General features: G+C 41.4%; 1 protein-coding gene across 1 annotated transcript; it reads left to right on the forward strand.

Moving 5' to 3' along the window:
* The first annotated feature begins 50,962 nt into the window (after nt 1-50,962).
* On the forward strand, nt 50,963-226,840 carry LOC115382733 (transmembrane protein 132C). The gene is made up of 9 exons (XM_030084591.1): nt 50,963-51,034; nt 101,853-102,777; nt 148,410-148,553; nt 187,751-187,940; nt 207,569-207,712; nt 212,720-212,925; nt 218,014-218,323; nt 224,660-224,851; nt 225,440-226,840. Exons 1-9 carry the CDS (start codon nt 50,986-50,988, stop codon nt 226,514-226,516), a joined length of 3,237 nt encoding a protein of 1,078 aa, XP_029940451.1. The 5' UTR covers nt 50,963-50,985; the 3' UTR covers nt 226,517-226,840.
* Nucleotides 226,841-229,454: the final 2,614 nt, after the last annotated feature.

Consider the following 229,454-nt stretch of genomic DNA (forward strand, 5'->3'; position numbering starts at 1 on the left):
CCTCCCAGACCCGAGTTTTTGTCTCCACAACCACTCGGGCTGCATTTCGCTTGGCCTGCCGGTACCTGTCAGCTGCTTCTGGAGTCCCCTAAGCCAACAAGGCTCGATAGGACTCCTTCTTCAGCTTGACGGCAGCCCTTACTTCCGGTGTCCACCACCGGGTTCGGGGGTTGCCGCCATGACAGATACCGGGGACCTTACGACCACAGCTCCGGGCAGCTGCTTCGACAATGGAGGTGGAGAACATGGTCCACTCGGACTCAATGTCCCCAGCCTCCCTTGGGACCTGAGCGAAGCTCTCCTGGAGGTGGGAGTTGAAAACCATGCTGACAGAGGGTTCCACCAGACATTCCTAGCAGACCCTCACAACACGTTTGGGTCTGCCAAGTCTGTCCGGTTTCCTCCTCCGCCAGCGAATCCAACTCACCACCAGGTGGTGATCGGTCGACAGCTCTGCACCTCTCTTCACCCGAGTGTCCAAGACACGCGGCCGGAGGTCAGATGACACGACAACAGAGTCGATCATCGACCTCCGACCTAGGGTGTCCTGGTGCCAAGTGCACTTATGGACACCCCTGTGCTCGTACATGGTGTTTGTTATGGACAAACTGTGGCTCGCACAGAAGTCCAATAACAAAACACCACTCGGGTTCAGATCAGGGAGGCCATGCGATCCAATCACCCCCTTCCAGGTCTCACTGTCGCTGCCCACGTGAGTGTTGAAGTGCCCCAGTAGAACAATGGAGTCCCCAGTCGGAGCACTGTCCAGCACCCCTCCCAGGGACTCCAAGAAGGCCGGGTACTCTGCACTGCTGTTTGGCCCGTAGGCCGAAACAACAGTCCCCGACCCAAAGGCGCGGGGATGCGACCCTCTCGTTCACTGGGGTGAACTCCAACACATGGCGGCTGAGCTGTGGGGCTATAAGCAAACCCACAACAGCCCGCCGCCTCTCACCGTGGGCAACGCCAGAGAAGTGGAGAGTCCAGCCCTTCTCAAGAGATTGGGTTCCAGAGCTCTGGCTGTGTGTGGAGGTGAGCCTGACTATATCTAGCCGGTACCTGTCAACCTCCCTCACAAGCTCGGGCTCCTTTCCCCCCAACGAGGTGACATTCCATGTCCCTAGAGCCAGTCTCTGTATCCGGGGATCGGGTCGCCGGGCACCCTGTCGTCGGCTGCCACCCAATCCACATTGCACCCGGCCCCTACAGTTCCCTTGTTGGGTGGTGAGCCCACCGGAGATCAGGCCCATGTCACCCCTTCGGGCTGAGCCCGGCCGGGCCGCGTGGGCAAAGGCCCGGCCACCAGGCGCTCGCTTGCGAGCCCCAACCCCAGGCCTGGCTCCCGCGTGAGGCCCCGTCTGCGCCATACCAGGCAACATAACGACCTTTGTTGTCTCTCTTCTCATAACGGCTTTTGAACTGCTCTCAGTCTGGCCCGTCACCCTAAAATCTCATGTCTAAAAAGATTACATTTCTATTTTTAGATTTGTCTACACACTATGTTCTCAATTTTTTTTCAACTGTAGGTATGTTAAATGCATTTTTAGACATATTTTAAAGTACTACTGCTTAACTACTCAGATGCAGGCTAAATAATCCATCCATCCACATTCTTTACTGAAACTGATCCCAGCTGATGAACTGTTGAACCAGTTGATAACAGAGCAAACAGAGAGAGACAGGAAACCACACACAGACTTACATTCACACCTGTGGGGATTTTATGCTCAACAATTAAGCTCATTTGCATGTTTTTGGACTGTGGGAGAAAACCTGAGTGTCCAGAGAAAAACCCTGATGCACAGGAAAACACGTAATTTCCACAAAAAAAGGCCAAACCACTATTTGAACCCATCACCTTCGTGCTATACGGCGAGACCTTCTCCACTGTGACACCATGAGGCCCTTCAAACAATAATTTCATTTAGGTCCTTTAAAAGTTCAGTAATTAGAACATGCTAGCTGAAAACTTTCATATTTGGTTCGGTTATTTTAATCAACGCAATTTTGAAATCAACCAAACTGCAGTGACAAGGTGTAGAATAATTTTATAATATTCTTTACATCATGCTATTATATTATGTTATTTACTATTGTTCATGTAATGCATGTCTCTGTTAGTTATAGTATGCTAGTAGACGCAGGTGTAGAAAAGACATGTATCCTTTTTCTGTTCGCCAGCCTGCCATGTTTCATTTTTACGGCAGCCTCTTGGCAGCTGGACAGTTTGTTTTTTCTAAAGTTAAGACTACAGGTCAATTCTCTCTCTGTCTCCCTCTGGTGTAAATGAGGCTCATTGGACAAGAAATGTAACACCATGATTTGTTGCACAACACCTGGCATTTGGGAAGACTTGATGGAGACTTGATGGAGACTTGATGGAGACTTGATGGAGGCTGAGAGGGCCTCCCAAGGGGTCACGGACCATGACCTTTGTAGGAAGGGGGGAGCAATTGTGTCTTGACGAAGAGTCCATGGAGAGTTGACGAACTCCCAAGAAATAGTATAAATAGATGGATCGGAGAGCGATCGGAGCGTCAGTTCTTTTGGTCAACCTGACTGCCAGGAGGGTTTTTTGGGAATAAAGTCCTTCTTTTGCATTCTGACTCTGACTCTGCCTGATTTTTCTGAGGAGAACTACGATGGAAGACTTCAAGAACCAAGAACGGATACGTTTTTTCTGGAATATATGTTTGTGGGGTTTTTTGCACCGTGACTGGCCTAGGATACTTTTTAAAATAAAATTCCACGACAAAGGTCACGCAGTTAGAGCTGCTTCTTGTTTGTAGCTCTTTTGCCACAAACGCTGACTAGAAATTTAAAAAGCACAAGGTAAGTGGAGAATCTGATTCACTGGTTGCTCATTGATTGGCCAAGACTGAAAAGGAAGATCCATCTCATGCAGCAAATTACCTAGAAAGAAAAAGAAAAAAAAAACCAGCAACAACAAACAGAGCCACTTTTATTTCTAGAATGGAATGTTTGCAAAAAGCCTTCAAAAGGTGGAAACTAAATGGCATCTGGTATCATTTGGCAGCAACAGCAAGTAGCCCTAATGTTTGGGATGCTATATCTGGATTTTACACAATGACTGTTGGGAACTGATCTTTCCTTTAAGCATCCTGGATGAGGTACATGAAGTGACACAGCTGCCAACCTGTTTTCTAAACACTTTATCGGCAGGCTTGGAATTGAAGTGTTTACAGTTACAGCAATTCATACATTTCTAACAGAGCTAGTCTTTATATAGCCTGAAAAAAAAACAGCAGTCCTGAGTGTCTTTTTCATGTTTACCTTGAAAATGTGTCCCCAGCTGAAAAATGCTGGAGTCTCCTCTCCTCACTCTCCATGCTGTCTTTGTTGTTCCCTCCCTCCCTGCCGATAAACCACTTTCACATCCCTTTCAGGCAGATTTCAAATCCACTCATCACTTTGCATCTTCACCTTGTGCAGCAGCGGGCTCACAGCGGTGCCTACCTTCATGCACTGAAATCTCCCAGAATAACACTCTTCCTTACACACACTCCCACTCAGGATAGTTAAAAAGTCTAAAATGACTTCATCCCTCAGGCAGAACTGCCAGAGCAGAAAACATCAGCTTATTCGGTTCACTCTGAAACCTGACAATCAATTTTGCAAAATCATATTCATAAGAAAAAAAACACACATGCAGGCGCAGGACTAAACTCTGCTATAGTCCTTTTAGTCATTTAAGCTTCTACAATGTCCCTTCTTTCATCTTTTCTAAATCTGTTCAACGCTGTGACTAAAGCCAACGATTTGTGTGACCTTTGACCTTTTCCACCACCAAGCCTCAAGTCTTCCACTTCCTCATTTGATGTGCAAACAAATGTACTTGTTTACTTTCATGCATTACTTTTTACTTTCTGAAGTTCCTTTTCTTGCTTAAATATAACATACTCAATGCTTTAAATATGTTCACTTAGTGGCATTTAAGGTTGAGATTTGCTGACATTGAGTTTTTGAATCTTTTCATGTCTGAACACGTTACAGTTGATTACCCTGAAATACATTTGGCCAGTCTAAACTCAGCTGGCCTGTCCAGCTCCAGATGTCAATTTAATATGCCTGCATACACCCATATGTAATAAACCTTCTCATTTTACTAGAAAAAAAATAAATACATTTTTGAATTAACTGCATAATTTCACTCGACATTTAGCACTACATTATCTTGCCATCTTCTGATAAGGTCATCCATAATTTAGATGCTGAAGCAATTTATTGACTCAAGCAGTTTGGTCAGTGGAGGATGTGTTTGGACCAGAGTGCGGTTTTCTTTAATTTATTACATATTTGGTTTTCTTCCTATTAGCTGCTGAGCTTGATCCAAACTAGTGATGCGCTGTATCCAAAAATACCCATTTCTGCCTGTGCGTTCTGTTTCATAGCCTCTGACACTTTAATTAGGCAAAGTTCACTAAAGCGGTGCTTATCAATGCCTTTAAAGGTCCCTTATTTTGCATTTTAAAAGGCTTATTTTGCAGTTCTCATATCTACTATTATCTTCTTATAATAGATTTACACCTATTTTTCCAATTAGTATGCAAATATTGTATACTTTTTGTACTGTATAATAATATTTTGATAGATCACATGTACAAATACTCCAATGGAAAGCTGTGAGCCTCTTCACTTTATTGGTTGACTTGGCTATTCTGAGCACATAACCAGATATAAATGATATAAAAATACAACCCAATAGTTACTTTTCAAGGATGAAATAAGAGTTTATTCAGGATTTCACAAAAATAGATGCAATACACTGTATTTGTGTCGATGAGAGGATATCCTCCTGGGCATTTGACAACTCCTTCAAAGGAACACAAGAGAACAAAACGTGTACACACACACAGTGCAAATGCAGTCCGCACGGGCCTGATCACAGACCGACGGCAAGCGACTGCAGTCAGGCTGTAAAGTTCAGCATAAATAATATCAGGAGATAAACTATTGTAGTAAAACTATGAAGTGTGTCTGTAATAAAAAATGCATAGGTCACTCTAAAAGCAAGGTCGATCCATCATTGTTCTGTTGAGTGCACCATTTTGAAGATGCTGAATACTTCTGTGGGTTTAGCTGAGTAGACTGCAGAGGGAGAGGAGATCTGAACCACAATATGACGAGGTTCACTCCATGTTGTGACAAAACAACAAAGTGAAAAACAAAAATTCGAGGTGCAGTTTAAAACATGAATGAAGTGTTGAGCTTCGTGCTCATTTCCGAACCGACTGATCGTCACCCATGTCTGCTGGCCTCCCCTGAACCTCTCTGCCGTTTTCTTCGTGTTTGTACAGCTCATCTACAAGAATTCACAACTCCTCCAGGAACTTTCCTGTTGCTACAACCAGCACTCCAGTCACCTCGGGTCTTTTGCTTAGTTGTTTGCTTTTTTGCCTGCAGGCACCCATAATAAATGCATAAAAAAAAGACTTGACTCTTGAGGGGGGCTATTTGCTTCAGCGCTGACAGTTCCTACTGTCAATCCCGCTTTTTTTTGAAAATAAAAAAAATAAACAACACCTTCTTGCATATGCTCCCTCTCACACTTGACAGTCTACAGAAATGCAACCGAGTTTCCAACATCTGAAATAAGAACAGAGGAGATGTATAAATTTCTCCACCTGGTTGTGAGGCGGAGGTGGCGAGTGTTGCTGCTTTATTGATGCACCTGAGACAATTTTTCATATATCTGAGCTTAACTTGAGGTGACTTATTTAAAACTACATCATTATTACTTGTGTCAGAGAGTGAGAGAGTACAGAGAGTGTACATTTGTGGATTTGTGTGCTTTATCCGAGTGTCAGTAAACACACACACACACACACATAATAGCCAGACGCATTCAGTATAGTGTTGCTGTCACAGCCTGCTGGTTTCCAACTACACAGTATCGACACGGAAGCGATCACACTGAACTATATGGTGTCAGGACTGAAAAGTCGCATTGGATTCAGCATTCTTTCCCTTTAGTGATGGAAGCCGATGCAGCGCCGGGAACACCTCAGCAGACAGGCCTTTCAAACATTTATGTGCAAGCTTGCATGTGGAGTGCTGCAAAGAGATGAGTCAATCCATCCGTGTCAGGACCAACTTTTCACGTATCTGATTTAAAAACATCATTTCGGATACGGAGATTTTTCTGGAAGCAGCTAAGGTCATTTTACTTATTCGTAGCCTTGGAAATGTACTTATCTAATTTATTACGAGCTGTCATCCCAGATTCAGATGTCAAATTGCTTGAAAAAGAAACCTAAACTTTAATTCATCTCAGGCAGAATGTAATTACAGATGTCTTCAATGGGAGTTTGTAAATTTAAGTACCTGCACATGCTGGGGAGGAGCAGAGAAAACAGGAGCCTGGATTTTCTTTGCAGGCTTCTCTAATAAAACAATTGGCTTTATTAAAGAATCTATCTTAGACTGAAACTAGCTTAAAGCTGACAGTTATATATATATTCTATTCACATTCTATTCTATAACGCAGTATCAAATGAAGCTGTTAAATGTACTGATGTCTCAGGGTGGAGCAGTGCTTTGATGGTTTTGGCCTGTTGACCTTCAACTGATTTTGCATCTGGGACGTGAGGAGAAAGTCGGGCTTTGAACAAATTGTCACATAAGACGGCACTGTTAGCCAAACGCAGATGAAAATATTACTTTTTGGCGCATTTATCCTTTGCAGTGAAACAATAAAGCAAGACAAATGCAGCAGGCGTGACCCCACGGGGGGCAGCGTGGCGCCATTTATTTCAAAACAGAATGTAAAAAGGGCTTCGGGGAAATGCGTGGGTACCTTAGAGCACTAACAACACCACTGGCATAAACAGGGAGGCTAAACCTATGAAAATATGCCGGCCTAATTTATATGAAGTAATGATGCCATTAAAGGCTGCATCATTAGGCGATGATATAAGACGCTGCTGCTCAGAATGCTGCATGCAATTGGCGCTGTGCATATTGTCAAAGGCTGTACCGAAACAGAAAGGTGGAAAGACGTAAAGCCCCGGTCAGTGGCTAATAGAACTAATTTGTTGCATTGATTAGAGGTGTCTCATTGCTCAGAGGTCAAAACCACTTTGGAGTAGGCTATTGATACTCCTCACTCTGAGAAAGTGAGCCGTCGAGCTCTTCAGTTGAGGATTTACTATCAAACAGAAGATTAGAACTCAAGCAGTGGTTTGAAAAGTGGCCACTGCCTGCGATGTAACTTTATTCAGGTTGAAGTCTGTAAATCAAAGGTGTGATCACTCTAGTTTCACTCAAATAGCAGGAAACTGAAGAGCGAAAAGATGAAATAACAGATTGTGACTCACTCAGAGAAATGAACTGAATTATTTATGTTTGTTTCAGCTTGTTTTGAAGGAGATAGATCTTGTCAGAGAGAGCGGGCTCCCAACAATAACGGCTGTTCTTCGCCGGGAAACAGAAGTGGATTCAGGCATTTCGGTCACGCGCGTCTCAACCTGTATACCATGGAGCTACTGTCACACACACTCTCTCTCTCCGCAACCGCTGACAGGTCGTACCGCTCCAGCAGGCCGTATGTGTTTATGGTCCCACGTTCTTTTATTCCTGTCTGAGTACTCTTTATGTAGCTTGTCCAAAAAAAAAAAAAAAAAAAAAAAAAAAAAAAGCACCTCTAAACACCTTTAAAGAGTTTGACTGATGCTCATGCAGTGTCTGGTTCTCTGAACTCGGTGGGTAACTCTGTATCAGTGAATGTTGAAAGGGATTGCAAGAGAACACCGGTTTGAGCCCCCGGCTCTCCTGCTTAAGAAAACAGTCCAGGTTGGACCGACACTGATCTCTTCACAGATGGCGATGTGGTTCCTGAAAGGAGGGCCCAAAAGAAAAAGACCAAAAACTGAAGCCGTGCAGCGTCTGATGGTCTGAGTGCATTCATTTTTTTACTGAACAAAATGGGACCAGTGTGTTTTAGTCTTAAATGAGTTTATTTAGGGCATGTTTGAAAGATAAAGAAAAAAGTAAGGTCATACAGCCTTTTCAGTTGGATATGAAAGTGTGACTGAATTCCTATTAAGAGAAAGAAAAGCTGCAAATTCAAATAAAACTCTGCAAATGTTCTTATTCATTCAATACTCTGATGAAGCAGCTGTATTCAATGACTTTTAATTGTAGGAACTAAATGCAATTAAGTGAAAAAAGAATGTATTTTTAAATACATTTTATGCCTTCTGAATTCTGCTGATGACGTGTGTGTGTGTGTGTGTGTGTGTGTGTGTGTGTGTGTGTGTGTGTGTGTGTGTGTGACTCTGCATGCAGTCAACATCTGCAGTCGTGAACAATGCTATTTTACTCAAACTCTCCCAGACTGTTGGAAAGTAAGTTTCTGAATTTGCTGTTTTTGTGATTCACCCGGTTTGCGAATGCAGTGCTGACCGAAGATGACTAAACAGACCCAACATGAAATATGTGACAGACTTCAGAGCTGCTGTCTCCTTGAAGTAGATGCTCACTGGTGTGTATGACAGAGGACTTTCTGTCACTTTCTGGACTATTTTTGCACATTTTTATAAGCTTTAGGTTAGTCACCAGCTGGGAAAAAAATAAATAAATAAAAACACCCTAGGAATATTCCCACGAGTGTGCTCAGCTTAGTACACAACATTTTTATAGAAGCTATAAAATGTAATACACATCATGAAAGTATACCATATGCCTGTGTGTGTGTGTGTGTGTGTGTGTGTGTGTGTGTGTGTGTGTGTGTGTGTGTGTGTGTGTGTGTGTGTGTGTGTGTTTCTACTTTGTTCCAGACCTGGGAAAATGCTGTGTGAACATGGTCTTAATGAACAGACCACATCCATATGTGCCAAATGGCTTGATTCTCTAAATGCGTTCATGCCAGGAGTAAACATAAGAGGCAGAGCTGGAACATGCTGTGCCTGTATTTACTGACAGCCTCAGTGCCGACTGTAAAAAAAATAGTGTCTACAACTTAAATAAAGCACAAAACTCTATTGTTTTAATTTAAATAATGGGACTCCAACAATGGATTGATTGTGTTTGGTTAAATACAAACTTCTTGTCTGAATATCTTCAGCATTTACATGTAAAACATACTAATTTATTACCAATTCTTCTCAGAACAATTCACAGTAACCGTGTGTAAAGGCTAAAAATACACAGCCATAAAGTGTGACCTCTGGAACTGCAAAAGGTGGAGGCAGAAAGTCACTGTCATGGTGCTGAAGCAATTAACGAAAAGGTTGTTCCTACTACGGCGCTAAGAGCTATAGAGGGATTACTCGCTCTCTTGGGACGATGATTGTTCTAAAAGGGTCACAAGGATTCACAGCCCGGAGCCGGCAATGATTTTTTTTTTTTTTTTTTTTATTCTCAGAGCCTGTGGGGATATTGAACTTCATACACCTTATTATTTAGGAAACCAAGTGAAGTAATTAATAGATTAAAACCTCAAAGGCGTAGAGCGGAGATTACGTGCCTGCTTCCATGTGCTTGTTTGTGTGTGTGTGATACCCCGACTGTGTGGTGCAGCTTTAGCCGGGAAATTTGCGCTGCGCTCTCTCAAGCAACAAGACGGAAAGACGTATTGATTTGAATGACCCGGTGACCTTTCTGCTGACAGCGCTTGGAACATCTAAGAGTAGCAGTTTTTTGAGTCCAGGATCAGGACGGGAAAAAAAAAAAGCTTCATCTTGAAGCGTTTGGTGAAACATTGGTGCTGCTCTGATCGTCACGTCGTTTTCTTTTTTTGCATGTCTATTGGTTGATAGCAGCCGTGACTCGCAGCAGCGGAGGTAGTAAATGTGGCAGTCATGAAATTTCTGAAACCTGTCCCTGACAGGAATTCACAGATTTCGAGCTACGCTCAAGGATATTGTCACAAATGCTTATCCTTCCTCTGAGACTGACCATGCTCGCAGTCTTGGAATTACTGACACCGTCAGAAATATCACAGGCTGTTTAAAATCGGCCGTGCAGGAGAACATCTCGCCGTACGGCACAATCCCACGGATTTTAAATCACAATGACAGAAGTAGTCCCGATTGCTCATCTCCTGTCTGAGACAGCTGAGCTCACAGCGTGGAGCTAACATAAAGGTCTAACAAAGATAAACAACACATACCGAGAAAACAAGCTGGCACAAAAAAGAAGAAGAAAAAAAAAAAACGGCAAAAGTGGTTGTATAGCCAGCATCATGTAAGCTCATTTTCATTTGATTAATAACGCCTTGTTGACCTGACAGGGACGGCCAAAGCCCAGCGTGCGGCCCGCCGGCCATATGATACCCAGCCCTGCTCTGTAACGAACTTCAAACAGGAACGCCGAGCGGGAGACAGCGAACCAAATGAGCCATTTCTTCTATTGATCTTCTGTTTCATCCAGAGAGTGCAGCCGCACAACCCGCTGCCAGTAAAACACGCACGACAGCTAAACTGACACCACTCAATACACATCGGATTAAAACACAGGGTTAACCTGAACCCTCACATTAATAATCTTTAGTCTGAGATCAATTTTTCTGCATCTTTGTCTCTCAGGGGTCACGACAGTGAATCTTGTGATCTCGAACTTTTGAAGGACGTCGCCCACAGCGGCAGCAAAATTCAAACAAGCAAACTTTGAGTCACTAAGTTGATCATTGACCTCTGTGTTTTGTACGAGTTACTTTAATGTTTCAAAATACTATTCTAAAGTGATTTTTTTTGTGATAAGCTTCAGATAACATCTCGCCCTCATTTCACCTCGGTGAAGGTTTCATTTAAAGGCCCTCAACATGCCCTGAATCCATATTGAATTCTCTTTGAATGTCCTCCTAATGTGTCGGTTTTATCCGCAGACTGAGTTTTTACAGTGACAGTGTTACACTGCTGTATGTATTAATTTCTTAATTAAGCGACTTTTGTCATTATAATAACCATGGACTGGTTGCGAAGGCTAAATTTCATCACTGTGGAATACAGCAAAAGAATTGAGAGCATCTTCTTTGAAGGTTTCAGCACCACAGGAAGAGACACAAAGAGACTGCGTTTGAATATTTTAGCACCACGGAGGGAGATATAAAGGGAAGAGAGAGAAGTTTTAACCCATATGCAGCCGTTACATTACTCTTTGGTCTCACTTATTTACATACATAGCAGAAATGTTCACATCTATCCAAGGCCAAGCATTAAATTAGGGGATTTTTTTTTTTTTTGTGAAATTGTAGTTTACATGCTGCTGACAATTTACTGGAATGGTTGACTATCTTGCATTACCGTTGTCACGACACGAGGCATTTGCCTAATAACCTTCTCTATCATAGGGCTGACAATAATATATTTCTGCATCCTTTATCACTACACACACACACACACACACACACACACACACAGGCCTAGCAGTCATCAGTCAACCTGAGCCCCTTTGTGCTTGCTGAAGTAAACACCATTATCTTTATAAAATGCTCACATCTCCTCAGCAATGTCAACATCGACTCATTTGCAGTTTTCCGGTTACATATAGACACTTTATTTCTGTTTCACTGTAAGCCACCAGCGCAGCTATAGTTAGTACATTTATTAGATCTGACTGCATCAAACACTCGAGCTCTGTTTCAGATAAAGACACGCAAACTAATCAAATCAAATGATTAACAAGCAAATGAATGAATCTAGGAAGTTGCTGACATCAATATTAAGTCAATACATATTGTAATCACTATTAGATTAATGCTTTTATAATCACATCTTTAATTACTTAAGAAGTTAGAACTGATGGAAATTAAAGCGATATTGATAATGCTGTATTTTCTGAGGTATGGATGACAGTAAGAAAACAGTGTTTAGATGGAGAATGTGGCGTCTGTGAATGCTGCCTTTCAGTAGGTGGCAGTGTGACACACATTTTAAATGGGGGGCGCTTGCATGTCCTCAGATTTCACTTTTTAAGATAACACTCTTGATACTTGGTGGTGATTCGAATGGTTTACTCATTTATCTGTTATTTTTTTTTTCTCCCCCAGATCGAGGGAAAGGTTGCTGAGCGTGCAGCTTTCTGCACAATCTTGCGAGGCAAACACACCAGAGAGCAGCTCACTGCGGTCAGTGATTGCTGTAAAGTAAATGTGTGAGATAAGAACGTCACTTTCTCTTTCCGGCATCATTCCTGCTCATCTGGGGAGTTATAAGAGCATTCCAGCAGGCAGAGAGGAGCTTTTCCTCCTTTCCAAGCCAGACACTCTCTTATTTTCTTAAATATTTCGACCATAAGTTAAAGATTTTCCAATAGCTTCAGACATTCCTGCTCATTATCGTCAGATGAACAACCACCATTTATTTTGCAACTCGTCAACAGAGATAACATTTATAATTCATTAAAAAAACCCTACAAATTCCACTTTAATCTATGAAAGAAAATCTCAGAATAAATCGCCATCATTAAACAAAAATCAGACATGACATGTTGTCGAATCGAATATTTGGCAGTTTTCAGCGGTCTGATGTTTGACAGTTTAGCCCGTCTTGCCAGCGTGTGTTTCATTCTCACATTGATACGGCCTGGTTTAAATAATGGAGTATTAAATTCCCCCCAAGGACAGCTGAAAACCCCGCATGGCTGATTACATCCTGCTTTGATTTAAATGCACTCATCCCTCACAAACATCCTTGGAGTCCAACCCGCTCTGCCCGGAAATTAGTGGGCCAGTCAAAATGATTAATAAATGGCTGGTAAATAAATCTAATTTTGTCACTGTATAGGCGACACATCACACCCGGGGTTCCGTGTTTTTGGGGGTGCTTTATAAAAGCAGCGTGCAATGACTTTCCGATATTCAGAGAAAAGTTCGTAATTTCGTGCCGGTTTCCATCGGTCAGCTGTAAATAGAAACTACAGTAAAGATTCACGAGGTGATTTTAACTTATTTTCAATAAGCGACACCATTTCGTGACATATAATGATGACACCTGATGTTTGACCTTTTAATCTATGATAAAGTATCGATCGAAGCCAAAAAGGACGGCGGAGAACAGATGAATATACATTTATGCAAAAGAGGCCTTTGATGTGTTTTTATTGCCTGTTGACATTCAGGGCAGAACCTTTAAACCGGCACTGTGAATGCAAACTGTGGAAAACTGGGGCAATACTTGCCACTTTGTCCGTATAAAAACCAATTGCCCTATCGCCGAACATTGTCTAGTAAAGTAATAGACAGAGGGGCCCCTCAGGCTCGTGACCAGGAATAGCTGCTGTCCTGATTGTCCTCTCTGTTGGTGGCCTGCGAATGTGTTCAATGTTCATCAGGGCTCCTATTTATTCACTTACACAGATACCCAGCAAGCCATGACACAGAAGAAAACAGAATTGATTAAAAAGATTACAGGATGAAAACAAGATTGGCCTGGATAATGCAACTTCTAACGGAGATCAGTCATGCACGCAAATGGATTGAAATAGACGCGGGTCTTAAAATTGGTTTAATATCCCCCCTGAAACAGCGTCAAACTTTGAAATATTAATCTCCTTTTGGGAAAAGTGTGATTCTGTCCTATCACATCTAGTTTTGAGAAGGAAAGCCCTTGATCTGGGGTGCACAAGTACCATTGATTTTAAATGGAAGACTTCTCTTATCCTCTTTTTTTTCCCCCTTGCTTCGAGTGTATTACATCAGATCTGGAGAAGATATTCTCACACTTGCCTCGGTTTTCTACAGACATGTATTTCAGTGTGTAATAAGAGTTTTCAAAGCATTGCAAGATATTTTTTCTTCTTCTCTGCATCGCTCTCTGTATTTCCTAAAGAGTAAAGTTCAGTGACCATTCCTTTAAAAGTCATTACCATTGATGTTTCAGAGAGCAAACATGGGAAATTCTCAAGTAAAACACGACTCGGGAGACAGAAACGAGATTACTGATCATTTCTGTCCGGGCGGACTGAGTTTTGATGTATTACCGTGCCACACGACTGTGATAGTCACAGGTGGTGCAATCAGAATAATGGCTGGCATTATTGCATTTTGCATCTTGTATCAATATGTCTATGTCTTGTAAGAAGAAAAATGAAATCATATATTTATATATCACATCAATACAGCATTTCCATTTTCATTTCACGCCTCCTCTGTTTTGACACCTCTCACAAATACCGAACGCACCTCTCCTCCCATCAGCCCATCAATTCATTTCAAAGCAAAGCGAATGTGGTTTTTGTGCATTTAATCCAGTCAGCATGCTGTGTTTTGTTAACCTCAGTCAATCCAGATCCCTAACAGCAGCCCAACATTCAAAATTATTTAAACAAAATTACACAAGTAGGACATTTGAGTGGTTAGAAAGAACTTTGGCCATATCGACTATGTGGCCTCGACACGCTGTGGCAATCCTCTCCTACTGAAAAGCACATAAACACTAAAGATATTTTCTTTTTTGAATAAAGTCTTTGTACTTAGAACACTTTTAACCCCAGGCAGTGCTATCACAGCACATCCTGAGCAGACGGCGTCAGGCTGCTACTTTCCAGCTAAGCGTTCTGGAAAAGGTGCAAACATCACTTGTTAGTTTGTTGCTTTTCCCTGGTATTTATTTAGCTGTGGAGAAAATATCAGGAGGCTTTTTTTTTTTCTTTTTTGGCTAAAACCTTTAGCAAAACAACAACAGATAAATGATTCAAGTGCTCTCTGTTTTTCAATCACAATAAACAGCAGAAAAATGTACTTAATAGATAAAGTTGACTGCAGGTTAATCTGAACAAGCTGACACTTTGCATCTGTTGTAACTAATTTTAGTAAGCAGTGATCGCTTACTGCAGGGCTTCAACTGCTCAAACAAACATGTACAGTACCCCAATATCCTGAGATACTTCACTCTTCTGCTCGTGATTTCAATGCAGTGCACTGACCTTGATGAGAGGTGGCTCATCAGAACAAAGCAGCCACAGTCAATTTTGAATACATACCCGAAATACAAAAAATGCAGGTAATTCTCACAACACGAACTTCATGGAACAGTTATAAGTGAATTCAAGGATTTCTATCTGCGAGCAAGGGGCTTCTGAACGTTTTTCACTGAGGGCCCTCATACAGAAGAATATACAGTCAGCAGCAACACAACACAGAGACATCAATGAAAAATACATATGTCTGTTTTCTTTTATCAACTTATTTCTCAGAGCTATATATTGAATATCTTACATACTGTATCTTTAAGGGGGGCTGGGAAAACGAATGCTAATTGAGTGAAATGTAACTTACAGCAATTCCATTTTACACTCCCCACAAGTTGAGCCTGAACTCGCATAAACACATGGACATCTCAAACAGAAGAAGACACTTTTTCTGCTATCCATGCTGGGTATTTTTGGCTTTATAATCAACCACTGTGGTTTCCATATAAGCATAGATCCCACCTGAGCTCTGTCACACGTTTTTCATTCTCTTGTCACAATTCTGTCAGTGTCATTGAATTCTGATTTCATGATACGATGGTAAATGGCAAAAAACAAAAAAACAAAAAAAAAAAAAAAGAGAAAGACAGAAAAGAAGAAAAAGGGAAGAAGCAATCGTTATCGTCATGTGAGCCTCGATCTTCACATTGTCTTGCATGGCGCCCACCATCCTTACATGAGGCATGACTTTAAGGTGTCCTCCTCTCGTTCTTGTCCTCGATTCTGCCCATTAAAGCACATATGCTACTAATTACTTCAGAATTGTTCTGGGACTGAACAAGGAGATTCTCCTCCCAAAGGCTTTTTGTCAATTTTGGGTGCTCCGTCTCTGAAAACTCAACGCTGTTCTGAAGACTTCAGTTAAGACGCTTGTTCTTTGTCTTTACTGCCCGATCATATCAATCAAACTGATAAAGTAAATAAAGGGGAAAAAGTAATACTGAATGCATTTAAGATAAAGATATACAAATTCATGCATCAAGTTAGAGTTAAATCAAGTTAGTTCTTCTCAAGAAATTAGTTTCCGGAACATCAGATATGCTTTTCACACAAGTGTTTAATCTTTATTTAGCACTCCGCAAGAAAGGCTGAAATTTTTCAGGCTCTCATAATAATGAGAGATACTCAACCCTGAATTATAAGCTTTCAATGTGAAATATCTCTCATGTCTTTATCTCTAGTCTACAACAACTGCCCTGCAGTTACACTTGAAGATATCCACCTTACCTTTGTCTTCTCCATATTTCAATTGTTTTCAACTCTCTTACAATAATGTCAGTGGTGGAATGGAAAAAAATGCCTCCTGATATTTTCTCCACAGCTAAATAAATACCAGGGAAAAGCAACAAGTTTTCAGTTTTCAGTTTTTACACTTCATATCAATATTAAAAGAGAACTAATCATACTGGGAAAAGGCATGCCCCTGACCCCCCACATCATTCCAAGAGAGACTCACCAAACCATCTGAAAACCTCTGGTCTAGCGGGGAACTCAGTACGTCTTGTGAATGTGAATTATTTCAAAGTGGGCTTACCCAGGGTATGGTTCATTTTCAGCCTGATATCATTTTCTACTTTGTCATTCATTTGTTAAATCTGGTGGTTGCTATTTAAAGAAGCAGGACTTGCCTGTGATCAAAGACAAGCTCGGGTTCATGCCAGGAGCAAGAAGAGTAATATTCCATCCAAATCTGGTTTTCCTCTGTCTATACTTTGCATTACGTGGTTGTTCCCCCTCAAGCCTTGTTTTGCTGTGGATTGAGGAGAGGACAAAATAAAGGCGACTGCTGCAATTTCATCCCTATTGGCCCCTTGGCAAATTGGCCCTTTATCAAACAGGGGCCTCATCTATCAAGCCAAAGACGGGTATTGAAATTGCCCCACTGGCAACAAATCAGGCCAATGGATCGGCCTTTATCTCAGACAAGGCCGTCATCACTCTGTAGTGGCTGGAAGGGGAGGAACTGGGCCATTTAAGAGTCTATCCTGCATTTCTCCACTGATGGATGTGGCCCACTTGACCTCTCAGTGACCAGGAGCCACTGGACGAGGGCCAAACCTGTGGTTAACCTGTGTGTTTCTTTTTCTTTCACCCTGAAAGTCAGACTCTGCCTTTTGTTTTTCTAATCCTGACATGCTCTGTTTTTTTCCACCTCTCTGCACCTCCATTACTGTTAAGTTTACTTTTTCTACCCCTCTAATCTTGACACTCTGTAATCTTGTCTCCTTCTCTCCTTTTGGTTCTTCGTCCATTGGTTGTCTCTTTCTTTTTAGCTTATTTATTAATTAATTAATTAATTTATTTATTTATTTATTTATTTATTTATTTTTACCCCCCTGAACTTTCCCTTTCACTGTCACACTCATTTCTGGGAGCCAATCAGTGCAAATAGAGAAAGACCATAATCAACGACAAGACAAATGATTCCTGCGTCATTAGCTGTGCCTCCCTAGTTTTACATATTGTTCTACATGCTATGATTGATGGAGGGCTGCGTTCAGGTGATTCCTCACTCACACAAGCTGCCGTCTGTAACAGTAAGATATGTACAGAGACTCAGTTTCTTAATCCACCTGTGTTTTTCTGTCAATATGAATAACAGGGGTATTACGGTAAACACTGCTGCCTATATATTAATACTGATTCATGTGTTCTGCCGCCTCTGCTCGACGTTATATCAGGTGATCAGTGTGACTTCTGCTCTGTCATTCACTGGCTCCCGTCCCAGGCAGCCGGCGTCTTTGCTCATCTCCCCTGATCAATTTCATGACTTATGGTTTTAACTAAAAGCCCATCCACAATCTAATCCTCTTCTTAATTATGTTTTAACTGCTCCGCTTTCATTTGATTAGATTCAATCACAGTGCAATTAACCCACTCTGATTTTATTCGTACTCAATCAGAGTGAGGGATATTATCTTTACCTGCAGATTCATTAACATGGATCCTCTTTGTGTCACTGGGCTGATCAGGGAAATTAGCATGGATGTGGAAAACAAGTATGCAGGGGAAACTTGGGGAAAGGCTGCCTCTGTTACGACAACCGAGAAAGAGAGCCAAGTCTGCACTATATGCTTATACATGCACAACTATTGATTTTTAAAATGTATTTATCTATTTTTGTCATTGACATTCTCCTTCTCTCCTAACTCAGGATTATACCGGAGCTGCTTGGAAATCACATTCTTCTCGGTCGCTCATGGATTTCTACAAGATGCTTTGTTGGAAAAAGTGATTGTTTGATTTTTCTCACAAAGCAGCAAATCTGCTTGGTTGAAAAAACATATTCCAGTTGTAAACAAGGCGCACTTTAAAGGATTGTCCGGAAAGTGTTTATTTGTAAGTAAAAATTTAAATAAAGCTGTGATATTTTGTCATTAACATTACAATATTCAAGATGAAATGTGGATTTGAACATTTTCAAAGGCAATTTTTCTGCTGTTCTTCATTATTCTCCTGGTTCTGTTTGACAATCAGATAATTGTCTCCGACTGCTTCTTTTCAGAGATGTTGTCATACCCGACGATTTACTGTTTCTAGGAAATCAATCAGATGGAAGAAGATGTTCTCAGGCCTCTCAGGTCTCCTTCTTTTAAATTCTTAGAGCACCCCTTTGGAATATTTGTAATTTGGTCCCTTCAGTTCATCAGCTGTCTCTACATTGACTACAGACCTTGCTAAAAACAAAAATTGCCACCGTCACAATCATGTCTTCGATCTTCTTCGTTTGTCCACTTTTGTTAGCAAGAGAATTGAAATGTTGTTTAGTTATTCAATCAAGAACTTGTGTTTTCTGGCTTAGCTTCCTAATCACAGGAGATCAATCCAGCTTTCACATCACTGCAGATGTAGATAAAACCCTTCTGTTAATCTTCCGCTCTTCTCCCTGGATTATCATCTCATCGAAGCGAAGGGGGGCATTTCACTGATCCTCGAAAACTATCATGAGCATACCTGCCAGGCAGGGTGCCTCATTACAAACTGGTTCCACGAGAACGGCCAAGTGAAATGTGATTCAACACTACAGTGATCTTAAAAAAGCGCCTTTAGGAGAAAAGACAAACAAAGGAATAAAACCTGGGTGTCTCTCCAGAGCCAAAGCCAAGCAGGGACGCGCATGCAGTGACAAACCCAAGGCAACACTGTTGCTGCGGCAAATTCAACTCTGCTAATGTATAACTTCATGAGATCATACAATAATAATTCACTGGACAATATAATCAAACTCAATTTCCAGACGTTTCGGGCAGAGCTTCCTCACTGTCCTTCCTTTCATATATTTTTTTCCATTGAGTTTCTTTTCTCGTGTTGGAATAATAATTCTTCACCAATCCCTGAACTTACCTCCATCAGAGAAAATCCTGCTTTTGTAGCACAGGCCTCAGGGGTCAGAGGGAATGCCAGTTGGGCAGAAATCAAAGGTATGTTTTGTACAGGGCCTTTCTTATGGCAACAGTACCCAGCGAGTGGGAGCATTTGTACTATGAATACGAACAGTGACCAAAGTGAAAACGTCTTTTATGTCAAACGGTCTGACACTCTTTCCGTGTTCCATTGTCGCCAGCACCAACCTCACGCTGCCCCCAGCAGTTTAAAATCAATGCTAAGTATTTTTGCCAGCGCTACTTCTACGCGCCAGGCATGTATGAAGTCGACTGCATAATCCCACTGCTTGCCCTTGGTGCAGAATGAGAAAATGGAGCACCATGAAATGCTAATCAAATGTGGGGAAAACCAATTCTGAATTCTGAAAGCCTTATCCCATCCCATCCCCTTGACTCAGTATGTGTGAGGTGTTATCAGTCCCTAAGGGGAAGCAGGGGAACCTTGGCCTGCACAGTGTTGGGGAAGGGAAAAAAAAAAAAAAACTGAAGTCTTCTGGGGGAAGAACACCCACACACACACAATGGACACCTGCAGAAAGTAAAACAGGTCAGGACTCTGGTGGTCTGATAAGGCAGAGGACTCATGAATTAAAGAGTGGTGGCGGGGAAATATGACATTTTTCTTTTCCATTCTGTCTATCAGGACTATACTATACTTGCTGGTGAAATTACCTGGAGAGAAGCGGGTCCGATAATGGACTGCGAGACCAGATTCACTCGAGTAACTTCCCTCTCCGACTGAGGACAGATTGGCATTGAAAATTCAAAATACCTTTCAGTGTCTTATGGGAAATTTCTGAATAAGGGGGGGGGGGGGGGGGGGGGGGGGGGGGGGGGGGGGTTACATTATCATAATAGATCATTTGTATCTGCTTAAATACCAGTTTTTTTCTGTCATGTAATAGAAGCCATTCTTCTGCAAATCATTCCCCATTGGACGAGTATTGGATTTACAAGGCTCATTGCGCTTAATTAAAAGAGCCTGTGGGAGCCTGTGTTCATCTTTCCCAAAAGTTCTATATGCTGCCTTATATTAAGGTTTTGCATGTCACTTCATATTTTGAGGAAAGGCACGTTTTGACTTGACTGCAGCTCAAATCAACTTACTCATGCAGATATAAGGGTAAGTTGTTCAGTAAGTACCGTTGTTTGGGGGTAAATGAGAAAGTTTGCTGGGGAAAAAAAAAAAAAAAAGATTAATATAGACGCGGTAATAGCATAGAAGGGAAGAAATGCGAGGGGTCTTCTTTCTCTAATGATTGGTTTAAGTGACTGCGGTAATGGGCCGAAGTGCCAGGGCCAGTGATTTACAAGACTTCTCTCTGCCGTCGTGCCGCCGAGGCAGCCCGTAGGAGCGAACCACTGATTTCAGCCTCTTTCTGCAATCCTGTCTGAAAAATATGGATTCACACATGATAAATACGTCTCTACATCACATTTTTTGTCATTCCCGAAAAGCCAAGTGTGGTTCTACATATTTAATGCCGAGCGCAAGGGGAGAGGAGTGGCTGTGTTCTAAGTTAACCTTTAACTGAGAGTGTGGGTGATGCCACGGAGGTGTGTACTGGCAAAATGATAAATGGCTTTCGCGGAGAGAAAAGCTGGATGCAATTTCTTACCATGCGCCTCAAAGTTGAAACTTTTTTTTTTTTTTTTTTCTCGATGATCCCCGCTACAGTCGGCGCCTTGAAACGGCAACTCCCCGAGTCTGGCCTTATCAGATGCCTCTGGAGCAATATACATGAAGCAGCGATTCCTCACTTTGAGAAAAGGGTTATTTTGTCCTCCATGGGGTCTTTTGGTGGGCAAACAAAGTGAAGGGGAGCCTGAGGGGAGGATAGGTGGGTAAATAGCTTCTCTAATGGAGTCCTAATCTGTGGAGGCAATCTGCAGAGAGCTGCCCCGGGCTGTGCCAGTTGCAATGATGAGAGGTGAGGTGACAGCGTGGCAGTTATTATTAGTGGTATCATTGATCAGACAGCCGCAGTGGCGGAGCTGGAGAAGGATGATGGATTTGGGGACTCCGGCCCAGCGGAGGCATGACGGCTGTCAGAAGCCAGTCGGGGAGGGGCCCGATGTTTCCGCGTGGAGAAACGAGAAAGTGTGAAGAGTCTGCGGTGCTGTTCTGTACTTCCATGTAAATCAGGAGGGGTCTTGGCCGTAGTTCACATGGGGGCTGACTGTGTTTGACAGAAGTCATCCATCTCAGGCAATGACACGTTCCAGATGAAAGAGTTTGTGTTAAGTTGGAGTACAGATAACTTTTACCAGGAGGATTTGAAAAAGGAGAAAAGGGCTGATTAGTATCTTTCTATTTCTCTCTCAAGGTTTGCCTACTGTAATCCAAATAGCTTTTTTCCTCTGACCTACCTTTGTCCTCTCCTATTGTTGGTCATGAACTGAACTGCACAAGCTTTCATTGTCTTCACCAAATCTTCAGCTTTCTGAAATTAATGGAAAAAAAAAAAAAGCAAACTGATCATAGGTTGTAATGGCTTTATGCATTTATCTTTCCGATTCCCATCCCAACGCCGTCACATATGGTTTCAGGGCTCATCAAAATTAAAGCAGTGTGAATCAGCCAGCCCACCCAAAGCCACTGAGGCTGAACATCACAGGGAATGTGAGCCTTTCTACAAAATCAAACATCAGTCAAACAACATATTCCAACCAACAAACACCATTTTGCCTCCGGTTTACAAGACTTAAACTACCGTTTGCTAGAAAGATCATAAAGATTCTCAGAGCAAGGGGGAGAAAAAAAATCTATACCATCATTAAAACTGATGTGGAACATGCACGACTTCAAAGTTCCTGTGAGGCACCAATCAGTAGAGCCGTAACAGTCCATGTTCAGCTTTTGATATTGTTCTCTCTGATTCCTCACAGCATAATTCATGATGTTTTATGATCAGGTATGGTAGCAGGCGTTTCCTTTGAAACGCAAGCTTCCAACAGCAGCCAAAGACAAATTGATTATATTTATGTATTCTGCTTTAATTTTCCTTTTTTTTAAGCTTTTGTGCATTTTGCAGATATTTACATACTGACTTGTACTAGGGTTAAAAGTTTAGTCTTTAGAATTTCGGAAGACTCAGCTTTCTGCTGACGTGGTTAGTGGTTGTGAATAATACAGCTGCCATCATATCATAGCACTGAGCAGAAAATGAGAGCTCAGCACTGCCGAATCAGAATGTTGTCATCTTACAAACTTAATTTGCTTTTAGTTTCCCGGTGCTTTATCATGTCAAGTTGCTTTGAGTGATTTTTATCCTCCGAAATCCTCTCAGCCTCAGCGGACTGAATATAAAATGCAGGATCACCAGAATGATTACAATTCATGACTGCATATAGAAACAGTCAGCTAATGAGCAAAATAAATAAAACATACGGCACTATTAGGTGTGGAAGGGGCCAGTGATGACAACATTTTACTCTAACCGACTGTTTATCTGAAGGATAAAATAGTACAATATATGAAATGAGAATTCCACAGTCAAGTTTCACTCACTCAATGACTGAAGGTATCCTCTTAAATCATTCTCCACAGTTCAGCTGAATGCAATAAAAGATATTATTGATTTACCATTTGACATTAAAGCTGCACTCTTTTATTTAAAAAAAAGAAAGTAAAGGATGGATTTAAAGGTATAGGAAAATAAAAATGAGTGGAATTAGTTATTTCTTTTTAATATAATGTGGGTTAAATATTTAAAATATGAATGAATCACATGGAGGTTTTGTTGATCTTTTCCAAGCCACACAAGGATCATAATATTATAATTGTAAGTGTCGGGAGCATTAATAGCTCGACAAAAAAGGAAAAAAACGATGCTTGGAGTTACTGAAAACACAGAAAACAGCTCATATGGTGGAACTTTTTAAAAATGCTCTCTGTCTCCATGTAAATGGAGAAAAATGCAACTTCCCCCGAAACCCTGCTGCAGATGTAGTGAATAGTTCTCCTGCACATGCAGGAGCAGATGGACAGTAGCAACAATGGCGGCCTCCAGCGCGTCATGACTCGTGGTCCATATCGTCCTGGAGTTTGGTAGTTTTATAGTTGAAAGTTACCTGGAATAGCAATCCAACTTTGTCATCTGTCCACACAAATGTTCAAATGTGTGGAGTTCTTCACCAACTACTGCTTGCTGATTTTATCCCTTACCCACTCAGGCCTTGGACTCCAACAAACCTGCCTTGCTATTCGTATTCAGAGAGCATTTGAAATGTCTGTAAGCACCGCTAAGAAGCTTGTCCGAGCGTAGGTGGGCCATGTTTCACTGGGAAAGTTTTTATTACCAGCCCGGTTTGTGAACATGTCTAAAAGAGTGCAGACACAGACCTACAAGAAAACTAAAGTAATCAATAAAGGCTGCTTCACAAGTTTACTGAGTCTACTCTACCGAGTAATCTAGGCTCAGTACACAAGGTGTGTCTGTATACACGAGTACACATGTTGCTCTGTTCAAACGTAATAGACAGAATGTGTTATGCAAATTAGATGATATTCCTCATCTTTTTTTAAAGGGGGAAATTAGAAGAAATTAGATAACATTGAATTATATCAAGATACACTATTATTATCAGGCCCAGACTCCTTTTATAAAGAGAGCATCAGAGCCTTTAACCACAGCATTAATTAAATATTAGCAATGTTATCAATGTACTAAAAAATTGTGATATATTTTCATAAAGAAGTGAAACTCAACCCTCTGTTATGATAGTTTATCCCATTTGTCACGCTTTCATAATATCTGAGTCTTATTGGGCTTCATTTTTATTTCATTATAGCCATTTTCCAAGCAGTGGAAGTCACTTCCAAAGGGAGCAGCTCACGCCTGTCTGACTCAGATAGAGGGCAGAGTTGTTTTGGAGCCGAAGCTGGGCCGACTCCAACTCCGCAAACTCACCACGGAGCGGTGGCACATCAGAGTCAGACCCATCCATTCTGCTGGCACGGCCCCAAACACATCTGGGCCACTTTGACGTGCTCGCTGCGAAATGTCTTTTCTCTCCGAGCGGCGCACAAAAAGAGAAATCAGGACCGCGAGTGGGTTAGATCACTGTTTTCTCCTCCTCTGCTGACCCCACCAATAAATTTGACTGCACCGATCAATCAAAGCGGGCTAGATCCCGGCCTTGTTTACACGCCGGACTACACTTGTGACAGTTGGGTCTTTAAATTGTGTTTGCCTCATGGTCAATCTTACGGTTTGCTCTCTTTCTCTCCTGGTTTGTTTAGATATAAATTGTTTGCTAAAACAGAGATGCTGTCGAAAAGGGACTCCACTTCTGGGCCAATAAAGAAAACAGTTTTCCACATTCACACTGCTTATTATTGAAAAAAAAAAAACAAACAAAAAACAAAAAACAAAACAACACAATTTTAAATAACTTGCCTGTTGTTTTCTGATTGTGCGACATCTGTGTCAAATGTGACAAATGTCACATAACTCAAATCAATAATGCACCTGACCACTATAAGAGTAGGACACGGATTGTTAAAAAAAAAAAAAAGGAAAGCCAAAGGACTTTTTCTTTAACTCGCCTGTAGCTCCGACACCTCCGTGCCCTCAATTATCCCTTTGTACCTTCTTTCTCCTGTCTGATCTCCTAAAGCTGCTCCTTGTCATTTAACGTTTAAACTGCCTTTTTCCAAGACAGTTTGAATTGTTTTTCTCTCCTTTGTGGTGCTTTTTACTTGACAGTTTTCTGTTAACAAGACATAACAAAAATAAAAACTCTCATTCTACTTGACTTAGCATTCAGTAATGTCTTTGGCTGCGATCCAGGCTGTAAGTCCAATTTCCATCCACCGGCTTGTCAAGTTTGTTTGGTAACCTTTTGTACAAAGTTCTGCCTGTGATACAATTTCATCGCATGTGCCCTGCTGGGTGGAAGGTGTGCAACTCGGTGTTGCTTCTTCTCAGCCTTAAACTTATTATGGTGCCCTAATGATTGCCAGAGGGAAATTGCTCATTCCGTCTTGATGTCTTTTTGCAGATGCTGCCCTTTTTTGTTGAACTCTGCTATTGTGAGGCACATTTTAATATTTTTTAAAAAATGTTTCCTGGCTTTACTTATTTCTCAGAAAAGTCCACAAGCCTCCCACAAGAAGTTACGCGATCGTGAGCCGAAGGCGCAATCGCAAGTTTCACCAGTGCGCGACATGAGAGATCTTTCCCTCTACTTTGGCTGATTGAATTAGATGCCAAACCCATGTTTGTGTGCTAAATGTGTCAATATAAAACCCCTGGAAAAAAAAAAAAAAAAAAGCTCAATTTCATTTTCTGCACTCTTCAATGAACCAAATTCCATATTGGAGTGCTTCTGCACCATAGCACATCATCTCCTATTATCATCAAGTGGGTAAAATGCCTCCAGCTCCTGGCTATAAAGTAAACTAAACCGAATAAATTGCTTTTTCTGTGATAGCCTCGTAGGCTTCAGGAAAGTTCTCAATTTATTTTCTCCACCTTGGTGATGAAATTGGAACTTTTCAGACCTTCAAACTAAAACAGTTGAACCTTTAGACTTTGTACATTGAAACAAGTTTAACAGGTGTTGCATTTGAAACACAGAAAGAGATTTTTTTCTTCCAAAATATCAGAAAGTGAAATCATTACTATTGAAATAATTTTCATGGAATTCTGACATCAAGTTTGTCCCTCTAGTATCTATGAACATTCTGGCTTAAAGAGTCACTGCACTGGAACTGGTGTCCGAGAGGTTACCGAAGTGGAATTTGGATCAAAAGGTTCAATTCCCAGTTCAATGTCAGTCTGACATCAGCAACCAAAAAAAGAGGTGTTCCAATTAAGTCTGTGCCGAAAAAAAAAAAAAAAAGGAAAAAGGTTGCACATTTATTTTCTTAGATCTTAAACTCTGTAACTTCATCTGTCACTTTCAGTACTGCTTGGCAGATCTGCCATCACGACAGTCATATAAAAGGTTGTAAGAATTTTGAAGCCCTTTATGAAGAAGGAATTCAGCACATCTGTGATTACCGTGATCAGTTAAAGTCAGCTATCCACTCACAAACACATTGAGTATTTCTTTTTTCTATCATTTCATTAAATACAGCAGGTCTAAGTGCAGATTTTTTTACTTTCTTATGAAGATATTTGAACACAAGAATGAATAACAGATTGTAATGAATGCATCTTTAAGAACATATTTGGATTCAGCATGCAAATTATTACTATTTCTTATTTATGCAGAAGCCGTGCTCAGTTCAATACTGACCATTTCTTATCTACAGGCTATCTTGATATCCTTCACCCGAACATTGGACAAATATATACACAGTACTTTTGCCTTGGAAGAAAGGAGACCATTCCAATTTCAAGTCCTTGTAAAATACATTAGCTTAAGGTTTTGCGGCAGAATGGAATCTAAAGATACACATTTATACACCTCAACATCATGTTTCAGAGTGATGTTTTGTATTCAAAAGCGGGTTTCAAGGCTCTCGCCCAAAGATGATGTAAAAATCCTAATTAAAGGTCAACAAAACTCTACAAAGAGCAAAAAACATTGAGAAGAGAGTGTGAAAGAGACTAGAACGTAAAACAAGAGGACAAGGATAGATGCATTATAGATATGCATATTAGAAAACGGAAGGCTCATTTAACAGTATGAGTGTGTATGCACAGTAATTCATGATTTGAATGCAATGAAACATGGACTCTGTAGATGTCAGGCAGAAAAGGGAAGTGTATAGAAGAGAAGGAAAAGCAAATGACAAAAAGCGACACACAGGTGAGTGTAGAACAGTGATAGTCAGGCCGCACATTTAAATGCAAATTCTGAAAGTGCAAACTGAATGAAGCTGCAAGAGAACAAGACTATTTCCTTCAAGACTTTATTCTTGCGTTTGCTCTAAAGACCTATAATTTCATGATTCATAAGGCAAAACAGTGATTAACCGTTAAATATGAATGCACTGGTAATGTGAAACATAACTTAATTTATTGTGCTTTTTACCCCCTGCAATGAAATGCATTATCAACAATTTATTCCAGCACAAAGCTAGATAAATCCATAAGGTCGTACAGATGCAAATAACTGAATGCAGGCACTGAAAGGTAAAGTATTACAAGTGAAGATAATTGCATGCAATGCTACATAAACTCCCTGATTAAATCACTTACTTGTGTCTGTGTCAATCTGGAGCAGGAAACCTGTTTCCTCTGCCTCCACCAAGAGCCTGTATTTACTATTCAGCAGGATGCTCCCGGTAATGAATGAGACTCTTAATTGCCCGAGTCCTCCAGAGCCAAATGAATCATAAAATACTCCCTGGTGTGATTGTGTCACCACTGTGCTGACTAAACAATAGGCCGGGCCGGCCAGCATTTATGTCGCGGTGACACGGCGAGTGGTTGCGTGGTAACTTGTTAGTTAATGAGCTGACGGTGCTCCTGGACGGCGGACGTGTTCCTCGTCTTTATCTGGGTCAAACTGCGCCGTTTATCCCCTGCTGAACATCAGGTAACATCTGGGTTACAAACGCTTTTATTGATGAGATTCTGCAGAGTGAATGCGCTTAAAAGAATGAAAAGGCAGATCACATCACGCTGCTGGGGTTTTTTTTTTCTTTATTAAAATCTAGACTACATGTAATCTCTGACATCTAAAACCCTGGCGACATATTTCTTCATTATTACATTTCTTGTGTATTCCGAGCTGTGACAAAAACTAGCCCCCACAAGCAATAGCCAATGCAAATTTTTTGCAGATCAAGCATGACTGTATCAAAGTAATTTACATATGTATGTGGTGAGATGACACATTTTAAATCTATTACTGCAATACAAAACCCCTCTTTTTCTGATCTCCCAAAAAAGGAGAAAGACACATGCGGTTTATGAAGGTAAACCTCCACGATTGTACATGGTCACAGGGTGACGGATAGTGCACTCCTGGTGATTGTGATTAGCCGGGGGCTTTATTACCTACTGTAAAACATTCCAGACTTTAATGTGCAATAGAGCTCTTCTTTGTTTATGCTGCTGCAGTGCATCCCTTTCCCCCCCCGCCCCCCACCACCTCCTCTCATTACGAACATGCCGCTCCGGCATTCAAACACCTTTTCAGCCCTGTCTTGAAAGGGCTGCACCGCCTCTTTGGGTTTAACAGGGTTTAAGTACTTTCATATGTCACTCTGACACATGCGGGGACCGGAGGGTAAACACTCTGGCGGGCCATTGCTTCCACAGTTAGACATTTCATCTGATACTGTTTGATGTCATGATTAGTGTGCCGGACAGCGGCCGTCGTGTCAGCCCGTCTAGACAATCTCACACAAAACACGGCAACGCTGTTTTTCCACAGTAACGTCTCCTTCTTGCCAGAATTTGTTGCCCTTTAGAAAGACCCGTGGCGCATTTGGGTTCCTCTCATATTCCCAAGCATCTGCTGGAGGCTTCGCCAATGTCTTAAAGAAGTCATTAACATGCATCGCAGGTGACTGGACTGCAATCAACATATGAGCACATAATTAAAAGAAAACTTAGTGCGCTCGAGATAGTGATTAGCATCTAACTGCATTAACTGCCAGGTGGTAAAGGGAAGTCTGGGGCAGCAGCGGATGTACACGGAGGCTGAAATGTGCTGGAGGTGCACGCGCAGCAGAGGCACATACTAACTGGCCTTCGCAGGTATTATTTACAAGGGTCTCTTATTGCTGCCTGGAGACGTAGCAGACAGTGGAAACCCACTCAGAGACACAACAGAGCAGACGTGTCTTTGACCACCTGTATATTGCAGAAAACATCGACGGTACGACCCCGTGAATTGAACTGTTACTAAATGTGGCAGCAGTGTTGTTGTAATGATGGCCATTTCGGACTGAGAAGGGTGAAAAAAAATGCATCAATACATCTAATGGAAACTGATTTTATCATTCAGTATCAAAGTGTAGGCAGAGCTGTACATTAATTCACAATTTTTTGGAAAGGATAAATAAATAAAACATTCAATACTGAATTAAACACGGTAGGGTTAGGATGTGTGGCTGCCCAGTGATGAGTCAATTCGATACAGAAATTTCCTGTAATAAGAGACTAATAAATGAATGAATTAATAAATGAATAAATAAATAACAATCCTGAAGGATTGTTATTTATTTATCACTGATAGGAAAGCTCTTCATTCATATTCATAAATAAGAATGTGCAAAACTGCATTACATTGGAGTGAAGATCCTACTTATTGTAAATTTTGAAGATTCAAATAAATGAAATGGGCATGTTGAGTATCATAACTTGTCAAATATCTTATTTTCAAGAATACTTGATGGAAAAACACTATTGGATTCCTATTGAGGTAATCAAGATGAAGTTAATATTCATTTGACGGATGGATAATGCTGATCAGTCAAAATCTAAATTAAAAAATGCATAGCTCAAGAAACATTTACACTGCTTGAACAATATAAATTTGGTCAAACCATCTCTTTGTGTCAGACAAATCAACAATCACACTCAACAGCCAGATCCAACACTTACATTAGCTCAATTCTGAACCTGAAACAGTTTTTTTTTTATTTAACTTACATGTTGGTAACTTACTCCCATCTGACAGAGAAAAAAAACTTCAAAACAATACAGCATCTGAGGATTGTACATTTATAATATAATATAATATAATATAATATAATATAATATAATATAATATAATATAATATAATATAATATAATATAATGTATAAAGCAAAATAAATTATCAAGTAAAGAAATAAGTAAATCTCATTTACAGATTGGGCATGACTGCATTTTAATTACAACTGGTTGAGGAATCAAAGTGCCTCTTGTAATAACAGAAATAATGTTTACCAATTAGCAGTGAAGCTGAGAGGTAATTGATTAAATTTTTGCGGGAGCCTTCCTGACAGGCAAAGTGTGTTACAGTTAGCTTTCTAAATTACTCTGAATGGATCACAGAAGCCTTTATTACCGGAGGTAAATGGGCTGCAGGGCAATCTGTTGCTGTCTGTCCCACTTAACCCAAGACTGCAACGGGGAGCCGATATCTGGTGGTGCAGCGGACTGTGCTGCAGACTACAGAGATGTTGGAGGGGCTTTACTCACCAGAGAGAACACACTGATTCTCTCCATGTCACAGGGCTGAAGGGGGAAAATCTCCAGGCTCTCGAAAAGTCTTCTGCCAGCAGTAAATGCACCGGCAGGAAAGTGTTAGCGGTGATTTATTGCAAGGGGCGACAGGCGCATTTACATTTTTATACATTCCGAATGATCAAAAAACAATTCGTGTGGAGGAACAAGAACTTCCACGGTGTCAGTCTGGAGAATTAGGTCCAGTGACTGTGGAGCTCTTATGGTACGATACATTTTATAGCTCCAGTCAGGATATTCCTTTAGAGTGGATGCAATTGTGTGAAGGATTTAAAATACTCAGAATATTCTTTTTGAAAGAAGAGCAAAACAGCCTGTATCAAAATATACATGGGGTGTGAGTTTAGCCTGTTTTGATATCATTTGGTTCAGTCTGCAGGTGAACACACTACAGATACCTTTGAACCCCTCAGCAGGGTGAAAAAGAAGAAACCATCGATCAATAGAAGACTGATCGCCTCTGCTCAAAACAAATGATTATCTCATCCTTTTCTCTTTACACAGTGGTAATATCGTCGTGACACTGACTCATCAAGCACTTTTTAATTGAAGCTACGTCTCAGTCTTTTGTCTCACGATGCACAGAGTCAGTCTGGAGGAATAATTTACTGGTAGGAAGCTCCTCTTTTAATTCAAAGGTGATGGGTACCCTGTGCCAGCAGAATCGTGCCCTTGCCAGTCCGCTTAATTAATGCGGCGATTTTTCTTTAATTTCTTCTGACAAACTTGGGTACTTTGTGGAGATCGCCTAACCTTTATTATGTTGTTTGTTGTTATTTAAATGTGCGGTCTGCATGAATTTCTGAGGCCTGTGGGGGGAAACCGTGGGGCCAGTGATAGCAATTACCACGCTCCTCTCTGATCTCTCTTCACTCATTTCCCCACACAATCGCCATACATTTCAGGAGCGATCATTAAAACAGTGGCGGAGAGATGATGTGGAAGCTTCTCCTTCACTCAGGACATAATGCTTTCGATAAAATGAGAAGAGGATCAACAGATTATGTTTACAAGCCTTGAGGGTCCACCCACCGCTCACAGACTTCTTTAAGACAACATAATGCAACGTTCAGGCAAATCAAACACTGATCTTCAATAATTAGCTGGACACATTATGATTATTTTTTTCCCCCCCACTCATTTAATGATGAAGAGAGAAGTTTTCCATAATATAATATCCCCATTTTGCCCTTGTTAATGAGAAATAAGAAGAAAGTTCTCATTTGATAAATAGCCCATTTGCTTCTCTTTAGTTCATAGTGCTGGGAGGTGAGTATCTTAGTGTTTCTCCTCAACATAACAAGAATTTAATCCTGTAAATGCATTTATAAATGAAAGCCTTGAAGTAATCACTTTTAAGACTCAAAAGTCACATTATTTGTGACTTTTTTAATGCTGTTTTAACCTTGGAAAATGATCTTTTAAAATAAAAAAGCTCAGTATTCAGCTGATAAATTGAGATTATATTTGATTATTTATATTAATAATAATACCATAAATAAACAGGAGCTTTAAATTGTGCCATTTGGACCAAAGAATAGCATCTAGTTTCTCCGAGGTCGAACCGGAATCAGGAATGATGGGCCACAGGCAAAAAGAAGCGAACAAACGCTGTTACTACCCACATATATTCAACTAAACTTTTTCAAAGCTTGAACAATAACAGGCACATAAATATGTGTTTTGCTGTAGTGAACTTTTACAATAATTCATGGAGGTCAGAGTATTTTGTTTTCTTAATAAAAAAAAATAAGCTGCAAGTTCAAAATACCTTAAAACTCTCTGCATCAGTGTCCTTAGTTTCTAATCTCTCACTAATTTAAAGGCTTATTAATAACTTTCACATGGATTTTTCTGTTCTTAACTGATATTTGGTTTTTTAAAACGTGACTTAAAGGCTGCACTGCTGAGACCAAATGTCTGTGGACCAGATTGGCATTTTCAGACAAAGTAACCTTTACAGGTACAGATGTATCATATACACAATATATGTGCCACTTCTCAGGAATTACTGATATGTCAGTCTCATGGCGACTCTGGCCTAAAGGTTAGAGGCTCGCTGAAGTAATTGAAGTGGCAGATGAACTGACAACTGACCTGCGGACTTACTTAGCAATGCTGCTCACACACTCAGCATCTTCGGTTTTAGAACTGTAATTACTATGTAATAACCCGGATATAAATTTAAATGGTAAAATGTTTGTTTCAGTCCAGTTCTTGGTATTCAGCAGTGCTTGAGGCATCATTGTTTTCTCAGACAAACCCAGGCAGTGTGCAAGCCGATACGAAAAAGATGTCTCACATCAAAAATATTTCACATTAATATTGTACAAAAAACAGCTTTCTGTGATTATTCCTGATCTCTAAATCCTTTTTAATTTTTTTAATTCAGTTGAATTATAAAGTAAATCTATGTATCTCAATATAAACTTTCAGTTTGCACAAAACCTGCTTGTGAATCCAAAGATGTGGTTTTCTATCCACAGTAACACAGTAGTTTTTCCTCTATATAGAGGACAATACACCTCCTTAGAGTGAAAAAGCAAATGTGAGTCCTGTGTAGCGTAGCCAGTGTAGCATATTGTGAGCTTGCTTACTTTTTCATTTAGTAAACATTAATATAACACAAAGACATAACCTCAAATCTATATGGTTAGCCTACTTTTTACACCATTTTTAAATTTACAAATAGCTGCAGGACTTACAGTTGCACATGTCTGTTAGCCTGAAACAGCAAACCTTTCTTCCTTTACATGAACATTACTTTGACATTTTGTGACACCTTTGGAAATAATAGCACGGCACAGCACGAAGTTAGTTGTGGGTAGCAGTAGTTATTGCAGTGTGGAGTGAATAAAATGTGGGGATGTAGTGACGGGGGGAGAAAAAAAACAAGTTGTTCGTCTGCATATACGTGGAAGTTTATGCTGCAGTGAATAAAAAACAAGAGACAACAAAAATGGAGAGAACCAAACTGCAACCAATTCAGAAATGGCGTACTTTTTATGGGATATTAGAGATTCTTCTGTCAAACAAAAGTCATATCTAACTAATGACACAAGAAAACATGCTTAATCAGGGCACTAAAAGCTGAAATGTGACCCAAATCAAAACGTAATTGGTCTGCTTCCCCAAATGCGCTTGGCCAATTAACTGTGCTGATGTCAGAGTAAAGTATTTACCTTTTATAGCGGTGATCAATCAGTTTTTATTGTTATTACATTTTAAAGATATCAAAGTACACATTAGACCTAATGGCTGCGTTGCTGGTCATGAACTTTGTGAGCAGACTTCACAAAATCAAATTGGCCAGTCACTCAGCATTAGCTGCTCTCCAGCACATAATGGCAGCTGATGACAGTTCGGCCTTGATCCGAGCTCCCTCCCTGACTGCTTGTTGTTGGTAATGGCTCGGGGAGCGCGGTAGCGGGCAAGTAAAGACCATGGCAGGTTACACATCAATCTCTTCTTGTAGGGGAAAGGTCTCTCTTGGAGAGTGATAAATGTTAATTACTCGAGCCTGACATCAACCCAAGAATGAAGCCCGGGCGGCAGAGTGTGAGCCGAGCGAAGAAGATGGAGGGATCGGAGGTCAATATGAGCTTTTTTCAACTGTTGACTGTGTATGGCTTTGTGCAATACGCATTCATTTTGTCTTGTTTTTTTTTTTCTTCTTCTTCTGACCATACCAGTAATCTAAAGGCACTAGATCAAAATATTAGACTGCTGCAGTAAAATATTTATCTGTCTGTCTTAATATCAGATTGCTTCAAAACTGACTTTTATATTAATTGTTCATCCTGTCTCAGTCTCAAAATTTCCAAAGCAAAACGAGACTGTTAGGACTTTCTGTAATCTTGGTATTCTTGATATACCCCACTCAAAAAACTAAAAAAATAATAGGTTCATTCCAATTTCCCACCAGAAATCGTCCATCTGAAGCAAGATACAGTTTATTTGCACATATCAAGACAGTCCTTGCTACAGTGCCATTCTCCACTCAACTCTCACTCTTCATTGCTTCAGTCATATTTACTAAGGTCACAAATCTTCCCACTGTGTTCCCTGCATTTCATCCAACGACAGCTTGTGTTGACTCCAAACCCTGCAGTCCTACCCGTGAATGGATGAATGGATTATGTCTAGTAGAGTTCATGATGAATCTGACCTTGTGCTGCTCATAGTTTCAGCTGCACTCAACGTGAAGAACAGCAAGAAAAAGGAGTTTATTCAGTTCGGTGGATGACATTCATATCTCCTAATGTCTGATATAAGGATATTCTTTTTTCATGGAAACACTATCATATCCGTACCCTTGAATAAATTATAAAACTGCTTGTGAGTTCATAAATGACTGAGATGAAACTTTTCCTACTCGACCTTTAAAAAGTGGTATCGTGCATCTCTAGTACCAAATAAACAAGGAAGTGTGACATACCTAGTAATTTGACATTGTTCTTGTGAAAAGACAGAATGAAGAAACAATCAGCTTTTTGAGCAAATGATGTAAAGAAAAAAAGCCACTCAGACATATTTTACAAACCACTGATGGGACCCTTTAAGATTTTCCAGGATCTCAGATTATAAAAAATGCAGTAAGAGTATTTGTAATTTATATGGTCTTGACCACAAGCCCACATCGCTCAAAAGCTTTAGAAATTGATGAAGAAAATGCGAACAGAGAAACAAAAGAAGTATTTATTTGGTGAAACGGCATATCCTCCACGCATTTGTTCTCATTAGTCAATATAGATCAGCTAACAGCCTTGCTCCAAGTTGGCCCAATGGAAGTAGAAAGGATGTAATACTGCTAATCAATACTTCAGTGATTTTGCCTGGAAGAGAACACATGCTTTGTGCGTGAGCCAGCTGATGTATCCACAAGAAATACTAATTAGCTATAAGCTGGAATCACAGGAGGCAAAATCTTTTCTTGCAATTATATCCCAGTCTGATAGCAACACATTTTTTTTTCATTGTGAGCTCGTAATAGAGGGGTGATTAGACAAGAACAGACAGAAAAATAGATGGTCACAAAGAGGGGCTGTAATGAAAGCTTGATTGTTTATATTAAAAAAAATAAATAAATATAACTCTCAGACCTAACTTATGTTATTGATATTTTCAACAGTGTTGGTAAAATGTGTTTATGCTGTCAGTCAGTTTGGCATCTGTAATTTTCTTGTGTCTGCTTTCAACCAATGTGTGCATGCTTATAATTAGTGTCTTTACATTTCAAAGCTTCAAGTTTATTTGTATAACACAAGGCAATATCATGGGACAGTTTTGACAAATGCAGTATGAGAGCAAATTGAACGAAAGGAAAACAGAATCTAATTAAAAGTAAAAAAATAAAATGAGGTAAAAAGTAAATGGAGTAAAAGATGTAAAGACATAGTGGAGCATTCTGGAATAAGATCAGAGAGAGGAAATCTGTTACCTTTTTAATAATGTGTGCTCTTAATACTCTGCATGTGGACTCAGTCACCTCCTTGTTGTCTTGAAGGGGGGTTAATGGTTATCTGTATCAGGTCTCTCCTGATGCCCTGGTTTGTAATTTGATACCTGGATCCTCAGCTCGCACATCCCAGCTACCAGCTACATTCTCTAACAAAAGTCCACAGAATCGTCTGTTATGTTACTACGGTTCTGTGAATCCTGGATGACTGCCAGCAGGCAGTGCTGTAAGGATGGAATGTTTCTGCACACATGTGCAGTTCAACAATGTTTCCTGTGACCCCAGAAAGATAATAAGTTCTGGTGTTGCCACAGGTTCGGCTCCTACAGATCTTCTCACATGAACACGAGGATTCCGACTGACAAAGCACTCTGGCGGTCATCTGGGATAAAACCGTAATTACATTTGCAACTTTCGTTCTACAGTATTTTATCCCTACTGACCGCCATGTGTTCAGAAGGCGGTGCTGAACACAAGGAATGATGTATGTCAGCGTAGTCACAAGGAATCAAAGAGACCAACCTCACTGAGAAGCCTCTGCAGAGCCAAGGACCATGCCCAATGGATGGGGAGTTGTGACTTTCATGCTGTACAACCAAGAAAAAACTGCCAGGCGTTGCCCAGAAGGCAGCAGCACTTATTTCGTCTAGGGGTACTCCCCTTTGGGTGGCCAAAGATGTGAGCACCGCTCTGGTGGAGTGGCATTACACGGCCGATGGTAGAAGGCAGTTTGCCACCTGATAAGAATGGTGAATTGTGTCCATGATACAGTGGGATTAAGCACTGCTTGGAGGGAACAGAGCCTCTGTCAGGGCCTCAATAACAGACCAAAGGCTGCTCGGAGGTATGAATGCCAATGGTAACGTCAATATAGCATCCTGGGCTCTTACTGGGGACCAGAGTTCCGCCATGTCTCAAGAAACGCTCAGTGGAGGGCCATACCCTGCTTACAGATGGAAAAGACTGCCGACACCACAGCACCTTTGGGAGGACAGTATCGGTAAAGTTTGTGTGATGCTATGTCCAGGAGATGGAATGGCTGCATGGCTACTCCCTCCTCCTCCTGAACTCCTGCTAGAGATGCCACCTGCTGGGAGTGGGAGGTGCAAACGGCCCATTCACTGTCTGGCCCAAGCTGATACCAACAATGTTTCTCAGTAGACAGGATTGCTGCGAATAAGCTGGGGAAAGGGTGCAAACGCATCCTTCACCAGCGAGGCTACAGACCATGGATAATGCTAATGGTAGTCGGCACCTATAAACCTGGGGAAGGATGCAACATAGCCTTCACCGGTCAAGGGCTCCAAGCTGACTCTAAATGAGTGGCCTGGTAGGTCGAAACAGGGTCGGTGCGATAAGCTGAGGGAAGGGGGTGCGGACACCATCAACACCACACGCAAGACCACTGGGCCGGTAGCTTAGCGACGCTATGTCCAGGAGACGAACGACCGCCTGATGGCTCCCTCCTGCTTCTGTCCCCTCATAGAGATGCCATGTGCCTGGAGCAGGAGGCATGGTGAAACTAACAGTACCGCTCAGTGGGTCAAAGACAGGGTCAGTGCAATAAGCCGAGGGAATAGTGGAACGCGGCCTTCACCTGTGAAGGTTATAGACCAGCAGTAGTCATGCTGTCAGTGGCAGCAGGCACCAATAAGTCAGGGAAAGAGCACAGGGAGTGTTCATGTAGCCTTCATCAACACCAACCGTGTGGCTAACAACCATGCTCGGCTTCAATAAGCGCAAACACGTTTTTTTGCCAGCAACGGCTACAGCTAACACAAACTGTGTAACCAACAGTCGGACTTGGTACCAATGATTTGGGAGGAGAGCGCCCGAACTGTGCCTTCAGCAGATAAGCTATTACCCACCGTGTGGCTAACGGGCACAGTGAAGCCCAGTAAGCCGGGGAAAATAACACAATGCGACTTTACAAGCAACGGCTAAGCTAACACGAGCCGTATTGCTAAATAGCAGCATCAACAAGCCAGGGAAAGGGAGTGCAGATGTGGCCTCCCGACAGGGTTAGATCTGGCTGGCTATCCAAGAGCTAAGCAGTCCAGCTAACATTCGACTACCAGGCTATCGGTAGAAAATGGGAGAAAAGCTGCCTTACCGTAGTAAGCCCCAGTGCCCAAGCGATTCTTGGGAGAGAAGAACAAGGCCACTGTCCACCCGACACTCAGTCAGAGAGAAGAGATTCAGTAACATTACCATCTGCTGGGAGGTTAAGAATGAATCCGCCGCAAAGAGGAGATGCCACAGTGGCACCAACCAACCTTGGAACGAAGGTGAATAAAGGGGGTAACTGCCGTCACAGCCTTTGGAAGACCAACATGGTCCTGAGGCTCCCAGCTGCACAGTATGATGCCTTATTGGCGAGTCCCGTAATCATCAAAGCCGTACTCAGTTGTATGCCAACTATGAGAGAAGAAGAGGAGCTGAAACTGTGGTGACACTAGAACTTTACCAATATTTCTAGGGTCACCCAGGGGTCACATTGTTGGTACGCATCCTCGAACTGCCCATGCATGAAGGGAACATTCCGTCAGTAGGGATGAAAGAGAAAAACTGGTGTATTTGGATTGTCCTAATGTGGAGGATGGAATGTGAAAAACCTACAAGGAAGTCCACTGTACATATATTTTGGAGAGAAATGAATCCCAGTCTTGGCATGCCAGATCAAACAAGGTCTGGACCACAAATGGCTGGACCACCAACCATTGCCATGTTTGTTATTGGAAAATCCCACCACTTTCACCAGACTACAACAGGAGCATCTAGTCGAGTGGATGATCAAACGAGCTTAAACTACGTAAAAGCAGTTTCACTTGCTGTGTTTAAGAGGGCTGTATCATGAGATGTAGCTGTACTTACCAATAGACGAACATAAACATGTCAAGTTAAATGACTAATATTGAGAGAATAAAGGCTTTTTTTCAGTACGGTGTAACCAATTTCAGGTGATGTGCTGTTGGAGCGGCTCCAATTCTGAATGAACCCGAAACTTCCAGGAGATATGATGCAACAGACAAGCTCACTGCATGAGAAAACAAAAAGTAAAACAGACAAGCTCTAACCTGTCAAAACCACATCTCACTTAGAAGTGAAGTCAGACTTCACAAATGATTATAATGATTTTGGTTTTAAAAAAAAATGCAGAAAATAAAGATTTCCCAAAGAACTGTGTGGGTTTATGAAGTTCAGCACTTGGCAAGATTAAAATAACTAAAAACAACACAAAACAGTATCAGTGCTCCTTCATGAACTCAGAGGAATGAAAGCTACACAGTGAATAAAGGGCTGGTGGAAAATCTGCTGCTCAGTTAAACAGTGTGGATACAGGATAAGTCGCTCATTTAGTCAATAACAAAACATGGAGATATAAAACAAAAAAGTTGATGACTTGATTCACTTCAAATATGCCATTCTTGAATTTTTTTCCACCAAATAAAATGTGCTTGAGTGGCATCACTTGCGTATAATTTTACATGGAGCTAACACAATGAAAATTTATTGTTTGTTCCATTTTGGCTATTTTAGTCTTTGTTGCCATTTAATCTATTTTGTTTTTTTCAGCAATTTCAGCTGTGATAACCTTTATTATTCGGCCATTTCATTTTCAAAAATGGCAGTTTTTGAGTTAATGTTTCGAAAATGGTTGTTCTGCACACAGGAATGACTAAAATGCAAAAAAATGCTGTAGCTTTATACAAGACTAGTAATTGGTGCTATGTTCATTGTTATACAACCACCAAGTACACAGATAATGATATGAAGTAATGATATGAAGTACCGTTAGGCATTCAAGCATCTTTATATTATTATCTTTGTCAGTAAAGTGCTGTTAAGTAATAAAGATCGAACCACAGAAACAGTGTTAAATCAGTCATTGTTGTTGTTATTAATCTATTCATGGATTTGCAAAAGTGGGAAAGTTTGTTCCCCCAGTTATATGGAGATGGATAATGGTACAATTTAACCAAAAACGTTGTTTTTGCACATTGCTGCAAAACACAATGTAAGTTTGCTGTTTCTCTTGCTTATATTGTCATGGAGTAGGAGCTCGAATTGTGGTTTGTTCACCGAGAGGTACATTTAACACCTGGAGTGAAAAGGCATTGTCCAGGTGAAATAAACATCTTCACTCCAGGTTTTTCTGGATACCAAAGTGAAAGATTAAAGGAAAAAGAAAAAAGTATGAAGCAATGCAGGCACGAGTTCGCCATAGTGATAAAAATCAGAATGCAGAGGCGCTGGTCTGAGAGTCATCCAGAAGACTAATATTAGGCCCTGCACGCTGTTGCGTACATTTCAAATGAAAATGCATCCTTTCTGCTTTACATAAAATTTTGGCGTTCACACTGCAACATTTTGAAAATGATATCCATTTACAGGGTAGCAGCAGAAACACTGAAAACATTGTAATTTTAATGTGAGACCACTAGTGGGTGCTGTTTGTTTTGCTAAAGAGACCACACACACGAACATTCCAATGGACAGCCGACAAAGATGGATTGCGATTGTGGGTGAGGCTCCACTGTTAAAGCAACAGAAGAATATAGACTGGGAGTCATGACATTCTGCCACCATAGCTAAAACAAAACTAAACACAGGTACAGTAGAATTTTTATATTGATATTTAATTCGATAGTGACATTGTTTAGGGGCTGACTTTAACACTTTAGCAACACGTAATTTACTTAGATCCATCCAGTTTAGGTTCTGTTGGAGCCATGGCTGAAGCAAGCAACCACACACACACACACACACACACACACACACACACACACACACACACACACACACAGACACACACACACACACACACACCGATGTTGACAGCTCAAACTGTCCGTTAGGAGCAGTTCTGATTTCAACGTCTTGCTGAAGGATCCTCTGAAATATGACCCGAGGGAGAAGGAGGAGAGAACTTGCAAACTTGTGACTGATTTCCAGATTTGATGGTTTAAGTAGCTAATTACACTGAATATATGTTACGCATCCTTATAAGTTTGTGCCGATATCAGAAGGCCACGATCCTTTTGATTCGGTGGAGCCAGACGCAAAACTAAATTAGTATTTCTAATGGATGCAGAGTCAGAAATTGGACTTGCACACAGAATTAATCATCAGACAGTTGACAGCATCTTACAGCAGGAGATTTTAAGTGTAAATCACTATTTAATGGAAACGTGAAGCGAACACAGTACAGAGACAGTTAAAGCTGAAAAAACTAAGACTATAAATTAAAAACTTTGCAGCAGAGCTACAATAACGACTGTGAGCGAGCGACGAGGGACTTAAAGGTGGTCAGACATGACGTAATGTTACTTAGGCTGAGTGAATTCAGAATTCAGGCATTCATGTGATCAAAAAATGAATTGTCGGCAAACAGACGTAAAAACTATAAATATGACATTCTTTTTTTCATTTTACTGATTATTTAAGTTGAAGACAAATTAATTTAGTAACACGATAAGTCGATTGCTCTGCTGATGTCGTTTTTCTTGCCTCACGGTGAGAACTCTCGAGTTTGACTCCATGTTATCTGGTACGAGTGCGCTCAAGGCGCTAAATTGCCCATCGGTGTGCGTGCATGTGTGTTTGCCAGTCTTCGTGTTAACCAGTGGCCTGTTCATGGTGTATCCAGTGTTTTGCTCATTGTCAGCTGTGCTCAGCTGGGCTCAGCTCTGACCCCCTGCGATGCCAAGTCAGATAAAGGAGGCACAGAAGATGAATGGATAGATGGTGAATTCACTTGGCAAAAAATCTTTCTTTTAGCCCCGCTTTTGTTTTCCACTCTCCTTTTGCGTGAGACCAAGATGGATTGAGCAGAGTTGATCAATTTACAGCCACACTATTACTTTTGTTTGTTCTTCCTGAGATAGAATGGATGGCTCTTTTTTAATCACCGGCTCGACTTGAACTTTTTTTTTTTTCTATAAGAGGCGTGGTTCTTTACTTTTGTCTTCACTCTCTAAATCTGATAATGCAAATATATTTTTGCAAGCTCACAGGTTTGTGACCAGCTTTGTATCTTGATCAGCACGGCTCGAGTCAGTCAATTTGAGCACATCTCCATGTAGCTTTGTTCAGCAAGCTGTAAGACATCCACTCCTCCAGATAGATTAGAACGTCATGTCGTAAATTACAGCTTTTATAAGCCATTTGAGCAGCTTGTTCCTGGTTTATGTTTGCTGACAAGCTGTGCGAGTGGAGCCCAATGAATGCAACTCTGACTCTCCTCCCATTGCTTCTTTATCAGCGCTTCTATCCGGCATGGACACTCTTACAAAGAGCAGACATGAAATTGCAGTGAGAATGCCAGTGTTTGCTTGCAGCCCCTCTACTTGACAGAAATCCGACAGCCTTGGAAAACACGCCTTGTTCGATCTGTTTGCCTATACTGCTGGCATTACAACTAATCATCATGTACGCCGAGATCTATTGGTAAACAACTAACATGGACTTTTCATGGTGGGTGTGCAACGTGGGGCTCTTAGGTAAGCCTACCTGGACACGCATCTCGTCCACCAGTGACCCAACAGACATAACAGCGCAAACGGTGGTGAGGAAGGAATGCTAAAAGGTTAGTGTAAAGGGAGTAGGGCAGCGTTAATCACACCACATTTTCTCTGTACATATTAAAAGGAACGCAATCGCTGGAAGCCCTGCTGCATCGAAAGGTTTTAACAACAAAAGGCTTATCAGCTCACATGTTTTCTTCCACATGAGGCCAACATTGAACTCACCTACGTGAAGAGTACAAGAGAGGCATGAATCACCAGATCCGCTGTGATATTATTAATTTTTTTCTCTCTCTTTCCATATCTCTCCCCCACACACATACATGGACACGCATGTTAATTTGGGGGTTGTTACCAGAGGCTGACCTGATTAGGTATTTAAAAAGAAAATTGTTTTATGCCCTTCTCACAGCAGGGGCAGCACCAACAAAACAATATCATAATGTGCTGATGAATGGGAGTAGAAAGGCAGACGCGCAATGACAGCGATATGTCATGAATAAAAGATCAGATGCTGCTGTGAAACACATCTTCCTTCGCAATGCCGTGCGCCTTTTAGAAATTCCTCGCCGCAAATGAAGGACCAGAGAGGTCTGAGACGGAGCCGGCGCAATTCGACGGGAAACGGGAACATTTAGAGGGGAACCATTAGTGAAGTAAACACGGTGTCAAACACACTGATTTATCTCATCACAAAGCTTTCCACTTGTGTTACAGTACATGCAATTCATTTCTGAGAAAACACCTGCAACTCTGCATGCCGGGGGATTTTGATGGTGATGGGTGGTGTCAGATTCCCACTGACCCATCCTCAGGAAAGGCGTGGGTGGCAAACAATCAGCCGGCTTTTCGGCTGCACGGTTGTGGCATGTTGTGAGCTTCCCGGATGCACACAAGCCTCGTGGCGGTGTAGCGGCTGATTCTGGCTGATTGACAGGTTTTCACTCTTGCAGCAAAAGAATATTAAAGTCGGTGTAGAATCCTATTTTTAAAGACGTCAGTTATTAGCCTCCCACAGAGCCAACAATCATAGAGGCTTCCAGGATGCTGATTTAGAGTTGTTAAAATCATGCTTGCTGCTTATTCATTGCAGTGTACACAGACGACTGAGGCCAGAATCACTGCGGCGGTCTGGATGACAAAATATGAAGTACTGGAAAGATCATCTGAGCAGAAAATGGAAAATATAGTGAGAGAATAGCTCATCCTGCTTTGTCATCATGTAAGTTTCTAAACCTTACTAACAGTTGTATAAACATCATTATTACTAATACGAGTATAACTGCTTTAACATTTTATGAGGAGACAGGAGTTAACTCAACAGGCTAATAAGAGTAAAAGCTATGAACAATTACACATTTATATATTCTATTCTAACAAAAATCTAATTTGTAATTATGGCAAAACGTGCATGCATGCGTTGGGAGGGTAATGTGTTTTAAAGAAGTAGAAAATGTATCTTTTTAATATAGGAAATCTTAATTTGAACACAACTGATTTAATTTTATTGCACTTTTTGTCTTTATTTTTTGTTTCACTTTCAGATCTACATGTTCTTTAATGCGATGTCTTGATGTTTCTCTTACCAGCAGCTCTTTCTGGATGTTAACTTTTGCTTTGCAAAGTCTTCTGCTGTCAGCTAGAGAGAGCAGTGTTATATAACATTCGAAAAAAACAAAAATATGACCACATTTGGTTATTTTTCTTGTTGAATGATCAGGTTACGATCGTATTGAGCTCCTCAAAAGGCTCCTTCATCCATCATGCCAAACCGCACAAGATACATTGTTGGCAAGAGCCTCTGGGAGTCCTCAATAGACAAAATGTTGGTGAATTTATCAACAGTCTGGCATCAGGGATGGATGAGTATGATTCAGATAAGATAACCACGTCTGAGTACAAATCTCAGTGATTCATTTTGTAAAGGAGCGGCTTCACTCTCCCTCCACATACAATCTACAGCAGTGCTTCTCAATCCTAATCCTGAGGGACTGCAACATGAGTGCATTCCTAAAATGTATTGTATTCAAGTGTAATATTTCTACCAGTAATTCAAGGGGATGTTTTTTTTTCAAACACCTTAAGGGTTTAATTCACCCCATCACTAATTTACCCAGACCTTGAAGCGATAAATGCTCCAAAAACAATAATAATCAGATAACTTTCCTTCATTTCCATGAGAGCAACCTGAGATTTACGGCGACTCTTATTTTGGATATGGTTAAAACCCATAAATTATAGGAAAACTTTTGGTGAAGCAGACGGGTTCATAATGTCTTGTTCTCCTCGATAGATCACTTTGCAATTCAATGGTTATATTACAGCGGTTTTCAAAGTTTGGGGAGGGTTCCGATGAGGGGCATCACAGAGCTCAGTGGGGTCAACCTCATACAACATGAATTTTCCTGAGAAGTTATACAGATATAAAAAGAAATAAATTCAGGATTAAAACTGTTTTTAACAACAGTTAAATGATATAGGTGATGGGGATTATTTAATATCATGAAATATGATTTAAAAAATAACAGTAATGGTCACAAATTTCATATAAACACTTTTCCAACCAGTTATTAATATTGAAATTTTAAGATCTGACACTCAGCTGCGGATGGAGGACTCCATGTTATTTGAGACTCATCCTTCCTCACTGTGAGAACCCTGGGGCTGGATGAAAAAAGAAACACTAATGGGATGTGTTAACTTACAGTTACAGTTCAAACATCACACTCTGTTCACAAGATCAGAGAGAGAGAGAGAGAGAGAGAGAGAGAGAGAAATGTTGGAGTTTGACACACACACTCACCCGTGTCTGGTGAAACCTCCATGTGACTTCTCACCACCACCTCTACATGTCTTGGCTTGACCCCAGTTTTCTACACGTGACTCCACTATTGGAAAAACACTCAGGATACTTTGTGAGTAATTGCAATCGTGTGTAAGAGAGCATGTTAAGAATTTATTTCTCTGGTCATGCCTGTTGGGTGACACGAGCCTCACAATCTGAGCAGCTCCTGAAGCAATTAAGGCGAAAAAACAAAAAACATAAAAAGCAGAAAAGAAAAGAAGAAATATTCTCACATGAGGGAATCCTACAACGTCAGCTGGTTCTGTAAACATCTTACCATTTTTTTTTTTGCAAGCTGAGCTGATGCCAAGGAGCAAGCAAGCAAGAAACTGCAACAAAGCGGTCCCAGAAGGAAATCAGGAGACGCTCAGAGCCAGCAAAGTGACAATCCCATGGGGGCTGCTCTCACCAGGAGGAAAACAGCCGTTATGATTTCACCTGCAGGATGCTCGTCTGCGCTGGATCACACAAACACACTCGTCTGGCTCCAACACTGACATCAGATAATCTGTTTTAAGTCTATTTCTTTCCTCTTTGATCAGCGGCTAATTATTAAACTGTCTCACTGCTAACTATTATGGAAAAATGATGACGTCAATACTGTGTAAGCGGCTGTAGTTATACTGTGATCAGCCAGAAGATTATTACAGGTGAAAGGAATAGTATGGATTATGTATTTGTCATAGTGGGTGTTGTCAAATGCGATGTGTTAGTCATTGAGCGGATATTTTGTCCTCAAAGTTGATGAGCTTTTTGAAAAAAGACAGAAAAGTGATGATTCTAAAAGAGGAGTTCACAGCATCAAATGATCAACAGGAAAAGCAAATCAGTGAAGCGCAAAGAAGTGACATTACAGACGCAAAGCTCAGTTTCACAAAGTAAGTATGAGCAGCAAAGCTGACCTACATAAAGTCACGGCTTGGTCTTAAAGTTAATCTGTGTCTTTCTATTGTTGCTTTGCAGGTTAAATTCCAACAGGAAATCCAATCTCACCTTGAGAATTCTGGGTTGTTTGGATAATATATTGAATTTCTACATTGGAAAAGAAGTGAGGAAGAAAACTTAATATGAGAAACCATTTTTCATTTTGCATTTCAGTCACGCAGGGAATGCGGCTCTTGTTCTGACTCTGTTCCGCTTTTCATTCAAATCATAGACCCCCTACCTAACATTACAGGAAGAAGAAAGGGATTACGGAGGTGAGAGTCATGCTGGCCTCAGAATACTTTTATGACAGTAAAACAAACAACCGAGGCAAACGCCTGGTGAGGTATAGTGGAGAGCTGTTCTCGGCGAGTGAAAGCTGGCAGAAGCCGAGGCGATATCTTCATGAGCGACTGATGTAAGAGGCAATGTAATGAAAGCTGATTTTACCTCACACTGTTTTGATTGCAACTGTTATGGGTGTTGGCAAGCACCTTCTGCCACTTGTAGCTCTGAGAGGCCTTCATTCAGCATCGCTCAAACATCAAATTTTAAGTAATAACATGTTGCAGGACACACAGTTAGTTTCTAGAATATCATGCAGGAAATGCTAATTATATGTTTGGATTTTCACCCCGGCTGAAAACACGACAGTCAGAGAGTCAGACATCACGATGGAAGTCGCAACAATAAAAAATGCACCATTCATATTTTATGTCAACTCCATGAATCCGCGATGCGGTATAGGAGGGAAATCCTTCCTCGAATGCTGTCATTTGAGAGAAAAATTTAGAATTTGTTCCTCCTTTGATATTTTATTCTGCTTGGATGGTGCTGGAGGAGCCGAAAGTAGGATGCAGGGGGAGAGGATGAAGGAGCGAGCTGAAAACCCACAGGGTCTCTCAGCGGCTCGGCTGATGGCCTGTAAGCGGCGTTTAGCTCTGCCGTGGCGAGGCTGCAAGCTGCAGGGCGGCTCCGCCGGCTGCCTTTCTGCATGGCACGGGCTCGTTTGTCCCGCAACAGCGCGTTCGCTCTGCTCTCAGAGAACAGTCGACATGTTCCCTGGCAGTCTCACCTGCAGGCTGCCATCCAGCTGCTTTCATTGAAGTGAATGCAGCCACAGATAACCGTTAAAGGTTATAGACTCCCGAGCATCCTCTGCCCGTTTTAAACAAATCCTCATTAATAAGTGAAATCATCTTAATTAAATGTATTTTGTCATCAGTTTCTGTCTCAAAAACCACAGTGAAGTTTTTTTGTTTTTTTTTCACACTGTGGGAAACGCTACTCTTTTCTTTAGAGATTACTCTGATACTTTGTCTTATTTTGTCTACCGTGCATCAAATTTGCACTCAGAACAATGTGGACTAACTAACTTGGATGACCTTTAAGGCAAGAAAACAAACTCAGGATGTAATTTACTTCCATGGAGATCACACTCAAAGTGGTGAAGATAAATCATCAGTCAGACACGTGCCCAGAGATCAGCGCTGCAGCAGTCAAACTTAGCTATTGAGGAGGAGCATTAGCATCTAGGTCATGCTTTGAGAGTCAATTAGGGAATGAATAAATCAATAAATCAATGAGTGAATTAAAGCTGAGATCTTAAAGGCTTTGAGAAACTTTCAGAAATCATTTTAGCTCGCAGAGGGACACTGTTACAGAAAGGATTTCTTATTTTTCAATAGATTTGCCAAATAAAGCTCAAAGTTGAGTCATTAATTGCTTTCTGATGGCAATTGAAAGAAAATTCAGAGAAAAAATACAAACTGCTGAAGGAGATTTTTTAGTTTTAAAGCTTATTTCTGTTCCCATGGGTTACGATAAAATGAGATATTACTGAGATTGTATGATTTGAAAGGTAACTTTGAATAAAGATGTTTAATCAAATTTACTTTAAAAAAAATCCAACAGCAAATATTTGGAACTGCTGCTAATCATGTTATCATTTTACTTTACTGGGTTGTGTGTTTGGTCCCTGATGGAAAGTAAGTTTGATCATCAGATCTAAGAGTTCCCTCTTGATCTCTTCAGATGTTTGCAGTGGAAGCTGGCTGATCGAGGGCAACAGGGCACCTGTTACCGACAGTGCTTTAGATTTTTAAGTTTGTTTTTTTTTTAAAGAGCAACAATTACTTAGTTTAAAGAAAATTTATTTAAATTTGCAACAACATATATGAAAAAAACTACAAATGATACTTTTTGGAGAAAAAAGTTCCAATAAAGATATCCTCCAAGGCAAGTGTCTTTTAATCATTGTTTCTGCCACAATAGGGCCCTGGTGTTACCGTCCTCAGCTTTATGTGTAAAAATATGTTGACGTTTGGTTGTTAAACTTCCATTAAACAGCTAATATTTCACAGAGCACTAGTATCGGACCGTTTATGTTCAATTGATTAAAGATGGTTATTGAAACTGTCTTAACAGGCTATGAATACACAGCTCCTCTACTTCCTGAACCGAATTCTGCTCCTTTATTTCCTGTCTTACATTATTGGACAGACTGATTATGTCAGGCGTTTCTGACTGTTGTTGCCGTTAGTTCATTCCAGACACACCTGGATTCATCAGTTTGGCCAATAATGTAAAGCAGGAAATAAAGGAGCTGTACAGAGTAGTGGAGCCGTGGATGAAGCTCATGAAGCACGGTCCCACCGAGATTATCTTTCATCAGGCGCGTTACATGTTAGTTACGTGTATTCTTACACTGCGTTTCTGCCCGAGGGACAATCATTTGCGATCACACTGAGCTGGATTGGTTGTCTCTTTTTGTTTTCACAAATGATGGTAGTAGAGAATGAATTATTCCGTTTATGACACATTAAATTCAAAAGGATCATCAGTTCCATCCAGTAAAACGGCTAATATTTAATGATCCACTTTCTGAAGACACCCCAGTGTGGCTGATCACTGATTATTCCACTTCAGGAGCCCTGCCCGCCAAACACTTAGCGTCACTTAGTGTCTTGATGCCACTTCAGCTGCGGACATCATGTTCATCCTGCAGCTGCTCTGGAGAAGAAGAGGGCTGGCACTGAAACAGCACTCTGGAGGTCTGGGCTTTGACGCACACACTGAGGGCTTCAGTCAGAGGAGCCCCACAGGGGGCACTGTTGGCTCTCATGAAGACCCCCCCACCACCACCACACACACATGCACACACACACTATCACCACCACCACCTCTGCCACAACAGGTTGCACCAACTCTTCTCACCTCTGCACTGATCGATCTACCGCTGTTATATTTACTGATCTTATTAGATGGAACAATTATGCGAGTTTGGTCAATTAATCCCCGAGTTTGAAGGCATGTAAAGATTTTTGCATTTGGATTAAATAATTCAGCACAAAAACACACCTGTCAAGTGTGTATTTTTCAAGTTGCACTACAAAAGAGATGTATGGTGACAAGTTGAGGCAATTATAATACAAATGCGCATTTTCCACAGTTTGAATTGCGCTTTCTGTTCTTTTTATTTGTTCATTTTCCACCGCTTTCAAATATGGTGTGACACTCATTTCTGATTTCCCATAAAAAATAAAAATAAAAAATAAAATAAAATATTTGGTGAAGGAGAAGGCAGAGTCCTCCGGTGATTGATCAGAGCTGGGAATTTCACGCCACAGCACTTGCTGACGTGACGCCCGCAAAACCCTCCAATTTGCCAGTCCAGCCCCGGAGTGCGCCCCGCTTCCCCCCCTTCTCACTTTCTGCACCAGCACTCTCCGATCCACAGCCACGGGGCGCGGAGAGGCAACAGGAATCCGGCAGCTCCCCGGGGTCCGCTCGCTCCCTCACCGTGCGGAAAGTTGCGGGACTGTGTCTTTACAGATATCACTAATCTTGCGTGATGCGCGCGGGCGGTGCGCATCGCCGCAAACGCACCACTGTATGGAAAAGAAAAGAGAAGAGGCAAAGAGCTGCCGTGAGATCTCTACTGGGGAAAAAGAGCAGATATTGAAGAGGATTTTTCTTTTTTTTTTCTTTTTCTTTCTTTTTTTTTTACTCTGTCATTCTTGATGAAAACATTGCAGTGTGATCAGATTTATTGGGAAGTCACCTGCCAGCACCGGCTGGGAGCTGCGCTGCGTTCAGAGCAAGAGGGGAAAAATGGTAAGAAGCAAAAGAAACAACCCAACACTGCATCACTTTTCCACACACTTCTCATCTCCTTTAAAAAATTTCCTTTGCATCGCTTCCCGGCAGACTGATACAGACAGATGTTTATTGTCGATGCAGAGAAAGACTAAAATAAATCCCTGGGACGCATTCGGCACAGATTTGTCAAATATTAAAAGGTGCTTCGGGGTGTGATTGGAGACAGACGGTTTATTTCCACACACCCCGAAGCTGCCTGTTTTATCCCCAGAAATAAGCAGCGAGAATGTTACCGCGAAGACTCAGTTCAGCCACAAGGAGAAGTTGATTCACTGCGCCTGTTGTGAAATCCTCAGTTTCAGGGGGAGATTTCAGTTTCTCTCCCTCTTTCTTTAATTGCCTTCTTTTGAACTGGAATCTGTTGTGAAGTGTTTTTTTTTTCTCTCTCTCTCTCTGACTGCGCATTCGTGTCTGTGCTGGCAGGTGGTGTCTGACGGAATACAATAGTTTGCTTTTAAATGGAGAACTGCTCGGAGAGGATCAATTGCGTGCAAAGTTGCGGCGCTTTCCGCTGACGGGAGTTATCCATTCGGCTTCCCTCCTCCTCCTCCTCCACCACCACCACCACCACCACCACCAACCACCCTGACAAAACGCGCGTCCGCGGAGGGACATGGAGCGGCTCCGGCGCGTGGGACTCACCGCGCTCCTCCTGTGCGCAGGTAAGACCACCGAGATCCCCCCCCCCCCCCCCCCCCCCCCCCCCCCCCCCTCCTCCCCAAGAATGATGGAGACTGAAAGGTTGTGGTCATGAAGTGAGAGACGCCGTAAACACATCAACCTTTTACTGAGTGATTGCATTCAGCTCGGGACATTTAATGAAATGCAAATTATTTCCTTTTAGCCAAGAGGACATATATAATTTATGAGACACATAATTAGCTGTAAGCTGTTGTGGCAGAATACAAAATGACTTGTAATATTAACATGAATGAACTGTGACAGTTGCCTAGAGTGTGTGTGTGTGTGTGTGTGTGTGTGTGTGTGTGTGTGTGTGTGTGTGTGTGTGTGTGTGTCTGTGTGTCTGTGTGTGAATGTGTGGGTTTGGGTGTAGTAGCAGCACTGAAAGGGAATGCAGTGTGCATGTGAGCATGGTACTGCAGAGCACCAGGAATAACAACAGGCTGCAGAAAGAAAGGAAAAAAAATCTGGGAAATAGAAGAAGGAGAAGTCTCCATAAGTTTGAGCAGCTCGGCTTGTAAAAAAACAACAATAAATATGAGGGTGTCAGTGTGTGTGTGTGTGTGTGTGTGTGTGTGTGTGTGTGTGTGTGTGTGTGTGCACTGGGTGAGCAGGCTGGTGTGTTTTTGCGTGGGCTCGTGCAAACCTGTGAATCAAAATGCATATGTAAAAAAAAAAAAAAACAAATCATGTGTTTCCAGTTTCACGGTTTAAGTAGCAGTCGGAATCTATGTGAAACAAGGTTTCTCGCTCGGGTTGGTTCAGGAGAAGACCAAATTCATATTTATGCTGGGGTCTTGGGCAAACACAACATTTGCTGTTTGCTCATGTGGATCTTTTATTCTGTCTTGATAACAGTGAATTTAACATTTTCACTGCACACGTCTTAAGGCAGCATCCAAGAAGAACTCGCTGCAATATTTGACTGATCAGAACCATCAAGCAGAAGTAAACAGAGCACTTTAAGGCGGTGAAAGTGGTGCAGTTATGTGTTTATGGTTGGACATTTGCTCGCAAGGTCAGAAAACTTACACAGAATTGATTCAGCACATAATGTTCCCTGATATTACAGCATCTACTGGTTATTCCTAAACTTTACTTTGAGGGTAAACAAACAGGTTCAACAGGTGTAGAGCCAGATGATGCTTCCACAAGCTAAATGAGGGGATACACTGTACTTATGCTCCTCACGGTGAAAATAGATAACAACCAATGAGTGTCAGTGGCAATTTAATTTTTATGCTACTAGAGACACAAAAGCGCAAATTGTTTCATTATGCTGAGCAAACAAAGCGCAGGACAGGATGAACTGTGATAGAACTGTGATAGCCAGCACGGTCCTCTGTGGTTGGAGAAGTGCGGCGCTAATCCCCGCTCTGCAGAAGCAGGTACACGGCGCGCTGTTAACCTAAAAGACGTACAGGATGTGAGACGGACACGGCTGAACTCCCGCATTAGGCTGGATGAACGAATCCGGACTTTTTAAGGATACTTAAAGTAGTTAGCTCGACCCAAAGCGTTCAAAAGAAGAGAAATCTAACTGGAACAGACTGAGGGGGTCAGTGCAGGCCCTGCAACAACAGTTAAGCAGAAGAAAGTATTCTGGTTCGCGTTTAATTCTCACATACGAACGCTACAATGGAAAACAGCGTCACTTCCGAGTCAAGCGGCCGTCTTGAGGCGACTGCACAAACATGATGGCCGCTTCTTATCTCATCAGTTCGGTCGGCCTCCTCAGGTGAGAGTAAGGAAGAGTTTGGGAAAAAAAAAAAAAAAACGGGCTGATTCCATCCTGTCAGTCAACCCCCCTGCAGTTCACAGTCTCAGAGGATAATATAAGTCTCCAGCCACCTGATTGCTTTCACCCAGAGGTTCGAGGTTGTCTCTGTGAGACAAACGCACTGACAGGCGGGAACGGTGCAGCATTCCTCCTCACACTGGTGTACTGTCAGGCCGGCCATCAGGACTTTTGGAGATGCTCCGTGTAGCCTGGCATGCAGGAGCATTGTCATCTCTTTGCCAGACAGAGAGTGAATGTGGTTAAAAATACTTCGTCTGTGAGACAAATGCACGCTTGTCGTAGGTCTTGTTATTAAGACTCAATCTTAAATGTATTTAAACAATCCTATGCTGTTGTTCAGTACAGTATTTTGTACATCTGTAAAAAATGTAATGAAATCAAAAGAACATGTGTGTTGGCTGTAAAAGGCCATAAATCAGACTAGTTTTGAAGAACTAATTAGATGCTGATGCTCACATCTTTTTTTTCTTTTTTGTCTGTTGTATTCAAAGTGTGTCATGAGCCTGATTTGTTCCCATGTGGGGGCGCCAGAGAGCTGTAGGAGAGGCGCAGCAGCAGGAAAAAAAAAAAAATCTGTGGGTCAGGTGGTTGTCTTTTCCGAGCACATTTATTTCCTATTTTAAAACTAATAATTATTGTTCGTGTTTGTTTTGGACAAAATGTTTTGTGAGTGTAACGTCTCTAACGGACTCAAAGAGCAGTTAAATCGAATTATATATATCCACCCATCTGTAAAATTGCACGTTATACAGTTCTCATAGCTTGTTAAAAAAATACTTGAGTATGTGGTACCAAGGGCACGGCGCTTAACGTGGGAGGATTCCCACTTGGAGTTTGCCTGCTCTCTTGTATGTGTGTGGGCCTTTCCAGAGTGGATTGGGATGGAAAGTTGAAAAGTTACAAAACCAAAATACATTTAAGCCCTAATATAATAATAGCTCACTCGTTCACTTTCACTCTCTCCCGCTTTCTCTTGCTCATATACTCACACACACACACACACACACACGGAGCCCAGACCCAAAATTACAGTAGCCAAAGGCATTCGCGCTCGTAAAGCTACGTGCATTTTCTTCCAACAAAAGCGCTACAGCTGTATTTCTCAGTCAGTTAGTCACAGTGCTGCCTGAGCACAATGCAATGTAAGCGCTGGTGATTTAAGCCTGTCACCACGTCGGATTGTTAAAATTAGACGATGCCGCAAATTGCGGACCGTACCAATAAAGATGTCACTCTCTTGCTTTTGGGTGAAATCTCTCCACAATAACTGCAGTGAGGTGAAGGTTAGGGAAGGATTTTACCGAGGGAAATTACTGAAACATGACGTTTTCCATTATTGTTTATACTGCAGGACTGCAGCTGATGCTCTGCCAGAGAGAGATCTTTATGAGACTGAATCATCCAGGTCAAAGAGATGCATGGAGAACATGATCCTGTTCTGTCTTGTCTTGATCTGTGGTTTATTTTTTGGGGGGTAAAGCACCATCTCCAAGTTGTTTATCGGTGCAGTAAATTCATCAAATGTAGTTTTTCAGCGAAGCCGTGCAGAGTCCAAACCTGGCATCAACAGGTTTCAGTCGATGCAGCAAATATTTTCCTCCATCCGCGAGATGATTTCAAGTTTTCTCTTTTTCCTGTTGCTCAGTCGGTAGGGTTGGTTGTTCAATACCCGCCTTAACTTGTCCATGCATCATCACAGTTTTGGGGCAAGGCACTAAGAGTTTCTCCCAGTGGTGTCTGAGCACTGCGCATTACGTTGGTCTGGAAGTTGTGACTATTTGTTTCAAGTGCTAAGAGACTGCGGGGTTGGTTTAAAAAAAAAAAAAAAAAAAGAAGCTGTTTAATTAAAGTCCATTTATCTCTGCCTTCCTCATTTCGCCTCACACTGAATTTAACTCCTCATGCATGGACGCCATGTCACTCCACTGAGCTGGAGACGTTACTTTGATGAAGCCTGTTGAAACCTGGAGCGAATTAATATGACGGGCCTTCCTAAACCAGTTAACATTATTCCAGGTGGTTAATTTCATTTAGAAATCATTAAATAGAAATATCTTTATATTGAACCCTACAGAGAGCTTTTAGATTTAGATATTCTCAACATAACTTTCAAAGCTGGCATGTCGTGAAGATTCATAAAACTTTTAAATGAAATGGAATAGTTTGAAATAAACTAAAAATGTCCGTTAAGGTTAGCAATTAAGGAAGTAATCAATTTTTTTTTAAGTTTGGGTTAATCCTAAATAATTCACATGGACTATTTAATTAATATTTGTCCAGTATTGAAGGAAAAGGCAAGTTATTCTACATAAGATATAGAATACCGCCTACATGCGTGACAAATGCCATGAGCTATTATGTGTACGACTGTAGCAACCATTTTAAAAAAAGATTCTCGACATAACTGCTGTTATATGTGGAAGGTTTATGTTTGGTGATTTGTATTAAAAAGTTCATGAGCCCTATTAACAACTTGTACATGCATCCCCACGGGGCCGGATTAGCCACGCTCAGCGAGGCTCACTAAGCCCCGATGCCGTCTCCACAATATATTCCATCAGGAGTTCCAGTCAGCTGGGCTCCATTGACAGTTGTTGTGATAGTGTCATTAGAGGTTGTTGAGCATTCATGCATGAGTCGTGCTCGGCTGCTGAGTCAAATTTCACGGATGTTTTTCGAGCCCGGCCCGTCCCTGTCATTGTAAATTAATTGCTCCCATTAACCTTTTCGGTCACACCGTTTCTTATTCTGATCTTTCTTTTTTTTTTTTTTTTTCCTTCTCCTCCTCCTCCCCCCGCCGCCGCCGCCACACCGGAGGTAACAGCGTTCCCGCCAGCCTCTACAATGAAATGAAAGCTTCGCCTCCCTTGCCTCCGCCTGAATGTTTGCTTTATAAATATTTCATCGTTTCGAAATCACAAATCAAAACTCATAGTGAAGTAAACCGATTCCAGCCAGCCGGGCCGGACCTGTTTTCCAGGAGCAAATTTTTTTTCAATTACCAGCCCTTACACAGACAGCGCCGCTGCCCCTTTTAGAGACTGGAGTATATTTCACTGGGCTGAAATCATTCTGTGGACACTTTTTGCTTCTACCCCTGTTGCCAATTTTCACAAAAAAAAAAAAAACCTGATTATCTCATGCCAATGTTAGAAGAGAGAAGAAGCCTAGAGTGACCCTGCACACACATTACGGCGGTAATATCGAAACTGGCAACTACCTTCAGGAGAGTAAAGCCTCGTGAGATATTACTTGTTGGCTCTTAGCATCTCCTGGATTAATTTGTGGAGGAGGTTGGCAGGGCTGCGCGGTTCAGAGCAGTTAAAGAAACAGCAGATGCTTCAAGAAAAAGCTGACTTCGGAAAAACTCGCATGAGAAAAAAAATAAAATCCCCGCTCGCTTCTTTATCGTCTCTTGTTCTCTCCTTAAATGGTTCAAAATGCATTTCCATGCGATGTGATGTTCATTACAAGAAAACAGGCGCTCACGCACTTGTTACTGGAGGGCTTGACCAGAAGGAGATTCTGTCATCCGTCGGGGCTTTTCCCGCAGCAAAGCAGCAACATCCCGGGGGCAAAGTCAAAGTGTATTACTCAAACAAAACAAAAATAAAGAGACAGTGCTGTTCGCACAGTGGGGAAACAGCACAGGGGGGTGTTTTGTTTTTACAACTATACTTTATTTCCTGTAGAGCCGGATCCTATTTTGGTTGAATATGATGTAAGCGGAATATAATCAAGATGAATAAAAACATAAGTTGTACAAAACTGTACAAAATGATCACAGTCGTTAGCAATGGCGAACAGGCTGCCATTGCTGTTACAGGTGTGTCAGTGATCAAGCGACCAAGTCCCAGGAGAATATGGACTGAGTCATGGTCAGTTATTGTCTATCTACTCACACACATTCACCGACATTTACTACGGCCGTGGTGCGCGCGTGCCATAGCAGCGTGCTAAAATACTCGTTTTCAACCATTTGCTCGGAGATGGAGTTGAAGCGTTTTGAAAAAGTTCTGTTTTCAGTGGATCCGAGCGCTGCTGCCATATAAGTGGACAAGCCGAAGTGCAAAAGGAATTTTCACCTAAAAATGTTGAGCAAACGAGGCGTAAAGAGGAACTCTTCACATAAAGGTCTCTAATTATCACACATTTCTTTTCATTGCACATGAAGCCCCACTGTCATTTCCAACTACATTTTTTAATCTGAAATTCCTGGAGGAGTCTGAGATGAACCAACATTTTCCCTGTGAGTGATCTGAGAATCACCAGCATGAGCTTCATTCTCAGTGAGGGAGAGTTTGTCGCTGTGCTTCATTTGGATTTAAGAGAGAGGTAGACGATCCCTCTCTTGAAAAACACAATTGAGCAGAAGGGGGTATGCACTTACCAAAGGGGAGTCGATCCTTATCCTTCCTCATGCCCCACCTGGCAAAGTGCAACCCTGACTTAGCGAGAATTCGCCACATGCGGCACAAAAATGTCTCGTCGCCGGCTGAAACGTTGTAATGTAAAGTGATGGATGGAGCCAGGTTCGCCCTGCGTGACACCGTACTTAGACAAGACTCCGGCGAGCGACAGAAGGAAATGTTGCACCAGGGAACCGTACGTCATATTATATGGGTCATAACGCAGAGACAAAAGCGATAAAAAGAGAAATCCTGCAAAGTTATGCCGAGTACAATTTGTAGTGCAAACCCTCCCAAATTTTGTATGCTTGAAAGGCCTTCTATGTAGCGTGGTCTGGAATATAGTAAATTGAATTTGAAACCAGGCTCCGGAGAGCGGCAGAAGGAAACGCTCCAATGGGGAGCCATATGTCTTTCTATATGGGTTTTATATGGATCATAACACACACACAAATCATGAGATGAAAAGTAATGTAGAGTTACGTTGTGAAAGATCTGTGCAGCAAATTCATATCCCTCTAATTTTCAGACAGTTACAACATAACAAACCCAAATTAAATCGACCGTCCTTTCGCCAGTAAACCAGCTCGTCCCTCCGAGGCGCTCTTGAGCACAGCTTTCCTCGGTCCCTGGCAGTCGGGTTGTTCCGAGCATCTTGTAGAACCCGCCGCAGCTCTTATGTGGGTTTAGGCGGTCTCAGTTGTGTCTATCACTTCATGTAATCCCAGACTGACTCAACGATCAGTTCTCTCTGGGGGAGGAGGCGGGCCATCTGTTACAGGAATCCCTCTTTCTTCCTGCCGCTGAAGGAAGTTCTGGATGACTCTGGGTAGCCAGTCAGGGCTGTTTCCTCATGACGCCCAACACATTTCACCTTCGTGATGGGATTACATGATGGAAAAGAAAAGAGCAGCATTCAAGCTAATGTCCTAGAGGGAGAGCCACAGAATTATTTCTTCTTTATCATCATTTTTACTATTCTTCTGGTTCATCTTATTATTAATTTTATGATCATCACAGTTGTTATATTGAAGAAAACGACTTCAATAGTCAGTGCACGACTGTGTGTAGTAACATGAAGTGCACTTATACAGGCAATATTCAAACGTGAATCATTAAAAAGCCTCACAAATAGCGCTGCATGTAATATGCAGCAATATTGTCAAGTATCAGGGTACTAAATAACAGCAGCGTTTCTTTTCGTGGAGCCAATTTTAACCAGGCTTTGTTGTCCTTTTTTTTTTTCTTCATCACATGTGCACTTGAGAAGCTCCAGAAGGCAGCATTTCAAGAAGGGAAGCAGATGTTGACATTATTGTTTTTTTTTAAGCATTTAGGCCTTGATTTTGCTGTTTTTGCCTGAATTGTTTCCTGTTGTCACCAAGTATGACTTCATGTTGAAATGTCGAAGTGAATTTCTTTCAGATATGTTTATCGTGAATGCTGATGTCATGGAATTTGCAAGATATTGTGCAATGAGCTCAATAAACTTCAACTAAGAAGTTACCACAAATTCCTGAAACCAATCTAAGGAAATGTTATAACATTACAATGTGCACACACAGGGAGAACATGCAAACTCAGACCGGTGATCATCCTGCTATCGGAGTACTAACCACTGGATCACAGTACAGCCTCATTTCTTTCTCTACTGTGTCCACCAAGAAAAACAGATCATTCATTGCTTTTAAAAGTGTTCCATGTCCTTTTTAATTACAAAGAAAAACCACATTTCATTGACAAACTGCTCTCCCGAGTAAATGATCCTCACATTTAAACTCAATTTGTTAAGTTGATAAAAAGGAGGTTTTAATGATATTTCCAGGATATTTCTGGAGTCATGTTTTTTTTTTTTTCTCTCATGATGAATCATACAAGCCTAGTGCACACATTTCCAGCTGATTTTTCATTCCTCCACTAACTCATAATAAAGTCAATAAAAGAAAAAATAAATAGACGCAGTGAACAGTCTGCTAGAAGAATATTTCATCCAACAGCTACTCGCAAATTTTTTCTGCCACGTGGTGTTGAGACGACACCGAGGAGGTTGCTATCTATTAAAAACAAATCTATTCTCAGGCTGTAGTGGTTCTGCTCATTTCACAATAAATCGTGTTTTTTTTTTCTCCTTTTTTTTTTAATCAGGATCATCATTTCACATGGCACATAATCATTTGATTCATTGTTGAAACCAAACTATGAGCAATAGGCTAAATAATTAGCGCAGTGATCATGAGAACAGAGAGAAAGTTTGAAGAGCCTCTACACAGCCACTCCACAGCAATTTGGGAAATGGCAGGTTGGCATCCAGGAAAACAATTAAAATACAACAAGAGGACTGTTGCACAACCGCAAAAATACCAATGTGTACTTAATAAATGCAGCGAGATGTAACAGATGGTGACAGATGATTAGTTAGAGCGATGAGAGCCCAGCAGCTCTCCCTCCCTCTGGCGGGTTGGTTAAAGGACCCGTGTCTTCCCGTTGTTCTGGGACATCAAGCGGAAAACAGCTGAGAACTCGATCATCCGACTTTATTTAAAAAGTGTTGCATGTCACAACCGTTTTAAAGCGATCCATTTACCTGCACCGCGCCGCTGGCAAAGGAAGGAGACGGTAATTAATGCGTAAGTTGTCTGTTGTAACATCCTTAAATTTTTATGTTGTGAATTAAATCCTTAAGTGAAACATTACTTAGAAAACAAGTAAAAATGTAATACCAGCATACATTATATGGGCTGTGCCTGGATGATGCAGATAAGCACCGCTTCTTCCGGGTGGTGGCTCTAAGTGTCTTTCTGGCACCGGATGACTTATAATTGATTCAGTGGATTTTGGGCAACTCTTGTCCCCAGCTGATACACAGGTTTTTTTTTTTTGGTTTTTTTTTTTTCCCCTCCAAGTCACACACACACTCTGAGCATTCAAATTTCTAACAGAAGCAGGAACATCCCTCATGGCGCCCCTAATTTGATATAAGCAGAAGTGACAAAGGACAGGAGTTTTATGGAAAAGTTGAATGTTGCTTGAGAGAAGAATCTAATAAACCATGTCAGACTTTGGGCAGCGCCGCTGAAAACAGATGTTCATGCATTCGCTTGTTTCTTTACTTTGCAAATGGTAAATTTGCTCACTATTCTATAAGTACTACATATATATCTTTTCTTTTGGGAGATTTTATGTGGGAGAAAAGTCGACTGACATTAAATTAGAGACAAACAGAATGCATAGAAAGTCCACCCAGTTTGTCTGGGACTGTAATTGTGGGGCGGAGTTACAAGTTGGAGCAGCCTCACTTCACTGAAATTATTGAAAGTTTACTAAAATTGTATTTACAGTATTTGTTTTATGTGCACTCATCTTCTAAAATATGAGAAAACCTAAGCAAAACAAGACATTATTGCCATTTTATGAGCAAAGTTTCTAGCTGTTATCCTGTATATTTCACTGTACAGGTGTAGAGGTCAGTGACTGTTGAAACAGACGACACACAGCGTCCCTCAGCCCGTTTAAAATCAGCGGGAGAAGCTGAAGCATGAAGCTATTTATCTTTTAAGTGGATTTCAACAGATAAATAGAGTCACCCTTTTGAAATGGGGGAATTTTGGAGCCTGTGAAGTTTGCCTGCTATCTAAAATTTAACAGATACACAGCATTGTGTTGCTAAAAAAAGAAGCCGATCAGTATTTCCTCTGTCAGCTTTGCAGCATCTTCCAAGCTAAAAAGGACTAAAAAAATCTTCTTATCGCAGAAAAAAAAGAAAGATCCTGATCTCAGAGTTTTTCTTGTATGACTGCTCATTTTTGTTGTGTATTGTGATGACTGAATTTGTAACAGTTTGCTGAAATTGTCACTTCCTTGTCCAGAGTGAACTGACTGTAGGTGAGGATGTTGAAGAGTCGTCCCGTTCCCACAGGTTTCACTTTAGTAATGTGATCAAACACAGAAAGGATGAAAAAGAGAATAATCGATAGATGATGGCATTAAGATGAAACGTTTCCCGGCTTCCCCCTCTCCGCTGCGAGTGTTTGGGGAATTGGGAATTGGGCCGGCCTAACCGCGGCTGGCATGTGAAGATCCGTGCTGCTGCACCTCGACACACATAATCACACACAGGCCCACGTGCGCGGCATCATTAAAGATTTTGTGACATATTGTGGCTGTGCACTGTAAACACACACACACACACACACACACACGGAATCATCTCCTTGGGCAAACAACTTCACAGCCATCCAACTGAGAAAGGATCGCACTCCGCGGGAGGTCTGGAGACAATTAGCATAACCAACACAGCGCTCGGCGCTCGCACGGCGAAAGGAAAGGAAATGAGAATGAACCTGCGCAATCAGGGGCGAGGGAAGACGAAAAAAAAAAAAAAAAGAAAGGAAGAAACCGTATTGTTGGCACTTCCTGGATGAAAAGATTGACAAAGAGAGCACGTATTTATCTCGCTTCAGCAGCTTTGGTCCCATAAGGCAGTGGAGGTACGGCGCGTTCCCCCGTTCTCTCACAAGTCTGTCGCTCCGGCTGCAACCCCCCCCTGCTCGCGCGTCCTCTCACAGCATCGCCGCTCTGATAACAGTACACTAAGTTTGGCAATAAGCTGTCCGAGACGGCCTTTTTCTTTTCTTTTTTTCTGCTGTTCCTGGAGTCGAGCTGTTTGAACACCGCAACAGCTGTAGTGGAGACGATGACAGCAGTGATGACAGAGTTTTCCAGTGCGGCGCTTTTGCCTCAGTAGTTGCTGGATTAGTAGTAGCTGCTTGTCATTATTTGATAAACCATCAAATGCTCATCAGATGTTAAGAGGTCAGAAAAAAGTAGCAGAAACAAACAGAAAACAGAAAACAAATGACAAAAAGGGGGTTAAAAAAAAGTAAAACCAAAATACAGACGGGTGTATTTTAATTTCAAACTTGATGGACACAACACAAGTGAAACCTGAGGGAAAACCATTCCACACCTTTAGGAAAGCGCTTCCCAGACCCGGACTCAATTCCCTCACCAATTTTCAGCAACAGTGCCTCAAGAGAGGTAAACATTCCTGAGAGCTCCGCCATCTCCTAAAACCTATATCTGTATAGGCGTTAATACTTTCACACTGCAGGCCAAGTGAGGCCGGGAGCCTTTCAACCGGAGTAATAACTAGATTAGAAGAGACTCAGTTACTTTCAGAACTAATAATTGCAAACTATTTGCTTTAGATAATCGAAAATTGTGCACTTATGCATGTAACTTGTGATAGCCGGTGCCAGCTCGAGCGTCAACAGTTTTATTCTATATGTTAATGTGCTAAATATGCACAGAGCACCGCCTCTTCAAGGCGTTTGGTCAGTAACTTTGCTGAGGAACACGCTACGGGGTCAGAAACATTTTTTTTTCTGTGCATGCATGTTTCACTCAGATGGCTGATCTATTGGCCAGCAGAATGAGACACAAATATCGATTGATCTGCAGGCTTCAGGCCAGGACCCGAGCTCAAAATGAGCCGCCTAACAAAGAAGAAAAAAAAAAAAAGCTGTTATTGGTCAATTTCTTGTTAGCATTAAATGTGCTCATGGATGGTTGGTAGGCCCTATTAGGTCAGAAAATTGCAATCTGTGCAGCAGTGGAACAGATGTCATCGCAAAATGAGAAAAATCTGTTTTTGAGTAGAACTTTGTGTCTCTGTGTGTGTGTTTGCATGTGTGTGTGTGTGTGTAACAGCAATGGTCACACACTAAGTGTCTGCCTCTCAATTTCAGCGTTGTCTGCCAAGAAAACACTGTAATCAAATCCACAATAATCAGAAATGCCCGACGCCCACCCTGCTCTATTATCCACCTCTCATCGTCCTCATCCTCCCCGTGATTCTCTGTCCTCGCCTCAAACTTCACACCTTCAGCTTTCCTCTCCTCCCATCTACAGTGGCCTTTGTCTTTTCCACCTCTGTTAAAATATATGTCACATCAAAGAACGGAAAAGCAAACCCTGAAGTAGAAAAAAGCATCATTTAGCCAAATCAAAGCAAAAATATTACACATGAAAGTGCTTTTTATGAGTTTTACCTTTTGATATTTCAATATTAATGACGATGGTACACCAAGAGTTTGCATGGTTCAGTGTGCTTGTAGGGTTTTTCTCGCTTAGTCAGGTTTTCCCCTTTGACCAGAGCGTGTAAGTGTAAATGTTTTGATGTGTGATTGCATCTCTCTGTTCTTGTCTCGTGACGGACTGGTGGCTGGTTCGGTGGTTACTCTGCTTTTACCCAGTGCCGGGGTGAGACCCCAGCACCTTCCACCCTCATCTGCATCGTCAAAATAGATGGAAGTTACACAGGGAGTCTGCAATTGAATAAATAGTTGAATCTTTTGAGGAATAGACGGTGTATTCATTCATACGTCAGAGGGCATAAATGAGATGTGGAGTTTCAACTCTTCTGTGATTATGTTTTTTCATGCTGGTAGTGGCTGTTGGAGCAATCAGCGAAGTTATATACACATGTTTATATCGAAATGAAAAATGCAAGCCATGCCTCAGGCCTTTACGTCCAACTACTTACAAAGTAATCAGGCTTTCCGCTAAGATGTGCAAAAAAACAAAAAAAAACCAAATAAAAAAAATAAAACAGTTTCTGTTGAACACTAATACACCAAGGTTCATCACAGCCCGACACTCTCACCTTCCAGCTCGGCGGTGGTCTGACACCTCTCACCCCCCACCTGGCAACCCGTCGACTGATTGGTTCATGTGGTGCATTTTTCAACGAAGAGGTCACAGGACCTTCACACACTGCAGTATGTGTGGATTTTTAACACACATAAGGTTTTTGCTCAGAGTGTCAGTATTGTCGATAAAAGATCGGAAAGAAAATCTTTGCTATCGCTCTTTCTTGAGCCAAAACAAACAACGCCTCAAAATCTTTGTGAAACAAAAAGAGAAACAGAAGTATTTATCTGCATTTTTTTTTCCTTTTATACTCATTTAGCTATATTTGGGCTTATTTGAAAATATAAATAATGGCTCAAAATTAAAGGAAAGGAAAATGACTGGCAGGATATTCTTAATTTTTTTCCCATCACTCCTACTCGTCCTCCTTGTCAGCATATTTTGCTGAAAGGCTGATCTTTCCCTCCTTTATTTGCAACTGACACGTAGGTGCCGCTTTGCATATAGTCCACATCGCTTCCCACCGGTCATGAACGCGACTAAAAGAGGGGACTTTTTTCAGCAGAAGGAAGAATCTGTCACATAAGGGGTGACGGGACCTCGCTTTCCGGGACTTTATTTCTAAATTTAGCCAAGTTATGCTGTGTATTTCGGTTATTTTATCATCTGCCGTTGTTCCTTTATCGTGTCTGTATTGTTATTGTCTTGTTCAAGATGCTCCCACTCATACTGCAGTACTGTCACTTAATTTTGGACAAATTGGAAAAGTTTTGCCGTACATTAGTGTGCAGTCTATGATTTCACTGGGGGACTGTGTTCCAGATCATTATCTATCTGAGTGTATTGACTTTCTTTCAGAGTCTCTATCGATGCTGGGTTGATTAACAACCAGCACAACATGAGAAATACAAATTCTTCTCACTGATATTTAGATTCAGTGATCATGAGATTATGTTGCCTACAGTTCTGTCATGCATTCAATATTTAATCTGAGTTGTGATGACCGTCCAGCGGTATGATTATAGGCCTTTTTGTTGGAGCGTACTCATTCTGTACATGTGAATATTTCTTTTTCTTTTTACGACAGTCTATAAACATGCTTGTGAGCTTGATTGGTCATCTTAGGTGTGAATGTGAGTGTGTGTGTGTGTGTGTGTGTGTGTGTGTGTGTGTGTGTGTGTTCATCTGTGATGCACTGGTGACCTGTCCAGGTTGCACTCTGTCTTCTGCCATCAGCTGGAGTCACCTCCAGCCCCAAAGCAACACTAAATTGGAAAAGATGGTGCAGAAGACGGATGGATGGGCTGAACACCGGATATCCATCCACTGTTGATACAGGCATACAAATCAACTCAGTTTTACCTCAGAAAAATAAAATGAATATACTCTTCTTTAATTCCCACAAAGAAATGATCAGTCATTTTTAAAATAACATTGGATATTTAAAGGCACACAGTGATGCATCGCCAATGAAATGTAATTTGTTTTAAATTCTCACTGAAATAGTACCAAATCAAGACATCTCTAATTTCTGATTTCATGTATTGCTGCCTGCTGTTTTCACACAGGGACCGAGGAGTCTACGGGCAGAATTTGCTGACCTGTACATCATGTTTTATTTCTAGCAGTGTGTCCCTATGAACTCATTACTTTCACTCCCCCGCCATCTGTGACATTTACCTCTCTGTAGAATTTAATTACCTTGGGTAACCAGACCAACCGATGTGCGTTTTCACAAGCATCAATCTGAATTTCCAAGAGAAATGGCCAGTGAGCTTCCTGCCGGAGCGAGGAAGGCTCCCTTTAGTGAGTGTGTGTTCAGATTTTCAGATTTTGTGCAGCCAGTGAAGTCATCCTCCTCGTCTGAAGCTTTTGACTCGTGGATGCCAAAAATTTGTCAACAAACAGATTTAAATGCTGTGGCATTTGTTTGATCAGATTACCCCAAATATCTGATCACAGCCCATAATGTGCATTTTCCACTGCTTTAATCTATGCCGGGGAGCCGCCCGCACCCGACCCAAGGCAGGAGCAGTGAGTTTTATGATGTCTCCTGTTTAGTCATTTCGCCCTCGTTTTCCCGCACGAGTGACACACTGGGCTGCTCTGAGCGTGCCCAGGGCCAGATCTGGGCACGGCACTTCAGTAATAGCGGATAAATCAGCTCTTAAAAGGTCCATATAGGGAGAACAGAAACATATCCAAAGCCTAAGGATTTGAGCAGAGTCGTGAAATCCCCTTTGTTTCGCTGTGGGCATGAAGCGGCGTGTGTGAGCCCTGTGTGGGCTCTCGGTACCAGTCTGGGGCCTCTGCGGTGCCAGCGTTTTCCTTCCAGCAGGTAATTGGGACTGCGGGCGAGTGTGTGTCTGAGTGTAGCCTCTCTCCATACAGTGAGGCTGCACTCCTCACTTTCCAGAGGAGCCTTGGAAAGACACACGCCACTTCTATTTAAGGTAACTGATGAGGAAGACAGCTGGACTGATGTGGTCCACTCATGTCTTAACACTCACAGCTTGAGGTGTGATTTCTATCAGCACTCTCATTTTCTTTAGCTATCCAACCTGCTTTAGTCCCAACATGTGTTTCACTTGATGAATTCCCAGAAGATTGGAAGACGGATATAGATTCTGCATTAAATAATTCCGTATAAAATGGGGCGAGAGGTTATAATCTCAGCAGAGCCTCTCTTCATGACTTAAAGACCAAAAAAAATACAAACAACACGCCAAGTGCCGATTTGCTTGACAAGTTGCCAACTTGCCGTCTAACCGCTCGGTTCTTGAAAATCTCTGGACCGAGAGCTGCTTCCGGGAGCCAGAAATGTAGAGAAATCCTGCAATATATGTTGACATTCAGTAAACAACACTCAACAGTACACTGTGTAATGTTTGCCTTTGTATTACTGTGCAATCTTTGCTCTGCGTTGCACATGCATTGTGCAGGATCAGATTGCTTCTCCCGACGCAGTCACTCTCTGCCCTACCTACAGTTATCTCAAACAACAGATGTGTCGCCTTTGCTTACGCCAGTCTGTTAGTTTGTTTGCACAGTCTGTTAGAAAACACCAATATCACTGCCTCATACAGTACAGAACACATTGTGGGGGTTGTTGAAAGAGGCGGGGGTGTTAAAAACACATCAAACTGTGCCGCACTGATTATTTTCCTAGTTGATAAGCAATTTCTCTCAAATTACCAGTTATTTTAGTCTTTAAGCCAAGATTTATATTGCTTGTTTTATCTTAATACCAAAACCTAGAGCCAAATGTTTGGTATTTCATTTTAATGGATAATTTGCAAGAAGAAATTAGGAGAACGTGGTCAAAATGGATTTCACAGAAACCTGACTCGCATTCATGGTAATTTTCATCTTCAGTGGACGACTGCAGAGACGACCGGGGGCAGACTCTCTTAAATAAATGACTGTGTGTGACTCTCTGACTCACATTTAAACACAGGGGAGAAAATCTGAAGGGAGGCGAGCCTCATTTTGGGTTAGCTATATGTAATTATATACATCTGCGAATGAATTAATATGTTTTTGAGTATGAAAAGAGAAAATTAATGCAAATTGTCTAATATTTTTTTATATCGTCTTATAAAACTACTGCATGACCTGATGCCAGCTTGTCCTTTGAGCCACGCACAGCAAGTGCTGGCATGACAAAGAGGCTGGTGTGAAATTACAACCACGCTGTGCACGTAAGTGCTTCAGAGGCTGTTAATCAGTGAAAAAGCTCCGTAAGTGGACTCCATTTGCCACCGAAGGCGAGCAGGCTCTCTCGCCTGTTGAAAATGAAAGCTCCTGGATTTTTTTTGGGGCCGATCAGACAACAGCAGCGTTTCAGGAAAAAGAGGGGAAATGAGAGAAAGTGAAACAGTTTTTGTAAAGCCAAAATGAGCAGTATAATGGGAGAGATAAGGATGAAAAACTGCTCGAACAGAGACTCGTTCTCATAAATTCAGGGGCAGAGAAACTGGAATTGAGACGGTGATATGATGGGGAACATCTGGAAAGAATTGGATGTCCTGAGGTTGTTGTGCAATAATTCATAAAAAAAAAATAGATATTGTTTAAAACTATGATGCATTGAGTGCAACTCATAAAAATCTGTGGTCTTAGTCTCCAGTAGAGCTGCGTGATATATCACAGATTTATAGACATTTGCAATATACATATTGCGAAAGAATGACTGAACTGCAATAAATTGTTTTCATGCAGTTTGTCTGCACGCGCTGCATATACAGAGCATATTCGGTCACTCAGATGGAGCCCTGCAGACCGAGGCTGTGTTGACAAAGCACACCCTTTCACCTCATTGTTTTAACATCAGATCGTACCTGGTGACACTGGGCAGGAAGTCACAGGCATGAAAGAATGGAAAAACAAAATTCAAGGAAGAGGGATTAAAAACAACAAAGTCAACAAATTACTCTTCTTCTAAAATGCTGCTGGTCGTAAAGCAGTTAGACTCAGGTTAAGATTGAGGAACACAGAACAGCAATACCCCACATCACTTCTACAGTTAACATTGTGCTAACTAATATATTTACTGACATAGCCCTACTCTCAAGCCTCCCATGCTTCATTTCAGCCCAGAATGTTGGATTGGACTGAGGAGCAACATTGGGGCTGATTCTGCTGGTGCAAATGTTTACCGTGATTAAGTTACTGGTGTTGTATGAACTATTTTTCGCCTCTCCCCTTGATGTTTGGGCAGAATGGGAATTCTTGAACAAGATACAGGAAGCCAGTTTTACAAATGTGAAGAATTATTCTTGAAAAGTGGTTTAGTGAAAGGAACAAAAATTATGCTAAGGAATTATCTCACAATATATATGAACTAAATCTTAAAAAAAACAGTATCGGGTGAAGAGAGAAGTTACAAAATATTAAATATTAACTGTTATCAGCCTGACAAAATGAAATTTATGATCATTTTAGATAAATTCAAAGAAGACTCTCCACTTGAAAACAGTGTCTTGACTCAAAGCTTTCATTCATTTCATTCATCGCCTTTCAGTCGACTATTCTCCTTCAAACAATGGTTGCTCTGTATGATTTGCTGAGACTGCAAACATATACATGCACCATACGTTTATTTGACCAATCGATATTGGGATTTCGTCCCGTCTGTAAAGCTAATTACCTCCAGTTTCGTCATGATGCTGTCGAGGGCAGAGGTTCTTTCATATGTAGATATGATTAAATTATGCCGTGGTGAACTCATTAGCTTGGATTTACATTTAGAAATGTTTTTGTGCTCCACCTCCTCCTCCTCCTCTCCCCGGGCCCGCACAAGGCGGGTAGCGCAATCAGAGGATTCTGATGACCTGACATTTCCTGGCCGGTTTTCCACCGGCGCAGCGCGGCGCGCTCACAGTCAGGTCCGCTCATCAAAGCCAGGAAATGGCACCACGCTGCTTTTAAATTCATGGTTCACTTTGCTATATTAAACACCCTCATGGTTCTGTAATGGGGCGAGCTGGGTAATTAAGTGGGCCAGAAAGCAGATCAAAGGCCTCCGGCAGATAAAGTCTGTACTTTGGACCGTATAAGCGGCGAGCTGGAGTCGAACACAGACATGCATTTGTGGGTGTGACGCCTCACCGATCCTGCCGGGCTTTGATTACTGATCAAGTTATCTTTGTTGTTCAGTTCATACATGATGAGAGGAATCATTCAATTGTTACAATTGGATTCAAATATTAGAATGCAGTTTTTTTTAAATTTTGTTTTCTATTAAAGGTTTTAAGAGTCATGCACTCCGTCTTTTGGGTAAATCTTCTGGTTAGCTGACTGTTTTAGGTTAGCCTGTTTAAACAGAGTAGCGGAGCCTGATGTGAGTAAAAAGGAAAAAAAAAAAAAGAGGTATCCATCAGTTTTGAAACCCCGTTTTTCTTTTTGCTGTCAATCTACCTGCACACCATCACGCCACCACCGACAGCAATTTCATAAAAGAAAAGAGCGTTTTATCGCTCAGCTGTCAGAGAAATGATCGGCTACTTGATTATGATGTTACGTTTCCACGATTAAGTTTCACCTCTTGGCAGATGAGGGTGAATAAACTGCATTGTACATAAATGTAGGGTTAGGTGTGCGCGTGAATATTAATACCACAAATGATCAACGTGTTCCCATTCGCGTGCCGCTTTTCTTTCATAGTGATTTTTTTCTTCCTTTTCTCCGCTGATGTGATATTACGCTGGAGAATAATAGTGGTAGAAATAAAACGGAGGATTGAGGGCTTATCTGGCGCTGCAGGTGTGGTATTACAGGCTTCTCAATGGGAATCAGACTTGTGGTGTGAAGTATAAGCTCCTGCACTGCGCACAGCATTCTGTACATAATCCCGGTGCACTTTTCCCATAACTGGGAGCTGGGACAAAGTGAAGGGCGCACAGTCTGTTGGCAGCGTGACACTGACAAGCCGCCACTGAGATGGGAGGGGGGGATTGGTAGGGGGCACACAAGTGCTTGTTGTGCTTTTGTGTGTGGCTCGGTGTTGCTTGGTAAAAATCGTCTCCTAACCACTTTAAGAGTGACTTTTTTTTTTTTCTTTCTCCCTTCCATTTCATTGTTAAATAAAATGCAGACAAGAAAGGAAACACACAAATGATAGGCTGATATTGTTATTTAGGGATAAAGGGCTTAGAAAAGCTCTCCTCACAATCCGAATAAATTGCTTCCACGCATTTGAAAGCAATACCCCACTCAATGCAGCATCATCATCAAACAGGCTCATTATATATTAGTGATGTAATGCACTCGGATGGGTCATCCTTCAAAGCAGCGTGGAAAAGCTAAATTAATGCATTCTAATATATTTTCATTATGTATACTGATCTATTTTTGTGCAGCACAGTGTTTGGCTCCTCTAATCAAAAATCGGTCCCAAACTTATGTTATGTACTCATCTATTTTCATGCACATTGTGATAAAATGAGACAGCGCATGTGGACCACTGAATATTCAGTGAGTCTTTGTAGACTAATTATAATGTGTGTCTTCATAAACTTGGGGACTGCATGCGGTGGCTGAATAAAGCAGAGCAGAAAATAAATTGATTTCTTGCTTTGATGCAGCTGTGTTGTGCACACGAGTGTCTGATGAGGGGCTGCGTGAAATAAAGGAATCGTATCCTTTATTTCTTTTGTATGATAATTTAGGCCAGCTACAGTATATATCGCATTGTGTCGAATCCTTGCCTCAGCACAAAGATTCCCAGGAATCTATTCTGGGCTGTGATGAAATTAATGGAACGCTTTTTTTTTTATTGGTGCAGGTCGTGTTTGTGGCGTTGCGGCACTGTAATGAAGAAAAATGCCGAGGGTAGTTGAGGAGGAGGAACATTAAAATGCCCCATGGCAGGCTGCGCTCACTGCTGAATGGGAAATGAGTCCATCATGGGGAACGCTCAGTCGAAGCAAAGCTTTTGGGTGTGTTGACACCCGTGTTTACTGATGGAGTATGTATCAAATATGCTCACAAATATGCAAACATTAGGATTTATGAATACAAATTCACGCTTATGATCAATTGCACTCAACGCTTCATCGGTATTGAAGAGTTCAAGTACTTTGCACGTATACACACGCGCACACACTCAAAACAAATTCATCTAATATCAAGAGAGTCGCAGAGAAAAAGTTCTCCATTTTCCCACTCTTGAATGTTATCTTTTCTAAATTAAACCCAGAAGTTTATTCCTGCTCACCTCTGAGACAACAAGATGTCCCCGTGAATGAAAACACAAAGGGAAACTGCTCGTGTGTGTCCGTGGATATCAGTGCGCATAAATTAAAACTTTAAAAGGCACTGGAAACTTGCGCGATCACATCAGTGGATCGCAGCCACATTAATTTGGAGACATTAGTGTAATTAATGCAAACAGATGAGACCATTAGATCTCAGCCTGTATTTGCCTGTGATTTGCATTTTAAAATGTGAATGAAATCTACTAAAAGGAAGAAAGGAGCTGGGCTTTTTGCGGGCGCGGTGGTGCTGCTGGTGGTGCTGGGGTACTTAGATAACATCTTTCATTTTTCCCATAAATCACTGCTTTTACTAATATTTGTCATGTTATGAGATTTTTTTTTCCCCCCTTTACTTAATCCTCGTCCATTATTCACTATAATTCAGTGTGGCTTGCCCTAGTTACAAGGCTTGGCAGCAAAATTGGGTGAACTGACCAATAGTAATAGGATCATTCATTCATCTGTTTTTATCCAGATTTATTCATTCCAGATTTTGTAGTCAACATCATGCAAAACACTGGACACACCCAGGACAGGTTACCTGTCAGGTAGAACATTCATTTCTAAAGTGCTGACCCATCCATCAACCCATCCATCCATCTTTCTGCACAACGCTTTGGAGAAGCATCGGAAGGCAGGTTCACATTGAACAGGACAGTTTTTATCTAAACCCCTGTAAAATCACCCATAAACGCAGTGGGTAAACATGCAAATTGCACAGAGGACACCAAAGCCTGGAAATGAACTGGAGATAATAATAGAAACCACTTCAAAATAGTAAAATCAGGTTTTACAAACTTTAGTAGATGAGCCATAATCTGCCAGTGGCTCCAAAATGTGCTTTTGTGGAAGTTTGTCTCTAAATGTTTTATACATTGAGAACAGTTAACATTAAAAGCTTATTTTCTTCTTGCTTAGTATACTGGATATTTTAGTTTTATTTTTAGTTCACTTTTTAGTACAGCCAGTGCTTTGAACATGGGGACTATTTGCTTGAGTTCAACTGAAACTAATCTTCAGTGTTTCCCCCCCCCCGTTTCAGATTTGTTTTTCACCCCAACTAAAAATGCAGTTCATGATAAAACTTGAGAAATAAACTGCCATAGTAATATCTTTAATCTAAAGTTTGACTTTATGATTTATTAGAAGTATTTCTATTATTCTACATATTGCTGAGACCACAAAACTCGAAGTAAAAAAAAAAAAAAAAAAGCCGACAAAACAGAAGCTGCTGCTATCACATGGTGACTTTTTTTTTATTCGAGAGAAGACTAATGATGCAACCGACTACATGTACGCTTCTTAGAGAGAGACCTGAGAATCGCACAAGAAGCTGCTCCTTCTGTGCCACCAGACACATGTTTGCTCCAGGAACACACTTTGATGAGTCCTCTGGGGGAAGTGACGGGAGTCAAAGGACCACTGTGCAGCTGCTGCTTTCATGCAGTGTGATCTGAGACGTGTTGCTTCCACTTGTCGAACAGGCAAGTCCCAGGATGCAACGGCACCATATACATACACACACATACATACATTGACGTCTCGGCCTGCTTTCTCTTGTCTCGATCACAGATGAAGTGCAGATTTTATTATTTATGAATGAGGAGAGAGGGAAATGTGTTTCATTTGATACTGAATTTTATTCAGAGTCTGGAAAACCCTGAAAAGCAATTGAAGAATTTGTACATAATAACAAGAAATGATTGTAACACTGCCCAGATCGAATTACCAATACGATTTCCACTGTTGTTTTTACACTCGCAGGCATTCTCTGAGCTTTTGGCATAATGACTCTTTGTGGACTCCCGAGACAAAGGCCAGGCCAGAGTTGAAGCCCAAATCGATTTCGAATTTGGCCTAAAGTGTTTGCTGTCATCCGCTGGATCCTGGCCCTGTCCTGGCCGCTCCACTGTGGTATATCACCCCGAGCAAAAGTCACAAAGGAAGCGGCGGGAAAGTGCTACACATTGTCCACGGACATTAACGCACACAAATCAAGCAAAAATGTGCTCATCAAGCATGACGATATCTGGAAAGAAAACCCAATTCAATCACATTACTATTCAAAACATTTAACTGCTTTCATTTCTCTTAAAAAAAAAGAAGTGGCTTCTCTGTGTGAGGGAAGAACAGCCGAGGTTTGAGTGACTGGACGTCTCAGTGCACTGAGGCTGCTGAGTCAGGTCAGTCAGGATCGCCAGAGGCCATCCAGTCAGGAACTAGGGGCTGATGTTAAAAAAAAAAAAAAGGAAAAATCCACCACTTCTTGTGTGGAATGAGTTGACCCAAGCAGCAACGCACTGGTACATCCCAGCACAATGCAGCGACTGCAACTGGAACTGCTGCCTCAGTATTTAAGTGTGAAAGTGAGTGCTGGATGTTTCCTCAGTACTCTCATTATGCTGCATGGTGTTTTTAAAAATGTAGTTGAGGAAGAAGATACCTGGAGGATACTTGAAGGTATAACAATAGGAAGGAGCACAGTTTGCCACAGGCTGTGGTATTGTTATCCCCATGTGTGGAGTTTAGTTGCACTGCAGACAGTAAGCTTTTTGCTTTTCTGTTTAATTTTCCTCTACATTTTGCACTACTTTTTTCTTCTTTTGGCTGCGGATTAAAACATAGAAACATTTCCAGGTTGGTCATGTCGGACTGCAGCATCGACACTGACATGACAAAGTAGAAGACAAACTTTTTCCGTGTGCAAGAATCAATGTATTCAGTGTACACAACACAATTAACAAAGCACAAGAATTTGACTTCTGTTTTGCATGCGTGTAAGTATACGAGCGGGTTCCCTGACATAATACTGCTTCTGGTGATAACACTGACACTGGCAATTAAATTCGTCAGTCATTAATGATTTATCGTCTCCAAAAAAGCATCTGCAGGGACAGGATTAGATTGAAGACATGCAGTTTGTGAAACGCTGTTGCTCCATGACATTTATTTATTGACAGGGTCATTTATATCCTAGCTTGGAGGAACACGCCTCAATAAGAGGCATCTTCAATATAAACAGCGGAAATCAGCATACATTCATATGTGTATTGCAATTAACATTATCCATGGCTATAGTAAAACATCTGCCAGATGCGGGGTGTTGAATCCAACTACACTTAATCCACCTAGAAAACCAACGTCACAAATGTCAAAAACAGCTAACAAATGGTGGTGAAAATCCAATCGAGCCAACGGGAACACATCAAACCGTTATGTAAAAAAAAATTGCAGTCAACTCAAACAACTGCGATCAGGGATTTATGTAATGTATGATTTCCTAAGGGGTATGCAGGGGATTTCCTCCTCTTCGGTCCGTTTGACTCTCCCTGTGCTGAATTAGTTTTAGCACCGGTTGGAACATCGACTCCAGCCCTTACAGTGATTCACGCTACTTCACCAGCGGACCATGAAAAATACATAATATGGATGTATTTTAAAATCTAAGAACAGTGCAGCGGCTTCAGAATATTAGTGAAGCCAGAATTGGATTTTGGATTTCCCAGAAAAATGAATAATTCACCCCGTACCCAGGCCAACGACAAAACCAGGAGCATCTGGACTTAACTGAGCTTAACAGAGGCATTTCTCCCTCCCACAAATCTCACTGTGAAATTTATGTAATATAAGGTCACAGATTTTGGTTTGAAAAACAGCACCTGGACGACTGGTTGATGACAAATGACCATGCTCTGGAAAACAGGTGATTTTCTTCCACGATGGGAACCTCATGTACGTGCAGCTCTTAAAGTCGGAATATTGTAGATTTATCATCATCGGGATATTAACAAGTGCAATATACATATCGCAAGAGACTGACTGAACTATACTTGTCCATCCGCTGTGTATTCGTGCTCTGCATTTCAACATATTTGACTGATTGCGTGGAGCGCTATGGCCTCAAAGGCCCTCTGCAGATGTGATTGGCTGAGGTCAATAAGTGTGTGCAAAGAGCTCAGTGACTGCTGTGAAGGTGGAACTGACAGAAACCAGTGAAAAAGTCCTGATTCTGAAAAACAAGTTCCAAAAATGTGATCTTTGATTGAGTTTTAGCAAACTCAGGTCTGTAATTGTAACATCAGGACATCATGAAGACATAAATCACATCAGTCTTTGCCCGTAGTTGCACTAATGAGAAATTGTAAGAGAAAACATTTGAGAAAAATTCATCTAGTAATTATGAAGTAATACAGTGTTTTAGGGATTGATATAAATCAAGTCTGTCATTGTTTTTATTGCACCCAGACGAAGAAAGCAGAGAACAAATTTGCAGTGTGCAACAAAGTCTGTGCTAATAATTACTCTGTGATTCACAAGGCAGCACGAAAAAGTTAATTTGGAACCAGCCAGAACAGGGAAAATACATTTTGTGCACTCCCAATAATCGATTTCTCTCTCGAACCTCACACTAGGAAACCCAGGAGGGTTAGCCTATTTATTTCACCCCCGACTATCAGCGTGGAAACTTGCCACGGGCCGGAGCTCCTGTCTGCTAATCACTTTTATCGCAGGCCACTGCTGTCACCAGCTGGGACGCAAATCAGCAGCATTTGGCTGCTTATTTTCCTCGTTAAGTGTAAAAATTAACATTTCAACCTTTAGTGTAAGACAACCAAAACAAGAGACGACCCTGTGTGTCCACGGGAGTGTGTCTGTGAGCACACACATAATGGGGCATCTCCTTGCTGAGTGATCGCTGCAGCAGTGGTCTCAGCTGAAGGTAATTGAAAGGAAGCGTAAATACCATCTGCGTGCAGGTGAGAAGACTTCACCTTCCCAGGAGTGTGTGTTGCAGGGAAATGACCAGCATGCTGCTAACAGACAACAGACTAATGCCCGGGAGCGGCTCACTGACCCGCGGAAAAATATGACAGTGTCATAACAGCCATCTGGTATCAGCCTCCATTGCCTCTATTAATAAATCCACTGACTAAGCAGAAATGGAGACGACGAGTCGGGCATTCAGAATAGTAACATGTCAAAACCTCCGTTCTGCCTTTTTTTTTCTACATTTTCTCCCTCTGTCTGACACACACACTTCCCATCACTTCCCAAAGACATTGCAGCATATGAAACATAAGAAACACACTTTCTCACAGCTGAAGTGGAATTAATCGAGCGTTAACTGTTTGCAAACAGCATTAATTTTACATGTATAGAAGCAGCGTTAATGACTCCACAGGCATGTTTTCTTTTGTGTTCTTGCTCATATTTGTGTTGGCAGCGTTGAGTGAGACCGTTGCAGACCTGTTGGGTGTTTTTCTTGGTGTTGTTGTTGTTTGGTTAACGCTCCCCGCTGAAAAATGGAGCATTATTGGAAGTCTTCGTATTAAACAGGTCTATTTTCTAACATGAGTAATCCCACATGTACTTATACACACCCTCACACATATATAGGGTCTCTACCACCAGCTGTCATATGTGCGAGATAAAGCAACAACAATCATCCATATTAAGGGATTATGACTCAGGGCGTCAAGCTGAGTGTTACTCCCCCAAATATTAGTGAAATGAAACAACCTCCTGTCCTATTTTGTCCTCACATGTATTTAAAACGAAAGCGTCTCGCCTCTTTTTGTCTCATCTATTTGGAGGTCAAAAACATCAGAGACTCTGCTGTGTTAAACAAAAACAAAATTAAAGAGGTGGACCCAGTTAACAAGATTCCTCATTGTGAAAACCGAAGTAGGATCAATATGAAGCGATGTTATGAAGAAGAGAGTCTGTGGAACGGTTGTTAGGACCATCAGCGAATGCATTCATTGAGTTTTTGAAAGTTGTGGTCGGAAACGAGAGATGAAGAGAGCTTATTCCGGAGTGGCAGCTCAGATTTACAGCTCTTTTGTACATCTTTTCAAACCAAAAACAATCCCAAAAAAAGTCTTCATTACTTTCATAATTTCCCTTGGAGTTAAACTTATTTGGATGTTGTTGACTCGCAGGTTTGTCACTGGAGATTGATTTCAGGAGGAAAGCAGGACGGGGGGGGGGTGAAAGGGGTTGTAACAGGAACCAAAACAGAACTGTGTTTTTGGCACACCATAATTATATTTCAATCATGCAAATGAGTTTGGTTTTGGTAGTTAGAGGGTTGTTGGAGTGTGTAATTGAAAATGCAAAAGATTGTCTTGCATCAAAATGTCGAGGAATGCGCTGGCTGGCTGCTAATCAGAATGGCCCCCGCGTGCCACGCACGCTGAATTCCTGCCTCAATCTCTCCAGAATTGAATCGTTTTATCTTAATTAACTGCGCAGAATCCATCCAGGTTTGCCAGAGTGCCAATTTCTTTCACCCTTGTCTGTCTTGCAGCACATCGCGAATAGGGGAAAAAAAAAAAAAAAGAAAAAGAAACAAAAAACAAAGAAAATCAGCACTTCCCCCACTTTAATAAATATTTCTGGGCCCCGCTGTGATATCGAAGGACCGGCCGCTGTCAGTTTACTGTAGCTGCACCAGTCAGATCTTCAGCAGATAGACTGCTCTCCTCTCTCAGTGGAGCGGATGTAACGTTCCTCTGCAGCCGCATCGTAACGCAATTCTTTCCCATTTCCTTCACGTGCGTTTGAATGCATCTTATGCCCGAACCAAACTGCTCTTGTGTGGGTGATACACATTTCTTTTCGCCCTTCGGAAAAGAAAAGTTTCTCCGAATGCTATCAAAGACAAACTTCTGATGCGCATTTCAGCATCGTTGGTTTTTCGGTTGTCCATTTTATGAGCACACTTTGTTTTCTTTTTATTCTCCTATAGCAGCCTTCATTATTATCGCCCCCTTCGATGTGGGTTTCGGAGCTGCCAGGGAGTCAGATTTGCGTTTTCATTCCTTTGCCTCCTGCTGTGGACCTCTGCAACTTTAACAGACAGGCCTGCAATTAGTAGAAAATCTGAAAGACGATGTAGCATACTTAAAAAGTAGCAACGAGGCAGTCGTGCTTCAGAGTTGATGCGAAATAAGATTCCTCCATACATACATATCTCCACTAAATGTTAACCCGGAGACATGGCTGATAATTTGCTCAATAATGAGCAGTAAAATTAAATTATGTTCCCAGTCTGATCCCACTGCCCAGCACTATTTGAGCATGTAATTTCACAGCTTTAATTGCTTGCAGCAATTAAGTAGCCTCTACTAATTGCTCCATTATGGACACATTGGACATGAATAATGAGGAATTTAATTTAAATTCTGTTTTTGCATTGCTCATAAGATAAATTCATTGTGGCTATTTTGTTATACTAAATTGGCCCAAAAGGCGAGCTTTACCCTTAAGCATGGAAGTGCGCAGTCCTCACCTCAATTAAAGAAATTATAATTTGAATTATAATACCTGAAAACCTTTGGTCTTTGTGGGCAAAGTGCCGGACAAAGAGAGAACAAGAGAAACGAGCTGGAAAGAATGGAGGACACTGCAGCCCCGACAATCTCAGCGTGATTATTACAGACCAGAACCCTCCCATTTGTGCTCCGAGTCAAGGTCACAGCAGACGATTTTAACAGTAATTCTACACCTGAGTTGTCCACCTCAACATCCCGGGCAGATTATCCCGCGGCGTGAACGGGCCGGGGGCCGCCGAGTGTGGCACCGGCGGGCCGACGAGATGTTTTCAAACGTGTCTGGTTTTATCTGGCTCACGTCGTGTGAAGTGCTACAAGAGTCACCCAGGCTGAAATCTGAGAAAGAGAATCCACAACGGATAATCAGAGTTTAGACACAGGGACAGGGGATGAAAGAGGGAATGAACTGCAGGTTGAACAACAAACAACACTCACTCAGACTGGCAGTTTCCATCAGATACACCCCAAACTCTCTTTGTTTAACATTGTTTAGGGCATTGTGGGAAATAGAGCAATCAATATTCAATCAGTCCTGTGACATGAATAAGTGACAATCAGATTTTGCATATTGTGAAACAGCGTGTTGTGCGTAGGCGGCTTTAGAAATCTAATATACATGATCACAACTTCTCTTTCTGAACCTCCAGGGCTGTTCTGGGATTGGATGTTATAAATTTATGATATTCACATCACTAATCATTGATTTACATGATAAAAATGAACCCAAAATGTTACCATCCTTTTTTTTTTTTAGACACTTCAAAATTGAGGATCTCACTCAGCTGACATTGGCCCAGATCACCAGTTCATCACAAGGCCAACACAGAAGGACACACGAGCCAGATGTCACACATCAATTTCAATCATCACAAAATCTCCCGACTATAATCAAGATTTGATTTTTTTAACATTTCTTCATAAAGTCCAGTTACTTGGATGAGATCGGTGGACAGGAGGAACCAACGGCTGAGCCACCAGCCTCACCACGCATAGACCATTCATATCAACCTCTGGACTTCAGTCAGTGGAAACCTGCTTTATTAATTGTCATCACAAGGCTTCAGCACCAATTCAGCAGGACGAAGTCAATTAGAAACAAATGGAGGAAACTCTATAATTTGGCAGTTTTTGGAGCTGCAGTCTCAAAATCCACTTTGGTCAACATTTATGGAAAAATAGAGGGGAAATAAACCAACGTAATCTCGATGTAATTACCTGAAGGTAATTCTGACTATTTTTTACAAGGTTGTTTCAACAGGTCAGGATGCTTTTTTAAAACCTCTACAGATTTGACTATTTTGCAGTCTTAGTTCATTAATAAACACAACATGAAGATTTTCCAAATTTGGGTAAAACAACTTCCAGCAACATCCAAACTAAGTGACATCCATAGAGGTATGAAGATTCCAACTGTATCATGTCTCCATCGTGAGGACATTAACGTTGAAATATCATGGAAATTGTAAGAACGCGAATGATACAAGGCTTCTGCTGCCACAGCCTGAATAGACTGTCCTCTTTTCTTCACGTCTTTTATTAACTGTCAACTTATTTGCACCATAATCCACAGTATTAGTGGATTATAGTTAGTGAATAATTGCCAATTGGCAGCTGTGCGGTGCGGTTAGTCGGCCGCTGTAGAATTTCCGAAACTGACAAGAAGTTGTTGCAGGTGACTGAACGACCATGACATCTGTCTGACTGGAATGTCCAACAACAAAGTCAACAAACTGAGTGTAAAGATACTGTACCAGTGACTTTTTTTTTTTTTTTCTGTAGACCTGGCTGGACCCAAAGAATGATGGTTTTGGTAAGATGGTATCCTCCACACATCTAATTCGTCAGGTCTTGACATCTGCTTCAGCTGGAGTTACACAGTCAGTGAAAGGCAACGCATCCAAAGTGGTGGAATATGATCTGATGGGACTTTAAAACTGACTTCACTGGGAACTGTCACGAGCGATGCTTCTCTTTTGCGAGAAAACAAACAACAAACAGTGACAGAGGGAAAGGAACCACATGAAAGCCTAATTGTAGAGTTAAAATGGGCGTTTCATCATTTTAACAGACAGAGACAAACTGACAACCAACATAACAGCTTATCTTCACATATTCAGAAATAATGGAAGAGCACAAAGAGGAATCAAAAAAAAAATAAAAAAACTTTTGGTGACACAAGCCCTTCCCGAAAGTAAAAATGAAGGATGCCGTTCGCTTGCCTTTGATGGCTTTCCCACACTTCAAGTCTGGCTAAATGAAAGACAAATGTTTCTAATTAGTCAGCAGCAGGTGCAGGGAAACGGATGAGTTTTAGCGGCGGGGCGCATCTTCGCCGGCTGCCTGTAAATATTGACTGTTGTAGATTGGGTGAGCGAGGAGCGAGCGCGGCGGGGAAGAGCAGCTGACCATGACGGTGTCTATGACAGGCGTGATACACTCCTCTCTCTCTCTCTCTCTCTCTCTCTCTGTGCCACACAGAGGCGGCGGCGCCTGTGTTTGGGGACGAATTGACTCCTCTTCGGTGTTTGCGCGTGCATCGGCGCATGTTTGCTTTTGTCTGTCTCTCCGAGTCTGTGTGTGTGCACAGAGCCGGTTTACGACACTGCCTGTGGTGTTTCCTTTCAAGTGGATTTGTGCACGACTGACATTGTTCCATGTGCTCCGTACATGTGTTGCTCGCATGTGTGTGTGTGTGTGTGTGTGTGAGAGAGAGAGGGAGAGACTGACAAGGCTGCAGTGGAGAATGGTGTCACTGCTGTGGTGCAGACAGGGACCTGAGGGACTCCAGTTCCTCAGTTTAGGTACAGGCTGAGATAGAAAAGAGGAGGTTAAGTGGGAAAAGACATAAAACCTATTCATAAAGACGAGTGGGGGAAGGTAGGAGAGACGGATAAAACGAGGGCTATTTTGATCAAAAGTGTATATTTACTCTGCCGGAATGAACTTAATTTAATATGAATAAAAAAGTAATGCGCTTTAAGAAATGGATTGAAATGAATTTAATTAAGTGTCAGCTGTAAAAGCAGTCGAGTGTAAAGATTTATACGTTTGTTTAAAAGAGCGGTGCAGCTCAAGACCAGGCCCAGCTGTAAATGCCACACGAGAGAGCCTGCAAAACTGAATATATATTCTCCTAAACAAACCACTCATATTCAGGTTGTCTGCGTATTATTTAAACCCCATTTGAATATTAGCTCTTTCAGTGAGCCACCTGAAAGGCGGCAGAACTGTGTGCATGACTCACAAACCGCCAGTGGGTTTTACAGTATCTGCAGTCGAACGGCCTCAATCGCTCGCACCGAGGACTCACATGGGTTTAATCTGATCTGCTGTAATAAAATCATTAGGCCTCTGCTCTTGATGTAGAATAGCGACGGTTCTCTTCAATCTCGCCTCGATGTCAGCAAACACTGCACTTTCAATATGTGACTTACAAAGGAATAAGCGCTCTGGCATTCAGATTGGAGAACTAATAATTACAATAAAGACTTCTCTCTCTCTCATAGAAGAAGTTCTTATGAATGCTGAACTTGAAGGCTGCAGCCATAGTTAAGAGTAAAAAGAAATTGCGTCTAGCCATTTAGCCAACAGAGACACATCCATTCATCTTTGACAAACTCTGTATGAAAGTTGGAGTGGCTCATGCCTTTACCAGCCCTACCACACTGGGTGAATATTGGGGTAAATGCGATGTGATTTATAGAAGTTGTTCCTGTTGAGTACCAGCTGGACTATGTTTGACACCTTATTTCAGGAATCTTTTCATTAATCTGTTTGTCTCACAGAAAGCAGCAGTGCTGAATCCGTTATGGAGCTTTGGAGGTTTCTGCTTACAACAATAATTATATTTAGTTGTTGTTCTGGCAGGTATATTCTTTAATGCTTCAGAACAAGACGTCAGCTGACATCAAGAAAATAAAAGCTGCAAGGGACAAAAAATCAGAGGTTCAAGCAAAACCTACATTCCAGTAAACTCCTATAAAGTTATTTATTTGGGGCTTTTTCCTGATTGAGCAAAGTGATATAAACATAGAACTCAAACAGCATGTTTAAATTGAACTTTATGTCTACAATAAAAGTTGAATGTGTTTGTTAAAAATGATTATGATTATTGGAAAAATGTAAAAAATACAAAAGGTTAATCTGTTTTGGAAAGTTGTACATCTATAATTTAAATGAGCTGAAGTTTTAATTTTGCAGTCCTTGATAGTTTCACATTAAGCTCCCTGCATTCTGCTGTTATCTAACGGGATCTATTTTAAGGCAACAATTAACACTTAAAGCAACAAGCGAGTCAAATTCACTATAAGCAGCGTTTTTAGTGGAACTGAAGACCTTTTAACACTCTGTTATCAGCAGCTCAGGGTAAATGTTCACAGAACTGCTGGTGATTTTCATTACCCACAGCTTTATCAATATTTTCTGTAGCGATCATACTTTTGATGGGAAAGCAGAGAAACAGCGCGTCGTCTCACCCATATGTTCTCCGGAATGGTAAGAGACAGACGCAGCAGATGAAAAGGACAGCTCTCCCTGACAGGAGACAGTAAATGATGCATGAAAAGAAAAGAGAGAGGATTTCAAGTTGAATTTGAAAGCGAGGAAGTGAATAATAGAAGAAGGCTCGCAGGTTTGGGTAATGTTTGTTTTTCTTTTCTTTTTTTTTATGGGGGGTGGGGGTGGGGGGGTGGGGGGGGTCTGTGAATCACAGCTACTTTGAGATTGTGAGTGGGTGTGAGAGGTAACCGAAGAGATGTCCGCCGCTAATTTAGACTTATCAGCAAGATCAATGAAGACACCGTGGCGAGTGGGGACTGTATGAGTTGAATCCTGAGAGCCCCCCCCACTCCACCCCAAACCCCCCCCAACCCCCTCTTTCAGCTGCCTGATATTCCTTTTCTGTATCCGAGCCACTGAGCTGTGTGTGCTGTCAGCTCGGCAGCAGTGTATACTGGTAGAAACAGACACTCCTCTACATGCCCCACTGATCTCTACAGGGGGGTGTTCACAGATCTGGAACACACACACACGCACGCACGCACGCACGCACGCACGCGCGCGCGCGCACACACACACACACACACACACACACACACACACACACACACACACACACACACACAGACACAAATCCAATAAACCAAGTCCATAGTCCATGTTATGTTTTGAGGTATATTTACACAAACACCGCTCCGTGACACGCATTTAGCACACGCGCCAACCTGACCACATTTACACACAAATACATGTGGAGGCGGGGGGGGTGGGGGGGCTCAGCCACAATCTTTATTCCCAAGCACAGCAAACCCCTCGTACGGAAAACAGCGTGACCTTTGAAGCCATCTCATCTCTCGCTGAATGAGGACCGCGAAGCTTCCTGTGTGGCTCAGAAATGAGTTCACAGTGATGGCGAGCTGCGAATGAGAGCCCCGGTGAGATTGGCCAGCTATGAACAGCGTCCTTGCGGAGATTTCAGGCCGGAGTCGTACGGCTAAAGCTTTATAGCTGACTGACTGGAGAGCCCTGAGACAGATGAGCGGGTTGGGCTGGTATGCTTACACTGAAGCCACCTCTAGTTTTATAAGATAAATCCTGAAAAAGATCAGAATGCACCCCCCTTTGCTTCTCAGTTTATGAGTAAATCTGCTGATTTTTAGCTTGTTTATTTATTTATTGATGACATTATGCAGCTGAAAATTGTAAAATGACACTTCAGGTTTTAAAATTTGAGAAGCATCAATACATTTTAGATTATTGGCCAGGACAAAAAAAAAAAAAAAAAAATGACTTTGAGATAAATTGTGGTAAACCTTTTCTGTTATTTCTCATCAAGAATGCTGTCTTCCTGACAAATGCTTATAACAGTTACGGGCTAATTTCTCAGAGGACACTGCGGTGTGAGATGGAACTGGTGTTAGTGCTTTATATAATTTATTAACACGTATTATTTTTAACCTTCTTCCGACAATGACAATTTCTGCAATGAGGCTTTTTTCAAAGAGACGATGATTTCACATAAGGACACAGTGCGCACTCTGTGTTTTATACACGCTTTATCTTGGTTATTGTGTTTATGCGTTTTATTTTATAGTCTTGCATCAAGTGGAAATGTAACAAGCCCAATCTCCTCATTAACAAACAGATATGTACATTTTATTAGCCTCAACCTCTGTCGTCTGAACTGGATTTCTGCTCGGGGACTAGTGTGTGTGTGTGTGTGTGTGTGTGTGCGCGTGTTTTCTTTCCCTCTGCTGGTGGATCAGTTCTTCTGGCTGTTAAAATTTCATGACTGTTGTCTCTGTGTGACAAAGAGCAACTGTGCTTTTATCTTTGATGGCTCTTGCTGATGAAGTGAGAATATAAAAACAACAAGAGCTTGCTCGTGGCCGCGGGGAGCTGAGCCAAGCTGCCAAGAGTTGCGAGGCATGATGCCCAATATGACGCTCATGAAGCGCTCAGCTGGGCTGTTAAAGCACAACCAGCCATTGAATGTGAGCTGTAAGTGAAGACACTGCATGTAAATCCAGCGCGGTTACTTATGAAAAACATAGTACATGCTCTGTCTGTCCTCCCCCTTTCACTCTCTTCACTTCAGCGGACCCCCTGTCCTGCCTGGCCGGCCGCCAGCTCCTCGTTCATATTTCATCCTGCGAGCCGCGATCAAAGTGGAGCGGGAGTCTTTTGTTTTGGCGGGGGCCCGTGTGACTGCACTAAATTTGTCCAGTGCTGCACTCTCCGTGTCAGATCAATTCAAACCAACATAAACAAGCAAGTTCCTTCGCACTGGTATTTAGGGAGGGCCATTAACTTGGGAAAATGATTCCCCCAGTTTCGCCATTGATAATAATAGGCAGTTTAGATATTGATCTGCTCTCATCAACGGAGTGCTTTTTCTCTGACGGTCTGCTCTCCTTCCTGGACACCCCAACATGTGACGTGAATACCAATGCCTGCAAGCGCCAATGCCCTCGCGCTCATGCTAATGGAGCAAATTAAGCGTGGAAGTATTTAAGTGTAGTTACGTGAGCTCCTGGTGAACCACAGGCCAGTGTTTTAACCCACTCAGAGAAACTTTATTATCCGAACGAACCAAAGTTTTCTTTTTTCGTTCTCTCTCCTTTCATGACGGACAGATTAACATTCAGAAGTCAGCGAGGAGGAGGGCAATTCCAGATTGTGATTGCGGTGGCATTTTGATAGTCATCAGCATGCAAGCGAATGGAAATTGAACAGAAAACCGGTCTCTACATGCCTCCGACTGATTTCAAGGACACCGAGTGTCGGTCTAGGCGATTAATGTCATTGTGCTTACATGTGGCTACATGTTATGAAAGAGCATTCATAAAGCAGGGGAGGGAGAGACGATACAAAGCTGAAAGATGAAGAGAAAACGTGGCATCAGAGCCCAAAACAGATGAAAAAGAGCAGATACATGAACAATAGTCTCAATGTCAAACATCTGCCCCTCTACAGCCATAAAAAAGAGCTCATTATTGCCTATCAGTCGGTGCAAGAGATTTTGTGACAATTCATCCAGTGATCGCTGGGATACGTCACTGAAAACCACAAAAGTCATGACAGGAGAACTGCATCCATGTTCAGTGGCATCAGTCCAAATGAAAGGTCCATTTCAGTCCTTATCTCTCCCAGTCGATATCATTTGGAAGTGACCACATCTGCCTCCCTGTCAGCTCAGTCAAGCATACGGCGTCCAGAGCGGCATGTGAGAAAGGCAAGGCTTTGAACCGCAGCCTTTTGTCAGTTTGGCATCAATAGAATGGCGTGGACGCGTCACTTCGGGACAGAACACTTTGGTCAAGTTTAATCTCCCTAAAGTCCGTCCTCAGTATTTGACGTGCAAGCTGTAGGACCAATATCAACGGGGGTGGGGTCATGCCATGAATGGCCAACAGCATTATGGAATTGTTTCACTGACTGAATCTGTTGCACATACTGTTTAAACCTGTTTATAATCTCACCACTTCATTCAGCATTCATGTAATTGGACCAATTTCTCAATCAGACAGACACAAAACTGAGCACGTAAATGCAGTTTGAGTCTCATTATGTCCTCTCCACTTCGTCCCGATGCTACTTAAGGACTTACAAGGAACAGAAGTTAGTATTTTCCTCTCTAATAATCTTGCGGTCCAGACCGAATCACACGTTTAGCACCCCTGGTTTACAGGACATTTGTATTTGCAATTTTGTTTTATGAGATTTAACCACTGCAGCAAAAAATTGTAAATCTGACGCACACGCACACACACACACACACTTACAGATTCAAACAAGGTCTATAAAACAGTATTACCTCCATTAGAGGAAAAAAACCTCTCTCTGCTCAATACTTGTAAACCCTAAATTGTTGTCACAGAGTAGAAAAAAAACACGAGCAGCGTTCCTTTAAAGCCTCCTATATTCTTAGCAACTTATAGATTAGTCCTAAAATATACGAGTGTGCCATATATGGGAGCTATTGGCGAACATCTGCTGTGGATAAATGTTTTAATATCTTGCAGGAGACTGTGACCTTGCTTCGTTGGAGGCCATTTATGTTTGTGTAGCATCTAAACTGCCGACAATCAAAGCGCACAATCAAAATGTTTTAAAAGCAATGACAGCTGGATAGATTTCGCTCCCAGTTGTTTCGGAAATAAGGATTTTTTTCCCCTTTATCTCTTTGCCTGAAATCTGTCTGTCCTTGGGATGGATGCCATCAGCAATTGACCACTTTCTTTTATTAGAGACCCTCTCATTGCAAAGAAGCTGCTTTCACACTGACGTGATGAATGTTAAGACGTGTTTAAGAATTCCTCCAGCGGAAGGCTCTCGGATGTCTTGGAAAAGCAGAGTTTCAGAAGGTATTTTCACTCGGTGTGGAATCTTACACAGAGATTTAGGTGGAGTTACAGACTTGGTGTCTCGAGCATTAAGAAGGGATTTGAACTTCTTCGCACATTTTTCGATTTCGGGCTCGATTTAAGCTGAAATTTTCCACACCTACTGCAAGCAGAGCCTCTTTAGATGCGTAGAACAACGAATCTTAACCCCCTTTACACATTCATTTATACATTTCTTCCTTGTCCTCAGAAAGAGGACAAAGTTAAGTGCAGGTACAACCCGGTAATTTACTTTTGTCACCCTCACAGCACCATTAGACTTCTCTGAGTCAAGAGTGTCTCTCAGAAGATTCTCCAGCCTCGACAGCTGTTCTCTCCTATGATTTTCTCAACCCGTTATTACAGATGGCCTGCGGAGTTGTCCTTTTACTCATGTGAACTAGGCGCAAGGAGCAAAAAGCAAAACTTTCTCAAAGCCGTGCCACCCGAAAGAAGACGAAATAACAGATTGTGGGTCTCTTACTTAGATTTATTTGGGATTTATTCTACTAGCCTTTAAGAGGGGTAACCTTAAGTCTCAGTGTCGCTGGATGTTTCAGCCGTGAGTGATTTACCAAAGGAAGACAGCATTTTAAAGAGTGCCACAATGATGTAAAGACATTTTATGATGCGCAGCATCTTATTTTATGGCAACTATAAAAAATGGAGAAACTCTGAAAAGCTTTTTCTCAGCAAAAACCCAAGGCGGTCGTGAGGTAATTATCTGACTAAACCTTTCACAGCTTCTGTTAGTCACAAAATCTGGCAAGAGAAGGATGAGGCTGACAAATAAAACTAGGTCTAAGCATTGAGAGGAAATGATAGACAGCCTTTCTCTTGGCATCTTTATTTCCATTTCCTGCTTATTCCCTTAACCACTGAGCTCACTCAAAGACTCAAAATTCTCCGTGGCACTTTTGGGGGTGGATATGGATAAAGAAATGCACGCCGTGAGCATTTCGCGCTGTGGGGAGAGACCTCCGAGTTCATCTCATTTCAGAGTTTCTGAGCAGCCGCGAAATGACTGTCTGTTCTCTCCCTCCGCTCCTGCCGGAGTGTGCGGCGGACATCCTGGGGGCCCTGGGAGACCAGACTCCTCTCTTCCATGCTGTTTACCACCTTGCTGCTGTCAGAGGCGCGCAGCTCTCCGCCAGTGCCACTGATCAACACAGTCCACTGTATCTCTGCCAGAGGCACATCGCTGCGCTCGCTCCTTAACTCTCAGAAAAAATGTACTGGGGCCATACTTAAAGTTATTACAGCAAGACTTTCAGAGGGCCCAACTTGTGATCATCTGTCGTTCGACCAGCGGGGTGCTCAGTGGCTCAAAAATCTAAATACCCATTGAAGGTGTTCGCCTGAGGCCGCGTGATAGTCGTCTCTGAGGAGCTCCAAGAGGGTTCGTGCATATCCACCTCTCACACACACATAGCATATACTTGAAAACACAATTAATCTTTCAGCTTTTACTTTCAAGCTCGATTGATCTGAGCCAATGCCAGTTTGGAAACTGGGGTGCCGGTTAGAAACCAGACACAGGAAGAACATGTAAACCTCAGACACATGTACTAAAGAAAGCACGCTGGAGAGGAGGCGACACTGCTGAAGGAATCATTCAGAAATTTGACATTACGGATTTATTTTTCTAATGAAAACACGTTTAAAAAGTAATAAAAGAAAATAAGTGGGTTCATTTATCATACCTTTTCAGAATAGAACCTGGTTATGAAGAGGTAAATGGAGTAAGTAAGATTCAGTAATGAGCCGTCGAAGAGCACATTACAAGATCAATCACATTCATATACTCAGTAGTGCTGCCAGAGCGGAATATAGAATAGAATAGAATGAGTGTTATTGTTTCAAAGTAAAGACCCAGTGCGACTGATATGAATAAAATATAAACAAAACAGGGATTATTGTATCTCAGACAAAGGTTGAACGCTTAAGGGAAGAAACAGTTTTTTTTTTGTCTCTCTTTTTAAGTGTGAGTCACCTTGTGTGAGGGAAGTTGAGAGAAGGAGGGGTGTATATGGTGTCTTTTAAAAAAAGAGTGTGCCTTCTTTTGTAGTGGGTCATTGTAATTGTCTCGGAGAGGAGGGAGTGGTTTGGCTGTGGAGCACTCGGCCATCTTCACCACTACCAGAAAACCTCTGAAAGAACTATAAATCCCGGCAAGACATTTTAGAAAGATTGTCAAAAAAATATCTCCACATCTGGGTTGATTTAAGAGTGATCACTCAGTGGATTTAACCCATGAGCAGAATCAAATCTCCGATGACAGCTCTTAGTAAATGTTGACGCATCGTAACGTGTGACTGTACAGGTTTGACCTACATGCAATCATGTCATCTGGAATTGAAACAAATTCATTTTTGGAGCTAAAGATATTATTTAAATGGCACCTTTAGTCATCATCATCCATATTTAGACCACTGAATTGTTCATATTGGAAATACATAAATGATAGATGATTCCTGTGGGATGTACTTATTTTTCTACTTGACTGTGTGCATTCACAGCATGAGTATGTGCACACACACACCCACACACACACACACGACCACACAGACAAATAATCACACACTCAGCCATTGTAAGCACCCACATCAGTCTTATTTCTCCTGCAATCCTTTGTGTTGCTCGTCTAGCACAGTCTGATCTTCAGATTTTTCTATTCCCAACTCCATAAATCTCCACACATATGCAGTCAGACGAAGGGCGCTCATTATACCGCAGCACAGAGCCCCTAACAACCCACCAACTCATGTTTAAATATCTATCTCTTCAGCAGGCAGCAGACACAGATCCTTGAACTGTGAAAAAATGACTTCTGCCGGAGCTTTGTGCAATTACAGCTGCCATCCACAGGCTGCATCGCTAATGTCTCAGGACTACTTTTAGTCAAACTATGTTGCGAAAGATCATTCTTTTAAATCACTCGGCTCCAGTGTTTGACGACGCATCACCACATTTAATGTTTGAATACAGAAGTGTGCCAAACTTGAGTTACACTTCATTTGTAAGTTTAACTTCAATTTTTACAGCTCTGTCTTTCAGATGACCTGCCATGGTTTTTTAATAGTCTGGAAAGTTTGAAAATCAACTTTTGTGCATATTTACATTTTACTGGTTTCAAAGAGCTGCTGAGGTTTTTTTTTTTTTTTTTTTTTATGTTGATTGAAGCGACATTTTAGAATGCAGGAAAACTTTGTGATCTTCAAACACTTCACACGACATCACTCTTACTTTTTAAAAAAATCCTTTTCAATCCCCTATTAATTGCTTGGACAGTAGTTAATGTACCACATTGCATCAGTAGGTGTTTAGCAGGAAGGATTTAAGTTGCTGAAAACATTAAACACCTGCCGATCGTGCGGAAATTTTAAGGATGATTCTAATCTCTTCAGATCTCTCCTCTGGGTGGTCATCTTGCGATCATTATCTTAATTGTTCATTCGTTGAATTTGCTATAATTCACAGCACATAAAGTCCATCCAGTACTCCTACTGGAGATCAGTCCATTGACTTATAGCACAAATGCAGTTCTGTCACTGTGTCCGTATGTTCATTTGTAATTCAAAAAATGTAGTTGAATAGTAAAATATTGTCTTCCCATACTTTGGAATTCCTGGGGATAATTAATACGCTGGTTTGCATTTTTTGAGTCCTTGGAGCAGCTGCAGAGCCTGATGTCCAAGGCCCATTGACTCTCTTACATTGTAACCTTGCTGGAAATGCCAGGACATTACTCACCCTGCTCCGTTTTTTGCCAACTCACTGCATTATTCTCCCCCACTTAACTGCATCTGATTTTATATATTTGCACAAAAAGAGCATCCCCCCGGTGTATAATACACCGCGTAGCTGAAATGGATTCACTCGGATGTGATTACCATGTGCCGGGAGTTGTCGTTATTTATGACGTTGGTCCCCTTCCTCCTCCGCGCCGCCGCACCATCCGTCACTGTCACTGCTTTTATTTGACTCACTTTCAAAAAGCGGTTACCTCAGTCGGGGGAGCGCGTCGGCCGCATTCATAAGCTGCGCCCGGCCAATCCGTGGGCCTAAATGACAACGGCAAAAAGCTCACATAGTTAAAGTTGAAGCCTTCGATTACCCCGGCGGGCGCCCTCGTAAGGGGGCTAACTGCCGCTCTGCTCCGCACGGCACATTTCGCCGTTCCTTCAAGAGCTCTCGTCTCCCGTTCATCTCATCTTAACAACCACCGAGGCGGCCATCCTCAGCCGCTCCCCACGCCGCCCTTTCCTTTTCCACCTTTCGACGCTGTGCGGCGCCCGGCGCTCGGCCCGGAGGCGACGGACGGAATTGAAGTGTCATAAAAAGCCCATTCGTGTCCCAGATGTGTCTTCAAGGCAGAAAGCTGAGTTGTTGTTTTTGTTTTTTTTTTCTTACGTCCCCGCACAAGCGCTGTTCCTCCGTACGTCCACCGGGGAGACGGGACGCCTGGCAGAGTTAAGTGGGAACAACGTTCTGGATGAACACAGAGAAATATTTGAAAACTTCTCCCCAGTGAGGCACAGCTAACGTCCAAATGGGAGTTTCAGCTTTTCACTTCCTGTTTCTTTTGAATTACTGTAACATATAAATACCACATTATGGAGAGAGAAGAGATGCTGGATGGATCTCAAGCTGTGTTTCACTGGTTGTTATCTTTCGGGATCTTATCGCAGGAGCTTATGGCGCAACCCACTGACAGATAAAGACTTAGCAGCTAATTTTCAGCATCCTTACTGTGTTCGCACTTATCACATGTGGTATCAGGCACTAATGCTGCTATTTTCGGCCCGAATCGAGTCTGTTTGAGGAGCAGGTCGCGGTATGCTTTGAAATGTTCTTTTGATCCAATTAAACTTTGATCGAAAACTGATTTCGAAACAGGTCAAAACTCAAGACATAATGGACTCTAAAAGCATCAAATTCTCACCATTTGTTGTAATTGATGTGTTTTCTCTTGGAATCCCTGATCCTGTTCAACGCCACACACTTTTTCTCTTCTTTTCCAACTTTACATCGAGTGGTGCAGTTCTTGCTGTATACCCCAATTCAGCTTTCCGTGGCCCCTCCAGGGATGGCATGCCCCACACTTTGAAATCCACAACTCTGAATTCCCATTCCAGCTCACTCTTGAATTAGGGTTTTCCAAAGTGTGGGAAGATGAGCTCGCCCATTAAAGAACATAAAAGGCTTTGCCTCCTCCCTAAATGCTGCACCCCCCTTCATCAACTGCCAGCCCTCCAATTAATGATTCATTGATTAATGAAATCACTGAAAGCCGTGAGGGGTTTTTCTCATGAATGATCCCCAGATGACACAGATTGCACAGTGTTGTCAATGTTCTGGGTTTACCTGTTTCACAATGCTCATTTTTCAGTTCCCTTTTTTTCTTTCCCCAAAAATTCTCTTATTTCTGTACAAATAACACGTTGTGGTGGAGGAACCTCAGAAGTAGCCCATGAAACGTTATCACTGTCATACATAAATCTGTCCTTTGCTCACTCCAGACTGTCTCTTCTGTTCCCCTGTATGCTATAAACTGAGGCGGCTGATCCAAGCACACCTGAAGTTCATCTCCGTTTATCTGGTTGATATTTTTATGTTGCATTTCCTCCCCACAGACTTCAGTGCCCCCACCTAGAGCAGGCACGTCCCGCTGCTTTGGAAATCACTACTCTGAATTTTACAGGGCAAATAAAATGAGCTTAAAAGACATTTCAACTCTTTTTCTTTTCTCCTCATCGCTCATTATAATTTTGAACTTTCATATTTATTTATAATTTTTAATCAAAGACACATAAAAGCAGCAAGGTACCCACAGCAGACACACAGATGGTGGAAAAAAAAACCACGTTTAAAGAATGATCAACAGTGTCATCGAAAGTTGTTTTAATCAAGTTTTCAGGCTGATTTATTTATTCCACGCAATTCAAGGACAGAACAGGCAAAAATGTTAATTCTTTCAAATATATTAGCATATTTAAGGCAGATTGTCTCTCTGAACGTTTGCAGTGTCTGAAATGATTCCAGCCCACCAACATGTTAAAGAGTCTAATTTGTGTGATGCGAATGAAAAACAATGCCTTTGTGGTGAATCTGTCGTTAAAGTTAAGTGGAATATCTTTCACGCTCTCTCCAGACAGGTCAACAGTCGCAACATGAGTGCAGCATACAAAGCACATCTTGCTATATTTGATTATGTGCATGTGTGTGTGTGTGTGTGTGCATTAGTATGTGGTGTAAAGACAACACGAGAGGCAGGTGTTTGGTTTGGGAGCAAACAGGATAAAACAGCATGCTGTAAATCACTTCAGACTCAGAGTACATCGACTTGAATGACCCAAAGGCCATTTTGGAACTAAAAAGGCCATAAGATTTGCCTGAGGCAAAAACAGTTTGAGTTGTGAAAAAAAAAAAAAAAAGCAAGGCACTGACTTATTGGTGATATCTGTGAGCCACGAAGCCCCGCTCCATCCATCTCACCCGGGTCACAATACTTCATTTTCCCTCATTTCTCTGAAAGGGGAAAATATGATTCCACCTATCGATTGCTGCATAAATGTGTTGCCTAGTGATGAAAGATGAGGTGTGCCTTGCTTTTATGTGATCCGATTAACCTCCAGCTGGGAGTGGGCTCTCCGCTCGGCCCTGGCTCTCCCGCAGTGTCAGGGTGCATGAGATGGGCACTTAGAGCGATTAGTGCTCCTGTGTGTTCTGTTTGGGTTGAGATATCATCCCAGATGTTTCACTAACCAGACGAGTTTACTGCCACATGCTGAGCGCGGTTTGATATCTACTTCATTTAAGAATGGTTCAATTAGAACTGTTAGTCTTCAGGACCAAAGAAATTAGAGTTTTATCGATGTTGGTTTTGATTTGACAAAAGTAGATGTTTATTTCCAACATAATAGTGATTTTCTATGTGGGTGCTGGAGACCAATGAGAGTCGTGGGGTTTCCAGCCACCTATTCTTACTCAAATTTTCAAAAACAATGTAAATAAACATTGATGGGAATGCTAGGAATTTGGCCAACATTTCAACAAAAAGTTTTTTCATTTGATGGGGATGGATTAGCAGTGATTCACTGATTAACAATATAAATGAATGACATCAAATTAAACCAACCACAACATTTGATGGCTGCAGTTTGGGCCAAATTCAAGGTCGCTCAACGCTATCTGGTGTATAAACTCACTGAAATTGAACAATGATGAAGTGCTTCACCTTAGAAATGTACCACCAGCTGGTCACACATATACGTTGAGGACACAAATAAATGGTTGTGGACAATACAGTAAGGGGACAAGGATGCTGAATTTTTTTCTGGAGTTAATGAAAGAAGCCAACATTAATGCGAGAGTGTGTTGTTTGTTTTGAGGCAGAGAGAGAGAGAGAGAGAGAGAGAGAGAGAGAGAGAGAGAGAGAGAGACGCTCTCCGATGACGCGATGCCATGGCCCACTCTTTGCAAAGTAATGAATGGAAACAGGCATAAAGTTGCATTTTCTTACTGAGCATTTGGTCAAAAATTTTGAAACACTCGGCTGGAAAGCTGACTAGTTTCTGGCGAACAGATTTGCAAGTGATTTCTGCACAAGCATCTCTTGATTGTGACCGTTCTTGTTACGACTGCGTTTCACAAATGGCGGGGTTGATTTGTATGAGTGAGTCGCTCTCCTGACTCTTCTACTGACGTCGCGACCTGGTGGGTCAGTGGCCGGCCGTCAGCCGACGTCATATTTTCAACTCGACTCTGTTTGCATGAACTGTTGACTTTCAGTTTTCTTAGTTAACTGCTGTGCGGCTTGGAGGCACCGAGAAAATTCTGCCATCCTCTCGCCTGTACAGGCACGAGGCGATTTATCAGAAACTGTCTTTGATAAGGTTTTTAAACTTCTTGACTTTGCCAATGGCATTTTCTTCATCTGAACAGCAGCTGACATTTCTGCCTGGCCCTCCAGAAGCCCCAAATACCCTTTTCACTCCATTGTTCTGCGGCTAAAAAAAAAAAAAAAAGGAAGTTGCCTCTCATACTGACCGACAGTAGGTCCACTGATGGCGACTTCAAGGTCCCCCAAGCAGCTTCTCTTCAGACCGAGCGCTCACGTAGAGCAAATGTTTAACAAAAGAAAATGCCACGTAAAGATCACCGTCTTAATGTTTTACCTGGTGGACTTATGAAAATTGGGGATTTCAAAAGCTTTCTAAATGTCAGTATTAGAAGATTTAAAAAAAAAAAAAAAAAAAAGAAAAGTGCGTCGAGTGAAAAAATGTGAGCACTTTGAGATGCAGGAATAAGCGAGAACTACCGCATAAACACGCCTGTTGTGGTTGGTTTTTAATTTCCAAATTCAAAAAGGACCTTGATTTTTATTTCTTACATGATAACAAATAGCTGCTCACCTTCAGCACACTTTGCCCAACGACAAAACCGGAGGACAATCAAAAGTCACATTTTTGACAGTTTTGGTTTTTGATGACACTGAAGGATTAAGCGAAGCCACCGTGTTTTTATGCATAACGTAAAAAGGAGAATTAATAAAAAGATTACAAAGTGTAGCAAATTGATGTCATTCAGGAGTAAAATGAATGAGAATTGACTTATTTGAATATTCTGTCTTGCTAATAGAAAAAAAAAAATGTTTATTCATAAAGTGGGAATATTGTGGAAAAATTACCTGCAAAGGTGAAAATCATGTTTTTTCATCAAATGTCATATAAAGATACGAAGATATTAAAAACAGCTGGTCAGTCAAGCAAAACCTCTCTCCCAGTAGAAATCACTGTTAGCTTTACATGGTATTATTTCAACACACTCAAAGGGAAGTCAAATTTGACAAAACAGTCAGTCCTTTTCTCAAATGCTCTCCACTTTAGTTTCATTTCAGTTCTGCACTCACTTGGCAGAAAACAGCAGGTCAACAGTTTGCTGCCAAGAGTCTCCTCGGCGGCTCAGGCAGAACAGGTCGGCAGCTTGTTTAGCAAAGAGGAGAACAGTGGCAGCAACGCAAGCAATATGCTTTATTATCGCTGGAAATCTTACATCATTTTCATCAAATCTCTCAAATTTAAAGAAAAAAAAAACTTGGCATGATTGATTACAGAATCGAGCCATTTTAACTCAGTAACCTCAAGGGATTGATTTATCTGGAGCAACTTTTAGATAATGCAGAAATGCTGTGAATAAAGGGAAGTTTTGGCTGATCTGTGGTTCTAAATGCGTTTCTTCTTCCCGTCACCCGTATAACAAGTAATTTATTGATTTTACAAATCGGCTTGGAAGCTGCAAAACAGGACGAGGCCACAATACTGTATTTGAGAGTGTGTGATTGTGTGACTATAAACAAAGATGAGCAGTTTCTGGTAATTGGTAGACAGCCTGACAGATGGAGTAGATTCAGCTTCGTCGTGGAGCACCTGGGCTTGTTTTTCGTACCGAGAGAACAGTCACGAAAAGTTACATCAGCAGGTTGGAAAGGAGTGAACTGGTGCACAGGTGCTTCTGAAATACCTGAGAGCAACAACGTTCTGCTGGAGAAGGAAGTCTAATTTTAAATCCGGTCGTACAACGAAGGAGGCACGCGGGCCGCGCGCATCTTGTCCGACTGTAGAGGAAGACTATCCGCCATCGTGATCACGTCTTGGCTCTCCCTAAACCACCTCCCCTCTGATAAATCTCTCATGGAAAGTCTGTTTGATGAATGTATTAGGGAAGTTGGCCGGACTAATGTGTCTGATCAGGGGGTGGTTGCAGGATGCACACATGTTGAAGGATAAAGACAGGATGAGAGGGGGAAAAAAAGGGGCTAGATGAAGGGATTATATTTCTTGGGTGAAGTTCTAGCGAGGTCACCGGGGAGGAGAACAGGTGATTAGATGAAATGATTTGATTTTAAGCTACACGTGTCTGTCTTGGGGACCTAAATGCTTTAATACAATTTTCTAAGAGTTTATTTAAGATGCTGCTTGCTACACGCTGCAGGAAGGTCGTGGAAAATGTGTTAAATGCATTTTAATTTGTAGCCCCTGCTACTGGGGGGGCCTCCCGGCTCAGGCTACATGAATATAACATCAAGTCATTAAATCCTGAATCTTAACATCTGTCTAATGATGGGGTCCGGTTCAGCTGCATGTTTGATATGTGATCAAACTCCTCGGCCCCGCGTCCTGAGGGGGCTGGCAATGCCCAGAAATGGTGCATGAGAGTTTACGGCCAGGATTTACCACAGAGGCTAAGTTATCTACACAAATCATTCGCTTTTTCATTTGCAGAAACAGTCCAGCAGACGTGATTTACAAGTACAGTCGCCGCAGACATGAAATCCAAGGGCAGCTCAGGGCAGGACAAATCACACCGGCTTTGCCTCTCTATTTACGATGTCCTATTGGTGTCACGGAGCGGGACATATTCTAAATCTGAAGTTACAAATTATGACATTTTCCAGCTGTAATGAGGTATTTAGTTTGATCTGTGTAAGGAGAAACTAGGACAGTGTGTCACATCCCCCCCAGAGACAAGGATAGACAGGAAAATCCTCTCACTCCGCCATAAGCACCAACTAAGCACCTGCTCCCCTCCTGACATCGGTTGCGGGTTGGTCAGTTTTTTTTTTTTTTCTGTTTTGTTTTGTTTGTTTTTTAAAGAGCAAACATTAGTCTCACAGTCAAAATCATCCAACTGCAATCACTCAGAGCACACTGTCGAAATCAAGGTCTTCGGATCTTTACTTTCCCACCCACAGGGAGGCGGCTGTGTGGGAAAATGCAGTTTCCCTCCTCAGTTTGAGTCGCTTAACAAACAAATAGAAAAGCACAAAAGCAACAAGCGAGCGCACAGAGCAATGCAACTAATTTTACATTTGGAATTCATTCAGCTTATTTTCAGCGGTTACTCACTTCAGAGTCAGACGTTATACTGTTAAAGAGCCCGATTATAGAGAAGAGAGAAGCCTGTAATTAGGTTTCGTCGCGTGGCCGTTCTTCCTTTAGACAACAAACACATTTTTATTAGTGTGGTGGAAACAACATTTAGCACAATTCTCAGTTATTAGTCAAAGAGGAAAGTGTGGATGATTGTGAAAAACACAAAAATAAATGAGCCCAAACTTAAAAGTTTGGGCAGTGAAGCACATGTTTCCAGGAAAAAGAAAAGGACTTCTTTATAAAGGACATTGCTTAAATGCGCACAAATGAAAAATGGGTGTTGAAAATGTCATTTCATCCACAGGAACTCTTCACAGTATGCCAGATTTCTATAACCTCATCTATATTTAACCAATCGAAGTACTATATGGCTTTTCAAAATTTTTCTTCCTGAGAAGTGCTAATGTCTAGATGGATCCTGTCAAATGTACAGTAGCTATAAATATTACTAGGATTTTTTTCCCCCCTTAAAAGCATTTTATTTGTTGTTTCTTTTTCGTCAGTCATTCTGATAAAAGCAGGATTGTCAACGGTGAATTAACCCTTCGCTGGCTCCCTGTTTCTGAATTGCTGCCCTTGTGCCTTTGGACCAAGCTCCAGTCAATGCACTGCGGTCATAGATTGTCACAAATCACAACCGTGCCACACATCCCACAGCATTCAGGGTTCAGGACAGAAAATCAATGGGCTCTCATGGGCCACTCAATCAGTCCAAATATCTGAGGCCTGATGCTTGATAGTGAAGAGAAAGAGGTGGAGTGGTGGGAGTGGGCTTTAGTGGCATGTGGGGCCTGATGAGGTTTGATGGTCCCGGGTAAAGAGCGTACTCCGGTGTTAAAGGAAAAAAAAAAAAAGGTAATTTTGAAAAAAAGATGGAAAAGTCATAAAAGGAAAAAAGAGTGGAAGATGAGATGGCCCTAATGTTATGTGTTTATGCGAGAAGTGATGTAAATCCTGAATTCTGCTCCCCAAAAAAACATTTATTAATATATATTAATAGATTTTTAAAGAACAGTTATGTTGTACACCAATCACCTGAATGATGTAGTTGACAGTTTTGCTCTTCGTACACATTAAACTTTAATGCACTCTTCATTGTGACACTTTTCTGTATGAACCAGCTTTAACCTCTGCAGCATTTCGAGCGTTCTATTGAAAAACACAAGCTGACATTCACTTCCCATATATGTCAATGAACAGTAAGAAGCTCTTTCTTAACTTACTTGTCAGTGGTCCACACAAATTTTAGCTTATTTGGAATTAGTGTAAAAGAAAGCGTCTTAAAAAGTCTACATGTGGCACAGTGGGGAGGTATATTTCTATTTTCATAGGGCGAACTGCGAGGGTTGCCTCAGAGATGTGATATCTGGGACACCAGGCATAGATGCTCTGTAATGGTAAAGAGACAGGTTCATTCCGAGGGGTCACGAGTGTACCGGAGGGCTGACACGGGATGACAAGACACCATGGCCCTGTCACATTATAAATTGGTTCTTTATTTTTTTTTTTTTTGTCAACTGTGATTTTATCAGCTGCCACCAATATGCTCCTATGGGTCATATCAGAGCCTTGGGTAAGAAAAACATAATAATAAACTCAGTTGACATAAAACTACATACTATGCCTGTTGCAAAGCATTACGGAGTCTATTACAACCATCTCTATTACAATCACGTCAATAAAGGCATTTTTTTTATATACTTTAGGTGTGATTGTGCTTGTCTGTGCACCAATGTGACTGTTAGTGCAACACATCAACGCCATATTGCTTTCTTGAGGTGGGACCATTATCATGTGCTTCCTGCCTACTTATGATATGCAAACTATGTGAACTGATGCTGCAATCCTGCTGATGTTACGCTTAAATGAAAATTGTGAGTTGTGCTTGTTGCTGCCAGACGTTTTGTGGCAGTCCTCATAGTTTATTTGGATCTAAACAGAAATATTCAAGGTGGGACGAGACACATCAACGGTAAATTCATTGTTTACCTTTTGCATACAGGAATGAACTGATGGGGATCAGTTTCTTGTACTCCTGCGCTGTCACACAGTTACTCTTTATGTGTTTATTTGTAATTATCAATAGTCCTGAGTGCCATCTAAGGTTACACTTGCTTACAGCACACTTTCACTCTGGAGAAAAGTCTTGTTTTCCACAGCTTTTCCAATCCACCCGCATGGGTCAAAGATCAAAGTTGTCAGCATTTGAGGCTCTTCGACTGAATGAAAAACAGCCCTCAACAGTGCTTTTTGCTGTTGCACAAAAAAACAAAAAAGAAACACCTATTGCTCATTAAGGGGGTGAGTGACACCTCTATGATCTGTGCACGGCACGCCGTGCTCAGACTGTCAAACTTTAACAAGTGAAAGTGGACTCAAATGCGTCCAAATGCACCTCTGGCATTAGCTTTAGATCTTCAGGCAGGAGGCCTTTTGAATGACTTTCAGCACTTGTCAGCAATGAATGAGAAACTTATTGGCAGAAAAAAAAGAAGCAGCAAACTATAAAGTCTAAGAGGAAAAAATAAAATGAAGGAGAAATTGAAGGACGGGGAAAAAAAAAGATTGAGTTTATCTGCTGTAATGAAAAGGATTGAGAGCGGGAGGGAATACGGACAAGTCTGATAAGCATGTGACTAAGAAAGACAAGTGTTTTGAATTGAGTCTAACAAATTCTTTTAAATAAGAGCAGTGGCTCATGAAAGTGATAGCATATGGAAATGTCTCCAGCAAACCATTTAACATTCACTACTGGAACTGACTGTAGATACGATTGCCTCAGGTTGCAGGCAGCGCATGCAAATGTTAAATGTGGAGTGCCAGCGTCCACTTTGTGAGTTATTTCATCCAATTTTTCATATTCTGCTCTTTGATTTCGTGTCTGCATCAGATTCCGTCGATGGGGTTCAGACGATGAATCTTTCGCAGACAGTTATGAGCGCTGTGAAGTCGAATTTGTTGGAACAAAATGTCTAAAGGTTATTTTGTTTTTGTCTTTTTTTTTTCTTCTTTGTTGTTCTTGCAGTGGTGAACAGTAAGGTGATCCTAGAGGGTCTGCAGAGGTACGGCCCGACGCCGATCTATCTGCCTGTCAGCTACCGGATTCTCAATGCTGAGTCGGCGTTCTTCTTGCAGGAGGCAAACCAGGACTTAATGAGGAACTCCAGCCTCCAGGCCCGGACCGAGTCCTTCTTTATTCACCAGGCGCGGCAGATGCCTTTCATCAACGCCAGCTACGGCCCGCTGTCCGTCCAGCAGCCGGTCCCTCTGGAGCTGCTGCAGACGCTGCCGGGACCGTTTAACGCGCCCTCCTTCGTTTCGCCGACGGCGCCGACAGTGGCGTCGTCCTCGCCCCTTTTCACATTCAACTGGAAGGTCCACACCTACATAATCAGCGAGCGGATCCACCCCAGCTGGCCAAAGGTTCAGGTGTTGTTCTACGTAGCGGGCAGAGACTGGGACGACTACAGCGCCATCCACAAGCTCCCCTGCGTCCGGATGTTTGCCTTTCATGAGACGCAGGAGGTGCGCGGGACGTGCAGGCTAAAGGGCGAGCTGGGGATCTGCGTGGCCGAGCTGGAGCCGCTGGCCAGCTGGTTCAGTCCGCCCACAGTGAGGCCCGGCAGGCAGAGGGTCTCCGAGCAGGCCCAGGGAACCCCCGTGGAACTCTACTACATGGTCCAGACCACGGACAGCGGAGAATGCAGCTCAGAGGACTCCAGGAAAGGCGGCTCGGTGCGCACGGACCAGCAGAGGCCCATGGGCTACTTCGCAGGGCACACGCCAATGCAGCGCATCGGGAGCGTCCGGCTGTTCCAGCCGCTGTCGGAGCTGAAGCTGGACAATAACTTTGTGGTGATGGTGCCCTCCAAACCCATCCGGCAAAGGGAGACCGTCTCAACGTTTCTGGCTCTGTCCACGCTGTCTTCAGTGCAAATTTTCACCCTCAGGTGAGTCAGCCTGCTGGGAGAACACAGTTTGCTCTGCAGCTGTACTAATGTTTTCTCATTTTCCAGTTTAAACAGAAATCAGCGAGCATTCATGTATTTCACAATTTACATTTAGAATATACCCATCTGGCACTTATGTGTGAAATTGCATTCAGCCTGCAATGAGTTTCTTAGGAAATTCGTGGTGGTGTTTGTTTAAGTTCTGCAGCAAAACAGAGGAAATACCCATAGAGTGAAACTGGTTTCAGATTTTAACATGAGCAAATTTCCTGATTTTGTGTGCCTTCTGTCACTTGAGGTTGACTTTAAAGTTTAGTTAAGTTTAAGTTTATTTATTTTAATTTTATTTTTGCAGTATCTCACCAAACATCCATACTATGCAAGGTATTGACATTTAGCGACTGATCACTTCTCCAGTGGTGCAACTATCATCTTCCTTATTGAAAGACTCAGAAATGTGAATTAGTGTGTCGTTGGTGTGACACTGCTGAACTGCCAGGACTGTGATTCTCATTCGACTCAGCTCAGGCTACATCAGCAAGAGGAAGATGCTCCATATCCCGAATGTTGGCTGTTTTTAAAAAAAAATTGATTCATGAAAAGAAATACCCTGAGAAATAATAGTTAAGATAAACTACCAGCATGCAGCAGTGAGTATGGGATTCTGTTTGTGTGTGGACACTGAGATACAGAAAGAAAGAAAGAAAGAAAGAATGCAAATTCCCAACAGTTTTCAATATGCAATGCTAATTTCACAGTCGTAATCAGTCACCAAACCAGTTGCATTACAGTAATGCAGCACTTTATAACATGTTATTCTCAACACTGTCAAAAACTAACCCCAATATCTCATGTTACATTCTTAGTCATACATCGCTACATTCATTATGCAAGTATGCAAGTTTGAAAAAGCATAAACTGAGGAAAAAAAAACTAATCAGTGATGTAGGGGATGTATTATTCATGTGTGTAATGTCTGCCGTCTTAACGGACAAACGAACAGTTTTCAGTCAAAACAAATGAACAATCACCATGTTTTTCTTTCTCCTTTCAGCCGATACTGTTTGGGAATCATTATTTATAACAGCCTGTTTAATCAAAAATAATCTGCGGTTGGCAAAATCATGGATTAAAACCCTGGCACAGGAGATTAGAAAATGTGTGTGATAAGCTTTTGATTTGCTACACGATACACCAGCCGACAAAGAGAGTTGCCATGACACCACCGCTCCGCTGCCCAGCAGCGCGGCGGCCATTAGGTAATTTGGCCGCTGATTTAGGTCATTTGAGTATTATTCAAAAAATATATCATAGAGAAAACCCAGCTATTCCAGACAAAGAGAGATGTGAAAGTACCATCACATAAACAACCACTGTGTGTGCTCTCAGATCCTCAACTCCATGCGCTTTAATTCCAGTTTACAGATATTTTCTTGCAAAAAGAAGAAGGAGGGGAAAAAAAGAAACATCCTGCAACAATTTTGGCTTCAGACCAACTGGTATTTATTCATAAGTTTTCCTAAAGTGGAGGCATTAAGCTGTTTCCAGTGAAAGTTTTAGGAGAATTTATGTACAGTTGTTGTTTTAATTTACATATAAGGGGTCATGCTTATGACTGGATGTCAACATTGTAGGATATAGATTATGTTTTTAATACCACATATTTTCCACAATAAATCTGTCTTACATTAATGATAATCTGATGGAATACAAGCCATAAAAATAAGATGTTTAACTATATCCTGTACAGATTAAAACGGGGATTTACTGTCTGCTGTAAATGCCACGTTATAAACACGAATTGGAAGAAGACTGCCAAAAACACCTTCCAAAACGCATTGCTCACAGTCTGCAGATTACGTTGACTAAGATAACCCTCAATTACACCTTTGTGCCAACTTATGGGTTTGTTTTATTCGCTCAATCCTAAAATTGCCAGTCTGAGGACATTTTTGCGTCTGAAACCAGCACTAGTTATTGATTCATTGAGCTTCGTCTCGTGCAAATTGCGACTCAAAGTGACTGTAATTGGTTTATGTTGTGCGATGCAAATTAAGGTGTAAGGAATATGCATTTCCACAAGGCTACTTTTATGCCTGAGATCTAAATCACCGCAGATGATACAGTTAGCAGCCTCAAAGCGGAGCTGTGACAGAGAGCCTTGGCAATTTGTCAACCCTGGGTGAGCAGGAAATCTGCCAAAAAGCCTCATTGCCTTTTCTCTCACTCCAGTGATGATGAACTCCCATGAAGTATTAGCGCTCACAGTGTGTGTTTATCACATTTGTCAGCATGTGTGTAAATGGCAACTTTAAAGGCGGCGTTTTTCCTTTAGTGCCTCTCTTTTCCACTGGTGTTGTGGCCCCGACTGTTCAGAAGTTCATCTTTTTTATGTTTTTCCGTTGGGACGGCAAAGACTTAAAACTCGACCGAAATACCTCATTAGCAACCGAAAGATTAAGCCTCAGAGTGTTTGAAAATCACAGCCCGCTTCACAGAACTTGACTGCCAGCTCACCAAGAATCTGTAAGTGAAACATCCGAACGCTGACGATTGATCTCGCGTCAGCTCTGTTGCTCACTGCTTTTTGTCTTCCGGGACAAAACTTGTGCTGCTATTCCACATCTTTTGCTCTCAGGAACATGATATGTTCATGAAGGTGACTTGAATTTGACTTCAGTGTCAGTGCATCTGTGTCCATTTCTTTTCTTTTTTTTTTTTTAACTTAGGCAACTGTCAGCTTCTGCTTCTCCTTCACTTACTCTTTCTGTGTGTTTGCATTCCGCCTGCAAATGTTTGCCTCCGCTCTGGTGTGGGTGTGTTTATGGACAGCTTACTTTACAAAGTAGTTCCAGTGTATTTCCACTATCCACCGAGGCATCCTTAAGTATTTATGAAGTCCCTCCCTCCCTCACTGTGAACTCCCTCTCACACCCTCGTCCTCCCCCAAGCTTATAACTCACCACTGAAAGAAAAAGTCACTCTGGACAGTCTTACTTCTTCATTCAAAATGTTTTCTTAACTCTATTTTTTTCATTTATAATGCTACATTTTTAGGACAAAAAAATCATGTGGCGGATAATCCTCTTAATTTATTGTTTATTAAGCAGATTAACTGATGCAGGACAGTGTCTATTTATGTATACATTGACGAATCACCTTGAATAATATAACATTTCCTTTGACGGCATTCGTTCGGCAGACTCCCAAGGACACATTGCAAGGGCTAATAAGCATTTCTTCAAAACCGAGACGCATCAGAAAGTAACACTTTGTCGATCTGCCTTTGTTTGCTTGTTCTAGAGCACCACTTCCAATCAGCCGGCTTCCATGCACTCACACCATTTCATTTACTTGATTACTCAAGTATCATGCCACAGTGGTCCATGCAGGCCTTCATTTAGGACGTCAGTATTTAAATTAGCGCTGTGTGTGGCAAGATTTTGGCAAAAGATGCATATCAGACTACAGGAAATACAATTTCATGGATCACAGCCATAAGAAATTATGACTGCGTCAAATGAAGTTAGCTGGTGGTATTAAAAAAAAAAGATTGGAAGGTGAACTGATGTCTAAACACAACTGTCGAGGTAAACATGACTTGTGTTTTTTGGAATCGTTGCATTTGACCAAACAAAATAAATGAAATCTGTATCTTGTTTTTTAGGTTTTATTGTTCCAGCTCTAGTTTGAATTAAATAAAATAAAAACAGAATATGGCTAATGGTTGACTGTCAAACATAAAAATAAGCATTTGAATTGCTCCAATACTAAAATCTGCAACTACACACAAACAGAAGGACCGGTTTACACCACATTTTCAAGTGAAATCAGAAAACTTGTTTGTATCTGTTTATATAACAGTGAGCTTAGAACCACCAAAAGCACAATTTTTAAAGGGATAGTATAAAGGATTGATGTGTAAAATGGATATAATTATTAAAACATTGCTGTGTAAATATGAAACTTTCCTGAAATGAAAATGTCAGAATGAAGTACCTTCTCTGTCTTGTAAAAGGGCCTCTGTGTCTCTGACTAGTTTATAAACATTGTAGTTTCTTTTTCGTCTCCAAGACATCGAAAACATAATCTACCCAACTTCACATTCTTCAGGTAGCAAAGTGACAATGTACTGACTCGGAGTGAAACATTTTAACATAATTTATTTGAAAAAATATATCCTGATTGAAGTGAGTGAATTCTGCAGCACATTATGTACCTAGAATGTACAAACTGCATTGTATGTTTTTGGTATTAACAGGCTGCGTGTACTCACCACTGCCTCCTGCAGTCCAGCAGATGTACTGATTCTCTCACTTGTCATTGTGTTTTTGATGGCAAAACAGCAGAGCATCCTGTCCACATACAAAAAACAAATAAGCTATTCTCTGGAAATTGAGGACTTAGTAAAGGTTTCTACAAAAATTACATCGATAACAAACAGATGGACTGTAAAAAGATTGCACAATCTGAATGGAGATGCAGCCGACAACTGCCTCAGGCTGTTGTGGAAATGGGAACATTTGGCAAATTTGAGCAATTTTGACACAGAAATTACACTTTCGGCAGATAGCATCCAAACGATAATGTCTATTTTATGATATGTGTTTATTTTTCCTTTCTCATGATAACAAAAGAGGCTCTGACTCAAAACGTCTGAGGTGGCTTGTTGCGAGAGCAGTTGTGCCGACACACAGGAGAAGCCGTCAGAAATGCTTACAGCATTACAGCAACAAATTGTAGTCGAGCAATTTTACAACCTTATAAATGCACTGTATCATTGTAACTCTAATGCAACTCATTAGACAGCCCAACAAAGCACCAGACCCTCTGCCAAAAAATGTGTTTTATGTGGAATAAACCAGGAGGAGCTGATCCAGCAACGCCAGGTGGATGAGAAATATCTTATGTGTATCATAGTTTGGCTGTTTCTACAAGATATGATCAGTCATCCCTCCAAAAACGCAATAATTTGATATTTTCGGGAATGTTAGCTGTGATCAGCATTCTGCAGTCTATCAAACAGTTTGCCAGTGAACCTTGAGGGCGTCTGCTCCCAGCACGTGCTGGGTTTTCTTGGATTTGAAATGCAGTGACGTTTGTCTCTGAATGAACTCGATCAACTTCTCACGCCCCATGAGACAGTCTAGCCAGGACAGGTGATGCCATACTGATGCCAAAATACACCTCTCAGCCACCTGTGGAGGACTACTAAATACAAAAATGCAACGGCACAATTTTAGTTTTGAAAAGTGTAGAACAATTTCTCTGTTAATCTGAAAGACTTTTATTTCTTCGCGAGTTTAGTCTGGGGACATTCGAGAATATTTTAACTGAAGTTGTGAAGTTTCTTTGTGAATGCAGCTGTACATTGCTTACCTGCTGGACAAAACCCACAGGAGAACATGCAAACTCCGTGTGAAAACTGTAGCTTTTGAATCTTATCAGTCAGTCAATATTTGGTCTTGAAAGAGGAATTTTTCAACTTTTTTAGCCATGGACAATGTTGAGGAAAGCTAATGCTCGACTCTTTAGCGCCTGCCATATTCTTCCTTTTAAGTCACATTAAAATATTTAACTGACTTTAAAGCTTCAAAGGAAACAGTTGGCGTATGAGATTAAAAATTTAAATGTTCCACCTTTGCAATTTGAGCTTCTCACATCGCAGAGCGATCCCAAAAATTCAAAACTGAACACAGAACCGACTTTTTTTTTTTTCTAACTTAGCTCCATAGCGACTAAAGGGCTATTTCATTGGCTGCCTGTCCTCGCCGCCTCGTTGCGTAATTGGCCATATTTAATCTAATCTAAACTCATCTAACGTAATTATTTTCAATGTAATTACAGGCTTTTAATCCCAGCATCTCAAAAAAACACACACACACACACACAGTCATGAATATTCACATTGACTCTCATAGTTTCAGGCATGCACATGCACTTCTACAGATGTGTGCATGCACACACACACGCACGTGCCAACTGTAAAAGTCATGGTGTGTTTGTCATGCTAAAGGCTCCCAGAGGAATCAATAATTCCCCGTGCCTTGCCTCATTAGCCAGGGATAGAGTGGTGTAACAGGTTGGTAAAGGGTTCTCCAGCTACTCCTTATTCAACATGCAAATGAAAACACTATTTCCTCCTGAACAAATTAACAGGCTTTTCAAAAGATAAATTGCCCCAGCTGTATTGTAATTTTGACTAAACAATCCAACATGTTTCCACAGATCCCCTCGAGGGCAGTGCTGCTGATGAATGCAAATGAATTTCTAATATCTGAGAGTGTGAAGGTAAAAAGTGTGAGAATCTTCATGCTGCGCCGGTCCAAACGGCCGACGTGAGTCGGTTTTATTATGGAGGGATGCAGCAGGTGAAAGAGGCCGTTCAGCGTTGCTGTGTGTGACCAAAGGGGCCGGGTTTGGTTTGTTATTCAGATGCTATGCAGACGTGGCGCTGAACCCGGTCTCGGCTGATCCTGACCCGTGTCGCGGTTCAGGTTTGCAGGTCGTCCGCCCCGGCTGTTTTCTTTTCCGGCCATTGTTTGCAGGAAATATCAGCAGGAGGAAAAAGGTTGGAATAAAGATGTTCTCCACGGAGTATTAAGTTTATCTTGACTGCTCTCCTCTGTGATTCGGTTCCTGGTAAAGGTCACACAAGATAGGTACGTCTCTTTTCCATTTTCATTTCTGTACTTATCTGTCCTTTTTTTTTTGTACTTTATCTGCCGCTCCGTCTTGGTTTCCCTCTCTTCCTGGCGTTATTTAACCTTTCTCTCTGGGTACATGTGTTCTCCTTTTCTGTCATACTCTTGCTTTTTTGTGGAAAGACATGCCCCCCCCCTCCCTCCCTTCTGCGGCTTTATGCTAAAACACTGGTGGAAATCCTCCTTTGACGTGAGACAAAATTGACTTTTAATTCTAGATATTTAAGAAAACAAAGGCTTCTTGCCCTCATCTTTTTTTTCTTTACCCGGCCCCCTCTTCCCTCTTTGCTCTGCTGGCTCGCTCACCATTGTTTACTTTGACAGCACAGACTTTCCTCTTCCACTCATTAATAAGTAATTAGTGATTTGAGGCCTTGGGAGACTGTTCACTATGTGGATCCTTCTCTCTATTGGGTCCTGCCACCACAAAGCAATCACCATTTGCCCGCAGCAAGTAATTTGAATCCTTGTATTTCTACCATAATGATTTTCTATCACTTTTCTCCTCTTGAATTTGTGTCTAAGCTGATGAATTTATTGGACCTTGGAAGGCCAGAATATATTGCTTTGCCACTTTCTCGCTGTCCATCTTCTCTCTCTCTCTCTCCTTTTTTTTTTTTTTTTTCCCTACTCTTGCCTGGCCCATCTGCCTTCGGAAAGGCTGCATGTTCCCAAGGGATTTTTGTGATCCCTCAGCTTGGCAGAGGGTCACACCAATGTGCCGTAACATTCAGAGTGACACATGCCTCCAAGACTTCTGAATATCGACGGGGTCAGAGGTCGCTTCGGTAGTTCTCTGCGGTGGCTTTGAAGTTGTGAAAGTCTTGCAGGCTTTTTATAAGGGCAGCGGCGAGAATGAAGGCAGCAGGTGCAGGATTCTCCCAGGAGAGCAGGGCTTCATATCTTGTCCAGTGATTGGGCCGCAGTACAAGTATGTGGAGACGATATGGAAGTGTGTATCTTATTCATTTTGACATTTCAACCCATATCAAGGTACTCAGTGCAATATCTCATGAGAAAAAAGAGAGAGCATAAATTCAAGAACTTCTCTGGTTTTTTTTTTTTTTGGTTTTTTTACTATGACCCTAAAGTGATCTACTGGATTCATGTTCATGAAACCAGTTTGAGCTTATTCCAACTTTGTGACACAGCAAATGAATCCAGATCGTACAACGTGGCCATGAATGCATTCCACACCAGTTGCAGCCTCAGAAGTAAACGTAAGACAGAATGGAGTCAGATTCTGACCCGAACTACCCAAAAATCAAACCAGGCAAAACTTTCCTGATCTTATATTCAATTTGGGTGAGTAGTTTTGGTGTGTAGTCCCTCGCCTTCAAGGTATGATGCATTTGGGCCTGATTTTCTGTATATTATTTGAGGGAGAATTGCCTTTTTATCATCTCAAACCAATCTGACCTGCTGCTTGCTGGATGTTTTTCTCTTTCTTGGAAGACTTGAGATGGGTGAGCACTACTATCAGGTAGCTCAGCAGGGTTTTGAAATACTAAAACCAACCATTTGAATGACTGATTCGCTATTTATGGAGTACTTGAACATTTTATGTAATGAAGTAATCAGTGAGTGTACGTTGGATCAGCAGGAACCACTGATCAAGTAACATAACTACGACTTTTACAAATAAGATCCATCTAGTTTCTATTCCAAGGGATGTTGAATGCAATCCTAACTAAATAAATAGTTGCAAATAAGGAGAAAAAAAAGAAAGAATTTTAAACTATGGTGGTTAACAACCAATCAAGTTCATTGCTGCTTGAAAATGAAAAAAAATATAATTGTTTTGCTAAAAACTACAAAGACAATTAAAAATCAGTATTACTTCAAACACCAATTTCATGTGTATCTGGTGATTTCATTTTAATTCATTACAACAGATGCTATCTATATTCTTAATAAATGACCATTAACTCTTTTAATTTAATTCACACACACCCAAAACTATGGCAAACTTTAGTGTATGAAGCTCAGGGGCTTTTGAAATACTTGACAACAGCTATTTACATACTTCACCTTAGTCCCGCTCAGCACTTTTCGTTCCCACATTTCACACTTACAGAACAATGGGAGGAAAACGGATGCGTTTCAAACTGCATGTGTGCATCTGGGAGGCTGTGCTCACATCGATTCCAACTGAAATTAGAGGAGCACGGCAGGCCAGCGGACATTTATTAACCGTTTATCAGTAAACGAGTGATTGTTTCATTTGTGAAGCAGTCACTGCAGGGATGCGTCTTATTGAAAAGATTCCCAAGAAATATTTCAGCTCTTGCTGTTGTGTGTATCAGCAGTTTAACATTAAGACAAGCACGGTTCTTTTTCTCTCATCAGCCTGCTTCTCAACACACAGAAGAGACAAGAAAAGCATGGCAAAACATAGAAAAAGACCAGAAATTATTAAATGGTCGAGCTCCTCAGATACAAGCACTGAACAAGTCTTTATACTTGTTTCACACTCCACATAAATAAAAGATTGCCGATTTTTCAGAGACCTTAAATTCCTTTCATATTAGTACTGGGATCTTCTCAAAGTCTACATTTATTTTACAGGGCGAAAAGCTGCGGAGTTCGTTACATAATTGCATTTGATGGCACATTATCAGTTTATTTGAACCAAGATTAAATAATTATTTATCTGCATAAGTTTTTGATCAAATGAATGGCAGCATCTGATAGAAGCTTTGGTCTATGAATGTTAACTAATCAGACATAAAGAAGTGCACACTCTCCATCAAATATTGAACTTGAACTTTCGAATCGAAAAAGCGCAGCATCCTGACTGAGTTTTAATGTGTTTTATATTGTTGCTATGTGCAAGAGTCACATCGTTGAACAGGTAATGCGATTATAATCGAATTAGTTTAAACACATGAAGTGATCAGCATCATTAAGGGCCTGTTATGTGTGTCACGGACACACACACCAAAAGCCAAATGGCTGGGCTCAACAAGCAGTGCGGCTCGGGCTCACAGGCCGACACACACAGCGCAGAGGTCAGCCAGTCTCAAAGTGTCTGTCGCTAAGCTTCCAACCCCTACAAGTCAGAAAAAGCAAAAAAAGAAAAGACAGCTATTTGTAAGAGCAACCTTACAGTCTGAGTCTGCCCATGCCGTTAATGGACAAACACCTGTTTGTGGCCCACCGTTCCCTGGAGGACAGCGCCTCGTCTGGACCGAGGAACTTGTGTTAAAGGCGAGATTTCAGGTTCAAACCACAGAGCTGATACTGGAAAAAAATGCTAATATATTGAGAACTAAACCTGCATGGGTATTTATTTCTCTGTCCAGCGTGTATCCTGACCCTCCGATACTGGTTAATGATTAAAAATAAAAGAAGAAGAAGTATTTACAGATAGTCGTTTTGTTACTGAAAATGTGATTAAGAATTAAATACTAAGCCTTCAGCATGTAATGAGCGGTCGCTCTTTGATTTGTTTTCCAAACGATCCCATTACCATCAGATGCTGTACGGCTTGCAAGGTTCTGCAGCAGACTTATAATTTCAGGCTCCAAAAATAAACTTTTCTCAACTTGGCAGCCACTACGCTGCGAGTGCACGGCGCAGCTTAAAATCAGACACCAGCCCCGACACCTTAAACCTCCACCCAATCGATCTGGGCCGCAGTTGTGTTGAAGCCAAACGGGACGCAGCTCAGCACATTAAGAACTGTCTTCAACAACAAAACAGCATTACATTTGATCTTAGTAGAGCACCGACGTGACGGCCCCGCTGTGAACCAGCAAAGGTTGTCATGAAGGATTTGTTTATTTTCTGCAAGCTGCTGGTGCAATTCCTTTACTTATCATGCTGTTTGTTAACATCTTCAGGCAAGACTTTTTTTTTTTTCCTCCAACTTCTCCAACTCTAGTTTCTACAGTCTGAGTTGAGGATGATATATTTAGGGCTAGAGGGGTTGACAAACAGGGTGGGATTAGGTAGAGAGGCAGTACTGGCAGAATAAGCTCTTGCCAGCAAACTGGTGATGGTGTGTGTGTGTGCGTGCGTGTGTGTGTCCTAGACAATCATAAGCTTGGCCTTCTAATCACTTGTTTATCCTTGATGTTTTTCATACGGCTTTACTTTGATTAGTTTGAACCCACAGAGTTGACAGCTGTAACACAAACTCAAAATTAATGCATATTTTAATGTGGACTTGAAGGTAGGGAAAAAAAGATAAAGATAGAGGGGGAAAAAATAAAACGCTGTGGCTGGTATCTGCTGTTTGCTTTGGAAACTGATAGCCAACCATAGAAATGGACTAAAGTTATCCCGGCTATACAAAACATTGCGTCACCCACAGTGGGCCAAGAAATATGAATCCATGTTGAAACAGTCCAGAAGAATAAACAAGGCGACAGAGACTGAGAAAGATTGTAGAAGAGTCAAGCAAAAAAGAAAATAATTTAAAAAGATGTGCACTTTAAGTTAATTCTAAGTGAGATGCCATTTATTGTTTTTTGTTTTTTTTTTTTTATCATGACAACAAATGAGTCATTGCACCATGTGTACAACATAATAGTTTTTGGCTCTCGTCACAAAATGTCAATTTTGGACCATCCTTCAAGGAAAGCAAGCTTTTTATTTTCAAAATAGAAATGTTCCAATGCATGATTCGAAAACATTTTCCATAAAAAAGGAAAAGAACACAGCCTATTAACTTTATGGTTTTGCTGTTTGACAATACGCTGCCTTTCTGAAATTTTTCAACTGTAATGAATTGTAATGAAATGTTGACTCTTTTTTTTTCCTGCCTTGAGATGTTTTACCTTTCATCCAGTCAGTGTTTCAATATTACCTTTGTTGTATGTAATTCATCTTCACGTATCAAACAGACAAGCCAACCAGTTTACCCCATGCTGAATGACATTTCCTATTTACGTCCAAGGCTTTCCTTTATGTGGATTTATTCGTGGTTTGCTTACCAAGAGACATGGAATGAAACTCAGATGACAGATAAGCATGTGATGCATATTTTATTTGTCACATTCGACCCGCTAAACTGCGTATGTACTTTTTTCTCTTTTTTCTTAATCAATGCAAATGTGTGAAAGCGACAGGGACTGGCTAAAGAATTGCAGATCCCAACTCTCTACAGCTTCTTAGCTCTTGTTTCCTCTCTCTCCACTTCTGCTCTTGCTCTTTTCTGCTTCAGCTTTCATTCTCATGCTCCCTCGAAAATGGCCGGGCACTTCCTTTTTAAAGGCCAAAAACATCAAATACAATTACCAGAGTTCAAACTCGCACTGTGTCCACACACAAGTTGTGCAAGCGGCACGTTGGCAGAGCGGCAGCAGCTCCGCTGGCGTGTCAACACAATGTGCTGCGGCGCTGCGGGGAGCTCCAGCTCAGCCGCCGTTTGCCAACGCACAGAATCAAATGCACAATTGGGGCAGTTTGGGAAGTTAATCATAGAAAAATAGACTTCAAGAGCAACAGTATACTTGTTTGTGAGTTTAAGGAATAAATAAAAAGAAAAGCTGTTCCAACACCTGTGTGGACAGTTTTTTTTTTTTTTTTTTTTTTTTTCATCAATAAAGGAGCAACATTTAAAAAAGAAGAAAAGGAAAAGTCTTGAAAAGGCTTTTGTGTAATCATTGCTTTCAAGGCAAGTTGAGAGAACATGAATATAAATCTACTTCCCAAACTGTTTCATTCAACTCAAAGGTCAGAGTGTTTCATGGTCAGAAGCTGTTCTGGAGGCAACTAAGCTACTATTAGGCAGAACAATTTCTCTGTCAAACAAAAAAACAACCAATTTTAATTAAGAAAAAAAAATGGTTTTAGTTGTTAAAATCGCAGTTGGTTTTTTAAACTGAAAATCAAGAACAAAGTCTGGATTCAACACAGCCAGGCTCACGGTTCAGTAATTGTAAGGGACTGACGTCAGCCTTTAGACGACTTTTTGTGTTAAATTTAAAATGTAATTTGAAGTTTTCTCTCCTTTCCATTTTGCTTTGTGGACCATGATCAATTCATAGCCTCAATTACCCCATCAGGCTCGGCTTTGGTTCATAGAGAAGAGCTAAATCACCTGGAAAACCTTTACCATAAGATATCATCTTCATCTGAACTCTTATGAATTCACAAACCTTATTTTCATGCTCAGAATGGAGAAACCTGCATCACAGAGGTGAGTGTCATTGAGGACAGCATGTATTGAATGCTCAGCTTAAACGGACAAGAGAAATAATGACAGAGAGGCGGCAGCACAGAATTTACAAGTCAAAGGTTCCAGTCTGTAGTCTACATACTGTGAAACTACTGATGCGACACGAAGTCGACTCACAACCCTGTAAGAATAAAACTAAATCTGGAGAACAATCTATGAAACACAGTATATAAATAAAAAAAAATAACCTTGTGTGTACATAAAGCTGCAACGTTATCCAAATTATGAGCAGCAGAGAAAGATCAGGACATTTTTTTAAAATGAAGAATAACATGATTTATGTCCAGCATGCTGTTATAGAGGTTGAGGTCGAGGGTTTTGTCAAGTTACTCCAGTTATGTCTCACAGCGACATTTCTTCGTGGGAGGTATTTGCAATCCTGCAGTGTCTATTCTACTTTAAACTATAACCACCAATTTCAAAATACAATTTTAGACTGGCAATGAAACACACCCGGGGTAGAAAGCCTTTTAGGTTCATGATCCCATTGCCTTTATGGATTTAAAGAAAGTGACAGCTGTCTCCGTGTCGTACACAACGTTTGACAGTGTCTCAAAGAGTGACAGTATTTGAATGTTTCACATATCCCAGCCTCCCACAGCAGTCGGCATTAAAAGTTAAATCACTTCCTTTCCCTGCAGCACAAGTTACATTTTAACAAATAGAGCTCAGAGCAGGTGCAGAGAAAAACCAAAGTCTCATGCAGGAGAGCTGATTAACATCAGAGCCTCACATTTATATCTGATTTGAAAAATGTACTTCAGCCTTTGTCTGATAACCTCTGTCTTTTTCTTTGAACTGTTTTCTTTGGGGCAAGTCTGACGCTGATACTCTTGATGGTTTTTTTCTACTTTGCTGACCGACAGTAAAGCTTTCGGCCAAGGCCGTTCAAGGCACCACGGTGTCCTGAGAAAATGCTGTAAAATCACCAAGTGTGTGTGGATTGATACGTTGGAAAGCACTTCCCCAGTGTTGGGTGTGAAGGCTACATTATAGTAAGTTAAAAATCATCCTCTTCTCCTCCGAAGATACTGCTCTTTTATGTATTTGGCTTTCATTCCCAGAACAGGGTCGCCTTCCCTTCACAGGCACAAAGCAGAAATACAAAGTTTGTGGCAGTGACAACAAAAAAACGGCAGTGACAAAGACCGAGAGAGAGAGAGAGAGAGAGAGCAACAGAGAGGGAGCAGGAGAAGACACGGAGAGAGAGAGAAAAAAAAAACAACTGACAAGCTGACAAAGTCTGGGGCTTCTGGGAAGAATCATTAGACTGATATAACATTCAGCATGCAGCTTGGAGCGCTGCCGTTGGCTGGGCCTTAAGCCGTGTAGCGCTGGTCAGTCTGGCTGGAGCTGCTTGGGAGGTCAGCCATTGATCTGAAGATATAAGCTGCTACTTTGGATCCGAGCCTTCGTCATCCTGCGGGGCGAGCGCCACTGTGGGTGGATAAGTCTTGATCTGCTCAGGGAGGGGGTTGCGTCTGCGTGTGTGTGTGTCAGTGTCTATAGAGGTGGTACAGCTTGGGCGTGCATACTCAGGGATGTGATCTGTGGATGATTAGTTTTCATGTTGGGGCTTCCTGGGCAAAGAACAGAGGGCACGAGAAGAGAAACATGATTAACTGGTTACCTGGGACAAGAAAACTGCTTTGCATGTGCGTGTGTGTGTGTGTGTACACGTCAAATTTCAATGAATCTTCTTTCCTGTTTAATTCAACGAGGAAGGAAGGTTACACCCTCGGCAGATTGTCCATTCATCACGAAGCGAGCAGCGACACACAAAAGGAAGTGCCCAGAGAAAACCGAGGCATGCTGGAGGAACACATGCAAACGACACACAGAAATGTCCACACCTCGCTCCTGGGTGGTGACTTGTGGTGTCGCCAATAAGTCAACAAACGACCAGGGTAAATCAGTGTAAGGCTGAAATTCTAACCACTGTACTGTTTACTTTAGCACTGAAAAAATGTGTTTATCTAAATTATTATAGCATAGAAATGGTACATTACATCTGAATAATCACTAGTAACAAGATATTTCAACTCATGAGAGTATAGATAGTATGAAATAATAGAATTTTTAAGGGTTTTGTTTCGCTTTTTTTCTAATTCATTTTAAGAACATGGGTGACATGAGTGTCAATGTAGGTTGTCTTTACACGTTGATTTGCTTGTTTGTTTATTTACTTCAGTGCATCTCAAATAATTGCCCAGCTAAGTGGCCAAGTCTTCACTTTAAATTCACTTTACACTTGAGAACCTGGTATTTTTCTTTTAATTTCAGAATACCTTGACATTAACGTCTCTCTTGCTGATGGAGACCTGGCACTGAAGGCTACCTGGCACCATGCGTATTCACAAGGCTAGAGGGATGATGAAACCAGGCATGACAAAAACAAACATGGGACGCTTAAAAATAGAAGATACATCCAACAAAATCAACCTTCGGAGCAAAAAATTGCAAACTTAGTTACACTTTTTTTCTTTTAAAATAAGAGCTCTGAACTCCCTGCGAGGCAAAACGATCAAGCTGTAATGTGTTTTGAAGGTTATCCTCACAACTAGGGCACAAAGTAGCAGACAGCTATTGGAGTAAGTTCTGAGTAAGTAACTGGGTGCCTGTTGAAGTGGTTATATAGAAATACAAAAATCACACCTATCAAGTATAAGTGAGAGAAAATTACGTAGATGACAGCAGAATTTACCCCATGCGGCTTCCAGAATTAGACTTCACCCATGCTGCTATCACTTCAGGAATAATGGAGCCTGATTGTAAAGTACACTGCCGTCATGTGTCGGGATCAGTCAGCTGGATTGCAAAATAAAGGGAACTGGTGTACAGAGAATGGACAGCAAGCATGTCAACAATGTACTGTCAACTCAGTATGCATACACCGCTAAATGTTTCCCTGATTTATCTATATAAATGTGCAAAGACATGATTAAAAAACACAAAATAGTCAAAGAAAATTGGAGCATATGCTCCAAGCACATTTTGTAAAAGTACTTATCTTTAATGTTGTTGGGTTTTGACTCCAGTCCATGTCAAGTGGAGTTCTGACACTTACGTAGAGTGGTTTAAGTTCCACACAGCGAATCTCCAGTCAAACTCAGCTTCTTACACCAGCTGTGCTTTTCTCACACCAGGTGATACATTTTCTTGTTGGATCCTGGACTTCCTGATGTTTTTCACAACAAAACCTATTTTTGTCAATATCTGCTGGAGCCAAGGGGGATTCAAGTGCCCCAACAACTTAAGACTTGACCTTGAGATCGGGGGTAGCGGCGTTCAAATCTCAGTCTTGGCAGAAGGCAACAAACTGTTGCGGCCCATAGAGTGTTTAACTATAGTACATTTATGGTTTCCAGTATTGCTGATTTATAAGCTACACTTTATGAGGACACAGTGACTCTCAGCTCTAGTAAAGAATGATTTCTAAGTGAGATTTCAGGCTGTGGGAAGCAGGAATGAAGGGAACCTGCACATCTGGAACTAAAAAATACTTAATTAATTCCTTTTTTCCCACAACCCATTTCCAGGATACAATGGGGCATTCCTAGGAGTCAAGGGTCTTGCTCAGGGAGTAACAGTGGTGGTGCATCAGCTGTGGGATTTGAACCTGTGAACTCCTAATTCCAAGTCTGCTTCTATTACCTCTAGGCCTCCACGTTATATAACTAAATCATTGAGAAATGCACTGTATAAAATCAATGTTTCTATCATTACAAATCAAATACGAGGGGGGACCCAAAAGTTTCCGGACTGAATCTATTAATAAAAAAATACAATGAATTTCCGACTTTGGCCGCTAGATGTCGCTACAGGATAGCCTCATGCATAACTGTGCCAGGTTTGGTCTTCCCCCGTGATGCGGTCAGCTGACAGTCACTGTTTATGTTGACAGAGTGACACCCCGCTCTTCGATTTTTCAAGATGGCGGATACCCACTGATATGCGCTCTGTCAAAACATTTTTTTTATTGGGAAAACAGCGGCAGAAACACTCACCATGTTGCAGACATTCTTTAAGAAGGATTCTTAGGGTGTCTGAGTGGTTTGGGCCCTTTAACAGTAATCAGATTACATCATGAAGACCAGGCACGCAGAGGACAACAATCCACTTCCAGAACAGAGGAAAACGTCACAAAAACTGAAGAAGACGTCATGGTTGATCCACGCAGGACTTTTGATGACATTGCAGAACTGATGGGAGTATTGTAGAGATCCAGACAGATCATCCTCAGGCGGTTATTAGAAGCAGTGAGACGAAGGCACCCGGAAATGGCCGCATCATAGCAGACAGCAGACCACAGGACGCCCCGTTACGCACAGAAATAGCACCAAATGTTGTGCGTAAAGCATATTTTTGGACTAAAACGTGACCAGCCAGCCTCCCCACCGCCATATTCACCTGATCTGGCCCCGGGCGACGGCTTTTTGTTGTCAAAGATGAAACTGGAGCGGCAGCGGAAAGGTAAGACAGGCATACAGGCGGGGGAGGGAAAATCGAAGTTCTATCTTATCGACACAGTTACGCACGGTCATGGCGACTCCTCATAACAGTGAAAATCTCGGGTGCAGCGTTGTATTCAAGCCAAAGGAGAGTATTTTGGAGGTGACAGTTTCAAATAATTGCGAAGATTAAAAAATAAAAAGTTATAACTAAAGTCCGGGAACTTTTGGGTCCACCCTCGTACATAGTAATAACATAAAATCACACCATCAGATGTTGCATGTTAAGAGTAGTATTACAAACTACAATGACACATTTTACAACAAACCTTATACGGTAGACTCCTGTCAGTCTAATGGCAGCTGCACGCCACAGTTTGGGCTGTCTCAGACAGAAGATGGATGGTCATGAATATAGCTGTTGTTTGTCAAATTCTGCGATGTTGTGTTCCAATAAGATCTCTGAAATGTGCCTTGACTGATAATCTGAGAGTACTGACACTTCCAAGCGACACAGCAACACAATACTGGTGCAACAACCAAACTGACAGGTTGTAATGGAGGTGAAAGACAAAAGAAAAGAAGCTGATGGGATTGCTAAAAAGAAGACAATTGAAGAAACATTGCACGACATATCATCAAGCCTTCATCACGACTGCAACATTGTGACATTACAAATTTCTTGAATTCCATAGTGATGCATCGCACGACCAGCATCACATTTTAGAGATTTCCACTTCGCAAAGAAGGCGTGAGAAACCAAGACGCTCAAATAGGGCTTTTGATTTGAAATGAAAACGTAAAGTTGTGACAGTCAGGCCTCCTGCGGTGTAACTTTGAACACTCAGGCAGTCAGTGAGTCAATCACTTGCTGACATTTGCGTTTATGGGGCTGGCCCAGCTGTTGCGGTCCGGCGTTTAATTGATTAATATGACAGATTTGTGGTCTGTCTAACCGAACGCGAGGAAACCAATTTGGTGACGACAAATTAAAATCCCTGACAGAAATGAGAAAGCAACGTTCATGTTTAAACTTTAAAAGGCCCTTTAGATAAACTGGCATGCTGACTTGGGTTTGAACCAATTAGTGCAATTAGAGTTTTATTAGTGAGGACTCTGAAACACAAGGTTTTTTTTTTCCTTCTAATCTCCATCATAGTTTCGTTGCAGGGTATGATTTCGAGTAAAGACTCATTAACAATGCATTGAAGATGATGCAATGATCCCTTGTGCTAAAAGATTAAAGGTCCTGAAGAAGTTCAAGTTGGGAAGTAATTTACCAACTTTAAGATTTCTTGGGCGACTTGGGCAAATACACCTTCTTTACTCCAGATTAAATTGTATCACATCATGCTGTTCCAGTAAATTTGTCATCACTCTGCCAGAAACCTCTCTTGCAGCAGGTGAATTCAAACTCATTAACGGTAGCTTTTCGCTCAGATAATATCTGTTGGCTGTCACAGTAATTAATCTTTATACGAACAGAACAATTTAGAAAGGGAGCTGAAAACCGTCTCCCTTTTTTTTTCCTTCTTTTTTTTTTTTCCAGACGAACTCCAACACGCTCATAAATTGAACAGAAAATGTTTGCTTGATAATCATGTAAAGGTAGACACTATTAATAAAGTGATAAAGCATGGACTGATTAAATTTTTCCTCTTCTACAATGTGTCTCATGCCAATCCACAGATAATAGCCCCCTTCCAGTCCCTCTTCAAATTTCACATTTCTCTCTGCGGGACAGTGCTACAACATCACAGACATGCATCAAAATCTAGTGTAACTTTGCCCCACCCATCAAAGTGGTGGGGTGGCTTTCTCATTTATGAGATGTGTCAAACCTTGACTGCGTCAGAGTTCTTGAGAGTCATTGGTATGCTGCAGCCAAGAAGCAGGCTGGTTCACCCTCAGCACCGACTGTTCCTCCCACCCATGATATATATCTCTCTTCCATGCAACGTCTTTACTCGCTTCGACCAATTCAGCGCCGGGGGAGGGGGCGATGCCAGCTGACATTGTGCAGGGTTCATCACAGAGAAAACAGTCACACAGATACATCCACAGGGTTTAGAGAGAGGAGATGAATATGACAAGCATTCGTTTTTAAGGCAGGAGAAAAAAATGTGTTCTAGTAGATATGATAACCTCACCAGCGCACAGAACAGCAATGACCTTGAATTTAGAGAGAAGAGCTTCTGATTGGAGGGTCACTCTTTAGTATTTATTTATTTAGTAAGTGCAGTTAAAGAAGGATAATCTCCCCTGAGGGGCTAATAAAAGTCACTTCACAGAGTCACCAACAACTGCTGCCGTGCAGGGTGCTCAGAAAGTTCTGCATCCAGTCCAAGTACACAAAGATGGATTGATGTTGGGATTAAATGAATTCCTCAGCCAGGTAATGCAGAGCCATCACCGGGCACTACAGACACATAAAATGGCTGATGCTGCCTGCATCCACATGATAGAGAGGGAAAACTTTGAGTGTTTCCAGAGTGATGCACAAGCAAATGGTAAGTTCACACAGGAGTGGAGCGCCCTTTGTGCTGAAGTATTACAGCCCGCTTTGTCATCTGTGAGGAGCACCGAGGTTCAAACGCAAGCGCACACATCCCCGGAGCATGCCTTCTCGAAGCAGACATACATTTTTCTATCGGCTTTCCAGACGTCTCCGCAGTTCTGTGAAAGTGTTGTGAAATCCTGGATGACCATTTTGCAGGGTTCACTCTCCGGTCGACCTGAATTCCGGCCCATAGTAACGGTGACTGGAGGAGAACTGGCAGCGTCACTCCACTTTTCTCGGTACGGATGAGCCTCACTGTGGCCCAGAGGACTCACTCTGATTCTTTTTGTCTGGCTTTCATGACACAGAAACTGACACAGACGCACCCGGCCCTGCACTGACACAAAAACATCACATCCCTTTTTCGACTGTTTTTCAAGCTGCTCTGTATATTCATAAGAATGTGCTTCGTTCTATTTACAAGCCCTCTTTGCACACAGGGTCACATTTCCATGTCTGCACTGCCAGGATGATTTGTGATCGCAGTTTCTGTTTCTGTGGGAGGGGACTCATCATTTTTGATTCATGCGCCATCAGCTGGAGTTTTGATTTCGGGGTCACAACTGGTCAAGCTGGACTAAATCTGCAGCAGTCTGGGTTAGTTTGTCTTGACAGTCGCCGTCACGGTCGGATAGAGTTGCTGCCTATCACTGCCAAGATCCGTGCCAACATATCGACTATTTTCAAAGAGCAAGCGAGACAGCGATCGTCACTCGAGGAATAATAATCTCCTGCAGGAACAGTGCAGCAAGCAAACTGCTCCGCGCCACTAATGAGCATTTCATCATCAGGTTCCCTCTGAACCTCGCTTCAGATCCTCCCGGTTCACTCCCGTCCCGACACTTCGGAGGCTGACGCTGGTGTCACCTGCTCCAGCTCAGCTGCATTCAGCAAGTTTCTTCACAAAATAAATTAGCGGGACAAACCCTCCCAGATAGCACCTGGGAGAAACACGGGGCGAGATGTTTGGGGTGTCGTCACAGGTCTGAATAATGCTAAAGTCTGATCACAGCTTTAATGAGTGAAATGAGAAGCTGCTGAGGAAAATATATTGACACAGCTACACATATTTACCTCATTGACTCGGGCTGAAACTTGTGAAGCGACATATTTATTTATTTATTTGGTGCATCTCCATCTCGCCACGCCAGTTTCTTGCTAATTAATGTGTCGGGTAATAAATTGCAGCTCTGTCTTGACCACCGCCTGCTGGTTGGTGTCATGGCCTGAAAGAGATGCGCTGTGACGAACAGCAGGGAGCGAGGAAGAGGGAAAACGCAGTCAGACTGACAGAACGGCTGCCTGGGTGGCTCCAGTGTGCTGCTTCTCTTTGGGGTTTTGTTTTTTCACTGATTAATGAAAGACTCCTTCAAACAGGGCCCATCTTTAAAAAAAAAACAAAACATTGTGAATATTTTCAGTGTTGGCTCCGGTATACAGGCTGCTTGCTCATCGCACAGCTGAGTGCTACTGAGTGCTACTTAACAGGCTCAAGATCTCGAGTCACTGTGTGTGTCTAACAGAAAACATTTCCCTCAAAATCTGATTATAAGCCGAGCGTAGCATCGCGGTACAAAAACACCCAAAGCGTCGCCTTTGGCAGTTTTGCAGTTGGACCTGAGATGATTCGAGTTGTTTGTGTTTCTCAAACTCATTTTCAAACTTAAAGTTGTGTTTTTTTTTTTTGGTCTGAATCCAGGTGGGGGAGGAAAAAAAAAAAGAAAAAAAAAAAAAGACCCAATGTTGCCCTTTTGTTGTCATATGCCCTGACGGATAACTCATTATTTGTGCATCATCAGCACAACGCGAACCCTCGCAGCAAAATCAATTTCAACTGACAGCAAGTCCCGCAGCACTTACTCTACCTTTTAGGCGGCATGAGACAATCTAAATAAAAAATGCTGCCATTGCATGTTTATGCAAAGTGTTGAGCTATCGAGTCTCCATGTTTCTGAGCCAAAAAATACATTTCACATCAACGTTCTTAACTACCAAACAGTTCTAATTGCAGTCTCTGTTGAAGTTTTTGTTGCATTTTTTATCTCGAGACTTGTCAAAGCAACTAAGGTTTCATTGAAGATTTCTTGAATTAAATGGGAGATTTTCTGCTCTGTTGCTCATTTGGGAGTTGTCAGATTGTCACATACTTGCTGTTTTCTCTTGACTTCATTTAATGAGACATTTTCTTGAGTAAACTTTGCTAAATTGCTCACATTGAAGCTCCAGATCTCGAGATTTGGACTCTTATCTTGCCGAGTACTGTAAGCGGAGTTATTGCTGTGATTAAAACAACTGAATCCATGTCATTCAGTACCTGACCTGTAACAGTAATTACAACAAACACATGAATGAATGATACCGTTTGGTTCTGTTTAGATAGGAAAATGTCTTCCGTGGATTAAAATAATTCAATAACACTCATGTAACATTTGCCAGGATACATGCAGGTGTCTCCTGTGAGCATATCCAGTTTACGTCAGCTTCTATACTTGTCTGATTAAAAACCAGAGGATAAAGAAGAAGGAAACAAGAGCAATTTAACATGTACTTCCTGCAGTAACTGCTATGACCATTGCAGGTTAATATTCAGCTCATCAGTTTGATCATAAATGGTCACAAGTGTCTCAACATTGGCATTTCACAGCTGGTACAATAGGTAAAAATACATGTCGTCAACAATTTCGTAGCAAAATGGATCTACAATAGAAACATACTTGTTGCTGTCTCTTCAGTATAGTCTTCCTATTTTAGTGGTTTTACACAAATTTACAAAACAAGCTTGTTATTAAAAACTGTGAAGGAGTGAATCGCATCGTGTTATGAACCCTCTCCATTTCATTCTTATCCTGTTGGCACTGAAAGGGGATAAGCAACCACATTTGCCTGTTGATGATACCTAGGAAATTCAAAGCCCTTCAGGAAGCAGAGGAATATAGGTTTTTGCAGATATACTACTCGCTATATTGCCCCACAAGACTTCTACAGTATGAGCGTCTAATCAAAGATGAGACCCACCGGCATCCAGCAACATTTCTAAGCTTTGTATTGTCAAAAACAAAAAAGAAAGAGGAATAAGAAGAACCGTCTCACATCGAAAGTTGAAACTATCGTGGGAAGAAGAGGCAGAAAAAGTCTCACATTACACGTTTTTTGACAATTCTACACCCACAAGATCAAAATAAATCCCAGTTCCCCAGTCATCGGAGAGTTAAAGGATGATAGTTATGTGTAAGGAAGTATTGAAGCAATATATTTTAACCTATGCTTGATAGATTACACTTATACCAAGGTGGATGTGGGATGAATGCGTATTTGTTCACTCTTTCATCCCTTGGCACGCAGTGTTTGACTGTGGTCAGAAGGAACAGACCCGGCATTGTCACTCCTCAAGACTCAGTGCAGACATGCTGTGTTTTGGCCCAAGGGGGGGGGCGAGAGCGAGAGGGGGAGAGAGAGAGAGGGTGAGGGAGAGAGAGAGAGAGAGAGAGAGAGCAGCCCAAGGGAGTCCTCTATGAAGGGATCAGTGTAAACATCCAGTGGCAGTTGAGGTGTTGGTGGCCCTGTGAAGTGGAAGCTGTGCTCAGGGCATGGTGCTGGCTGATAAGCACTGCTAACATGCAGGAGAGAAGTGAGTTGGTCATCCCTGTTAAAACACCGCCAGCCACCCGTTCCCCTGGTGCTTTATTACTGGTGCTGCACGCTGACGAAAGGCTCAGACCGATTCCTGCAGGCGAGGTGAAGGAGTGAAAGAGGGCATGACGTGTCCCGGCTCGGGCTTGTGTAAGAGTGCGGTTTCAGGGAGGGCGAACCATTAACACAGCCGCGATGTATCATCCTCACTGATCGATCATTTCAACCGGCTGCAATTAATTTCTTTGATTCTGTTAATTGCTGTCATTTGACGAAAACTAATGGAAACGTCCGTCATCTGAGGCGCTTTTCATCATCTCGCGTTGTTGCTTTGGTTTAATACCATAAAAGCCCCCTCCAACTGGCTTTCTTAATACGATTAGGTGTGCACACTTTGACCGCAAATCAAACAAATCGGATCTGAGGCAAATAGGCAGCAGTCAAAGGTGCGTGTATTGTATATTTACAAATCTGTCTTTCAATGTTTATAAGAGAAAAAAAATGTAAAATGTAATTTCTATACATTCCGTTGTTGGCTGACTGTAATTGGCTTTTCTTCAATGTATTTTCCTATTACTATTAACCATTAAATGGAGCAGATGATTAAAGCAAATAAATCATACATTTTTCAGATGGTGACAGGCTTGATTATTAGCTAATGTGTCTCTTTGGGATTTGTGGGTCACCACTCTGCATGAGAAACACGACGACTCAGTGAAGAATTCTTCGGGAAAGAAATCGTCACTGCAGTGAGCAAAAGACCAAAGGTAGCAACAAATTACAGTGTCAGGAAAGAACAAAGAACAAAGGAATGCTTCTCCAGAGTCTTACTTGTATTTCTGTTACCAGAGTACCACCAAGAATTTGGTCTGTGGCCACTTTTCTTCCTCTAATTCAATTTGCACCAATATTCAACAGTGGTCTGTAGGTAATTGTGGGGGGGCCTGTTAATGCATTTACTTTACTACTTTCTCCTAAAATGACCCATGTAATGAGAGACATGCTTTGATAACAGACATTCCTGTCATGAGTGTTTCATATGGAGCATTGTTGGTGATGGGAGCAGGAGTAGGAGATGTGTTTGACTCAGGGCGGGGCTATGACAAGTAAAATGATAAGAAATTAGACCCCAAAACAGAAAGAAGAAACATATATGTCAAAGTAATATCAGTTCCTTAAAACAGTAACATTTTCACATTTCAGGGAAGTTCATGTAATAAATGTGAATAAAAAATATGCGATAAATATCAAGTGTTTGTTGCTGGTTGTGTTTGAATACAGAGGCTCAACTTTGACTTTGTACTTGGGTTTGGGATCTTAAAGTTAAGTGTCACTGAGGTGTAGTTCGGTAAGGAAAGAAGAAATATCCTAAAAACATGTTTCTTTGCTGGTTCTCGTCATAGAATGTGCATTGAAACAACGGAATTCATATAGAAAAGCATTCTGACTGTTCATGAATGGCAAAAAGTCCCACAAATAGAATCACTTGTTATTTTCTGATTCACAGTTTATACCCATTGTTTTGGGGACTGTAGGACAGCAAGCATCTTATAGCATGAAACATTATGAACTTTGAGAAAATGGGGCAAGCTTTGCTTCAAAGTGACGTGGTGATTCACCCCAAAAAGTGACAGAAAGCCTGGAAATCTTAAACAGCTGTGGACAGATCATCAACAGGAAGATCATTTGTGTGACTCCCTCTATCTCATCAGTGGAGGATTGATATAAAATCACACAGCTTCAGCGAGAAACCAGCACATTTCAGTTTTGAGAGAACATTATATGCTTGTAACAGGAGCGGACTGGTGGTGACAGTCGTCATTAGCATATACTGCTCCATGGGTTCATATTAAACCTAAAAATGCTGTACAATGCTGCACATAAGACTATATCTCTATGATGATTAAAAAATATACATATGAATCACGCATTCTTACCCTAAAGAGACTGTGTGTTTACTGCTTATACTGGGCTTTCTGCAAACCCAAGGTCAGCTCGCATATAATCCTTAAATTTCATTTAAATTTTTCCCTGCTTTCCTCTTTAGCGATGTGAGGCATGCACTTTCCAGTGGCTGCAAAATAAGCCGCTGTTGCCTCTGTGAAATGCGCGCCATGAACAGAGCCTGATGAAACCATTTTTTCAGCATAATTTCATCTTGCAAGGTTGTTAGCAGTAAAAAGACGTTATTAAGTTTATTCTAATGTTGTTTACCACCTGCAACGCGATGGAATTCGAAACCATTTCCTTACACAGTGAGATTTAAATTCTCACCTGAGCCTGTAAAAGTTTCTGTACAATGCAAATCAAACAGCTGGAAAGTTTCCCCGTTATCAGTGCCACCATGTCACGGTAAGTTAAGGGATTTGGACTGACACTTTGGACGTGTTACACTCTACATCTTAGACCTGCGTTGGCACAAATGCATGCTGTGCAGTTTGATTCTGCTTCGCTCCTGAGGAAGAAGAGGAAGAAGAAGAAGAAGAAGAAAACAAAGCATTACTTACTTCTTCACAGGCGGAGTGAAGAGGAGAGTCTGTTTTCTTTTATAGAACTATTCTGTCTCAGATCTCTGATCAGGGCCCTGAGAGGGAAAATGGGAGAAAAATAACAAGATAGGGAGGAAGGGGTGATGAAGGGAAAGACAGTCACAGAGAGAGAGAGAGGGAGAGGAAAACACAATTCTTCAGAAAGGCTGTTGTTTCTGATGCTACTGATAACAAAGAACCGTTTTTGCAAAATACTCTGAAATATCAAGAAAATATCTGTCTGTCTGAATCCCATATGATATAAATGGATTTTTTTCTTCCTGGTAAGATAGAGTGGCAAGATCACAAACCAAAAAAAAGAAAAAGAAAAAGAAACTCCCTTTTTTGCATAATTTTGAAGCACAAGCGCCACCCTGCAGCCAGCAGAGATTATATGCTGTTTTTCCTTCCAGGCCTTTATCAAAGTCAATTATTCAAACCCTAAATCACCACCTCCGTCCTCTCTTTGATTGCCTCCCTTTCTGTGTGTCACCACCACATCTGTCACAGTCCTCACTTTTATCAGACACACACACACACACACACACACACACACACACAAAACACAGTTACTATGCATTATGGGGACTTATACTTATTTCCTGCAGACTTACTCTGAACTCAGCTGGTAACTACCACTTAGAGCTAAATTTAACCCAACATAACCTGAATTTAAATCATGTCTTCTCCCACAAGCTCATTGATTTGTCAGTTTGTCAGAAAACCTTGGCTTTTGCCCCCACGGTGACACAGCGACTTGTGTCCCTGTGAACTCGCTTCACACCTGTACGACATAAGGTGGAGGTGCGATTTGCCGAGAAGGTGTTGATTAGTGCGATAACAAAAAGATTTGCGTTAAACACACATGAGCGGATGATGTTGAAGTGTTGGGGCTTTGGAGCTTGTTCTTCACAATGTCAACCATCTCTCTCTTAACGCTCATTTGCATCAGCTGAGACCGGGTGTTGATTTTCAGTTTCCCGCCCAGCAGGGTTTCATAAGTGTAGCAGTTTTGTGACTTTGTTCAACCTCAGTGTTTTGTTCTTCTGTCCCTTTGACTTCTGTCCTGCGGCCAACAGGTATTAGGTGTTTTGTTTAACAAATGAGCGGATCCGCGGTGCCTTTCTATGTGGGAACTTCCTCTCTGGCCCAATTTTCTCAGCATGAATAACAGACTGTCCGAGCCGCAGAACAGCTCTGTGTAGGATGACCGCAGCGCAGCTCCGACTCGCCAAAGCTCATCTGACCTACGGGACAGCAACGAGTTCTCCCTGTCAAGACTTTCCTGCTCGTCTCTGTACCTTCTGCCATCGCAATGCTCATTAGGCTCTACACACAGTCTGTGACCATCTGCCAAGTATGCAGGCATACAGGGCAGCACATCTCAATCTAACTGGCCATATATGTTGACAGGAAGAGATGTACCGCTTTATTTATTGGAGTTCAGTTAGTCTTTCACACTAATTGTCTTGATATCATGTATGCGGTCCCTGATTAGAGAGCCTTCAGGTGTAGTTCTCGGCGCCTACAGAAACACAAGGCTACACATATTTCAGACCTCATCAGACGGCTGTGTAGTGACTTGAGGCTTTTCCATGTCTCCTGTATGCGGTGGCCAATTCTGACTGTTTGGAGGAACCCACTGGTGCACATAATGAAGTGCAAATAGGTCTAATGTACTAGCTGACATGCCAGCTTTCCCAGAGCAGGCCTGAATTGATTTACCTTCAATTTCGCCTCTGAATTTTCCAATAATCTGCTCATGGCACATTGCAAAGGAGTCAGTGGGTATTTTGGACAAACGTCTTATTTTGTCCCTGAAGGAAGACCAGAGTGGATATTTATTTCTGAAGTTTTACATTTTCACTGCAGGATCTCCTATATTTTGACTATTATTACAAGTTTTCAGAGGGAAATTGTCTGAAATGTTAGGTTTGCATGGTGGCTGTCATCTCCTTTGTCACATTGCCACTCGAACACTTACTGCATCACCTTCTCATTGCCCCACAAAATGCGACAATTCCGACAATTCGGCATTCGGAGCAAGAATGTAGCCGTTCACTCACACTGGCAGGTAACGTTTAATCAATTAAATCAGAAGTATTGTTAGTTCGCCAGCCCCGGGATAGCTAAAAGACACGGTGCGACCCTTTGATCCTGATCACCTCGCCACACATCTGCAGGCGCAAAGCCTCAGCAAGTCAGCCAATAAATTAGTCATACTTGAAGTCAGGGGAGAACAGGCTTTTAGTCCCTTCTCACCAAACCGAGGTCCCAGTGCCATTTATGCAGCACACTTGATTAGTCCTAGCTGGCTTTTGTGTTTGTCCCCCCCTGTGTGTCACATCCTTCAAAACCTCCTGCAACAATGTGCTCGCACAATTTATGATCTAATTAGAGGGCATAATGAATAGTCAACCATTTGTAACGATCATGATTAAAATGTTTTAGTGATTGCCAAAGATTAATTGTTTCGGTAATGGCTTCAGATTGATGTAATTTGCATACATATGGCAATTATGGTTTTTTTTTTTTTTGGTTCTTCCTCAGCAAAAAATCTGACACTTCGGCTTTATTGTGTGAAAATTATTTGCGCTTAAGACGTCCGGTCAAGAAGTTGTGATGAATTAACACATCTAAGTTCAAAGTAATCAATGCACAAAATGTAGTCTTTAAACACACATTTTGTGTCAGGTATGCTGAGGTTGATGCTAACTTTACTAAGATAACATGTCAATAAATTCTCATGAATGTCATAAGGCGGCCAACTCAAATGGTTTTCCAACAGTTTGGATAAATACCCAACAGTGTCACTAGCAAAGCCACCCGCCCCCACCTGAACCATCCACTCACCTTTTCTGCATCACACAAAGAAACAGCAAATGGAACCACAAATCTGAAATTTGGACCCATCAGGCGAAAGCACATATTTCCACATTTCCACCATTCCCTGTGATTCTGGGCTCAAACAAATCTGTTCTGATTGTTACTTTTCACTAGTAATGATTTCCTTGCAGCTATTTGACTATAAAGACCTGATTCGCAGAGTTCCCTCTGAACAGTAGAGATGTCTCTGCTACTAGAACTCTGTGGCATTTATCTGGGCTCTAATCTGAGGTGCTATTAACTCGCGGCTTCTGATGCTGGTGACTCAGATGAACTTATCCTCAGCAGCAGAGGTGATTCTTGGTCTTCCTTTCGGGGTTGGTTCTCATGTGAACCAGCTTTATTGTAGAGTTTGATGTTTTGTGTGACTGCACTTGGGGACATATTCAAAGTTTTTGCAATTTTCTGAACTGACTGACCTTCAGTTCCTCAAGTAATGATGGACTGTCCGTTTTCTTTACTTAGGTTATTGGTTCTTGTGGTAATATGAATTCTGTCAATAGGGCGAATAGTGCTGCTGTGTACCAACCTCACTTCTACACAACACAACTGGTGGTCCCAACCCCGTTAATGAACCCTGACCCTGAAATGAAAACCATGTTTTGAGTTACTTCACTCTTTTGGTTTAATTAAATATCCCATTTGTGTTCATTCATAGTTTTAACAGCTTCAGTGACAATCAGCAATATGAATGGATGGATGAAATTGCAAAATGGCAGGTTAAAATTTCATTTCAAATTCTAACTTAAATTAAGATTAAAGTTAGATTTTCCCACTTCCATTCTGCTCCAGTTGTGGCAGATATGTTGTGATATGTGATGCTTGTGAATGAATTCAGAAGGTGTTGAACAGTCTCGTTGCTGCGAGGACACAGGATTCCCTGAATCGCTCCGTTCTGCTGCGCAGTGACAGGAACCGACCGCCGTAACTGTTCCTCTGTCGCTCTTGAAGGCTGTGGACAGGATGTCTGCTATTGTCCAATATAACCTTCAGTCGGAATTCGGAACTATAAATATTACTCTCTGTCAGAGTTACATTACAGTTTGGAGCATCCATCTTCTGCCAACTGCTTAAGTTCACTAAATTAAATGATCTAAATCATAAAGGCGATGCTTAATACAACTGTATGAAAACTGAAAGCTTTTTATCCATTGGCGTTAAAAATTTAGAATAAAACACACATTTTTAACAAGATGTTACGAACAGATGGTTCTCTAATTTATGCCGAGTTTTTTAAAAACATATCTGTAGGGAAGTCGTATTTTATATTTATTTTCCAGGAAGTTAAGCAGAGCTGAAGTTGTTTGTTCCCATAACCTCTAATAATTTCCCCAATGAGGTCCATAAATTATCTTGAATCTAAATCTCTTCTGTCAAGATTCGGTGTTGCGTTATTCATACAGATGACGCAGATCTTGATGTGTGTGTGTGTGTGTGTGTGTGTGTGTGTGTGTTTGTGTGTTTGTGTGTTTGTGTGTGTGTGTGTGCGCGTGTTTTTTTAGTAAGGATGTGTAGAGAAACCTTATGGCAATTTATTCAGAAATATTTCCGTCTAGACCAAAGTTGACATCCAGTATCTGAAGCAATAACTCCCGATATAGCTGGAAGGAATAATGAGTCAGATGTAGTGTTAGTGTAAATGTGGCATGAGACATGAAGTTATGTACCTTCTCTGTCATGAGGTTGGTGAATTTCTCTCATGCACAAAATGTTAGTTTTAACCAAACGTTCAAGGTTTACCTCTTTAGAGAAGCCATTTTCAGGGAAACTTGCAACAGAGTTAGACAGTAAAAGAGACTTGACCACTCTCTGAACTGCAGGCCTCTGAATCAAATTCCTACGCTGACGTCAGCATCGACGTTAATCTATGCAACCCTTCCTACATCAGGTTTACCAACTTGCTATAATCTGTTGTGCTATATCCTGAGATTACGCCGCACGGCTCCCTTCTGTACCCGTCCAAATATTGGATGAGTCCTGGATCATCCGTCCGGCCCAACAGAGCAAATGCAAAGTCTAATTTTATCCCCTGGTTGCAACCTTGTGTCAAATAGGTTTTACAGGAAGCACCGTCTCCATGTGTTTGTATCCTCTGTTTAACTGGCTAGGCTCCCTTTCAAATGGCAGCCATAGGGATCAAGCCTCTGTCTGCAACAACATGACCCCATTCCTTCAGCTATAATCTACAGCAGCAATGGTAGTAAGTTCCTAAAATCCAGCATTAAAGCAGATACAAAATTGGAAGTTTTCACTGGCCTGCTTGGTTGAATGTTCCCGCAAACACGAAAAATAAAGAGCAAAAAAAACCCCCCGTGACACATATTTCAAATCTGCGTCGATACAAAATCCCGTGCTTGCTCTACAAGCGCTAAGACTGGCGCGAGAGTCGAAGCACATGTCGAGCATCGGATTGGCAAATGTTCTTGAATTTTACATTTGGAGTCTTCGTGTCGTGATGGGAGCCAGACTGTGATTTACTGGGGGTGACTTGCTTTTGGCCACAGTGGGTGTTGCACCGTAACGCCCCTCTGTGTCATCATCCCGTTGGCCCGCTTTCATGTACACAGTCGCTGCACGCACGGCGCCCCTTGTCATTTCAGTCAATACCCACCCACATGCAGTCTGCTTCTTTCATTAAGAATAACATGTTATTTAGTTGCCTTTTCCTTTGACATTTTCTCCAACAATTTTGGCTTAAAAATGAGGTGGCTTCGGGGGAATAATGAAATCTTGAGGCATATTAAAAGAAAATAAAGTCATTGTATGCTGGAAGCTATGGGTTCTGGTAAATCGCACTTTTCAAGAGCTACAACGTAATTTCCTTTAATTTATTATTTATTTAAGGGCATAATACCTTAATTACATCTCACTCCCGGTCTATTGTACGATGGCTTATGTATGGGCCTGGCTCAAAACAGCAGCAGTGCATTGTGCAGAAATAGGCTTCACATTAGTGCGATCGCATCAAATTATTATCATAGTACTCCTGAGGCCGTTGCTTACAAAGTGATGTTTTAAGGATTCCATTAGCCTCATTTGTTTAAGCATGTCGACGTTGTATGCAATTTGCTTTAAAGCCATTACAAAGGAGGATTCAGATTTTCTTCTCCCCCTTGGTTATATATAGCGCTGTCCATTTCATTCGTTTTTGCACCGTTGCTCAGATGCTGATGGACGGAATAGAAAAACGTTTCTGAAGAAAGATAAGGATAGCCACTGTGACTGCATTGTATTGATGTCTGTGCTCAGAAAACATCAGGACCTTGACATTTGCTGTTTATTGACGGGGGAATAAGAGTTTCCTCGGCGCTAAGATGTATTTAGGATGTAACGTTCGTATCAAACTTCACCGGGGTTTTCAAATGAGACGTTTCCTTCCTCAGACGACCTTGGGGGTGGGGGGGGGGGGGGGGGGGGGGGGGGGGGGGGGGGTCGGCAGGATGGGGTGGGCGCTCTGAATTTGACATAAATTCATCTCTCAGTACCCTGCTCATGTGATTGCTCTTGATCTTTTATGGATTCGTTCATGTCATGAGGCTGCGGTCAGATCACATTTCAAACATCTTCTCAGGTGAATTCAGTCACACCGCTCCCTTATTTCTCTTTTTCTTTTATCATTTAAGGTAACAGTTAATTCCACATGTCAGTTATGTTGCTGATTCCAACTTTAATTTGAAATCTGACTTTGAAAAATAAGTTTGATAATGGATGAGGTTTCTCCGCTGCGTGCTTTTCAGACATCAGCTATGGATTGTCCCTGGAGGCAATCAGCTGCACTTTCTTCATGAACCCACAAAGTGGAAAGCGAATAACCAGTCATTTTCTTGGACAGTACCGTTCCCAATATGGCCACCTGATTGTAAATGTGTTTGGTGACTGTCAGCATCTACTCAATTAAGTGGCACTCAGTACAGTCCACTCCAGGTTGAAATTACTGAGTAGCGCTTTCGGGAGTACTCTCTTTGATCATCTTCGTCCCTTGATAGATGGGTAGCTTTTAACCCCTCAAAGCTCTGATATCCTCCAAACACATCCGTTCACTGGCTGGTTCAGATCACACAGATATTGATCTGTAAAGAAAGATGAGACGAGGAGGCGGTCAATGGACGCGAGAAGTAAAATTGACATTTCACAAGGGTGAAGTGAAGAATAGGCCCCAAGCAGGGCTCCATTTTCCAGGAGCACTTTTCCAGCCGTGAGAAGATGAAATTAGAGGCTGTGAATGAAAGTTAGCTGATGACAGCTTAGATAAATAATCCCGCAAAAAGATTTTTCAGGCATCAAATATCAGCGGCCTCCACTAAGAATTTTTTTTTTTTTTTTTTTTCCTATGATACCATTTTTTCAGTTGAGGCATCAATGTCCTATTTTTAGTAGATTTTAATGATACACTGAAGTATAGGGCTCAACAGGGTGTCCTACTATTGAATTTGGTCTGAAACGGTTTTAGAATTGTTCACAAATTCATTTTGGAGCGCGTACTTTACAATAATCGGACACATAGATAGTGAAAAGCAACTCCGGGGACTGTTAAAAAATAATAAGTGTAAAGAAACAAAAACATTCAAATTAAAAACTTGACCTCACTAAAGGACTAGGCAAACTGTGGGGGCAAATTACCAACACTGATAGTCACCATGAGTGCACTAAATTCTGTAAAATTAGAAGTAGTGGCCACACATATTTGCATTTTTACATTCCCCCTTTCCTCGGTTTTACTGATCGGTTTCTGGGATGGCCATCCGATTGGACGCCAGCATTTTTTGCCTTATCGCTGGGACACGGCCCAACAGGACGCTTGCGGAAGATATTCCAGAGCTCTTCCAGCAACCCGGACACAAACTTCACTAATTCTAAAACTTAAACATTACCTTCCTGCATATATTCTGAAAACACTTAATGATCGTTTCACTCATTGCGGCCTGAGCTGGGTTTAGCTGTGTCTTCTCGGCTTGAGTCCCAGTGAAGTAAACTGTTTCTGACAAGCGCAGTAGATTTTTACCTTTCATTGTTTCAATAAATACAACACAAATGTTATTATTTCTTTTACGTATTTAAACTACTTACAAGGGAAAGTTTCCAACAAGTGGCTAAATGAAACTACAAATGATGTCTGAGATTTGGCAATATAAAAAAATACAATCCAGTCCACTTTTACAACAAAAAAAAATTGTGACAATTGCACTCTGTTATCCAGCAAAGCTGAAACCATAAAAAAAATCTTATTGACTTTTGTCAAGGAAACCATGGTGACACCAGTTTGTTTGACCTACAAAAATACACCCTGCCTGCAGCTCTCTGAAATTCACACTCTCTGGGATATCAGTGTTTCACCACATTTTCAGTCAATAGTTATTGACATGATTTAGTCTGGCTACAGTGGTAGAGAGATCGCCACTTGGTTGTCAGTGTGTTTGTAAATTCAGCATCTTTCATATTGAGCCTAAAGTTCTAATTACAGATGTATGCAGCAAAAAAGAAAAAAAAAAAAAAAAACTGTAAAGTGAGACGTATGCAACTTTCCTTCAAACTTAATTAGCACATTTCAGTCAGTCGAGCTTCAAATTACCTGATGTGAGTTTACGAACCAAAATAAAGTCATTAAAATAAATGAATAAGCGTGACCAACACTGCAAGATGTCTTATTTCTTTCTCTTTTTTATATAAAGCAGGATATTGTGGGGCTGCAAAGATAAATAAGGGGCATGAAAGGAAGAGTGATTAGTGGGGTGAGAGAGAGTTGAGTGCAAAGAGTCGGTGTAAAAAGCAAAATGTTTGAGAGTGAGAAAAGATAGCGGCAGACAAAGAGGAGATCGGGAATGTGAGACAAAAGGGTGAGACAGAGAGAAACATCGCACGGAGCCTGGGTGGAGAAGAGCTTTGTCTGCTCGGCGCTCTTTATCTGATGATGTTAATCTTGTCTTCCGTTTGCGACGTTGCCACGCACCAACACTTTTGACTAGCTCTGATAATTGGAAGAACAGCATCAAGCTGGTTAATTGAATTAGCGCTCCCTTTATTTCCACGTCTGCCTCTGTCCACTCGCCCCTGAAAACACTCCGCTGACCGCTACTCCCCAGCTAATTGACTTGGAGTATTTGCCGTGCGGCCTCGTATCACCCTCCTAATTTGTTGGTCCAGGTCCCAGCCCGTGCTCACCTGTCAGCGGTGACCATCTAATTTAATCTTGCTGCGTGTAAAGGAGATTATTTTGCTGTAGAGCAGGAGGAACAGAGAGGCTGAACACAAAAAAAGGAAGCCAAGATGGTAAACCAGGGGTTTGACAACTTTACGATCAAAAAGAGCAATTTCCCCCCCAAAATTAAAAGACTCTGGAGCCACAAAGCGTATTTAACCTTAAAATTAAAGCTAAACAGCTTGTAAACTATTCCGCATTGTTTGGTCTGTGCACCATAACCATTGATCACGGTATTTTAGGGACTGTTGTGTGTGGTTTTGGCATGTTCAGGAATATACGTATCAGCTGAACTGTGGATGTGTTTGTATGTGATGGCCTGTCACTCTCCGCCCTGCGATGGACTTGCCTTTTGGCTGTTGTAAGCTGGGATCGGCGCCAACTCTCGCAGCTATAAGTTGAATAAAGTCTCACACAAGATGGAATGATATCAAACACCCGGGGAGCCGGCACTGCTGTTAGTGAAGGCAAACAATTCCAGCCACAATGAATTGATTCCTCCCTACTTTGTTTTTTTTTTTGGAGGGAAATTTTGCATGGCTATCTTTACCAAGGGCTGATTTGAAAAACCCCCCATTTATCACCTGCAGTCAGGCTGCTGTGCAGGCTACGTCAGGTTTAGTAGAAAAATAAAATAAAATATTTAAGTGTCACATTCAACACCTTGGAGTGCAAGATAAGAGTTACTTTGAAAGATTTGCTGCACAGCCACAGAGAAAGGCTTAAAGAGCCTGGTGTTGCTCCAGGGCTGCAGGTTGCAGACCCCACTTTCACCCATCGGTTTTGGCAGCGTCTATTCCAGGACTGATTCTTGGCTGCGGGTGTTGAAGCACACGGGTCAGCTGGACTCACCTGTGTGAAATCTCACCTGCTGTTGCTAAATTCAATTTAGCTAGTTTGCAAAACATGCTCACCGACGTTTTGAGCGGGGACCCTTTCATCCGGCTAACCGCCACACCGATCTGTCATTCCTCTCGGCATCCTCCAGTGTTTCAGCGCGGTTAGCTAATGACGCCTGGTTGCAGGTTATATATGCGAGCGCCGTGGCTCATCCGTCATACAGCTTCTCTCCATCGGGCTCTCCCTCTGCAGGATGTGGTGAGGAAACGATTTTGTGCTTTTTGTGAAATAGCTGATGTCAGATGTGATTGTGCTCACTTTTTTTTCCAAACTCATCACTCACTTTTATCTTTTGGAAAAGTTGGTCCAGTACCCCACTCCCCGAGGGTGTTTAAACATTAAGTAAAATACAAACACAAGAGGTGTGTGTGTGTGTGTGTGTGTGTTGCCGTGAGTCTGTCTTTTGCAGAGTAATGATCTGTTATCACCTGTACGGCAATACAGAGAACCCATTTCCCTTCTGTTTCTCCTCTTTTTATTATTATGAGTATTTCAAGTTAAAATTTAGTGGGTGGAACAACCTTGTAAACGGTCTCTTGAGGATGACTTTGACATATATCTCCTTCTCATATTGTTGTGAATGGAACTCCCGAACAGACAACAAACGCCTTTGCTGACTTTGGCTATTTTTTTTTATTCTGTAATCACTAAAGCTCTCTCCACAACTTCTCTCCTCTCCCGAATCTATTCGTCGTCCCCCGTCCTGTTTCCCCCAAACAGATACAACACCTGTCTTTTCTAATCCGCTTGGCTGATCTTTCTCTCTCTGTGCACACACTTTCAGCACCAAGCTATCCTTCCATTTCGGTGCTCCCCACTGAGACCCTTTTTTTTTTTTTTTTTTTAACATCATAACAACAACCCTAAAGCCAGCTCTTGCTCCTCCATTACTGCTGGGAACAAGAGCCAATTTTAAGATCAAGTAGGATTCCAACTTTTGAATGACGCTCTAAAAGTTTATCTCATTTCCACAATGCTATTCAGTCATTGTCATCTTAAGGTCTCCCAGCAGTGAGCTCTGATGCTTTCAGAGAAAGTTATTCTGGACTTTGCTGCTTCGTGCCCAGATTCTATCCATGGATTTAAAAAGAAAAATAAATGTGGGAAAGGTGTCACATCAGGTGATTCCAGGAAGAGCATCTGGCATGCTCTGACTAGACAGACAGGTAGAAAAGATAGATCTTGTCCAGACCTGAGTTACGGGCATTATTAACACTGGGCAAAAGGCAGGGTACACCCTGGACAGGCTGCCACTCCGTCACTCACACTCACACATAATCTCTCATGGGGAATGGAGATCCGCTTATTGACCTAATAAGCACGTGTGAAGGAGCCAGGGAAAACTCCATAAAGACCGAGAATTAACAAACTACACAGAAAGGCACAGGCTCTCAGGAGGTTTGAACCAGGAACAAATCAAGCGATTGTTTATCACACCGGTGCAGCTTTTCTGAGTGAAAACACACACAGATAACAAGCAGCCTCGACCTTTAGCCACCGAATGTTGAGCAGATTATCTTGGAGAATAAGTGAACATTTCTGAGAAATATGTTCTTTGATGCGACAAGTGACGTTAAAGATTACCAAATCCCAATCAGTTCATCTTTCTGTTAAAAATGTAAACACTCAACATGTTTAGAAATCCTCTCAAAGAAAAAAAATGCATTTAGGCGAAAAAAAGGGACAAACTCAAACACATTACTTGCCAAATCTGGCACCAGTAAAATTGGTTAAGACTCCACAGGCTCACACCTTTCACTCACGACAATGGTTGTACTGTGTTCATTTATTTACACAAACAGGCCACACATCTCACTTTTCTTTAGTTCTTGTTTAGTTAATGTCGCCAGCAGTGGCTTGTTTTGTTCAGAAATTATTTCCATAAGGCCAAAAAAAGCCAAAAAAACAAAAAACTGGTTGTCGTTTGGACACATCTGGAAAAGACACCAGCACAATACATCAAATCTCTACAGCAGCCGCAGCACCGAGGTCTCGACACTTGGTGCGATAAATCAGCAGAAACCCAAAATCTGCAGTTTCTTTTGAATCAGGACATCTGCCTGTGATTGAGTAGTTTTATGTTTTACTGCTGCTTTTACTTCAGTGAGAGATCTACATACTCACTCTTATTACATCGCAAATAAATCAGAAGCTGTCAGGTGTTTACTCTTTTCTGCAGGCATCTTAAAGATTTCCCCCCGTTTTTTTTTCCAAGGTAGTAAATAGCTCTTACGTAGCGATCATCGATTGTGCATTTATATTGTGCCGACATATAAATGGCACAATAATTCTTTAGAAAACACTGGTACAAAAAGTAGCACTGTTCAGTGGGGCATATAGTAAATAGAAAATGGGCAAAATAGTTACATGCAAAACTTTTGGGTTGATTGAAGCTTTTCTGCCGGGGCCCTGACGCTGAAATGACCTGCCTGAGGAAAACGTGGCTCAATATCTTTTTATAGCACTTTTTAGACATGGCTCTGTGGACGGCAATGTCAGCCTGTCAGTCCCTCACATTGGTCAGGGCTGAAGAATCTCAACAATAGTAGACCGGATTGCCGTGAAATCTGGCATAGATATCTCTCATGCCCAGAGGATGACTCCTAATGAGCTTCCGTTGCAGCACATTAGGTTCAAATTTGTGGATATGGCACATAGGCGTCCACGTCCCCCCCGAGAAGGAACGGCAATCCCTTAAAGTTTCATTCAGAAGGATTTGGAGCTTGACTTAAACAACATCTGATCTCACAAAGTCTTTTAAGTTTCTTTGTGTTCCATCAAACTTCCCACTGTGTACAGGTCATTAATATTAATGTACAGCGGGGTTTAATTCAGTGTGCAGGAGCCATCCGAGGAGCGGAAGGTGTGTCGAGGTGCCGTCCGGGCAGCGGCTGTGGTGGAGAGTGTCATTTCAGCACATCAATCAGGTCCCGCTGAAAACCGTCCGTTCTGACAACCTCGTTTCATCTGTAAATACTCATCCCACTGATGCAGCTTTTCATGGAATTAATGAGGCGGCTTCATGTGCTGATGCATGTGAAAGGGGGGCCTTCCCTTCAAATTGCTTTCCTTTATTGCCTCCCCCCCTTCCCTCAGTTTGTCCTCCCTCACCAGAAATCACATTAGCCAAACCAATCTCATTTACAACATACCATTTGTTAATTTAGGCCCCGTGTGGTGCGGCTCCAGCGCGAGCTTCAGTTTCTATGTCTAATAGCGCAGCGCACGGGCGAGAGAAAAATAGATAAAGTTTAATGAAGGGGCAGAGCGGAGAAGGAGAAAGGAGGAGAAAGTGTTTGTGAAAGTGGAAGAAGCGCTGATAAAGACTGCTGGTTTCATGACCACGGAAGAGGACCTGCTCATGAGTGCTTTTACATTACACTTCAGCACAGATCAATCCATTGACTGACTACCTAATGCATCGATCGGGTCTCCTGCTGGATAAAATGCTGAGCTTGGGGGAAGGAAAAGAAAAAAAATTCCAGCTGAATTAGCTCCGGCATTAAAACAATTGCGCTGTAATCGCATGAAAGCAAAAATGCAATTATTCTCAATTCGCCCAAGACTTTAAAGGATAATATGGGTCCATATGGGGGAGAGAGAAAAAGAACACATGCAGTTGGAGCTCTGTTCTTGTAAAGCATATTCTGAAAAAGTAACTGCAAATCAAATCTGAATAAAAAAAGATCAATATGTGCAATTCAAACAAGTGTTTTCAACTGAGGGAACTTTCACTGTGTTTCTAACGGCACTTTTTGAAAATGTTCTTGTAACAGCCCCGTCGCCATATAAACTTTTCTGGCACAGTTTGGCTGCAAACTATGACTAAGTTTATGTTGTTTGGTCGGCCATGAAGCTTATATTGTTAACGACATATATATTAAAGGCAATATAAGTCATTTGGCAGAGATGACCTTTGACAGTGCATCAATAGTTTTCTCCTGGTCTACTTATTCAGCTTGTTGCGCAGGAATTAACCTTGACTTGGAGAACAAATAGCTGTTTCTTCTGTATATGTTGCGTCTTGTCTTAATTGTATGACCCGTTTCTCCCTCTGGAGTCCGAGAAAGCACACTGCTGGTCAAAGAGACGAGCACTCGGTGACCCTGCTACAGTGGAACAGATGCCAGCTCGCCTGCAGGCCTGCAACAAGAGGGCAGGAAAATCATTCTCTATAAAACATGAACTTCGGACGATAGAAAAATCTCCCAGCAGCACTCTTATGATGAAGGCAAATGAATTTATTATGATTTTATGACTGTAGAAAGGCCAAAAAAATGTGCTCCCTCTCTCCCAAGATAATTTTAAATCTCTATATCTGTTGCTTAATATTACTTTTTATTAACGTTACTTTTGAACTTGTGTTACAAATGTAGTGACTTATGCAAACCATATTCCTCTACTTTCTGGTAGTTTTTTTTTTTAATTTTGTAGACAATTTATTTTAAGCTATTCATGAGTAGTAACTCTGCATTGTAAATTACGTTAGTATCAACAGGATAGTTAAGTCAGGTTAATGCAAAGACCTTAAAATATTGTATATAATTGCTTTTAATGGAAATGGATCTTATAGATTGGTCAAAACAGTATCAAAAAGACCAAACTGAGTTTATGGAGGTCTAGCATTTATGTTAAACCTGGAGTTTGGTATCTGATCGATCTACACACACAGAATGCTGCACGGCTCCGGCGGATTGTCGCTCTTTATGCGCTCCTTTGCCAGATTCGCATCTGTTTGTGAGTTTGTGGTAATTACTGCGCCGTGGCCGAGGTGGCGACTGGGGGGGAAACAGGAGGGCAGACAGCAATCAGTTGTCTCCTCCTTGTTATTGTCGGCGTCTTCCACACCAGCGGCTCTTTATCTTCGCTCGTCAGGATCGGCGGCCGACACAAGGCCAGTTATTACCGCTGCAGCGACCGCGATAAGATCAAAGGCGACCGGTTGAACATAGAAGATGTAATGACTGTGCTCTTCTAAGCACTGCTGCAAGGGTTGTCATGTCATTATCCACCCCGTTAACGCTGTTTTTTTTCTTTCCTCCTCATCGTTTACTAGTCTTTCGCAGAATTCAGAACGAGGACGGTTTCCAATTATTTTGATGTGCAGGAAAATAACACAGGCTTGGTGTTTTACTGAATAGAAATGTGTCTTATCTGCTCACCTTCTCGGCGCTGTTGGTGTTTGACTTCAGAGCAGCCTTCTCTTGCCACCTCGTATGGTCTTTGCTCCCCCCCCCCCACATAAAATATTGTGCTCCATTTATCCCGGAGGTTCGAAAAAGAGCAATTTGTCATGTTGTGAAAAAGAAGTACTGAAAGTCACTCGTGTACTTCATGACAATTTCATGTGACGGAGTAAAAGGTGAAGAGAGCAACACAAAGTCGGCGCGTCTCCAGAGGAGGTGGTCACGGCTTCGCAGCACCTGTATATCCCTCCACCGAGTGTGACCATGAGTAATGGAAGCGATAGTGGGACAAACAGGTTGAAATGATGTGGAGGATATACTGACTGCTGTCCAAAGTGTCTTTTTTTTTTTTTTTTTTGAGAAAGAGAAAAGGATCAAACAATGTTCTACTTCCTGCCAATTTCCTTCTCTTGTTTTTTTTTTTTGAGCATAAAACACAGTTTTCTGTGTACAACAATACTTTCATTTAGCATATACACTAATTGGTTTTACACACTTTCAGTTGAATTTGAACTTGCTTACTGAGACTTGGCATTACTTTAATTCAGCGAATGTGCCATCTGTTGTCCGGATGTTCTGTTTCAACAATGCAAAATGGAGTAAATCATGTCTGAAGGCTTCCGTGAGCTCAGCTCTTTTCCACAAGCTGAGCGTTTGAGGATCCCTCAGCGTTGAATCAACATAAGGCAAAGTTCATCGATCTTGGCTACTCAACAAAGGAGATCACAACTGATCATTTAAACCTTTGTCTGCCTCATGTGACTTTCTGATTTATCTCTTGTTTGTAGCTCTTTTACGGCATTATTTAATCTTTATGTGTTTTATTTAATTATTTTTAACACAGTAGTCAAAGGTAGGATGGGTAACTATTAAATGTACCCACAGATATAAGTACTGAACGTTTAGCTTCATGTCACTAAGACTTAATGAAGTGTTTTGGGTTAAAACCTACTCGAGTATTGAGTGATTTCTAAGTGACCTCTTTAGTGTCTCAGAATTAGGACATGCAGATTCAGATTCAATAAAACAATAACTTCTCAAAAGTGGAAATCAATACAGCTCAATTAAATAACAACAATGGACATTTGGCCAAGATCTTATAATTTCTTCCCCAACACAGTCTTGTCAGATATCTACAATTGTGAAACTTGAACATATTTCTGTATATCAAGTTAGAGACCTTGGTATGAATGTTTAACAGTCTTAAAATATCAACAGTTTTACATTTTGAAACTTAATTCTCACAGTTATCTTGATCGCTCATTTTACATTTTCTTAACTGCCTTGCCAGAGTGACAACATTGTGTTTATAAATTCATGAATTTAAATTAAGAAGAGCATTAAAAAAAACACACACGCGCGCACACACAATGTACTTCAAAAATCAATCAAAATAATCCTGAAGCTGAGTCGGATTTCTTTTTTAAGTGAAAACTATTGTAACACTAGGCTGTGGTTTTAATGCTGAATGTAAATTAGTGGATTATATCATGAACAGACTAAGTCATGGAAAGGCACATTTATTTCTATGGCATCACTTGAACACAGAAGAATTCAAACATGATTAAGAATCTTCATCTTATTAAATTAAGATTATGAAATATATTAAAACAAAGCCATTAAGAATAGCAATATGTTCTTACGTGAAGTAGAATAAAATAAGATAAATTTATTGTTTATTCAAAATCTTGAGCAGTCAGCAGTCCTCAGGTGTTCAGGATTTATTTAGGCCTGTGACCATTCAAAGCTTTACAGAAAAGAAGTGAGATTTTGAAGACAAAGTACAGCGACTAATAATCCAGCCAGCTGCATGAACAAGTTTGGTCTTGTTTCATCTTCGAAAAATTACTCTATAATTGTTGATTGTTGTTACTGCTATGGTGAGTTTGTGTTGCGTCACAATTTTTTTTCAAAATATATCCAGTCAAAAGTAAAGGGGAACAAACTTAGCACACGAAGCTCAAAGCACAGAGTATAGGAGTTTTTTTTCAGTAAAGTTTAAATATTCTCACAAACACAATTTATCCAAAAAGTTAGTGAAATAGATGTAAAGTAAATACAGCTTTTCACACACCTCAAGAAGCTGAAAAGAAATTCACACGTGAGTCTCGTTCAGGTTAAAAATAGAAGAAAAATGGACAAAAAAGTAGGGATTGTAAAAACCGTCCAATTCTCTGTCAATAAAACCCAAAAACAAAACACAAACAGTGAAGGAGTCTGAATAAAAGTAGTCTCTCAGAAAACACTCAAAATGACCACCATCGTGACCACCATAACATTTCTGGGGTCAACAAGTGAAGAGGTGCACATTAGTTTACTGGTCATGTGCAGATATCACTGTCAGAAACCACACCTGTGATTTAAACAACTGATAGGACCTGATAGAGTTCCAGCCACGTGGTTTTCCTCATGTCGTGACTTTTTATGTAGTGGGCAGGCTTACAGATTGCATGTCCCATATACACATACAGGTACAATCTAATGTGATTCGGCTTGGGAGATATTGGTGGTTTGATCTCTGGCTCTGCCTGTTAATGCATCCAGGTGTCCTTGGGCAAGACACTAAACCCCAAGGTCCTCCAATGATAGGTGTGTAACCCGGCATGGAGGCTGTAGTGAAGCGAAGTCCATTCCCCATCCTATCCAGCCCTGCTATAAATAACAATATACTCAGAGTTGTTTGTATTATTCTGCTGCTTTCATGGTAATTGATTGTCCAAAAACACTGGGCTACATGATATTATCTGGCTCAACACCTCAACAGATTACAAGCTGAAAAACAAACACTTTAATTACAACAACGGCTAAACATTAATACCTAGTGTGGCAGAGTCATGGCACTGGATTACATTAGTTTGTACAAGTCCACCTATTGAATGGGCAGTGTGTGTGTTTTTTACTATCACGGGCTGAATTGTTTACGTTCCCCATGGAGCTGCGACATGTAGGTTTGATTGGCAGCAGGTCCCTCAAGTATTGCTCAAATTACCACTTTGGATCTCACCTTTCACTTATTTTTCTTTTAGCCCCTGGCACTTCTCAAGCTTCTCATGCTCGTCCCGGCTGATGTCACTGTCAAATAGGATTGCCAAGTCTATCGCCGCTGCACATCAAAAAAAAAAAAAAAAAAAAAAACTGTCATATTTTCATGTAGACCTTGAAGGAAATTGAGAAGTGGCCATTCAGACGTTTTTAAAACTTTGACATGTAAAGTCACAATGAGATATTGAAGTAACTGCAGTCCATCTAGGTCAGCAATCAAATTTCAGGTAATTTGTGGAATGAACGTCTTTGTGAAAAAAAGGTCAGATTGCATTCAGCTACATCCCTTCCAGTGAAGCAGATGATACTCGGGAGCTAATACAAGCAACTGGCCAACTGCTGGGGACATAGTTGAAGGACAAATTTCATAGTACCAGTGTAAGTTGAGAGATGTGTCAAACCATCATGTGAGGGTGGAGAACACTTTGAAAAGCTTTGTAGAAACTGTATCTCTTGAGTCACTAACATCCCAAAGCATTGTGCACTTACAAGAACTAAGGGAAAAAAAGAATCTTCATCACAGAGAGTATTCTACATAAAGGGGAATACAGCCCTGTAAAAAGAAAGGAGGAGTGGTGGGTTAGAGGGGAAATCAGGTCAGTAGCTTTGGGTGGACTCAGACGTACCAGCGTTCATCGGGGATGACTGACAACAAGTCCTATTTACTGATGAGCTCAACTTTGAGATTAATGGCAGTGACGTAAGGGTGTATGCGAGGACAAAAACAAGAGAGAGTGATAGCTCCGTGGATCAGACAGACAGTGAAGCACGGTGGAAATATTCAAGTCAGGCGCCGTTTTGCCCGGTATGGAGTCGGGTACCTGCACTGAATTCACGCCGCCCTGACCCAGCATGACAAATCGCATGCCATTCCGAAGAGACACAGCGTAATACCTGTGGAGAAAGATTCACGCTTGCAGCCAGATAATGTGTCTAAACTCCTCGAAGTTTCTGCAAGGACTATTCGAAATCTGACGTTTGCCGACTTCTACAGATTGTACTTGTTCAAAATGTTCCGAGAAGCTCTTTGTGAAAACCTAATAAAGGAAGTCTCACTATGAGAGGATAAACTTGTGAAGTCAAGTCAAAACCTGGGTCAACATTCTGAGATCCTCGGACATTTCCTCAGTCGTAAGGATTGATCGGAATGAGTAAAGGTTTAGTTTTTCTGCTCTTGGAGCTGATCAAGTAAACCCTCAATTCACGTATTCCTATTTCATTAATACCTTTGGATCAGACAGAATGAAAAATGGTGTGGATTTCTAAAATCCTGGAATCAAATGTTTGCTCAGTGGCGACAGCTGATTGTTCATATCCGACTCTGACCAGCATTTTTTTTGTGTGCGTGTGTGTGTTTTTCAGGGTCAGGCTGAAGGACGGCGTGGCATTTCTGGGGGCCCGAGCCAGTAACCCAGTTATGTGGACGGTGAGTCAGGATGTCAGGAGCGAAGGTCACCGGGTCGTCACCCTGCACTGTCACAGGAAGGAGAACAGCTTCAGCCAAAGGTAGGGCCGACGATCCCCTCCAGAATCCCATGACTGAAATATGAACTTAACACCCTGCTGAACAACCAGAAAGCAACACCACACTTTATTTCTCAGACAGGTGTCAGAAAAGAGTGATAGCAAAGAGTTAGGATGAAGGAGGACATGACTCATCATCTCAGCCATCCATTCTCCGGCACTGCCAAGCACACAGATTTTCACCCAGTTCCAAGTGGAGCCAAAGAAATAAATTCTTCAAGGAACACAGTGTTAGCTCTGCTGGCGCTTAGATGGTCAAAGAAAGGGAAGCTTTCCGAAATCTCAGGAAGTGTTTCTGACAGAGGTCCCTCTGCTTGTGTGATTTTTTTTTTTTTTTTTTGAACATCTGCTCGATCCAAACACGGGGTCCTGTGGCGCTTGAGGCCAATCCCAGCAGGCTTTGGGCAAAGTGCAGGGTACCTGCTGGTTGAGTTGCCATTTTTAGGAAGACAGAGTACCTGGGTGTAAATCCACTGGGGCAACATGCAAACTTCACACAAACGTCTTGGGCCAAAACAGACACAGAGCTTTTTTTTTTTTTTATTTTTAAGAAAGCGTGCACACTGTTCAGTTACGGCTGTATGCACTCTCTTAATCAACATGTAGTCCAGCTGCATAACAGCCAGTTTCACTCATGCTGTGCCTGTGAATGTCATCGATGTGCTTTTTTACACTGCAAGTCTATTTTTAGGATTCAACACTTACATAGGTACAGTGAATATGTGGGTGGGCTGAAATCCTGGCAACCTGCAGCACAATAGTTCACATTAATGTCTCCCGCACATCCACACACGAACCGCTGCATCTGCTCCACAAACACACTGCTTTTTATATCACACCTTCTGTGCTCACATGGCTTTCAATGCTCATTTGTTCCAGATTGAATAGGTGGCATGTTCACCAGTGGGCCAATCAGGAAGGGCCTGAGGTGCACAAATGCTCAAATTCATTCAAACCAACCACCAAAGAAAAAAAAAAAAAAAAAAAAAAAAAAAAAAAACTGTACACAAAGAAACACAAAACGACAGCAAAATAAGAAAAGCTCGAAACACAAACACAAAGAAAAAGAACTCCTCAAAGACACACTTTGAAAAAAAGACTTGGAAAAACTCGTCCAACTTAAAATAGCACCGAACATTACAAAAGGCTCACATGAAACTTCTGAGCCCAACTGAATGGGCTGGACTAAAATCGCAGTGTAGTACCTTTAAATACGAATGTTTGTAAAACTCAAAACTTTGTCTTTGTTTTAGTACAAAGATGTATGATACATTTCTAGAGATGTGAAAGAGATTTTTGTTTTTAAATTGCAATTTCAACATGGCGCCATTTTTCGAGAATGTTAATTTGTTCACAATCCACGGGCCTTACGTTTGACATTCTCGCCATCGAGAGACACAAAACACACACACGCACAGGCAGAATGAATAGACCGCACAACAAAAGCCAAAATTCCAAACAAACTAGATCCATTTTTCTCTTCATCTTCTCCTGCTCATATCCTGTAAACAACCAGTGTTATATCATCAGTTCGACATATATTCAGTCAAGTACCAAACTCACTCCTATAAATAAGCTTTCAGGGGCTACAAACACATCTTACAGTTGGATATATACGTTTTGTATCTGACAAGTTATGCATGCTTTACCCTGCATCACACTATATCATAAGAGTTATTTCTCACCTTCTACACAACCATTCATTTCACTTAATTCCAGCAGGCCATAAAAAATCAACCCGCGGCGATTTGACACCTGCTTGAGATGGGCAATCTATCAAAGTACATTCATCCCAGACGGGTTTTATCATAAAGCAAGCATCTTTTTTTAACTGATGTAGCTTTCATGTACATTCCAATACCCTCATACTTTAAGTTGTTCTATTAATAAGCAATCGTGTCAACAAAAAAAAAAAAAACAACGCAAAATTGATTTTAAAAAAGACAGAAAGTCAATCATAACTGTGGGTCAATGGAAGTACCAAAATGATTATGAAAATATATATAAGGCAACTGTGCTTTGAAAGTGCTTGTCAGGTACAATATAAATTTTAGTTTATGGGATAAAATATAAATGTAGCAGAGTGTAATAGAATTTATTGCAAGCCAGAGAAGCTTACTTAAAGTCGGCGTGCGTTAAAAAGCACCGACTCTGCCAGGTCATTTCAGAAATGTAAAAAGTTCAGCGACATCTGTAACTTTTCAATCATGTGGAAAGGATCTCAAGTATGCGTGCATGCTCATGTGCAGGTGATTTCCGCTCACAGGTCGCCGTTCCCATTAATGAATAATAACTGTGTCAACGTTGCGGCGTTTGACATTCAACTCGACAGCCAAACGGCTTTGGGCAAAGACAAAGTAGCTGCACACAGGAAGTGACACACAGCGACTGGGTTGTTATTTCCTCCCGGGTGTCAAGGTGACAACAGTGATGAATGGGAAGTCATCTATCATTTACATGTATCTCTTTCACAGCCCCGCTGAGGAGGAGAGACATTGAATTATACAGCTCTGCTCAAATCAAGGTCATACATGTTGAATCTGGTATTATGCCTCGCAATTCTGCGCATCACAAAAAAAAAAGACTACCTTGAAATATTGAAATGATAATGCAGCACCCGCTGCGACCCTGTGCTTTCAAGTTTCCGCACGCCGCAAATCGAATGGAGTAACTGCAGAGCGTCTGGCGAATGAAACGCAGCATTCAGAATGTGAAGATTATCAAAACAGTGAGATTTAATTTAGAAAATCTGTTGGATGGGTTTTTAAAGAGGTACTGAGAGAGCAGCGGTCATGTCTTTGTCTACTTGATCAAAATACAAAAAAAGGAAAAAGAAAGAAACGATCCGACGAGGAACGGCGGGCTGTGGAGGTCAAACCTTAAACAAAAAACAAAAGACATCCCCATGAACCGTCCCGCACCTGAAGAGACAAAGACTCTAGTTTATTAGCTGTGATTGCTCTTTGCTTTTTATCTCCAAACTAAAAAAGGACTCCTGCGTTTTCTATTGAACGCGCCAAGAAAGAAATATGTTCCATTTGCAGAAGCAAGCCTGTGTTCAGTGAAAGACGGCTCCAAGTGTTTAAAGTAGAGAAGAATGGTTTGAGAAAGATTTTTCTATTCGATTAAAATTGAAACTTAAAATTGTCATTCAGCCTCATGATACCTGTAAAGATTTACATTGTGACATATTTTTTTTTTAGAAGTCATTTAAAAGTCAGACTGATGGCTCATTATTTGAGTCTTTTTGCTAAAATTTTGATAGCCATCCTGTGAGTTTGAGATATCAGTCAGCCACTGCAAAATCCAGTTTGAAGAGACAAGAGCTTTCGAACATATTCCTCCTAATGTCTTCCGAAGCTCGCTTTCTGGCCATTAAATTCACTGCCAGAGCATGAAAGCTAAACAGCAGCAGCAGGATGTGTTTCCTTTGGCTCCTGGTCGGAAGTGAGGCATCAAAGCCAATTAAAGTGAACACCGGGCCTGATGAACACACCGGCTAATCAGATTGAAATGTACGTTGGCTGGAGATATGAAAAGTGCATGCTGTGTCTGCTGCAAACATATGCACATATCATCATATCCACGTTTCATCTTCTCATGTCCATTATGCTTCTTTTCTGCACAAACACTTCCTAATTGTATTAAATCCAAGATACAGATGAGCATCCTGCCAGCTATTTCCGTCGCACTGCATATTTTTATACCTGCATACAGAAGAAAATTTAGTCAAACAGCTGTTTTCAGGTTTGGAAATACATGCAAACAATAGCATTTCTAATGTCTTATCACAGTGTAAATATAATTAATATCATCCAAATTTGCACACCATTTATATTTTAAATGCTAATGATGCTTTAATATTTGAAAAGGTCTCCACTTTTCTTTCTTGTTTGCCACATTTCAATTAATTAGAGGCAGGTTGAGTCCAAGGATGCATCTTTAGTTTAATCATTGAAAATACATTGTTCCCATGAACAGTTTTTGCTTTTTTGAAAGAAATTGCGACACACATTTTGACCAGATTATTACTGTTTGTAAATGTGTCTTTATTACAAAAACAAACTATCTTTCTCGGCATTATTGCCACTATTGTGTAAATGGATGTCATTTTCAAAATGTCGCTGGGCAAATGCAAAACTTTTCTGAAGTAAAAAATGATGCATTTTCACTTGCAAAGCTGTGTCAACAGGGCCTAAAAATGATCCAGCGTGTCATCTAATGAACATTGTGATCTTTGGTTGCTGATCTCGAGCCGCCTCTTGGTTTTCACCTGCTGCTTTGTCCACCTGATTCCAAATGTACAACTCTTTGCCAGATTCTAATCCTCAGTCTCTGGCATGTGGTTCAAAACGGGTATTTTCCCCACACTTCACCGAGGCGAGTTCTTTAGCTGCAGTGCTTCAGGATTGCACCGACATTCTGAGTGTTTAGAGGAAGGCTGCACCAGAGATGGTTGTGACACAAAAGCAACAATGCACTGAAATCTGAGCTTCATCAATATCTACTAATGACTTTGTCATAACCCTTGGGGATCTCAGGGCAGTCTGAAATTATTATTCACTTTGCAGCATTAATGCCAGCACAGATAAAAAGAAGATTAATAAGCGACACTTACTCTATAATGGTTCAGAGGTATTATTTACTGAAGGCCCTGGTGAGTTTCTTCACAGTCATCTCAAGGCCGCGGACACGGGTCCATCTGCATTCAGCAGAACGACGCCGTTCACGTCAAACTGCTATTACGCATGACAGAGCCGTTGGTTAGCTTCTGTGCATAAAGCAGCAGACCGTCGCAAAATAACTACTGACACCTCTGGCTTATGTGCACATCAAACTTGTCACTCCAATGAATTATTCTACAGTTTTCACTGCAAATCAAACGCTGCGCTGCGTTCTGACACGGGGGGGAAACGGCTCCTGCAGTCCAATGAAAAATCATAGATCAATTAAAACTTCCCTCAGTGCTAATAACACCCCTGAGGACCGTGCTTTTCTGCCGGTCTTTCAAAAACGCCTCCCCAGAAGACACGGAATAACCATCTGGTCTGTCTTCTTTTTAACGAGCCCTGCCAAAGTAATATCAGGAGAGCCGCATTGTGCACAAAAAAACACCGTCGCCGGCATGTTGGGGACACAGGCTGACGGCACGTGAAAACAAATGTCATATTTATATGCAGATTGCGGACCTTTTCTGCGGCAGACCTCTTGACGTGTCACGCTGAGAAAAGCAAAGTGAAATTAACGACATTAATAATGACTCGAATCCATTAAACGTCCCACTAAGCTACGGCAGTGAACCAGCAGGAACAATGGCAGGACCTCCCTTAAGTGGAATGGAGCCGTGGCTTTCCTGCTGTGACATGTGGAAATGTCCGCTGTGAAAAGGGGGGTCACACTATCATGAGAAATAAAGATTGTGTCCTTATCGCTCCATCGGAAAGTCAGCAAATGATATTTATTTTCAAAACATTCACATGAAAACTGATTCAAATGACAGCTGTTTTGATGAGAATGATGTACAGTAACTCTTCTTGTTTTAGTGTGAACATGACAGAGCGACTGACTGACCGAGAGCTGAATCCAGACCAGTGTGTGTTTTGCGGGAGATTTATCGTGATGGAAAATTGACAGTTTCAGCAGAAGATGCCAGCAGATGAATGCTGTGGCAGCAGCTCGAATCATATACATTATTTTCTTTTCCTGAATGCCGGCTTCATCGCCTTCACAGCAGGTGAGGAGGACAAGGTCTCACCAAACACGGTCAAATATATCAGAGGTGTGGAAGGACACAGATTCAAGTCCCAATGAGTACATGTCTTATCCTTCACCACTAGTTTCATATCAGTATCAAAGTAACAAAGGCGGGGAGGGGGGGGCTTTAGTTGATCCAACATCTGTGAAGATGGTATGATTTACAAGGCAATCGATGCACAAATTTCCATCGCCAGATGTTTCAAATTTAGTTTGGTCACCTGAAAACGTCTCATGTCAAAGCTGTTCACACGTGCAGCTTGTTCAGTGCTGACTTTTACTTTTTGAAAAGTTGAACCGCAGCTTTTCCCTGGAGTGTCTTTTGTGGTTGAATGACATGAACGTGTGTATCGTATTGATGAAGCTGGGAGCTTCAGCCAGTGTTTTGTTAACTTTTTAACCAATCCGCTTATTTGACTCCCTGCATCCACATGAGGTACGGACTTGTATTGCAAGACTAAATCTGTTTTCATTTGAGCTTACTGACTGACAACCACAAACTTTGACATGACTTATTATTTTTGATTACACTGATTGACAAAGATAAATATTATATCTTTCACCTTTAAATTGCCTAATCAGCTTCTGAGGAACCTCCTGGGATGTTGCAGAAGATTTAGAAAAACTCAGTTTTCAAGTGTCCCATAAATATTCAGTGGTGTGGACGTCAGGTGAAGATGGACTGAAGGGGGAAATCTTCCATTTCTGAATAGGTATGGCATGGCTTGATGTGTGTTTGGACGGTTCATCGTCCTGTAGGAATGTATATCTCAGTCTACAAAGGTTCGGTCCAGAGAGTCAAGCATGTCTGTGAAGAATGAAGAGCTATTTGTCCATGACCGTGGCGGAGTTCACGTAGAAGAGGCATCACACTTCAAAGTGAGCAAAAACACCCCCGAATCAAATATTGACTCCAGTCTGTCTCACTGAGGGTTTGTTGCAGATTGATATATTCCTCTATTCATGCCCTTAAATGCAATATTCTATTTCTGCTGTAAATGTCAGATTTAGATACATGTGTAAATCTCTTAAAGTCGGATACGTCTTAGTCCATTTCAAGAGTTTGGCCTTGACCATCCCCCCTCCGAGAAGCGTTTAGCCTTTAGAGTGCTGCGAACGGCCTCTTAAAATGCTTCAATGGAGCTATGGTTTGACGGTGAAACTCTCTCTGCTTCCAGTAACAATCTGGCATTTGACACTTACACTCAGTGGTTGTATTACGCTTATTACAACGACGGTGCTTCTTATGCTGTGTCTCCAGTGACGGTATTGGCTCTGCTCCACTAGACTCACATTTTGGTCCTATCGGCTCCTTCGGCGTTCCAAAGAGACGTAGACACAACCGATTCACAGTGAATTCAGTATAAAACTGAACCAAACCTCCCTGGAAGGGTTTCAGTTCCAGTCAATGACGCCACAAATGTGCTTCAGCAGCACTCCTGATCTCGAAATGAAGAAGAATAACTTAAAAAACGTTTCCATGTGTTTATTAAACATATGGTATATCCCATTTACCAGACCACCTTGAATTTCGCTGACTGCTTATTCAACAAAAATACAAAAAACAAGACAATTTCTATAATCCAGTCAAGATCTGAAGAATTTCCCATTGCTTTCATTGAGGATGTAGCTTTTGTTTGTCAATGTTTCTGCTTGTTAGACATTAAAAGGGAATTTGTTGCCTTTCTTAGAGGCAATCTGCGAGGCTTTAAGAAAGAAAAGACAGAAATCACTGGCATAAAGGAAATAGTCTAATATTCTTTCGAAGACAGGGGGAAACAGCAAATAGCTGTGATTTTATGTTAACACAGCCCTTGAATATTTCAGTTCGGCATCTGTCTGTGATTTTCGTATTCCAGTCAGAATTGTGCAGTTTTGCATAACAAGCCCTCCGGACTGCTGGACGTCATTGAACAAGCAACGATAACAAAGAGAAAAAAGTTCCATTCTTCAAAGTCTTTTGTGTTTCAAACCTGGAACTATTATTATCATATTCTTCATTTTCTAGTAATTTTAAGGTACAGAAATTGGAATAAGTGGCCAATAACTTTTCCCACATTACTTTCAAGCATGGTATTTTATTGTTTTCATCTCATATTGCCGCACAAGTTGCAAACTGCAAAGACCGTGCACACTATAGCTGATGTGTGTCCCGTATTTATGGAGCGCTGCGAAAAATGGATCACACCAACATTGTAACTGCTTGATTTCTGAAGAAATGCTGCAAATGACATTTTAGTGCTGCAGTTTGTGTCTTTGATGATAATGTGAACCTGGCATGTAAATTAATACTTGTCATGTGGCTAAAGAAGCGTTCGCTGGCTGCATGTCTCACTGTGACCAAAGAAGCCTTTTAGAACCCAAGTGAGCAGATTTTTTTTTTTTTTTTCCCTCCACAAATTGCTGATCTGTGTCACAGAGTGCTGTGTTCAGCATATTTTATTTAAGGGCATCTGTATGCAGACAGCAAGGACTGCAGCCTGGGTACTACTGTAATAGATAAGGGAAATCTGTTGTGAGCCAGCCTGGGCCTTGATGTTACTGAAACGGTCTCAGCACCATCACCGAGCATGTACACACTTACATATTTGACTCTGATACATACATTAAAGTCCACACTTTCTTCTAGCCTTCCTGCCTATTCCATGAAAACCAGTGTACAATACAGATGTTTTCCAGTATTTGCAGTGAAATCATGGTGCAGTCTTCAAGTTTCAAAGAAAACATTGTCTAAACACATTACTTGCAGATACAACACAACACTGAGACCCCGAGAATCATTGCAAGCATTAGTCTCAAAGTCATGCTATCAGATTGAGTTTGTTTAAAAAAAAAAAGTGTGATGCAACAGTTTTCCGAAAAGGTTCTCAGACTTATTACTGTATTTTCATCAGAAGAATCATTAAAATTGGATTTTTGGTGACAATTTAGTAATTTTCGGTCATGACTGTTTGGTTTTGCAAAAATATTGACATTTTCATCACTAACACTCTCCACCACAATAAAGAAAAACTTCACAGTTTAAATTTAAAGGGTACATCATTACTTTACCAGTCTGGCCAACTTAAGGAGAAATTGGGCTTTCTGTCACCCCTGAACTAAAATGTGTTTTGGGGGGGGGGGTATATATTGTGTTTTTTAGCCCTTTAGTATCAATCTGCAGCACACTCGAGCATTAGCTTTGCCCAAAGTTAGATGGTCAAAGCTGCATGTGTCAAAAACAACTTGATTCAAATTTGCCTCTGCATCAGACTGCCTCAAACAACTGGAAACGAGTCCCTGTCTCTTTAAAGCGGACCTATAGTGCTATTTTTCAGTCACGTCATATAGGTCACAGAAGCCCAAAAACGTAGTATATAAGTTTGTTCGCCCGAAATTGATTCTATGTTCGGAGTTTGAGCGGTCTAAAAAGTGGCTCTGAGGAGCCCTGATCTGAACAGCCTGTTTTTCACAGCCTACTTTCCGGGATGCACTTGAATGCATCTGGCCACGCCCACTCTCTCACATACGGTGGGGGTACAGTCAGAGGCACATCCCCATGACTGTAAAGACACCTTTTTAAAGTGAATTTTGAATAATATGACTCCTTTAAGAATCACCTCAGCTTAGTGACACGCCCCCCTCAGAGCGTCCATCTCCATGCAATTCTCCGAGAGTGGAGAGGGGCGGGGGAGCGCGAGCTGTGCAGGAGGAGCTGTGCAGACTACGTCTGAGCTGGGGCGGTGCTGTGAATTATGGGCGGAGCTGTGCAGCACCAAGCGTTTCAGCGCTCAACATGGCTGCCAGAGGGAGATTCAGGGATTGCTCAAATATGCATGAATGGTTCAGGAAACAACTCCATGCGTCTTTTTAATAGGGAAATGACACTATAGCATTATACAAAGCTCAAAAAAGTGGATTTTGCATAATACCCCCCCTGCTTGGACTATACCTTCTACCCTCAAACTGACAGCCTCTACCATCCATCAACAAATGTCTTTTATTGCTTGTGAAACGATAAATGAAAATAACCAACAAATAAGCAAATGTGTTTTGGCTTATTATGTGGAAAAATGTATGTAAAATTAACACAACATAAAATGTTCTTCATAAAATGGCAAATAGCACAAATGGCATCTTCTCAGCCTAATGACATTGGATTGTAAAACTGAAAACTGAGAAAAACAGAAAAACTGAGTTCTAAAAACCTTTAAAATTCCTCTCATTCAGGCTTCTTGGTAGTTTGGTTTATCTGGGCCCAATAACACCAGCTCAGCCCCTGTCTGGAAACAACATGCCAAAGCACTCTTCTCTCAACAGAATCCACCAATGCTTTGCAGATTTCACAATGCAAATCGCTCAAGTTTCTTGGACTCTAATAAAATCTGACTGCTGCATGATCAGTGGTCAATCAGCGGCCATTAAATACTACCGGTGTAACAACAGGGTGCAACAACGGAGCTGGGATTACTGCCGACTATGAAACTGCATCAGGGCGCTGAAATGCTGAGCGTCCTTCAGCAGCCTCGTCCTCTGAGTCCGCGTCCTTCTTGCTCTTTATTTTCGTGGAACGAGGATCTGCTTCTTCCTGTCATGTAGCTGATTTACATTCTTTTTTTTTTTTGCTGAATTCAAAATCCCCATCAGGTGTGGGGATAATTAGGCATGGGAACGCACACGCTCTGGAGAGTCGTGTACACACTCCCTCTGTGTTTGCGCATGTTGATGCCGGAGCAGCAGTTGGGCCCTTCATGTAAATGGGACCCACCGTGATGCTGATGGGGGATAATCATCCGGGGATCTTTCGGCGTGCGTCTCGGCTGCTCATGCTCTGCTGCTCTATCTGCCTGATGAAAGTTTCCAGACTTCTGAAGTTTCTGTTTGGTTGAAAAATGTGTTTACTCGCCTTAAAGAAGCGTCGCGGTTTGGTGGCTTCTGTGACACTCAATGCTTCCTGCAACCGGAGTTTGATTTGTAATTGCAGGAAGTGAGGCGTGGCATCTAATGACTAATTAAAGTGAGCTGACTTTAATGACCAACATTTCTCTCCGCGCTCGCTGTGAGATGGGCCGGCTTCAAGACGCTTTTCTCAAACAAAAGCCCTTTCAGGCAACAAGTCCAGAATTTAGGCTCTATCAGTCTAATGGAAAAAGGATTTTTTTTTTTTTTTTGCTTCTGTTATTCAAACGTGAAATGCTGAAGAAGGGAGAAGATCTATTTGGAAGAAAAAAGATCCTATGAAGGGAGACAAATGCTCTCAATTTTCTGTCAGGCTGCATCACTGATGGGTTTTTAAACCTGTTTTCAACACGAAGGGATACACTTTCCAGTTGGTCTCACTGCTGATTACTCTTTAGATTATTTTAGACATTAACAGACTTTTGTCTGGAAAATTTCTGAATAATATTCAATAACCATTTGTATTATAAAGACCCATATTATTCATTTTTCAAGCACTCTTGCTTCACAGCAAATTCTTCCTCTTAGGCACAGTTGTATTTGCAGCATTGCTTTCATTTTCACAAGGTTGAGAACCACTACTTGAAACATTTTTTATCACAGTTCAACATTAAAGTTTCCTTCAGCCAAGTACCCCAACCAGTCAAAGCATTTTTTGTTGAAAATAGGGGAGAATAACACATAAAACTGTGTTAGTGTCTGATTTCTTAAAAGAATAATGAACTAATCATACTTTTGAGGGAACTTCCATTTTCTGCACTGACCAATCCTGTTTCTATGGCTCGGGGGTGCGGCCATATTGTGGCACTCCATGGAGCTGACAGGCGTCTCAGGGGTTTTGTTCATTGACCCACAGTGGCGATTGAACCTGCAGGCATGTGATCTGCCTCGCTTACCTCGAGGCTATTACCCCCCTATTCAACCATAATTTGTGTATTATTTTAGGTTAATAATAACGATCTGTTCTAAACTCATGAATAAAGACAAAAATATTAATATATTTCTATCCACATTGAAGCTTTATACCTGTTTTGACTCGTTGTCTTCCTCATAAACACAGTGCCGGTGGATGGGCCTCAGCTTGTGGATTCAAGCCACATTAAGACAATTTATTCCAAATTTTGTCAGAATATTGCCTGTTTAGCCTCAGCCCCCAAAACTGCCGCACTGTTTAGAAGCCTCCCAGTACCTCAAGCCTCTTCAAAGGAATTTACCTCAAAATTGAATATTTTGTTATGATTTCTTCAATTAGGATGGGGAGGCGGAGCACCAGAGGCCGGAAGAAGAAGAAACAGGAAGTGATTCGGGGGGCTGGTAGTGAAGGCCACAAAGCTGAGCTTATGAACGCGAGGAATTTATTCTGGCGTTTTTCCCTCATGTGGTTTTCCTTGGTTTAGGAAGTAATTCACCCTCATTGAGCTGTCTTTTTTGTGGGGGGCAAATAAAAGTGGACTTTAACTCCACAGAGCTGGATGTCACCTGGGCAAAAAGAATTTGTTCAGGAACAAACTTGGATCCACACTTTCTGACTTTGTGTTGCATATTTGGCGGCACTGCAGCTCAAATGGCAGCATACATGTCCAAATGAGTCAAAATAAACAAAGCCACCACACGAGATTTCACTTTAATTACCCTATAACTGTAATTGTCATTGCGACTGGATTACCTAATTGCCGAACCGGCAAACTGCTCATTTAACTCTTGTCCGAAAAAATAAAGGAAAAGTTTGGAGTTGTGATTATTCTCGGGTCATTATGCTATCATTTTGTTGGTCTGCCCGAGTCGGGATCGAACTCGGCTGCATGTGGCCCCTGAGCTAAAATGAGTTTTACATGCCTTATTTACATTGTAGAAGGCTAAAGACCGGTCAACAACGAATTTAGAATACGTTCATCATTAGTGCTTGTTAAAGTAATAATAAAAAAGGCTGGATATAAATTCTAATTACATGTAATGCCCGAGGTTGTTATGCAAAACATACTGCCTGTGGATAATGAGGGGAGCTGTGAATTACCTGCAGAGAAAGTGCTTTAATAAGGAGTTCCATTTGTGTATATATACAGGGTTACAGCAATTCATAATGTGTGTAATCAAGGCAGTGCCAGCTCAGAAAAACACAATTCACCCATGATTCCAGTGACATTCAGTCACAGCTATCATCTGAATTTCTGCTACTCAAACCTCAGTATGATGATTCTCAGACGTAAAGGCTCCGGCGTTCTGATCACCGTTTTGGACAAAAAAACAGAGAGCCGAGTGCTGGAGGTGTGGCTGACAGGTTGAAAGGAACCTAAATCAAATTCTGATTTTCTTCTCTGAATTGATGTTGCTGGACACATCAGTTTTTTTTTTTCATTCTCTTTCTCCTTTTGGACACATGGATGAGCAAAAAACATTTATTACGCTCCTTCCCGCCCACACACACTATATCACTGGTTATATCAATGAGCATTTTTGAGCTCCTCTATAGTTTGGTTATATTTATCAAAAACAACATTTCTTCACTTCTGTTTTCCTGACCGGTGCGCTCTCCCTCAGAATTGCCATAATATTGCATTTATTCATGACAATACATTGCACACCAAATAATAATTTACCAACCACCTACATTCAGGAAGCAGCAGGCTGTGCATCGTCAGTGGCTATAGCTATGTTGCAGTAGAAATAGTTACCAAAATACTTCCTTGTGCATCAACTTCAGCTTCTTTCCAGTGATCCCAAGAGCAAACTTGACTTTGTTGATGCATTACGTCACACATTACTCGTAGTTTGTCTTTTTAAAAACTTGAAAACTTTGTTGTTCCACTACCCGAAGAGCAGGAGACATTACCACGTGATAGGTTTTGTCGCATCGATGCAGAATTGTCCACATCCGCACTACGGGGCATTATAGAAACGATTAAATTCAACACCCCAAAGAAATAGTATAATAAAAATGACAGGATGTACAATTATGAGCCATATTGATCATTCTCCTCCAAAAAAGTTGGTCAGTGCTTTACAGCTGAAGTATTAGCTGCTGCCTTGGCTAAAAGTTTAGTGGGTTAATGGTTAATATAGCACTGCAGAAAAGGGCCAAAAAAAGGTCAGTGAAAAGAGCTTCATTGATTGTTAGGACTTAATAAGGCGACTCTCAGCTCATTTTTAGAAAAGGGTATTTTCTCAAAGGCACAGTTTTGAAAATTCTGAAAGTATTTTCACACTGGCAGCATTTATGTGGCATGTACATGAACGTGATGGTGTTCAATTCCGAATTGTGCTTTGTAGTCAGCTTAACACATTTTCCCTTGGCTCAACAAACACCTCCAGACACACGACAGACGCGCTGAAATGCCAACTTGGAGTAAAACTCTCCAAGTGAAGCCACAATCAGACGCGTTTTTCTGACTACAAATATTTACCGAGTTGTGCCTGTGTGCACACACTTAACTGCCTGATGCGTGCGCGCACACACACACACAAACACACCACAACCAACAAACAAGCAAGTGAACAAATGAAACCCTCCAGCATTTCTTCACCTTCAAAGTCTGCCGGATCATGAAACATGCCACCGCGCTCAATTTGTGTACGGCTGCTGGAGAGGATTCCCGCTGTTTGAAAGTGGGAGGAGGGTTTTCTCCGAAAGGCTGACAAGACAGCCATACAACACCTACACAATGATGCAAGCCCGTAAACCAAAGTTCTCAGGGCCGCCGCTCAAACACCACCTCGGTGTTGCTCCTGAGTGACAACACAAGGAGACGCCGGGATAAACGGGATTAGATTTGAGCCAGCATTGTGTGCATTTCATCAGGTTTCCACTTATTGCAGTTGCATAAAGAAACTTTTTTTTGGGGGGTTAAGGACTTTAACAAAAAGATAAAAAAAAAACTTGCAGTGAAGTTGCATGAAGAGTCTCGGAGTTGTGCGAAGCCTTTGATCGGGAGAGTCTCAGTGTGCAAGTGCCGGTATGAAAATAGGTTAAAGATTCAAATTGTTTTCCAGCAGTTTTAAGCATCAGTGAAATTGAGACTTGTCATTCTGTGTTTGCCCCAGCCATCTGCTGAGGGAGGTGACACGAGCCTCTGAGGGTCTTTCTGCGAAACAAAGGAAGCGAGCGTCAGCGAGGGGAATGGAGGACTTGTTTTAGACGGGAATGATTAGCATATGTTGTTCCCAAGCCAGAAGAAAGTCATGGTCGCCATATAAATAGTCCATAAAGATCCCAGTTAGTGAAATTTGCCTGTGCCAAGCATTGTTACATCTCAATCCAATATTTACTTCCGAGCTGTACATCATCAACCCTTTTTTTATTTTTATGTGGGATTAGTTGCCGAAGTGTATGAATAACTGTGGATATATTTGGTCATTGATTTTCCGGGTGAAGCACATAACGACAGGATCTCATTATGTTATTGTATTTCTAGATTAATGACACATTCGGTCATGATGCCTGGGCGAGTTATGAAAACACTTTTCCCTTTAGCCAAGCCAGCTGCGCTGTTGCGCTCTGTAACAGCGTTGGCCGGTGAGTCATTTACCTGTTGTGATGCTATCAGGAAAATTACTGGTTGGATTCAGATGTTCATGGTTCATGTCATTTAAACACCCATGGTTGGACAGTTTTGGTTAAGAGGAACAGTCATTTAAAACATGAGCGCTGTGACACCACATCCAAATATGAAATTACAATATGTCAATTGGAATTCTCTCATTTTTATGTCAACAGATGAGATATAAACTAAAATATCGACTAAATTGATTCTTTTTGAGGGGGTGCCAGCCACAGAGAAAAAAAAGAGGTGGTTTATATTTTAGGATGATAATTTCTGCCTGAATTTCAAAATTGAGAATCATGGCATTAAAATTAGAGATATACTATTAGGCACAGTTACTTGGCCATGCTGTTTTTGGTGCTAGCGATAACTGTTTTACAACAAGACACCCTGGTCTGAGTTGAGGGGCCTTTCTTTCTGGAGTTTATTCCTGCGCATGCATGGCTTTTCTCCTGGCACTCCACTTTCCTCCCACAAACATGTGTTGAAATTGGAAACTCAAACTGTCGGTAGTTCGCTCACAGTCTTCTGGAGCGAGCTCCAACCTCCCTGAGTTGGAGAAAGCAGTACAGGCGAGGGATGTATGATTAAATGGATGTTCTTTCCGAGCTCAGATGTATGATGATGCATGACAAATTACAAGAAATAAGGAGATGCATTGCATCTGTTTCTGGATTGTGCCCAGTAATCATCTTTCAGAGAAAATGAATCAACGCATTAAGAGGCCACCATTATCTCACTTATAAAACATTCCAATCTCATGAGTTGTGCCTGTTAATAACAGTACTACTGCCATTCATAAGGTACAGATCGTCACTCAATATTGCCTTGTCCCGCTTTGATCATTTTGAACCATTATACTTTTCATCTCCATCCATCATCATCACCATCATCAATCCTTTGTAGGACTGGTGCTCATCTCTCAAGCATAGAGCAGGACTGAAAGATGTGATCAATTAGTGCTAATGCACCCTGGAGTTGCATGTAGTGGCCTAAATTATATTCATTTTATTGTTTTGTAAGTCATTACCATTGACTAAATGCAGGCTTATACACACTCCATGCTCCGTATTAGATACATTTTCCCATTTCTACCAATTCATTTTGTTCCGTACCTTTGAGAAGACATCCCTTCTGGGTTTTTGGTTATTATTAAGAATACAGCATCAAAGAGTAGCTGAACATGTGTTCACTGTACATCCAGAAACACTTCAGTTCAAAGGGTTTATGCTAGATTGAGGTGAATGGAAGCTATTTCAATGGAAGTTAATGGAAGGAGAGGTGGTCTACAAACCAGTTGGAGATCATTTGAGATCATTGACAGTGACGCCTTCCATTATCATCTAATGAAAGCACAGACGTCATCGGCAAGAATTCGAGTTGTGGGAACATTGTTCATTTGGTACTGAGTGGCCTTAAGTGTGAGAGGAAGTTCTCTCTACACCCTTATGACAATACCAGCAGCCCAAATCAGTAAAATAAAGCAGGATGAATTAATGCTAAAATACTGAATTCTGACACAAATGTACCAGCTGCAGCATGAATCAAGGCTGCAGGCACCTTTTTCCAATCCTCTACTTTGATTCTGATAAGACCAAGTGAACCGTAGCCTCAATTTCTTGTTTTTATCTGACTGAGCTTATTTTGATTTTTTTTCTTGCAGTTGCCCATCTACTTTAAAGGTCCACAGGTTGCGAGTCCAGAGATGGTCATGTGCATATCTTGATTTCCACATGCGGTTATTTTGAATTACTTATCTCTTTTTCTCATTTTGAATCAGTCAGTCCATTTTCTGACCTCTGGCATCAACAAGCCACTGGACACAGAACTGCTGCTGATTAGAGATTTCCTCTCTCTCTCTCTCTCTCTCTCTCTCTCTCTCTCTCTCTCTCTCTCTCTCTCTCTTTTTCGGCCAATACTGTCAGACTGTAAGGCTGGCTGTATGTAAAGTCACAGTAATTTGTGAAACACTCATATTGCACCAACATCTCGGCCATACTCAAAGCCACTGAGTCTACATTTCTTCTTGATTGAACTAGTTGTGTTGACCACATTTTCATGACTTAATATATCCGCTTGCTGCCATGCGATCGACTGATTAGATATTTATGTGCCAGTGAACCTCATTTTATTGCTGATGAGTGTCGATTGATTACATTTTTTTTACTGAATCCATCGTCTCGATGCCTCTTAACTACCTGCCATTTGTGTGTCTTCCAACGTATTGATCCATCAACGGATGCATCACATCCACGCAGGACAGATAAGACAGAAATTTAGATAAATGGAAGTATTTGTTTCCTGACGGGTTCCTGCTGGGTTCAATCACACCGAGGTTATTCGGGTCTCAGGAGTGTGAACAGCCCAATCTGTGTCGCATATGGAAGCCCCGCTGTCTACATGATCTCATTAAACAAGTCTAAGTGGCCCTGAAACAGCATGTACATTTTAACCCAATTTGATTGATTGTTCTCGTGATGCAGTAATAATAGCCCAAAGCCTTGGGAGGGGCGCAGCCTTCCTATGCTTTCATCACTCCGTCTCCCCCTCTTGATGACAGGTTCTCCCACTTTCTCCACCCCTAGATTTGAAATGCAATACAGTTACTGTGTGGCTTTCTTACATAAATCTCATCATTGGGAAACAGTAGAAATTTGTCACTCACAAATGCATCTGTTATTATGAGCAATGGTGTCATCCTACAGTGGATATATAACGATTATAATCTCATACAATTTGAGACTTTGTGTGTGTTAATGATCCTGCAGAGACGCAATTTAGGCCTTCATATGCGTATGAGAGGTGATCTGAATAAAAAATAGTTTGCTCATTCAGCAGTGACATTTGACGGTGCCCCCATAAACTGTGAGCCAATGCAAATGTACATTGTTGAGGTTAGTGAGTATGTGTCTACAGGGCTGCTTCACTCCATGCCCAAGAGTCGTTAGGAGTCGGAGCAATTGACAGAACAATGATGAGTGAAGATTGAACTCGAAAGGAGTTCGATATTCAGTCCTCATCAGTTCACGGAGAGAGGTCAGAGGGTCTTGCGCTGTTCTCTCTGATTGCGCCGGGCTTAGCTCACATGGCGAATGAACACATACAATCAATGGTCAGACCAAGCAGGAGCAGTGGGACTGCATTTACAACCAGAGTTAAATCAAAGGTCCCCTCTGTGCAATCTGATTCCAATGGAGGAACTCTCCATGCATCAGCAAGATGCATGGATGTTAATGACCTGCCTGCTGTGTGCGTGTGTGCGCGTGCGTGTGTGTATGTGTGTGTCTATTTATGTGTAATTGATTAAGTGGGCAAATTTAAGAATAGACTATTACTTTCAGCCTTGAAAAGTGTGGCAGTTTTCATTAGTTCGGTGTTATTTGTTCAATTAACACAGACTCAAAACAGTGTGAGCTCAAACAGCAAGCAAGGTGGATAGATTTAATCACTGTGTGTGTACGTGGGACACAGAGTCTCTCGAAAGAGAGCGAGGGGGAAAAAATGGTGCAAGGAAAGTGGAAGGATGTATTTGTGTGTGTGGGTGTAAAAGTGTTTGTCCATGTCTTTTCCTACCCTTGAATCTGTGAATGGTCCTTTGCAAGTGCAATGTTACAGATGATAGATAGGAGAAACAAAGCAATTACCCTCCCAGGTGGTCTAATTTGTATGTTTGTGCACTGCTGTTTTCCTTCAGTTGCCTTATCACTGGTGCATGGAGCATAGTATTTGGTATGAAATGTATTTGAAACCACTTTGTCATCCTTCTTAAGTAATCACTCGGTCATCCTATTTCCTTGTGTTCACCTGAAAGGCCACTAATACATTGGTGAAGTGCACTTTTCTCACTGTCTGTTCTTATATTAGAAGAAAATTTCAGCAGCAGTCCCAGCTCGGCATCGACATTGATTGTCAGATACATCCGCAGTATTGATTGTATGTAATTCAATTTGCATGAGTGGCATATTTGAGTCCTGCGTGTCGCCTGGCATCCTCGTGCTTTAATCATAATGACTCAGTAAAGGAAGCAGCCCCCTGAGTCTAATGTGATCAAGATAAAAACACAAGTCTTATTTATTCCCTCAAACCTGCCATCATTAATGGAAATCAACATGACATGATGCCACTAATGAAAAATAATTAATTTAATCTCAGGGGAATGATTTATACCACATCCTCTTGCTCTGCCCCCTCCTCAGGCTAACCTTCTTTATTAACAACTTAAGACACCAATTAGATGTTTACTGTGGATTCCGTCATATCCTTGGACTTTAGTCCATCACTGATGGAATGTATCTGTCTGTGTGAACTGAAGCTTTCCTGATTGAGCCTTTAGGGACCTCAGCTCTGCGGCTAATCCAGGTACGGCAGCAAAAGACACCGATATGTGAAATCAGCTGGAAACCAACGTGAGGTTAACCGCTTCTGCTATCTGCTCCAAACTCACATTTTGCCATGTTGTCAAGAACCAAGTACAACAGGAAACCTAAATCAGATAAGCCATGTCTCGCTATAATTGTTGAGGTAATAGCGGTCTGAGAAACCCCTTGTGTAAAAATTCAATCAAAAATAGATACTATTACAGTTTTTTTTCTTTTTGTTTACACTGGGCATTTCTCCAATCAGCTGTTTGAATTCGGAAAAAAAAAATTAATAGAATTTTAAATCCTCCTCTTCTCACTTCCTAACAAAGCTCTGTAGTTTCTCAATCAGACTTATCAGCAAATGGAGCCAGAGCTGGTGGGGAGTTGCCCACAGACAAGCTGGAGATTGGCCATGGAGCCTGGTGGTGTTTGATAAGGCAGTCCTATTGGCCTTGGGACCCCAAGCTCAGACCCTCTGATCCACTTCATCTTCTAATAAATCATCTGCTGAATCCTTGGCCCTTGTTAATTCTTTAGAGCTCTCTTTGAGGTACGGCAAGAAGTAGTCCAGGGATTTCCAGCACACAGCCCAGTGCCAACAACTTAAACACACTGTGTAGATTGCCTTGAGACCAGAAAGATTAAAAGAAAAATGTTTAATTATTAAGGAAACTGTTGTATTTAATATATAAAGTGCTATTGAAAAGTTTAAAGTGTCTTATTTTAGTGGGCAAACAGAGCATCATATGGTCATATGCATTCATCCAGTTCCATCTGGGAGCCATGCAACATTAACGCCGTAATCTGTGTTTTACACATTTTGGCGACCTGCGCATGCACATCTGGAATTTTACTGTCTCTCAAAAGCAAATATAAAGCAAATACCTGGAAGTCCTGGCTACTCATTATAATTCAGCGATGCTGCTGGGTGCTTGGGTGTGTGCATGAGAGAGAGAAGTTGTGACAAATCACAAGACTAACACCTTAAAAAGTTGTTTGCTCAACTGTTGCCTTTAACACCACACAGAGAGAATAGAGAGAAAGGTAAAACTGGGTTGCACGTCTCTCCCTCGCTCATCGAACCCCTGTCTCGTCCTGTGCATGAGCCGGAGAAGGTTCTGTTTACTTGACAGATTAATGAGGCAAGGGAGCATGAAGGCTGCAGGTCAGCGAGGGGGTCACGGTGGGGTCGGCATTCTTATTAACCTTGGCCAGATACACCAATTCAATAAACGCGGCCACAGAGGGTGTTTGTTTATTTGTTTGTGTCGATGCGTGCGCATGCATGCTGCCTTGCTGCTTGTGTTTATATATATTTGCACCTCAGAGTGGGCGCGAGTGTAACAGTCCCCGAGCTGGAAATTTCACAGGTGCCACTGAGGAATTTGGAACGGGTCCAGGAAACATACTATTGTGACGCCTGGATTTGAAAGCATGAGATGCAACACTGATGCATGCAGTCATAAACACTCTTACGTTACAATCAGACAGCCACTGAAAATCGGCTATAAAATATACAAACGTCTGCTCGCTGGCATGTAATCACAGTCGAGTGATGACCCACGAGCTTCTGAAAACCACCCACAACACAAAGCAATAGATGATAAACTGAATAAAACACAGACCTTGTGGTTGTGTTGCAAAATGCAAAACGCTGAACTCATTGAATAAAATATTTCTCAAAGTCTGTTCTGAACTCAGGGGGACAACGAACTCTGATCGGTTTGCTGGGTGGCCCGCAGCCAAACATCCATCCTTTATGCCTGCACGGTGTGATATAGGGTCACGGAGGGCTGAATCTCATCCCAACCAACAATCTGAGAAGTGCAGCAGAGAACTTTGACAAAACATTACAGAACAAACAGAGAGACAGACAAGTACACATTCACATGCATGCATGGATGGATGCACACACAAGCACATTAATGTCACCTTTCACCAAAGCATGTGTTTTGGCTGTGGGAGGCCATAGAACTGCATGGAAAAAAATCCGTAAGCATAGAGGAATAATATTCAAGCCCCTAATCCCAGAATTAAACCAATGGTTTTGCATCTACATCAGTCAAGATAAATATATGATTGATCTCTAAAAAATGAATATTGATCATTATCAATTGTAAGAGACTGACTGCACAGCCAAGTTCAGTCAACATGTCAACAGCTCAAACAGTGACAAGCTTGTAATTCCAAAGTAGCTAAAGATAAATACCAACCTGTAATTGTGCCACAGAACCTCACACTGATAATGGGGAACAATAATGAAAAAGTAAAACCCTAAAAGTCCAACTGTGTACAACCAATACACTCAGATAACTGGAGAAGGGTTTTACACCATCGCGTTGGCATTGTTCATTAATTCCACCCACATGGTTTACATCAGTGTCACATATTGTCAATGTCACACATGGAGCCATCCAAACTCCACTTGATGCTAATTTACACTAAAGCGGTCTGCATGGATCTTATTACTGTAAACAGAAGCGTACTCTGAGAAAAACAAATAAATTCACATGCAAAACGCTGACTGGGTAAACATTAGAGGTTTTTCCATATTCAAAGGCATATTTCTGGAATTGGAGATTACAATTTTTTTTTCTTTTCCCAGATTTAAAGCCACAATGATATTTGGTTACGACTACATGATGATATATACCTTGATGATACTTGACAACAATTCACCCGTTGATAACAGATAAAAATGCTTATGGCATCCATACTTTTGATTCAGAAGCACCAAGAGTCATGTTTTTCATTTCAACAACCTTTTTGTGCACAAACTTTTTTTTAATTGCAGTTTCAGCACTTTTATTTGAAAAGTCTACTTTGCAAATGCAAAAAAGACGCATCACGGCAAAACCTGCCACGAAAGCAAACACTGCGGCTTCAGACTCAAAACTGATGTGAAATGCTTTCCAAAAATCAGATATTTTGTTGACGATGCAAATTCTCAAATTGGTAAAGAAGGCAGAGGATTCTCACAGGGACATGGCAGCCGGGCTCCTTACGCTCGAGCGCCGTGAGGTTACGAGCTCATCTCTCTTCAAACTGACATCAGCGACACCTGCTTTGTGGCTAAATTTCCGTCGACTGATAGAAAGCTGAAAGTTGCACGGTCTCCTAGGGCATGGCTGAAAGAAGTTCAGAGAAACTGTTCTCACGTTCAAAAACAAACATACTGCCGAGACCCTGCAGACAAGCTGTAAAGAAGAAATTTCTTTTCTAGTCACTTGAATGATCTGTTTGACTGCCTGTGTGTATATCTTGCAATCAACTCAAGTTCCTTCTGATAGGAGAAGAGGGGAGACAAGCAAATTGGGGGAGGGCACCTGTGATTACACGCTAGATTTCCTCTGTTCGCTACTTCACATTGAGGGAGAGCTTCTTTTTCCTCAAAGCAAGAGAAAGAAGAGAGAATTGTATGAAGCACAGAGTCGTGAGCCAAAAATCAAAAAGCAAGAAGAAATGACAGAAGTACAAAGAGCAAGTGCGATGCTTCTCAGGCCGCAAAACACAAAGCCTAAAAAATCATGCACATCGTGGGATTTAACAGTAGCAAGCGCAGGCAAGTAATAGAAAGGACAACTTAATCTAATTCCTGTCATCTGTGTGGATGTGTGTGAGTAACAACGAAAAGAAGAACTGTCATTTCTGGGGGAGAGTTTAAACTCCAAGGGGGAGATTAGCCAGTCACACTGAGTTGATCTTATTGTCCGGGATAAGAGGATGAGCACCACAGCTCTCTGGGGAATTTCACTAACACTCCTACAGCTCACGGAAATCAATAATGGGATGGAAAATGGTGTTTATACGCGGATTGATTGTGTTTTATCGTTTTCAGCGTCTTAAGCGTGGCTTATAACCGCCGGCTGGTCCTTGAGAGCGGTTTAATGGCGACCAGTGAAAAGGTGACGGCGGCGGCGGGAGAGCTTCAGGCACACTGTGTGGCATCTCCGTCTTGATAAAGAAGTTCATAGCTTTGAAAAATAACTAAGCCAGGTAGAGAGAAGAAAAAATCATTGATGAAATTCTTCTTGCCATCTTCTCTTTTCGAGCAATTCACTCAACTTCACAAATGCTTTAATGTTGAGCTGCGGCACAGCTGACAAAAAGTTCAACACTAAGACAGTTTCCTTTGCGAGTTAAAAAGACTCTTCCAATGGTACAAACTACCTGTCAGACCACAAAAGAAATGTCTCTTTTTTTCATAAATCTAAAAATGGTGTTAAAATCTGTTCATGTAAATCATTTGCTTTAATCTTATTTCAACAGTTCTAAACACCAGCTGGATCATATAAACTGCCAAGTTTTCAAAATGAAAATTTAGTAGAGGTTGCATATTAGCATTTGAATGTCACTGAAAATTCAAGTTCAGGTTTTTCAACTTACTGATCTGCTAATCTATTACGATTCCATAGACGAGAAACGTTGAGCACCATTGTGGACTGCTACGAAATTAACTCCCTTCAAAAAGTGAACTCAGAAAGAGAAAGATGAAGGAACAAAAATCACAGATGTCTGGACAGCAGTCACTCTTTTTTCACAGCTGACCTCAAACGCAGCGGCAGCCACCGATGCATCGCTCTGGGTGAGTCACTCGCCGTTAAGCACAAGAAGTCCTTCCAAGATGGAGCGATGATTAAAGTTGCTTCTGTTCCTATTTAGGAACTCACAAAAAAAAAAAAAAAAAAAGGAAATATAATCTTCAATCAAAGCTCTCCAGGTATAAAGGAGAACGGTCACACAGTGCTGCGAAGTCCTGGCCGAGGATTTGATGCAGCAGCTTCAGAGGAGCATTTTACATCCATTCAAGCTCGAGCTCTTTAAAGACGGCTGATCCGAGCACATCTGGAGACGGTCGACTGCGACCATCACGAGCTGTTGCTCCTAATGGATGTGAGATGGCTTAGTTGGCAGAGTGCTTCGTCTGGAGACAAAGGGGGAATTTGGCAATAAATGACAAGGAGTGGCGGCAACATTTTGGACCAACCTGACCAACATTGCTTAATGACCTTGATTTAGAGTTGAAAACAAAATGGCGATCAATAGAAGAAGCTCAGTCAATACATTCAAATGAAAAATACACATGTCTTCAAAGCTGTGGCTCCATTATTTTTGGGACTTTCCAAAATCTCATGTCGGAGCTGGACACAGCGCGGAATCTGCAGAATAGACTGACAAGTGCCTTTCAGAGTTGAACTAACACTTTCCAAAGCTCAGCGACATTTACTCACACGGTTTTTACTCACTTATTTAAGTTGGTCAGCCTCTCGCTACATGAACACCATTAAGTCAAAATACAGTTCCACCATGACTGATTTTGGAAGTCTGCTTGAGGCCGGCTATCAGCAGCCACTGTCCGGACTAAGAAATCCTGGCTGGGTCTTATTGAGTGCAAGTCAGCAGACTAATGTAATGACTAATAAGAAATGGAGAGATTGTAGCATACAGGTTTGCGCAGTGATCAAAGTGGTCCAGCATATATTGTATATGTAAAGCTTGACTTAGTCGTTTTAAAAATAGCCCACAAACCGTTAAAGCATGTGCACAGCTGTTTAGTGCACAAAATCCATCCATCCGCTTTACTACTTTATCATGTGCATCACTGTGTCGAGAAACTGGAGGAAATTCATGCACTCATGCGGAGAACATGCAAACACCACACAGAAAGTCCCAGCTGGTATTCGAACCCAGGTCCTTCCTGCAGTGAGGCAACAGTGCTACTGCTTAGCCAAATGAATGATAATCCATTTGCAAGATCTGTGTGCTATGCAGTTCTGTGTACTGGTGTATCATATTCATTCAATCAAGCTACAGTTTATAGAATATTTTTTCATATAGGTTTAATAATTCAAAACAGAGGATGAAGCAGCTGTAAATACAACAGGTGAGTGTAAAATAATTTTGAAATGACAAAGCTTATATATAAATAATAAGAAAATGTGAATTAACCTGAAGAAATATATGAAAATGACAAGATCAAGGGTGGAAGTAATGTTACATGTAGCTGCTACAGAATAAATGACTGGAAGAAAATCTTCAGTTTAATTGAAAAAAGTAGATGTGTTTTATTTGTGGATAAAAAAGAAATAAGAAAAAAAAAACGTTTCACAGCACAAGCTGTAAAACGTAGTTTGCTGAGAATCTCTGTTATCAGCACTATATCAGAATCAAAACAGGATCAACTGCCGGAGTCTGGGTTATTGCGGAATTGCTCAAAACATCGCTTTTTTTGAGAAAATCGCACATCTTTCTGATGTCTAAAGTGAGAGAAAAACACTGTGTTGGCATGTGATGATTTACTGTTGCTTAGCATTGTGTGAGCAGCAGTGTTTCTCTGCCCGGTGGGGCGTTCAGGGACAGCGCCGAGGTTTGATCCAGCTATGCTCCCAGACAAGACACCTCAAGGCCGAGAACAGATGATATTTAGATGATTGTCTTGGTCCAAAGAAAGTAATGACTGCACTAAACAAAAACATCACAGATCTCAACAATTTATTTACCTATTTGCCTTTTTTTTAATTCCATTTAGATAGAATTCCTGTAGACATGGGACCGATATACCTCAGTGTTGGTGGAAAAAAAAAAAAAAAAAAAAGCAGCTCTTGTGATAGTTTGTGGAATTTCAACAAGGTGACAGAGTATTTATAGTGGATTGTAGTGATAATGAGATTTGAAAAAAAAAAAAAAAAACCTGTTTAGACATGATCAGACTCAAGTCCTACAGATGAGCTCACTGTTATGTTTTTGCACCATGCTAATGTTTCCAATTTTCGGAGAGAAGTCTGGCCTCCCTCGGCTGCATTTTCGGCTCTGATTGGCTTTTGTTACGATGTGGCTCAGAGCGGCTTTTGATTGGTGGGCGCGCGGAGCCACATCTGTTTCCTGCAGGAAGATCAAATCCCCTCATTTCACACACCGTTCCAGAGAAATACACAGGAAAAAAGGTGGAGGGAAAAGGGGAAATAGACCAGCAGGTGGTTGACAAAGGCAAGATGGGTTGAGAAAAGGAAGAGGAATGGTGAGAAGAAGAGAGGGTGACAGATGTGGGGGAGATGGAGGTGGGGAAAAAAAGAAAACAGAGGTCAGGGGAAGAATGGGCATGAGAGACCACACCGGAACAAAACAGAGGGGGCTTTTTCAAAATATATCGGAGAACAGTCAAACCCCAAAAGGCAATTTGGGAGACGACCTGCAATATTTCGCTTTCAGTTTTTCCACCCTCTGCCCCCCCCGAGCCCGCCCTGCTCCGCGGGCCTGCTGAGGGAGCAAACTAATCTGTACTGACAGGGACAGGGCCCGACGTTGAGGGCTTGATAGTTCCTGGGGGAAATTCACCCACATACATAAATTGGTTACTCTACGTTTCATCTGCCTCTTGACGTGGTTTCATTTTATGATCTCTTTGATTATCTGTCTGTCATATGCCAATGTTTATCGCTCCATAAACACATCCATTCGGGATGAAACAGGCATCAACAGTACGGAAAGCCAGCAGTTTCCCAAATGCTGCAAGGTTGGGATTGCAGAGCCATTGTTTTACGAGCGCCATACATTTATTAAGCTGTGACACGGCTCGGCGAGCTGTCTTTGGGGAGGAATTGTGGCGTTTTGTCTCACTGAGAATTAATCATGATCACTCACACACAAATTTGAGTTATATTCTCCTCGTTTTTATTGCATTTGTGATGTCTAAGTGCATCTCTGTCATATGATCTTCACTTGTCCCAATGCCTGCAGGGGGACTGGATAACTCCTCAAACAACTTTCTCCCCAAACTATGACATTCTGTTGCATCTGATGATCACCTGAGGGAGAGTCGGTAGTAAATTCTCTTAGTTTCAGAGGAACAGATTTTAAATCTGAGATAGCGAAACTCACGAGAGGGTTGAAATTATTCACACCTGCTTAAATTATGCTTTCTTCCACGCTGGATTCTCATCTATAAATCCTAATATTTTAATGACCTCCCATCTAAATCAGGCTAAATGACCTCGTTACACACATTTAGACGAGCATCCACTGAACTAGTGGAGTCAGAGGTTTTCTCTACTATTAATGTACAGTGACCTTTATAACTACAGAGCATTAAAAGGCGGCCGGAGCTCCTGTTGAGACCAGATTTTATTCATCTAAGGTAATAGCTGATTTCCCTCGAGATCTTCAGACCAATTGGAATTTAAATATATTTCTGTTCGGATGGAGACAGAACACTCAGCCACACAGCTGGAGAATAAATAGACTACAAATAATTAAAACAGCTGCAAAAGCAAATCATTCGCGTCACCACACAGAGAACACTCAGAAATAAAGACAGTAATTAAATGTGATGCTCAATGCAATCTGCATTAAAGGAATGATTTAGCATTTTGGGAACTGCATTGTGCACTTTCCAAGGCTAAGAGGCCAGCCACCACTGTAAGTGAAACACTGACTCCCTGGTGACATTTTTCAGTAACAAAATAGATCAGATCCACTAGCAGATGAGCCCGACCACCTCCTGCAGTTCTCTTCCACCAGTTTTTCTCCCCCCTCTCACTCAACCACTTACGAGTTTCCACCTCCCCTCTGTTGCTGACATCAGATCTCGTCCAAAAATCTAAATCTTCTACCGGCCAGCTTGGCGCACTACCAACCGCCCTTGTGCAGCCATGCGTCTCCTCCCTCTCACCTCAGATAACCACCGTCATTTGTTCCTCCTTCATCTCTGGTTCTTAAATCTGCTGCAGTAACCCCAGTTCAAAAGAAACCTAGTTCAGACAAAAACTTCAACAACCTTTGACCCATTTACAATCTACAGATTTCTCTCAAAGATCAGAGAAAAAAACCATTGCATCCCAAATTCATTCTCATCCCCCCTAAAAACAACCTCTATGAACAGTTTCAGTGTGGTTTCTGTCATCACAGCATGTTCACCAAAGACCAGACTGGACTACTATCCATCCTTCTTCTCCTCGATCTAGTGCAGCATTTGACACCGTCTCCCACGTCATCCTCCTCCATAAGCTGGCACATTCAGTTTGTCCTGTTAAAATCCTTCAGATCCCAGCCATCGCCCCTCTCTTCCAGTGTTCCCTAGGGCTCTTTTCTGGGCCCCATCATTTTCATCATCTATCTCCTCCAACCTTGGCCATATTTTCCAGAAATATAATACTCAATTTCACTGTTATGCGGATGACACCCGGTTCTTCCTCTCCACCAATCTCAGATCTGTTTCTTCTCTCAGCCTCACTGTGCCTCCAGCACAAATGGCTAGCATGGGGTCCAGAGCTTCCATTCACTTGGCCCCCCACCTCTGGAATTCACTTCCACTGAACATCAGGAACAGCCATTTTCTGGACACTCTGCTGGAAACTGTTTTTAAACTTGCTCAACAGTACACTGGTCTGCTGCAAGTGCTTCAATGTTTCTTATTACTGCTCCTTATTTTTTTACTTGTTCAAATGCCGTTTGTTCATTGTACAGTGACCTTGGATGTTCTGAAAGGCGCCGATGAACGGAAAATGTATTCTGACTAAATGCTTGACAGAAGAGCCGATCTAAAGTTCAGTCATCTGCATAAACTCAAAGGTAGACATGTATGATAATACTTTCAGCTCCAAAGGTACAAGCACAAAATGGTGCAAGTATATAAATGTATGTTACGCAAATGGGTGAACTTTTAAACCTAAGGTCACTGGATATAATTTATTTTGTATCATTAAGTTAGGAGAAAATTACAAACCATTATTCGCAAAAGTTTTTGATGCGGAAAATATGCCAGTAGAGAATAAAAGCACAATTTTTATATCATAAATCACTGCATTTTCATTGGCAGTTTATTTTCTGTAGGACTGCTTGACCTAAATGCATTTAGCTCGAATATGAAACTTAACTTTAAGGCAGTAAAAAAGATTTGATTTTCCATATATAATACAATCTCTATACTTGTTTTCTTATTTTGACAGTGTACATGCTGTTGAGATGCAATGATTTTTGGATCTTGATTAAAATGTTTGTCTTGCCCAAATACAATAGCAAGAACAAGAGAACAATTGCTAAACCCACAAAGCAATCAATACTGCCAAGGTTTATAGGATCAAAATCAACTTGATACAAACAAAAATAAGTGTTTTTATAGCACTCCCTGCATAAGAATACCTGTCTCAAGAGGGTTTGTGGATAGAGGAAAAACTAAAGGTCATGGATAAGGTTAAAATCTGTATATAAAACTGGTGCTTCGGTTATTCATCATTTGTTCACTCAGTGAGGTTTCTAAGGCTGGTGTCATCACTGCTGCAATTATTCCCGACTTTAGCTCAAAGTGAGACATGGTAACTTTGAATTTGCCAAGAAAATGGCAGATATAAGAAGTTACTGAATTCAACTGCGTGTTGCCAAGAACAAGTGCCAATCCACAAGCCCTCATGGACATATTAACATTTCAACATGACAGTTTATTGCTTTCATGTTGTTGTGTATTTTGTAGAAAAGGAATTAAAGGCACTGGGGAAACACTACTGAAATAACAAAGCACTAAGAAGCTAGAGCCCCCTTTAAATCTATTCAAAGCATTTTTTTTCCCTAAATATATTGGATAATATGGAGAATTCAAGATTTGTGGTTCAAGCCTCGTTATGCATAGACAGATGGAAGAGGACTTGCTCATCCTGTCCATCATCACACCTACTTTTTTGAATCACTTCCAGTTGATGGACAAGACAACTGCTGTCTTCCGGCGTCCATACAATTTCTCCATCTGCTCGTTTTTTCCTTCTGCCAACAGGTTTATGTCATACCCGTCTTGGAAAACATTTCCACACAGATGTCTTGTTCAGTTGTTGATCTGACCTCCAGTCAACCAAGACTCACACAGGAAATCGTACGTGCTGGGTCACAAACACAAACATCCTATCTGCCACACATCAAACAAACACAATCTCAAACGCTGGAAATTACACAACAGAAGCCCAAACACGCACAAAGTGCGGGCATGGCCAAGCTTTTTGAGCCAGAGAAATTATTTACATCGTGTCCTCACCCCTGGCGGAGAAAATGAAACGGTAATGTGTTTCGGGAGTAAATTCAGTTGTCTCCTGTCTCACATAATAGATATAACAGCACCAATTTATTTTTCACCTTAAAAAGACCTGGAAACATTGGGACATTTTGTGAATTGCTTTGTAAAAAGAAATTGCTGCTGTACCTAAATGTTCTGCAATCTTTAACTGAGAAGAGGTTTTCATTTTCACTGGCCAATTTAGCAGCATTTTGGTTCCGTCAGCAAACTTTGACAGAATTGTGACAGAGGCGTGCTTACAACTGATTACATACTTTAACCATTTGGGAACTGAGGATTAATCGTTGCATTTTATAAATGCAATTTCTGTCTTTTAATTGCTTGATACAAGAAAGTAGTTGCTCAACAGTCTGTGGTCACTGTTGTCTGATATCCAGTTTGCACGAGCAGCTATAATGCAGTAGTTGAAGAGAAAGCAGAGCTCTAAGGCGAAGCATCATTTGGTCTGTATTTCTACTCTCACTTATGAACTTTGCTCATAACCGGAACCATCAGATTGCTGCAGATATTGGACGAGGTGTGACAGGGTGAGGGGTTCAGCTCCTACTCATATTTGTTGAAAGGAGTCAGTTTATGTGGACTGAGCGTCTGATGAAAAGGTTTACCCTGCACAACCAACTGGATCGAGGTGCCACGTCTGACCCGAGGTGCACTCAAGAGATAAAATCTTCAAGTAAATGGACATGTTCAGAGTATATATATAGTACATGTCTTTATGACCACTGCCATGCAGAAAAACTAGACAACAAATGATTTCTTGCACATTCATGCTTGATGAAGCACATGCAGAATTAAGTCTGGTCTTGTCTTCGTAACTGAAGACCTCCTCGGGAAAGATGGCCTGTGTCTCTCAAAAATCCCGATATATTTCCGCTCACCAGCGGCACCTACACTGCAGGTCGGCATGATTTGGATACTAATGTGCATCCATGCCATGACAGATGTTGGCTTTTACACAGTTTGTTAATTAACATTCCAGATGGTTGGTTTAGACTTTGGCATGGAGATGTTTATGTATGCTTTTCCTGTCAATAATCGTGCTCATGGACTCATCCGTCAACAGCACACAATTCCACATTTTCTGGACCATCGTTAATGAACTTGAGCCCAGAATAGGTATCTGGAAAAAAAACTGAAGCCAGACTGTTCCCTTGTATGACACAGCTTTGGGTTGACCATTAGTTTGATTTAGCAGTACGCAGTGTTACAGCATCTTTACAAAGTAGCCTTTGGCTAAATTTATCACAGCTGTAAGGATTTTCTCCTGCAGTGTAAGGCCTTGGAGGTCATGTCCAATCAACAGGCACTTTGTGGCCTTGCCCTACACAGACGGAAATTTTTCTGGATCCCTTGAATATTTTCGCACAAACAGTGCAAGGCTGCATTGAGAAATGCTCTTTTTGAGCCAGTTTGGCAGTTCTTTCACCCCATCTCCGCGTGCAAAGCCTCAGCCATTGAGGGAACGTCCTTGCCATTTCACTTGCGTATAGCAGAATATTTCAAAAGCAACACAGAGAAAGAAAAAAAGAACACATGGCACAGCTTGTTTGCTTTCACGTTTCTGCTTTAGAGACATACAGTTGCACTGAATGCCAATATTGAGGAAATCCCTACTACTGTTATCAATACTAGATGAAAACTAAAACAAAATCAATTATTTAATCTAGCAATATTAAATGCATTTATATTTTACTCATTACTACATATTAACAATCCACAATTATATGTACATTTTTAAAGTTACCTTCCTTCTAAATACACATGAAATGATATGACATTTAAAAGAAGATTAAACCTATATTGTGGTAACAAACAACTAAAAAGCGCCTACAGGCATGATATAGTGTTTCACAAAGAATCAGTGTTGCCAAGACATACCAACACTGTTAGAATATCCCAAAGTAAAATAGATAAGTCAACTTCTTTTGACTTTGAAGTAACATTAACTTGAGGACTGAATCATGAACTCATCATTATGAAACAATAATGCCATTCGCATATCAAATGATTTACTGGATTCATGAAAAGATAATATTTTCTGCCCTGAAGCCATAGCTATGACGACATCGGAATTATCCTCAACCAAATCTCTCAGCTGGTTTCTCTTACAGTGAAGTTACCTTGATTGTGTTCGTCTTCTGTGAAGTTTTTATGGCATCTGAGGATTTATGGCAGGTCATGGCTGCATTGGAGATAGGAATGTTGGATATAAAACGTGATTTACAGAACCCACATTTACATTTTTATTGAATCTATTATGGTACACTTATTTTAAGAATGAGTAATAACTCAATGATTTTTAATTAAATTAAAAAAAAAAAAAACCTCACACAAAACACAATAGAATAGAGATACTGTTTTAATCCCAGTAGGAAATTACTGAATTCTCAATAACCTGCAATATGGGAAAGCACAGCATAACACCAAACCCGTAATTTAACTGAATTTGGAGTGGTGGGCACTCCAAAGAAAGTGATTGTAAGCTCCTGTATTTGATCCGAGAAAGAAAGGTTGTGGTGAAGAAAATCCAACATATATCAAAATAGGAGTCAAGTCCCAACAAGGACGGACACAGCAACTCTCACCAACATATAGAAGAAACAACCCAACAATTAGTTTGAACTCGAGGACCCTTCAGCACTGATCCAAAAGGTCAATACACTTGATAGTAAAAAAAAAAATGTAATGCATCATCAGATGTATGTTCAACTTAGGAATCCAAATGCACCTTGAAGTCTGAACTCCAAGCTGAAGAAATGTTTGCGTGTTTGTTTGCAGCCCATGTGCTTTATGAGCATAAACAAGGTTTGAATTGAATCTTATTTTGCCAGCGAAATGACTGGAAATATTTATTTAGTAAGTGTGTTGGTTAAATAAAGCTTCAAGACAAGATCCTGCTTTTATTGCTATTTGCAAAACGTCCCGACTTTTGCAGAGATGAGATTTGTATTAATCTAATTTACACAAACACACACACACACACAAAGAAGCACACATACGCGCGCACACACTCTGCTGGACTCACTGTCAATTCACTGCATTGAAATAGATTCGGGTCTTTGATGTATCATTGTTGTCAGTGCTAACCAAATCACTGCTGAGCATGAAAAGAACCCCTTCGGGTCTCCAAAAGAGACAGCAGACTTTTCTTTTGCTGCCTCCTTCTAAACCAGATATCCACAGAGGTGTTAAACATGCAGTCATGTTTTCCTCTTTTCACTCTTAACAGAGCTTTTGTGCTTCGGAGCTCCTTTTTGATTGTCCTGTTTTTTTTCACACAAAAGGAATTTCATTCTTGTCATTTTTTTTTTCCTTTTCACTCAGAGCTCTTTGTTACTACGAGGGTGTGTTTGAAATGTATCTCACCGAATTGAAAGAATGCGCACTTTTTTTCCCCCCTCTTTGTGTATTCTTTTACCTAGTTCTGTTTTTGCTTTTACCCCAACAATGGGACTGACAAATGGAGATACCTCAAAAGCCTCCTGGAAATGACATGACCGATTTCCCACCTCATTTCACCACAACAAACCTGCGATGATACTGAGGCATTGTCACTATTTACTTTTGAAGTGGCACAGTCAGTTCTGTGGTCTTAATAGACATTCCTGCTTTTATTCAAGCTCTTCGAACCCTGCTTTTTTTTTTTTGTTTTCCGAGTCCACTCCTTGCTCCCGTCCCCGTCCACGACTCAGAGTGGGAGAACCCATCGTTGCCAGTGAGTATATTAAATTGTATAGTAATCGTGCCGAGAAAAGGGCACACAGTGCAGTTATGTTTCTAATGAGACATGGGGAAGCAGCCTGACCTCTCCAGCTGGTGCACCGCAGACATTCATCATCCCAAAGACGAGCCAGATGAAGGGGTGAGGGGGGAAGAGAGAGAGTGAGAGAGAGAGAGAGAGCGAGAGAGAGAGCACTGCCCTCTATTGAAGGCAATATAGCACTGCGGGTCAGCAAGAGGAAAGGGATAAAAAAAAAAACCGAGGAAGGGTGAGGAAAAAGATTAGGAGAGGACGCAATGATACAGACAACGTGGCGAAAGACAGATTGAATGAGAAAAGAGTCGTATTGTGGTGTTCAGCACTAAAGCGCTGATTGTTTGCAGCTTCATTGAAAAGCAAGACTGTCTGTTGCAGATAATTGATTTGGCTGTAATTGTACACCGTGAGTGCAAAGCCACATAATCACTGCAGTCACTACCCCTGGGCCCGGCGCGTTGTCGGGGAGCGGAGGACACTGTGGCTCTGTTGCACTCCGAGCATCTGCTCCTCACAAGGAAACCGAGGAGGAGAAAGGCTGATGGATGTACATGAAAGAGCTCCAATGAGTGACTGATACAGGCATGAAACCAGACGCAGCTACAGTCTGCACAGTGAGGGCTACGTTTGCAATGATTGCTTATGGCGTTTCACTGAAAGAAAATGGATTTTAATAAAGTGGAAAAAAAAAATGGTCAGAAAATGCATCCTCCATTAAAGCATGGTTTTGCAAGCGCAAACATAGCATTAATTGCTTTCCCCCTCTTGCTGAAGCAATCGAAATTCATTTTGCAGTAACATTTGGCAACACTTTGAATTTGAAACTTAATAGTTTTCTTAGCTATTGTTTTAGGACTGTTGGAGTTTACCAAATCCAAAAGTCAACAGTGTGAGAAAAGTTTATAATTTCCATTCACATCATTCATTCAACTGGGGAGAGAAAGCTGCAGGAAATGTCTTGAACTTAAACTAAAAACTTTGACACTAAAAAAAAAGAATAGTGTTTTTTGTAAAATGATGGGATTCAGAGTGTGAATATGATAGACTGCCAATTCTTCATAATCTTTTCAGATAATTTTTGAAATGGCTGAACAGGCGAAACGCAACACCATGGGCCCATTTACTCTTAGTCATAATGCGTGTCAGTAAGCATAATTTTGAAATTGTGTTCATCTGGTTGAATTATATAGAATTTGGTATATTCCATCCACCAATCTTTCTTTCCTGAGTAGGGTCCAATACATGTTGTATGGTTCACCTATGACAGGTACGTGTAAGACGCTTGCAATCAAGCTATGCAATCAGTACCAGGTTGAACCTACTTTAATCATCGTAAGCGCCTTCTGCCTTGGTGGAGTTGATTCAACACGTTGCTTAAAACATAGATTTGGGGTAGAATTGATGTGCCAGTATTGTATATTTGCTCTAGGGTATTTGATAATCCAGCCAGTGCAGATGCAATTTGACTCCATTGAACTCATTGTTGTCAGAATTCAAGACTCGGACAATGAAACTTTTCCAATCTTATATTGGAAAATAGCAGTATGTGTGAACTGTTGACTTGGTGTAATATTTCTACTTGCAAGTAGCCGCTTTCATGGTCTTCTGGTCATTGTTTGTGCTTTTGTTTCCTCATCTTTGACCAGCCAGAGAAGGTTGGAGATCCTGACTGGAGACCTGGTGTGTGTAGCTGAACAGCAGACACATCGACCTTGATACACAGGATTTTTTTTTTATTCTCTGACCTCGAGCATCAGTAAGGGATTTCCATCCGGAGAACTGCTGCTCAGTTTCTGAAATACTCACACCATCCTGTCAGGCACCAACACACCACAATCAAAGTCGCTTCAATCCCCCGTCTTCTCAGTTTGAACTTCAGCAGCACATCATCCCTAAATACACCCCGTTTCTCCCATACACTATGAACCAGCTGCTGAGTGTAGACCATAATAATCGGAATATTCACCTTTTCGCCTTAACTGCTTCAGCAAACTGAAAGTAAGCTTTTATTGGTCAGTTTCAATCACTGGCAGACAAGATTAGCAGTAAGATGCTTCAATGAGTGTCCTTAATGAAAACTGCAACATGTGCTGAAAGATAGAAAACAAATCTGTGTATGTGTCAAAGTGCAGTTGAAGCATACCATTGAAATCCAGTCTCACTGGTCTTTACTTTGGCTCAACAGCCAGGCCATTTCTGGTTTACTAAAGACACACAACACACGCTCTCTCAAAAGCATTTCTTCTGACCGAGCACTGGCTAAAACCCAAATAAGCACAGGAAGAAAACTCAAAATTCAAACTCCAGAAAAGCCCCATTGACCAGCAGGCTTGCTGTAAGGCCACAGCACTAAGTGCTACTCCACCAAATCACACAAAGAATCAGCATGATTCAACAGAATCACAAGAGGTCTATCTCAAGATGGCTGTAATGTAGCTGAAGGACACAAAATACAGCTGCAAAAATAGGCTCTCCCAAACTGTCAACAGCATGAGCTTTCAAGGAAATTTGAAATATTTCATTTTTGGTAATTGAGGCATGTTCTTAACGTCTCGCTGAACGGCTAAATGGATTTCAAACCCAAATGTATTTTTCTTGTACAAGTAGGCTTTTTCCCTGGATCACAAAAAATGGGCATCACATATAAAGCCAGTCAGAGAATATCTATGTTGACTCCACCGTATTAAAGTGGGAGCACAGCAGCAGCAGGTCGATCAAGATAACGACTTCAAGTCAGGTCATTTCGACTCCGTTATATAAACTGTGGACAATACAGCATCTCTGTGTTAAAAGACACACCGTTATTCAGTTTTACTCCACTACTGAGTGTGAAAATTAGCCATTGTCAGTCGGATTTCCAAAACAAGTGATCAGTGTGAGTTATGCAACATTGTTAAATAATGAGTAAATACTGGATTTGGCCACGTTCTCATTCAGACTTGGTGTTCTGGTGAGTATTTGAAGGCAGCTAGATAGTGTGACATTATCTCAAAATCAGTGGAGGGATACGTAACCCCCTGCAACAATGTGACTCATGAGTTTTTGATCATATTTCCATGATGATGCAGCTCTGAGACACAGAGGAATAGGCTGCTGGTTGCAGGGATGAATTCATTGTTACAAAAGGGAAATATGCCCTTTCAACTTTTCCCTTTTTTTTTTTTAGGTATGATTGAAAAAAAAAGCAAAAAGCAAAGCCTTATTTGCTTCGTTTGTGTTTGTAGTTAAAGTATAAATGCATTTCGGGTTGAAGATATTCAGAAGGTGAATAATTTCATACAGCTTCACTGCCATTTGTGCTGTACTGCACTGCAGCGTACCTGTAATATCCCTTTTGTTTCCAAATACAATGGCGTCCCGGCAGCTCTCGCAGCATGGCCAGATTCACACCAATATTCACCTGTGATCATCCCCCTCCAAAGCTGCTCGGCAGTTATCTGGAAACACGTTTAGTATAATCCAGAACATTACCCCGCTGAAAATGAAAACCTTTTCCTGCTTGACCCAGAATCGCTACTGGAGCTTGTTTTCGTCCACGATGATTTTCGGCTTTCACAACTGGTCTCCCGTACAGTCTCTACACCAGAATGGATCCTTAAATCTGCACTTTGATGTGGTGCTGGCATCTGAAGTTTCAACATAAGGAGGGGAGACTTAAAAGCGCGCTTGGCCAAAATATGTTCAAGGAAACCCTTGGATCTTACCCCTAACTACCCGCTCCTCGTGCTCGTTCTGGGCTCTCTCCAGGCGCGCTTTAATTGTGCGACAAGCAAACAACAAACACGCGGCTTCTGATGAGGGGAATAAACAGCATGGTATGCATATCAAAAATAGTTTCTCAGCATAAAGAGAAGTGTATTTTTCACATAAAACTTGATGTTTTTCTTTTTTTTATTCTATAATATCACAGTGCTTTTGGAATTGCATTTCGGGGTTTGTTTTCACTGTCGTCAAAAGGAGCAGCGTTCCGTAACATGAATGTTTACCTCTGTGAGCCACTTCTTGCCCCCCGGGTGTGACGAGTGTTTTTTAAGACAGTATGCAGTGTATATCTGGGTCTGTATGTTGCACTGAATTTTGACGATGACAAGGAACACTGAGGGAGAGGTGGGCGCTTGATCAAAACCAAGCATTCAACAAATCAAATAAGCTTGTGAGATATTGCGAATTCATTAATTTTTTTTTTTTTTTCTGCTTTGTTTGCATCTCCATCAGCTGAGAGAAAATTATTTGCTTGGCTCTGGCAATCCGTGCAAGAGAGGCGCAATATTGCAAAGGAGGGGGCAGGAAATAAATTGCTTTTTGTTTTTTTGTGCCAACGCCGCGGTTTGAGTGGGTGAGAGAAGGAAATTCAGTCAAGCTGCAATTAGTTTCATATCAAATTTTGAGATGAGGGAAACCTGACTGAATTTTTTTTTTAGGAGGAATACCATATGACACATGATACTGGCCAGCAATCCCAAAAGCAATTGTGTTTCCTTTGCACACGATTAAAATGTTCAATTAATCTCACCCTGGCAACGTGTGATCTGCCTCATAGCTCCTTCTTGTGTTCTTTCAGATTCCCTTCTTGCTCAGTTTCCTGCTACGTGTGTATTCCCATTATCTCCTCGTGTTATTTTTGCTTTTCCTCTTCCCAACCTTGGTCTCATCTCTGTCCACGCTGCATTCTTGTATTTTCTGATTGCTACCTATCTCTGCCTCGCAATCCCTGCGCTCCCCTCTTCTTTATCTAAATCCACTCCTGACACACATCTTCTCTCTCTCTCTTGCAGAGTGGAGGCAGTGGGATACCAGCGAGTGTTGCAGGTAGACCTGGAGGTGAATGGGCTGATGGGGACTCAGGGAGGCAGAGAGGTGACATGGCAAGTGGAGTATCCGCTCACCCGCACCCTGACCAATGAGGTGCAGACAGTGATCCGCCTGGCGCCGCAGGACCTGGGCGGCATCGTGCCACTCGCCATGGTGAGGAAGAAGTTTGTTTGCTGTGGAAGTTGGAAAACTTCTATTCATATGGACATTTGTGTGTTAAAAATCAGAAACACACCAAGCACAGTTCTCATCCATACGAGTCCAGATCACCAGCGTTGGATGATTTCACACCAGGGGTCTGCAGCCAAGAATATGAATTGCAAAATACAGTGAAATTCAGAGGGAACACATTGCCGAGTCCTCAACTGTCTCACATAACTGTCATTCTCATGACATTTCTAGGTGCATTTCAAGCAAGAAAAATGTATAATTCTATTAGTGTCTTATGTGGCATGCATGCAAAGTCCAGGCAAATTACAATCCAAAAATGTTTGAGAGCTTGCAAATGTTGTACAGTTTTTGCAAGAATGTGGCACTAAGTACCAAATCAGTGACATTCCCAGTGTAATCTGTCACTAATTCTGTATATAGTCACGGGTCGCAACAGCTCGGTGAGATAGGAGCTTCAGAGGTTAGCTACACCAAATATTCAGCCAAAGCAGCAAGATCCTCCCTTCTCTCTCTCTCCTACATAATTTGAACCATTTATTTTTCCCCCCCAATGGACCGAGAAAGGAAAGTGCATTTCGGTGCACAACACAAATGAAAACAAAAAAATGTGGTCAATATTCTGGTCATTGCTTTGTCAGGTTTCATTCTGTCTCTTGATATTAAAAGGAAATTATGCAGCACATTTGGGAATAGTTCAAAAAATCAATATAATTAACATTTTGCCTTTATTAGAAATCATCTACCAATATAACCTTGGGTTGAGTAATACAAGTAATTTGAGGACAAAGAGTCATTGAACAATCCTTCCCAAATCAAAACAGGTTAAAGGAAGATGATTTTAATAGACAGTGCCTGATGTAAGTGACTGGAAGGTGTGTGTTATCCTCATAATCCTTTTGCACTTTCGCTCCATGTATTTAAATTCACATTACATTGATTTTTGTGTTAACGTCAACCTTCCGTTGGAGGGCACACGATTGCAGAGGTCTGCAGCGGCGGAAAAATGTGGCATTTTTCCAGAGCAGCAGTCTGTGGAATCAGAATCATTTTGGTTTGATATAAAAGGACCAAAAAAAGGTAGCGGAGTGGGTGGAAAACGAAACTCAGCCCCATCAAAAATGAGATGGACCTAAAGTGGAACAGAGAGACAACACTAGTGTGAAAATGCAATTAAGTTCTTTCAAGCTTTTGTCTTTTATCCACAAAAGTTCACACTTTTCTTCTTTACTTTTTGAATTTTTCTATGTTCCTCTGTTGCTCACGTCACCACGGCAGCAGAGATAAAGTCCTGTCAAAGCAAAACCGTTGCAAGAAATCAGGACTAAACCCTTTTAGGCTGATATATAATGACCATTCTACTCCACAGTGATTATCAACTTTGCATTGAGGAACTTTCACTAGGAAGGATTCAGTTTGATACAGATAAAGTCCCTCTTTGCTTGGAATAGCATCTGGCTCCTGACTCTTCTATTTAAGCCTGGTATGATGCTCTGCAACGTGACGGTGCTTCTTAGTCAGGACTGCTGAGGTTGAAACGTGAAGCACTGCCGTATTTAAACGGGCTTCTAATGAAGAGATGGAATCCACCTGAACATTAAACACAGCGTTGCTTCCGGGGAATGGCTGCAGCTGAACTCGCTTGTTGAAACACTACAGATCTCAGCAGTAGAACATATGCATGTATTTAGAAACTTTGATAGCCTCTCAAGCATTGCTTAGGTTTACATAAAAAGAGGATATATTTAAAAGTGGTCTCATACTGAAATATACTGATATTATTGGATTGCAGTAAATTACATCAAGGTTAGTGCATCAAAAAGCAGCTCTTCCAAACCGGGGTCCTGTTTAATCGTTGAGTACGTACCTCAGATCACTGCCTTTTTTGTGCCCTGACGCCAGAAAGTCATATGAAGACAGTCTGGAGTCTAGACCTGGGAAATTCCAGGTTTTCAGTTTGACATATCCTGCCTCAGTGGGTGTGTCTGTCAGCATTTGGCTTCGCTGTAATGCAATGATAAATCAGAGATCAGAGAGGTGAGACCCCGGAGGAGTCCTCAGCCCCTCTTAAAAGGCAATCTCCGCGCACTCCAGGAGGAAATGGTGGGGGACCACAGCTGTAGCTTTCCTCTCCAAGTACCCAGTGTAGGTCATTGTGTAAGCTCTATTTATACAAAGTGCCCCAATTTCAGGACACTCAACGGGACACTGATCCAAAACACAGAGACAAGACAGCAGAGCTTCTTTTTCTGTTAGCTTTGTTGTTTCTTCTTTACAATCAAACTGTGAAATGCTTTTGACTGTATGAGTCAGCTGACCCAAATCCAGCTGAGCATGTTTTGCAGTCAGTCAAGACAAAAACCGTCGGCAAAAAGCAAAAACAGTTAGTGCCAATATCATCTGATGTCTCAGTAATTTTTACATGCAAATTTTAGAAGTTCAACAAAAACAAAAACGAGAGATATAATAAAATATACCTCACAAATAAAAAGTAGGATTGTAGGATGAACTGAATGGCTAAAAATAGGAGTGAGATAGTCTCTGTGGTTACCAAGCAATTCTTTTTCCTTTTCTTTTTTTTCTTTTTTTTTTGCTGGAATATACGGCAACATTCACTTTATTGAAGACCTTCTATTCAAAGACTGCAGTGAGTGTGGATTTCACACAAACAATAATGGTTACGAAAGCAGGATAATCTGGTGACGAACGGCACACAACAAGTTTGACGAGCATATAAGGCAGAGGGAGGTCAAGACTGATCTTTAAAGTGTGAGCTTCTCTGTGGAGAGAAGGAGAATTGTTTGTGGGAGAGAAACAACAAGAAAATCTAAGGATCAGGAGGACTTTTCCGTTTCTGGCCTCATGGATGCTGTTAGAATGTTCTTCATTCATTCACTGTTTTCATACTGCTTTACACAGCTCAGGGTCGATGTGGGGCAGGGAACACTGTTCAGGTCACTGATCATTCTCACCGTAGACACTGACAGTCACACACTCACATTCATCAATAGTTGCAATTTCAAGACTTTGGACTGTAGGAGGAAAATGAGGAAAGCCCTGCACAATGAGAACGTGCAAACTCCACACAGGAAGTGTTGAAAAACTTGACTTCATTGTTATTGATAGCAAAAAAAAGAGTGATCAAATAATCACTTTTCAGACAAACTCCATCATTTTGAATACAGAGCTGCACTTTCTAAATTGTCAGTAAGCTGGTTACCACAGCACTCCGTTTGCCGACTGAAAAGTTAATTGAGTTTGGATTCAAACAGTCCAAATGTGGCATAATTGGCAAGTGGCTTTAGTTTGCTAATTGCATTATGATAATGACTATGTAAACACAATGAAATGTTGGTATAATTGTTTTTGCAAAAATGAAAGGGAAATCACAGAGTATGCTGCGTGGAGATAAGAGAAGTTTTAATTTTTCACACTGATAAAGGCTATATTAAAAATAAAATGCCTTCAAGCACTTCATAAAGTTTTATTATAGTAATTTTGCGAGGTAGCAGTTCACTGCTGATTTACGCGTTCTGGCCACTAAAGTAGCCTTGAGATTGTGACTACATTTTTCAGCTTTAATGTCCTATTAAAAGTGAGTATATAGTGAAGTGACACTTTCCTTCATAAAGAAATGAAACAACTTGTCTAATGCACACAAGATTGACAGGTTTGTGGGGCAAGCGTTGTCAAAAAATAATGAATTCAGCGATGCTCATGCTGGCAGTGGGAGGATGAACAACTCTGCTTAAAGAATGGCAGGATATGAGACATACAGTGTAAATACTGATATATGAGATGCAAGGATCCAGTACAGATTTGAGTAGGAAACTCAAACAGGGTTTTCCAAGGTTGTAAATGAAAATGTAAATAAAAAATGGGGTGTAGAAATGAAAGATATGTGGTTTTGTCACAAATGGTAAACACATCTCCAAACTAAAAGTTATAAAAATGCCCTTGAAACTGATTTTTCTGAACTTTTTTTAATGTTATATAGTCACTGATCATGAAAATAGCTTGCTAAACTAACTAAAATAATAAATGACAGCCTTGATGTTTCTAATAGTAGCAATATATTTTAAAAGTCAATCAGTTAATCTCATCAGAGGTAAAGTGTTATTAAAGAAGGAAAAAAAAATGGTACCAGTTCTCAAGGTCGTGGGTCGATACAACAGCCGGCGTTATCGTTGCAAGTTTCCCTTGCCGTCCGCGTTTCTCTGGCTTCCAATGATCCACAGCTTGGTTGGACTGATAAACTGGGTTCTTCCAGTCTCCTGCCACCCTCGATTGGACGATGCTGGAACAGAGGAATAAATACAAACATTGTGACACGTTAAATACAAATTGAGTCATCCAAATGTTCAGCAAATTACTTAAATGTGTCCTAAAAAGAAATATTAAAATAATAGTATACAAAGAATGTATAGAATGATTGTATATGCACAAGAAGTATGATCCTTATTGAAAGATTTTGGTTTCTTTTATTCCAGTAGTTTAGTTTGGTGGTGCCCACTTGTACAGTTCGGTCATTCGGTTTTCATCTAAGAGAATAAACAGTCTGTATGAACGTTGAGCCACTGAACCTTCATCATCACAGTTAATGATGAGCAGATTCTGGCACGGTCAATTGGCAAAAGCTTCAGAGCGCCTATACTAACTCTTTGTTTAAAAATTAATACACACTTGAGTTCCAAAGTTTTAGTTGAAATAAAGGTTTCTCAAAACTGAAAAATAATGTTGCAATTGGAGAGTAATCAAACCAAAGTTGATGCCAGTAATTCATACAGGATTTCCAACATTTTTAGATTACTTTGAACCCCCTGCATCTGCATGGAAGCAGTTTTGGAACATGTTGTGGTACTAAACCCCTGTGAGCATCAATTGAAAAGTACTGTACTGCAGAAAGTTGTGTGTTGCTGTAAAAAAGCCAAGAAAAAGGTGTTTAACAGTGGAAGAGAGACAGGCCATTGTAACACTTAAAAATGTAGGTTTTCCCAGCAGAGGAATTGAAAGGAAAGTGGAGGTGTCAGTGGGTATGTTTTTGCCTCAGCATCAAAAAGCAGTCAGAAACTGAAAGTATAACAGGAAGAGGTCTGGCAGATCCAAAGCCACATCAGAATCAGAAGACAGGTTCCTCACAGGACAACAGCTTCAAGCACAGCTAAACAGTGATCGTAGTCACAAAGTCTCAGCTTCAGCTGTGAAGAGAAGACTCGGAGCTGCAGGTTTGACAGAAAGAATTGTAGCTAGAAAGCCAAGATTCCACATTACTGCCTTTCTAAGGATATGCCACGGCATTCCAATAGGATTCAGGTCAGGACTTGGACGAGGCCACTCCAAAGCCTTCGTTTTGTTTTTCTTCAGTCGTTCAGAGGTGGACCTGCTGGTGTAGTTTGGATCATTGTCCTGCTGCAGGACCCAAGTTCGCTTCAGCTTGAGGTCCCGAACAGATGGTCGGACATTCTCATTCAGGATTCTTTGGCAGACAGCAGAATTCATGACTCCATTTATCACAGCAAGTCTTCCAGGTCCTGAAGCAGGAAAACGGCCCCAGACCATCACACTACCACCACCAGATTTTACAGTGTTATTTTCACACAAGTCGTAATGAGACAAAAACCTTTCAAAAAGTTCAGCTTTTGTCTCATCAGTCCACCAAGTATTTTCTCGAAAGTTTTTGGGATTATTAAGATGTTTTCTGACAAAAATGAAATGAGCCTTAATGTTCTTTTTGCTCAGCGGTGGTTTTCATCTTGGAACTCTGCCATGCAGGCCATTTTTGCCTCCCAGTGTCTTTTTAATGGTGGAGTCTCGACCTTTGACTTTAACCGAGGCAACTGAAGCCTGCAGTTCTTTGGATGTTGTTGTGGGGTCTTTTGTGACCTCTTAGACGACTCATCAAATTTTGGTCAACCGCTCCTGGGAAGGATCACTGCGGTTTCATATTCTCACCATTTGTGGCTCATGTCCTTCACTGTGGTTCTCTGGAGGCCAAAACCTGTAGAGATGGCTTTATAACGTTTTCCCAACTGATGCATCTCAATCACTTTCTTTCTCATCTGTTTGAATTTCTTTGGACCTCGCTATGATGTCTGGCTTTCGAGGATCTTTTGTGGAACTTCACTCTATTGATTGAGAACAGGTCTGTTGGTAATCAGTCCAGGGTGTGGCTCAAAAAATTTAACTAAGGCCACTTAAGGTCACAACAAAGCATAACCAGCTGGATTAGGGCTGCTCACAGTAAGTTAAAAGTGCTACCAGGTAGCAACAGGGTAGAAGCACAAAAGACAAGAAAAAAATGATCACAAACAAAGTCAATAAAATGTTTTGCTTGTGAGGTTTTGTTCTTGGGAACTCTGGAAAATGTGATTCATGGGGAAAACATTTACGAAATTAAGCAGGTGCCGTTGTGCCCAGTCAAAATTTTGAGAACAAAGAAAAAGGTTTCTTTTTTCTAACATGCGTTACATCATGATAACAAAGCTTTTTGAAGAACATTGCAGGAAACTATGACTTGAGGACAGGATGAGCATTCTTCATAATATTTCAGCTGTCTTTGACCTTTGAACACATAAAATGACCTCAAAAAAGACAGATTGTCTTTTTTTCTGCACTTGTCTGCAGAGTGAATATAAAAAGCACAGTGCCAAAGCTGAAGAAGCAGCAGTATGAGAGGTGAAATGGTGATATTTTGATTGTTATTGTGTCTATTTGCTGATCTACAGAGTCCCATTCTGGTTATACAAATGCAGGAAACACTAAAATTATGCATGCTGCATTCATGCAGTGTTTTGTATTCATAATATCTGGTCTGTCATCATCATCACTGCGAAGACCTCTGCATTGTGGTGTGGCTTTGTTAATGAGGCAGCAGATGCATTGTTCTCTGTAGCCGTAATGCACAGCGGTTTACAGATCACAGCTTCAGCCCACATGAGCCAAAACATCACCTCAGGTCTTTAAGCCTGACCACATCTCGGCTCCCACACATTTGATGTTTGTTTTTTTTAAGCTGAAGCAACTTCTGAAAACAAATTTGTTTTATTTTCTGGACCATTATTAATTCAAGTGTTCAGCTAAATAGCATTCATACAAGATCATTGTATTATTCATTGAGTGCCTCTAAAGGTTGTGCGTGCTACGACAGTTTGTATTGCACTTTAAAACCCAAGTAATAAATTAAAGGCCAATAAGTGGGAGTCAACAAATCTGTTGATTAAACTGGGCTGACATCAGTCTTCACTTGGGCAGCAGCACACACTCACACACTGCAGGTACAGACACCAATCATTTGTGGCACTCAACTCTACTCGTCTGTGTATAAAATGCCAGACACCTCTGTTCAATAAAGCTCTTATCTTTCTGCGATCGCTTCTGGCCTGCACTCATCCACTCCCACAGAAAAAGACACAGACGCTCACACTTACATAGCACCTGAATGTTTTGCCAGACACAAAATGCAGGACTGGTTTTACTCAAATTTCATGTTTTAGTCTTACAAAGAAAAAAGCGTCTTGTAGGGTAAGCAACATGGATTACAATGTTGTTGATAGAACAAAGACAGCGTTGTGTTCAGGTGAAACAACATTTCATTAATCGGATATTGTTCCATCCAGATATGCAAGTAGAATAGTAGACAACTTTACACAAGGGAGGGAAATTAGACTGAAATAATTCTACCAGACATGGTTCTTGTTTCTGCAACCCAACAATACAGAAACAATCAGAAGAAAATTTTCTGTTTGTAGCAATGAACTAAACTCATCATCCCCAAACTGCTCCTTCAATAGCATAATAGGACCGAGCAATTCTCATTGTTGTACAATCGAGGACGCACAAAAGCACGTCTTTTGAATTGGATTTTTTTAGTAAGCCTGTCCAATGCTGAATGTGCTCCAGAAAACATTTGTCTAAACAAGTCATTTAATCTTCCGTTCAAAATGAGTGGAAAAATGACGGGACATGCTGATGAGATGATTCATACTTTTTCCGAAGGGGAAGCATGAAGTGTTTTCATAATGTGTAATATTCAAGAGAAAGACTATGAAAATGTTCGAAATTCGACAGACAACATATCACTGAGTTCGTTTTTGCATTTTCAAGCATGACCCCATTGTCAAACCAATATTTTCAATTAATCAAAACATAGTGTGTTATACTGTGTGTACAACACTGTGATGCTGTGAATTTGGTGGACTGTTTAACACCAGCACAATGTCACACAGAAATATGAAAGAATATTAGTTGTTCTTTGATTTAATAATCAAGAGAAAACTTAGCAGCATACTATAAAACCTGGAGCCTACAAGATGGCAAGAGAGACAGTCAAAGTGTTTCATTTACAAGCTTAAAAGAAAATGCATACGGAGAACACGCCAGCTGAGAGAGCGCCACTTTTACTGCATCCGCCCATGAATTTTTGATCTCGCTCTTGCCGCACTGTGCCTCTCTGTTCTCTCATTAGACGAGACAGCCAGTGTGGCCCTCATAGCTCTTTACAGTACATCCCAAATGCTATCATTACCATTTTATTCATAGTGTCTGAAACTCGCTCCATTTCAGACTCAATAACATTAGCTTTGTGCTCACAGTCCCATAACAATATAATCAGGCCCATTAGCAGAAAGCCCGGCATGAACTTTTTTTTTGTGGTCACAGTCAAGGACCTCTGTCAAGAATTACAATAATTACACCAAACCCTGCTTTCTCCATTGTGTATATGTTTGACAGATAGTCACAGGCTAGGGCAACAGAGACAATGGGATTAAGAAGACGGCGTTTCCTCCTGCGGTAAACGGGGCACCCGCGTTGCGATCACAGCGCTGGGAGCAGCCAGCAGTACTTCAGCAGGTCGGTCGGTCAGAGCGACTCACCGTCTCCAATGGTAGCTGCAAACCGCGTGACAGAGCACTAATAGGGTGTGCAGTGAGGATATCCACTGGCATGTTAATGGTCCTCAAGGCAGCATTAGCCATCTGCATGTACCCATAATGCCCCCTATAGCTTAATTAAGACCTGTGTGTATATATGGGCTCTGAAGTTACACCTGCATTGTTCTCCTCTGCATTTTGACTGCATCAATTCTCTTGTCTGCTTTTACCCCTTCTGAATCGAGGCTCGAGTGTCATGCTTTTTTCACACTCTCCGCCCTCGTCCAAGCTGCAAGTCTGACAGGGAGGCGCGACAAAAAAGACTTTTGTTGAAGAAATTCTGGAGAGGAACTACACGAAATTTGCAGGAATCGAGTATGATGCAAAGAGGTGAAGTTAAGATGTATCTTAGAGAATGTAGAGAAACCAGTACTACACAGAAGACCTGCTGTCCCAGCTGAGAGGAGCTAATCTCCAGGGCAACATATGCATGAAGAGATCCAAACCATATGAAATAAGCCTGTATTTAGATAAGGACATGTATGTACAGGGTGCGGATGGTTTGTCTTAGTTAGGATATAATGAGATGCTTCTGGATATCGAGCTGACAGCCTTCAGACTGTATGGCTCCCGTGAATGTCACACAAAGGAGAAAACTGGCTTTCATATGATAAGTGAAAGGGCTGAAAACGTAGATGAATGGTCAGGCCACGTTACATGAGATCTATACAGAAGAATGGCAGTGTTCAGTTTCTCCTCATCAACTCAACGACTTCCCATCTCACTGTCATTCTTCTATCTCTAGATAAATACGTTTTGAAGCACCATTGATGCGTTAGGAATCAAAGAATTCCTCCTTGCGTTTGACTGTAGCAGTCATTGACAGCAGGTCTGACCAATAGCAGTGTTTGACAGCTGTCTTCACCTTCTTGGGTCTCCGTTAAGCTTCTATATCAATCTCACTGGGCTGCAGAAAACTGTGATGGAATTTGAGAAGGAGTTTAAAACAAGTCTCACAACCCTTGCAGGGACTTGCAGATTTCCTGTGTGAGTTACCAGGCTTCACAAACATTTTATATATGTAAATTGTCAAAAAGCATGCTCATGTTACAGCATTAAAAATCTATACAGCAACACATTTTGTAAGTCTCAGAGAACAAGTGTATTTTTAAAGTTAAACAAAAAAAAAAAAAACAACCATGTCATGCATCAACAGTCTGCACTCATTACAGCTGAGATATATACGTCTCTTTGTCTCCTTGAAGCTTATGGAAATGGCACAAACACTGCAGTACCACTGGGAGATGTGGGGGCAGTGTTGGAATTATAGGTGACCGAAGAGCGCAACAGTAACAGAAATAGTGTTCACCATAATGGCGGATTGGCTATTTCAGCACCATGGACAGCACCTTGGACTTACTTAAACAGTGACCCAATGATAGTCTTCACCATAATGGTGGACTGGCTATTTTATCACCATTGACGGTGCCTTGAGTTTTTGAGGATACAATGTCCCACTGATTATCTGCTCCACAAATGTCAATTGGCTATTTCAGCACCATGGAGAGCGCCTTGGACTTTTTAAAACAGTGACCCACGGATAATGTTCACCATAATGGTGGATTGGCTTTGTCAACATTACACCACATCGACATACTACATCCATAACCCCTCTTAAAACGAACACTTGGCTCATTATTTGGTCAGTGGTGAATTCTGGTGGACTGAAAGCTCACTCTAACAAGGTTGATGCATGAAAGTACTTTGTTCAACTCTTCAGTTTGCAGTGTTTGACATTTCCTTGCACAAGTACAGCATGGATGATCCTTGACTCTCACGAACCATGATCTGCTATCCAACTCTAAATAGCCAAGTCTGACTTTCTCACTTTTCATTTTTTAACTAACTCACTTGGCTAAGTCAGTATTCCACACCATCCCCCTACCCCCAAAAAAAAAAAAAAAAAAAAAATCTGCATTCTCATATTCACCATGTTCTTGCTCCACACTCCATTTCAAAGAAAAGCACATGGTTCTTTAGCTGCCAAATGCTCTGCTCTGCTGAAAGTCCTTCAACGCTTGGTAGGGATGAAGGTAAGTGAGAGGAAGTTTGTGACACATCATGATGTACGGTATATTGAATGCGAAAGATCATGCTGCATACAGATCATAAATTATGCTCATGTCAGCAAACAGCTACAGATTATCTGCACATTTTCTCCAAAACCACAATCAAATCAGTTGGACCTCAGCCCGCATACATTAAAAAAGCAAAGTTTGGCTGCTGAGCTTGAAAGCTGCAAAAAGCTTCATCTAAGCAACTTAAATTTACTCTTACTGTGTGGCCGGAGTCAGAGTTGTCACATCAACCAAGTGTAACTGTTTGCTTCTCTTTCTGTTTTTTGGGTTTTTTTTTTTTTTTTTCCCCGACTCTCTGCAGCACTGCTTCGTGCTCACTGTTGCAATCTCTGGTTTCACATCACACACATTCTGTGTGCTCAGTACAGCAGACACACACTCAAACTTTATTCCATTCCTCGCCACCCAACATGTCTCTCCTACCTCTTTCCGAGCTCCAGATACAGCGTCTGTGTGTGTCAGTCAGGCTTTACTTTGAAGCTAAGCCTGTCCATTCTGTCATTGGTGGTTGTTTGTTTATTTTTTGCTGGCTCACCAACCCTCGCCCTGTCTGCCGTCTCCCCCCTCCTACTCTGTCAGTCTGACTTGAGTCTTTTATTTGGCCAGCTTGGGCCGGAGTCCAGCGCGGCTGAGCTCTCTGGTTCATTCTAATCAAATGTCCTCCCGAACGAGAAGAGAGGGGTCCTAAGAATATGGACAGGCTTTATCAGGGACAGCCGATTTATCACTGCTGACTTTGGCATTTCCTCTCTTAATGTTAGAGTGAGAAAGTATGAGGCAGGAAAAACAGCAGGGGCTTAATATTTAATCTCACTAAAAGTATTTAGAGCTCACAGTACACAATAACAAAATCCAACAGATTGCCAGGCCAGTTATAAATCAATATCTAATTAATGAGGAGAGTATAAATCACTGCAGGTCCTGATTTAATAATCAATAGTGGTATTTCTTACTTCTGGTCATGGCAGAGTGCCCCCAAACTGCCCCCAACTCTTTATTTGCTAATACTGCAATTACACCTCCTTTGCCAATTGAGGTAAATCAGCAAAGATGCAGGAGCTGATTATTCAGCTCATTTCATCCTCACCAAAAACCTGAGAATCAATTGACATGCACAGCACAAAAAAAAGGGAGAGGAGACAATTTAAGCATGTTTTTGTGTTGATTCACCCATCTACTTTGAATTTGAATCAAACCTGGTACCATGGTGAATGTGAGCAGCGGCACCTTGTCCTGCATGACTGACATCTCTCTTATGCGTGGGAGGAGGAGGAGGGAAAAAAAAAGAAAACTTTTTCCCATCTCTTCGCCCATTCCACCGCATCCTTCGTCATTTCGGTTATCGGCACCTTGCTGCAGACTCTGACTTTGGCACCGTGGCACAGAATAACTTGGCTGCTGTGCTTTTTCCCAAGCCATAAACATAAAAAGATTACATTGTATGAACACTCCTCTCCCCTGCTGCTGTATCGCTATTTCTGCGGGTAAAAGAGACAAACACCGGGAGGTGTTGATTCCTCTGGCCCGGCTTTCGTTTTATCTGCTGCTATAGGCTGCGAGATGTTCCGATGTTTCTGAGTGGCAGTGGGAGACTGTGGACGCTGGAGGGAATAAGCTTTTTATTGATAATTGATATGAACTGAATAGCTGAGAGTGCCAGCAGTGGCTATATAAATCCTGCTCACAAATGCTGCTGGCCACTGCTGCTCCGGACCTGTGAGGTTACTGTCAATCTCAGCTGGTTAGCGAACAGTTGAGCTGTGATGAGACCGTGGATCAGAGCCATCTGTTCAGGTACTGAATATTACATTACTATCCAGTGTTAAGCACAGCTCAGATATATGCTAAGCACATCTCAAACGGTGTCCCTACCGTCCAATTCCTTGCGTGCCTTTTAGTAAATGTGCATGATAAGGCGGCCTCTCTTGCAGTTGTGCCTCAGGTATTCGTGTCATCATGAATATGCAGTCAAAGTGATCTATGTCAAGATTTACTGTATGCAGCTCTATGAGGTAGAGGTAGCCTCAAGTTGAAGCTTTGAAACCCACAGGTTACGTCAGGGAGGGCAGCAGGCATCACGTGATCTGATGTGGCGGCCTCAGGAGAGGGCAGCCAACATACAAAGTGTTGGTGTAGAATCACAAAAATCTGCGGAATCTTTCTGACCAAAAAAAATAAATAAATAAAGAAAAAAATGCATTTCTCTACCCTATTGCTTTCTGGTGCTAAAGCCAATCTGACAGACTGGCCTGAGGTTTTAGATTCAAGAAATTCATAATTATATGGATTAAAAGATGGTAAAGAGTGGTTAATTGGTGATCCTAAATTGCCCATAGTGTGTATGTGTGTATGTGTGTGTGTCCATGTGTGGCGTGTCCTGTGATGCATTGATGAACCATCCAGGCTGCACTCTGTCTTCACCCATAGTTAGCTGGGATTGTCTTTGTCTCCAGTGGCCAGTGACCCTGAACTGGATAAAACAGGATCAAAAAAATAGACGAATGGATGAATGTCCTGAATCTATAAGACCTGAAATGCTGAGTCAACAACTCAAATCACCTTGGTAAACTATGTGGTGGCTTTTATGGGTCACATCTGTAAACAGGTGACATTCCTCAACAATTCAACTTTTATCTTTGTGTGAGTTCAATCCGATTTCCCACTGTTTTCAGTGATTCCATCAGAACTTCATCAGGCCGTCTTTGCTCCTTGTTAGCTCAATAATTCTGTAACCCTCCTTAAAGATCAGCATGGCGAGGCACTGGCATTGCCTTTGAGATGACTAACCCTTTCTAGTCCTGTGAATCTTAATCAAAGGCCAAATCAAAGGTCAGTTTTTTTCTTTTCTTGCTCTTGTTTTCCGAGACATAGTCTTTGTACTCCCTTCTCAAATCTTTCATTCATTAGTCTCCAGTTTTTCTGCCTGTCACTCTTTCCTAACAACAACTCTTTTCTGGAGTCATTCACCTTAAAGGTTCACTTGCAAATGTTTGATGTGAGATCTTTTTGCGTTGTGTCACATTAAGTTCATTGTGTTCACACTTGATTTAAGATGATGATAGGATCGCATTTTATACTTCATGAGCATGGACATGTGAGCTGGAGCTGCAACTCAAAAACATCCATCTAAAATCTGAGCAGTGAAGATCAACTTGAAGAGGTCTATATAGTTTTATTTCTACATTGCAGTGCAAAAGGGAGAAAATCAAAATATATATGAGAAATAGCTGAAATGCAGTACAGAAGATGGCTTCTTTTGAATGCAGCAAATAATGGCAAGACGCCAAGCAGGGGTGTAACTTCATCACTCAGTCTCTCATTCTAAGGGTTGGCTCACTCCGCACGAGCTGCGACTGGACAGAATCGATCACCAGTAATCACTGCGCATTGCATCCTTTTCAGATTTCTGTCTAACTTGATCCCGATTTGTTCCGATGTCAGTCAAACGTCGGTAACAATGAACTCACGACGACGAGGCAGCTGCAGATTTCAGCTCCGAGCGCAACAAACGCTGTCATCGCACTGCACGGACTGAACAAATGATGGGAAACACCTGGCTCTCATGTGGTCGAACTACTGCTTGTATAGTAATTACATTTTCATTTGACTGGATAAGTGATCCAATTGCCTGTTTTTAAAGGTTTACTTTAGTTCCTATCACCTCGCCTCAAGGATGACATCTAATATTCCAGTATTAAAACTCATAAGCTGTTTGCTATGCATTATAGTTTAAAACATTACAATAATTTCATTCTTTCAATAGTTGGAAACAAAAAGAGTTGGAAGTTGTAAAACAAACAAAAAAATTTAGATTGAACTCTTTGATCTGCTCCAGGTTTCCCCTATCGATATTAACTGATATTAGTTACTGAAGTTACAGACTGAAAATCAATAGATTGATCCTCTTTTGCTGAATTTAATCAAATACTGAAGTCACGTGAGCAGAGGTGACAGACTTAATTCCTCCTGACATGCTGGCACCTCCTCTTAACTCAAGCATGTTGATCAAGCCACCCCATTTCTGTTGGTTCTGTAATAAATGATCCAGGTTCAAGGCGCCAACCCACTGTGCTTCTCAACTCTTTAAAATTAGTGGATTTGTGAAGATATGTCTGTTTGTTAGCTTAAGGCAAAGCACCGTCTTATGAACAGGGAGACAAATGCTGTTTCAAGCATCCTTGATGACGGCCAGGACAACATACCTGAAGAATAGAGCTCTGTAACAGCAGAAGAATTTGTCCTTGAGCTGGCAGACATCCACATAGGTACCTACTCACCAAGCGACGCCTTCATAGGTTGGCTTTTACCTTACACATGATTCATCCACAAACCATATCAACCCCCACGCACTCCACCCTTCTACCCCGACAGCACAGAAGCGTAATGGCCTTTTATCGATTCTCCCTTTCCCTTCGCTGTCTTTCTTCTCTTTTCTTGCCCTGCTCCCTGCACTGCAATGAGAGGTTGCGATAAGCTGCTGCATGAGGAGCCTCTTTTGTGTTTTCCTTTCGCTGTGCTCCCGCGCATAACAAAATTAATCGCCGTATACGTAGGTGAAAATTTGTGTGTATGTAGTATATGACTGCGTGTGAGCTAATGGCAGCAATTTGGGGCCGTGACTGTTTATCTGCTTGTTGTGTGCAAATAGGCTTCATGAATAAGACATGCCGAGCAGACCTTCACAACTCTAGGAAGGCATTAGGCAGACAGGAGATGCCCGGTGAGATTTCATAGAATAAGATCCTGCCCCTGGAGCTTCATGCGTCATTCAAGCTGTTTTCTTAAACGTCATCCAATTTGACTGAAGTGATTGAACATTGTCGTCATGTGGATTGCATCCAAACTTCCTTTCTGCACAGACGGTCCCAACAAAACATGTTGTTGGGCTCATTATGGCATCAATTTCATGGTGTTTCTCCAGTAGTAATGGCTTATTAAGTAAAAACTGGCCATTTCCATTACAAGGAGACACAAAAACACATAAAGAGAGGTTTTTCTAGGTCTTTATTTGACATCAGCCTGATACAATTACTGGAGGAGATGTTTGCTGACAGCCAGGAAGGAGTTCACGTTAGGGTGAAAGATGGCGAGCGCTGCGGTTTTTAGCACTCACTACAAATTAGGATCATCTGTAAATCGGTGAAATGAGGATCTCACTCAAAGACAGGGATCACATGTTGAAAACTTATCAGGCCACAAAGACCCGTCAGGTTAAAAAAATTGAGAAGTATAAGAGAAGCAATGCTTTCTTTCACAGTAAGGAGAGCATAAAATAGCTAACTGCCGCCTCCTCATCTGGAACTTTTTTTCTTTTTTTTGTGCTTCTTGAACAAACACATTCAGTTATGATGTTCAAACAAACTCCCATATCTTAAAACACACAAGAGGAGTTTTGGATCACTGATGTAAAGTTAGTAAAGGTTGGAGGGAAAAAAAAGTTCAATGTGAAATAGAACTTCAGTTAAAAGCATGATTTGATGGCATTCTTCTGTTTTTTTTTTAAAGGTACTGAATGGGTGTCTCTGTAAAAGCCACGGTGGACACTTAATTACACTGCTTGTTTCGGAGCATAGCTCAGGTTTCTTTGCCTTCTCTTTGAGATTTTTCTTCCTTCACTCTTTCCCCCACCTTTTCATAGTAATGCTTTAATAAAGTGGTGATTAAAGTTTTTTTTGGAGAGATCATCAAAGTCAGCTTGTGGCAAACTCGTCCCTATTTTTAATCGCCATTAAAATTCAAGGTCAACAAAAAGAAGACAGACACTATTTTATTTATTCAGAGTTTTTTTTTTTTTCTTCAATGCATGCAATGCTTTCATGCAACACTGACCATTAATTATATCTGCTCTTTCTCAAAAGCTGTGAAGAAACAAACATAAAGGAAGTAGTTTTGATGAACAAAGAGCGATCTAAAGATCCGTTTTACTTTGCTTTTCAAAGCATTCGGCCTCTTGGTTGTCTTCTATTGAACCTAAGCCATGATGAACAGGATCCACTATTTTAGTAAATCCTCTGTACAACCGGCACACCGACAGCACGCGGATTACCAGACGTTGTCTTAATTGATCTCATTATCTTCTTCCTGCTCTTCTATAAGGGCCTCCACTCGAGTGTATCAAATGACTCCAATTTGAGTATTATTTTCAAAGGTTTTTTTTTTTTTTTTTTTTTTTTTTGCTTGAAATGAGTTGTGGGGAATAGCTAGGAAGGCTCAAAAGCACTGTAGTGTGATCCCTACTTCAACCATACATTAAAGGATCGTGATCTGACTTCAACAGAAAGCACAGCAGCTTGTTCTGAATTCCACAGTTTTATGTCACATCATTTGTGATTTATAAGAAGCTTTAAAAATTAAATTTCATAAAACACTCTTGCTTCAGAGCATTGAAGCATAGATATTCCTTTCTTATTCAACTTCCTTCTGTTCTTCAGAGGACTGGGGGAAACCTGCCTGCTCCACATCAACAGAGATAAAATGTACCCAAAGTGAAGGAGTTCAACTCCTTCAGTTGAACTGCTTCACTTTCGGTACATTTCTGCACCGCTAAGGAGGACATACAATGTTTTGTTTTGTCCGAACGACACTATGTGCTCACACTTTGAGATGCTGATCTGCACCATCACCAGTGAACTATTCCGGTGCTTCAGGCTCTCTTGATGCCTGAGACAACATCATCATCATCATCATCATCAACAAACTGAAACGTGAAGTCTTGACTTCCTCAATACATTGATTGTAAGTTAAAAGTAGATTAGCTGAAGCAAGCCAATCACATGATGGTCTTTTTACAAATACTGTACTAGTTCTCGGTATTTGTATGTGAGATGTTGCTAGTTTAAAGTCACAAATTCAGCAGTCAAGCAAGAGTCTTGGTGTGTGTTGACTTCTTTGTCCTTATGTCAGTGATGAGGATTATTATTACAGTAGCATGAACTATTTGTTCTAATTTGTTTTTTTACAGCAATATGCACATACACACAAAACACGAGAAATGTCATCACAAACCAGTATTACCAGGGAAAGGTTAAACTAGTCACTATTTGTTCATTTTAGACTTCAAAGGGATACATATTTAAAAGGCTTTTTTTTTTTTTTTTAATAAAAAGGCTTTTTGTGTACACTACACTTTTCTGTAGCTCTTTATTTTCTCTCATAAACACCAAGGGCTTTTTTTAAGTGAATACAGAGTCTTTGATTAAGTTTTCTGGAGTATTGCTGAGGAAAACTAGATCCTATCGTCACTGTAACCATGGGGATCAATACTCTGTTTTTATAGTAGGAATCCAACTCTGAGACAAACAGCTTCCTGCAGTCCCAATGTCGCATCACAATTTATAAATGAAGGCTATTAAGTTGAAGATTGCGGCCCATATGTTGGATTTCTTTCTTAAGGAACAATAGTTGTTGTTGCTTCGTACTATACATTTATTTGAAAGGCTTTTTCTGAAAAGCCAGTGCTCATTCGTACACACACACACACAGACACACACCACCTATGGTTGAATTTGAAAGAGTCCTTGAAAGTGGAATAGTATTTAAAACTGAGATTTATGGAGCAATGGGTGTAAAAGACCTACAACAGTACAGTGATGCGTGTTTGTTCTGAACAATTGGAAAAGACAGTTTCTGTTTTTGATTTTCTGGTTCGCCTTTCCGGTCCTTTCAGCATGCAGGATTTTTGCTTGGTAGGGTTTTGAGCTTTATTCGAATTGGTTTTTGACGTTGCATGTTGTTCACACCTCCTGTATCAGTTTTAGGACACAGTTCCCTGACCATTTCAGTGAGCACACCCACATGTACACCTCTCACCCAAGGTCTGATATTGAACTGCTAATCATTATGTTGGGCTACTTGAACACGTCTTGAAGGGACCCCTGATGTGAAGAGCCTCAGAGGGTGAACATTTGGAGAAAATGGGGTTTTATAAGTGACACTTGAGACAGGTTTGTCTCACTTACCCGTATTGTGGGGATGCAAAGTAGCCAATCTTCATTTCTGATCATTAAGCTTCAAAAAGTGAGCCGAGACATTTCTCTCCTGCTCCTCAGTTATTTGCTCTTGTAAAATGTTGTTTGGCACTGAAAAAAAAAATGCATGGTAACAAGTTTTTGACACAGAAACCGAACTGAAAATCAATGAAGTAAGCGCAAACTAAAACCAAAACAAAATCTAAATTCATGGTGCTGATTGACGATGCTGATTGGATACAGTTGTGCCCCATTATCTCAGACTGCTGCGATCCAGTAATCCCATAATCCCACACAACAGGTACTCGAGTGGTCTGGTCTGCTGAAGCAAAGTGGCCGATTCTAATCAGAGTTTCACTTGCTGACCATTTGATTCTGCACTTTTTACTCTTTTTTTCATCTTCAAGCTAAAAAATAAAAGTCCACTTGGCACCAAACTTTAACTGTGGATGTGAAGAAAAAGCATGTAGTCTGTGTGTAGAAACCCACGATGCTAACATGTGAGTGGAGGTCAGATCACTGGGAAGTCAAGCAGCTCGTTATTTCACAACTGATGTTAAAGCATGAACAAGGCGGGCCAAAAACTGCTGGAGTGTCACAGCAATACTGACGCTCATCTTTATATTTTGTCTACGCAGGAGACGGAGATTCTCAACACGGCCGTCCTCACCGGCCGCACGGTCGCCGTTCCGGTGAAAGTAGTGACCGTCGGGACGGACGGAGCGGTTTCCGACGTGACCGAGTCGGTGGAGTGCAAGTCGACGGATGAGCAGGTCATCAAGGTCAGTGGGGTGTGCGCTTGGAGCAGCTGCTTTCATTTCGCGTTCCTTCGAGTTGTTTCCTCCTTAGACGGCCGGCTTTCCAGTGTTGCGTGGGTGCGTGAGCAGAATGGACAAAGGGGAGTTGTGGTTTAAAAGCAGTTTGTGCACATTAGTTCAGAAAGCAGGTGGCAGCTTTCTTTCAGCAAAGTGTGGACCAAAATATATTTTTTTAAATGGTTGGCAAGGAACTGAACTTTTTCAGGAAGTCACAGATCAATACTGCAGGGATTCTAAAAAGTTAGAGAGACTGAAAAGTACTCTTGAAAGAATCATTTTCAGGGGAAATGGTGTCTTAAAACATTGCTGAAGTTATGCTGAAATGTTTTAGAGAATTTTTTTTTTGGAGTATGCAATCATGTTGACGGTTATGCAGAACACCAAGGCGCATTTGTCAAAGAATACAAACTTCACAGCGCTGTTCGCTTCCCAGGCTCGACTCAGTTTGTTTTTCTTGTGTCAAAAACCACATTTTCCTGACAGGGTTTGCACCCATGATCATCGTAAGGCATAAATAGCATGGCGATTTATCAAATAAACCTGATATTCATTGAAATGAGTTAATATAAAAGCAGCAGCTCATTAAAGAATGTCTAATTTTTTTTTTTCGTTTTAATTTTTGAGGAAAAAATCATGATGAAAACTGGTGTGTGAAACAATTAACTGTGTTATTTCGACATTTGAAATGAAAAAATAGACAAAATAAGAAAAATAAAGCTTTGACACAAAGTCATTTCAGACTAAAAGCACTGAAGTAGGATGAAAAGCATTATGCTCTTTACTGCCCATCGATCCCAACGCCGCTCCAACAATAAAGCCTTATGTTGTGAAAAACATAGGTGGATTATGTCAGAACTGTCAGTCACTTTCACTTGCACCATGTTCAAGTGGTCGTTATTTTTACGCATAAAGACACACAAAAGATTATTCAGCCCATGTCTGTGCCGCTTGTCAATAACATAACTTAGACAATCAGTAAAAGTGACAAACGGTTTGCCGTCATCGATTTCTGTCTCAAGTGAGTTTCAAATAAAAAAAAGAGTTGATTTTTATTGCCTTTCACAAAGTTTCAGTGATTTATCATAGTGAATGACTCAGAAATATTACCCTGGATTTTTTTTTCTTATGTTTGTTTCGTTTTTCAGGCAAAATGTTAAGTAAAAGGAGGCAGATGAACGTAACAACTCATTATATCTGTGCTTCATGGCTTTATCATGGGTAACATGCACAAGAATAAAAAATCAATGAGTGTAGGTGACAGAAATAAAGTGCTTTCTTTTAATTGTATGGGTGATATAAAAAGGCTGGTGGTACGCGTGTGTCTGTGTCACACTGCACAAATGAATTTGTGCATTTCTGTGTACCGTACATGCATATCAGAGAGAAAAGAGGAGGCAGATCTCTCAAAGGGTTTAATTATCCGCTGAAGTAGCACCACACATTGTGGCGCTGACCTCAGTAGCGTACTCCCATGCCCACCCGTCTGGTTTAGGAACAGTAAGCAACACCCCTCTTCTCCCCACTTTATTTTCAAAGGAATCTCAAAATAAAACACTTTTTTTTTTTTTCATCAGAGGACATCTCCATCCTCCTCTGCTGTTTCACTAAGAATCAGAGGATTACGACTCTTGAATTGTGGAGGACTGGTTATAGCAGAAACACGCAGTCTTCAGTGCCTAACTGGAAAGTAACTCTTTTCAAAATGTAACGATTCTAGGTATTATACAGACAAATACTCTAATAAAACGTCTGTAAAGAACAGGAGTGGGCAATTCATTTCTCCATGCGAGGCCACATGAGAAACTAGGACCGACTCTAGAGGGCCAAATCTGATTTTTTTTTCCCTAATATGAACAGAAATATAAATCTCATTACAAAACAGTATTTTGCATGAATTTAATGAGCTGTCACTCCTGCTGCGTATCGCTCTCCTGCCTACTGCCAATATTTGATGAAAGGTACGCCAACAAGTACAAACTTTAGAACTTTAAAGCTATGAAAAAACAAATGAAAAGCTTCTGTACTTCCTGCATCTCCCTCCATATGTACACTAATACATGATTAAGGTTTTTTTTTTTTTTTTTTAATTGCACATTTTTGACTCAATCTGCTCAGTGTTTATCAATTATGTGATCGGTGCCAAAACGTGGACAGTAAATGTCTTTGGGCACACTGCATTTCACTTATTTGAATATTGCACATTTTAACATCAAATACCTTTCTTTAAAACAGTAGCGGATGTCTGATGGCTCGTCCTCTGCTCAAGGGCATTTTCTAATCTGCATTCATTAAAAAAGGCACGTGCAACTTTACCGGCGTGCGTGCGTTCTGCATTAAGAGCAGAAGTGGTTTCAGACATCACCTGGAACATGGTGGGAGTGTGTGACGCACAGACAGAGCAAGTGGGGAAAAAAAAACAACAAAAAAAAAATCAGCCATATGAAATACATGAATGCAGAAATATGACTTTCACATCATACATTTAGACAAATTAACAGGTAAAAAAAAAAAACAAAAAAAAAAAAACCATCATTAATGGCCTTGAAAGAAACATATCCACTTAAGACCTGCAGTACAGTATGCCCTGCTTGTGTTAAATCCCACTCCCTCTCGAGACATCCTCCGAGTTTGACTCGGTTATCGCTTCAATCTCCAACTCGTTTATTCTGAATCGTTTTCCCCTCTACGGCCCTTATCTGTGTTTATGCGTGCCACCTCAGACTGCGTGATTAGTGCCACAAAGAATTGTTTCCATGGAAAAATGACATTGATTTGCGCGTGTTTTCACGACACGCCACCGATAAGGGAGGCTGCGGAGATCAGTCAAGTGCTTAATTTCTCATGTGGCGTAGAAGATGTCAAGTTCCGGAGATCGTGGTTCAATCTTTGCGGTTTTATCACCTACAATACCTTTCGGAAGGAGAAAAGCAGATGGCATCAGTGTGCGAAAACAAAGTGGAACTGAATTGAAGATTGAAAGAAAAAGATAATTTGAAAAAGCAGTGGGGTGAAGGAGAAGGAGAAATTCACAGCCCTATTCTCAAGAGACCATCATGCTTCTTGTTATAAACAACAGCATATTTTTTTCAAATGACTGTAAACTTGACTTAACCCTTTATCTGGCAAGTAACCAAAATAAGTTACTCGTGGAGATTTTTATATTATCTTCCAAACTTAGGTTCATAGAAGAAACATTTTTCATATAAAAAATGAAAAAACTTCATATTTGCACATTGCCACTGAAAGCATTTGTTTTCATTCACTACTTACAGTAATTGGATAAGAGTAGCACTCAACAATAATGAAAATATAATCATTAAGTGAGACTAAAGGCTAAAGACAGAATTAGATGGTAAAATATGGAGGATTTTGGTCAATTTCACACCACTCTGCAGGAGATTTCATTGTATGATTTGCTTAATATCAACGTTGAAGATTTTCAACAATATCTTATTGTAATTTTTTTTAAATGCGCTCATATTTCAGTGAGATTTTTAGAAAACTGTTGGGGTAAACATTAATGTACAAGCAAAACTGATGCGAATGTCATTTCCTGCCACTCGTAAATCAACAAAAAAGGTGAAACCTGAACTTTCTTCTCACTGATTTCCACCTTGGAATCCTTCTTTCCGAGTAAAAAAAAAAAAAAAAACCCTGCTCCAGGCACAGAGACATGGAGTATGTAGGAGGAACGGTACAACTGGAGTAGACTGAGGTTGAGAGTGAAGGAGTGGGAGAGTAAGAAAGAAAGAGGAAATGAAAGGGAGGAGGAGGAGAGAGCTGACAGACACCAAGCTGTCAGTTTTGTTCCTCGGAGAGAGAGGGGCTGGTCTGACATCGTTTGAGAGTAAAGCTGCCAAGTTATATGCAAAGAAGTGGAGACAGATGACAGTCTTCTTGTGACTGGTTTGTTATGAAGACTCGATTGTCAGTACTGAGGACATGTGCTGAAATTACCACTTGTGCCAATCAAGCTCATGATGGTATTTGAGATTAAAATGAACTGAAATACAAGTGATTACAAACAAAATTCAATGACAGATTGTTAAATAGATTTTGGTCCTCTTGGGAGAAACGACTGAATTCTGGTGCTTTGTAGATAAGGACAGCTACTTCTGATGTCCCTGCTATATCATTTCTCTATGTTGGAGATGCATCTGAGAAACTTTACTGATTGTAATGTGCTTTCTCCAGCCAATCATAATTTGGTCGGAGCGGCTGTTCTGGGTTTTTTTTTTTTTTTTTTTTGGGTTGGTGGAATGAAACAGGTTTGTGTCTCTTCAGCGCTCCATCTGTTAGGTTGGACCAAAGTCACATCACTTGCTCGTGTAATACACTGCATATTCAAGCATTGAAAATGGATCCACACACACGCGCGCAGGGAAAGAAATTAAGTTGACCTGACACTTGAGATTTCACTGAAGCATTGCCAAATGTTTTCAGAGGCAGTGGACTAGACATGGATGATATTTCTCACAGCAGCCCAAATGAGAAAATTTCATCATTATTTCCATGAAGCATTACATTAATAGTGTATGTCTTCCCTATTGAAATTTCAAGACTTCCATCCTTCTATCTTTTATACCAGATTCATCCAACATGGAGTTAAGGGCAGTGTTAGGAATAATGCAATATACAGCAATGCTTTTTTATATATTGCCACTTTTTGAAGCAGTTTTAACTCACTCAGATTACCTCAGTTACAATTACTGAGGTATCAGAAAGATCATTAATTGCTTTTTTTAAATGCACATTAACGGCTGTAAAGATTCTATCTGTCCAAAACAACTGTTATCTTGACCATTAGCCATAGTTGTTGCAATGACCATTACCATTGCACTATCTGCTGTATACTGGATGAGATGCTCACTGTAGTCCTCCACATCCACATGAAAAACGTCCAAGAACCATTCCCTTCCCAGTTTCATGTCTCCATCTTATCTCAGCCCTCTCTCTCTCTCTTTTCTTCAGGTGTCGGAGCGCTGCGACTACGTGTACGTCAACGGAAAGGAGACGAGGGGGAAGACCCGGGTGTCCCTCAACTTCACTTACAGTTTTCTGAGCGCGCAGCTGGAGATGAGCGTCTGGATGCCCCGTCTGCCGCTGGTCATCGACGTGGCCGACCCCGAGCTCAGCCAGATCAAGGGCTGGAGGGTTCCCGTTAATACAAACCGGAGGTAAGACCCTCCATGCAAATGCTTTGTTTTGGGTTTTTTGCTGTTGGCATGTCCGCTAATGTCAACTAAGTAAGACATCAGTCAATCAGAGCTGCACAACCTTTTTTTCACAGGCAAACCCCCAATATTTCTGAGAAAAAGAAAAACCGATTCGGATCATTAACCTGAGTTGCTTGGCACAATCACGTCCACCAAAAGGTAAAACGAGGACAGGCTCAAATAAACTGTCTTGGCGGTGCTGGTGGAGCCAAATAAAGCATTCAATACAGGCGCTGCGCTGCTGCATAAAAAGGGTCTAATTATTCATTGCACTGGTTTCCCAAAAAGTACTTTTACTGAATAAGAAAGGAGCAAAGTTTTTTCTTTTTTTTGTTTTTTTTTTTAAACATAACAGAAGCTGGGCAAAACTCCTGCCACTGAAACGTGACACAGTACACAAAGATCCGGCACAATAATAAAATATGAAGAGGATTCTTCCCACATAAATCTGACTGATTAAAGACGGGGAAAAAAAAATATTCAAATGAAAATGGATTACCAGTGACTCACGCTGACTAATTTGGATTTGATAATGGCTATTATGGTTATTTACTGTGATCATACAGACAATAGCTGGGCCAAACACAAAATGCATTGTGAAGTATAATAGAATTAAATTACTCCGTGTATTACAGTGTTTATCTCATTTGCGAGAGCCAGGATATCACACTAAAACAATTTACATGGTGGAGTGAAAACTGCAATTACATGAAGTAGCAGGCGACATGTATGCCCTCTTTTTTTTTTTTGTTGGTAATCTATTCAAATGAATAATGAGTGAGTGCATCACATCTCAAATGGAGCTGCGGTTTACTGTAAATGGACTCCATTCAGGCTCTGCTTCTCCGTTGTGCCGCTGGATTGTGGTAGCATCATGTTGTGTAGGGGAAATAAGCTACTGATCTTAATTTTTCCACCTTGTGTCCATTGCATTTTTATATATCAGTCGTTAGACTAGATATAAACATCGTTGCTCCATAATGCAGGTCACGCCAATAAAACGGCCGCTTTGAAAAGCACACTGACCCTGAACAGTGTTTTCTAAAGGTCTGAAGGCCTGACTGTGGTCAAGAAACATTAGGTAGGGCATTTAACTATTTAATAAAAGCATGTTACGGTCACTTGATAAAGTGTTTCATTCAATTATCACAGTATTTGAGTTTTTGGGTGACATTCTCATCAATATGAAAGAGTTAAAGAATGTTTTACAAAGTATATATTATAAAAGTCTTTTTTGAAATTTCTCAATAGCAGCTTTGTTACTGAATCTTTGGTCCAATTATATTAGTTACTGAGTTTAAGAAACAAAAATAACTGGTTTAGAGCCATTTTCATGTCAGTCATCATCCTTTCAGTTAATTGTGGGAAACCTATTCACTTTGTATTGGATGCCATTAAATTTTACTGGTGATCCATCTGCTCCTCTGACTCACTCAATACACCATCTTGCATTGCAAACTGGGAAGACTAAACAGGATGGAGAGGGAGTTGAGGTAAACTAGCAGCAAATCGCAGAACTGTCTTTCAGCTTCGTCTTATCCAGCTGATTACTTCAGGCGAAGCTAGTTTGATCATCTAAAACATGAAATTCAAAGATATGAGGTCATGTTGCATCTGAAAAAAAGGATCCTTTGGTCTGTTTTTTCTTGTTTGTTATTTCTTACATTTTCAATGAATGATTTAATTATAATGTATGATACTTTTTGAAAATGTTTAAGATTGAGGCACAACAGAGAAAGTTATACAAAAGGCAAACGAGAATGGACAATGAAGTACAAGGTGCAAATTATGTTAAAGCAAAAGTCAAGATTGTGAAATACTAAATGACAAAAATGACACAAAAAAAATACACCCTTAAGAGTTAATTTTTGCCATCATGCACTGCAACAGTGGCTCGGCTCGGAAAAAAAAACCTACTTAATCTCACGCGTGAAAACTTCTGGTTCTATGAGTAGCTTTCAGCCCAAATTAAGTTGTAGGGTTTTTTTTTTCCATTTCCCCAAAATTTAACTCTTCTGCTAATTTAAAAGATAAATGAATAATTATACCTCTAAAGAAAGCCACAAATCAGCTTTCTGAATGTGCAATCAGATGTTCAGCAGACTGACCTCAACCTGGCCACATGCACAGAAGTCATGAGTGACAATAAACATGTAAATCTGCAGCCTGAACCACACAACAGGATCTCATTCAGTTTGAAAGGTGCCGTAGTAACTGAATACATCACAGGGTTAGTTGAAGTTAAGTGTTTTTCAAAGTGCAATCTGCCACAAAATCAATGCATTGTCGCTTTCAATTAGGCCACAACCCACTGGGTGGCACTCTAACACAAATACCCCCTGCTATCCATGGTGGATCACATCAGTCATGTCTTTCAAGCGCACCATCATCGTATGTGTGATATCGGCCTGAGGTGAAGCAAAGATGTAAAAGCGTTAAAGCAAAGCGGGAAAGCTCAATGGAAAATATTTTCTCCACGCTGGGTTCGTCAATGTAGGCGTTCATTCACCTTCACCTAAGAACTTAAGGCACCTCATTAAAGCCCAGCGCCGCGGCCGGCCTGTCATTCATCGCTCCAAACATGCCCTGACCTCATGTTTCTGTTACCAGCCACAAATGTCACCTTGGTTTAGATCGCCGTCCCTTCACTGATGTGTAATAAGAGAGGGGTGGGGGTGGGGATGTGGGGGTGGGGATGTGGGGGCGCGGCGGAGGCAGATTGGGGGCCAAGCCAAGCCACTGGGCCACATCATGTTAACCTGTCAGCCCGTTTTTCTGCCTGACCGGCCATGCCTCATTAAACCTAATGGAAACTGTCACTGTCACTCCTCCCAGCAACCTGACCAGTGGACAGCGGCAGACACGCTTTGAAAGAGTAAGAAAATATAATACAAGGTGAAAAGGAAAGTGCAGAAAGAAAGTAAGAGAAATGGATTACAGTGAAGTCTCGAGAGAGAAGTTGATGTGGGGGATATAGAGTGAAAGACAGGCGGCGTGACCCAACAAAGTGACAATAGCTATTCACACTGCAACAAAACAGACCTATACCCAGTGGTAATTGTCATCCGTAAACCTAACAGCAATAGTCCGGTACCTAAACCACAAAGACGTGGGGTAAATTAAAAAGAGATTCCCAGAAAAAGCCTTTCCATGCATGCCTGGCATGACGGCGCCCGTTACAGCCACGTGAGAGTCGATTTCACAGAGCACTTCAAAATTTAGACTATGTAACTGTTTTCATAACAAACGGGGGCATAATGATCCCGCCTCTCAGTGATGGCCAACTTGAGGTTGTAAACATGCTGTGACTGTTCAGAGGAAATTACACAGCGCTATTATGGATTGATATAAGCTTACACAATCCCAGCAATCGACACGAGAAACAGCTAATGTGTGTAATAACTGATAAAAGCACTGTTGAGGAAAATGTCACATTGTTTTGAGACTTTTTGTCACAAGTACAGAAGTCTTGACGACTATTACTGACATTCCATGTCATGCTCACTTGAAGTACATTTTTTAAAACTGATACCTTTGAAGCGTTGCAGCTGTTTATTTTTCACCATGTTTATTAAGATCCTAACTTAGCCTGTTAGTGGGAACGACACCGTCACTTTGAAATTTCACCAAATCTCCCATTTAAAAAATGTGTAGGAAATCTGTATATATGAAGGATTAAACAAGGAATAGTTAATTATTTACATTATTTTGTGAATACTATTATTATTATTATGAGCTTTGCAGTGGTTATGATAGTACCCACAAAGTGTGTACACCATGTTCCATCAGCAAGTTGTGAATTAAGAATATTATTTTACTGGAATTCAGTGGATTTGTGGATTGTGGCTGATTTTGACCTTCAGACTTGGCAACCCAACTTTCAGCTTTGCTATTTTATTTTTGTTGTTTTCTGACATTTGAATTCTCCGTAAAAATTCAAAAGACTTTTTCTTTCATTTATAGTTTTTTGCTGTATGCACTTTAAAAGAAAATTTTAGGATTCAAGCAAAACAATTGTAGAATTTTTAAAGTATCACCTGCCTCGTTCAATACTCCAACAAAACTGTGGTGTAATTGTACCCCATTTCAAGAACTGAGAAATCTCGTTATTTTAAGTGACATAACTTTTTGCTTTGACTTATGAAAACAATATTTACAGTAGTACAAAATATAATTTCTTCTTGTCTGTTCAATTGAATCTTGTTATTCTGTCTATTTTTTTTTTTTCCAATATGGCTGTATGGGTATTTATATGTTGTATTATGTGACATTATGCATTTCCTTAAAAGTGAAGCACATCTATCAATGAAAATCATTCCAAGTCTCTACTACTTGAGAATATACTGCAGTGACAAAAAGACTTTTAATGCAATAAGGATTATACAGTAATAATACATTTAAATTGTATTGGGCTTTTTTTCATTTATATTTCTTCTTCTGGCACCATTTAGTGTGAATAATGTTCATTCCCAAGGTATTTAGATATCTTTCACACTGAAAGGTAGTTTACCCCCCCTCCTTTTCCTCCTCCTTTTAAGCCAGTGTTATGTGAGCATATAGAGATAAAGAGTTCTGTAAATTTAAATAGCCGCAAAAATATTAAACCAAATGCTTTTTCTGAAAATCCAGTGCTGGGCTCACAAACATTCATTTGTTACAAAACATATCTTCTGAGATGGCTGTGTCTGCAGTGTATTTGCCGTGAGCTAAATAAATGGCAGACGTACAGCAAAAATATCAGTTGCCCTTTTAAGGGAAATGAGAAAGCAAGCCAGGCAGCAGTTTGTCTCTGCAAGCTGTTTATAATGGATTTTTTGAAAACACTGGGAGGCTGTGGCTTTTGGAAAGTCAAGCGAACCTTCAGCAGAATAGACTGTACGCAGGTTTTCAACCGCAGTAAACACATCACGGGCTTTCGACTTTTGGACATTTATGGTGACACACAGCACTTTTTACCTCAAAGCAACCTGAAGTATCCACTCGGCACTCTTTTAGGTAATTGAACCATGCTTTATTCCCTTTGTTAAAGCTCTCTCCCTTCACCGTTAGGTACGAGAGGGTCACCGATGACAAGGATGGAGCGAACGCAGCCGATGAGAGGACCGAGAACGCCTGCGTGGCCCAGTACCAGAGCACCACCCTGCGCGTCCTCACGCACTTCATGGCAGATGTGGGGGAAACGAGAGGCTCCATGGAGGACGACGGGCTCGGCCAGCCAAACTTCCTGCTGGGCACTGACTGGCAGGTCGACGTGACGCAACTGGTGAAGGAATCTCTGAGGGTGAATGACCCGAAGATCGCCCAGCTGCTGGAGGGCCAGGTGCTGATCGGGCAGAGCGCCGGAGCCACCAAGCTGCAGGTTGTACGACTGTAGATTTCACCGTGCGTGTGTGTCTGCGTTTTGGCTGCAGGGGGGAATTTCAGACCACGTCAGTGATGGACACGTTCATTTAATGGGCTTCACTGGGAGCAGCTGACAAAATACTTGTCATATCAATTTAACCTTGTTCAATAATTTATCTATTAATTAGCAAGGCTTAATGCTGGACAGCATGAGAGGCATGCATGTTATTGAGGTGGACAAAACATCTTTCACTATAATGAAGTCCTGTCAAAGGATGCTGAAAAATATTTATTTATCCATCACGTATCTTATTTCCACTTCATCCCAGGTGATGGCTGATTCCCAGAACGGGTCGCCAGCTCTGTCACACTGACAACACAAAAACAACTTTCACAAATACATTCATCTCATTAAGCATTGCCAATCAATAGCACATGTCTGTCTTTGGATATGGGACAGGAGCTGGATGACTTGGGTAAGATCCACAAAAGAACAGCGAGAACATGAAAACTTCACTCCGAACTGAAGTTTTTTCTCGTGAGGCAAAAGTCTTAATGAACTGATCTGAACTGGAAGGTGAGCCGACACATTTTAAGTTACTGAGGACTGTAAAACAATTTGAATGACAGGAAAATGCAGTGAGCATGTTGCAGTTGTTGCGTGCATTAAAACGGGACACACCTGAACCACAGTGACTCCAACCTTTGAGCACAAACGTCTGATATTTACCTTGACCTTCAACCTCCTGATAGCAAATCCTAAAGATGCCTTTGATAAACCTTTGACTGCAAAGGACCAAACCTCTTTCTGAAGGTGCTCTTTCCAACAATAATAAGATAGGCTGACATTTCCAGACGTGGAAAAATGTGGAGGGCCTGCATCAGCTTGTGTTGTTATATATCAGCTGCATTCACAAAAAGGCACAATTCTCTGAACGCATAAAAATAAGTGACTTCATACAGCTATAATATCACCAACTCAAGTTTTCCAGGTATTTCCTCGCATTTTCAGCCTATACATAGCCAGAAAAATAAATGCAGCCTTAGATACGCAGTTTGCGTGTTATGACAGTACAGCTATAAATAAAGTGAGAAGATGTGGTGGGAGGCTTCGGGAAAATGTGGAGTAAGACGAACAGGTTTGGCAGAGGAAGGGGAAGTAAAGGAAAATAGCAGCCACAGAAGTGATCGCAGCACCAACACTTAAGCCTATCATGAGCTGACAAGAGAAACATGCCATTGTGGCACATCTAATAAAAGCTTGCACCTGTGCAGACTGTGAGGCTCCCACTCATTTACTGTCTCTCCCTCAGACAGGTACACTAGGCCATACACAGACGCATGGAGCATGGAGTTGTGGGGCCAACGATTTGTTTTTATGTCACTTATCACAAACTCATCTCAGGGCCTGAAACCCTACATCTAGCCTTTAAATCCAATTTAAACTCTGCACCTGTTATCCAGGCCAAAACCCTAAACGTCAGTGTAGGTTTCCAGGTTTTAAATCCCTGAAAGAGTAAAACAAGGGCTCACAAACATGCAAGCTGAGACATAACAGTGTTTTCCTGCAGACTTGCTCTAAACAGCTGTTTCTGCCATTTGGCTGACTTATAAACTTCACAAGTTTTTATTGTATTCCTAAAGTCGGCCTTAATTTTTGTTTTCATGGTGCGATTCTCAGCATCCCCACCAGTAGAGAAGAACACTCTGATTCCCCTCTGTGAATTCCAATCTTGTCCTCCACTTAAAAGTTTAATTTAATGATTTGTTTTTAACCACTAAACACAATCCCCCTGAAAGACGACGATAACAGATCTGAGTTTCCACTACTTTGGTTTAAAAAAAAAAAAAAAATGAAAACATGGCCCACACACTGAGAAATTCTCGACTGCCATTTATCCAATAACACAATCAGAGCCTAGAACAGGTCAGCATGAGCGCCTCCTGGTACTATAAATCAGAATCAATCTGGCATTTACAAGATAGCACAACACAAGGCAACACATCGGTGAGAGAGATGAATGGGTCCATAATTTCTTTGTCTGTGCGAATGTGGGAGTTGGAGGCACCGCTGCAGTGAAAATGCATGTGTACGAGTAACACTGCTGTTTATATATTGGTCAGGATGCAGTTTTAATAGACGACAGGTGACAGAGAGAGACACAGGAGTGCACTGAATTACATATTTTAGCATTTGATATGTTTGAAATGGCAGAGCAGATGAAGGTGGGATTGAAATAGTCTGCAGTCACTTGTCTTTACAGTGTGCAAGTGTCATAGTTTCAAGCGCTCTATTTGGATCACATTTCAAACGGCACTCATACAGACAGAGCAGTGAAATGGCACCGGTGCACCTCAATGCTTCAGCTTGATCACCTGATATTGATCCATCTGTTTGTGACACAGTTGTAATGCACTTGATTCTTGGCTGTGTGGCATTACAGGTTTTACTGTTAGCACGACGTTCGGAAAACACAACCAAGAAAACAAGTGTGAGACGAGAAAACTCCTATTCAGAATGTAATTTGTGCAGGCGAAATGCAAAACCTTCACAGTAGGCTACATTTATGTTTTTGCACAACAGCAGATTTTCTGATTTTCTTCTCTACTTTCACAATAAAGTCTGTTTTATAAATGTCTTGACTGAATAACTTAACTCAAAGCTACTTTAACAAGCACAATAAAATCCAGACCTTTTGGTTGTGAGGTGACAATGCAGTCCACTTCAGCACCATGCCACCTTAACTTAAAATATAATAATGTGCAATTAAGTTATACAACAGGCAAGGATTGCATGTCAAATAATAATTAAAGAAAATAGGCCAAAGTAGAATGTTTCCTAACATTTTTTTAATGACATCTCTAATTTGGTTCATCAGATTTGGTAGTTATCTTTGTCTCTGGTTAAACGTACAAAGCACAGAGGTAGAATAAGTTGACATTGGCTTAGATGTCCTCGCCTCTGCAGTACTTTTAAAGTTGACTGATGTGTTTGTGGAGGAGGCAGCACGTCTCTGTCACGGCTGATGTTTGAAAACGGCGTGCTCCGTCTCTGTAATAAAACAACCTTACAGCTGCCTCATGTCAGGTGTCTCCGCAGCGCTCCAGTGTAAGTGATTAGCAGCTGTTGTCAAGGTGAAGTCATGTTGATGTTAAAACATTGTCGGATGTGACTTACAGCACTTTCTCGTAATGAATAGGCCCCGTTTAAAAAGCAGCTACCCGGGGTTTTCATAATTACCCCTCTATAATAAAGACTACCGTCGTTTAATATACTTCACTCTTTAAAACTGAACTTGATTGTCATGAGGTATTTTCCTGAAATTGTTCAGTCTCTGCAACAGCAGTTTAAAGAGCACACCGGGTATGAAACTCTTGCTCTCTCACTGCATCACCTCTTTGATTTTACACATAACTAAGTGGAGACTTATTGACAACTGGAGGTCGGCTGTGACGTCCAATTAATGGAGATGAATTGTGGATCCAACTCCAAAACAGTTGCTCTCAAGTTTTTGACATTGAAAAATGTAATCACAGCAGTAACAAAGGGCTCATAAAAATAAAAAAAAATCACAGATTTTCAATCATCCAACACATGACTTTTTGCTTTTTATGGATCATGCAGCTCAACTTCATTTGGAACAAATTGGCACTTGCCTTACTGAGCTTAAACCAGCTTGTCTCACCATCCAAAACCAAAAGCTGCCTTACAGCATATTCCATTCTGGGTTTGGATTGAAATGTCCCGGCAATTTTGAGTGACCCAATGACCATTTAGGCATGTTTTTATACTGTTTGAGCCAAACCTCACCGCTATTTTGCTTCAAAATAGTAAAAAAAAGTCCCTCGATTCTGCTCACAAGTTTATAATGTTACATTTTATAAGTAGTATTCCATCATAAATACTAGAATCCTTCATTGGACATTAAATAAAATATTACAATTTACTTTTTAATATTTTTGAGACGTGCCATTACATAAGTTTCTATCTTTAAAAAAAAGAACAAACCAGATGCTCTTTTTTTTTTCCCCCTCAGCTCTTATGTACAAAAATTGCAGACTTGAATTTGACATTTAAACTGAAGTCAACGATTTCAAAAGGCCACTGGTGCTTGGGAAGTTTCTATAGTGGCAACAGAATTAGTAATGTGATCATTAATATACTGTGCTGCAAGTTTCATAGTGTGGCAAGAGAAAGTAATATATTATGAGCACACTCTCTCTGACATGTAATCGATTTACTGCTAAAATGCAGTGTCCATTCGGAGATTAACCTTTGGAGATGTGCTGGCTCGTGTGTTAGAAACGCATGGCGTGGGAAACAATGGGTTTCGTGTGTTATTGTCAGCAGCGCCAACAAAAATTGGAGCGCAAATGAGATTTTGTGGGCTTTGCTGTAGCTAGCACTGAAGGAGGGCTGTACAGAAATCATGAAAGACAAGACTCTGACAGCTTCTCAGGGTGAGGAATAGGCCTGGAAGGGGTCTTTAATTGCTCCCTGGGGTTGAAATGAAGAAATTTGTAAATTCTGTAAGAGCGATGTGAAAGGAGCTTAGCATGTTTGGAAGAGCGGTGGAAGAATGGCTCGATTATGGACATGAGCCATAGGCAGGATCTGCAAACTCTCTAATGGGGTGGGGCGGAGAGCAGAGGCGAGAATTGGACAAAAGATTCTAATAGGGGGACAGGAGGGGGGGATCTGACTGCTCCTACTACCACCAGAGAATCTGGGAAAAGGAGCCCTGACATCTCGAGATGAGAGCAGTAGAAAGCCTGGACATTTGTTAGAATGTGGCTCAGGCCGGGCTGAGAGGAGTGGTGATCTCTTTGAGCGATACAAAAAATGCTCCTGACACCTCGTGGAGAGCTCTGTAGGAGGCTTATGGATTGCATCTTAGAGGAGAAAGATGCAGGTCATTTCTTTCACGGCTAGAGCATAGGCTCCCTCTGCAAAGGGCGGTTGATGCATGACTTTTTAAACCTTGCACACTTATTTATATTTCAGTAGCACAAGTTTAACCTGAAGTATCATTCGAATTCAATTTTAATGCAATGTGGATGCCACTGAGTTGCCTATATGATGAATATAAAGCATTAAAGGGACTATTGATCCAAACATCTAGAGGTAAAAGCACAGAAAGCAAGACGTTAGCTTTACAACTCCTTTTTACACATAGATTGCAGGACTCATGCATAATGAAACAAGTGAATAGTGTCCGTTCTTATACTGCTTTCCATTTCTTACTGTATTCAACCACAAAAAAGTTTACAAAGAAAAAAAATAATCAATGCCCATGCTTCATTATCAGTGTGAAAACCTTCATGATCGCCCCTCATCTGCCTTTTTAGCCTTTCCTCTCACCCCATAACCGAGGCAAAAACAGCTATGCTGTTTACTGACCACATAAATCTGCTTAACAATGTGAGATTTTAGTTTCATGAAGGCAAAAAAAAAATGCAAAAAGATGAACCAGAGGGAAGAAACATGGAAATGGGCCTATACAAATGAGGCAGTGATCGATGCTGACAGTTCATTATGGCTGGTAAATGTGGCCATGTGGGGGCGGCTGGAGGAGAGACTGCAGCCATAATTGGAGTGGATGGGAGAGATTCTCATCTCATAACAATATCACAACTATTTATATGCTTAGACCTCTGGCAACTCCAAGGCAGAGAGAATATGTTGCCAGGGTGAAGATCATATGTTTTAGGAACATTTTAACAGAAGTATTTGTTTGTTTAATCACATTTTTTTCTCCAATGTTTGGCAAAAGAAGGTCCATCTTTTACATGGACTGTAAACAGTTCGGAGTAGAGCGATGAAATGCAGGTTTGTTGCGCTATTTGCATACATTTCACTGACCTTAAACAATGGAGTGCACAGCAATTGTTCAGTATCATTACATACATCTGCTGTTTTAGCATAATCCTGTAAACAACATATGTTAATATTTTAAAACAATGTCCACCATGAACTTGACATAAGCTAGATTATAACCACATGGTTATTATCACAAAGTATGAAAATCCACTAAAATTAATTATCTATATCCATATTTTTTTTTAATCTGTATCTACTTCTCAATTTTTTTTTTTCCTGAGGGAAATGTGCAGCACTGTAAAGTTCAGACTCAATACTCTAAGTTGTGGTACAATCAGTAGAAACCCTGGCAACCTGTCCAGAGTGCACTGGGCTGTTATGTCTTGTCTAAACTGTACTGAAATTGAATACAGATAAAGTTAAGTCTTCACACGTGCCAACAACAACCGTTGCCAACTTATCCATCCCATGTTACACAGATGAATGTCACCACAGATCTCATACAATGAGCCCTGTACTTGTGTGTTTCAGGTTCTGTCTCCTCTGACATCTTTGGTTCTGGGTGAGAGGAGCATCAGGGTGCTGGATGATAAAGTGAGCATAACGGAGCTGGGGGTGCAGCTGGTGTCGGGGTTGTCGCTGTCGCTGCAGCTCAGTCCGGGGAGCAACAGGGCCATCGTCGCCACTGCTACAACGCAGGAAGTGATTGAGTCACTCAAACAGGTACGACTCTATGCAAATGTAGCTATGATAAAGAAAGGCATATATTGTGTAACATTTCACAATATTAATTTTTTAACCTGCCGTGGGAGGACGAGAGTCCAACAGTGACTGTATTAGTTCTGTGTATTGCATGAGGCTTGCAAGTTCAGGGTTGGATCAAACTTATTAAGAGTCTATGATATTCATTGTAATTTTTCTTTTTAAATTAATTCACAGTTGATATAGTGAAGCTATCTCTTTGATTTCCATCTCTAACCAGTGAACAGCTCTGTTATTCCTATAATTATAATTTCAAATGAAGCAGCGCTACAGTCTCTTCCCCTGGGGAAAACATACTTTCAGGAGAATAGTCTCACATCCATTCTATCCAGTTGTTTCAGTGAACCTTCCTACTGTAATTAAGCCTGACTTGTGCTTCCTCCATGTGACTTTGTTTCATTTTTTCCAGTCCATTTTTATTCTATGTTTCAGTCTTAACACTTGTTGGGAATGCACGGATGGTTGTTTTTGGAGTGAATTTCAGAGTAAATTTCACACTGGGTTCCTGCTGTGGCGCCAATTTCTGTTTGTCTGTGTTTCTTTTCTTAGGAGTCCCTGATCAGTGCTTGGCTCCAGTTCAGCGATGGATCCATGACTCCCCTGGACAACTACAACCCCGCTCATTTCACCCTGTCAGCCTCTTCTTTGGACGAACAGGTTGTGGCCGTGCAGCAGAGCTCAGCATGGAAATGGCCCATCATTGTTGCCAAGGGTGAAGGTCAGGGTTTACTTGTTCGTGTTGAAATGGGCCAATCGGAAGTGTGCCAGAAGGGCAAGCGGCGTGCTATTCTAGCCACTGGCATGGTGAACATCAACGTGAGGTTTGGTCAGTCGGAGGAGCAGTATCGAAAACCAGGAGACCGGCGAACACGACCTGACCCTCCTTATTACGGCGGATCTATCTCCGATATGGAAACGGGGTTGATTAACCGTGGAGCCACTACTATAAGAGGCCAAGTTCCGGGGAGGCCCAACGGTGGGCGTCTGTCGGCAGACAGTGGGGCAAGGACCCCAAATCAATTCTCCGAATATCCCGGTCAGGCAGAGTTGCCACGGAGCCGCAGCACAGATGAGGACCTGTCGCCATCCCGGCGAGGATTGACGGACCTGGAGATCGGTATGTACGCCCTGCTGGGAGTCTTCTGCCTGGCCATCCTTGTCTTTCTGATCAACTGCATCTCGTATGCATACAAGTACCGCAGCAAGCAGCTCTCGCTGGAGGCTCCGGAGGCGATGCCCCACGCTCACGACTGGGTTTGGCTCGGCCAGGAGGAAGGGCTCTGTCTGCAGCAGCAGCAGCAGGACGAGCTGGGCGGGGCCCTGGAGGAAGGCAGCCAGCTGTTAAATGGAGGCATCCAGCGCGGCACGTCGGGCGGAGGAGGTTGTAGCGGGAGGGATCACAGGAACGAGTCACTCAACTCTCCCACGACTAAGAGAAAGAGGGTGAAGTTCACCACTTTTTCCAATGTCAAGTCCACTAATGGATGTCCTGTGCTCAGCCCATTAGCACTCGTGCAGACCAGCGAGATAAAATGGGTATGTCCAGACATTGAACTTGGGGACTCAAAGGATCTTAGGAACTACATGGAAAAGCTTAATGAGAATGCAATTAAGAACATTGCGTAGGGGACACTGGGTGTTTTCAATGAACTAAAGAGAAACTCACCTGAATGCCTTGAGAACAGAGGGACGGAGGGAGAAAAGGAAAGAGCGGAATAAGTGGTGAGGAAAGAAAAGCGGACCGAGCCCGTTGTTAGACTGTACACCTCACCATAACAACAGGATGGTGCATTCAGCCACTGATGTTTCCATGGCAGTACTCCGAGCGGGTCAAGAGATGGACCACAATAAGACATGCTTTGCCACGACACCACAGCGTAGTTACACGAAGGGGGTAATGTGAAAACGGTATTGTTGCTTAATTTAATTGTATGTTGGTTGTCCTGAGTTGAGGTTCACTTTCCATTTTTCTTCTTAATAAATGACATCCACATTAATTTATGTTTTCTTTTATAATTTGAATGTTGTATTTGTTGTGCATTTTACACTTTGTTTTTTTCATTTCATTTAATTTACTGCTCTGTGCCCTGTTCCAGGTCAGAAATTTTCGACTCGAAGAGAGATAAAAGCAATTTTGTATTGTATATAAAGCAGAGTTTGAGCTGAAGGTACTACATGTATAGTAACATTTTGTAACAGTGCTGTTGGGTTTTGTTTAGATTTCTGTTTTATTTCAAGTTTGGTTCTGTCTCCAGAAAACAGATCCATGCATGACATTATTTAAGAGGAGGCATGTGTGTCTGATCTGGTAACTGAAAATGTGTAGATAACTAATAACAGTAACCTGGAGACATGTCCATTTAATATTATTGCATTCATTTGTTTAGCAGATGATTTTAGAGTTGAATTGAATGTTAATATTGATTTAGAGTTTTGTTAGCCCCCTACACATCCCCTTATTATTTTATTTTTAAAGAAAGCCCCCTTGTTTCAGTTGCATATGTTACACAGAGTACAATTTTTATACCACTTAAACAGCCTTGTACTATGGTTAATTCAAAACAAACCACACTCAGCAGAAGAATAACGATCACTACCAAGAATTCCAACAGACAATCACATTGTGTGTGACCCAATGTCTTCAATTCTAAATGTTCCATGAAAATATCTCCTGCTCATTTGTTGTATGGTTTGAATTAGGTGGAGATCAGAAAACATTTTATTTCTCTAACTGCTGTATTTGACATTTTAGATTACAGAAAAAAGGTCATGACAGTCTGTTAAAAAAAAAATCTAAACCGTTGGGGGGGAAAAAATCCCAAATTTGATTCATTCGCTCCATTAGTCATACAGCGGTATTAGAGAAGTTCATCCTTTTCTACTGTATCTGTTCTAAAATTGGCTGCCGGACTAATTAAAACTGAAGGTGAATCTTTCGTCTTGCAGCAGTGTGTTTCATTCTTTTTTTTCTTTGATCGTTCTGTTCTGGCTTGCCTTGTTGCGTTCATAGAAGTGGTTTTGGGAGTACGTGATCAGTGGATTCATCAAATATCAAAATGAAGGACCCATTACAGACAGCCGCCACAACCGCCAGCTGAAACAGGAGAGTCTATTTTGTAATCATCATCCCACTTTACCCCCATTAACATTTTAAAATATTCATAGATTTTTCTTTAAGACGTCTTTCAGTGATCTCGCAGTGCTGCGATTGCTCAACAAATCATACATATATGACACACACGCCACGCGCAATACACACACAGTCACAGGTGGCATCTTAAACACAGTGTTGACCACCCAGGTGTGGAATAGTCATCATGACCATAAATGCAGAAAATGAGCTAGTGAGACGCAAGTAAACATCTACGACAATGGTGATAATAACCGTGAGTATCATTTGTGTGTCACAATTTCCCGTTAAAAAGGTTCGAGGCAAAGTTGTGCGACAGCCTTAAACCACAGGTAACCCACTCAAACAATTAATCTCTTTCCACAGAATCACAGACATGCTCATCTTTCTAAAAGGGCAACCTAATTAGAGATTACTTAGTTCAGTCTTATTACATGTTAATGTGGCATTTCCTCTGCAGGTTTTCTTGGCCACTTACTGTACCGCGTGTTGCCAAGAAAGGGTAAAAGTGTAAACAGGAGCACAGCGAATGAATGCTTTTCACATCCACGCCTCAGGAATGCCGACCGCTTACAGATTAAGTCACAAGCATATGCCTAAAAATAAAAGTCTTTGCTGACCTTCAATTCCCCGATTCATACCTTACTATATCATCTCATATCTCTCACTTTTTCTGTGAATTTGATTTCTTCACACCTACCGGACTAAATCCAACTTTATTGCTTCGAGCTACACCTTTAATGTTGATTCTTTCATTTCCATCCAAAACTCTTAACATCCTGTTAACACATCACTCTGTATTCTTATCACACTGGACCATAACTAAGCCACTCAGCTCAACTGTCTTTCCCAGCGGCGCTGAGGTACTCCAAACAGCTTCTGCCGCCTCTCACTCCCCGGCCTCGCCTGTCTGAGACTCTGAGACTCGTGTCCTCTACGCTGAAGTGCCAGGTATTCCTCCTGCTGACACAGGGATCTCTGGTGTGCACTCTGGCTCAGTGACTGGCTGACGGCTCCTGTCACGTATAATTGAACAGAACCTTTCCCCCCATCGCGAACCGTCTCCGCTGACACGCATTAAGACAATACATCACTAGTTATCCAATTTCACAAATTTTCCAGCCATCGCCAACAATTTTCAACATGACCCTCTCTGCTTTCCTTCTCCTCCGCCGTGTCTTTCTCCCCACATGCAAGGTGGCAGACCTCACCAACTACACGATTGATGGCAATGAAATCTGACTCAGTAACGAGCAGGTGAAGAGTTTTGGTCTTGTGCTTGTGCTTTTTGTTAGAGTTCAGAAAGGAAATCAGTGGTATCAGTGGGGAATTTATACAGCTGTGTTAGCATCTTTGCATACATTAGCAATTAAGTAGTCTGTAAAATACTAAGTTTGTTACACTGTCGTACTGCATGACAAACAAAATCAGGAG

Source organism: Salarias fasciatus, assembly GCF_902148845.1.
Source record: "Salarias fasciatus chromosome 7 unlocalized genomic scaffold, fSalaFa1.1 super_scaffold_4, whole genome shotgun sequence".
Lineage (NCBI taxonomy): Eukaryota > Metazoa > Chordata > Actinopteri > Blenniiformes > Blenniidae > Salarias > Salarias fasciatus.

Excerpts from the sequence above, each read along its gene's own strand:
- LOC115382733 (XM_030084591.1), top strand. The coding sequence starts at position 50,986 with ATGGAGCGGCTCCGGCGCGTGGGACTCACCGCGCTCCTCCTGTGCGCA. Across the intron at positions 148,554-187,750 it reads GAGAACAGCTTCAGCCAAAG|AGTGGAGGCAGTGGGATACC; the intron begins GTAGGGCCGACG and ends TCTCTCTTGCAG. Across the intron at positions 212,926-218,013 it reads CCCGTTAATACAAACCGGAG|GTACGAGAGGGTCACCGATG; the intron begins GTAAGACCCTCC and ends CTTCACCGTTAG.